This window comes from Podarcis cretensis (genome assembly GCF_951804945.1).
Source record: "Podarcis cretensis genome assembly, chromosome: 11".
NCBI classification, from domain to species: domain Eukaryota; kingdom Metazoa; phylum Chordata; class Lepidosauria; order Squamata; family Lacertidae; genus Podarcis; species Podarcis cretensis.
The window spans coordinates 435818-679610 of NC_137180.1; the positions used below are offsets into that span (position 1 = coordinate 435818).

The following is a 243793-nucleotide window of genomic DNA, read 5'->3' on the forward strand; positions in this document are numbered from 1 at the left end:
CATCCACTTAAAAAGAAAGACAATAAAGCTCTGCTTGGTTTTGTTGCAAATTGGGGTTTTTGGGGTTAGAATGCACATTCACTCAAAAATCTTTCTTAACAGCCATAGTCAAGCATGGGTGTATTGGTTCCATCTCAATAGAAAGCAGACGAAAAAGTTTGCATTGAAGAATCTTGCAAGAAGAATCTTGGATTTCGCTTATTTCAAATCGTGTTCTGTGGTGTTAATGCACATTAACCCAGAAATAGCAAAGTATGTGTAATGAGGCCAAAATAACACAAAACCGTCTTTTCACCCCCATATGCGTAGAAAGAAGAATAAGCTTTGATTGGGCTTATTTGAATTCGCATGGTGTTTTATGGGTGTGCAGCAGAATAACCCCCAACCAAAGCAGAAAGGTGTTTTGGGTTCCATCCACTTAAAAAGAAAGACGATAAAGCTCTGATTGGTTCTGTTGCAAATTGGTGTTTCTCAAAACACCAATTTCAAAATCTCACAGTGAAATGTTTCTTAACAGATCTAATCAAGCATAGGTGTTTTGGTTCCATCTCAATAGAAAGCAGACGAAAAAGTTTGGATTGTTCTTTCCATGTTCTTTCCACACACAAATAGCAAAGCGAAGTGTAATGAGCCTAAACAAACCCAAACAGGTTGTTTTGCGTTCCAGCTACATAGAAAGAAGAATCTTGGATTTCACTTATTTCAAATCATGCTCTTAGGTGTTAATGCACATTAACCCAGAAATCGCAAAGTATGTGTAATGACGCCAAAATAACATAAAACGGTCTTTTTGCTTCCATATGCGTAGAGAGAAGACAAATAAGCTTTGATTGGGCTTATTTCAAATCGCATGGTCTTTTTTGGGTGTGCAGCAGAATCACCTCCAACCAAAGCAAAAAGGTTTTTTGGGTTCCATCCACTTAGGAAGAAAGACGATAAGCTCTGATTGTTTTTGTTACAAATTGGTTTTTCTGTGGTTAGAATGCACATTCACTCAAAAATCTCAGAGTGAAATGTTTCTTAACAGCCCTAATCAAGCTTAGGTTTTTTGGTTCCATCTCAATAGAAAGCAGACGAAAAAGTTTGGATTGTTCTTTCCATGTTCTTTCCACCCACAAATAGCAAAGCGAAGTGTAATGAGCCTAAACAAACCCAAACAGGTTGTTTTGCGTTCCAGCTACATAGAAAGAAGAATCTTGGATTTCACTTATTTCAAATCATGCTCTTAGGTGTTAATGCACATTAACCCAGAAATCGCAAAGTATGTGTGTCAGGGACTCAGCTAGGTCCTCTGAGCTGGGACCTAGGGGCAGCTCTGACAATGTGTAATAATGCCAAAATAAAATAAAACCGTCTTTTTGCTTCCATATGCGTAGAAAGACGACGAATAAGCTTTATTTCATGGTTTTTTATGGGTGTGCACCAGAATCACCTCCAACCAAAGCAAATAGGTGTTTTGGTTCCATCCACTTAAAAAGAAAGACGATAAAGCTCTGCTTGGTTTTGTTGCAAATTGGGGTTTTTGGGGTTAGAATGCACATTCACTCAAAAATCTTTCTTAACAGCCATAGTCAAGCATGGGTGTATTGGTTCCATCTCAATAGAAAGCAGACGAAAAAGTTTGCATTGAAGAATCTTGCAAGAAGAATCTTGGATTTCGCTTATTTCAAATCGTGTTCTGTGGTGTTAATGCACATTAACCCAGAAATAGCAAAGTATGTGTAATGAGGCCAAAATAACACAAAACCGTCTTTTCGCCCCCATATGCGTAGAGAGAAGACAAATAAGCTTTGATTGGGCTTATTTGAATTCGCATGGTGTTTTATGGGTGTGCAGCAGAATAACCCCCAACCAAAGCAGAAAGGTGTTTTGGGTTCCATCCACTTAAAAAGAAAGACGATAAAGCTCTGATTGGTTCTGTTGCAAATTGGTGTTTCTCAAAACACCAATTTCAAAATCTCACAGTGAAATGTTTCTTAACAGATCTAATCAAGCATAGGTGTTTTGGTTCCATCTCAATAGAAAGCAGACGAAAAAGTTTGGATTGTTCTTTCCATGTTCTTTCCACACACAAATAGCAAAGCGAAGTGTAATGAGCCTAAACAAACCCAAACAGGTTGTTTTGCGTTCCAGCTACATAGAAAGAAGAATCTTGGATTTCACTTATTTCAAATCATGCTCTTAGGTGTTAATGCACATTAACCCAGAAATCGCAAAGTGTGTGTAATGACGCCAAAATAACATAAAACGGTCTTTTTGCTTCCATATGCGTAGAGAGAAGACAAATAAGCTTTGATTGGGCTTATTTCAAATCGCATGGTTTTTTTTGGGTGTGCAGCAGAATCACCTCCAACCAAAGCAAAAAGGTTTTTTGGGTTCCATTCACTTAGGAAGAAAGACAATAAAGCTCTGATTGGTTTTGTTGCAAATTGGTGTTTCTGGGGTTAGAATGCACATTCACTCAAAAATCTCAGAGTGAAATGTTTCTTAACAGCCCTAATCAAGCTTAGGTTTTTTGGTTCCATCTCAATAGAAAGCAGACGAAAAAGTTTGGATTGTTCTTTCCATGTTCTTTCCACCCACAAATAGCAAAGAGAAGTGTAATGAGCCTAAACAAACCCAAACAGGTTGTTTTGCGTTCCAGCTACATAGAAAGAAGAATCTTGGATTTCACTTATTTCAAATCATGCTCTTAGGTGTTAATGCACATTAACCCAGAAATCGCAAAGTATGTGTGTCAGGGACTCAGCTAGGTCCTCTGAGCTGGGACCTAGGGGCAGCTCTGACAATGTGTAATAATGCCAAAATAAAATAAAACCGTCTTTTTGCTTCCATATGCGTAGAAAGACGACGAATAAGCTTTATTTCATGGTTTTTTATGGGTGTGCACCAGAATCACCTCCAACCAAAGCAAATAGGTGTTTTGGTTCCATCCACTTAAAAAGAAAGACGATAAAGCTCTGCTTGGTTTTGTTGCAAATTGGGGTTTTTGGGGTTAGAATGCACATTCACTCAAAAATCTTTCTTAACAGCCATAGTCAAGCATGGGTGTATTGGTTCCATCTCAATAGAAAGCAGACGAAAAAGTTTGCATTGAAGAATCTTGCAAGAAGAATCTTGGATTTCGCTTATTTCAAATCGTGTTCTGTGGTGTTAATGCACATTAACCCAGAAATAGCAAAGTATGTGTAATGAGGCCAAAATAACACAAAACCGTCTTTTCGCCCCCATATGCGTAGAAAGAAGAATAAGCTTTGATTGGGCTTATTTGAATTCGCATGGTGTTTTATGGGTGTGCAGCAGAATAACCCTCAACCAAAGCAGAAAGGTGTTTTGGGTTCCATCCACTTAAAAAGAAAGACGATAAAGCTCTGATTGGTTCTGTTGCAAATTGGTGTTTCTCAAAACACCAATTTCAAAATCTCACAGTGAAATGTTAACAGATCTAATCAAGCATAGGTGTTTTGGTTCCATCTCAATAGAAAGCAGACGAAAAAGTTTGGATTGTTCTTTCCATGTTCTTTCCACACACAAATAGCAAAGCGAAGTGTAATGAGCCTAAACAAACCCAAACAGGTTGTTTTGCGTTCCAGCTACATAGAAAGAAGAATCTTGGATTTCACTTATTTCAAATCATGCTCTTAGGTGTTAATGCACATTAACCCAGAAATCGCAAAGTGTGTGTAATGACGCCAAAATAACATAAAACGGTCTTTTTGCTTCCATATGCGTAGAGAGAAGACAAATAAGCTTTGATTGGGCTTATTTCAAATCGCATGGTCTTTTTTGGGTGTGCAGCAGAATCACCTCCAACCAAAGCAAAAAGGTTTTTTGGGTTCCATCCACTTAGGAAGAAAGACAATAAAGCTCTGATTGGTTTTGTTGCAAATTGGTGTTTCTGGGGGTAGAATGCACATTCACTCAAAAATCTCAGAGTGAAATGTTTCTTAACAGCCCTAATCAAGCTTAGGTTTTTTGGTTCCATCTCAATAGAAAGCAGATGAAAAAGTTTGGATTGTTCTTTCCATGTTCTTTCCACCCACAAATAGCAAAGCGAAGTGTAATGAGCCTAAACAAACCCAAACAGGTTGTTTTGCGTTCCAGCTACATAGAAAGAAGAATCTTGGATTTCACTTATTTCAAATCATGCTCTTAGGTGTTAATGCACATTAACCCAGAAATCGCAAAGTATGTGTGTCAGCTAGGTCCTCTGAGCTGGGACCTAGGGGCAGCTCTGACAATGTGTAATAATGCCAAAATAAAATAAAACCGTCTTTTTGCTTCCATATGCGTAGAAAGACGACGAATAAGCTTTATTTCATGGTTTTTTATGGGTGTGCACCAGAATCACCTCCAACCAAAGCAAATAGGTGTTTTGGTTCCATCCACTTAAAAAGAAAGACGATAAAGCTCTGCTTGGTTTTGTTGCAAATTGGGGTTTTTGGGGTTAGAATGCACATTCACTCAAAAATCTTTCTTAACAGCCATAGTCAAGCATGGGTGTATTGGTTCCATCTCAATAGAAAGCAGACGAAAAAGTTTGCATTGAAGAATCTTGCAAGAAGAATCTTGGATTTCGCTTATTTCAAATCGTGTTCTGTGGTGTTAATGCACATTAACCCAGAAATAGCAAAGTATGTGTAATGAGGCCAAAATAACACAAAACCGTCTTTTCGCCCCCATATGCGTAGAAAGAAGAATAAGCTTTGATTGGGCTTATTTGAATTCGCATGGTGTTTTATGGGTGTGCAGCAGAATAACCCCCAACCAAAGCAGAAAGGTGTTTTGGGTTCCATCCACTTAAAAAGAAAGACGATAAAGCTCTGATTGGTTCTGTTGCAAATTGGTGTTTCTCAAAACACCAATTTCAAAATCTCACAGTGATATGTTAACAGATCTAATCAAGCATAGGTGTTTTGGTTCCATCTCAATAGAAAGCAGACGAAAAAGTTTGGATTGTTCTTTCCATGTTCTTTCCACACACAAATAGCAAAGCGAAGTGTAATGAGCCTAAACAAACCCAAACAGGTTGTTTTGCGTTCCAGCTACATAGAAAGAAGAATCTTGGATTTCACTTATTTCAAATCATGCTCTTAGGTGTTAATGCACATTAACCCAGAAATCGCAAAGTGTGTGTAATGACGCCAAAATAACATAAAACGGTCTTTTTGCTTCCATATGCGTAGAGAGAAGACAAATAAGCTTTGATTGGGCTTATTTCAAATCGCATGGTCTTTTTTGGGTGTGCAGCAGAATCACCTCCAACCAAAGCAAAAAGGTTTTTTGGGTTCCATCCACTTAGGAAGAAAGACAATAAAGCTCTGATTGGTTTTGTTGCAAATTGGTGTTTCTGGGGGTAGAATGCACATTCACTCAAAAATCTCAGAGTGAAATGTTTCTTAACAGCCCTAATCAAGCTTAGGTGTTTTGGTTCCATCTCAATAGAAAGCAGACGAAAAAGTTTGGATTGTTCTTTCCATGTTCTTTCCACCCACAAATAGCAAAGAGAAGTGTAATGAGCCTAAACAAACCCAAACAGGTTGTTTTGCGTTCCAGCTACATAGAAAGAAGAATCTTGGATTTCACTTATTTCAAATCATGCTCTTAGGTGTTAATGCACATTAACCCAGAAATCGCAAAGTGTGTGTAATGATGCCAAAATAAAATAAAACCGTCTTTTGCTTCCATATGCGTAGAAAGAAGACAAATAAGCTTTGATTGGGCTTATTTGAATTCGCATGGTCTTTTTTGGATGTGCAGCAGAATCACCTCCAACCAAAGCAAAAAGGTTTTTTGGGTTCCATCTACTTAGGAAGAAAGACGATAAGCTCTGATTGTTTTTGTTACAAATTGGTTTTTCTGTGGTTAGAATGCACATTCACTCAAAAATCTCAGAGTGAAATGTTTCTTAACAGCCCTAATCAAGCTTAGGTTTTTTGGTTCCATCTCAATAGAAAGCAGACGAAAAAGTTTGGATTGTTCTTTCCATGTTCTTTCCACCCACAAATAGCAAAGCGAAGTGTAATGAGCCTAAACAAACCCAAACAGGTTGTTTTGCGTTCCAGCTACATAGAAAGAAGAATCTTGGATTTCACTTATTTCAAATCATGCTCTTAGGTGTTAATGCACATTAACCCAGAAATCGCAAAGTGTGTGTAATGACGCCAAAATAACATAAAACCGTCTTTTGCTTCCATATGCGTAGAAAGAAGACAAATAAGCTTTGATTGGGCTTATTTGAATTCGCATGGTCTTTTTTGGATGTGCAGCAGAATCACCTCCAACCAAAGCAAAAAGGTTTTTTGGGTTCCATCTACTTAGGAAGAAAGACGATAAGCTCTGATTGTTTTTGTTACAAATTGGTTTTTCTGTGGTTAGAATGCACATTCACTCAAAAATCTCAGAGTGAAATGTTTCTTAACAGCCCTAATCAAGCTTAGGTTTTTTGGTTCCATCTCAATAGAAAGCAGACGAAAAAGTTTGGATTGTTCTTTCCATGTTCTTTCCACCCACAAATAGCAAAGCGAAGTGTAATGAGCCTAAACAAACCCAAACAGGTTGTTTTGCGTTCCAGCTACATAGAAAGAAGAATCTTGGATTTCACTTATTTCAAATCATGCTCTTAGGTGTTAATGCACATTAACCCAGAAATCGCAAAGTATGTGTGTCAGGGAGTCAGCTAGGTCCTCTGAGCTGGGACCTAGGGGCAGCTCTGACAATGTGTAATAATGCCAAAATAAAATAAAACCGTCTTTTTGCTTCCATATGCGTAGAAAGACGACGAATAAGCTTTATTTCATGGTTTTTTATGGGTGTGCACCAGAATCACCTCCAACCAAAGCAAATAGGTGTTTTGGTTCCATCCACTTAAAAAGAAAGACGATAAAGCTCTGCTTGGTTTTGTTGCAAATTGGGGTTTTTGGGGTTAGAATGCACATTCACTCAAAAATCTTTCTTAACAGCCATAGTCAAGCATGGGTGTATTGGTTCCATCTCAATAGAAAGCAGACGAAAAAGTTTGCATTGAAGAATCTTGCAAGAAGAATCTTGGATTTCGCTTATTTCAAATCGTGTTCTGTGGTGTTAATGCACATTAACCCAGAAATAGCAAAGTATGTGTAATGAGGCCAAAATAACACAAAACCGTCTTTTCGCCCCCATATGCGTAGAAAGAAGAATAAGCTTTGATTGGGCTTATTTGAATTCGCATGGTGTTTTATGGGTGTGCAGCAGAATAACCCCCAACCAAAGCAGAAAGGTGTTTTGGGTTCCATCCACTTAAAAAGAAAGACGATAAAGCTCTGATTGGTTCTGTTGCAAATTGGTGTTTCTCAAAACACCAATTTCAAAATCTCACAGTGAAATGTTTCTTAACAGATCTAATCAAGCATAGGTGTTTTGGTTCCATCTCAATAGAAAGCAGACGAAAAAGTTTGGATTGTTCTTTCCATGTTCTTTCCACACACAAATAGCAAAGCGAAGTGTAATGAGCCTAAACAAACCCAAACAGGTTGTTTTGCGTTCCAGCTACATAGAAAGAAGAATCTTGGATTTCACTTATTTCAAATCATGCTCTTAGGTGTTAATGCACATTAACCCAGAAATCGCAAAGTGTGTGTAATGAGGCCAAAATAACATAAAACGGTCTTTTTGCTTCCATATGCGTATAGAGAAGACAAATAAGCTTTGATTGGGCTTATTTCAAATCGCATGGTCTTTTTTGGGTGTGCAGCAGAATCACCTCCAACCAAAGCAAAAAGGTTTTTTGGGTTCCATCCACTTAGGAAGAAAGACAATAAAGCTCTGATTGGTTTTGTTGCAAATTAGTGTTTCTGGGGGTAGAATGCACATTCACTCAAAAATCTCAGAGTGAAATGTTTCTTAACAGCCCTAATCAAGCTTAGGTTTTTTGGTTCCATCTCAATAGAAAGCAGACGAAAAAGTTTGGATTGTTCTTTCCATGTTCTTTCCACCCACAAATAGCAAAGCGAAGTGTAATGAGCCTAAACAAACCCAAACAGGTTGTTTTGCGTTCCAGCTACATAGAAAGAAGAATCTTGGATTTCACTTATTTCAAATCATGCTCTTAGGTGTTAATGCACATTAACCCAGAAATCGCAAAGTATCTGTGTCAGCTAGGTCCTCTGAGCTGGGACCTAGGGGCAGCTCTGACAATGTGTAATAATGCCAAAATAAAATAAAACCGTCTTTTTGCTTCCATATGCGTAGAAAGACGACGAATAAGCTTTATTTCATGGTTTTTTATGGGTGTGCACCAGAATCACCTCCAACCAAAGCAAATAGGTGTTTTGGTTCCATCCACTTAAAAAGAAAGACGATAAAGCTCTGCTTGGTTTTGTTGCAAATTGGGGTTTTTGGGGTTAGAATGCACATTCACTCAAAAATCTTTCTTAACAGCCATAGTCAAGCATGGGTGTATTGGTTCCATCTCAATAGAAAGCAGACGAAAAAGTTTGCATTGAAGAATCTTGCAAGAAGAATCTTGGATTTCGCTTATTTCAAATCGTGTTCTGTGGTGTTAATGCACATTAACCCAGAAATAGCAAAGTATGTGTAATGAGGCCAAAATAACACAAAACCGTCTTTTCGCCCCCATATGCGTAGAAAGAAGAATAAGCTTTGATTGGGCTTATTTGAATTCGCATGGTGTTTTATGGGTGTGCAGCAGAATAACCCCCAACCAAAGCAGAAAGGTGTTTTGGGTTCCATCCACTTAAAAAGAAAGACGATAAAGCTCTGATTGGTTCTGTTGCAAATTGGTGTTTCTCAAAACACCAATTTCAAAATCTCACAGTGAAATGTTTCTTAACAGATCTAATCAAGCATAGGTGTTTTGGTTCCATCTCAATAGAAAGCAGACGAAAAAGTTTGGATTGTTCTTTCCATGTTCTTTCCACACACAAATAGCAAAGCGAAGTGTAATGAGCCTAAACAAACCCAAACAGGTTGTTTTGCGTTCCAGCTACATAGAAAGAAGAATCTTGGATTTCACTTATTTCAAATCATGCTCTTAGGTGTTAATGCACATTAACCCAGAAATCGCAAAGTGTGTGTAATGACGCCAAAATAACATAAAACGGTCTTTTTGCTTCCATATGCGTAGAGAGAAGACAAATAAGCTTTGATTGGGCTTATTTCAAATCGCATGGTCTTTTTTGGGTGTGCAGCAGAATCACCTCCAACCAAAGCAAAAAGGTTTTTTGGGTTCCATCCACTTAGGAAGAAAGACAATAAAGCTCTGATTGGTTTTGTTGCAAATTGGTGTTTCTGGGGGTAGAATGCACATTCACTCAAAAATCTCAGAGTGAAATGTTTCTTAACAGCCCTAATCAAGCTTAGGTGTTTTGGTTCCATCTCAATAGAAAGCAGACGAAAAAGTTTGGATTGTTCTTTCCATGTTCTTTCCACCCACAAATAGCAAAGAGAAGTGTAATGAGCCTAAACAAACCCAAACAGGTTGTTTTGCGTTCCAGCTACATAGAAAGAAGAATCTTGGATTTCACTTATTTCAAATCATGCTCTTAGGTGTTAATGCACATTAACCCAGAAATCGCAAAGTGTGTGTAATGACGCCAAAATAACATAAAACCGTCTTTTGCTTCCATATGCGTAGAAAGAAGACAAATAAGCTTTGATTGGGCTTATTTGAATTCGCATGGTCTTTTTTGGATGTGCAGCAGAATCACCTCCAACCAAAGCAAAAAGGTTTTTTGGGTTCCATCTACTTAGGAAGAAAGACGATAAGCTCTGATTGTTTTTGTTACAAATTGGTTTTTCTGTGGTTAGAATGCACATTCACTCAAAAATCTCAGAGTGAAATGTTTCTTAACAGCCCTAATCAAGCTTAGGTTTTTTGGTTCCATCTCAATAGAAAGCAGACGAAAAAGTTTGGATTGTTCTTTCCATGTTCTTTCCACCCACAAATAGCAAAGCGAAGTGTAATGAGCCTAAACAAACCCAAACAGGTTGTTTTGCGTTCCAGCTACATAGAAAGAAGAATCTTGGATTTCACTTATTTCAAATCATGCTCTTAGGTGTTAATGCACATTAACCCAGAAATCGCAAAGTATGTGTGTCAGGGACTCAGCTAGGTCCTCTGAGCTGGGACCTAGGGGCAGCTCTGACAATGTGTAATAATGCCAAAATAAAATAAAACCGTCTTTTTGCTTCCATATGCGTAGAAAGACGACGAATAAGCTTTATTTCATGGTTTTTTATGGGTGTGCACCAGAATCACCTCCAACCAAAGCAAATAGGTGTTTTGGTTCCATCCACTTAAAAAGAAAGACGATAAAGCTCTGCTTGGTTTTGTTGCAAATTGGGGTTTTTGGGGTTAGAATGCACATTCACTCAAAAATCTTTCTTAACAGCCATAGTCAAGCATGGGTGTATTGGTTCCATCTCAATAGAAAGCAGACGAAAAAGTTTGCATTGAAGAATCTTGCAAGAAGAATCTTGGATTTCGCTTATTTCAAATCGTGTTCTGTGGTGTTAATGCACATTAACCCAGAAATAGCAAAGTATGTGTAATGAGGCCAAAATAACACAAAACCGTCTTTTCGCCCCCATATGCGTAGAAAGAAGAATAAGCTTTGATTGGGCTTATTTGAATTCGCATGGTGTTTTATGGGTGTGCAGCAGAATAACCCCCAACCAAAGCAGAAAGGTGTTTTGGGTTCCATCCACTTAAAAAGAAAGACGATAAAGCTCTGATTGGTTCTGTTGCAAATTGGTGTTTCTCAAAACACCAATTTCAAAATCTCACAGTGAAATGTTTCTTAACAGATCTAATCAAGCATAGGTGTTTTGGTTCCATCTCAATAGAAAGCAGACGAAAAAGTTTGGATTGTTCTTTCCATGTTCTTTCCACACACAAATAGCAAAGCGAAGTGTAATGAGCCTAAACAAACCCAAACAGGTTGTTTTGCGTTCCAGCTACATAGAAAGAAGAATCTTGGATTTCACTTATTTCAAATCATGCTCTTAGGTGTTAATGCACATTAACCCAGAAATCGCAAAGTGTGTGTAATGACGCCAAAATAACATAAAACGGTCTTTTTGCTTCCATATGCGTAGAGAGAAGACAAATAAGCTTTGATTGGGCTTATTTCAAATCGCATGGTCTTTTTTGGGTGTGCAGCAGAATCACCTCCAACCAAAGCAAAAAGGTTTTTTGGGTTCCATCCACTTAGGAAGAAAGACAATAAAGCTCTGATTGGTTTTGTTGCAAATTAGTGTTTCTGGGGGTAGAATGCACATTCACTCAAAAATCTCAGAGTGAAATGTTTCTTAACAGCCCTAATCAAGCTTAGGTGTTTTGGTTCCATCTCAATAGAAAGCAGACGAAAAAGTTTGGATTGTTCTTTCCATGTTCTTTCCACCCACAAATAGCAAAGCGAAGTGTAATGAGCCTAAACAAACCCAAACAGGTTGTTTTGCGTTCCAGCTACATAGAAAGAAGAATCTTGGATTTCACTTATTTCAAATCATGCTCTTAGGTGTTAATGCACATTAACCCAGAAATCGCAAAGTATCTGTGTCAGCTAGGTCCTCTGAGCTGGGACCTAGGGGCAGCTCTGACAATGTGTAATAATGCCAAAATAAAATAAAACCGTCTTTTTGCTTCCATATGCGTAGAAAGACGACGAATAAGCTTTATTTCATGGTTTTTTATGGGTGTGCACCAGAATCACCTCCAACCAAAGCAAATAGGTGTTTTGGTTCCATCCACTTAAAAAGAAAGACGATAAAGCTCTGCTTGGTTTTGTTGCAAATTGGGGTTTTTGGGGTTAGAATGCACATTCACTCAAAAATCTTTCTTAACAGCCATAGTCAAGCATGGGTGTATTGGTTCCATCTCAATAGAAAGCAGACGAAAAAGTTTGCATTGAAGAATCTTGCAAGAAGAATCTTGGATTTCGCTTATTTCAAATCGTGTTCTGTGGTGTTAATGCACATTAACCCAGAAATAGCAAAGTATGTGTAATGAGGCCAAAATAACACAAAACCGTCTTTTCGCCCCCATATGCGTAGAAAGAAGAATAAGCTTTGATTGGGCTTATTTGAATTCGCATGGTGTTTTATGGGTGTGCAGCAGAATAACCCCCAACCAAAGCAGAAAGGTGTTTTGGGTTCCATCCACTTAAAAAGAAAGACGATAAAGCTCTGATTGGTTCTGTTGCAAATTGGTGTTTCTCAAAACACCAATTTCAAAATCTCACAGTGAAATGTTTCTTAACAGATCTAATCAAGCATAGGTGTTTTGGTTCCATCTCAATAGAAAGCAGACGAAAAAGTTTGGATTGTTCTTTCCATGTTCTTTCCACACACAAATAGCAAAGCGAAGTGTAATGAGCCTAAACAAACCCAAACAGGTTGTTTTGCGTTCCAGCTACATAGAAAGAAGAATCTTGGATTTCACTTATTTCAAATCATGCTCTTAGGTGTTAATGCACATTAACCCAGAAATCGCAAAGTGTGTGTAATGACGCCAAAATAACATAAAACGGTCTTTTTGCTTCCATATGCGTAGAGAGAAGACAAATAAGCTTTGATTGGGCTTATTTCAAATCGCATGGTCTTTTTTGGGTGTGCAGCAGAATCACCTCCAACCAAAGCAAAAAGGTTTTTTGGGTTCCATCCACTTAGGAAGAAAGACAATAAAGCTCTGATTGGTTTTGTTGCAAATTGGTGTTTCTGGGGTTAGAATGCACATTCACTCAAAAATCTCAGAGTGAAATGTTTCTTAACAGCCCTAATCAAGCTTAGGTGTTTTGGTTCCATCTCAATAGAAAGCAGACGAAAAAGTTTGGATTGTTCTTTCCATGTTCTTTCCACCCACAAATAGCAAAGCGAAGTGTAATGAGCCTAAACAAACCCAAACAGGTTGTTTTGCGTTCCAGCTACATAGAAAGAAGAATCTTGGATTTCACTTATTTCAAATCATGCTCTTAGGTGTTAATGCACATTAACCCAGAAATCGCAAAGTATGTGTAATGATGCCAAAATAAAATAAAACCGTCTTTTTGCTTCCATATGCGTAGAAAGACGACGAATAAGCTTTATTTCAATTCGCATGGTGTTTTATGGGTGTGCAGCAGAATCACCTCCAACCAAAGCAAAAAGGTGTTTTGAGTTCCATCCACTTAAAAAGAAAGACGATAAGCTCTGATTGTTTTTGTTGCAAATTGGTGTTTTTGGGGTTAGAATGCACATTCACTCAAAAATCTTTCTTAACAGCCCTAATCAAGCATAGGTGTTTTGGTTCCATATTGTCAGGGACTCAGCGGGAGCGCAGGGAGGAGAGGAGATGGAAAGCGAGGGGGAGCAATCCGAGGGCAGCGTAGGAGAATATGACAGCAGCCCGATAGATTCCATGAGCCTCTCCAGCGAATCGGAAGATTCACAGAAGGGGGCGCCGATGGGCAGGGCAAGGGGCGACCCAAGGGGGACACCCCAGAAGCAAGGGGCCAGCGGGGACTCCCAGAGCAGCAGTTGGAAATCAGGACCAGCTTCCCCACCAGAGCGTAGTGGGGGGGAGGAGTCCCAGGTGTCAGAGCCCACATATGCACCACCAGCGAGAGAAGATGAGTCAGGGTTGACCACGCCTCCATCGGAGAGCGAGTTAACGGTTAAGAGGAAAGTTGCAGGCTGGGCGCGCGCGCCAAGTTCAAAGGTACAGGCGAGCGGCACAGAAGGTAGCCCGGATAGGGAACCAGGTCCTAAAGCCCGCCGGAAGGAGGGGCAAGAATCGTCAGGGTCAGCGTCAGAGGAGTCCAGGAAGGATGAGACCCTAGCGGGCAGGAGGGCCCAGAGGAGAAAGGAACTTAGGAAGAGGTGGAGCAAAGCGAGAGTCTTAAACTGGTGTGGAGGGGGAGGAGACTCAGACGGTACTTCGCCGGTCTAAGGTCGAGACGTAGAGCTGCACGCTGCGGCTTTAAAATGGAGACTGAATCTCAATAAAGACATAACTACAGCCTAGCGTTGGTCCTCTGTGAGCTGGGACCTGGAGGCAGCTCTGACACATATCAATAGAAAGCAGACGAAAAAGTTTGCATTGTTCTTTCCATGTTCTTTCCACCCACAAATAGCAAAGCGAAGTGTAATGAGCCTAAACCTCCCCCAAACATTAACATTAATGCACATTAACCCAGAAATCGCAAAGTGTGTGTAATGAGGGCAAAATAACACAAAACCGTCTTTTCGCTTCCATATGCGTAGAAAGAAGACAAATAAGCTTTGATTGGGCTTATTTGAATTCGCATGGTCTTTTTTGGATGTGCAGCAGAATCACCTCCAACCAAAGCAAAAAGGTTTTTTGGGTTCCATCCACTTAGGAAGAAAGACAATAAAGCTCTGATTGTTTTCGGAGTTAGAATGCACATTCACTCAAAAATCTCAGAGTGAAATTGTCAGTGCTGCCTCCAGGTCCCAGCTCACAGAGGACCAACGCTAGGCTGTAGTTATGTACAAAAGTCTTTATTGAGATTCAGTTTCCATTTTAAAGCCGCAGCGTGCAGCTCTACGTCCCGACCTTAGACCGGCGAAGTCCCGTCTGAGTCTCCTCCCCTGCCACACCAGTTTAAGACCCTCGCCTTGCTCCACCTCTTCCTAAGTTCCTTTCTCCTCTGGGCCCTCCTGCCCGCTAGGGTCTCATCCTTCCTGGACTCCTCTGACGCTGACCCTGACGATTCTTGCCCCTCCTTCCGGCGGGCTTTAGGACCTGGTTCCCTATCCGGGCTACCTTCTGTGCCGCTCGCCTGTACCTTTGAACTTGGCGCGCGCGCCCAGCCTGCAACTTTCCTCTTGACCGTTAACTCGCTCTCCGATGGAGGCGTGGTCAACCCTGACTCATCTTCTCTCGCTGGTGGTGCATATGTGGGCTCTGACACCTGGAACTCCTCCCCCCCACTGCGCTCTGGTGGGGAAGCCGGTCCTGATTTCCAACTGCTGCTCTGGGAGTCCCCGCTGGCCCCTTGCTTCTGGGGTGTCCCCCTTGGTCGCCCCTTGCCCTGCCCATCAGCGCCCCCTTCTGTGAATCTTCCGATTCGCTGGAGAGGCTCATGGAATCTATCGGGCTGCTGTCATCTTCTCCTACGCTGCCCTCGGATTGCTCCCCCTCGCTCTCCATCTCTTCTCCTCCCTGCGCTCCCGCTGAGTCCCTGACAGAAATGTTTCTTAACAGCCCTAATCAAGCATAGGTGTTTTGGTTCCATCTCAATAGAAAGCAGACGAAAAAGTTTGGATTGTTCTTTCCATGTTCTTTCCACCCACAAATAGCAAAGCGAAGTGTAATGTGCCTAAACAAACCCAAACAGGTTGTTTTGCGTTCCAGCTACATAGAAAGAAGAATCTTGGATTTCACTTATTTCAAATCATGCTCTTAGGTGTTAATGCACATGTCAGAGCTGCCTCCAGGTCCCAGCTCAGAGAGGACCAACGCTAGGCTGTAGTTATGTACAAAAGTCTTTATTGAGATTCAGTTTCCATTTTAAAGCCGCAGCGTGCAGCTCTACGTCTCGACCCTAGACCGGCGAAGTCCCGTCTGAGTCTCCTCCCCTTCCACACCAGTTTAAGACCCTCGCCTTGCTCCACCTCTTCCTAAGTTCCTTTCTCCTCTGGGCCCTCCTGCCCGCTAGGGTCTCATCCTTCCTGGACTCCTCTGACGCTGACCCTGACGATTCTTGCCCCTCCTTCCGGCGGGCTTTAGGACCTGGTTCCCTATCCGGGCTACCTTCTGTGCCGCTCGCCTGTCCCTTTGAACTTGGCGCGCGCGCCCAGCCTGCAACTTTCCTCTTGACCGTTAACTCGCTTTCTGATGGAGGCGTGGTCAACCCTGACTCATCTTCTCTCGCTGGTGGTGCATATGTGGGCTCTGACACCTGGGACTCCTCCCCCCCACTACGCTCTGGTGGGGAAGCTGGTCCTGATTTCCAACTGCTGCTCTGGGAGTCCCCGCTGGCCCCTTGCTTCTGGGGTGTCCCCCTTGGGTCCCCCCTTGCCCTGCCCATCAGCGCCCCCTTCTGTGAATCTTCCGATTCGCTGGAGAGGCTCATGGAATCTCTCGGACTGCTGTCATATTCTCCTACGCTGCCCTCGGATTGCTCCCCCTCGCTCTCCATCTCTTCTCCTCCCTGCGCTCCCACTGAGTCCCTGACATCCATCCCCCCCTCGAAGCCCCCTCTTCCCCCCTCCCTCTCTTCTGGCGTGGGTTCCAGGTGCTCCAATGCTGTGGGGGTGCATGCCGGATACCGGTCTTCCCCCCTGGCATGCTGCCAGTCCGTGACGCGTACATCGACGTCGCTCTCCTCCGCTTCCATCTCGTTGCCGGCATGCTCGAACCCAGGATCCTCCCCCAACCCGTCCATGCCCCCTTGTTCCCCCATTTCCTCTGGGGAGTCTGCGTGCCAGGGCCCTCTGAGCAGTCCCCTGCGCCACTCCTCCTCGGGTTGAGTGTCCCACCAATAAGAGCGTTCCGCACCCAAGTCTGAGACCGACCCCTCCGGCGAGGTAGTCTCTGGGACCGTCTCCTCAGCCGAGGAGAACCCCTGAAACGTACTGGCTGAGAGTGTGGGGGTGAAAAGATATTCGTCAAAATAATCCTCCGGCATGGGACTGTGTGGGAAGAGTGCGTGGAACTCGTCTTTGAGGTAGTGCTCCTCCACCGCATAGTACGGCACCCAGCTGTTGGCGCTGGCCGGGGCACCTTCCCTTGCGATGAGATATTCGACCCCCTCTTCCCCCCATCTCGAGTCCAAAATCTCGGTCACCTCGTTGAGTGGCCCCGCCCTCGGCGACCCCCCTGTCATGGGTGCGTCACTAAGCGGACTGGGAGCCGTCCCTGGCTCCTGAAACCTTTGTGGTGCCTTGTAGGGCGTTAGCACTGATCTATGAAAGACCGGGTGCATTCTGGAACCCTCCGGTAGTGTCAAACGGAAAGCCACTGGGTTGATCTGTGCCTCGACTAGGTAAGGGCCCAGCTGCTTGTGTCCTAGCTTCTTCTTAGCTAAGGATCTGGCCGGCACTGCCTGGGCCGCTAACCAGACCCAGTCCCCTACCCGTATGTCCTCCCCCACTCTTCTGTGTTTGTCTGCTTGCACCTTGTATGCGTGTTTTGCTAGGTCTAACTGTCTACGGAGCTGTTCATGGACCTCCTGTAACTCCTCTGCCAATGCCTCTGCTCCCTGCGGCTCCCCCTCCCCCTCTTTCTCTAAGCCCGGGAAGGTCCTGGGATGTTGCCCGTTGTTGGCGAAAAACGGTGTCACCCCCGTGGAAACGTGTTGTGTGTTGTTGTAGGCAAACTCGGCCAGGGGCAGGTAGTCCACCCAGGTCGAGGGCTGCTGGTTAGCGTAGCATCTCAGGTACTGCTGCATGATGGCGTTGACCCTCTCCGCTTGTCCGTTGGTCTGCGGGTGTCTTGCCGACGCTAGGTTGACCTTGACGTTCAGGATTCCCATCAGCTTCCGCCAGAAACTCGAGATGAACTAGCGCTCCCAGTCGGACAGGATAGACCGTGGCAGGCCGTGCACCTTGAACACGTGGTCTATGAACAGCTTGGCTGTCTGTTCCGCTGTGGCCACCTTCGCGCAAGGAATGAAGTGCGCCATCTTGGTGAACATGTCGACTACCACGAGTACTGCTGTTTTGCCCCTCGAGCTGGGCAGGTCAGTGACAAAGTCCAAGGCCACCCTCTCCCACGGTTGGGACGGGGTCTGTAGCGGTTCTAACAGTCCCACCGGCGGTCTGTGTACTGGTTTGGCCCTTTGGCATGTGTCGCACCTCGTGACGTAATCCGCGACTTCTCCCCGCATCTTGGGCCACCAAAAGTCTCTGGCTACTAATTCCACCGTCTTTTCCTTGCCGAAATGTCCGGCGCTGGGTGCGTCGTGTAGCTGTTGCAGTACTGTCGCGCGGAGTTCATCTCCCGGTACGTAGATGGCCCCCTTGCGGAGGAGCAGTCCGTCGCGTATCTGGAACTCGTCGTCCTTCGCCGTGCCGCTGCGCACCTCCTCCATCTTGGATCGCGCGAAGGAATCTGTTCGCAGCTCGCGTCGTATCGCTTCCAGGTCTACGGTGGCTGAAGCGCATGCCCACGCCTTGGGTGCGAAAATGTGTTTGGCCGCCACTGGTGCTGCTTCCTCCAGATACTGCGGCTTCCTGGATAGCGCATCAGCCATGATGTTGTTGTCTCCGGGGATATATTCTATCCTGAAGTCGAAATCCGCAAAGAACTCCGCCCAGCGGATGTGTCTCTGGTTCAGGAACCGCGCCGTGCGCCAGTACTCCAGGTTCTTATGGTCCGTGCGAACTTGCACCGTGTGTTTGGCTCCGATGAGGAAGTGCCGCCACGCCTTGAATGCTGCATGAATGGCCAGCAACTCTCTGTCCCAGATGGTGTAGTTCTGCTCCGACTTGCTGAGTTTCCTGGAGTAGAAAGCACACGGCCTCCAATCCCCTTTTGGGTCTTGCTGCAACAGGACTGCCCCCACGGCTCTGTCGGAGGCATCCGTCTCCACCCTCATGGGTTTGCTGGGGTTCAAATGCAGCAGTTGTTCCTCGGAAGCGAAAAGACGCTTGAGTTTCTGAAAAGACTGCTCCGCCTGCTCCGTCCAGATGAACTTCTTCTTCTTGGAGCTGAGGGTGTCCGTGATGGCCGCCGTCTGCATAGCGAAACCCTTGATGAACTTGCGATAAAAGTTATCAAAGCCGACAAACCTCTGGACCTCCTTCCGATTGCGCGGGCTCTTCCAGTCCAGTACTGATCGTACCTTGGCGCTGTCCATGGCTGTCAGAGCTGCCTCCAGGTCCCAGCTCACAGAGGACCAACGCTAGGCTGTAGTTATGTACAAAAGTCTTTATTGAGATTCAGTCTCCATTTTAAAGCCGCAGCGTGCAGCTCTACGTCCCGACCTTAGACCGGCGAAGTCCTGTCTGAGTCTCCTCCCCCTCCACACCAGTTTAAGACTCTCGCTTTGCTCCACCTCTTCCTAAGTTCCTTTCTCCTCTGGGCCCTCCTGCCCGCTAGGGTCTCATCCTTCCTGGACTCCTCTGACACTGACCCTGACGATTCTTGCCCCTCCTTCCGGTGGGCTTTAGGACCTGGTTCCCTATCCGGGCTACCTTCTGTGCCGCTCGCCTGTACCTTTGAACTTGGCGCGCGCGCCCAGCCTGCAACTTTCCTCTTAACCGTTAACTCGCTCTCCGATGGAGGCGTGGTCAACCCTGACTCATCTTCTCTCGCTGGTGGTGCATATGTGGGCTCTGACACCTGGGACTCCTCCCCCCCACTACGCTCCGGTGGGGAAGCTGGTCCTGACTTCCAACCGCTGCTCTGGGAGTCCCGGCTGGCCCCTTGCTTCTGGGGTGTCCCCCTTGGGTCGCCCCTTGCCCTGCCCATCGGCGCCCCCTTCTGTGAATCTTCCGATTCGCTGGAGAGGCTCATGGAATCTATCGGGCTGCTGTCATATTCTCCTACGCTGCCCTCGCATTGCTCCCCCTCGCTTTCCATCTCCTCTCCTCCCTGCGCTCCCGCTGAGTCCCTGACAATGGCGATTCCCTTGTCGGACAGCTTGTAGCCCAGGAAATCCACCTCCGTCATGTCGAACTGGCATTTCTCCAGTTTGGCGTAAAGCCTGTGCTCCCGTAGTCTTTGCAGGACTTCCTTGACATCTCTCTCGTGAGCCTCCTGCGATTCCGAGAAGATCAGAATGTCGTCCAGGAAGCAGACGCACTTCTTGTAGAGGAGCCCCGCTAACACGTGATGCATGAAGGTTTGGAAGCAGTGGGAGCCATTTTGTAAACCGAAGGGCATAACCCTATACTCATAGGTGCCCAAGGGCGTGAACATGGCCGTCTTCCACTCGTCGCCCTCCCGCATGCGTATAAGATTGTACGCCCCTCGTAGATCCAGCTTGGTGAAGATGCGTCCCTTCCTCACCGTCGCGAGCAAGTCGTCGATCTTGGGCATCGGGAAAGCCGTGGGCTTGGTTTTCGAGTTTAAAATTCTGAAATCAACTACCAGCCTCTTTTGGGGCGTGTCTTTTTTCTTCACAAAGAACACAGGACTGCCCCCCACTGCTTTGGATTCTCGGATGAATCCCCGCTTCAAATTGTGATCTATGTTATCTATGTTATATCTGCGACAGTGCACAGCACATGGCAAAAGAGTGCCCCCAGAGGCTCCACAAGCACACTGCAGCCTCAGCAACAGTAACAGAAGCAGTTCAGCAGAGAGAACCACAGCAGGGAAACGACGAAGTCTGGCTGGAAGCAGAGCCACTGGGGCCCAGCCAGACGAGTCAGTAAAGCAGTCCCCAGGAATCTTACAGCCCACAGACCCCCTCCCGCCCAAACCAGTGGTGCAGCTCACCGCAGCACTCCAGCTTCCCAATGGGCTCACCATGGAAGTCCCTATTACCATTGACTCTGGTAGCAATGCAGACTTTATAGGAGTGGATTTCATCAAGCAACATAGCATAGCGCTCCTGCCTGCCACGATGCCCCTGAAAGTAGTGACAGTCGATGGAAGAGAATTGCTGGGGGGACAGGTGGTACAGCAAATGCCGCCAATGGTGATGCGAATTGGAAATCACCGCGAAGTCATCAGCTTCAATGTCACCCAACTGTCAGACACACCCATAGTATTGGGCATGAGCTGGTTGGACAGGCACAGCCCGGCATTGGCGTAAATTGACCTTCTGCTCCTCCTACTGCGCAGAACATTGCATCATAACTAACCAGGAAGACGAGGGGCAAGAGGATGACCCACAGCTACAACTGGGCCTGCTGCAAGCGGTACCCGACAAGTACAAGGCGTTTTTGGAGGTCTTCTGCAAGAAGGAAGCGGACAAGCTGCCTCCACACAGACCCTACGACTGCAAGATTGACCTCCTGCCGGGGGCGACGCTGCCGACGGGAAAACTGTATTCTATGTCTGAGGACGAACTGTTAGAACTCAGGGAGTTCATAGATCACAACTTGAAGCGGGGATTCATCCGGGAATCCAAAGCAGTGGGGGGCAGTCCTGTGTTCTTTCTGAAGAAAAAAGACACGCCCCAAAAGAGGTTGGTAGTTGATTTCAGAATCTTAAACTCGAAAACCAAGCCCACGGCTTTCCCGATGCCCAAGATCGACGACTTGCTCACGACGGTGAGGAAGGGACGCATCTTCACCAAGTTGGATCTACGAGGGGCGTACAATCTTATACTCATGCGGGAGGGCGACGAGTGGAAAACGGCCATGTTTACGGCCTTGGGCACCTATGAATATAGGGTTACAAAATGGCTCGGATTCCTCCCCCTCGCTATCCATCTCCTCTCCTCCCTGTGCCTCTGCTCCTGAACCCCTGACAGTTGCGTATCTGGTACTCGTCGTCCTTCGCTGTGCCTCTTCGCACCTCCTCCATCTTGGATTGAGCGAACGAATCCGTCTGCAGCGCGCGACATACGGCGTCCAGGTCCACGGTGGCTGAAGCACACGCCCACGCTTTCGGTGCGAAAATGTGTTTGGCTGCCACTGGTGCCGCTTCCTCCAGATACTGCGGCTTCCTGGACAGTGCATCCGCCATGACGTTGTTGTCTCCTGGGATGTATTCTATCCGGAAGTCGCAATCAGCAAAGAACTCCGCCCAGCGGATGTGTCTCTGGTTCAGGAACCGCGCCGTGTGCCAGTACTCCAGGTTCTTATGGTCCGTGCAGACCTGCACTGTGTGTTTGGCTCCGATGAGGAAGTGCCGCCACGCCTTGAAGTCTGCATGAATGGCCAGCAACTCCCTGTCCCAGATGGTGTAGTTCTGTTCCGACTTGCTGAGTTTCCTGGAGTAGAATGCGCATGGCCTCCAGTCCCCTTGCGGATCTTGCTGCAACAGGACCGCCCCCACCGCTCTGTCTGAGGCGTCCGTTTCCACCCTCATTGGTTTGCTGGGGTTTACGTGTAGCAGCTGTTCTTCGGACGCGAAGAGACGCTTGAGTCTCTGAAAGGACTGCTCCGCCTGGTCCGTCCAGGTGAACTTTTTCTTCTTGGAGCTGAGGGTGTTCATGATGGCCGCCGTCTCCATCGCGAACCCCTTGATGAACTTGTGATAAAAGTTGGCGAAGCCGACGAACTTCTGGACCTCCTTCCGATTGCGCGGGCTCTTCCAGTCCAACACCGAGTGGACCTTGGTGCTGTCCATGGCGAGTCCCTTGTCGGACAGCTTGTAGCCCAGGAAATCCACCTCCGTCATGTCGAACTGGCACTTCTCCAGTTTGGCGTAAAGTCTGTGCTCCCGCAGTCTCTGCAGGACCTCCTTGACGTCTCTCTCGTGAGCCTCCTGTGATTCCGAGAAGATCAGGATGTCGTCCAGGAAGCAGACGCACTTCTTGTAGAGGAGTCCCGCTAACACGTGGTGCATGAAGGCTTGGAAACAATGGGAGCCATTTTGCAAACCAAACGGCATGACTCGATATTCATAGGTGCCTAAAGGCGTGAACATGGCCGTCTTCCACTCATCGCCCTCCCGCATACGTATAAGGTTGTACGCCCTTCGAAGATCCAACTACCTCACCGTCGCGAGCAGGTCGTCGATCTTGGGCATGGGGAATGCTGTGGGCTTTGTCCTGGAATTGATGATTCTGTAATCAACTACCAACCTCCGTTGGGGCGTGTCTTTCTTCTTCACGAAAAACACAGGACTGCCCCCCACTGCTTTGGATTCTTGGATGAATCCCCGCTTCAAATTGTGATCTATGAACTCCCTGAGTTCTTGCAGTTCGTCTTCAGACATGGAATACAGTTTTCCAGTCGGCAGCGTCACCCCCGGCAGGAGGTCAATCTTGCAGTCGTAGGGCCTGTGGGGAGGCAGCTTGTCCGCTTCCTTCTCGCAGAAGACTTCCAAAAACGCCTTGTACTTGTCGGGTACCGCTTGCACCATGCCTAAGTGTAGCCGTAGTTCATCCTCTTGCCCATCATCTTCCTGGTTGGTCAGGATGCAGTGTTCTGCACAGTAGGAAGAGCAGAAGGTCAATTGACGCTGGTACCACGCTAATGCTGGGCTGTGCCTATCCAGCCAACTCATGCCCAACACTATGGGCGTGTCCGACAGGTGGGTGACGTTGAAGCTGATGACTTCGCGGTGATTTCCAAATTGCATCACCATTGGCGGTGTTTGCTGTACCACCTGTCCTCCCAGTAGCTCTCTGCCATCGACCGTGACGACGTTTAGGGGCATCGTGGCTGGTAGGAGCGCTATGCAATGTTGCTTGATGAAATCCACTCCTACAAAGTCTGCATTACTACCACAGTTAATGGTAATAGGGACTTCCAGGGTGAGTCCATTGGGCAGCTGGAGCGATGCGGTGAGTTGCACCACTGGTTTGGGCGGGAGGGGGTCTGTGGGCTGTAAAATCTCTGGGGGCTACTTCACTGACTCGCCTGGCTGGGCCCCAGTGCCTCTGCCTCCAACCAGGCTTCGTCGTTTCCCTGCAGCTGTTCCCCCTGCTGAACTGCTCCCCTTACTGTTGCTGAGGCTGCAGTTTGCCTCTGGAGCCTCTGGGGACACTCTTTGACCATGTGCTGTGCACTGTCGCAGATATAACACTTCCTGTTCCCTCTAGGAGCCTTCGCCTTGACTGCTCCTGGTGTTTGGGCTCTGGTTGCTGTCTGAGCCCTGGCACCACCTATTTCCATCGGCTCTTCTCCCCCCCCCCAGTGGAGGCGTGGACTGCGCACGCGCTGTCTCTCTGGGTAGGAAAGGAGTTGTTCTGGCTGGTGTGCGTCCCATACGTCCCTCATCCCTGCTCCAAGGGCGTTCTTCCAGGCGCACCCCTATCGCCAGCGCTCTGTGGATGACTTCTGTGGTGCTGTTGGGTCTTTCCCCCCTCGCCAGCTCATCTTTCACGGCCCCATTCAGCCCCTCCCAGAACAGATCCCTGACGGCAGCGGAGTCCTTCTCCCAGCCCAGCACATTTACTAACGCAAAAAAGCGGGAGTGATACTGTCTCACAGTGGCTTTGCCCTGCTTCAGCCCATGCATTTCCCTCCTGGCCACATCCACATCTACTGTTGATTTAAAACAATCATCCATAGCCTTGATAAAGGCTTTTGAATCTTGGAGGGCGGGGTCATTTTCGCGCCATAAATTGCGCAGCCACGATTTAGCTTCCCCATGCAGATGAGTTATTATGAAGCCTACTTTCTCCTCCTCATCTCTAAAGTCTTTCCGAAGCAAATTGAGCGCGAAAACTGTGTCTGCTCTGAAGTTAGGATACTGCTGCAGGTTCCCGTCGAAGTGGGCTACGATGCTGCCCCCCCTCTTCCCGAGGCCAACTCCCTCCGGCTTGGGTCCCGGCAGTCCCTCTTTGCCCAAACGTTCCCACCTGTTTTGCAGATCCTGGCAGAGCGCTACTGCTTCTTCCTCTCTCTTTCTGGATGCTGCTACTTCTGCGTAAAGCGTTGAGACTGCTTCTTGCAGCTCTTTCACCTTGTCCTCTGTAGTCATCTTTGCCTATCTTCGTGAGCTCGCAAAACACCAAGTTTTGCCCCTTGCTGCGTCAACTCACGCTGCGAGGGTTCAATTTTTAAGGAGACGGAGCTTACTGTCAGAGCTGCCCGAGGTCCCAGCTCACAAAGGACCAACGCCAGTCCGTTGTTATATATAAAAGTAGTCAGAGCTGCCCAAGGTCCCAGCTCACAGAGGACCAACGCCAGCTCGTCGTTATATACAAAAGTTTTTATTGAAGTTCCAGTACTGATCGTACCTTGGCGCTGTCCATGGCGATTCCCTTGTCGGACAGCTTGTAGCCCAGGAAATCCACCTCCGTCATGTCGAACTGGCATTTCTCCAGTTTGGCGTAAAGCCTGTGCTCCCGTAGTCTTTGCAGGACTTCCTTGACAGCTCTCTCGTGAGCCTCCTGCGATTCCGAGAAGATCAGAATGTCGTCCAGGAAGCAGACGCACTTCTTGTAGAGGAGCCCCGCTAACACGTGATGCATGAAGGCTTGGAAGCAGTGGGAGCCATTTTGTAAACCGAACGGCATAACCCTATACTCATAGGTGCCCAAGGGCGTGAACATGGCCGTCTTCCACTCGTCGCCCTCCCGCATGCGTATAAGATTGTACGCCCCTCGTAGATCCAGCTTGGTGAAGATGCGTCCCTTCCTCACCGTCGCGAGCAAGTCGTCGATCTTGGGCATCGGGAAAGCCGTGGGCTTGGTTTTCGAATTTAAAATTCTGAAATCAACTACTAGCCTCTTCTGGGGCGTGTCTTTTTTCTTCACAAAGAACACAGGACTGCCCCCCACTGCTTTGGATTCTCGGATGAATCCCCGCTTCAAATTGTGATCTATGAACTCCCTGAGCTCTTGCAGTTCGTCTTCAGACATGGAGTACAGTTTTCCGGTCGGCAGCGTTGCCCCCGGCAGGAGGTCAATCTTGCAGTCGTAGGGTCTGTGGGGAGGCAGCTTGTCCGCTTCCTTCTCGCAGAAGACCTCCAAAAACGCCTTGTACTTGTCGGGTACCGCTTGCAGCATGCCCAGTTGTAGCTGTGGGTCATCCTCTTGCCCCTCGTCCTCCTGGTTAGTCATGATGCAATGTTCTGCGCAGTAGGAGGAGCAGAAGGTCAATTTACGCTGGTACCATGCCAATGCCGGGCTGTGCCTGTCCAACCAGCTCATGCCCAACACTATGGGCGTGTCTGACAGTTGGGTGACGTTGAAGCTGATGACTTCGCGGTGATTTCCAATGCGCATCACCATTGGCGGCGTTTGCTGTACCACCTGTCCCCCCAGCAATTCTCTTCCATCGACTGTCACTACTTTCAGGGGCATCGTGGCAGGCAGGAGCGCTATGCTATGTTGCTTGATGAAATCCACTCCTATAAAGTCTGCATTGCTACCAGAGTCAATGGTAATAGGCACTTCCATGGTGAGCCCATTGGGAAGCTGGAGTGTTGCGGTGAGCTGCACCACTGGTTTGGGCGGGAGGGGGTCTGTGGGCTGTAAGATTCCTGGGGACTGCTTCACTGATTCGTCTGGCTGGGCCCCAGCGGCTCTGCTTCCAGCCAGACTTCGTCGTTTCCCTGCTGCGGTTCCCTCTGCTGAGCTGCTTCTGTTACTTTTGCTGAGGCTGCATTGTGCTTGCGGAGCCTCTGGGGGCACTCTTTTGCCATATGCTGAGCACTTTCGCAGATGTAACACTTCCTGTTCCCTCTAGGAGGCTTCACCTTGGCTGCTCCTGGTGTGAGGGCTCTGGTCGCTGACTGAGCCTTGGCACCACCTATCTCCATCGGCTCCTCTCCCCCTCCCAGTGGAGGCGTGGATTGAGCGCGCGCTGAGTCTCTGGGAAAGAAAGGAGGTGCCCTTGCTGGTGTGCGTCCCCAACGCCCTTCATCTTTGCTCCAGGGACGTTCTTCTAGCCGCACACCAATCGTCAGCGCCTTCTGGACCACTTCTTGAGTGCTCCGTGGCCTCTCCCCCCTTGTGATTTCGTCTTTCACAGCCCCGTTGAGCCCCTCCCAGAACAGGTCCCTGACGGACGCTGAGTCTTTTTCCCATCCCAGTGCGTTGACCAATGCAAAAAAGCGGGAATGATATTGCCTTACAGTGGCTCTGCCTTGTTTCAAACCGTGAATCTCTTTTCTAGCGACATCCACATCTATCTCCGATAAAAAACAATCGCTCATCGCCTTAATGAAGGCTTTTGCGTTTTGGAGGGCTGGATCATTATCTCTCCACAGATTGCGCAACCACGCTTTAGCTTCTCCATGGAGATGCGTTAGTATGAAGCCTACTTTCTCCTGCTCATCTCTAAAGTCCTTCTCCAGCAACTTTAGCGCAAAAACTACGTCTGCTCTGAAGTTAGGATATTGCTGCAGACTCCCATCGAAATGCGACACCAGGCTCCCCCCTCTCTTCCCGAGCCCGATCCCTTCTGATTTGGCTGCCGGTGGCCCCTGTTTAGTCAACATTTCCAACCTGTTTTGCAGATCCTTGCAGACAGCATCTGATTCCTCTTCTCTCCTCCTTGCCGCTCGTATTTCTGCGTTAAGTTGTACCACGGCTTCTTGCAAAGCTGCCAGTCGTTCTTCTGTAGTCATCTTGTGCTGCTTTTGTGAGCTCGCGAAGCACCAATCTTCGCCCCTCGCTGCGTCCTCTCACGTTGCGAGGTTCTTTGAAATTGGAGACGGGACTTACTGTCAGAGCTGCCTCCAGGTCCCAGCTCACAGAGGACCAACGCTGGGCTGTAGTTATGTACAAAAGTCTTTATTGAGATTCAGTCTCCATTTTAAAGCCGCAGCGTGCAGCTCTACGTCCCGACCTTAGACCGGCGAAGTCCCGTCTGAGTCTCCTCCCCCTCCACACCAGTTTAAGACTCTCGCTTTGCTCCACCTCTTCCTAAGTTCCTTTCTCCTCTGGGCCCTCCTGCCCGCTAGGGTCTCATCCTTCCTGGACTCCTCTGACGCTGACCCTGACAATTCTTGCCCATCCTTCCGGCGGGCTTTAGGACCTGGTTCCCTATCCGGGCTACCTTCTGTGCCGCTCGCCTGTACTTTTGAACTTGGCGCGCGCGCCCAGCCTGCAACTTTCCTCTTAACCGTTAACTCGCTCTCCGATGGAGGCGTGGTCAACCCTGACTCATCTTCTCTCGCTGGTGGTGCATCTGTGGGCTCTGACACCTGGGACTCCTCCCCCCCACTACGCTCTGGTGGGGAAGCTGGTCCTGATTTCCAACTGCTGCTCTGGGAGTCCCCGCTGGCCCCTTGCTTCTGGGGTGTCCCCCTTGGGTCGCCCCTTGCCCTGCCCATCGGCGCCCCCTTCTGTGAATCTTCCGATTCGCTGGAGAGGCTCATGGAATCTATCGGGCTGCTGTCATATTCTCCTACGCTGCCCTCGGATTGCTCCCCCTCGCTTTCCATCTCCTCTCCTCCCTGCGCTCCCGCTGAGTCCCTGACACATATGCTCTATTAAGTGTGTTAATAACCTTAGTTATTTCAGGTCTAACAAAGAGGTGGGCTTAGTTGGAAAGTACAAAGGCATTATTAAGAGGATTTTTGTTTGTTTTTTTCTAAAATTTTCAGGAGTCTAGATCTAACACAAATGACTTTTTCAAAGACCTCAACTCACACTGCCCTCAGGAAGCGGGAATGCAGGAACCAGATATGCCGTTTATTCGTGGTGGGCCTGGAATATATAAAGTAGTGAAGACCGGCCCCTTAGGTCACGCCTTCAGAAGCTGTCCCAACCTTAGAGGTCTCCCCAATGAAATGTTAGTTCTGGGACACAAAGTCAAGGCAGTGGGCAAGGTATGGATCCTTGTCATTTCAGTTCTTCTTAGATACAGGTTTATAATAGTAGCAGTCGTAAGAAAAGCAGCTATCCTACACAAGGTTGGCTTTCCACCCTTGGTTGCTAACTGTTAACTTCCTAAAGGTGGTTTATGTTGTAAACGATGCAAACCACTTTTGCCTTGGTCATATATTTCATTATCTGGCGTTGATTGGACTTTCTTGTACACTTTCTTAAAATGTGGGTTTATTAAGGGATTATGTTTAATGCATTTTTCAGAGTTTACCAATGAACTATTTTTTGGGATACAACAGAACTCTTTATTTCTTGGTATTGATTCAGCTGTTGCCTGAAGTTGACTGTGCTTGGGTGGTCTCTTGCAATGGGCTTGAGGATGTTGTGTGTTATGCTATGGTTTTTTTCTCAAACACAGCACACGGGACATGATAACAACTTTGTGAATACAGTATTAAATACCTAGTGTCAATGCCAAGCTTTCTCTGCATCATGTGTCAAATAAATAAAAATTCGACCCTTGCATTCTATCAGGTATCAAATGCTATGTATATCTGGATGCTTGTTTGGTGCTCTTATTTATTCTTTTCTTCTGAATATAATCCAGTCTTAACACATTGAAGATACTAATCATCTTAAACTTTCTAGGAATACAGATGCTTTTTATTCTTCCTTATTGTTTTGCACAATTTGAAGAATGTCTGTTGCCTTTTCATGACAGAAAAGAGCCTCTTTTTCACATATGGAAACATTTTGCTGCATCTCATTGGTGGATAATTTGAAAAGTAAATTACCCTTCACAAAAAGAAAGTACCCCTAACAGAACCACTGAGGGGAAGGCCCACTTTTCCCAAAACAAAAGTTGTTTTGGAAGATGGGAAACCTGCGACTGAAACAGAAAACCAAGCCCCTTCCCCTCATGGTGTACCCCTAACAGAACCACTGAGGGGAAGGCCCACTTCTCCCAAAACAAAAATTGTTTCGGAAGATGGGAAACCTGCGACTGAAACAGAAAACCGAGCCCCTTCCCCTCATGGTGTGCAAGAAAACCTTCACAGTGAAGTTATTGAAGTCTGTACTTCTGAGTACCTTAAAGACCAATAGCATTACAGACAGTACTTGTGAAGATAACTCTGAATTCAAGAGCGTGGACAATTGCTCAAACAAAGTTCATTTCAGCATAGGAAAAGCACCGCTGAAAGATGAGCAAGACATGAGAGCGTCTCCAAAGTGAGCCACAAATAGGCAAAAGAAAAAGTCAAAGGCGATGGCTCCAGATCAAGCTGAAGAATAGACATTTCCTGGAAATATCTCCTGCTCTGAATATGTTTAACATAGGCCCCCCCAGCCTGCCGTGGGCCTGACATATCGAAAATGGCCAGCATAAACAAAAACAAGATCTTAAAGAGCCTCCTCTACATGAACGATGTGAACGATGTGAGGATGGAAAAGGTGAAGCTACCTCTTTTGAAACTACCAGTCACCAAGTCTCCTCTTCCATTAACCCTTCAACCCCTGGTAGCCTTCTGAGAAGACATTTCTTTGGCAACAATCAAGGCAGCTTCTCAGAATGAGAGCCAATGTGGTGTAGTGGTTAAGAGCGGTGGACTTGTAATCTGGTGAACCAGGTTCACTTCTCCGCTCCTCCACCTGCAGCTGCTGGGTGACCTTGGGCCAGTCATACTTCTCTGCTCTTAGCCTCACTCACCTCAGAGTGTTTGTTGTGGGAAGGGAAAGGTAGTGATAAAGCGGGACTCCTTATGGTAGTGATAAAGCGGGATATCAAATCCAAACTCTTCTTTTTCTTCTTCTTCTTCAGAACATGATTTATCCAAGCTCCGTGTTGAAGAAGAAAGAGACAAAGATAACAAGAAGTCCAAAAAGGAAAAGAAGAAGAAAGAAAAGGCTAGACTGAATGGAAATCTCTTTGGTGAAAGAGACCATCTGTGAACTGTGTGGGGAATCCCACCCATACCCAGTGATGTACCACATGAGACAAGCTCATCCAGGTAAGATGCTCCTTTCGTGAAAGTGATTTTTTTGCATCATGCGCTTGCTGCATATGGTCAAGAGAATGGGAACCGACCCAGAGGTGTTTGAGGGCTAAGCTATGGACATGATGGCAGCAGTCGTATTTTGTTTCATCGTGTGTTTGCCCTGTTCATGTAAAAACCAAAGAACATGGGATATGTGGGGGGGACGGACGGATGGGAATTGAGTTGGCCACTTTTGCCTGGTAGGAGGGACAACACATTTTTTGATCACCACATTGTGATCTTGCAGTAGATACCTCGGACTCAAACTTTACCACTCATCATGTGATGGATGGTGATTTCAACCCTGCTTTCTGTAGGAGCCACGTCTTTGTGTGCTCCACACCTGATGTCGCATATTATAGGACAGGTGGGTGTGGTTTGGAGGAACCAGGCTTACGTGTCAAATTAAGACCTGTGCTGGCCTAAATTTGGCTCACAGGCCAAAGGTTTGCAACCCCTGCTTTGAAGACTAAGTTCTCTGTGACTATATGGCCAGGCAAACCAAATATGGATTTTTGTTGTTTAGTCATTTAGTCGTGTTTGACTTTGTGACCCTATGAACCAGAGCACACCAGGCACTCCTGTCTTCCACTGCCTCCCGCAGTTTGGTCAAACTCATGTTCGTAGCTTTGAGAACACTGTCCCACCATTTCATCCTCTGTCGTCCACTTCTCCTTGCACCCTCCATCTTTCCCAACATCAGGGTCTTTTCCAAGGAGTTCTCTTCTCATGAGGTGGCCAAAGTATTGGAGCCTCAGCTTCAGGACCTGTCCTTCCAGTGAGCACAGGGCTGATTTCCTTAAGAATGGAAAGGTTTGATCTTCTTGCAGTCCATGGGACTCTCAAGTCTCCTCCAGTACCATAATTCAAAAGCATCAATTCTTTGGCGATCTTTATGGTCCAGCTCTCACTTCCATACATCACTACTGGGAAAACCATAGCTTTTACTAAACGGACCTTTGTTGGCAAGGTGATGTCTCTGCTTTTTAAGATGCTGTCTAGGTTTGTCATTGCTTTTCTCCCAAGAAGCAAGCGTCTTTTAATTTCGTGGCTGCTGTCACCATCTGCAGTGATCATGGAGCCCAAGAAAGTAAAATCTCTCACTGCCCCCATTTCTTCCCCTTCTATTTGCTAGGAGGTGATGGGCCCAGTGGCCATGATCTTTATTTTTTTGATGTTGAGCTTCAGACCATATTTTGCACTCTCCTCTTTCACCCTCATTAAAAGGTTCTTTAATTCCTCCTCACTTTCTGCCATCAAGGTTGTGTCATCTACATATCTGAGGTTGTTGATATTTCTTCTGGCAATCTTAATTCTGGCTTGGGATTCATCCAGCCCAGCCTTTCGCATGATGAATTCTGCATATAAGTTAAATAAGCAGGGAGACAATATACAGCCTTGCCGTACTCCTTTCCCAATTTTGAACCAATCAGTTGTTCCATATCCAGATCTAACTGTAGCTTCTTGTCCCACGTAGAGCTTTCTCAGGAGACAGATGAGGTAATCAGGCACTCCCATTTCTTTAAGAACTTGCCATAGTTTGCTGTGGTGGACACAGTCAAAGGCTTTTGCATAGTCAATGAAGCAGAAGTAGATGTCTTTCTGGAACTCTCTAGCTTTCTCCATAGTCCAGAGCATGTTTGCAATTTGGTATCTGGTTCCTCTGCCCCTTCAAAATTCAGCTTGCACTTCTGGGACTAAACAACAACAACAACAACAACAGGACTGTGGAGTTTCTGCAGGAATCTCTCTAGGAATAATGTACCTTCGTTCTCCTTACACCAGCCTAGGTGCATTCTGACTGCATTATTTCCTACTGTACCTGGAAATCTGAGAACTCACTGATTCCATCCATTTTGTCTTTGCTTCCACAAAGAGCAGCAGTTGGATTCTCTTCTGAGATCTTAGTGAATTTCCAGGTAAGATCCTTTGCTGGGAGTGCTACGGCTGCTGAACCTCCCTTCTTTGGGAAAAGGTGTATATTCAGATGGCACTTGCAAAGTTTGTATTTGGAACCTGGCTGACTTGTTGCTCAGTCTGTCATTCCACCCAACCTTTACCTCTCAATTTATGAAAAAGGGGAGTTGTAAAATATGATTTAATAATTTTGAAAGCTTCCATGGTTGATCAGAACTTAAAAGTAGAGACATTTAGCCTGTGAAGTGGTTTTGATGAGCTAGTGTCTTTGGACAGTGGGTTGAAATACTATGTCCCAGGTGTGTTTAGGTAACCGTTAGGCAAAAGGATAGTAATATATCATTTTTGTTGTGTTTATGCATTCAGATGATTGGACTGAAGTTGTTGACCTTTTTTGGGATTTTACCCCCAAGTTGTTGACCTTTTCTTGAACCACGGGAAGGAACTGCCTCTGGGGGCTGAGTTAGGCCCCCTCACCGTGCTTAGGATCTGCAGGCTTGGACGGAATGCCCTTAAAAAGAGAAGGGGCAAGTGATGCCCTCTCCCCCAGAATTCTCCAAGTCATCCTTGTACTCCTCCTCGGGGTCGGAAGACCTGCTGTTCTTGCTCTTCTGACGTCTTTCCTGTCCTTTTTCCTCTGCAGCTTCTTCAGCGCCTGCTGGCTGTTGTGCTCCTCCTTCACTCAGGAAGTCTCTGAGCCTGGGGCCACCGAAGGGTTAGGGTCATATAATTTTCATAAGCACCAACGATTGGGGCCCAGTCTTTGAGTGGCAACTCCACTGGGTCTGTTGCTATCAGCAATAAAATGTACTTTCTATTTCTCCAACTGCTGCATCTGTGATTGTTGGGCACACCTTGAACAAGGTACCCAGGTTACCCGCAACAGTTAATGGACTATGCCGAAATGGCAAAATTCACTGGGAAGCTCAGAAGTCTAGACAACAAGGAATTAAAAAAAGAATGGGAAATGTTTATTATATATCTACAAAAGTATTAACACATTGGCAGGATTTTATTTTATTTGTTTAAAAAAATAATATTTATTAAGAGTTTAAAGATTACAAAAAGAAAGAAAAAGAATTAAACAAATCAAAATAATACAATACAAAAACAGAAACAAAAACACTACATATAACATTGAATTAACAAAACAAAACAAGAACAATTAAAAACACTTCCAATATTTTCACGCTTATCTTTCATTCACTTGTTTCATTGACTTCCTCACGCCTCCCTTTTTGTATTCCACTTCAATTAACTGTTTCAGCAACTCCTTTCCATCTTCCTCTGTTTTCTGTCCTGTAATTAATCTTAACATATTCTGACCTTGTTTTTTCCCTTTAATACATTAGTCTATCTGTACTAGTTCCTTATAACATTTCTGCCAAAGCCATATAACTTCATTCCACCATTTTTCTAAAGCTCATTAATTTTACAATATTTCTGTAAATAATCTTTAAATTTTTTCCAATCTTCTTCCACCGACTCTTCTCCCTGGTCTCGGATTCTGCCAGTCATTTCCGCCAATTCCATATAGTCCATCAACTTCATCTGCCATTCTTCCCGGGTGGGTAAATCTTGTGTCTTCCAATACTTCGCGATGAGTATTCTTGCTGCTGTTGTTGCATACATAAAGAAAGTTCTGTCCTTCTTTGGCACCAATTGGCCGACCATGCCCAGGAGGAAGGCCTCTGGTTTCTTCAGAAAGGTATATTTAAATACCTTTTTCATTTCATTGTAAATCATCTCCCAGAATGTCTTAATCCTTGGGCATGTCCACCAAAGGTGAAAGAATGTACCTTCAGTCTCATTACATTTCCAACATTTATTTTCGGGCAAATGGTAAATTTTTGCAAGCTTGACTGGTGTCATGTACCACCTGTAAATCATTTTCATTAAATTTTCTCTTAGGGCATTACATGCCGTAAATTTCATACCTGTGGTCCATAACTGTTCCCAGTCAGCCATCATTATGTTATGTCCAACATCTTGTGCCCATTTAATCATAGCAGATTTCACTGTTTCATCCTGAGTGTTCCATTTCAACAGCAAATTATACATTCTTGACAAATTCTTAATTTTGGGATCTAACAATTCTGTTTCCAATTTTGATTTTTCCACCTGGAAGCCAACTTTTTTATCCAAATTATATGCCTCCATTATTTGGTAATAATGAAGCCAATCTCGCACTTTGTTTTTTAATTTTTCAAAACTCTGCAATTTTACCCTGTCTCCATCTTGTTCCAAAATTTCCCAATATTTCGGACATTTGGCCTCCATATTGAGTTTTTTCTGTGCCTTTGCTTCCATTGGTGACAACCATCGCTGAGTGAGGGAACAGAGGGGAAGTCAGATCCAGCTAGCCCCCCCAAAGGGGGAAGCAGTGACAGGAGCAGTGTAACAGTCAGGAGGAAGGTTGCCGGCTGGGCGCGCGTGCCAAGTTCAAATGTACAGGCGCGCGGGACAGCAGAAGAGCCAAATTGGGAACCAGGTCCTAAAGCCCGCCGGAGGCAGGGGGAAGACTCAGGGGACTCAGCGTCAGAAGAGTCTAGAAAGGGTAAGACCCCAGTGGACAGGCGGACCCAGAGGAGGAAAGAGGAAAGGAAGAGGTGGAGCAAGGCTAGAGTCTTAAACTGGTGTCTGGGGGGAGGAGATTCAGACGGAGCTTCAGCGGTCTAGACTCCAAGACGTAGAGCTGCGCGCTGCAGCTTTGAAATTGAAACTGATCTTCAATAAAGACTTTTGTATATAATAAGAACTGGCGTTGGTCCTTTGTGAGCTGGGACCTCGGGCAGCTCTGACAGTAAGCTCCGTCTCCATTGAACCCTCGCAGCGTGAGTTGGCGCAGCGAGGTGCAAAACTTGGTGTTTTGCGAGCTCACGAAAATCGGCAAGGATGACTACAGAGGACAAGGTGAAGCAGCTGCAAGAAGCAGTCTCAGCGCTTTACACAGAAGTAGCAGCTTCCAGAAAGGGAGAGGAAGAAGCAACAGCGCTCTGCCAGGATCTGCAAACCAGGTTGGAACGTTTGGGCAAAGAGGGGATGCCAGGACCCAAGCCGGAGGGAGTCGGCCTCGGGAAGAGGGGAGGGAGCATCGTAGCCCATTTCGACGGGAACCTGCAGCAGTATCCTAACTTCAGAGCAGACATAGTTTTCGCACTCAATTTGCTTTGGAAAGACTTTAGAGATGAGGAGGAGAAAGTAGGCTTCATAATAACTCATCTGCATGGGGAAGCTAAATCGTGGCTGTGCAATTTATAGCGCGAAAATGACCCCGCCCTCCAAGATTCTAAAGCCTTTATCAAGGCTATGGACGATTGTTTTAAATCAACAGTAGATGTGGATGTGGCCAGGAGGGAAATGCATGGGCTGAAGCAGGGCAAAGCCACTGTGAGACAGTATCACTCCCGCTTTTTTGTGTTAGTAAATGTGCTGGGCTGGGAGAAGGACTCCGCTGCCGTCAGGGATCTGTTCTGGGAGGGGCTGAATGGGGCCGTGAAAGATGAGCTGGCGAGGGGGGAAAGACCCAACAGCACCACAGAAGTCATCCAAAGAGTGCTGGCGATAGGGGTGCGCCTGGAAGAACGCCCTTGGAGCAGGGATGAGGGACGTATGGGATGCACACCAGCCAGAACAACTCCTTTCCTACCCAGAGAGACAGCGCGTGCGCAATCCACGCCTCCACTGGGGGGGGGGGAGAAGAGCCGATGGAGATAGGTGGTGCCAGGGCTCAGACAGCAACCAGAGCCCAAACACCAGGAGCAGTCAAGACGAAGGTTCCTAGAGGGAACAGGAAGTGTTATATCTGCGACAGTGCACAGCACATGGCCAAAGAGTGTCCCCAGAGGCTCCAGAGGCAAACTGCAGCCTCAGCAACAGTAAGGGGAGCAGTTAAGCAGGGGGAACAGCTGCAGGGAAACGACGAAGCCTGGTTGGAGGCAGAGGCACTGGGGCCCAGCCAGGCGAGTCAGTGAAGTAGCCCCCAGAGATTTTACAGCCCACAGACCCCCTCCCGCCCAAACCAGTGGTGCAACTCACCGCATCGCTCCAGCTGCCCAATGGACTCACCCTGGAAGTCCCTATTACCATTGACTGTGGTAGTAATGCAGACTTTGTAGGAGTGGATTTCATCAAGCAACATTGCATAGCGCTCCTACCAGCCACGATGCCCCTAAACGTCGTCACGGTCGATGGCAGAGAGCTACTGGGAGGACAGGTGGTACAGCAAACACCGCCAATGGTGATGCAATTTGGAAATCACCGCGAAGTCATCAGCTTCAACGTCACCCACCTGTCGGACACGCCCATAGTGTTGGGCATGAGTTGGCTGGATAGGCACAGCCCGGCATTAGCATGGTACCAGCGTCAATTGACCTTCTGCTCTTCCTACTGCGCAGAACACTGCATCCTAACCAGCCAGGAAGATGATGGGCAAGAGGATGAACTACGGCTACACTTAGGCATAGTGCAAGCGGTACCCGACAAGTACAAGGCGTTTTTGGAAGTCTTCTGTGAGAAGGAAGTGGACAAGCTGCCTCCCCACAGGCCCTACGACTGCAAGATTGACCTCCTGCCGGGGGCGACGCTGCTGACTGGAAAACTGTATTCCATGTCTGAAGATGAGCTGCAAGAACTCAGGGAGTTCATAGATCACAATTTGAAGCGGGGATTCATCCAAGAATCCAAAGCAGTGGGGGGCAGTCCCGTGTTTTTCGTGAAGAAGAAAGACACGCCCCAACGGAGGTTGGTAGTTGATTATAGAATCATCAATTCCAGGACAAAGCCCACAGCATTCCCCATGCCCAAGATCAACGACCTGCTCGCGACGGTGAGGAAAGGACGCATCTTCACCAAGTTGGATCTTCGAGTGGCGTACAACCTTATATGCATGCGGGAGGGCGATGAGTAGAAGACGGCCATGTTTACGCCTTTAGTCACCTATGAATATCGAGTTATGCCGTTTGGTTTGCAAAATGGCTCCCATTGTTTCCAAGCCTTCATGCACCACGTGTTAGCGGGACTCCTCTACAAGAAGTGCGTCTGCTTCCTAGACGACATCCTGATCTTCTCGGAATTGCAGGAGGCTCACGAGAGAGACGTCAAGGAGGTCCTGCAGAGACTGCGGGAGCACAGACTTTACGCCAAACTGGAGAAGTGCCAGTTCGACATGACGGAGTTGGATTTCCTGGGCTACAAGCTGTCTGACAAGGGACTCGCCATGGACAGTGCCAAGGTCCGCTCGGTGTTGGACTGGAAGAGCCCACGCAATCTGAAGGAGGTCCAGAAGTTCGTCGGTTTCGCCAACTTTTATCGCAAGTTCATCAAGGGGTTCGCGATTGTCAGAGCTGCCTCCAGGTCCCAGCTCACAGAGGACCAACGCTAGGCTGTAGTTATGTACAAAAGTCTTTATTGAGATTCAGTCTCCATTTTAAAGCCGCAGCGTGCAGCTCTACGTCCCGACCTTAGACCGGCGAAGTCCTGTCTGAGTCTCCTCCCCCTCCACACCAGTTTAAGACTCTCGCTTTGCTCCACCTCTTCCTAAGTTCCTTTCTCCTCTGGGCCCTCCTGCCCGCTAGGGTCTCATCCTTCCTGGACTCCTCTGACACTGACCCTGACGATTCTTGCCCCTCCTTCCGGTGGGCTTTAGGACCTGGTTCCCTATCCGGGCTACCTTCTGTGCCGCTCGCCTGTACCTTTGAACTTGGCGCGCGCGCCCAGCCTGCAACTTTCCTCTTAACCGTTAACTCGCTCTCCGATGGAGGCGTGGTCAACCCTGACTCATCTTCTCTCGCTGGTGGTGCATATGTGGGCTCTGACACCTGGGACTCCTCCCCCCCACTACGCTCTGGTGGGGAAGCTGGTCCTGATTTCCAACTGCTGCTCTGGGAGTCCCCGCTGGCCCCTTGCTTCTGGGGTGTCCCCCTTGGGTCGCCCCTTGCCCTGCCCATCGGCGCCCCCTTCTGTGAATCTTCCGATTCGCTGGAGAGGCTCATGGAATCTATCGGGCTGCTGTCATATTCTCCTACGCTGCCCTCGGATTGCTCCCCCTCGCTTTCCATCTCCTCTCCTCCCTGCGCTCCCGCTGAGTCCCTGACATCCATCCCCCCTCGAAGCCCCCCCTTCCCCCCTCCCCCTCTTCTGGCGTGGGTTCCGGGTGCTCCAATGCTGTGGGGGTGCATGCCGGATACCGGTCTTCCCCCCTGGCATGCTGCCAGTCCGTGACGGGTACATCGAGGTCGCTCTCCTCCGATTCCATCTCGTTGCCGGCGTGCTCGAAACCAGGATCCTCCCCCAACCCGTCCATGCCCCCTTGTTCCCCCATTTCCTCTGGGTAGTCTGCATGCCAGGGCCCTCTGAACAGTCTCCTGCGCCACTCCTCCTCGGGTTGAGTGTCCCACCAATAAGAGCGCTCCGCACCCAAGTCTGAGACCGACCCCTCCGGCGAGGTAGTCCCTGGAACCGTCTCCTCAGCCGAGGAGAACCCCTGAAACGTACTGGCTGAGAGTGTGGGGGTGAAAAGATATTCGTCAAAATAATCCTCCGGCATGGGCCTGTGTGGGAAGAGTGCGTGGAACTCGTCTTTGAGGTAGTGCTCCTCCACCGCATAGTACGGCACCCAGCTGTTGGCGCTGGCCGGGGCACCTTCCCTTGCGATGAGATATTCGACTCCCTCTTCCCCCCATCTCGAGTCCAAAATCTCCGTCACCTCGTTGAGTGGCCCCGCCCTCGGCGACCCCCCTGTCATGGGTGCATCTCTAAGCGGACTGGGAGCTGTCCCTGGCTCCTGAAACCTGTGAGGTGCCTTGTAGGGCATTAGCACCGATCTATGAAAGACCGGGTGCATTCTGGAACCCTCCGGTAGTGTCAAACGGAAAGCCACTGGGTTGATCTGTGCCTCGACTAGGTAAGGGCCCAACTGCTTGTGTCCTAGCTTCTTCTTAGCTAAGGATCTGGCCGGCACTGCCTGGGCCGCTAACCAGACCCAGTCCCCTACCCGTATGTCCTCCCCCACTCTTCTGTGTTTGTCTGCTTGCATCTTGTATACGTGTTTTGCTAGGTCTAACTGTCTACGGAGCTGTTCATGGACCTCCTGTAACTCCTCTGCCAATGCCTCTGCTCCCTGTGGCTCCCCCTCCCCCTCTTTCTCTAAGCCCGGGAAGGTCCTGGGATGTCGCCCGTGGTTGGCAAAAAACGGTGTCACCCCCGTGGACACGTGTTGTGTGTTGTTGTAGGCAAACTCGGCCAGGGGCAGATAGTCCACCCAGGTCGAGGGCTGCTGGTTGGCGTAACATCTCAGGTACTGCTGCATGACGGCGTTGACCCTCTCCGCTTGTCCGTTGGTCTGCGGGTGTCTTGCCGACGCTAGGTTGACCTTGACGTTCAGGATCCCCATCAGCTTCCGCCAGAAACTCGAGATGAACTGGCGCCCCCTGTCGGACAGGATAGACCGTGGCAGGCCGTGTACCTTGAACACGTGGTCTATGAACAGCTTGGCTGTCTGTTCCGCTGTGGCCACCTTCGCGCAAGGAATGAAGTGCGCCATCTTGGTGAACATGTCGACTACCACGAGTACTGCTGTTTTGCCCCTCGAGCTGGGCAGGTCAGTGACAAAGTCCAAGGCTACCCTCTCCCACGGTTCGGACGGGGTCTGTAGCGGTTCTAACAGTCCCGCCGGCGGTCTGTGTACTGGCTTGGCCCTTTGGCAGGTGTCGCACCTCGTGACGTAATCCGCGACTTCTCCCCGCATCTTGGGCCACCAAAAGTCTCTGGCTACCAATTCCACCGTCTTTTCCTTGCCGAAATGTCCGGCGCTGGGTGTGTCGTGTAGCTGTTGCAGTACTGTCGCACGGAGTTCATCTCCCGGTACGTAGATGGCCCCCTTGCGGAGGAGCAGTCCGTCGCGTATCTGGAACTCGTCGTCCTTTGCCGTGCCGCTGCGCACCTCCTCCATCTTGGAGCGCGCGAAGGAATCTGTTCGCAGCTCGCGCCGTATCGCTTCCAGGTCTACTGTGGCAGAAGCGCATGCCCACGCCTTGGGTGCGAAAATGTGTTTGGCCGCTACCGGTGCTGCTTCCTCCAGATACTGCGGCTTCCTGGATAGCGCATCAGCCATGATGTTGTTGTCTCCGGGGATATATTCTATCCTGAAGTCGAAATCCGCAAAGAACTCCGCCCAGCGGATGTGTCTCTGGTTCAGGAACCGCGCCGTGCGCCAGTACTCCAGGTTCTTATGGTCTGTGCGAACTTGCACCGTGTGTTTGGCTCCGATGAGGAAGTGCCGCCACGCCTTGAATGCTGCATGAATGGCCAGCAACTCTCTGTCCCAGATGGTGTAGTTCTGCTCCGACTTGCTGAGTTTCCTGCAGTAGAAAGCACACGGCCTCCAATCCCCTTGCGGGTCTCGCTGCAACAGGACTGCCCCCACGGCTCTGTCGGAGGCATCCGTCTCCATCCTCATGGGCTTGCTGGGGTTCACATGCAGCAGTTGTTCCTCGGAAGCGAAAAGACGCTTGAGTTTCTGAAAGGACTGCTCCGCCTGCTCCGTCCAGATGAACTTCTTCTTCTTGGAGCTGAGGGTGTCCGTGATGGCCGCCGTCTGCATAGCGAAACCCTTGATGAACTTGCGATAAAAGTTAGCAAAGCCGACAAACCTCTGGACCTCCTTCCGATTGCGCGGGCTCTTCCAGTCCAGTACTGATCGTACCTTGGCGCTGTCCATGGCGATTCCCTTGTCGGACAGCTTGTAGCCCAGGAAATCCACCTCCGTCATGTCGAACTGGCATTTCTCCAGTTTGGCGTAAAGCCTGTGCTCCCGTAGTCTTTGCAGGACTTCCTTGACATCTCTCTCGTGAGCCTCCTGCGATTCCGAGAAGATCAGAATGTCGTCCAGGAAGCAGACGCACTTCTTGTAGAGGAGCCCTGCTAACACGTGATGCATGAAGGCTTGGAAGCAGTGGGAGCCATTTTGTAAACCGAAGGGCATAACCCTATACTCATAGGTGCCCAAGGGCGTGAACATGGCCGTCTTCCACTCGTCGCCCTCCCGCATGCGTATAAGATTGTACGCCCCTCGTAGATCCAGCTTGGTGAAGATGCGTCCCTTCCTCACCGTCGCGAGCAAGTCGTCGATCTTGGGCATCGGGAAAGCCGTGGGCTTGGTTTTCGAATTTAAAATTCTGAAATCAACTACTAGCCTCTTCTGGGGCGTGTCTTTTTTCTTCACAAAGAACACAGGACTGCCCCCCACTGCTTTGGATTCTCAGATGAATCCCCGCTTCAAACTGTGATCTATGAACTCCCTGAGCTCTTGCAGTTCGTCTTCAGACATGGAGTACAGTTTTCCGGTCGGCAGCGTTGCCCCCGGCAGGAGGTCAATCTTGCAGTCGTAGGGTCTGTGGGGAGGCAGCTTGTCCGCTTCCTTCTCGCAGAAGACCTCCAAAAACGCCTTGTACTTGTCGGGTACCGCTTGCAGCATGCCCAGTTGTAGCTGTGGGTCATCCTCTTGCCCCTCGTCCTCCTGGTTAGTCATGATGCAATGTTCTGCGCAGTAGGAGGAGCAGAAGGTCAATTTACGCTGGTACCATGCCAATGCCGGGCTGTGCCTGTCCAACCAGCTCATGCCCAACACTATGGGCGTGTCTGACAGTTGGGTGACGTTGAAGCTGATGACTTCGCGGTGATTTCCAATGCGCATCACCATTGGCGGCGTTTGCTGTACCACCTGTCCCCCCAGCAATTCTCTTCCATCGACTGTCACTACTTTCAGGGGCATCGTGGCAGGCAGGAGCGCTATGCTATGTTGCTTGATGAAATCCACTCCTATAAAGTCTGCATTGCTACCAGAGTCAATGGTAATAGGCACTTCCATGGTGAGCCCATTGGGAAGCTGGAGTGTTGAGGTGAGCTGCACCACTGGTTTGGGCGGGAGGGGGTCTGTGGGCTGTAAGATTCCTGGGGACTGCTTCACTGATTGGTCTGGCTGGGCCCCAGCGGCTCTGCTTCCAGCCAGACTTCGTCGTTTCCCTGCTGTGGTTCCCTCTGCTGAGCTGCTTCTGTTACTTTTGCTGAGGCTGCATTGTGCTTGCGGAGCCTCTGGGGGCACTCTTTTGCCATATGCTGAGCACTTTCGCAGATGTAACACTTCCTGTTCCCTCTGGGAGGCTTCACCTTGGCTGCTCCTGGTGTGAGGGCTCTGGTCGCTGACTGAGCCTTGGCACCACCTATCTCCATCGGCTCCTCTCCCCCTCCCAGTGGAGGCGTGGATTGAGCGCGCGCTGAGTCTCTGGGAAAGAAAGGAGGTGCCCTTGCTGGTGTGCGTCCCCAACGCCCTTCATCTTTGCTCCAGGGACTTTCTTCTAGCCGCACACCAATCGTCAGCGCCTTCTGGACCACTTCTTGAGTGCTCCGTGGCCTCTCCCCCCTTGCGATTTCGTCTTTCACAGCCCCGTTGAGCCCCTCCCAGAACAGGTCCCTGACGGACGCTGAGTCTTTTTCCCATCCCAGCGCGTTGACCAATGCAAAAAAGCGGGAATGATATTGCCTTACAGTGGCTCTGCCTTGTTTCAAACCGTGAATCTCTTTTCTAGCGACATCCACATCTATTTCCGATAAAAAACAATCGTCCATTGCCTTAATGAAGGCTTTTGCGTTTTGGAGGGCTGGATCATTATCTCTCCACAGATTGCGCAACCACGCTTTAGCTTCTCCATGGAGATGCGTTAGTATGAAGCCTACTTTCTCCTGCTCATCTCTAAAGTCCTTCTCCAGCAACTTTAGCGCAAAAACTACGTCTGCTCTGAAGTTAGGATATTGCTGCAGACTCCCATCGAAATGCGACACCAGGCTCCCCCCTCTCTTCCCGAGCCCAATCCCTTCTGATTTGGCTGCCGGTGGCCCCTGTTTAGTCAACATTTCCAACCTGTTTTGCAGATCCTTGCAGACAGCATCTGATTCCTCTTCTCTCCTCCTTGCCGCTCGTATTTCTGCGTTAAGTTGTACCACGGCATCTGGCAAAGCTGCCAGTCGTTCTTCTGTAGTCATCTTGTGCTGCTTTTGTGAGCTCGCGAAGAACCTATCTTCGCCCCTCGCTGCGTCCTCTCACGTTGCGAGGTTCTTTGAAATGTGAGACAGGACTTACTGTCAGAGCTGCCTCCAGGTCCCAGCTCACAGAGGACCAACGCTAGGCTGTAGTTATGTACAAAAGTCTTTATTGAGATTCAGTCTCCATTTTAAAGCCGCAGCGTGCAGCTCTACGTCCCGACCTTAGACCGGCGAAGTCCTGTCTGAGTCTCCTCCCCCTCCACACCAGTTTAAGACTCTCGCTTTGCTCCACCTCTTCCGAAGTTCCTTTCTCCTCTGGGCCCTCCTGCCCGCTAGGGTCTCATCCTTCCTGGACTCCTCTGACGCTGACCCTGACGATTCTTGCCCCTCCTTCCGGCGGGCTTTAGGACCTGGTTCCCTATCCGGGCTACCTTCTGTGCCGCTCGCCTGTACGCGCCCAGCCTGCAACTTTCCTCTTGACCGTTAACTCGCTCTCCGATGGAGGCGTGGTCAACCCTGACTCATCTTCTCTCGCTGGTGGTGCATATGTGGGCTCTGACACCTGGGACTCCTCCCCCCCACTACGCTCTGGTGGGGAAGCTGGTCCTGACTTCCAACTGCTGCTCTGGGAGTCCCCGCTGGCCCCTTGCTTCTGGGGTGTCCCCCTTGGGTCGCCCCTTGCCCTGCCCATCGGCGCCCCCTTCTGTGAATCTTCCGATTCGCTGCAGAGGCTCATGGAATCTATCGGGCTGCTGTCATATTCTCCTACGCTGCCCTCGGATTGCTCCCCCTCGCTTTCCATCTCCTCTCCTCCCTGCGCTCCTGCTGAGTCCCTGACAATGTGCATTAACATCAAAGAACACGACTTGAAATGAGAAATCCAAGATTCTTCTTTCTGTGTATCTGGAACCGCAACAACCTGTTAGGCTTTCTTTAGGCTTATTATGCTTCGCTTTCCTATTTGTGGGTGAATGAACATCGAAAGAACAATCCAAGCTTATTCATCCTCTTTCTATTGTAAAGGTAAAGGTAAAGGTACCCCTGCCCGTACGGGCCAGTCTTGACAGACTCTGGGGTTGTGCGCCTGTCAGGGACTCAGCGGGAGCGCAGGGAGGAGAGGAGATGGAGAGTGAGGGGGAGCAATCCGAGGGCAGCGTAGGAGAAGATGACAGTGGACCGAGGGATTCCACGAGCCTCTCCAGCGAATCGGAAGATTCACAGAAGGGGGCGCCAGTGGCCAGGGGTAGGGGGTTCCCAAGGGGAACGCCCCAGGAGCAAGGGGGGAGCAGAGACTCCCAGAGCAGTAGTTGGAAATCAGGACCAGCTTCCCCACCAGAGCAGAGTGGGGGGGAAGAGTCCCAAGGATCGGGGCCAGTGCATTCCCCACCAGGGAGAGAAAATAAGGCAGGGCTGACCACACCTCCATCGGGGAGTCAGACAACGGAGGAGAGGTTAGATCCGGCCAGTATCCCGGAAGAGGGAAGCAGTGACAGAAGCAGTGTAACGGTCAGGAGGAAGGTCACTGGGTTGGCGCGAGAGGCAAGTTCAAATGTACAGGAGCGCGGGACAGCAGAGAGTGAGGATTGGGAACCGGGTCCTAAAGCCCGCCAGAGGGAGGGGGAGGAGCTAAGCGACTCAGCGTCGGAAGAGTCCAGAAAGGGCAATGCCCAAGTGGGCAGGAGGACCCAGAGGAGGAGAGAGCAGCTGTCAGGGACTCAGCGGGAGCGCAGGGAGGAGAGGAGATGGAAAGCGAGGGGGAGCAATCCGAGGGCAGCGTAGGAGAATATGACAGCAGCCCGATAGATTCCATGAGCCTCTCCAGCGAATCGGAAGATTCACAGAAGGGGGCGCCGATGGGCAGGGCAAGGGGCGACCCAAGGGGGACACCCCAGAAGCAAGGGGCCAGCGGGGACTCCCAGAGCAGCAGTTGGAAATCAGGACCAGCTTCCCCACCAGAGCGTAGTGGGGGGGAGGAGTCCCAGGTGTCAGAGCCCACATATGCACCACCAGCGAGAGAAGATGAGTCAGGGTTGGCCACGCCTCCATCGGAGAGCGAGTTAACGGTCAAGAGGAAAGTTGCAGGCTGGGCGCGCGCACCAAGTTCAAAGGTACAGGCGAGCGGCACAGAAGGTAGCCCGGATAGGGATCCAGGTCCTAAAGCCCGCCGGAAGGAGGGGCAAGAATCGTCAGGGTCAGCGTCAGAGGAGTCCAGGAAAGATGAGACCCTAGCGGGCAGGAGGGCCCAGAGGAGAAAGGAACTTAGGAAGAGGTGGAGCAAAGCGAGAGTGTTAAACTGGTGTGGAAGGGGCGGAGACTCAGACGGGACTTTGCCGGTCTAAGGTCGAGACGTAGAGCTGCGCGCTGCGGCTTTAAAATGGAAACTGAACCTCAATAAAGACTTTTGTACATAACTACAGCCTAGCGTTGGTCCTCTGTGAGCTGGGACCTGGAGGCAGCTCTGACACACATTGACCCAGAAATAGCAAAGTTTGTGTAATGAGACCAAAATAAGACAACACCGTCTTTTTGCTTCCATATGCGTAGAAAGAAGACGAATAAGCTTTAATTGGGCTTATTTCAATTCGCATGGTGTTTTTTGGGTGTGCACCAGAATCACCCCCAACCAAAGCAAAAAGTTGTTTTCGGTTCCATCAACATAAAAAGATGATAAAACTCTGATTGAGCTTATTTCAAATTGGTGTTTTTGGGGTTAGAATGCACATTCACACAGAAAACGGAGAGTGACATGTTTGTTATATGTCCAAATCTAGTTGTTTTGGTTCCATCTCAATCGGAAAAGGACGAAGAAGCTTTTATTGTTCTTTCGTTGTTCATTCACTCACAAATAGCAAAGCGAAGCGTAATAACCCTAAACAAAGCCAAACAGGTTGTTTTCGGTTCTAGCTACACAGAAAGAAGAATATTGTATTTCGCTTATTTCAAGTCGTGTTCTTTGGTGTTAAAGCACATTGATTCAGAAATCGCAAAGTGTGTGTAATGAGACCAAAATAACACAACACCGTATTTTCGCTTCCATATGTGTGTAAGGAGGACGAATAAGCTTTGACTGGGCTTATTTCAAAATTGGTGTTTTGGGGGTAAGTATGCACATTCACCCACAAATCGGAGTGACATGTTTGTTATCAGCCCAAATCAAGCATAGGTGCTTTGGTTCCATCTCAATAGAAGGAGGAATAAGCTTGGATTGTTCTTTCGGTGTTCATTCAACCTAACCCTAAACCTAACCCTAAACGTAACCCTAACCCTAGTAAAGCGAAGTTTAATAAGCCTATAGAAAGCCAAGCAGGTTGTTTTCAGTTCCAGCTACATAGAAAGAAGAATCTTGTATTTCGCTTATTTCAAGTCGTGTTCTATGGTGTTAACGCACATTGACTCAGAAATAGCAGAGTTTGTGTAATGAGACCAAAATAAGACAACACCGTCTTTTTGCTTCCATATGCATAGAAAGAAGACGAATAAGCTTTAATTGGGCTTATTTCAATTCGCATGGTGTTTTTTGGGTGTGCACCAGAATCACCCCCAACCAAAGCAAAAAGTTGTTTTCGGTTCCATCAACATAAAAAGATGATAAAGCTCTGATTGAGCTTATTTCAAATTGGTGTTTTTGGGGTTAGAATGCACATTCAGAAAGAAATCGGAGAGTGACATGTTTGTTATCTGCCCAAATGAAGAATAGTTATTTTGGTTCCATCTCAATCGGAAGCTTTGATTGTTCTTTCGGTGTTCATTCACTCACAAATAGCAAAGCGAAGCGAAATAAGCCTAAACAAAGCCAAACAGGTTGTTTTCGGTTCCAGCTACACAGAAAGAAGAATATTGTATTTCGCTTATTTCAAGTCGTGTTATTTGGTGTTAAAGCACATTGATTCAGAAATCGCAAAGTATGTGTAATGAGACCAAAATGACACAACAATGTCTTTTCGCTTCAATATGCATAGAAAGAAGACGAATAAGCTTTAATTGGGCTTATTTCAATTCCCATGGTGTTTTTTGGGTGTGCACCAGAATCAACCCCAACCAAAGCAAAAAGTTGTTTTCGGTTCCATCAACATAAAAAGATGATAAAGCTCTGATTGAGCTTATTTCAGATTGGTGTTTTTGGGGTTAGAATGCACATTCAGAAAGAAATCGGAGAGTGACATGTTTGTTATCTGCCCAAATGAAGAATAGTTATTTAGGTTCCATCTCAATCGGAAGAGGACGAAGAAGCTTTGATTGTTCTTTCGGTGTTCATTCACTCACAAATAGCAAAGCGAAGCGTAATAACCCTAAACAAAGCCAAACAGGTTGTTTTCGGTTCCAGCTACACAGAAAGAAGAATATTGTATTTCGCTTATTTCAAGTCGTGTTATTTGGTGTTAAAGCACATTGATTCAGAAATCGCAAAGTGTGTGTAATGAGACCAAAATAACACAACACTGTCTTTTCGCTTCAATATGCATAGAAAGAAGACGAATAATTGGGCTTATTTCAATTCGCATGGTGTTTTATGGGTGTGCACCAGAATCACCACCAACCAAAGCAAAAAGTTTTTTTCGGTTCCATCAAAATAAAAAGATGATAAAGCTCTGATTGACCTTTTTTCAAATTGGTGTTTTTGGGGTTAGAATGCACATTAACACAGAAAATGGAGAGTGACATGTTTGTTATATGCCCAAATCAAGTATAGTTGTTTTGGTTCCATCTCAATCGGAAGAGGACGAAGAAGCTTTGATTGTTCTTTCGGTGTTCATTCACCCACAAATAGGAATCATAGAATCATAGAATCATAGAGTTGGAAGAGACCACAAGGGCCATCGAGTCCAACCCCCTGCCAAGCAGGAAACACCATCAGAGCACTCCTGACATATAGTCAAGCCTCTGCTTAAAGACCTCCAAAGAAGGAGACTCCACCACACACCTTGGCAGCAAATTCCACTGTCGAACAGCTCTTACTGTCAGGAAGTTCTGCCTAATGTTTAGGTGGAATCTTTTTTCTTGTAGTTTGGAACCATTGCTCCGTGTCCACTTCTCTGGAGCAGCAGAAAACAACCTTTCTCCCTCCTCTATGTGACATCCTTTTATATATTTGAACATGGCTATCATATCACCCCTTAACCTCCTCTTCTCGAGGCTAAACATGCCCAGCTCCCTTAGCTGTTCTTCATAAGGCATCGTTTCCAGGCCTTTGACCATTTTGGTTGCCCTTCTCTGGACACGTTCCAGTTTGTCAGTCCCCTTCTTGAACTGTGGTGCCCAGAACTGGACACAGTACTCCAGGTGAGGTCTGACCAGAGCAGAATACAGTGGCACTATTACTTCCCTTGATCTAGATGCAATACTCCTATTGATGCAGCCCAGAATTGCATTGGCTTTTTTAGCTGCCGCGTCACACTGTTGGCTCATGTCAAGTTTGTGGTCAACCAAGACTCCTAGATCCTTTTCACATGTACTGCTCTCAAGCCAGGTGACACCCATCTTGTATTTGTGCCTCTCATTTTTTTTGCCCAAGTGCAATACTTTACATTTCTCCCTATTAAAATTCATCTTGTTTGTTTTGGCCCAGTTCTCTAATCTGTCAAGGTCGTTTTGAAGTGTGATCCTGTCCTCTGGGGTGTTAGCCACCCCTCCCAGTTGGGTTCATCTGCAAATTTGATCAGGTTGCCCTTGAGTCCATCATCCAAGTCGTTGATAAAGATGTTGAATAAGACCGGGCCCAAGACAGAACCCTGTGGCACCCCACTAGAAGACTGAGGCAAAGAAGGCATTGAGGAGTTCAGCCCTTTCTGTGTCCCCTGTTTGCATTTCACCATCTTCTCCTTTGAGTGACCCCACTATTTCTTTCTTCTTCCTTTTGCTACGAACATACCCATAAAAGCCTTTTTTGTTGCTTTTAACCTCTCTAGCATGCCTGAGCTCATTCTGTGCTTTAGCTTTTCTGACTTTGTGTCTACACGTGCTGGCTATTTGTTTGAATTCCTCTTTGGTGGTTTCCCCCCCTTTTCCATTTTTTGTACACATCCTTTTTTAATCTTAACTCAGTTAAAAGTTCTTTAGATAGCCACCCTGGCTTCTTTAGGCACCTTCCATGTTTCCGTCTCATTGGTATTGCCTGAAGTTGTGCTTTTACTATCTCCCTCTTAACAAACTCCCAGCCCTCATTTTAGTATTACTGTCCATGGGATCTCACCCAGCACTTCCCTAAGTTTTATGAAGTCGGCTTTCTTAAAGTCAAGAAATTGAGTCCTAGTATGCTTGGCTGCTCCTTTCCGCTGCATAGTAAACTTCAGAAGAGCATGATCACTCGCACCTAATGATCCTTCCACTTCTACCCCACTAACCAGGTCATCAACATTGGTTAGGACCAGATCTAAAATGGCTGTTCCTCTTGTTGCTTCTCCCACTTTCTGGACAACGAAGTTGTCTGCAAGGCCAGTGAGGAATCTGTTTGACCTTATGCTCTTGGCTGAGTTTGACATCCAGCAAATATCCGGGTAATTGAAGTCCCCCATTACTACTATCTCCCTTCCTTTTGCATGCTTGGCCATCTGTTCCAGGAAGGCATCATCTATGTCCTCCGTTTGGCTTGGGTATCTATAGTAAACTCCCACAGTGAGATCCCTGTTATTCTTCTCTCCCTTAATTTTGACCCAAATGCTCTCATTTTGGCTTTGAGGTTCTAAATCTTGGATCTCTTCACAGGTATACACATCCCTGACATATAACGCCACTCCTCCTTTCTTGTCTGGTCTGTTTCTCTGAAATAGATTGTAACCCTCCATTATTACATTCCAGTCGTGGGACTTATCCCACCAGGTTTCAGTGATGCCTATTATGTCATATTTAGTTTGCTGTACCAAGAGCTCAAGCTCATCTTGTTTGTTACCCATGCTTTGCGCATTAGTGTACAGACATTGAAGTCCATTAATCATTCCCCCGTGTCTCTTATTTAAGGATTTTTTTCCTCCCACCACTAGGTCTGCGTGCTGTTTGCTCCATTTGGTCTATGACATTTGGATGATCATGTTTGTCAGGGACTCAGCGGGAGCGCAGGGAGGAGAGGAGATGGAGAGCGAGGGGGAGCAATCTGAGGGCAGCGTAGGAGAATATGACAGCAGCCCGATAGATTCCATGAGCCTCTCCAGCGAATCGGAAGATTCACAGAAGGGGGCGCCCAAGGGGGACACCCCAGAAGCAAGGGGCCAGCGGGGACTCCCAGAGCAGCAGTTGGAAATCAGGACCAGCTTCCCCACCAGAGCGTAGTGGGGGGGAGGAGTCCCAGGTGTCAGAGCCCACATATGCACCACCAGCGAGAGAAGATGAGTCAGGGTTGACCACGCCTCCATCGGAAAGCGAGTTAACGGTCAAGAGGAAAGTTGCAGGCTGGGCCCGCGCGCCAAGTTCAAAGGTACAGGCGAGCGGCACAGAAGGTAGCCCGGATAGGGAACCAGGTCCTAAAGCCCGCCGGCAGGAGGGGCAAGAATCGTCAGGGTCAGCGTCAGAGGAGTCCAGGAAGGATGAGACCCTAGCGGGCAGGAGGGCCCAGAGGAGAAAGGAACTTAGGAAGAGGTGGTGGACATGTGAGGAAATAAAAAAATTTTGGGATACGATATATAATGAATTAAAAAAAATATTGAGATATACATTCCCGAAAAAGCCAGAGGCCTTCCTATTAGGTGTCATCGGAGAAGAAATTAAGAAAGAAGATAGAGTCTTATTTCAATACTCAACAGCAGCGGCCAGAATGTTAATTGCCCAAAATTGGAAAAACAGAAATATACCAACGATGAGGGAATGGCAAACGAAACTATATAACTTCGTCGAACTAGCTAAAATGACGCAGAGAATTAGAAACCAAAAGAATACAAAGTTAAATAACGACTGGATTAAATTTATGATATATATTGAAGGTAACTATAGTAACCTACCAAATATAGCAGGCTTGTTATGAAACTTTCGATGTATAGATAGATCAAATAATCCAACATCAGCTGTAAAAATGAAACTCTTAAAATTAAGAACCCGAAATCAGGAGGGAAGGAAGTCAGCAAGTATGTGTTATTTATCAGTTTATTTTTATTTTTTTTCATTGCTTTGGTGCTTTTTTTGTCACTTTTTTCTGTTATTTAATTTAATAAGTATTGGGCTTAATGCAAATCTTTTCTTTTTTGTATTAGTTGTCTTAAATGGTTTTGTTTTTTCTTTGTGTGTGTGTGATAAATGAAACTTAATAAAAAAGAATATCAAAAAAAAAAAAAGGAAGAGGTGGAGCAAGGCGAGGGTCTTAATTAAACTGGTGTGGAAGGGGAGGAGACTCAGACGGGACTTCGCCGGTCTAAGGTCGAGACGTAGAGCTGCACGCTGCGGCTTTAAAATGGAAACTGAATCTCAATAAAGACTTTTGTACATAACTACAGCCTAGCGTTGGTCCTCTGTGAGCTGGGACCTGGAGGCAGCTCTGACAGATGGCAAGAATAAATATTGACATCCTGGGCATCAGTGAACTAAAATGGACGGGAATGGGTGAATTCAGTTCAGATGACCATCATATCTACTACTGTGGGCAAGAAACCCGTAAAAGAAATGGAGTGGCCCTCATAGTCAACAAAAGAGTGGCAAAAGCTGTACTGGGATGCAATCTCAAAAATGATAGAATGATCTCGATACGAATCCAAGGCAGACCTTTTAACATCACAGTAATCCAAGTTTATGCACCAACTACTGGTGCTGAATAACTGAAATTGACCAATTCTATGAAGACTTACAACACCTTATAGAAGTGACACCAAAGAAGGATGTTCTTCTCATTATAGTGGATTGGAATGCTAAAGTAGGGAGTCAAGTGATAAAAGGAACAACTGGCAAGTTTGGCCTTGGAGATCAAAACGAAGCAGGGCAAAGGCTAATAGAGTTCTGTCAAGAGAACAAGCTGGTCATCACAAACACGCTTTTCCAACAACACAACACTCTACACATGGACATCACCAGATGGGCAGCATCGAAATCAGATTGATTATATTCTCTGCAGCCAAAGATGGAGAAGCTCTATACAGTCAGCAAAAACAAGACCTGGAGCTGACTGTGGCTCAGATCATCAGCTTCTTATAGCAAAATTCAAGCTTAAACTGAAGAAAGTAGGAAAAACCACTGGGCCGGTAAGATACAATCTAAGTCAAATCCCTTATGAATACACAGTGGAAGTGAGGAACAGGTTTAAGGATTTAGATTTGGTGGACAGTGCCTGAAGAACTATGGATGGAGGCTGGTAACATTATACAGGAGGCAGCAACGAAAACCATCCCAATGAAAAGGAAATGCAAGAAAGCAAAGTGGCTGTCCAATGAGGCCTTACAAATAGCGGGGGAGAGAAGGCAAGCAAAATGCAAGGGAGATAGTGAAACAGGAAATTGAATGCAGATTTCCAAAGAATAGCAGGGAGAGACAAGAAGACCTTCTTAAACAAGCAATGCAAAGAAATAGAGGAAAGCAATAGAATGGGAAGAACCAGAGATCTGTTCAAGAAAATTGGAGATATGAAAGGAACATTTCATACAAAGATTTCCATAATAAAGGACAAAAGTGGAAAGGACCTAACAGAAGCAGGACATCAAGAAGAGGTGGCAAGAATACACAGAGGAATTATACCAGAAAGAAACGGATGTCTCATATACCCCAGGTAGTGTGGTTGCTGACCTTGAGCCAGACATCCTGGAGAGTGAAGTCAAATGGGCCTTAGAAAGCACTGCAAATAACAAGGCCAGTGGAAGTGATGGTATTCCAGCTGAACTATTTAAAATTTTAAAAGATGATGCTGTTAAGGTGCTACACTCAATATGCCAGCAAGTTTGGAAAACTCAGCAGTGGCCAGAAGATTGGAGAAGATCAGTCTACATCCCAATCCCAAAGAAGGGCAGTGCCAAAGAATGCTCCAACTATCGCACAATTGCACTCATTTCTCACGCTAGCAAGTTTATGCTTAAAATTCTACAAGGAAGGCTCAAGCAGTATGTGGACCGAGAACTCCCAGAAGTGCAAGCTGGATTTAGAAGAGGTAGAGGAACCAGAGACCAAATTGCAAACATGCGCTGGATTATGGAGAAAGCTAGAGAGTTCCAGAAAGACATTTACTTCTGCTTCATTGACTATGCAAAAGCCTTTGACTGTGTCGACCATGGCAAACTATGGCAAGTTCTTAAAGAAATGGGAGTGCCTGATCACCTCATCTGTCTCCTGAGAAATCTCTATGTGGGACAAGAAGCTACAGTTAGAACTGGATATGGAACAACTGACTGGTTCAAAATTGGGAAAGGAGTACGACAAGGCTGCATTTTGTCTCCCTGCTTATTTAACATATGCAGAATTCATCATGCGAAAGGCTGGGCTGGATGAATCAAATTGTTTAGAATCAAATTGTCTACAGGAAAAAGTCAGCACTCCGGCAACAGCAGTGCAGCTTCACTCTGTGAAAGAAGCAGTCAATTTGAAGCACCGCACCGCTCACCCTACATCGCTCCAGATACCTGAAATCGGGTCTCCCCGCGAGTAGGGGGGAGCCAAATCCCACGTTCACAAGCTTCTCCCGCCTGCGATTTTTAGTGGGTCTCCGCCTTCGCCGTGGTGGTCAGACCCTAAATTCCACGGAGCAAGATCCTCCCGATCAGAGGAACTCCGCCAAGTCCTGCTTTGACATCCTTTCACTTCGTTTGGATACTTTTAGGTGCATATGCTCACATACCTAAAGAACCAAGTGAAATCAACCCAAATAAGTTCATTCGTGTTTTTTGGGTGAATATGTACAGGTAAAGAACCAAGCGCAATCATCCCAAATCAAGTTTACCTTTCTTCTTTGAAACCAAAAAACCACTTTTGCTCTGTTCCAGATTCCTTCACTTTGCGATTTTGTGAATATGCTTGCACTGAAAAATCAACCCAAATAAGCATATTTGTCTTCTTTCTCTGCAGATGGAGGCAAAAACAACGAGTTTTCCTTGCTTTGACATCCTTTCACTTCGCTTGGATACTTTTAGGTGCATATGCTCGCATACCTAAAGGACCAAGTGACACACCCAAATAAGCTTATTCATGTTTTTTGGGTGAATATGAATGCACACCTAAAGAATCAAGTGAAATCAACACAAATCAAGCTTAGTTGTCTTCTTTGAAACGAAAAAATCCCTTTTGCTTTGTTCGAGATTTCTCGTTCAATGTCAACCCACAAGCTTATTCATCTTTCTCTGCATATGGAGGCAAAAACGAGTTTTCCTTGCTTTCCTTTCACCGATAGAAAATGAAGCCAATAGATGCCCAGTTTTGCTTTGTTTTGGAACTTCGTCTTGTATTTATAAGGTGAATATGCTGCACACCTAAGGAACCAAGTGAAATAATCCAAATAGGCTTATTCTTTCCCTGCAAATGGAGGCAAAAGCGAGTTTTCCTTGCTTTGAGAAGCTTTCACTTCGCTTTGCGATTTTTGGGTGCATATGCTCTCATACCTAAAGGACCAAGTGAAATCAACACAAATCAAGCTTAGTTCTCTTTTTTGAAATGAAAAAATCCATTTTGTCTTGTTCGAGAATCCTTCATTTCGCTTTCCGATGTTTTTGTGCTTTTTGTGCTTCTTCTTTCTCTGCAGATGGAGGCAGAAACGAGTTTTCCTTGCTTTCCTTTCACTTCGATGGAAAATGAAACTAATAGATGCCCTATCAAGGCTTATTCGTATTCTTTGTATGCATATGGAACTAATCCCAGTTTTGCTTTGTTTTGGAACTTCGTCTTGTATTTATAGGGTGCACACCTAAAAATCAAGTGAAATCAACCCAAATCAAGCTTTGCGATTTTTGGGTGAATATGAATGCACACCTAAAGAATCAAGTGAAATCAACACAAATCAAGCTTAGTTGTCTTCTTTGAAACGAAAAAATCCCTTTTGCTTTGTTCGATATTTCTCGTTCGATGTCAACCCACATAAGCTTCTTCTTTCTCTGCAGATGGAGGCAAAAATGAGTTTTCCTTGCTTTCCTTTCACTTCGATAGAAAATGAAACCATTAGATGCCCAATCAAGGCTTATTTGTATTCTTTGTATGCTTATGTTAGAAAAGGGAGAGAAAGAGAGAAACGAAGGAAGGGGAGTAAGCTATACAGAGAGACAGGGAGAGAGAACGAAAAGGATTTTGGGGTGAATATTTCTGCATACCTAAATATTTTTGGGAGAATATGTCTGCATACCTAAAGAAGCAAGTGAAATCATCCCAAATAAACTTATTTGTCTTCTTTCTCTGAAGATGGAGTCCACATTTTCCTTTCTTTGTGATTCTCACTTCTCTTTGCTACTTTTGTGTGAATATGCTTGCACACCTTGAACCCAAATCAGATTATTTGTCCTTATCTGTGGATGGAGGCAAAGACAACGAGTTTTGCTTTCTTGGAGATTCTTGGCGATTTGGATTCTTGGAGATCTTAGCAACTTTTATGTGCACACCGAAAAAAACAGGAAACCAAGTGAAAATGTGCTATCATACATTATATGCATATGGACCAAGCAACAATGTGCTTCCCTAGTTCGGACTTTGCTTTGAGATTTTTGAGTGCACCCTTAAATAAAGAATCGAAAGATTCCCCATCATGGCTTATCGTCTTCTGTGTATGCATATGAAACAAACCCCCCCCCCCCCGATCTTTGTTCGAGATTCTTTCACTTCGCTTGCGATTTTTGGGTGAATATGCTTGCACATCTGAAAAACCAAGTGAAACCAACCCAGATAAGCTTAGTCACCTTTCTCTGCAGATGGAGGCAAATACAACAATATGTGTTCCTGATGGGACACATGACTCTGGAAAAACCATTTTAAGCTGAGACATTCCTTCATCACCCTAGAATGTTCAGTTCACCATGAGTTCATGAGACATTGCATCCTGACCTGTGCTTAGTGCTTGGTTGACCACATCTACGGATTAATGCTATATATTAATCATTAGTAATTGTTTAAGTCTTGCTATATTAATCACTAAGTAATAATTTAATAAGGAGGTTTTCATGTCCAATTCTGTGTTCCCTTTCCCAGCCTTTAATCTATTGATGATTATATGCAACCTTTGCTTTGTACTTGTGTTGATCAATCAGCAACAAGCACATATGTGGCAATGCTGTAATATTCAATAAAAGAGACTCCCCGAGACATGCTCAGGAGATTGTGACGAAATCTTAATTGCCACTGGCCAGCTAATTGCTTTATGGCCCCAATTAGCCCCAGTATAATGCGGTCCGGCACACTTCCCAGGTCTCAAGCTGCGCAGACCTTCTGCCTCTCCGGTTTCGCCTTGCAGAGTAAAAACACAGCGGATCAAAACTGTTGCAGTCTGCTTCAGATCCAGACAAATACACCAAGCACCTGTGTGTCCAAATTCATCAGTTCTTTATTGCAGCAAAATATTTACAGCTCAGCATTTCTCAGATTCTCCTGGACTGCTAGCATTCATGGCGTCCGTCTCTCTCAGAGACAAAGAGAGAACAACAAGTAGAGCTCCTCCCTCCTTCCACACGTCAGAATGGGAGGCACAACTCAGAACAAAATTAACCCAGTAAGTTCTGAATCCCAACAGAGATGCCTCCCATATGACACCCACCACTCGTCTGTCATTTATTTCAACCCAACATCTGGTGACCCCGACGTACCAGATCCCTACGCAGCCATCCCTATACTTCACTCGACTGGAAAAGTCTCAGTGCGCTACTTCGTGAGTATGGGAGGGGAACTGACAAAGTTCCAACAGGAGCATGCCAAGGAGCTGCTTCATCTCGTTAGACAGCGAGTGGTGGGTGCTCATATTTCTTTGAAAGAAATTGAACAATTGTTATGTGAGATTGCTTGCCAGTGCCCCTGGTACCCAGAGTCAGGCTCTCTGGGGTCAGAAGCTTGGCAAAAGATCGGAAAGATCTTTGCAGAACCAAGGGCACCGATTCATTGTCTGCTCACTTGACAGATGTGTGCAGATGCCATCGCTAGATTAGGACCACAGGCATCTCCGCCGGCCCCTGCTCTTTTAGCCGCTGCAGACAATCCCCCACTTTACCCAAAGCTTTTGCCTCCTTCGCAACCTTGCCAAACTCTCCCCCATCCCTCGTCCACCCCCCATCCCTCCTTTGCCTGCCTCAGCCCCTGCGTGTTCTTCCACAGGAGCTGTGCGCGCCGCGCTTTCTCAGGCTAGGCGGCAAGGATGCCTCTCCTTAGAGGAGGAGGCTGGATGGGCTGGGGAAATGCCATCTGCTTTCCCTGTCTCCTATGCAAACCCCGGCACCGCACAACAGCAGGTGACTTCCTTATTCTGTTCTGAGAGAATTAAGGAAAGCCATTACTGATTCTGGCCTCAAATCTTCTTATGTGCTAGGGATGCTGGAGGGGATCGCAAATGGTTACACAATGTTACCTCAAGATTGGAAGGATTTGGTGTGCACGCTTTTATCTCCTGCTCAGTATGTGCTTTTTGAAAGTGAATTTAAGCATAGCGCAGCAGCCCTGGCTGATCCACAGCATTCAGCCAACCAACTCTTTGGCGCTGGTCTGTATGATAATATACCAGCCCAGGCGCAATTGACACCTTTACATTTCAGTTGCACCGCGACCTGTGTACAACGCGCCTTTCGGAAAGTCCCTGTCTCAGGGCAACCACTGAGCTCCTTCGTTAATGTTAAGCAACAACATTCAGAGCCTTACCATCAATTTATAGATAGATTGAAGGAATCCATCACCAGGCAGATTGATGACCCTACAGCTCATAGTGAATTGATGAAAAAATTCGCCTTTGAAAATGCAAACACCGATTGCAAGAAGGCTTTGCAGTTAATCATACATCGCCCCAAATATGACCTGGCCTGAATGGAAGCGAGGGAAGTAAAAAAGCTTAATATGGACTCTAAATTGCCAAAATATCATGAAATTTTAGAACATGATGGTGAAAGGGTTAAATTTCAGAGTTATGAGAAACTAAAGCCCAAGGTTCGAGATTGGTTGCATTATCATCAGATAAATGAGACATTCAAACAGGACAGGAAAATAGGATTCCAGAAAGAGAGGTCAAAACTAGAAACAGAATTGTTGGAACCCAATACAAAGAATTTATCAAAAATGTATAACTTGCTGTTGAAATGGAATACACAGGATGAAACGGTGAAATCAGCTATGATTAAATGGGCACAAGATATCGGTCATGATATTATGTTTGCTGACTGGGAACAGTTATGGACCACCGGTATTAAATTTACTGCATGTAATGCTTTAAAAGAAAACATTATGAAAATGATCTATCGGTGGTACATGACCCCAGTCAAGCTTGCAAAAATTTATCACTTGCCTAACAATAAGTGTTGGAAATGTAATGAGACTGAAGGCACTTTTTACCACCTTTGGTGGACCTGCCCAAAGATTAAAGCTTTCTGGGAAATGATCTATAATGAAATTAAGAAGGTCCTTAGGTGGACTTTTCCTAAGAAACCAGAGGCTTTTCTCTTGGGCATGGTTGGCCAATTGGTGTTAAAGAAGGATAGGATTTTCTTTATGTATGCCACCACAGCAGCACGAATTCTACTGGCAAAGTATTGGAAGATGCAAGAACTACCTACCCTGGAAGAATGGCAAACAAAGGTGATGGACTTTATGGGACTGGCTGAGATGATGGGCAGAATCCGCGACCAGGGGAAGGAGACAGTGGAAGAGGACTGGAAGAAATTTAAAATATATCTCAAAAACTATTGCAAAATTGAGGAATGTTAAGATGTCAGGGGGTAAGAGGCAGAGAACTGCAGCAGTAACTAAAAAACTAAAGGAAATTTTATGAAAGGGAATTAAGACAATTGACTAAAGGGTTGCTAAACAAGGATGCAGGGATGGGGAGGTATGGGGAAGTCAAAAGAAAGAAGGGTATGAAACTATGATTTTGAAGTTATATTGGTTTAATTGTTTTGTATGTTTTTGCTTGTGTTTTGATTTTCTTGTTTTTTTTCTGTTTGTCTTGTTCTGTTTTTATTATGTGTTTGAAAAATGAATAAAAATTATTCAGAACCAAATATGACCTGGCCGATATGATTCAAACCTGTGCGGACTTTGGAAGCCAGAGCCACGCGATGTCTTTGCTTGCTGGTGCCATCCAGGCTGGCAATAACCCCACGGGCAATTGCTTCAATTGTAAACGCCCAGGTCATTTTGCTAAACAATACAGAGCCCCTGGCGAGGGAGCAAACAGGAATGGTGATGCCAATAAGGCTAAACCTTCCAAAAAATGCCCAAAATGCGAAAAAGGCTATCATTGGGTGTCAGGGGTTCAGGAGCAGAGGCACAGGGAGAAGAGGAGATGGAGAGCGAGGGGGAGGAATCCGAGGGGAGCGTAGGAGAGGAGGACAGTGGACCGAGGGATTCCACGAGCCTCTCCAGCGAATCGGAAGATTCACAGAAAGGGGGCCCCAGTGGCCAGGGGTAGGGGGTTCCCAAGGGGAACGACCCAGGAGCAAGGGGGGAGCGGAGACTCCCAGAGCAGTAGTTGGAAATCAGGACCAGCTTCCCCACCAGAGCAGAGTGGGGGGGAAGAGTCCCAAGTGCATTCCCCATCAGGGAGAGAAGATAAGGCAGGGCTGACCACGCCTCCATCGGGGAGTCAGACAACGGAGGAGAGGTCAGATCCGGCCAGTATCCCAGAAGAGGGAAGCAGTGACAGAAGCAGTGTAACGGTCAGGAGGAAGGTCACTGGGTTGGCGCGAGAGGCTAATTCAAATGTACAGGAGCGCGGGACAGCAGAGAGTGAGGATTGGGAACCGGGTCCTAAAGCCCGCCGGAGGGGGAGGAGCTAAGTGACTCAGCGTCGGAAGAGTCCAGAAAGGGCAATGCCCCAGCGGGCAGGAGGACCCAGAGGAGGAGAGAGCAGCGTAAAAGGTGGAGCAGGGCTAGGATCTTAAACTGGTGTCATAGGGGAGGAGACTCAGACGGTACTTCGCCGGTCTAGGCTTTAAGACGTAGAGCTGCGCGCTACGGCTTTGAAATGGAAACTGAACCTCAATAAAGACTTTTGTACATAACTACAGCCTAGCGTTGGTCCTCTGTGAGCTGGGACCTAGAGGCAGCTCTGACATTGGGCAAATCAGTGCAGGAGTTTGGGAAACTCCATAGGGGCCCAGCTCTCAGGCCAGGACAAATAGAGAGCCCTCCACCGTTAGTTTCCACCATTGAAATTTTTTCTAAGGATACACCCTCTGATTTCACCATTGATTTAATCAATCAGGAAACCAAAGACGCTGTTTTACCTGGTGAAATTGTGCTCATGCCCACCCAATTGGCGGGCCCACTTCCACCTAAGGTCGCAGGTTTAATTTTACCCAAATTCTCTGCAGCCAAAGAAGGAATCCTGGTTATTCCAGGAGTCCTAGATCCTGACTATGTAGGCACAATTATGGTTCCATTTTGGAGCCCATGCAGTTAAACAAGGGTGTGTCTTGGGCGCATTTGGTAGTGCTCCCTTCTCATCCTACTGTTTCTATTATGAATAGTAATTTGCACCAGCTCTCTCCCCTTTCTCCACAGCTATTAGCTTTAATCCAGAGGATCGGTGAACAGAAACTTCTTTGATCATCAACCCTATAAGGTAAAGGTAAAGGTACCCCTGCCCGTATGGGCCAGTCTTGACAGACTCTGGGGTTGTGCGCCCATCTCACTTAAGAGGCCAGGGGCCAGCGCTGTCCGGAGACACTTCCGGGTCACGTGGCCAGCGTGACATCGCTGCTCTGGCGAGCCAGAGTCACACATGGAAACGCCGTTTACCTTCCCGCTGGTAAGCGGTCCCTATTTATCTACTTGCACCCGGAGGTGCTTTCGAACTGCTAGGTTGGCAGGCGCTGGGACCGAGTAACGGGAGCGCACCCCGCCGCAGGGATTCGAACCGCCGACCTTTCGATCGGCAAGTCCTAGGCGCTGAGGCTTTAACCCACAGCGCCACCTGCGTCCCTTCATCAACCCTATACTCGCCTCCAAAAACATTTCCAGCAAAAAGAGATACTTCCGGTCCCGCTGGTCCGTTATAAAATATTACCCTCCAACGAATGGAGTGAACCAGTAAAACTGATCACCTGGGGAAAGGGTTATGCTGCAGTTTCTACTCCACAGGGTGCTTGCTGGGTTCCCGCACGCTGCGTCCGCCTCTACCATGGCATGGCAACAGGCCCTGCCGAATCCAATACCGCAGTTCGACTGTCAACTCCAGATCACCCAGGATGCAGCGCCCAGCCCCCCCCCCCAGGACTCGCAAGTGGGGAAATCGTAATGGACCAGTGACGTGGGGCCAAATAAAATCACTCTCATTTCAAGCTGAACAGCTTAGAAAGGAAAAGCAGCTAGAAGCAACCCCTGATAATTTGCTCCTGTGTCTCATTTCCTGCCTTAATATAAATTCCATGATAGTGCTCATTTTCAGTGTTTTGTTTTTGCCCCTCTTTGCTTCTGCTCATAATAGCGGTGGTTCCACACCAATAAATGTGTGGGAATCTTTTGCTAAAACCCTCAATGTTTCTTCCTTTTGCCTAACCTTTTGCCTTATCCCTGTTTGCCATGACCCTCTTGACGTGCAAAATGATACCTGGTTTTACTCATCCCTACCCCAAAATGATTTTCTCTGCACCCTTGGTTATTCCGGTTACCATAACTGGGGTACCCAAGTGCACCAACGCCCACCTTTGGCCATTGATTTGTTGACCCCATACGTGGCTTCCTTTAATGTCACTTGCGCCCGTATGGTCAATTGCACAAAAACCAACTGTGTGAAAATGGGCAAGGATAATTTTAACTGCTCTAATTATGTAAATATTTCCTATGTATATAAATATACAGAGCTGCCTGAAGGCTGGTTCTGGTTGTGCCCAAGCTATACATTCAATTATATTCCAGCAAACATCAGCCATGGCACGCCCTGCTGCTTAAGCCGTTTGTCCATCATTTTACCCAAAAGGCATCATAGAATCATAGAATAGAATCATAGAATCATAGAGTTGGAAGAGACCACAAGGGCCATCGAGTCCAACCCCCTGCCAAGCAGGAAACACCATCAGAGCACTCCTGACATATGGTTGTCAAGCCTCTGCTTAAAGACCTCCAAAGAAGGAGACTCCACCACACCTTGGCAGCAAATTCCACTGTCGAACAGCTCTTACTGTCAGGAAGTTCTTCCTAATGTTTAGGTGGAATCTTTTTTCTTGTAGTTTGGATCCATTGCTCTGTGTCCGCTTCTCTGGAGCAGCAGAAAACAACCTTTCTCCCTCCTCTATGCGACATCCTTTTATATATTTGAACATGGCTATCATATCACCCCTTAACCTCCTCTTCTCCAGGCTAAACATGCCCAGCTCCCTTAGCCGTTCTTCATAAGTGTCAGGGGCTCAGGAGCAGAAGCACAGGGAAGAGGGGAGATGGAGAGCGAAGGGGAAGAATCTGAGGGCAGCGTAGGGGAAGATGACAGTGGCCCGAGAGATTCCATGAGCCTCTCCAGCGAATCGGAAGATTCACAGAAGGGGGCTCCGATGGCCAGGGCAAGGGGGGTCCCGGGAGGGACGCACCAGAAGCTAGGGGCCATCAGCGACTCCCAAAGCAGCAGCTGGAGATCGGGACCAGTTTCCCCACCAGAGCGTAGCGGGGGGGAAGAGTCCCATGAGTCAGGGCTGACCACGCCCCTATCGCTGAGTGAGGGAACGGAGGGGAAGTCAGATCCAGCTAGCCCCCCCGAAGGGGGAAGCAGTGACAGGAGCAGTGTAACGGTCAGAAGGAAGGTGGCCGGGTGGGCGCGCGCGCCAAGTTCAAATGTACAGGCGCGCGGGACAGCAGGGAGCTCGGATTGGGAGCCAGGTCCTAAAGCACGCCGGAGGCAGGGGGAAGAATCCGGGGACTCTTCAGCATCAGAAGAGTCCAGAAAGGGCAACACCCCGGCGGGCAGACGGACCCAGAGGAGGAAAGAACAACGGAAGAGGTGGAGTAAGGCTAGAGTCTTAAACTGGTGTCTAGGGGGAGGAGACTCAGACGGAACTTCGGCGGTCTAGGGTTTAAGACGTAGAGCTGCGCGCTACGGCTTTGGAATGGAAACTGAACTTCAATAAAGACTTTTGTATATAACCACGACCTGGCGTTGGTCCTCTGTGAGCTGGGACCTTGGGGCAGCTCTGACAATAAGGCATCGTTTCCAGGCCTTTGACCATTTTGGTTGCCCTTCTCTGGACACGTTCCAGTTTGTCAGTGTCCTTCTTGAACTGTGGTGCCCAGAACTGGACACAGTACTCCAGGTGAGGTCTGACTAGAGCAGAATACAGTGGCACTATTACTTCCCTTGATCTAGATGCAATACTCCTATTGATGCAGCCCAGAATTGCATTGGCTTTTTTAGCTGCCGCATCACACTGTTGGCTCATGTCAAGTTTGTGCTCAACCAAGACTCCTAGATCCTTTTCACATGTACTGCTCTCAAGCCAGGTGTCACCCATCTTGTATTTGTGCCTCTCATTTTTTTTTCCCAAGTGCAATACTTTACATTTTTCCCTATTAAAATTCATCTTGTTTGTTTTGGCCCAGTTCTCTAATCTGTCAAGGTTGTTTTGAAGTGTGATCCTGTCCTCTGGGGTGTTAGCCACCCCTCCCAGTTTGGTGTGGTCAGGGACTCAGCGGGAGCGCAGGGAGGAGAAGAGATGGAGAGCGAGGGGGAGCAATCCGAGGGCAGTGTAGGAGAATATGACAGCAGCCCGAGAGATTCCATGAGCCTCTCCAGCGAATCGGAAGATTCACAGAAGGGGGCGCCGATGGGCAGGGCAAGGGGCGAGCCAAGGGGGACACCCCAGAAGCAAGGGGCCAGCGGGGACTCCCAGAGCAGCAGTTGGAAATCAGGACCAGCTTCCCCACCAGAGCGCAGTGGGGGGGAGGAGTTCCAGGTGTCAGAGCCCACATATGCACCACCAGTGAGAGAAGATGAGTCAGGGTTGACCACGCCTCCATCGGAGAGCGAGTTAACGGTCAAGAGGAAAGTTGCAGGCTGGGCGCGCGCGCCAAGTTCAAAGGTACAGGCGAGCGGCACAGAAGGTAGCCCGGATAGGGAACCAGGTCCTAAAGCCCGCCGGAAGGAGGGGCAAGAATCGTCAGGGTCAGCGTCAGAGGAGTCCAGGAAAGATGAGACCCTAGCGGGCAGGAGGGCCCAGAGGAGAAAGGAACTTAGGAAGAGGTGGAGCAAGGCGAGGGTCTTAAACTGGTGTGGAAGGGGAGGAGACTCAGACGGGACTTCGCCGATCTAAGGTCGAGACGTAGAGCTGCACGCTGCGGCTTTAAAATGGAAACTGAATCTCAATAAAGACTTTTGTACATAACTACAGCCTAGCGTTGGTCCTCTGTGAGCTGGGACCTGGAGGCAGCTCTGACACATACTTTTCAGTCAGTGGCCTGTTTCTATAATAAACGGGGTAACAGAAGGGGGAGATCAGCTTAAAGGCTTTTGTTTTTACTGTTTAAGATGCTCAGCACTGTGCTTCTAAACACAAGTGATAAGCTGATGTTTTGTCTGTTGGCCGGGTTTGTGGCAGAATAAAATATAGTTAATATATTCCCTACATGGTAAAACCTAACTGTCAGGGGTTCAGGAGCAGAGGCACAGGGAGGAGAGGAGATGGAGAGCGAGGGGGAGGAATCCGAGGGGAGCGTAGGAGAAGAGGACAGTGGACCGAGGGATTCCACGAGCCTCCCCAGCGAATCGGAAGATTCACAGAAGGGGGCGCCATTGGCCAGGAGTAGGGGGTTCCCAAGGGGAACGCCCCAGGAGCAAGGGGGGAGCAGAGACTACCAGAGCAGTAGTTGGAAATCAGGACCAGCTTCCCCACCAGAGCAGAGTGGGGGGGAAGAGTCCCAAGGATCGGGGCCAGTGCATTCCCCACCAGGGAGAGAAGATAAGGCAGGGCTGACCACACCTCCATCGGGGAGTCAGACAACGGAGGAGAGGTCAGATCCGGCCAGTATCCCGGAAGAGGGAAGCAGTGACAGAAGCAGTGTAACGGTCAGGAGGAAGGTCACTGGGTTGGCGCGAGAGGCAAGTTCAAATGTACAGGAGTGCGGGACAGCAGAGAGTGAGGATTGGGAACCGGGTCCTAAAGCCCGCCGGAGGGAGGGGGAGGAGCTAAGTGACTCAGCGTCGGAAGAGTCCAGAAAGGGCAATGCCCCAGCGGGCAGGAGGACCCAGAGGAGGAGAGAGCAGCATAAAAGGTGGAGCAAAGCTAGGATCTTAAACTGGTGTCATAGGGGAGGAGACTCAGACGGTACTTCGCCGGTCTAGGCTTTAAGACGTAGAGCTGCGCGCTACGGCTTTGAAATGGAAACTGAACCTCAATAAAGACTTTTGTACATAACTACAGCCTAGCGTTGGTCCTCTGTGAGCTGGGACCTAGAGGCAGCTCTGACAGTAAGTACCGTCTCCATAAAAACCTCGCAACGTGAAGGGACGCAGCGAGGGGCGAAGATTGGTACTTCGCGAGCTCACGAAAGCAGCACAAGATGACTACCGAAGAACAACTGGCAGCCCTGCAAAACGCAGTGACACATCTTAGCGCAGAAATACTAGCGGCCAGGAGGAGAGAAGAGGAATCAGATGCTATCTGCAAGGATCTGCAAGCCAGGTTGGAAATGTTGACTAAACAGGGGCTACCGGGAGCCAGACCAGAGGGGATTGGGCTCGGGAAGAGAGGAGGGAGCCTTGTGTCTCATTTCGATGGGAGTCTGCAGCAATATCCTAACTTCAGAGCAGACATGGTTTTTGCGCTAAAGTTACTGGAGAAGGACTTTAGAGATGAGCAGGAGAAAGTAGGCTTCATACTAACGCATCTCCATGGAGAAGCTAAAGCGTGGTTGCACAATCTGTGGAGAGATAATGATCCAGCCCTCCAAAACGCAAAAGCCTTCATTAAGGCAATGGATGCTTGTTTTTTATCAGCGATAGATGTAGATGTCGCTAGAAGAGAGATTCATGGTTTGAAACAAGGCAGAGCCACTGTGAGGCAATATCACTCCCGCTTTTTTGCATTGGTCAAATCGCTGGGATGGGAAAAAGATTCAGCGGCCGTCAGGGACCTGTTCTGGGAGGCACTAAACGGGGCTGTGAAAGACGAAATCGCAAGGGGGGAGAGACCCCAGAGCACTCAAGAAGTGGTCCAGAGAGCGCTAACGATTGGTGTGCGTCTGGAAGAACGTCCCTGGAGCAAAGACGAAGGGCGTTGGGGACGCACACCAGCAAGGGCACCTCCTTTCTTTCCCAGGGAATCAGCGCGCGCTCAATCCACGCCTCCACTGGGAGGGGGAGAGGAGCCGATGGAGATAGGTGGTGCCAAGGCTCAGTCAGCAACCAGAGCCCCAACACCGGGAGCAGCCAAAGTGAAGCCTCCTAGAGGGAACAGGAAGTGTTACATCTGCGACAGTGCTCAGCATATGGCAAAAGAGTGCCCCCGGAGGCTCCACAAGCACACTGCAGCCTCAGCAACAGTAACAGCAGCAGTTCAGCAGAGAGAACCACAGCAGGGAAACGACGAAGTCTGGCTGGAAGCAGAGCCACTGGGGCCCAGCCAGACGAGTCAGTGAAGCAGTCCCCAGGAATCTTACAGCCCACAGACCCCTCCCGCCCAAACCAGTGGTGCAGCTCACCGCAGCACTCCAGCTTCCCAATGGGTTCACCATGGAAGTCCCTATTACCATTGACTCTGGTAGCAATGCAGACTTTATAGGAGTGGATTTCATCAAGCAACATAGCATAGCGCTCCTGCCTGCCACGATGCCCCTGAAAGTAGTGACAGTCGATGGAAGAGAGTTGCTAGGGGGACAGGTGGTACAGCAAACGCCGCCAATGGTGATGCGAATCGGAAATCACCGCGAAGTCATCAGCTTCAATGTCACCCACCTGTCAGACACACCCATAGTATTGGGCATGAGCTGGTTGGACAGGCACAGCCCGGCATTGGCATGGTACCAGCGTAAATTGACCTTCTGCTCCTCCTACTGCGCAGAACATTGCATCATGACTAACGGGGAGGACGAGGGGCAAGAGGATGACCCACAGCTACAACTGGGCATGCTGCAAGCAGTACCCGACAAGTACAAGGCGTTTTTGGAGGTCTTCTGCGAGAAGGAAGCGGACAAGCTGCCTCCCCACAGACCCTACGACTGCAAGATTGACCTCCTGCCGGGGGCGACGCTGCCGACGGGAAAACTGTATTCCATGTCTGAGGACGAACTACAAGAGCTCAGGGAGTTCATAGATCACAACTTGAAGCGGGGATTCATCCGGGAATCCAAAGCAGTGGGGGGCAGTCCTGTGTTCTTTGTGAAGAAAAAAGACACGCCCCAAAAGAAGTTGGTAGTTGATTTCAGAATCTTAAACTCGAAAACCAAGCCCACGGCTTTCCCGATGCCCAAGATCGACGACTTGCTCGCGACGGTGAGGAAGGGACGCATCTTCACCAAGTTGGATCTACGAGGGGCGTACATTCTTATACGCATGCGGGAGGGCGACGAGTGGAAGACGGCCATATTTACGCCCTTGGGCACCTATGAATATAGGGTTATGCCGTTCGGTTTACAAAATGGCTCCCACTGCTTCCAAGCCTTCATGCATCACGTGTTAGCAGGGCTCCTCTACAAGAAGTGCGTCTGCTTCCTGGATGACATTCTGATCTTCTCGGAATCGCAGGAGGCTCACGAGAGAGATGTCAAGGAAGTCCTGCAAAGACTACGGGAGCACAGACTGTACGCCAAACTGGAGAAGTGCCAGTTCGACATGACGGAGGTGGATTTCCTGGGCTACAAGCTGTCCAACAAGGGAATCGCCATGGACAGCGCCAAGGTACGCTCGGTACTGGACTGGAAAAGCCCGCGCAATCGGAAGGAGGTCCAGAAGTTTGTCGGCTTTGCCAACTTTTATCGCAAGTTTATCAAGGGTTTCGCTATGCAGACGGCGGCCATCACGGACACCCTCAGCTCCAAGAAGAAGAAGTTCATCTGGACGGAGCAGGCGGAGCAGTCCTTTCAGAAACTCAAACGTCTCTTCGCTTCCGAAGAACAACTGCTACATGTGAACCCCAGCAGAACCATGAGGGTGGAGACGGATGCCTCCAACAGAGCCGTGGGGGCAGTCCTGTTGCAGCAAGACCCGCAAGGGGATTGGAGGCCTTGTGCTTTCTACTCCAGGAAACTCAGCAAGTCGGAGCAGAACTACACCATCTGGGACAGAGAGTTGCTGGCCATTCATGCAGCCTTCAAGGCGTGGCGGCACTTCCTCACCGGAGCCAAACACACGGTGCAAGTTCGCACGGACCATAAGAACCTGGAATACTGGCGCACGGTGTGGTTCCTGAACCAGAGACACATCCGCTGGGCGGAGTTCTTTGCGGATTTCGACTTCAGGATAGAATATATCCCTGGAGACAACAACATCATGGCTGATGCGCTATCCAGGAAGCCGCAGTATCTGGAGGAAGCAGCACCGGTAGCGGCCAAGCACATTTTCGCACCTAAGGCGTGGGCATGCGCTTCGGCCACCGTGGACCTGGAAGCAATACGGCGCGAGCTTCGAACAGATTCCTTCGCACGATCCAAGATGGAGGAGGTGTGCAGTGGCACAGCGAAGGACGACGAGTTCCAGATACGCGACGGACTGCTCATCCGCAAAGGGGCCATCTACGTGCCGGGAGATGAACTGTCCTCCCCCCCCCGCCCAGATGTACAAACAGAGGCAGGAGATTTGGAAGGTTACCAAGGTAGCAGAGCATGATTTCATATGTAGAGTTGGGGCCTGAGAACAAAGGAGAGAACCATTTTGGCAGGATGGCTGAAGGGAGGCTGGGAGAGATGCCTTGGATTCCAGTGCTGCACTGCTGTGGGGAACAAACCCCTCTAGGATGACCATGTTGTTAGATCTGGACTCCTTCCATCCAAATTCAGGTATAGATATAGTAGTACCTTGAGTTAAGAACTTAATTTGTTCTGGAGGTCCGTTCTTAACCTGAAACTGTTCTTAACCTGAGATACCACTTTAGCTAATGGGTTCCCCCGCTGCCGCCATGCGATTTCTGCTCTCATCCTGAAGCAAAGTTCTTAACCCAAGGTACTATTTCTGGGTTAGCTGAGTCTGTAACCTGAAGCGTCTGTAACCCGAGGTACCACTGTATGTCAATATATCATATTTCTTAAAGCTACAACAGCCTCCTCCATGCCTTGATTCTCAAGGGAACACAGACCCTGTGTAAGCGCCTGGAACTTCCCTGGAACCTTGCCAAAGCTCAGCAGAGATTGTGGGTGGTGTCCAACCAACAGGTGATATATAGATGTATTTATTTTGTGGAAAGATAACAAAGCAGTTCTGGTATGTTTCAGGGACTTTCCTCTCTCAATTATTAAGCTGGCATTTGGGAATACTATAGGCAAAGTTTTCCAGGCCGCCATATGCATCAGGCATCTTCCATATAAAAGACTGAGAGCCAGTGTGGTGTAGTGGTTAAGAGCGGTGAACTCATAATCTGGTGAACTGGGTTCGCTTTCCTGTTCCACCACATACAGCTGCTGGGTGAACTTGGGCTAGTCACACTCACACTTCTCTGGAGTCTGTGAGCCTCACTCACCTCACAGAGAATTTGCTGTGGGAAGGGAAAGGAGATTGTGAGCTGCTTTGAGACTCCTTAAGGGGAGTGAAAGGCGGGATATCAAATCCAAACTCTTTTCTTCCTTCAAAAAATAATCTACACTTTGCAGCCCACTAGAGCTCAGAATTGCTGGCCATCTGTGAGTGCTGCTGGGATGGCCTCATATTCCTGTTGCAACTGCAGTGTGGCTTTGGCACTGGCTGCAGCTGCAAACCTTCTTCAGCTGCTGTTTCATTATTTTCATGAGGCACTCCAACACTTTCCCTAGCTTCTCTCCTATCTCTCCCTTCCTTCTCTCTCTCTCTTTCTTCTTCCTTCTCTCTGTCTCCTTCTCTCTCTCTTTCAACCTCTCTCTTTCCCTTCCTTCTCTCCTCTCTCCTTCCTTCTTTTTCTCTCTGTCTCCCTTCCTTTTCTCTCTCTCTCTCCTCTCTAGCTCTCTCTCCCGTTCCTTCTCTCTCTTCTACTCTCTCTCTCCCCTTCTCTCCTTTTCTCTCCCTCTGTCTCTCCCTCTCTCTCTTCTTCCTTCCTTTTCTCTTTCTCTTTCTCTCTCCCCTTCCTTCCTTCTCTCCTTTTCTCTTCCTCTTTCTCCCTCCCTCCCCCTCCCTTCCTTCTCTCTCTCTCTCTCTCCCTCCCTCCCTCCCTCCCTTCCTTCCTTCCTTCCTTCCTTCCTTCTCTCCTTTTCTCTTACTGTCTCCCTCCCTCCCTCCCTCCCTCCCTCCCTCCCTCCCTTTCTCTCTCCTTCCTTGATTCCTTACTTCCTTTCTTCCTTTTTACCTCTCTCTCGCTCTTTCTCTCTTTCTCCCCCATCCTCTATCTATCTCTCCCTTCCTTCTCTCTCCCTTCTTTTTCTCTCCTTCCTTCTCTCTCTTTCCCTTCCTTCTCTCCTCGCTTCTCTTTGTCTTTCTCTCTTTTTACTCTTCTCTCTTTCCCTTCTTTCTATCTCACCTCCTTTCTCTCTCTCTCTCTCCCATTCCTTATCTCTCTCCTACTCTCTCTCTCTCCTTCCTTCCTCCTTTCTTCCTGCTCTCTCTCTCTCCTTCCTTTTTTTTTTTTGAACTATCAATTCTTTATTGATTAAAAGATTTGCATGTCTATACAAACATTATGTACTATCTCTTAACAGGTAAAAAAAATTAATATATATTAAAATATAGAAAATTTATAAAGAAAAATAAATAAATAAATAACAAAGATAAGAAACAAAGAAATCAAATAAAAAAAGAGAAACAAAGTTATTTACTTAGTAAAAGTACTCATCAGCACAATCCTTCCCATCTTTCTCATTATACTGTTTGATATAACATTCTTTTTTACACAGGTTTACATTGTATAATACAGTGGTGCCTCGCAAGACGAAAAGAATCCATTCAGCGATTCTCTTCGTCTAGCGGTCTTTTCGTCTTGCGAAGCAAGCCCATTGACAGCTTAGCGGATTAGCGCTATTAGCGGTCTAGCGGCTTTTAGCAATCAGCTGTTAAGCGGCTTATCAGCAGAACAGCTGATAAGCGGCTTAGTGGCTTAGGAAAGGGGGGAAGCGAAAAAAACCCGCGGGAACTCGCAAGATTTTTTCGTCTTGCGAAGCAACCCCATAGAGAAATTCGTTTAGCGATGGAGGAAAGAGAGAGATTTCAGAATGAAACAGGTTTGGAAATAACGAAAAAAGTGAAATACCTGGGGATAAACTTAACATCTAAGAATGTGAATTTATTTAAGGATAATTATGAAAAATGTTGGTTAGAAGTAAAGAAAGATCTAGAAATATGGTCAAGGTTGAAACTTTCCTTGTTAGGCCGAATTGCTACTATTAAGATGAATGTATTGCCCAGAATGCTATTTTTATTTCAGACGCTGCAGATTTTGGACAAGATGGAGTGTTTCAAGAAGTGGCAGAAAGACATATCAAAATTTGTCTGGCAGGGCAAAAAGCCCAGAATAAAATTTAAGATTTTAACTGATGCAAAAGATAGAGGGGGGTTTGCCCTGCCGGACTTAAGACTTTATTATGAATCGGCAGCTTTTTGCTGGTTGAAACACTGGATACTTCTTGAGAACACAGACATTTTGGATCTGGAAGGGTATGATAATAGCTTTGGTTGGCATGCATACTTGTGGTATGACAAGGCAAAGGTGTATAAAGGCTTCAAAAACCATATTGTAAGGAAAGCATTGTATAATGTTTGGATTCGATACAAAGATTTGTTGGAAAGTAAAACTCCCAGGTGGGTGTCACCAATGGAAGCTAGGGAAGTAAAAAAGCTTAATATGGACTCTAAATGGCCAAAATATTGTGAAATTTTAGAATATGATGGTGAAAGGGTTAAATTTCAGAGTTACGAGAAATTAAAGCCCAAAGTTCGAGATTGGTTGCACTATCATCAGATAAATGAGACATTTAAACAGGACAGGAAAATAGGATTCCAGAAAGAGAGGTCAAAACTAGAAACAGAATTGTTGGAACCCAATACTAAGAACTTATCAAGAATGTATAACTTGCTGTTGAAATGGAATACACAGGACGAGACGGTGAAATCAGCTATGATTAAATGGGCACAAGACATCGGTCATGATATTATGTTTGCTGACTGGGAACAGTTATGGACTACCGGTATTAAATTTACTGCATGTAATGCTTTAAAAGAAAACATTATGAAAATGATCTATTGGTGGTACATGACCCCAGTCAAGCTTGCAAAAATTTATCATTTGCCAAATAATAAATGTTGGAAATGTAATGAGACTGAAGGTACTTTTTACCACCTTTGGTGGACCTGCCCGAAGATTAAAGCTTTCTGGGAAATGATCTATAATGAAATTAAGAAAGTCCTTAAGTGGACTTTTCCTAAGAAACCAGAGGCTTTTCTCTTGGGCATGGTTGGCCAATTGGTGTTAAAGAAGGATAGGATTTTCTTTATGTATGCTACCACAGCAGCAAGAATTCTACTGGCGAAGTATTGGAAGATGCAAGAACTACCTACTCTGGAAGAATGGCAAACAAAGGTGATGGACTTTATGGGACTGGCTGAGATGACGGGCAGAATCCGTGACCAGGGGAAGGAGACAGTGGAAGAGGACTGGAAGAAATTTAAAATATACCTTAAAAACTGTTGCAAAATTGAGGAATGCTAAGATGTCAAGGGGTAAGAAACAGAGAATTACAGCTGTAACTAAAAAACTAAAGGAAATTTAATGAAAGGGAATCAGGATAAATGGACCAAAGGGTTGCTAAAGAATTACTAAACAAGGATGCAGGGATGGGGAGGTATGGGGAAGTCGAAGGAAAGAAGGGTATGAAAATATAATTTTGAAGTTATATTCGTTTAAATGTTTTGTATGTTTTTGTTTTGTGTTTTGATTTTCTGTTTTCTGTTTTGTTTTTATTATGTGTTTGAAAAATGAATAAAAATTATTATTATTTTTTTTAAAAAAGAGAAATTCGTTTAGCGAAGCGCCTCCAAAACGGAAAACCCTTTCGTCTAGCGGATTTTCCGTCTTGCGAGGCATTCGTCTTGCGGGGCTCCACTGTATCATTTCATTTTGCTTTGTATACATTCCTTTGATCTTTTTCTTTACAAATATCACTCAATTTCTGCTAATATTTTACATAATTCTTAAATATCCATTTTTTGTTTTTTGATTCAATATTCCTCTAACTGATCCTATCAGTTTTGCCAATCTGTAATCTCTGGGAGCGTTTCATTCATCCAGTTCCTTGCTATAAGGGCTCCAGCTGCTGTTATACCATACATAAACAATGTTCTTATATCTTTTTTAATTTCTGGTGGTAGTATACCAAGTAGGAAAATCTTGGGGGGGGGGGTTTGAAGGTGCTTTAAAATAGTTTCTTAAACTTGTTATAAATATCATTTCAGTATTTGCTAATGGCTACACATGTCCGCCACATATGATAGTACGACTCTTTTTTTCATCTCCAACATGTTGATGTTTTCCCTTTATACATTTTAGCAAGCTTTTTGGGAGTAAGATGCCATCTATATACCATTTTTATGGTGTTTTCCCTGAGATTATAGCATGCTGTGAATTTAATGTCTGTTGTCCATATTGCTCCATAAGTATATACGTCTTCTTTCTATGCATATGGAACCCAAAACAACCTGTTTTCCTTTGTTTCGCCTTACTTCACTTCCTTGCTATTTATTTCTGCATATGCATGCACACCCAAAAACACGAAACGAATTGACATAAGCCCAAACAATCTTCTTTCTATGCATAGAAAGAATAGACCCACATTCAACCACAATGCATAGACCCACAATCAACCTGTTTTGCTTTGTATGGGCTAATTTCACTTTGTTTAACGATTTTTTGGGTGAATATGCATGCACACCGAAAGAACTGGAAGTAAGTGAAAGAAGCCCAAACAAAGCTGATTTGTCTTCTTTCTTTGCATATGGAACCCAAAACAACCTGTTTTTCTTTCCTTGGGCTTCTTTCACTTCGTTTTGCGTTTTTACCAAAAAACATGAAAAGAATTGAAAGAAGTCCAAAGCTTATTCATCTTCTTCTATGCATATCAACCTGTTTTGCTTTGTATGGGCTAATTTCACTTTGTTTAACGATTTTTGGGTGAATATGCATGCACACCGAAAGAACTGGAAGTAAGTGAAAGAAGCCCAAACAAAGCTGATTTGTCTTCTTTCTTTGCATATGGAACCCAAAACAACCTGTTTTTCTTTCCTTGGGCTTCTTTCACTTTGTTTTGCGTTTTTACCAAAAAACATGAAAAGAATTGAAAGAAGTCCAAAGCTTATTCATCTCCTTCTATGCATATGTGTCAGAGCTGCCCAAGGTCCCAGCTCACAGAGGACCAACGCCAGGTCGTCGTTATATACAAAAGTCTTTATTGAAGTTCAGTTTCCATTCCAAAGCCGTAGCGCGCAGCTCTACGTCTTAAACCCTAGACCGCCGAAGTTCCGTCTGAATCTCCTCCCCCCTGACACCAGTTTAAGATTCTAGCCCTGCTCCACCTCTTCCTCTGCTCTCTTCTCCTCTGGGTCCTCCTGTCTGCTGGGGCATTCCCCTTTCTGGACTCTTCTGACGCTGAGTCCCCTGACTCCTCCCCCTGCCTCCGGCGGGCTTTAGGACCCGGTTCCCAATCCTCGTTCTCTGCTGCCCTGCGCGCCTGTACTTTTGAACTTGGCTCTCGCGCCAACCCAGTGACCTTCCTCCTGACCGTTACACTGCTTCTGTCACTGCTTCCCTCTTCCGGGATGCTAGCTGGACCTGACCTCCCCTCCGTTGCCTGACTCTCCGATGGAGGCGTGGTCAGCCCTGACTCCTCTTCTCTCCCTGCTGAGGGAGACGCTACCCCCAATACCTGGGACTCTTCCCCCCCACTATGCTCAGGTGGGAAAGCTGGTCCTGATCTCCAAATGCTGCTCTGGGAGTCCTCGCTGGCCCCTTGCTTCTGGAGTGTCCCCCTTGGGACCCCCCTTGCCCTGGCCACCGGCGCCCCCTTCTGTGAATCTTCTGATTCGCTGGAGAGGCTCATGGAATCTCTCGGGCCACTGTCATCTTCTCCTACGCTGCCCTCAGATTCTTCCCCTTCGCTCTCCATCTCCCCTCTTCCCTGTGCTTCTGCTCCTGAGCCCCTGACAATATGGAACAAAAAACAACCTGTTTTGCTTTGTTTTGGCGTATTTCACTTCGTTTTGCATTTTTTAGGGTGAATATGCATGAACACCCAAAAAACACGAAACGAAGGGAAATGAGCTGAAGCAAAGCTTATTCGTCTTCTTTCTATACTGACTAAAAAAACGTGTTGGGCTAATTTCACTTTGTTTTGCAGTTTTTTGGGTGTGCATGCACACCCAAAAAATTCAAAACGAACAGAAAGAAGCCCAAAGATTATTTGTCTTCTTTCTATGCATATTGACCCACAATCAACTTGTTTTGCTTTCTATGGGCTAATTTCACTTCATATTGCGATTTTGGGGTTAATATGCATGCCTGCCCAGAAAACACAAACAAAGCTTATTCTTCTTTCTATGCATATTGACCCAAAAAAAACACTTGTTTTCCTTTGTTTGGGCTTTCTTCACTTCGTTTTGCGATTTTTGGGTCAATATGCATGCAACACATGAAACAAAGTGAAATAAGCCCTAAAAAAAGCTTATTTGTCTTCTTTCTATGCATATTGATCCCTAAAACACGTTTTTTGCTTTGTTTGGGCTTACTTCACTTCTTTTTGCGTTTTGCCTTCTGTTTTGGCTGCATAAGCGTGAACATCAGCAATAGAGGGAAATGAAATGCCCCATAAATGTGTAAAATGCATCAGGCAGCCAAAGGATGTGTTTCTGGTGGCCCAGAATGAAGCTTCAGCATAGGGCTCCTTATCCTTTGCTTCAGAGATGGGGAAATAGGGGTCATACTGTCTGGGGCTGGTGGGAGTTGGGAGCTAAGCCACATCTGGAGGGCGCCAGATTCTGCATCCAACTTGACAGTATTTCAATTATTTATCTGAAGCTCTTCTACAAGTTCTTAGTTTAGCTTCTTTTGCCCATCTTTCCCACCACAAAACCTTCATGTACCCTTTTAGACAAGCTGCTGCCCTCAGGTGCAATAGAGGTCACTGTTTCATCGCCAGTGCTGAAATAATACCTAACTGGCAGTACTATAAACTTCTGCATTTTGAATTGGGAGATGTGAGGAATGCCATCTTGTCCGTTTCTCCAGGCACCCAAATGTTTCATTACTTTTAAAAATGCTATTTTACTTGAAAAAGAGTAAACTCAATTCGAACATCTCCCTAGTTCTTTTATAATGGCAATGATGCCCACCTGAGAGGTGCCCAAACTCTAGCACTCTAGTTCTAGCAAGTTCAGGCTGAAAAAAGCCCTTCCTCTAAATTACATTTCTACCTCACCTTTTCTCCAAGGAGCTTAAGGTGCCGCACGTAGTCCTTCACGAAAATGAAAACATGACTGACCCAACATCACCCAGTGCATTTCATGGCTGAGTGGGGATATATGAACCTGGATCTTCTGAGTCCTAGCCCAATGCTTTAGCCACTACACTTTAGCCACTACAGCCTTGGGCTGGATATGAAAATGTATTGGTCTGTCAACTGCTACCAGCCATGGTAGCTAAATGGAACCACCAAGTAGACAAACAAGAGGGGGTGGTTGTGAGGCTGTTTGGGAACTTCCAGATGCACCTGTCTTGCAACTGCTGAAGTACATTTCAGGTCACAACAAATATTAAAAGCCGGGGCACTTTAAGGATCCAAAAGGAAAATTCGGAGATATTCCAAAATTAATTCAAACACATCCCGTTCTAATGCTGGAATAGCATCTAGCGTGCTTGATCACTTCTGTGAAATTTTGCAAATCATTTTAAATGTATTAGGAAGCTATGAAACCGGAAATCTGTTTGTGGGTGTAATGGGAGTCAGAGAACAAGGGCCACCAATTTGGCATCTGATCTGCATCTGTGCAACTCCCACTGCAAATCAAGTAGAGATGGAAACAGGGCTCTGGGTACACTTCTGGGGGAATGTAAAAAAGGAGTATCACTTTTGTTGTTAGCACGGTTTTAATAAGAGACAATTATGTTATAACTTTCAGGCGAAGAGAATCTATGAACTGAACATCCTTCCATTTGCTTTTCAAGGCTGTTCCTGATATTTTGCACCAATTTTGCACCTGATATTTTGCACCAACAGACTACATGCACAATCTAAGAAGATAAATGGGTATCTTTCTCAATTAAAATGTCCAGGTTATTAGTAGTACTATTATTAAGCGCCTATAACTACAATAGCTCTTAACGTATACATACATATAGGGAACATCTGTTGACAATGCAATATTGGAGAAAACACAAAACTCTTTTCTCTGTGTGTGCAAATATCCATGTCAATTTATAATAAAATATCTGTTTTTCTGCAACTAGTTTCAATACCCACTCTCTTAGAAGATGTGATGAGTTATAACTCTTCCTTCTTGAGTCTTGTACAGAATGCGATCTTTCCAAAATGTGTTCATGAGAAATTGTGGTGAAATTTTACAATTTGGAACAGCATTTGCATATTCTCTTGTATTTGATCCACTGCAAGTAGATAGCTCCTTTTCATGATGCTGCTTTTAACTGTTCTGTGGAGGCAGATTTTCATATTTCCTAAAACTAGAATTAAGGAAAGAGCCCCTAAAATAAATAAGAAGAAAATGAGAATAGAAAAGACTGGACAAGTAAGTAAGTAAGTAGTAGTAGTAGTAATAATAATAATAATAATAATAATAATAATAATAATAATATACCCCACCCATCTGCCTGGGTTTCCCCAGCCACTGTGGGCAGCTTACAGCACATAAAAAAATCGTAAAACATTAGACACTAATTTTTTTTTGATACAGAGTTGCCTTCAGATTTTGGTTAGCTAAGGTGGTTCCCTCCAAATGTTGTTGGACTCATGATAACTGGTTCACTCATCATCTGGAGTGAACCACACTGGCTACCCCCGTCCTATGCTGTATTTTGCTATGGTTATTGGGTGTGTGGGGGAAAGGGAGTTTCTTATACCTTGAAATACTGTTAACTTTCACAATAGGTTTATACAGCTCTGGGATCTTCCTCTCAATCATTGGTCTGAGGTTCTCTTTCAACTTGTTGTAGTTCTTTTTCAGTTCTTGTTGATATTCCCTTTGGTCAGCAGTAATCAGACATTTATTTTTCTCCACTGCTTCACCACATCTGTTCCCAAAAAATGAAGAAAACAATTTTGTTGATTAATATAACCGCACAGTATTGGACCATGTGCATCTTGTAATAAAGTTTCATTTTTGGCTGGGACTGAACATGAAGATTTGGAGTTACTTTTTAGTCTTGTTACCAGGATCAATTTAGTGTCCAATGGGACAATAATTTCACCAGAGGCTGCATTCCATGCTACAGTGGGGATTGTGTAATTTGTTTATATCTTTGCTGTGAAGCCACCTAACGCACAAGAATGTGCCGACACAGATTTAGTGTAATTGCAATTTTAACAGATTTTAATTTGCCACGTTACTCACCTCATTATGAATTCTTTGAAGCATAACCTCAGCTTGTTGTGATGTCGATAAAGTTTTGGATCCTCTGGAATTTCAGCCAGGAACACTTGAGCTACTTCTAGTGGTCCCTTATACATAAACATAAAACTGTATTACATAAAGCATATTTCATGAGGAAACGGATGATCAGGTATCAACCAGAATTACTATCATGTAAAACCCAATAAATGGGAAAAAAATCTAGTCAGATTTCAGGAAGGCACAACTTTCAGGGCAACTCAGTTGCAAAAGGAGGGAGTAGGAGAGGATTTCAGTGGGACAGTACTCAAAAACAGGAATTGGTAAGAAAATGCCTTTGGACACCCAGCTTTCTCTAACCCTTGAGAGGGAAATCTAGGTATTATAGGTTGATTGGGCTGCAGTTTTCATGTTTGGGCCTAAGAAGTCACTGGGATTAGTGACAAGGAGATGCCAGACTCCTTTAATAGGAGGATTAATCTACACCATTAATACGTGTAGGTGTGTGCCATTTTAATGTTTTGTTTATGCTGCTAACATGGCTAAGCAGAGAGAAGAAAAGAAGAAGAATCAACAATATTCTGACAATATACCTGATTTACTGTGGTCCCCACAGAACCTTGAAGCACCATCTGCAGCATTTTGGGATCTGGTGGCACCTGTCTGGTGGCAACAGCCAGTTCAAGCGTTTTCTTTTGCATGTCTTCAATAGCTACTTCAATTGGCATCAAAACAAACTGAAATTACAGAGGGACAGGTATGTTGCAACTCTTTAACAAAGAAACTGCAAATAACAGTTGCCACAAGGATGACAAGCTGTTTTTATGTGGTTGTTTTTTAAGCCAAAAGTAGATAGCGTGGTCTTTCCACTCTCTGCCACTTGATAAAAGACTGGCAAAAGAGTTAAATGGGAGGAAGTTAAGTGAACCACTCCCATCAGACAGCTTAAATGAAAGAAGAGTAGGGAAAGCAGAAATGACAATTTTAAGAGTGTCCAGTCCCACATGCTGTAGCTCGGGTTTTTGTGATTTAATATTCATTTTGTCTCAGTACTACTGCACATTTTATTTTAGTTCTATTGCTTTGGATGGTTGGACAGTGTTCTTGAAGCTACAAACATGAGTTTGACCAAACTGCGGGAGGTAGTGGAAGATAGGAGTGCCTGGCGTGCTCTGGTCCATGGGGTCACGAAGAGTCGGACACGACTAAACAACTAAACAACAACAACATTGCTTTGGAAGCAGACATTACCTCCTCCTTTTGAATGACATTGATTCTAGTTTTGATGTAGGGGAAAGCATGCATTGTGGTCAAAATAGTCTTCCTCTTATACTGCTCACTCAATTCTCCTCGTGGCCGTCCATCCCGAGTGAAAGGGGTGGTATACATAAATCGTCGGAGGTTGAAGTTTTTCTCAAAATGGGTCACTCTGTCTTTCATCTCATAGTCATCAAAATAGGGTTCCACAAAGGTAATTTGTATGTAGGCCTGGAAAGACGGGGAAATGGAAAAATGTTTTATATGTAAGCTTATGTCAATAAAAATTATTTAAGCATGAAGCTGAACCTGCAACTGAGAGACATATTATGCTACTCACACAACAAACATAAGATGTTTAGATGGAAGAATGAAGGTATCCTTCTACAAACAGTCCCTATAAGCAAAGAAGCTTGAAGTGCTGGCTTGCCCCTTGATTTTCCCTATGGCATCGTAATAACTTGTGCACCAAACTGAGAGAAAGCAAAGCAACTTGTTTCCAGTGGGAGCTTGCCTTTCCAAAGCCAAACCGGACAGCTTCTCCAACTGCCAGGGCTAAAGCTGATTTGCACAAGCTCTGCTTATTGGAGGAGGTGGGAGGAATACCTACCTATCTGAGGACAGCACCCTATATTGCAACCTGGTTGCAATATAATAAAGACAACAGAAGATAAAAGGTTTTCCCAGGAATGACTGGACAATAGCCTCTGTCAGCTGGAACAGTGTATAGAAGGAGCCAGGACTTCTTTATTATATACAAGCAGATAAGAACAGGTGTAGCCAGGATTTATTTATATATTTATTTGCTGGGTATTACTTTTGTTAGCAGGCTATCTTATCATTTAATTAAGTGTTTTTATTTATTTACTTAATCGGGTAGGGAGCTGCACCCTCTGGCTACACCTATGCAGAGAAGTTTGCCATATGAACTGTGTGTAATGTGCATCTAGGTTCTAAAGAACTGGACATATATATTGACGGACTGTAGGTATTTTTAGTTCATCCGTCACTCAAGAGTCCCAAGGGAGCAAACAACATTAAAACCACAATTAGCAATAAATATTTAAAACAAAACAAATAAAACAACACCATAACATTAATAACAATTGCAAATTGTTATTAATTAACAGGCTGCAGAGGTAGTGGTGGTGGGAAACAGCACCATGCATTTCATCCCTCCACAAAAGCCTGGGTAAACTTGGTTGGACTGGTCATGTTGTGCGGATGCCTGATGATCGTCTTCCAAAGCAACTACGCTATTCCAGACTTAAAAATGGAAAGCGTAATGCTGGTGGTCAACAAAAGAGGTTTAAAGGTCTCAAGGCAAATCTAAAAATGTAGTATAAACACCAAAAACTGGGAAACACTGTTCTGTGAGTGCTTCAACTGGAGAACAGCCTTTACCAAACACCTTTGGGATTTGAAAATGATTGAACTCAGGACGAAAGGGAGAAGAGTGCTAAAGCACATTCGGCAAACCCTCACATCAAATCAACCCAAAAAACAAGGGTTATGCCACCCACCGTCTCAGATTTTGATGAAACTAGGTGTACACCCTTCCCTTATGGTTGAAAGAAAGCCCCTTAATTTTTTTTAACTTCTATTGCAAACGGTTTTAATTTTACAGCACTTCAAAATTTCATGAAATCTGTGTTTCTGTCCCTCTTGAGATCCTCGGCCTTGTGTGCATTTTTTTTTTCTTTTTCTCCATAACCAATGATCAGATCTCTTTGAAATTTTACACAGAGCTCAAGAACATGATGAGGATTTCAGGAAAAAGATACACCAGCACTCAAAAGGTTTTTTAAATGCCTTTAAAATGTATACCGTACTTTTCACCTCCCAGGCACGGGGCTGGGGCAGGGGAAGCCCGAGCTTCCCCCAACCCCAGCCCCCAGAACAGACTGCTATTCGCAAGCCTAGGGTGCCCGGCGGGAAGTCGCGCCGGTCTCCCCAGGCTTGTGGAGAGCTGCAGCTCTCCCATGGCTTGACGGTGGGTGGCATAACCCTTGTTTTTTGGGTTGATTTGATGTGAGGGTTTGCCGAATGTGCTTTAGCACTGTGCAGCTCTCCCATGGCTTGCCAAGAGCTGCGCGAAGCTCGAAGCCTGGGGCGCGCTGAGCTCAGCGCACCCCAGGCTTCAGGATGCAAGCAGCTCTCCACAAGCCTTGGGAGATCTGCGCGACTTCGTGCCGGGCTCCCACGGCTTGCGGATAGCTTCCTGAAGCCTGGAGAGCGAGAGGGGTTGGTGCGCACCGACCCCTCTCGCTCTCCAGGCTTCAGCGAAAGCCTGCATTCACCCCATAGGACGCACACACATTTCCCCTTCATTTTTGGAGGGGAAAAAGTGCGTCCTACAGGGCTAAAAATACGGTAAATGTAGGGTTTTTTGGTGGAAAAACTAGGTTTAGAAAACATAAATTTTCAGCGTTAGCCCATGATGTTTTTGATGGTCAAAATCATCTTGCTCTTTCTCCACAAAGAATAAAATTTATGGATCTCTTATGCCTTGTAACAAAATTTTATATTTTTTGGACATCGTGGGGAGGAAATGGCTACTGGGTACAACTTTCCTACAATCCATAGCTGTAATAGAAAAAAATAATGAAACAAAGTTGTTCATCTTAAAATTTAAAGTATTAGTTAAAATATTAGTTATTACTGGGGTTTTGTTTGTTTTTTCCAAAAGTCCAGACTTGTTTTTCAGTTTGGGGGTATTTAAAACTATGAAAATTGGCTATATCATGAAATCAATCTAAAAAAATATATCGGTCAGAAACTTTAAATGTTGACATGTAAGGAAATAAGACCTAGAAAGAGAATGATTAAAAGAATGTAAAATTATGCATTATATTCAATTATGAGTACATCAAATTAGGCTTAAATTATTTTATAAAAAATATTAATTTCAGAAATATTAAAAATATGAGACATTTTAAAATGTTTTCTCAGATTGCAGTTCAGAGAAGTCTTTTGTTTATGCTAGATGTGTATGCTATATGATGTGAGGTGAGAGACACGGCCTTCTTCCCCCTGCCTTGCCCCCCTACAGGGAGCGCTTATAAGGAAGAACGGTGAGGGGAGAGACTCCATCAGGCAAGGCCTTCTTCCACCTTAGAATCATAGAATCATAGAATCATAGAGTTGGAAGAGACCACAAGGGCCATCGAGTCCAACCCCCTGCCAAGCAGGAAACACCATCAGAGCACTCCTGACATATGGTTGTCAAGCCTCTGCTTAAAGACCTCCAAAGAAGGAGACTCCACCACACTCCTTGGCAGCAAATTCCACTGTCGAACAGCTCTTACTGTCAGGAAGTTCTTCCTAATGTTTAGGTGGAATCTTCTTTCTTGTAGTTTGGAACCATTGCTCCGTGTCCGCTTCTCTGGAGCAGCAGAAAACAACCTTTCTCCCTCCTCTATGTGACATCCTTTTATATATTTAAAAAAGGCTATCATATCACCCCTTAACCTCCTCTTCTCTAGGCTAAACATGCCCAGCTCCCTTAGCCGTTCCTCATAAGGCATCGTTTCCAGGCCTTTGACCATTTTGGTTGCCCTCCTCTGGACACGTTCCAGTTTGTCAGTGTCCTTCTTGAACTGTGGTGCCCAGAACTGGACACAGTACTCCAGGTGAGGTCTGACCAGAGCAGAATACAGTGGCACTATTACTTCCCTTGATCTAGATGCAATACTCCTATTGATGCAGCCCAGAATTGCATTGGCTTTTTTAGCTGCCGCCTCACACTGTTGGCTCATGTCAAGTTTGTGCTCAACCAAGACTCCTAGATCCTTTTCACATGTACTGCTCTCAAGCCAGGTGACACCCATCTTGTATTTGTGCCTCTCATTTTTTTTGCCCAAGTGCAATACTTTACATTTCTCCCTGTTAAAATTCATCTTGTTTGTTTTGGCCCAGTTCTCTAATCTGTCAAGGTCGTTTTGAAGTGTGATCCTGTCCTCTGGGGTGTTAGCCACACCTCCCAGTTTGGTGTCATCTGCAAATTTGATCAGGATGCCCTTGAGTCCATCATCCAAGTCGTTGATAAAGATGTTGAATAAGACCGGGCCCAAGACAGAACCCTGTGGCACCCCACTAGTCACTCTTCTCCAGGATGAAGAGGAACCATTGATGAGCACCCTTTGGGTTCAGTCAGTCAGCCAGTTACAAATCCACTGAGTGGTAGCATAGTCAAGACCGCAATTTACCAGCTTCACCTTGCAGTCAATCTACTTCTGGTATCAGTGTGGTGCACTCTTATAATTTATCCAATCTTTGATTTTTTGGGTGCTAGTTCTTGCTGTGTTTTTCAACTGGAATAAGATGGAAAATTCAATATGTAGTGCGGGAGAGTTAACTGCTAGTGAATGCCGTAAGTTAACTTTCAGTCACAGAAAGGGGATTGAGAATGTTAATTGTTTAAGCAAAGAGGACAGAGAGCTGTTACATTTAAGAATTGAAGCTAAAGCTGAAGACTTAGAAACTATTTGCTTACATTTCCAAAGTGTATATTTGAAGAAATTTGAATCTCACACACAAAAAAAACTCTACAGGGATCCTTTTAAAAAGCACAAAGGACCAGTCAAAAAATATCTACGCTCTGTAACGTTACAGAAGTCTAAAGATTTGCTAGAGACAGGAATTAAAGTAAAGCCAGGCCATAAATTGTGCAGAAGATGTAGACAAATTATTTATAGCAGCGATGTAAATCAAAGTGATGTTGAAGACAGTTGCGTTCAACCTGAAGATATAAGTTTAGAAGAAAAGACCTATTTGGAGAGAAGAGAAGCCATAGAAAAGCTGAAGACATCCCTTTAAAATTACATGGTTTACCTGAACACTGCAAGACATCTTATGGAAAGAGGAAGATAGAAAAGTTTGAGGAAAATATTCATGATAAAATGAAAAAAGTGCTACAGGTTGAAATCCCAACTAAAGAGACTGAAGCAGAGATGGTGATTACAGATAAAGTGAGTGACATGGACAAACTTGTAGAGGTGATGAAATATGCCATAAAATGCAGAAGAAGCAAATCCAGATGCTGACCATTCCTGCTTCTCTTTCATGGCCATGAAGAAAAATTCAATAAACATTTAGTGTATCTGATTATTCAGTTCGCCAGGCACAGAAACATTTTAAAGAGGAATTTTAGCTGAACCAGATCCCAGAGGTGGAAAAAAGCTTCCATCTGAAACGGTAAGCAAGGTTCTAAACTTCTATCACAGTGACGAGTAGTCCAGAATAATGCCAGGAATGAAAGATGTGGTCAGCATTGGTATCATAGGAGTATCATAGGAAGCGGCTAATACTGGGCAACCTCTGAGAACTGTATGCAGGCTTCAAGAAGGAATATCCCAGTGTTAAAGTGGGTTTCTAAAAGTTTTGTGCTTTGAGTGGTGTGTTTTCGCTGGTTCTAGTGGAGCCCACAATATATGTGTGTGTACCATTCACCAGAATCCCATTTCACATCTACATGTGTCACGAATACAAGGACATGATGAAGTTTCTAGTCTGTGAGGATCCAAAGAGGGAATGCATGTAATAAATGTCCTGCAAAGAATAATCTTGATAAGATTTTGATGGAAGTGACCCCATTGAATTTTCTCAATGGATTTCCACAGATCGAATACACTTGATCAAAACCACTTCAGCACTAGATGAGTTCATTGATGATCTAACAGACAAAATAGAACGTTTGATTCCTTTCATAGCAAAGTCACAGTCTTCCTTCCTTAAAGATTTAAAAGAAAACCTTCCATCACACACTGCTGTTATTCTACTAGATTTCAGTGAAAACTTTTCATTCATCATCCAATATGAGGTACAAGGACTTCTGATTCTTGTACTTTGCATCCTGTGGTAGTGCATTATAAAAGCCCAGACGGAGAGAAGTTGATCTCATCCCATTGCATTGTTTCTGATGATTTAAAGCATGATGTGAATACTGTATACAAAACTCAAGAATATAATTTTCCTCACATCAAACAGATGTGACGGCTGTGCAGCACACTACAAAAATAAGTTCAACTTCCTAAATCTCTGTCATCATCAGGAAGATTTCCAAATCTACTGTGCGTTTGCACTGTAGTCTTTCTTTGCTAGTCATGGCAAGTCAGAATGCAACGGTATTGGTGGAACTGCTAGAAAAGAGAGTCTTGACAAGCAGATTACTACTCCAAAAACATTTTTTTTATTTCAGTGGGGGGAAAATATGAAAAGGTCAAATTCCATTATATTGCAAGGGAAGACATGGACATAATCCGCTCTTCCTTCAAAATCCATTTCAGAGACGTGCACACACTCCCTGGAACTCACAATTTCCGCAACTTTAAACCACTCAATTCTACAGGCAAAATTAAAGCAAGAATGAGCATTGATAAAGAGCCCTCCCGCACTTTCAACCTGAGGAGCCTCCCCAAACTTTCTGTGAATGCTGATGATCTGTATCCTGGATGTTTTGTCGCTTGCAAGTATGATCATTTGTGATACTTTGGAATGATATCAGAGATTAATCAAAACAAGGGAGATGCTTTTGTAAAATTTCTTCAACCAAATGGACATTCACCTTCATTCTGCCATGACGATTCTTGTGCAATACCATTTCCTCATATGCTTGTTATTGTACAACACCCACAGACAATAACTGGCAGAAGATACTTCTTTCCCAACGAGTGTATGGCGTTGAAAATGAAAAGCTTACAGGTGATACCAAGGCTGCAGCAAGGAAACTGAGGAGCATTGAACTTGTAACATAATCTTTTTTTTTTTAAATAATTTTTATTAACAGGCCAATCAAATCACATTAATTCCAAATCACAATAATTCCAAATTACACAGCCAAATTTTTAAAATTTTTGTTGGGGGGACCCATTCTTCGAGCTCCGAAAGAGATCCAATCATCTCTCTTGCTGCTGCTTTAATTACACAGTTTTGTCAAAATAATATTCACAATTCTGTTCAATCTTCTCTTTGTTGTTTTCTTCATCTTCTTGTTGTTATCATATATTCCTTTCTTTGTGGTCTCTGATAGTCTCCACAAGCGGGTTGAAGACAAACGTTGTTTTATCCTGTGTGGATTTTACACTCATCCAAGAGCCATAAAAGTGGACAGCCGCCATTTCAACACCTCCGTACAAAAACATTCCGACAGTCTGTCCTGATCTCCCCAGGCCTGCCGCTCCATTATAAATTTTCTCAGGGGGCCCTGCTAGGTCGAACCCACACTCCAACATAGTAACAGCCAGTCCCCCTCCCCCTGAATCCACCTGCCATGATAAATCTCTCTTTATCACAAAGGACTTACTTTTGTTTCCCGATGTTCCCATAAGCCACGTCTTTGCATAGTAATTAATTTCCACACAGTTCTTAATTCTCCTGCTTGTGATTAGTAATTGCAATGATTCTTTTTTGGGGAGGGAGAGCTACTGGGTACTCACATAAGACAAAAAAAGAAAAGTTTTTCTCTCTCCCCCTTTTCAGTCTCGCTCCGACATACCAAACCTCTGATGAATCTTCTTCTTGATTTATTCTTCTTCTTAATTTATTGTTAAATCCAGCCCATTGCTCCACTTCCCAGAGATCCCTTTAGTTACCAGTCTTAACTCCCGATCTTCGCTCGAAGTATGTGCGTTTGCTTCCGTTCTGATTATTTTGAGCTCCCGCAACTAGCTGCGCAGATCAGAGACAGTGTCCAGGAGAGCCGACCCACACGAGGGCTTTTGTGCCTAGTGCCCTCACCCCCTTTCGAATCCGGGGGTGAATTGTGGGCACAGCAGGCAAGGCAGCGTTCCCCATTCCCTTGGGGTAACGAGGGAGGCTGCATACTCCCATAACAGCCTCTTAATTACCTCGTGTGAGCCGGAGAGATGGTGCTGTCAGCCATCTTCCGATGCGGCCCCTAATTTTTTACTTTAGTTTAATTGTTGTCCTTATTGCTATAAAACTGCTTCATTGTGAATTACGTCTCAGTATATTTAACATAAATGTTAAAAAGTCTCCATGCATCTATTAATTCAAGATGGCACAAAAATATCATTCTCCCTGCCCCCCTTAAGACAGACATGTCTTTGTATGCAATAATATTCTGAAAAACAAATTGGGGATCATGTGATGTTGCAAAATTGAATATATTGTACAAAATTGATTACATTCTTTTAATCTTTTTCTTGCTACGTCTTATTTCTTGCTACGTCTTATTTCCTTACATGTCAACATTTAAAGTTTCTGACCAATTTTTAAAAATTAATTTCACGATATAGCCAATTATTATAGTTTTAAAAACAAGTCTGCACTTTTGAAAAAAACCCTGTACAGTGGTACCTCGGGTTACATACGCTTCAGGTTACATACACTTCAGGTTACAGACTCTGTTAACCCAGAAATAGTGCCTTGGGTTAAGAACTTTGCTTCAGGATGAGAACAGAAATCATGCTCCGGCGATGCGGCGGCAATGGGAGGCCCCATTAGCTAAAGTGGTGCTTCAAGTTAAGAACAGTTTTATGTTAAGAACGGACCTCTGGAACGAATTAAGTACTTAACCCGAGGTACCACTGTAATAACTAATATTATTTTAAATTTTAAGATGAACAACTTTGTTTCATTAATTTTTTCTATTATAGCTATGGATTGTAGGAAAGTTGTACCCAGTAGCCATCCCCCCCCCCCGATGTCCAAAAAATGTAAAATTTTGTTACAAGGCATAAGAGACCCATAAATTTGTGGGTCTCTTTGTGGAGAAAGAGCATTTTCACCATCAAAAACTTTTAATTACATCGTGCGCTAACGCTGAAAATTTATGTTTTCTAAACCTAGGTTTTATAAAACCTTTTGAGTGCTGGTGTATTTTTTCCTGAAATCCTCATCATGTTATTGAGCTCTGTGTAAAATTTCAGAGAGATCTGATCATTGGTTATGGAGAAAAAGAAAAAAAAAATGCACACAAGGCCGAGGATCTCAAGAGGGGACAGAAACAAAGATTTCATGAAATTTTGAAGTGCTATAAAATTAAAACCGTTTGAGATAGAGGTAAATAAAAATAAGGGGCTTTCTTTCAACCAGAAGGGAAGGGTGTACACCTAGTTTCATCAAAATCCGAGATGGTGGGTGGCATTGAACTGACGTAGAATGACCCCATGATCAACCCAGAAACCAATGTCCCCACGTATGGATCCAGAATTGGCCTCCACAGTCATGTATAGAAGGAGGAGGAGGAGGAGGAGGAGGCGGCTCAGGTAAGAGGCATACATGATACAACCAAATCCAATCAGGGCTCTCTCTTTTGAGAAGGTATTTCTATAATATGTTCATGGGCATAGCCAGGATTTTCTTCTTCGGAGATCGCCCAAGCTTTTGGGGGGAGATTATGGGTAAAAAATCCCCCCAAAAGTGTCACGGTCCAGGCCGTAGGCAGCAGCATTCCAGATCTGACACACCGGGACCAGGATAATAATGGTAGCAGTTCAATGGAGGACGAAAACCCAATGAGGCTTGAACACAGGAACAGAAAATGGAACAGGAGAAGGCACTGGAGCAAGCCAGGAGCGCTGAAGCAGGAACAGGAACTGGCAACAGCTGGGTATAAACCCCATTGCTGTGGCAAAGAACCAGGGCAAAATGCTGGCCTTACATCTCTTGATCTGGCCACACCTGCCAGGCCGCACTGACTCCCCCAAGCCAAACACAGCAACTCCTCACCGTGCTCAGGGCCTGGCCCCTGCAAATACTCATGGTACTCCATATGAAAGGAATACATTATGGGGGCAGGCTTTTTTTAGGAGGGACAACTTCAGTTAATTAAATATTTTTAATGCTTTTCAATACTTTTTGAGGATGGGGGGGTACTACACCCATGAATATGTTTCACCATTTTTATCTCTACTGTACGTATTTAGCCAAGTCTTATGTTCTTACTCCCACTGGTTAAATAAAGACAAGCACAGGCCCCTGCATGATTTTATGAATAATAATAATAATAATAATAATAATAATAATAATAATTTATTTATATCCTGTCCTCCCCGGCTGAAGTGCAGAGGCTTTATACTGCAAATGGGTTGTTCAGATACAATATTTGTTTTTGTGCATTTGGCATATGAGCTTCCACACGTTCCTGTTTGTTCAGAAGAAGAGAAGAAGAAGAAGAGTTTGGATTTGATATCCCGCCTTTCACTCCCTTTAAGGAGTCTCAAAGCGGCTAACATTCTCCTTTCCCTTCCTCCCCCACAACAAACACTCTGTGAGGTGAGTGGGGCTGAGAGACTTCACAGAAGTGTGACTGGCCCAAGGTCACCCAGCAGCTGCAAGTGGAGAAGCGGAGACGCGAACCCGGTTCCCCAGATTAGCAGACTACCGCTCTTAACCACTACACCACACTGGTTGTGGATATTCCCCCACTTGGCATCAGACAGTGGAATTTGACAATGTTTCAGGAGGTGTTTTTTCCTTTTTCTTTTTTAGCTCTCTTCCACAGTTGTTCTTCCTCTGTGCATGTACACCTTTGAATTCCCACCTCCTCAGGAAGTGTGCAAGATTGCCAATGCTACCAGCCTTATTTATCACAATGGGCTAAAGGGAGGCTTGTTTTGGAGTGGGGCCATTCATTTCTATTTGGTTTTTAGTTTAATACAGAGATTAATACATTAATTAATAGTTTAATACAGAGATAAATTTCTTTATATATATAAAAAGCCCAATGTACTGTGTACAGTAATCCCCCAGATGTCCTCTGTGGAAAACTCAGGAGAACATTTCTCCTAACCGGGTTGTTGAAACTTAAGCATGTCTTCAGCATGCCACAAATGGCAAAAACAGGAATGCTTGTACTGCTGGAAACAAAATGGCTAGGTTGTGCTCAAGTGATGATCAAAAGGAAGCAGGGTTGTGGCACCAGAGGCTATCCACTGAAGCCTCACCACATGGGACAAACCCCACTCTCCCCAAATGCACTACTGAGTTTCCACATCAGCAGCGACTGAAGGTGTCTAACTGGATTCAGGTTAGATTTTTTTTTAAAAAAATTGGCTGGCATTTTTATGAATCATAGAATTTAGAGTTGGAAGGGACCATGAGAGTCATCAAGACAGTGTCATATGGACACTGCAAAAACCTATATAGCACTAATTGGACTTACCCAGTGAGAGCAAAGTTGTGGAATTGTCTACTGAATTCAATCATGGTGAAAGAGTATGAGAGAAGGGATGTACCTGTTTAACTCTTCCTTTAAACCTAGCCAAAGCAAATCTATATATGGCTATGATTACATAGTTTTGTCAAATGTGTATAATCAATTCCAGGTTTAGACTTCAGTTTTATGGTTGTAAAATGTAAGAATGCTCAATACAGAATTCCAAGCTCAATAGTAGTAAAGGAAGAAATGCCTTCCATACCTTACTGGGATCTAGCTTGCTCTTGTCTACTGGAGTAGAATCTTTAATCACTACAATGCGATCCTCCCCAAAACACTGACCATAAAAGCCCTGAAAAGGAAAACAAGATTATGGCTGAGGGGCTTTTTTGTTTACAATCCTTTTTAATGTACTTAGGTTGGGTCTACAAGTTGTAAAAAAGATGAGATTATTAACTGAAGATAGCTTTACAACTAAACACTAGTTTTCACAAAGAAAAAGGTCACATAGAAATGTTTCAGGTTTCAGTCCTGTCATGTGGAAAAGAGTGAAACCTGAAAGTGAAACCAACTGTGTTCCTACAACACACTAAGACAAATATTGGCTTAGTGAGACAGCGAATGTGAGAAGAGCCCGTTGCCTCTTTTCTCTTGCTCAATCCTTTTAGCTGCTGTGCAACCACTTGTTACAGCTAGTGGTTAATGAGGAGAAAGCATAGCTGCAACTCCTGGTTCTCATGACACACTAAGCCAAACTCTGGCTTTGCTTAGCATGGTGCTGAAGTAAAAGAAATAAATAACAAAGAGGAGTAAAGCAGCTGTATGGGGGGGGGGCTGCATGTTTGCGAAATCCTGCTACGTGAAGGTTTGGTTTCATGTGTCATGTGAACTAGGCCATAATCTTGCTACAGACATTCTTCAAAACACATATCAGTGTATGGTCAGAACACTGCAGGCTGCCCTTAACAATTTGGTTTATATTTGAAGCCTCCCTTGATGGCTGGAACACATAGAATTCCACTTCCCACCCCCAAGCATTCTAGCCCCATAGAGGGGATTTTAATTCTAATCACAGTAGGAATAGATAAACCTCCCCACCCCCATAAGCTCTTTCTCCCTCCGCAACTGTAATGAATAAAGACAGCTACTTGCCATGCATTGGTCATACATGAAGTATGACCCTGAGTCCTTCATCAGTAAATTAGAAATGGCAATGCCACCTGGTTGGGTTGTACAAATTACTGTGATTGTGTATATGAACTACTTTGAATGTTCAAAAAGTGGAATAGAAATGCTAAATATTATCATCATCCAAGCTAAAAATACCAGAGTTGCCACACTGGCTGTACTACTTGGCCTTTTAGATTAAATCTACTCCAAAGGTACCAAGCTCAACACCATAGGCAAAAGATTAAGCAATTTCAACAATGGATTTGCTCTAAAGAGTTCACAGTGGCAAGCTCCCTTTGTGCACTGACAACCTAATCTAGTTACAGATAGGTAGCCGTGTTGGTCTGCCATAGTCAAAACAAAAAAATTCCTTCCAGTAGCACCTTAAAGACCAACTAAGTCAGTTCTTGGTATGAGCTTTCGTGCATGCACACCAAGAACTGACTTAGTTGGTCTTTAAGGTGCTACTGGAAGGAACCTAATCTAGGTTTATGGGGAAGAAAAGTATGTCAGCACGTTGCTTAAACATGTTGAGGAAAGTTGAAGATGGAGCCAGAGTTCCTCAGAAGATCAGGACATGGAAGAGGAAAGGGCAGTTGCACCTCCCATTGATTGGGACAAAGATTCAAAGGTGAATTTGCAAAAGCCCTGCCAGTTAGAGCAAGTAGGAGCAGTTAACTGCACTCTAGGAACTGCAATAGAGGCTATTTACCCCCACAAGAGAACAATCATTATCACATACTCTGCATGAACATAGAAGGCACAACACAAAGTTGTAGCTGAATTTATGAATTCCACCCCCATGATCCAAATCCTGAAACTCCCAACAGAATCTGAAAGGGTTTTATGTTTCCATGGGGATTTTTTTGAAATAATCTGTTCCTCTACATCCATCCATGAGGCACAGAAGTAAGGCCTCATGGGAGGATGAATATGTGATGAAAACATGTGCTTTTCCCTTTCAGCCTCACTCATTTGGGGAATAATGGATGCAGAAGTGCCTTCCTGTCAAAAGCTTCCCACTCCTGTCCACCATCAACACATCATATTCACCTCATCCTGACCACTGCTGTCCATAAGTGCAGGATATTGTAGAGGTATATTTGTCACACTGCTGTGACACCAGATAGCACTGGAAATTATAGTGCTGGATTACTTCCCATTTGGAAGGGCTTTTTTTTTTTTTTTTGCAAACTACCAGGCTCTGAAGGTTAACTAGAGAAGTGAATTGTGGAGTGTTTATCTGCATTATCTCTTTCATTCCCTGTCATTTTAGGTATACATGTTATTCCTCTTTGAATGCTATCCTTTTGCCATGATGTCCTAACGTTTACAGAAGTATAACCACTTACCTCCAGTCTATGAGAAATCTCAGGAAGTTTGGTAATGGCAGGCTCTTTGTAAACAAATTCCTGTTCATCTAAATCTCCAAATATGGCTCCATAGAAGCCAACACGGAAGTAAGTGCCAAACATTCTCTTCTGACCCTGTTTGATGAATATGAAGTCACTAAATTTCAATTTCTTTTCATAGCTTTCTATTTTTGTGCAGTGATGAAATTAATTTTTATGGTAATTTATACATTTGTGTTTGTTATTCTACAAAGCAGCCGTATCTTAGTAGAACTAAGCATAATTAAAATAAACCAAGAGAAAGAGATATGGTCTGTAAATTAAAGATTTAAGCAAACTTGAAAAAGCTTTTTTACATCTCAAGAGCAACAAACACTATTTGTCTAAGTAGACGAATAGAAGAAGAGAAGATGAAGGAAGACATCAGCATCAGTCGTTAAAGAGTCGTCAACAGGCTCATCACAGCTATCTGCAATCACCCAATCCCACCACCCTTCTGAGTAATACCCCTCCCCACCTTCTCTCTATATAGAAGGGTCTGGTGACTTCTGTTTCAGTGTATCTGAAGAAGTGTGCATGCACACGAAAGCTCATACCAAGAACTAACTTAGTTGGTCTTTAAGGTGCTACTGGAAGGAATTTTTTTATTTTGTTTTGACTATGGCAGACCAACACGGCTACCTATCTGTAATCAGCAGAACAAATAAAACTTGGGCAGAACCCACTGGCTTGCCCTCCTATACTAGCCCCATAGCACTCGTCCTGTTTGATTTAAATTGAGCTTGCAGATAAGAACCTCCCAGTGTGCTTTGCCCATTCTCCTAAAATAAAAACATTGTCAGACATAATAAGGCAATTGCCAGGCAATAAGGGTTGCCCTGTTTCTCTTCTTAACTATTAATGTCCATTTGCACTCAGATACTGCCTATAATTTAAAATCTTGCATCAGTATAGTATTGAATTGTTAGCTATCTTTGAAGGAGCTTCACAAGCACAGAAGACACTTTGTTGCTGTCAAAAAGGCTTATTTGCACACATGGACTGATTTAGTGAAGCTATGTGAATGTTGATGCACTCCCATTCTCTTTTGTATTCTCTGATGCATGTGCAAAGCCACTTCCTTTCTGGAAGATTCTGATCTTGTGTAATTTAGGATTGTGCCAGTTGACTATATATAGGTGAAACAGATTACCACTTACTACATGAGTGTCATGAAGCATGTCCTGCTTCATAGCTTCAATCATGGGGAGAGCTGGTTATTTGTTCACAGTAGCCTTACAGTTGAGTTTAAGTCACCATATGGAATATCTCTACACAGGGACTGAGAAATAGGCATCATAACAAAAGGTGGTTTGAAGAGTCATAAAAGCACTAGGCTATGATTATGTCTCAAATTTTGTGGGAAGGACTGCAGCTTTGTGGTAGAGTGCACACTTTATTTGCAAATGGTGCAGGTTCAATCCTTGGGGTTTGTATATAGGGTAGGACTCCTGCCTGAAACCTTGGAAAGCCACTATCAGTGACCGTCAATGATACTGAGCTAGATGGATCAATGGTCTGACATGAGATAAGGCAGCTTATGCTGTGTTCAATTTCATTGCACATAAATCCCATTACAACCAAGGGGACTTCAATATGCATAACTGACTGAAGAATAGGAAAGCATATATTCTAAGGGGAGTTAATGTTAAACATGACTTGCTCAGTGAAAAGGCAAAATGTTACTCATCCAATATAGGATATTGCTGTTGCTAATTTAATTTCTGGCTTTGTAACACAGTTACAAGAGATTGATTCAGTTGATCAATCAATCAATCAGTCAGTCAATGTTTATTATGGCAAACAGATAGCATATTAAACCAGAATTTCTGCATAATTCTCTACATAAGCAATAAAAACGATCAATATGTGATTTAACAATGAATATACTAATTGAATGTACTTGAAATATGTGTCCAGACAAATACTACATCATAAAAGTTTAAAGGAATAAGAGATTTAACTGAGAACCATATAGCAATTTATGCAGCTGTGTAATCGTTTGCTTTCTGTGACTTATGACTATTACACAAAATCTAGCTACATTTCTAGTAACATACGAATTCCAGTCAGACAAGAGGTAATTTAAATAGTATTTCTCTGACTTTCTAAATTTGGGGATGGTCAAATTTGTCAAATATTTGGTAAGTATTGGAGCCAATCTGTTTGTCCTGAGTGTGGGACAATCAGCTTGGGCTAAGGGGTTTTGAAGTTAAATATCCTTGGGTTAGGATATTGTTGATGGAAAAACCAAAAATGAATAATTTAGTATTTAACTGGAGTAAAAACAATCGGTCCATGTGTCCTTTTAGTCAGCAAGGAAGAGAGTCCTCTGTGCTTGTGGAGCTCCTTCAAAGATAGCTAGCAATTCTATACTATACTATACTATACTATACTATACTATACTATACTATACTATACTATACTATACCATACCATACTATACTATGCTGATGCAAGACTTTAAAATATAGGCAGTATCTGAGTTACACCATGAAGTGCAAATTGACATTAATAATAGTTAAGAAGAGAAACAGGGCAGTTTTGTACTACAGATTGTCTTATATTCATGATCAACAAATGCTTTAGCTAACATACCTTATTTATGATGCTCTCAAAGGCTTTCTGAAGTTTACTGTGAGTGGAAGAAAGTTTCCTGAAATCTCGATGTGCTTCCAAGATGGGGGTGACAATCTTGTAGACCTCATTCACAGTTTCACACAGTCCTCCCTTGCATGAAGATATAAAATTAAAACCGGTGTCAAGTCTCTGATGACATAGACAGATTTTCAACAACAAGCTGACAGGGATTGCTTAACCCTTTTCACACCTACTATTTTTCTACCATTGTTGCACCTTTTAACCCCATGGGAGTTCCAGATTCATGTTTATCCTTGCAAACAAAGAAGCAGGCTGTCAGTTGCTGCCACACATGCACTCTGTTATAGTTTTGTCAGCCAGCTCAAACAATAAGAGGAAGGCAAGGTAAAAGTGGCTAAATAAATGAATAAAAGTCCTCTCAAATCCTGACACAAGCATGGCCCTAGAGCATAGCTTTCCAAACTTTTCATGCTGGTGACACATTTTTTAGACATGAAACATTTTGTGACAAGGTAATTCAGTTTTGGGGACGCAGGTGGCGCTGTGGGTTAAAGCCTCAGCGCCTAGGACTTGCCGATCGAAAGGTCGGCAGTTCGAATCCCTGCGGCGGGGTGCGCTCCCGCTGCTCGGTCCCAGCGCCTGCCAACTTAGCAGTTCGAAAGCACCTCCGGGTGCAAGTAGATAAATAGGGACCGCTTACCAGCGGGAAGGTAAACGGCGTTTCTGTGTGCGGCTCTGGCTCGCCAGAGCAGCGATGTCACGCTGGCCACGTGACCCGGAAGTGTCTCCGGACAGCGCTGGCCCCTGGCCTCTTAAGTGAGATGGGCGCACAACCCCAGAGTCTGTCAAGACTGGCCCGTACGGGCAGGGGTACCTTTACCTTTACCTTTAATTCAGTTTTACTAGCAAACCAGAGGTTAAACTAATCCCTTTCCAGATTTTTTCTGGGGGACACACAGATCCCTAAACATTTTATGAATCTTTGTACTTTTGTCCATTTACTGTATTTATTTTCCCCAATTTGAACTATAAAATGGTGATTTTCTTGAGTCAAAATGAGAGTACCCCTAAACATTTTTAAAGAAAAAAAGAACTAGTGGGGAGTGTGTGAGGAGAACCAGAGCTTACAGTGTTAACAGCTCATGGAGTGACGTCCTGTCCCTCAGGGTGCACGGGTTTCTGCTTGTTTTACTTTCTGTTTTGCTAGAGGGGAGAGACAGCATGTCTTCTCGCTTTCCTGGACTGCTGATTTATTATGCCGCTGCAAATAAAGCTTCTTAGATTAGAAAGAAGCTGCGTATGGAGTGTTATTCTGTATGCCTGAGATTCCTCCATACAGGTTACACTGCTGATCGCTATACTCTGGTAGAAGCCGGGAGAAGCACTGAGACGCAGTGGAAGCGTGCCAGATGTTCAATTTCACAGAGTGTTTATATGACACACTTACACACAGCAGCCAACACACTAACATGTTCCACAGTTTGGAAAGCTCTGCCTTAGAATATAATACTACTCACAGTGTTAAAAAGCTCTGCAGCTTGTTCCAGCAGTCCCACCAAACCATTCTCTGAGAAATACCTTCCAGAGCACACTCCATCTTCATCTGGAGACAGAACATCATCAGAAACAGCAGACTCCTCAAGCACATTGGAGGAAATATTCTAAAAGACAGAACAATTGTGTGGTTCCAAGCTATTCAACCCTTTGCTTCTGCTATTGAAGCCTAGCTGAGCGGAGTGGTCAGTACAGTTTCTGGCTATGCCCTCATTTCATGGTGGTTGTTCTCTGCAGTCCCTCTGGGGGCTGTGAAGTAGTTCAGGCAGTGAGGAGGGAGAAAATGAGGCATGAACCCTCCTGAAACTTTCCGGAGGTGCTAAGGCACCCACTGAGTTGTGTAATCCCATGTCTCCTACTTCAGGAGGCAGAATGGGAGTGACCTGGGAGCGAGCCTCTGCCAAGGAACGAGCCTCCTTAATTTGACTAAGGTTCCTCCGTAATTTCATAGAATCATAGAACTGTAGAGTTGGAAGGGACCCTGAGGATCATCTAGTCCAACCCCCTGCAATGCAGGAATATGCAGCTGGTCCATACAGGGATCGAACCTGCAACCTTGGTGTTATCAGCACCATGGTCTAACCAACTGAGCTAATTTGACTAATTGGTTAACTCATGAGGCACTCTTGATGCAAGATATGCAAGCAGTCTGTGCTGAAAGAATCAGGACTTTTGAAGGTATTTGAATGGTATTTGAGAGCTTTGAAAATCCCTGCAACAGCCAAGACCAGAGGAAGAAGAGGGAAGGATGCTTTATGTTTTCTTATGATTACTGGATGCAGTTTTCTTTCCCTCTGCCCTCCACTGCACAATGGAATGAGACATGTGTAGTCATTTGTTTCTTGGAAGAAGAAGAAGGGGAGGTAGACCTTTGATTTATGTCTTACAAGGAATTTAATATGGTTTTACTACGTTTATCCCCCCCCCCCCAACTCAGGAGTGAATGGATGAAATTTATGACTACTTTCCGATGGGGTGGACTGCTGAGGAGAGGCTGAATTTGAGAGAGAATGGATGCGTTTTGTACTGGAGGAGAAGGCATAGTAGTGTGGGATCCAATGGCTGAAAGAAAAGTTCTGGAAGATTCGCCCTCCAAAATGTTTGACTGTGGTCTGATCACTGATCACTCCTTCAGGGTCAAATTCCACCTTGATGATAAGACAGTTGTCTTATCATTGAGATGGAATTTGACCTTGAAGGAGCACACAGATAAAACAGACACTGCAATATAACACTCAACTAGGTAAAGATTTATGAATAGAACAAAGAGCGAGAGGACTTAAGTTGGAATAAGACACCAAAGTCTAGAAACAAAGATTAATGGAAGCACATATGTTGTTATGGATTATACATACAGGTTTAATTGAGCTATTTGTTGTTTGCAGGGCTGTAAAGGGGCAGATGAATTAATAATATTGGCAAGTGTGAAGTAATGTCAACTAGAGACTAAGTGAGAACTGATGGAGCAGTGGGGGTACATCTTGGACATATCCTGTATCGAGAGCAGGAGACCATTTTTCAAGAAACTGTATTAAATTGAATTAATTTGGTCTGATTTCTAATTCGGAAAATAAATAAAAATAATTGGCAAAAAAGAGTGGTCAGTACCTGTGTGGCCCATCTACCACAATCAGGACATTACATTTATCAACCTGGTACCTTATAGATGTTTTGGACTGCAATTCCCACCATCCACAGCTAACAAGGGCAATGGTCAGGGATGATGGGAGTTGTCATTCAACAAAAACAAGTGGAGAGCACCAGGGGAACGCTCACTTACACAAATAACACAATTGTCTGTTTTTACCTGAAAGCTGACACTGCCAACTGGCAGGTAACTGTGATCTTCCAGCATGCTCAGGTATTCAGCAACAAGAGCAGCAGCATGAACTAAACACATGGCAGCCTCTGTGTAACATTTTTTCTTAGCATGCTTCTCTGCCATGTTTTGGAGCCAGGTCAACCTTAAGTCAGGTGATGTCTGATATCCTTTGGCAATTCTAATAACAGAGCATAAAAGATGTATCTTTCATTTGTCTTGGGGTTAAATTAAAAGCACTTCCTTTTCTTTTGTGGAGATGCCACATCATTTGCTAGGTTTTAATTCTTACAGAGAATTGTGGATTTGAAGATAGCAGAAGCCTAACTAAATATTCTCTACAGCAAGATTTACCAAACTTGGTTCCCCAGCTGTTTTTGGTCCACAACTCCCTCCATCCCTAGCTAGCAGGACCAGTGGTCAGGGATGATGGCAATTGTAGTCTAAAAACAGCTGGAGACCCAAGTTTGGGATGTTGTTGTTGTTTAGTCATTTAGTCGTGTCCAACTCTTCGTGACCCCATGGACCAAAGGACACCAGGCACTCCTGTCTTCAAGTTTGGGATACTCTGCTCTATACCATTATAAATACTTCATTTGTTCCACCAAACCTGGCATTACTTTTACTAATAAATGACTCTGACACTACAGAATTCCTTTCCAAGCACCTCCTTTCTAATACTTTCCATAATATTCTCTCTTTGTTCTCTTTAGATAGATTAGGAAAGAAAAATTATAAAAAATATTTTCAGACCTGCTAATATTGAGTTATTGTCAATGTGTAACATCCCAGGCAAAAACTGACTGAGTAGAAACGCTGCTAGAGAACCTATGCAGTGGATACAGAATGATCCAAGCTACACTGTGTATGCACATGCACATCTCTCTGGTCCTACCATCCCATTTTCAGAACAAGAGGGGAACAAGCAGATCACCAAGTGGGGTGTAACTGCACGGTTGCCGTTCACAGAAAAGTGGTCCCACATCTGTAGGGTAACATTTAAAGGAATCTTGATATTATTTACAGTATTCACAGTAAAGGGACTACGAGAAGGCACACACCAACACAAAGCTTGGCCCCATCATGTTGACTTTCTCACTAACAAAATATCTGGGTCAAAATGTTTATCTACACTAAACCTGGTTAAATAGGCATTAACCCAGGATTTCATTCCCCATGGAATCTGATAACCACCATTTTCTAAATGGGCATAGAGATATTGTATAGAGAATTCCCAGGACTGTTTGTCAGAAGCCAAGGTACTGATAACTGATATAAATCTATCATTGATGTATGCCCTTAATTGTACAGCAGATATTTTGGTTTTGACAAATTTAAATCTGAAAGGTTCTGCATCATTCATCGGAAATTGCTCAAGAGAAATATTAGTGAGCTCAACCTGTACATAAGATCCATGAGCATCTCTGGATCTTCCTGAAACTCTCGCATTTTCACTGTGTCTGACAATATGCTGTTCAGATTATACAACAGCTCTTCCACCTAAGCAAACAAACAAGTCCAACATTAAAATGAACAAATTACTGATGTGCAAAGAAATATATTTTTTTCCATAATGAATATTTGAAAAGTCATATTTATGATGGAATTTTATTTTGAATATTTGTTTATTGCAGGGGTAGTCAACCTTTTATACCTACCGCCCACTAATGCATCTTTCTTGATGGTAAAATTTCCTTACTGCCCACCAGTGCTCTGTGGAAGGAAGATTCAGCTTGTGCCATAGAACCCCCTACTGCCCACCTAGAATCCTGAAATGCCCACTTTTGGGTGGTAGGGACCAGGTTGACAACCCCTGGTTTATTGCATTATCATACCTTTCCCCCAATTTTATCCTCACAACAACACTATGAGGCAGTCAAAACAAAACAAAATAAATAAAATAAATAAAATAAAAAAATTCCTTCCAGTAGCACTTTAGAGCCCAACTAAGTTAGTTATTGGTATGAGCTTTTGTGTGCATGCACACTTCTTCAGATACCTATGAAGCAGGTTAGGCTGAGAGATTGTGGCTCAAGGCTCAAGGTCACCCAATGACTTTCATAGCTGAGCAGGGATTTTAACCCTGTTCTCCCAGGTCTTTGTCCAACACTCTAACCATGGCAGTACATTACACTACACTGGCTCTCTTTGTTGGATTAATCTACAAAAATGGCATATCGTAATATTTTTTCTGAAGTGTTCAATTTGTGACAATTATGAAATTTGGGGAGTGGGCAACAACAAGATAATGTGGTAGACCTGCAAGTAAACACAACTACCATCCTTAAGGTTTCAGAACTGAATGATTCACTACACCAAGGATGTCAGAAAGCAAAGACTCAGCAAAGTTAATGCCATTATCCATCAGAGCCTTTTGCCAGCAATTCCACAACTAGATTCTGGTTGGGTAGATCTTTCAATGTTCAGTGCTGGTTCTTTGCTCTCCTCCTCCTTACCATTGTTGCCACCCTGCCTCTCCGTCTGAGACAATCCACAGAGGACGAGACATGCAGAGTTTTCAAGGACTTCTGGTTTGGCTGTGACCCGAAACAGATCACTCGGAGATGAGCGCCATTGTGGGGGGGGGTGCTGGGGTGATGCGAGGGCAAAGCACACCCCAATATGCTCAAGAGGGTGTCTTGAGCCCAAAAGAGAAAGCAGCGGTGGCGCAAAAAGGCACAAAGGGTTGGCAGTGAGCCCACATTGGGAGCATGGGTCTTGGTAGGTTGCCAGAGAATGTTGACCTCTGATAATGGGTCCTGCTTCTTCTCCCTTGGGCTGGGAGCAAGACACAAAATGGTTTTCCAGGTGGTTCTGGTAGCTCTGTATGATCAGCTTTCCGTCCGTCCGTCCTCCCTCACATGAATGCCAGCTGATTTTTGTGAGCATACAAAGAATTAACTTTTGTCCAGTAACCTACTCAAATTTTTCACTGAAGTAGCAAAATGCCTTACCTGTCCCGGAAAGAGAGTTGGCTGCATGTCTACATCTTCCTCTGCATATGCCAAAATAGTTCGTAAAGACTTTCTGAGATACTCCTCGTTAAAATCTGATGCTTTACCAACCAGAGAAGCCAATGACATTGTCACTTGCATTTTGACTCTTGCAAAGTTCTTTTAAAAAACAGAAAAGGGAGTGTCAGATTGTACAAATGAAATGTATTGTACTGATTTTCCGTTAGCTGGTTTTTGTTTGCATGAAATTTAAACCTCCCTTTGGCTTAGACAGAATTTGTTATAATGGATTAAGTAAGCCCCACTAAAATAAATGGGATTTCCTTCCAAATAATCATGGCATTATGAAAGCTACTCTTAGTTCATTTTGTGGAACAAATAAAATTCAGTTTCATAGGCACTGGGAATCTGACTAATTCTTTTTTTAAGTTTTTATTTATTTTCATGGTACAGAAGATAAATTTTATGAAAACAATTGTTACAACATTAAACAACAAATAACTTGTCCTGATGAAATTACAGACTTTTATCATGCCATGTGTTAGTTTCATTTGATTATTCTAAGAGTCTGAACAATTTATGTATTCAATAAACGTTTGTTATATGTTATAAAAAGATTGTGGATTGTGTTTGCCCTTTGCTGCTCTCACCTGGCATGCTATTGACCATACTCTGTCATACCAAGAGCCATACTTTTGGCCATACTTTGTTATACCAAGAATCAATGTTCAGCCCAACACCAGTTTTCCAACATCTGGCTATCATACAGGCGGTAGTCAATAGAAAGGCTAAGAGGTCATCTTCAGGATAATCATGAGCAGATGGGATCCTAAGCCCAAGTACTGCTGGTGCAGGGGACATTTCAATTGTTTTGTTGTATATCAAGCTTGTTTCTTTGAAGACAGCATCCCAGAAAGATTTGATGATGTCACAACCCCACATATGTAAATATGCACCTTTGACTGCACATTCCCTCCAACAATTGGGATTGACTTCCTTGTCAGAGTTCAGTGCCGGTCAGAGGTATGTGCCTATCTCTCCAGGCACCGGCTGAATTCCTTTGACCTCCCTCCGGCGACTCCCGGCAGTAAAAACACACGAGGTCCGTTCCGGCGATTTTCCTCAGGCTGTGAGAAAAACACACCAAACTGCTTCTCCTCCTCCCTGCTCTCCAGCATATCCCCAGGGAGGGGAATCAGACTCAGACAGAAATGTATCTTACATGCTTTTATTCCTGTCTTCACTTCAGTACAGAGAAAACATGTCCGCTCTCTTCAACAAACAGAGAGAAACTCCAAACTCCACCCATGTACATCCTGTACAGGTCATATGACACACACACTGAGCTAACATCCGGTGCTCAGTACAGAATGGACTGCCCCTTTGTTTCCATGGCAACAGTCACATACATCCTGTCTGGCTTTGCAGCCACAAGCAGCTGTCTGAGCTGCTGTAGCCTTTGCTTGCTGCAGCATTGCTGCTTTAGAATAACATACTCCCCCTAAAGTATCAATGCGTGCAGCGAGCAAAGCGTCATCCAGAGAAGAAAACAAACAGTTGTTATACTTATAACACTCCCCTGTTGTTTCAGTTCCACCCTTGGAACTACCCGCCACTGGTTTTACCAATGTACCTCTCTGGTTGTGTGACTTCCAAGGAATGAGTGCTTCTGCATTACCTTGGTTAGCAACTCTCTGTTGTGCCTTTGTCTCTGACTCAGACACAGCTTCAATCTGACCTTGGTCGTTTACAACAGCAACACATGCAATAGCTTGGTTGGCAAACTCTTTTGAATACCTCTTGGGTGGTACACCCTTCGTTGCTCTCTCAGACCTACGTAAGAGGTGCTGCTCTTCCTTGCTTTCTGGTTCAGCCTCTGAACTCTCTGGAGAACCAGTACTAAGCTTAATCAGTGGTTCATCCTCCTCTTCTGAGGGTCTAGTCATTACGTGAGATTTCCCCTCAATGACTGTGACAACTGAGCTGTCTGAGCTATCGCTGTCATCATCAGTACTACTGAACTCAATAAGATCAAACTCATCATCATCATCATCATCACCTGTGGGAAATGTGTGAACAATCACTCTCTCCTGTTCAGGAGCACTCTCTAGGAATTTTGTGAGAATCACCTTACCAGATTCAGACAAAATTACTCTGTAGAGACCCTTTTCATAACCCACAAAAATGCCCCTGGCATTCTTTACTCCACCTGGAGCTTCTGTTCTCACATGAGACCCGAAAACCTTGAAATGGGCAACAGAAGGTTTTCTGTGGAACAGTTTCTCAAAAGGAGAACATCCCAGGTCTTTTGAAACCTTTCTCAACCACGTGTAACAATATGACATTAGGGACTCAGCCCAGTACTCATGTGGCAGATGTGAACTAAGCAATTGCGCTTCCATTCCCTTTTGCAATTCTTTGTTCACCCTAACACAGATACATCTCTTCCAAGCTTCTTCGGAAGCTGCAATTTTGTGTCTTATCCCTTTCTTCTTCAGGAACCTCTGGAAATCCTGTAAAAGAAAAATTGGCTTCTCATCTGTGCAAAGACAATCTATGTCAGCATCATGCATATTTTTAACCTTGTCACAAAACTCTTTAAACCTTTCTAAGGCTTCTTTCGGTCTCTCCAAAAGATAAATCCAGACAAAAACCTGTAAAAGAATCAACACATATTAGGTAATACTTTGCATTGCCTCTAGATGGTGCTAAAGGACCAATCACATCAGCATACACCCGCTGAAATGCCTTGTCGACCCTCGAGGTGACCTGCTTGGCGTTCTTTTCAGCTACACCTGCAAAAGAAATCATGTTAGAATCACAAGAATTACATTCCATGTAATCACTTTGATCAAAAGTCAACAAATACAGTCCATCTTTCTCTTTGGCAGAAAGATACAACTCTCCATCTTTGTAGATCTCGCAGTGTTGATCATCATAGGACAGTTTTAGTCCCTTCTTGGCAATCTGCGAAACGCTGAGCAGATTGTACTTCAACTCTGGAACCAAATAAACATTGTTTATAGTCAAGTTCAGACTTTTAAGATACACAGTCCCAATTCCGGTGGCTTCCAGCTCTTGACCGTTGGCTTGTTGTACAACGAAGCTTTGCTTCTCAAACGACGAAAACAAATCCCTGTGATGGGTCATGTGAACCGTCGCTCCCGTGTCTAAAATGAAGGAATTCTCCACTTGTGGTGTGGCTTTTAGGGACATCAAAGCCTTTGCAGGCTTCGCCTGTGACTTGGCATGACTTCTGCCTGACGCCTCAGACTTCGTGGAGCTTCCCTTGGCTCCTTTGTTCTGACGTGGCTCCTTGCAGTACCGCTGAAGATGCCCAGTCTGCCCACAATTGTGGCATCGGACAACGTTCAAAGCTACGGCGTCTCCTCCAGTAGCTACAGCAGTGGGGGTGTCTGAACTCCGTTCTTGTCTCCCCCTGTCCTTCACTTCCAGGGCAGCAAGTCTGTCATGTTCGTTCAGAACCACGGCAAAGACCCTGTCCGACGTTAGATCTTGCGCTGGGAGAGACCCCAGCTGACTGGCAACCGTTTTGTAAGTCCGATTCAGGCTGTTTATCACCATGAAGCAAAACACTTCCTCATCCAGATGGAAATTGCGTTCCACCATCTGCTGACGCAGAAATTTCATTTCCGTCAGGTGCGCTTGAACATCTCCAACAGGCGCAAGCCTCAGGTTAGTCAGCTTTTCAAAATACAGCAACGCTGAAGAACCTGCATCTCTCTGATGTGTCCTTCTCAGCGTGTCCCAAACATCTTTCGCGTGCTCTAAATCTTGTATATGAACAAGCTGAGAGTCTGACACGCACAGAATTATAGCAGTTCTGGCCTTCACATCCTGTGACTCCCAAGCAGGCGTTGGTGCTGCAGGGATGGGGTTCTCAATTACCCTAAACAGTCTCTGATTCTGCAGCAAGGCCTTCATCTTAATAGACCAAGATGCATAATTGTCACTGGTCAAAAGGGGTGGAGAAGACAGGCCTTCCTTCTTGGCATCCATTTTGAGTCCTTGCATTGACTCTCAAACACAAGCCTCTAAAATCCAATAGCTGGCTTGTTTACACTCTGTGCACCTGGCAGCAATAACACTGGCCGCTTGGAAAGTCCCTTTCCAACAGTTCCTTTGTAAGGCCTAGTCTAAACACGAGCTGTTTGTGCCTCTCTGGGCATAGCCTGACATCCAGCCCTTATCTGCGTTGCTAAGCAACCACATTCCTTTCCTTGGACAGGAAAAAACCACAGGAATGTTTGGAATGCAGACTCTTCTCTCTCGGAGCTGTTTTTCCCAAACGTTGCTCCCATGAAGCAGAGAATTAATCCATCTGCATTCACACTTCTAAGGCCCGAAAATCTCATACCTGGGCTCCGTAGCTTGGCTTTCAGCTTCTTCTGGTCAGCTTCTGGCTGCAGAGAATCAGCTTCCATCTCAGGCTTCCATGGAGAGGGATGAATACAGTCTCCTTGATGCAGACCCCCATGGATCGTAGCAACCGTCAGCTGCTACCAATGTGAGAGTTCAGTGCCGGTCAGAGGTATGTGCCTATCTCTCCAGGCACCGGCTGAATTCCTTTGACCTCCCTCCGGCGACTCCCGGCAGTAAAAACACACGAGGTCCGTTCCGGCGATTTTCCTCAGGCTGTGAGAAAAACACACCAAACTGCTTCTCCTCCTCCCTGCTCTCCAGCATATCCCCAGGGAGGGGAATCAGACTCAGACAGAAATGTATCTTACATGCTTTTATTCCTGTCTTCACTTCAGTACAGAGAAAACATGTCCGCTCTCTTCAACAAACAGAGAGAAACTCCAAACTCCACCCATGTACATCCTGTACAGGTCATATGACACACACACTGAGCTAACATCCGGTGCTCAGTACAGAATGGACTGCCCCTTTGTTTCCATGGCAACAGTCACATACATCCTGTCTGGCTTTGCAGCCACAAGCAGCTGTCTGAGCTGCTGTAGCCTTTGCTTGCTGCAGCATTGCTGCTTTAGAATAACATATTCAGGATAGCCTGCAGAAGTTTTAATGAGGCTTCCCTTATTTTTGCAGAAACTCACTGATTTATTCTGAGCTTCCCAAAGTAAGAGTGAGTTTAATAAACCAGAACAAATAAGAAATGTACAAATCTGTCAGTTTTGATTTTTCTCAGTTTCTCATTCTTAAATTAAGTTTGCCACATTTTCATGTCAGTTTCATATCAGTTTGCAGTTTGATTTTCTTCTAATCTAATATACATATTTTAATGTAATTTCCCCAAATATACCCATTTTTGCAAAGCAAATTCCTCTAATATGCAGTTCTGTTCATTACCTTCACAAATGCATGTATCTTTTTCTCCTCACGCATGCATATTTGTATGCATTAATTGACTGGATAACTGCATTGAAACATTTGGCAAGTGTGAATTTCAAGGGATAGCTGTGTTTCAACTCTCATATAGTTTCAGAAAGTGTAGGGTTTCCCTTTAAATGCAAACTGAATTGAATATTTTCCTCCTTCCATAATCAATAGTAATAACAAGTTAAAATGAGGTTACATCATTAAAATGTTACTTCTTCTCAAACCAAAGTCTACTAGACTATTATTCTCCCTTCCTGTAATGGTTGGATCTCTCCCACAGAAGCGAGTCAACTCCGGCAGTAAGTAACTCAAGTTTATTGCTCAAGACACACAAATCACTCTGGAACTCAGTCACTCAGTGACTGCTTCCAAATTAGCTGTTGCCAAGTCTGAGTTCCGCCCCTTCCTGGTCCCACATTTAAAGCCCCACTTTCGCTTCCTTACCTGTTCACACTTCTCATTAATTCTTGTGCTCATCATCAGATGGGCTACTTCCAGTGGCCCTCCCTCTGAGTCCGAGCTTAAACTGTCAGTCTTCCCCCTTGAACTCCCCCCTTCCTTCTTCTTGTTCTCGGAGCTCAGGCTTCTACTGCTACTAGACTGCTCCTCCTGCCTAATTACCTCCTCCTCTCCCCCTCTGTCAGCAATGGGATGCAGCTGACACTCTCCTATCTTCTTTCAATTACAGGTTCCAGTTTACTCTTAACGGTTTGCATGCATACTGTTTTTAAAGTATCATATAGTTCCATATTACGGGATTCAGAGTTACAAATCTTATACATGAAGGCCAAAAAAACTTGGGCCAGTGCAGCCTCATCATATATGGTATCCCTCAAACTGCATAGAGCTGCACAGTGTAGCATGGCCAGGCCATTTTCAGCTAGAAGGAAATAACTTCTACTAATATAAAGTAATTATATCAGGCAAACAGACAATGAAGTAGAATATACAGTGGTACCTTGGGTTAAGAATTTAATTCATTCCGGAGGTCTGTTCTTAACCTGAAACTGTTCTTAACCTGAAGCACCACTTTAGCTAATGGGGCCTCCTGCTGCTGCTGCACCGCCGCTGCACGATTTCTGTTCTCATCCTGAAGCAAAGTTCTTAACCCGAGGTACTATTTCTGGGTTAGTGGAGTCTGTAACCTGAAGCGTATGTAATGTGAGGTACCACTGTAATGTAATTATTCTGTGGGAAAACAAAATAAATGCAAACACTGAATCTGTGATTTAGGCTGTGAGTATCTAAGGAAGTATCTTACACTTATGCAGCTGAAGCTGTATCTCATAAGGAGGTAAAGAGTAGCACAGGCTTGAATCCGAGTGGTATCCATGCTGCTGCTGCAGTGCTGAAGGAGTCTTTGACACAGGTCAGCACACTGCTCCACTTCCTCTTCAAAGAACAACTCTCCAAACTAAAGGAAGCAGAAGAAAAGACTGTAAGATGGTGTCATCATAAGAGCTTTAAAACGACCAGGTAGTAGCGAGAGGATTTTTTTAAAAGTTGCCTCTGTGCCTTCTGAGACAAGGGGTGCCTCACCCAGGGGTTCAGAACCTGTGGTCCTCCAGATGTTGCTGGACTAGCCCTAGAGACCAGCCCTAGAGACCATGGCCTTTAGTGAGGGAAGATTGGAATTGGAGTCCAATGGAAGGTCACCCTGTATGGTGACCTGTGCCAGGAAAGTGACAAGGGCAGTGCAACCGTATTGATTCTCCATCTCTTCTGAAAGAAGTTCAGAGTCACAATGGGAGAGGACCCTTTTAGAGGCAGCCCTTTATTTAAAGAATGTTTTCCTCAGAGATGAATCACAGAATCATAGAGTTGGAAGAGACCACAAGGGCCATTGAGTCCAGCCCCCTAATGCTTGCCTGACACCATCTTTGATATCATTTAAGAACAAAGCAAAAACTTTTCTGTATCAGAAGATGTTTGAATGCTGATGTTATTACTCTTGGGAATGGCTGCAGTACTTAGTTTATTTTGTGATAATCATGTCATGGTTGTGGAAGATTTTGGTGTATGATGGTTTTGATGGCTTCACCAAATTCACTACTTAATCAATTTAACTTGATATTTAATGTATTTTTTTATAAAAAAGGAAAATTACATTAAATATCAAGTTAAATTAATTAACATTTTTTGTATTGCTCATTGCCTTGAGATGTCTCAGTATAAGGCAATTCATAAATTTTATTAGATCTAATCTAATGATATAGGAACATCAAGTCAGCAGTGATGACTGCCAGTTTTGAATTCTTCATGTTCTGCAGCAGCAAGAAGAATTCATCAGTCCAGATTACGGTTCCAAAGAGGCACCACAACATCAGACGCTGTACAAACACAGCACACATGAGATATAACCCCCTTGGCCAGGCAGTTCTACTGAAATACATTATATATAATGCACAGCAAGATGCTGTGACAAGCTGGAAGCTTGAGAAGGGAGGAGGAGCTACTCCTTATACTTCTTTCTTCTTCTAAGAGATGTGTTGCATGTTGTGAGTTTTAACTACATGCATGACGTTCTGAAAAATGTTTTTAATTACAGAACAGTTTCATAAATACAATAAAACAAAAAATGATTCTGATAAGCTGGCATGTGGGAGAGCTCAGCTGGCAGAGCATGCGACTCTCAATCTCAGGGTCATGGGCTTGAGCCCCACACTGGGCAAATGATTCCTGCATTGCGGGGAGTTAGACCACATAGTCCTCATGGTCCCTTCCAACTCTACTGTTCTATCAGAAAGAAGACAGGTAAGAATGAACGTTTGTACAATAGGAACACCCACCATCCCTTATTGCTGTAACCTGGTAAGACAATTCCACTATATCAGATATTCCATTTGCTTATTTCTCTGGCTATCCTAACATTGCTGAAATTCTTTGGATTTCATTGTCAAAGGAAAATGAACTATGCATACCTATGGTGCATGGTTAACTATTTACAGTGGTAGCATAAAGCACAGTGTCAAGTCATTTTGTCTAGAAGACAGATTTCTTCAATGGTACAGTAATTTTAATTGCAAGAGAGATTGGACAGATAACATGAAATAAGAGCTTAATCATGAATTTCAAAACAACTAATGGCACTGCTCTGTAACTTGTTAACCAAGTCACATTTCAGGCTACACTGGCTCTTATTTAGAAAGGCTATCCTGAGATTTTACATTTACATTTACACCTATACACTATATTTCTTAAGAACCACCCTGATGGATCAGACCAAAGGCGAACTACTCTTAGATCTTTCCCACAGGGGCCAATGAGATGCCTCCAGCAAGTTCTCAAGCAGGGCACGAGGGCAAGAGCCCATCTCATACTGTTTTGCCAACCCAACTGGTACGTAGAAATATGTTGCCTCTGATTCTGGAGGTCGCATCCATCACAGCCATCACAGTCATCAACAGCTGAATCTGGTGGCACTATGTGAATATGTGCTTCCTTTGGTCTGTCTTGAACTTCCCGCTATTCAGTTTCACTGGATAACAACATTTCCTAGTATTATTCTCTATCACAGATACTTTTATAAGTCTTTAACATGTCCCTCCTTCCTCTTCTTTTCCCTAAGCTAAGAAGGTTGTATCCTTTCCACAAAGCTGAGCTGCTCCACCCAATGACCTTTTTCTACAACACTGAGTATGTACAATTTCTTCAAAGGTTTATTCCTAACAATAAAACATTTGCCGGATGGTAAATGTAGCTAATGAGGTCTGTCTCCTGAACTTCACCTTGATGACAACTAAGCAAGCCATTACATAAAATCTTGTCCAGGTTTGTATTCTGGTTTTTCTTTCTTTCTGAGGATGGATCACAAAGCCTGTCTTTCTCTGCTATTTTAAAATTTAAAGAAATCTAGGTAATAACCCATCAATCTTATTCTGTCTCATTTTCTGCCATGTGTACCACCAGCAACTCAAACTCTGGAAACAGAAGTCTCCACTCACTGAGTTATCAAATGCATGTACAATTTTGTGAAAAGGTTACCTTGAAGGCTCTTGCACAGGGATAACAGTGCAATGTTTTGAGAGGATCACAAGGGGTTTGAACTTCAATAATGTGCCCTTCAGGATCCTAACAAAGAACCTGATAACATAAGTAAGCCAAGTACTTACCTTGACAATTAATGCTCGGAGAGTAGCAAAGCAATGAGTCAAGTAGGTTGTGCTCTGATCACAGGTCAAAGAATTTACAAGGACTTTCAACACACCTCCCAAGACATTATCTCTGCAATCCATAGCTGAAGTCGCCTACATCACAGAAGAGGATTCTTAAAACACAGAGTTTATGCTATACTAGTGCCAGTCTTGACACAATAAGATAGCCCTAAGCAATAGACAGAAATTACCTTGATGCTTTTCACAGTAGAGGGGAGAAGGCATATAGCTACAAAAGATTTGTTAAGAGTGTATTCACGTACAGGGTTTTTCAAGCATTACATTCAATGAGTGTAATGATCTAAGACCCAGAAATCAATGGGACTTGAGGAGACCTGTGTAGTACTCTCTGTGGACTCTCCTGAACAGCAAACTGAAAGATGCAATTTCATATTATCTGAAAGTATAGGGTGGTAGGAATAGCATGAAAACAATTTACTCTTAACAATTGGGCAATAAGCAAAGAATCATTTTTTAAATTTCAACATATAGCAGTTAAATATACCATGTACTGCAACAAAAACAGAGGCAGAAAGAAAGCCTCCCTTTCCAAGGGTAGAGAAATTTGTATGCAGCCAGTTTCTCACCTGGATGATGTTCTCTTGCATGTCTAGGATAATCAGATTAGCTTCTGTGGCTAGGTTCCCACTAACCAACACTTCTTGGTCAATCTCAGCTTTTGTTCTAGGAGCATGACAAATCAAGTTACCAAATTAATTCATTAATCAAATTGCCTCTTACTTTAGCGTACTAGGCTTTAAAAACAGGACCTACACTAACCCTGAAACTGCAATGCTGGGTCTACTTTTAGTTTATCATCAGAAATATTTATCTTCTTTGTTTCTCTTTTATTCGGCTCAAATGCTGTGATCCATGGTTAAACAAGTTTAACAGAATTAGTTAAACCCTTTCATTAGAAGGATTGAGGCAGCTGCATTTGGTGGTAGATGCCAGTGACACTGACATGGTGGAAGACAATTTGATGTATGCCAGCCTGTCCAGCACCCCTTAAATTTGCTGCCATTAGGTACATGACATGGGTGGGATATTGTAAGGCTTGGGTCTCTCCCACACAAACAAGACGGCTCTGGCAGTTAATTATTTCAGATTTATTGGCACTTTTTTTTTAAAAAAAAATAATTTTTATGAAGTTTTCATTTTAAGAATCCAATCAAATCACATTAAACATTCCAAATTATACAAATACATATCATAAAGTCCAAATATTTTGCCAAATTATAATTTTTTTGTTGGAGGTTCCCATGCTTCGAGGTCAGTGGGGTCCAATCATCTCATATTTCTACTGCTTTAAGTGTCCACAAGTCCCTTCTTTCAATCTTCTTGTTATTATCCTTCTTCTTTAATAGCCTCTGAGTTCCTTCCACAGGCGAGCTGAAACGAGCATTATTATGCCTCCGTGTGAACTTTGTGATGACTATCCCCCCCCTTTTTTTGCAGCTGGTAAGTCTTTTGTTTGCAGTATATCCTCGCGCACTGGTATTTATGCCGAATCCATCCGAAAGTTCTTCTTGGGTGGCAGGCGCCATCTTTTCTCAGTTCCGATGAAATAGAGTCTAGGCGTTTGCTCGTTAATTTTCTCAGAAAAGTTGCACCAAACATTAGTCTTTCCAGGGGAGGTTTGCCAAATCGAACTTGAAATACAGATATATATATATATATATAATTTTTATTCCTTTTTATTAAGTTATAACAGACAAAAACAACATACATTCCAACAAACATACAAAGTACACAACCGAGGATAAAAAAAGGAAAAAAGAAATAAAAAAAGAGAAAAAAATTTAAAAATGCATAAAGCAAAAACACGTCAACTTACATTAACTCACATGACATTGATTGACTTCCCTTCATCTCGATTTCGGAAAGTATTATATTATTTTTCTATCTCTTTTCCTTAAAAAAAAACTTTTTGCGTCACAAGCGTTGTCTCATACCTACTGTGATTTTTACATATTTTTTGTTATTATTGTTATTGGTTTTGATTTTCCTTTGTCTCTATTTCCATGTATACCCTGAATTTATCCCAATCATTATTAAATTTTGTACTTTTTTGGTTTCTTATTTTCTGTGTCATTTTTGCCAATTCTAGATAATCAAATAGTTTAGATTGCCACTCATTTATAGTTGGGGTTTTTGGGGTTTTCCAATACTGTGCTATGAGGGTTCTGGCAGCCACCGTTGCATATTGAAAAAGCGTTTTATCCTCCTTTTTTATTTCCTCTCCAATTATCCCCAGCAGGAAGGCTTCAGGTTTTTTACTGAAGGTATATTTAAGATTTTTTTTTAATTCATTATAGATGGATTCCCAAAACTTTCTAAGTACCTCACATGACCACCACATATGATAGAAATCTCCCTCCTTGCTCTTGCATTTCCAACACATTTTGTCACCTGTTTTGTATATTTTTTCCAATTTTACCAGCGTTATGTACCACCTATACATCCTCTTATACAAGTTTTCCCTAAGTGTTGTACATGCCGAGAAACTCATACCTTTGCTCCACAGTGTCTTCCATTTGTCAAATTCTATATTATATCCTAAATCCACTGCCCATCTCACCATTACCTCTTTTACTTCCTCATCTTTGGTGTCCCACTCAAGAAGCTGGCTGTACATTTTCGATAGTAATTTGGTTTTGCTTTCTAATATTTCGATCTGGAATCTGGATTTTTTCTCACTTATCCCCTTCTTTTTATCTTCTGTCCACATAGAATTGATTTGGTGATATTGAATCCAACCAGTCAATTTCTTTTTTATTTCTTCATATGGTCTGATCCTCCACCCGGTCTCTGTTTTAGCTAGTAGATCTTCGTAGGTCCATCTTTCCCCTTCGATGTTTGTCTTTTTTTAATGTCAAAATGTCAATTGGTGATAACCACCAGGGGGTTTTCTGTTCCAATAGTTTTTTATTTCCCACACTTCTAGCAGTGGCCGTCTAAAAATGTGGTTGGAAAAACACTTGTGGACCTTTCCCTTATCTCGCCATAAGTAAGCATGCCAGCCAAATCTCAAGTTGAATCCCTCTAAATCTAACAAATCTTTATTTTTTATAACAATCCACTCTTTTACCCAACAAAGACCTGAGGCTTCATAGTATAACTTTAAATTTGGGACCGCGAATCCCCCCCTATCTCTTTGATCTGTGAGCAATTTAAATCTAATTCTTGGTCTTTTTCCTTGCCAGATGAATTTGGAAAGTATTCTCTGCCAGTCTTTGAATAGTGAAGTTCCTCTAATTATCGGTATATTTTGAAATAAGAATAATAATTTTGGTAATAGGGTCATTTTGATTGCTGCCATTCTCCCCAGCCAGGAAAGGTGTATTCTATTCCAAGTGTCCAAGTCCTTCCTTATTTCTTTCCATGTGTTCTTATAATTGTTTTCTATCAGATTTATATTTTTCATAGTTAACCAGATTCCAAGGTATTTTACTTTTTTAGTTATTTTGATCCCCGTCTGGATTTCGAGATGATTTTTTATCTCATCTTCCAAGTTTTTAGTCATTATTTTAGTTTTTGTTCTATTTAATTTAAAGCCGGATAGTTTTCCAAATTCTTCTAGCGGTTCTAACACTTTGTCGACACTCTCTTTTGGGTGTGCCTTTCACAATCTCAAAGGATTCTGTTAAGTTATTATTAATAATTAATTTAGCACTTTGTTGTGTATAAATTGCTCTAATTCCTTCCAGGAATGTGCCCTCTATCCCTGACCTTTCCAAACATCTTATCAAAAAACGCCAGGACACATTATCAAAAGCCTTTTCGGCATCAACGAACATTAAAACTGCGGGAATATCATTATGGCATTCTAGGTATTCAATGATGTTTATTGTATGTCTTATGTTGTCTTTTATCTGCCTATTAGGTAGAAAGCAGGCCTGGTCAATGTGAATGAGATTGACTAAACACTTTTTAAGTCGGTGCGCCATTATATCTGCGAAGATCTTATAATCATTATTCAATAGTGAAATCGGTCTGTAATTCTTCCAGAATTTTATAGTATTTGGCCGATAGGCCATCTGGTCCTGGGGCTTTCCCCAGTTTCATCCTCTTAATTGCCTCTCGGATTTCCTCTACTTTTACTGGTTTATTTAATGCACTTCTTTCCTCTTCTGATATACTATTAGGGCTATTTTCTTCTAAATATTTTTCTATTCCTATTGAATCTTCTTCTTCTCTTTTGTATAAATTTTCATAAAATTTGAGGAAGTTCTTTTTTATTTCGTTAGGGTCCTCCAAAACTTGTTCTTCAACTTTTATTTTGTTAATACTGAGTTTTCTTCTTTTTCTCAATTGCCATGCCAGGAACTTTCCAGTTTTGTTTGCCGACTCGAAGAACTTTTGTTTCATTAATTTAATTCCCCATTCTACCTCTTGACTTATTAATATTGTGTTTGTAGCATCTTATACTGTTACTTGTAGCCATTGTGATTCGGTTTTCCTAACATTTTTTTCTCACAATCTCTCATTTGGTTAAGTAATTCTTCTTTTTTTTTTGTTCTCTAGCTTTTTTTCTTTGGCTGTTTTGTTGTATTAGGAAACCTCTTAACACTGCCTTGCTGGCATCCCAGACTACATCTATGCTTGTCTCCTTATTGGTGTTTAAGTCAAAATAATCTTTTAAAGTAGTTTTTGCTTTTTCAATCACTTCTTTTTCAAATAGATAGTCGTTCATTCTCCATCTGTATATACCCTGGTTCTTCCTGTTTAATTGTAACATTATTGGGCTGTGGTCCGATAGTGTTCTAGGCTGTATCTCACATTTCAACACTCTTATTGTTAATTCTCTTGATATCCATATCTGATCTAACCTATTCCAACTTTGGTGTGGTTCTGAGAAGTGAGTGAATTGTCTTGTCATGGGGTTTTTGTGTCTCCATATATTTATTAGATCTAGGTTTTCCTCGAGATCTTTAAACGATTTTGGTAATTTCCCTTGATTTAAATTCTTCTTTCTCACTCCTGTCTAGTTCTGGTGTCGGCACTCCATTTAAGTCTCCAAGTAAAACCAATTTGTTATTTTCTAATTCTAGTAAGAGTTGTTCCAGTTTTTTGAAGAACTCCAATCTGTTTGAATTTGGTGCATAGACTGTTACTACATTTATTTTTTCTCCCTGGTAGTTGATTTGTACTCCTAAAATTCTTCCTTCCTCATCCTTGCAAATTAGTTTAGGTTCTAACTTCTCCTTCACATAAATTACTACCCCTCTTTTTTTCTTAGAGTCTGAATTGATAAATTCTATTCCCAACTTTTTGTTTATTAAAATATGTTTGTGTTTTTTGGCAACATGGGTTTCTTGGCAACAAATGACATCAATGTTTTTTCTCTTTATAATTTTTTCAAATTTATTTCTCTTGGACTTTTCATTAAAGCCATTCACATTCCACGATAGAAGCGTAAGAGTCATTTTATTACTAATTACACTTTGTTCTAATTTCTGATTTAGGTTCTAATGCTTCTGTTTCTATTAGTCTCTATATCTTACCCCTCCTCCTCCTCCACCGATCTTGTGTCTTCCGCTTCTTCCTCTGGCTCTCCTCCCCCTTCCCCCTCACCCCCCTCTCTCCCCTCCCCTTCCTCCTCTCTATATCTATGTCACCTCCTTGCTGTCTTACTTCTTCTCTGCCCAAGTCTTTTTCATATCTTCTCAGGAACTTTTCTGCTTCTTGTATATCTGTCAACTTGAACTTTTTATTCTTATAAAAAAAGGAAACCCCCTCTGGGAATTCCCATTTGTACTGTATTGTATTTCTCTTCAGAGCATTTGTTAATTGTCTATAACCATCCCTTTTGCACAGAATCCTGATTGGAATTTCTTTAAAGATAATGATTGGACGGTCTCCAATCATTAACTTTCTTTTAAAGCTGGTTCTAAGTATTGTGTCTTTCATTTCGATAGAATTAAATATTACTAAACAATCTCCAGGAATTCTTTTTGACCTAGTTTGTTGCTGTTTCCCTCTTATTCTGAAGGCATTTTCTATTGTATATGCTACTTGTTCTTCCTTTATTTCCAACCATTTTGCCAGTTCTTTAGTCATTTTTTCTCTTATGTTCTCATTTGCTTCTTCAGCGACCCCTCTAAATTTCAATTTAAGTTGTTTTTGACGCATTTCTGTCATGGCTAAATTGTCCCATAATTGATCTTGTGTATTATGTAGGTCTTTTACTTCTTCCTTTAACTTTTCTGTTTCTTTCCTTTGGTCCCTCAAATCTTTTTGGGTTCTTTTATTAGATTCTTCAATTATTTTTGATTTGACTGTCAAGTCTTGTATCTTTTTAGAGAGTTCACCTACAGCGCTTTCTATTTTCCTGTCTATTTGTTCCTGTATTTCTCCTAGTTTACTTTCCATATGTATTTCAGATTGCTTAAATTCCTCTTTGGTTTTTAACCATAGGATGTCTAGATCTTTAATTTCCTCTTGTCGGGATGCCTTCCTCTCTCCCGGTGTCCCTCCAACTTTTTTACCATTTTTCCCCAACATCCTATGGTTTCTTTCTCTCTCCCCTAGGGGGCGCACAATCTTTCTTTTGCCCTTTCTGTGATTTCAACACCTTAATCTATGTAATCCCGTATTGGCTTATCCTCTTATCCTCCTGTAATGGTTATGGGTGGGTTACTCGTGCGTAAATTGCCTCCACTTCAGTTAGATCGTTTGCTCAATCATGTTTAGGGTTAGAGCTCGCCCTCCGTGACCTGTTAGTCACTTGCCGAATCCATCAGTGGGCGTTTCTTGAATCTCTTCCAGCATAAAAGCTGTTTGACCCCAAGTCTCCGCCTATGCTCCCTGCGCGGAACGCATCTGCGCAAGTAAGGGGACGGCAAGGGCGTGCCAGCGCTCTCTCCGCTGGTCTCGGTTGAAGGGTCTTGGAGCCCTGACACCGATTCCTCCATCTCCCTCTCCTCTCTATTGGTGTCACGCTGAATTCCTTCCCCCCGACTGGTTCCCTCTCCGGCATCGCTCTGGAGCCCTGCCTCCGCTTTCCACTCTGATGTCAGTTCCCTGACATCCACCTCCCCCCCAGGACCCCCTTCACCCCCGGCCTGACCCGGTGACGTGACCTTGTCCCCACCTTTAGCCGACGATGCAGGGAACCCTCAAAAGGAGCTGCCGTCATCGTCCGAGGACTCAAACCCCGCTTCCCACCCATTCCGGTTTCTGACGGGAAGGGCTTCCCAATCTGATTCCTCCTCTCCTGACGATTCTCCTCCTTCCTCTGGGGACGCTGGAAAACTCACAAAATCCTCCTCCTCCTTATCGGTGGTGGCAAATTGCTCCTCCCAGAATCTCTCCAGGGGTTTGGGCTTCCTCAGATACCTGTTGTGGAACTCTTCCACTAGATACCCATCATCTATTTCCCCTTCTGGAACCCACGTGTTTTCTGACTCGGGTTCCCCCTCCCAAGCTACTAAGTATTCCACCTGCCGCCCCCGCCATCGCAAATCCAGGATCTCCATTATCTGTTGGTGGTGTTCCCTCTCTTCCAGTGGTGGGTGTCTGAGCGCTTCTCCTTCTACCTCCCGGACCCTCCACTCCCCTCTGTACAGCGAGAGCAGTGACCTATGAAATACCGGGTGGATTTTCATGTTGTCTGGCAACTTGAGCCTGAATGCCACCGGGTTGACTTGGTGTGTCACCTCAAATGGTCCCAGCCGCTTCGGCCTGAGTTTCTTACACCCACCCTTGAAGGGCAATCCTTGAGTGGATAACCACACCCGGTCCCCCACCCTAATGGTCTCCCCTTCCCGGCGACATTTATCTGCTTGCCTCTTGTACTCCTCCTTGGCCCTTTCCAGATTCATCTTAAGCTGCTGGTGCAGTGCTTCCATTTCTTCCACGAACTGCTCTGCGGCGGGCACGCTCCACCCCTCCTCCCCCCTCCCGGGAAAGGCCCTGGGGTGACACCCATAATTAGCCAAGAATGGGCTGATCCCCGTGGACACATGCTCCGCATTGTTATACGCAAACTCAGCCAGTGCTAGCTTATCTACCCAGTCGTTCTGCCTCTCGTTGACATAACAGCGGAGATATTGCTGCAATATGCTGTTCGCCCTCTCTGCTTGCCCATTAGTTTCCGTGTGCCTTGCCGTCGGGAATCCCACCTCCACCTGCAATAAGTTCATAAGCCTCCTCCAGAACCTTGAGGTAAATTGTTTCCCTCGATCAGAGATAACCCTCGAAGGATCCCCATGCAACCTGAAGATGTGAGTAACAAACAGTTGCGCGGTTTCCTCGGCTGTCACCGCATGAGAGCAGGCTATAAAATGGCACATCTTGGTTAGCAGATCTACTACCATGACTGCTGTCTTACCTCTGGATTTGGGCAAATCTGTCATGAAATCTATCAACACCACCTCCCAGGGTCTTCCCGGCGTGGGCAAGGGTTCTAGTAACCCTGCCGGGGCTGCCCGCTCTCCCTTGGCTCTTTGGCAGCGGTCACACCCCCGTACATACTCTCGTACATCTTCCCTCACCTTCGGCCACCAAAACTCCCTAGTGACCAGTAACATAGTCTTGTGTTGCCCAGAGTGCCCCGCTGTAGGGTTGTTGTGAAGCTGTCTGAGCACCCTTTCCCGTAGGGCCCCCCCGGGCACATACATTGCTCCCTTGTAATACAGTAACCCTTCCCTTACCTCGAAGTCTCCCCGGTCTCTCCCATTTTCCCTTAGTTCCCTGATTCTGGTTTGGGCAAATTCGTCCTGGCGAATCAACTCAGTTAGTTCTCGTTTCCCAACCAACGCGCCCCCACAAACCCATCGTTCCTCAGGGAACACATGTCGAGCCTCCGGTGGTCCTTCTCCTTCCGTGTACTCCGGTTTCCGGGAAAGCGCGTCTGCTCTCACGTTCTCTTGTCCTGGCACATACTTGATCTCAAAGAAGAACTTGGAGAACTCCTGTGCCCACCGAATCTGTTGCTGGTTGAGTACTCGTGCTGTCCTCCAGTATTCCAAGTTCTTGTGGTCAGTGCAAACCTGGATCTTGTGCTGAGCCCCTATCAGGAGATGTCTCCACTGGCGAAATGTGGCATAAATAGCTAACAGTTCGCGATCGTACACCGTGTAGTTCTGTTCCGATTCATTCAGCTTCCTTGAGAAGAAGGCGCACGGCCTCCATGTGTGTTGGGCCGGTCCCGGCTGGAGTAACACCGCTCCTATCGCTCTGTCTGATGCGTCAGTCTCTAGCCTCATCGGTTTCTGCAGATCCACGTGCAGGAGCTGTTCGTCCGAGGCGAACGCCTGCTTCAGCCTCTCGAAGGCTCGTTGGGCACCTTCCGTCCAGACGAACTTCTTTTTGCTACTGAGACAATCTGTGATGGGTGCGGTTAAGTGGGCGAAGTTCTTGATGAACTTCCGGTAGAAGTTGCTGAACCCAAGGAACCTCTGCACATCCTTCCGGGTTTTGGGGGCCTTCCATTCCAGCACCGCCTGCACCTTCCCAGGGTCCATGGCTAGGCCTCTGTCTGACAACTTGTATCCCAGAAATTCCACTTCCTTGGCGTGAAACTGGCACTTTTCCAGCTTGACCCACAGTTGGTGCTCTTGTAGCCTTTTCAGTACTTCCCTGACGTCCTGGACATGCTGTTTTTCATTGTCCGAATAGATCAGGACGTCGTCCAGAAATGCTACACAGTTCTTGTACAGCAGGGGGCCCAGCACATCGTCCATGAAGCTTTGAAAGCAGGCGGAGCCCGACTGTAATCCAAATGGCATGACTAAGTACTCAAAGGCCCCTAGGGGGGTGAACATGGTGGTTTTCTATTCGTCCCCCTCTCTCATTCTAATCAAATTGTAGGCTCCCCTAAGGTCCAGCTTGGTAAAAATCTTACCCTTCCTTACCCTGGTTAGAATATCATCAATTCTGGGCATTGGGAAGGTCACGGGTTCCGATACAACGTTTAATTTTCTATAGTCTACGACGAGCCTCGGCTGATCCATGTTTTTCTTATCCACAAAAAACACAGGGCTGCCCCCCACTGCCTTAGATTCTCTTATAAACCCCCTTTTCAAGTTCATGTCTATAAAGTCTCGCAACTCCTGCATCTCTTTGTCGGACATGGCATACAGCTTACCCACCGGCAGCTGCGCCCCAGGGAGTAGGTTGATTTGGCAGTCGAAGGGCCTATGTGGCGGCAGCCTGTCCGCTTCCCTCTCGCTGAAGACCTCTTGTAAGTCCGCGTACTGTGGCGGCACCTCCGCTTTCTGCTTCAGCGTGGTTGCTGCCACTCTGGCCAATCTCACCCTGGGCTTCTCCCCCCCTAGACAGTGTTCCAAACAGTGCACTGACCCGAAGGTGACTGTGCGTTGGTGCCACGCCACCACTGGGTCATGTAGCACTAGCCAGCTCATCCCCAGTATTATCGGGGGTCCCGCCAGTGTGGCCACGTGAAAGGCAATGGTCTCTGTGTGCCTGGACACACTCATTCTCATTGGCGGGGTTTGATGTGTCACCTCCCCCCCAGCAACTCCCTGCCATCAATCGTGGTCACTTGAAGTGGGAAATCCAGTGGCAGCAAGTGGATCTGGTGCTCCAATGCAAACTCCTTACTAAAAAAATTACAGGAGCTCCCTGAGTCCAACATTGTCTTCACCTTGACTGGGTGTCCATTTGGGAGTTCTAGCATCACCTCTATCGCTATAGAAACCTTGGGTGGGTACGGTTGGGGCACTTCACTTAGTTGTTCGCTTGGCTGCTGCACCCCCCTGTGGGCAGTCAAGCACTGGCGTTTCCCTGCACCTTTTCCTCTGCCCCCTCCTCCTCGTTTCCAGCGGCTCCCACCATCCCTTGCCAAGCCTTTCTTTGTGGACAGAGCCTGGCAAAGTGTCCTGGCCGTTGGCAGAGGAAACATTTATTGGAGTTTCTCCTAGCCTTTCCCTCCCTTTTGACTCCTTGGTGGGCGCTCGGAACCTCGCGTTCGTGCGCCCCATCAATTTCCATTGGCACCATGTCATCAGAAGGCTGCCTTGGCATCTCAGGAATGCGGTAGTCAGGGCAACGCTCCCCTCTCCCTTCCCGCCTTTCCAAAGCGTGCGCTTCCTGGCGAGCGCCTATCGCCAACGCAGCTTTAGTCAGCTGATCCATAGTCTCCGGGCGGGGCGCGCGGGAGAGCTCATCTTTAACGGCTGGGTACAACCCCTCCTCAAACAGCATCCGTATGGGCGGGCTGTCCATATCCCATTCGAGCCTGTGTATTAGCATTGCAAAGCGGGACCAGTAGTCTCTAACGGAAAGGTTCCCCTGCTTGCATCTCATCAGCTCCCGTTGAGTCACACTCTCCCCCAATTGGCTGGAATACATAGCGTCCATTGCCTGGAGAAACTTCCGGACGTCCTTCATGGCTGGGTTATGCGCGGCCATTAGGGGTCTAACCCATTCCCTCGCGCTGCCCTCAAGGTGCCCTACGATATACGCCACCTGCGCTGCCTCATCATCATGCTGCAGCTGCAGTGCGTACTCTATTTCTGTCCGGAATCCATTATATTCTTGGGGCTTTCCCCCAAATTTGTGTACCAGTCCGGGCACCTTCTTTGCCACTGGGGTGGGTCTCACCTGTGCGTCCTGGGTGCGCCTCTCGTCCAGCCGCGCCATCAGCAGTGCTACATGCCGTTCCAGCTCCTGGTTCCTCTTTACCAGGTCCTGCGCCCCCGCAGCTGGCTCCGCTGCCCCAGCACCTCCAGTCTGGCTCATGTTTCCACTGCTTACTCACGAGTAACAGCAAGGGACTGACGGATTGCTGTAATGGTTATGGGTGGGTTACTCATGCATAAATTGCCTCCACTTCAGCTAGATCGTTTGCTCAACCATGTTTAGGGTTAGAGCTCGCCCTCCGTGACCTGTTAGTCACTTGCAGAATCCGTCAGTGGGCGTTTCTTGAATCTCTTCCAGCATAAAAGCTGTTTGACCCCAAGTCTCCGCCTATGCTCCCTGCGCAGAACGCGTCTGCGCAAGTAAGGGGACGGCAAGGGTGTGCCAGCGCTCTCTCCGCTGGTCTCGGTTGAAGGGTCTCGGAGCCCTGACACCGATTCCTCCATCTCCCTCTCCTCTCTATTGGTGTCACGCTGAATTCCTTCCCCCCGACTGGTTTCCTCTCCGGCATCGCTCTGGAGCCCTGCCTCCGCTTTCCGCTCTGATGTCAGTTCCCTGACACCTCCTATCCTTTTTGCTTCTCCCGGTAGCAAAAAGGGACTTTCAAGATCTTATTTCACTTCATGTTGTTCAATAACTTATTCAATAACTTATTCAATGTTGTCCAAACCCACTTGCTTTTTCCAGGAACCAAGTGTTTGATTTATGTTAGTACGTTAGTTTGGTTATTTCAAGAGACAGAGGAGAGGGAAACAAAATAAAGGCGGATATATAAAAAAGAATCAAAAGTCATATACAGTATCCTTCTTTTTGTAGTCCAAGAAGAGTTGCGAACTTGAAATACAGATATAATAACAAAGTAAAAGCTCACCTCCCCCTATCAATCTCTGCAACATAGTCTGTCTCATAATGACGGATCCCAATTAAATAGTGCGTCGCAAGAGAGTCTTTTTATCTTCTTCCAAATATTTCGAAAAACAAAGGCTTTAGTTAATATTTTTATTTCCACAGAGTTTATTTTCCAATCTCACTTGCTATAGGTAGTATGACGGTTCTTCGGGGGGAGGGGGTTGTTAGGTAGTATTGTAGAAGAAGAAAAAACTTTTATACCGCCTTCTTTCCATTCCGTTTCAACATACTGGTTTAGATGTTGTTCTCTGATGTTATCTTCTTTCCAATCCATCACTCTTAGCGTCTCAGTGGCTGGCTTAATTAGCAGATAAAGTACCCCTTCTTTCCTCGAAGCATGTCAAATAAATCTTATATCCAATCTCTTATCTTAAGAAATGGAACTTGGAGCGCTCCCAGAGACCGTGTCCAGGAGATCCGAGCTCGCTCAAGGGCTTTCCATCCAGTGCCCTCACCCCCTCCTTCTTTTCGAACTCAGGGGTGATGTATGGGAGCCGCAGATGAGACTGTGTCTTCCCTTCCACCGGGAAGAATCTAGGGAGGCTGATTACTCCCATCTCAGCCTCTTAATTACCTCGTGTGGGCTGGAGAGATGGTATTGTCGGCCATCTTCCAAGGCGCCCCTAGCGGAACCCGATTTATTGGCACTTTTAAAAGCTCCGGTTGGAGCTCCACTAATTTCAGTTCCTCTGATGACCCAGTTGCCGGAACTAAGCTCCACCCCCTTTCCCCCCAACAGGAAAAATGCCACCTTCTCTTCTGGGTAGTTTCACTTCTCATTTAATATCGTTATTCTACGAGATCTGGGAGACTGTACTCCCCCTAAATCTGTGTCTGCATCACTATCTGAGCTCTGCAGCTGTATTCCTGCTCTCTGTGTTTCTCCTTCCTCTGTGTGCACAAAGATCGAATTCTTTTTGCTAATTGCTTCCCCCTCTTCTCTTAGGAATTCTCTCTGTTCTTCCACTGTCTCTGTTTCTGTCCTGTCAGAGAGTCCCATTCTCTGACAGATAGCGTGCCTTCTTGTCTGGATTTACGAAGCATGGTTATGATAACTCTGGTTTATCATGAAGTCTAAAATTGACAAACCACCTGAAAGGTGTGGGCCGAGAGAATGAAACACTGCAATACTGACAAGAGGTACCTCCACCATAGATTTATTTTTTTTTTTGGGGGGGGGGGAGAAGCAAACAAGAAGCTCTAACAGTAAATTCTTCTAAATGTCTACTCAGAAATATCATTCATTTACTTCAATGGAGCTTACTACCAGGGCTGCAGTCTAAACCACTGTTGACACATATACAGAACAGCTATACAGTCCGGGATGCTTTAAGGATAGAGTTTTCTGCCTCGGTTCAGGAATGAAACTAGATGGCCACAGAGAGAAGCTGCTCTGGTTAAAGCAATAAAAATTCATTAAATTACTTACTTATCTAGCCTCTCATTTGCTTGCCGCCAGTGTGTCTGCTCTTTCCTCCATCGTAGGTTCTCATTAAATCCTGGGAATTTATCGTTCCCTACAAGGGCAACATACATAGAATCACACTGAAACTTTAATATCAATATTTCCCTACTGATATGAGTTCTGCAAGAGGCTACATCCATTGTGCTAGCAGTGAAGGAAAGGGTATCTTTTTACACACAAACTAAAAGAGCACATTTGGTATGGAATTGTTGAAATACAACAGATGGGAACCATGTGCCCCTGAGAACAATGGGGCTTAGAGCCAGGAAATAAAACCAACCTAGAAGCAAAACAGGACAGGGGTGGTGCTTTGGTCTAAACCACTGAGCCGCTGGGCTTGCCAATCAGAAGGTCGGTGGTGCAAATCCCAGCAACAGGGTGAGCTCCCGTTGCTCGGTCCCAGCTCCTGCCAACCTAGCAGTTCGAAAGCACGCCAAAAAGTGCAAGTAGATAAATAGGTACCTGTCAGGTGCTGGTGTGGTTGCTCAAGAGCAAACAGGCAAGACTCCGACCTGTCTTTTCCAGGCTTTATTCTTAGTGTAAACTATTTACAGTGAAGAGCGTCGTAAGTTCATGTCTGGCTCAATCGCTAGCAGAATCTGGGAGTGGTCGGTCTTTGTACCTCCCCCAGCATAACAGTCGCGTGACCCCCAGCCTTCTCCGCCCCTCTCTGCACCGAAACCTACTGCACAGAATGGGCGCTGGCAAAGGGGTACTTCCCTCCTCTCCGGTTTGCTCAGGCTCGGTGTTGAGGCTCTCCCTAGCATCCCCTGCTCCCTGCACCTCCTTTCCACTGGAGGCGGGGCTTTCCTCCTCGCCAGAGGAGGAACTGCTTTGCAGGATTTTCCAAGGTTCCCTGCCCTTCCACCTCTCGCCTCTGAGCTGATGGCAGTTTCCTGATAGTACCACTCTGGCAGGAAGGTAAATGGTGTTTCCGTGCGTTGCTCTGGTTTCACCAGAAGCGACTCAGTCATGCTTGCCACAAAGCCCGGAAAAACTGTCTGTGAACAAACGCTGGCTCCCTCGGCCAGTAAAGCGAGATGAGCACCGCAACCCCAGAGTCGTTCGTGACTGGAGTTAACTGTCAGGGGTCCTTTACCTTTACGAAGCAAAATATTGGACAGAGGCAGACAAATGAATGAGGCCCAGAAGTCCAGACTTGGGTGAGGTACAGCAGGAGTAGCCAACATGGTGCTACCAGATGCTGTTGGGACTCTTAACTCACACCAGCCTTAGGCACTATGGCCAATGGTAAGGCATGATGGGAGTTGCAGCCCAACATCATCTGGGACTATCACACTGGCTTAGGTATAGGATGTACTCTTGCATTACCCTCTTAATGAAAATATGTGTGTAACCAACACCTGCAAGCCACCTTCTTTCAATAAGCAGAAAGAGAGAATGGCTGGCAACCAGTCCCAAGACTCAGTTCACCTTTCTGCAGAAGTGGCTGTGCTACTGACCTGGTTGCTACCTGTCCTGGCTACCAAAAAAAAGCAGCCTGTATGCTTCTTTTGGCAGCCAAGGCAAGCAACAGCAGCAGGACTAGTTCCATGCTCGTCCTCATAAAATGGGCACCTTCAATTGGCCTTTACTGTTGTAAGGATCAAATTGGGGAGTTGAAACAATGATCAAACCAACTTTCTGGTCACTTTCTAGAAACTCGAGGACGAAAGAAGAGGGAGAGCAGTACTAAGTAATCAAGAAGAAGCCAAACTAGTACAGTTACTTGCTTAAAGAAGTGATTTGCTCACAAAAGGCCTTGGAAAAGAAGAGTCAATGATAATCCACTTAGATGCAGTGCCTTGTCTACTGCTGACACTTTTCACCTGGGCGTTTTCAAGTATATAAGCAGAGTTTATCCCATCTAGTTGTAGGAAGCTAAGTTTAACAACAACAACAACAACAACAACAACAACAACTTATTATTATTATTATTATTATTATTATTATTATTAACATTCACCACCTTTACTGGTTCTGGTTTAAGAGGCAGAGCTCAACAGAAAGGGCTCTTGCTTCTCTTTGTTCTCAGCCACTTTAATTGCATAAGCCTAAAGTTCCGGTATGCACTTGAATCCCTCCCACAAAAGTGTAACAATCCTCCAGGGCACCCTAATAATAATAATAATAATAATAATTTATTATTTATACCCTGCCCATCTGGCTGAGTTTCCCCAGCCATTCTGGGCAGCTTCCAATCGAGTGTTAAAAACAATACAGCATTAAATATTTAAAACTTCCCTAAACAGGGCTGCCTTCAGATTCTTTTAAAGATAAGACAGCTGTTTATTTCCTTCACATAAGAAGGGAGGGCGTTCCACAGGGTGGGCGCCACTACCGAGAAGGCCCTCTGCCTGGTTCCCTGTAACCTCACTTGTCGCAATGAGGGAACTGCCAGAAGGCCCTGGCGCTGGATCTCAGTGCCCGGGCTGAACGATGAGGGTGTAGACGCTCCTTCAGTATAACACAATTTCTTAATTTTCTAACTCAGTTATTACTCTTTTCAAATATTTCTTCAGACATTTTTTGCTGTCAAAAGTTGTTATGGAAAACTGTGTTTTTATATCTACAATTTCTTTTTGGTTTCACAAATGAGATAAAAAAAGCAAGGAGCATACCAGCAGGCATCCTGCACCGCTTCATCATTTCACCCCTGGCTCCCTCTCCTCTTAGTAAGGCCTCTTCTAGCCGAGCTTTTACATCCCTTGATTTCTGGAGTACTTGAGTGCTGACTTTGTCTGAGCTTTGCTTGCCCTGCACAGACATAAAGAATTATGTGAGCTAAACCACCAGTATCAAAAGGTTAGTACATCTTTTAAATGTACAGGGTGAGTCCTTCAAAAGAGGCCCCGTGGATACAGAGTACACATGTTCTGCGGGGCCTCTTTTAAAAGACTCACCCTGTACAATGAAATCTACAAACCAATTATTTTGTACCTCTTGAAAAGTTCAATTTTGCACAAAGTTTTGCACAAAGTTAAAAGTGAAGCACACTTGTAAAATGAATGTAGCATATTTCCATCCAAGAAAAACTGTACACTGTGTCTGTAACGCATCAAAACAATTAGCAACAAATATGGACTGGACACCATTCTATTTACCTTATACTCAAAGCCTGAGACACAGATGTAAAGGACATCTAAAATCCTGTTTAGCTGCATAGATGGCAGGTCTGCAACCCATTTCTGAATAAGATTCTGATCAGCGTTTTTCATGATCCACAGGAAACAGATCAAAAGGTGGCGTGTAGTTTCTGGACTTAAAGTGTTGTATTGTTTGTAAGGCTTGGAACAAATAAAATAAGAAGTTCAAGAAAGTTAGACATAAAGAAGGGCATATTTAATAGTCCTAATGAATGTCACCAGTCACACAATTGGTAGGGCTCCTTTCTATTGTTTAAGGTGCCGTTTCTAGCTAATAAATCTGCTGTAGCCACTTAGATTTGGGAGTTGGGAATATCTCTATTTCAGGTGGTACACCTCTGTAGGGTTTTTTGCAGGTGTGAACGGCACACTTGCAAAAACAAAAAACAGCATCAAATACTCTGGAGTAGCCTTCCTCAATCTGCGGCTCTCCAGAAGTCTTGGACTACAAGTCCTATCAGCTACAAACAGCAAGGAGGCTAAAGAAGCATAGAGCTATAGGAAGCTACTGGATATTTGGTCCAACTTGCTTAGTACTGTCTACAGTGACTGGCAGTGGCTTTCCAGGGCTACAGGCAGGAGTCTCTTGCAGCCTTACCTGGAGATGCTGGAGACTGACTGAACCTGGGACCTTATGCATGTTCTACCACTGAGCTATGGCCTTCCCCCTGGAAAATATGCTCAGTATGCCCACTAGATCAAATGAAAGAACATAATAAATCCTTAAAAGTTGGCTCCTAGAATTTGGGTCAGTAATAGGGAGAAACAAAGCAAGAAAAAAATATGCAAACACATAGTGTAGGCAGACCTACCACTGTGGACACAGATGAACCATAGGACCGTAGGAGATTAAACTGATTCCCAGCAATGGCCAGAGCAATATTTTGGTTAATTTGGCTTGCAGCTTCTTGTTCTTCATCTGGAGATCCGATGCGGCCTTTCCCATTGCGGCCATCTGAAACTATATTAGAAAATATAAGTTGCATACTTGTAACTGAAGTTCTTGAGAATGGTCATCTGTAGAACCATTCATATGGAAATACTTATGTCTATGCAGTGCATCTTCACATACTCCACCCCTTAAGTTCCAGCTTGCAAGTCCAAAGAGGTTTTGCTCAGTTCAAAAATTGCCATACCAACATTCAATATCTAACCACAGTGTGCAGCTGAGAAAGTTGTGTGACTCCACATATGATCACTCAAGAGAACTTCAGTTAAGGTCAAGCTACCCATCCTTCTTCATGGTCTCTGTGCAGACACACATATGGGAGAATAGCAAGCTTTCTCATCTGAAATTTGTAGTAGGTTGTCATAAAGAGTTAACACATTGGAGGATTATTGTTCCAAAAAATACATCAGCACAGGCTGAAGTATCAAGAGCACAGTGGAAGTTGAAAGTCAAGAGCTGTGATGATGTTGTCGCTCAACATGGCTCTGGGATTAACATTATCCTAGTGGTTGCTGCAAAGGCAGCTACAGCCTGCATGCAGCACACTCTGAAGCCATATTGCAGGGGACGATGAGCACTCTTGTAACCCACCCACTGAGGAGAAAGTTTGTGATCTTTATACAGAGTGGCATTAACAATGATAATATTAGGATTGTTGTTTTTTAGGATAACAAGGTCCAATCAACACAAAGATCAACGATCAACACAGAGCAGGGGGCAAGAAAAAAGGTAATATAAAGTTGGGGTGGAAGTTTGACGAAGTCTTTGGCAGAAAATAAGAATCTGGATGGAAGACTACCTTGTCCCAATATAATGTCAGGAAGAGAGGACTGGAGTGCAGAGCTGCAAGTTACCCTACATCCTCAGAAGCTTTAATTGCCCCAAGAAAGGCTACGCTCCAAAAAACAAAGGAGAAAGGCACACTGCCAAAGGTTTGAAAGGATGGTGCATAAGTTGTGTTGGTACCAATTAAAGACTCCACTAAGGCAACAGTTTCTAAGAAAAAAACTTCATTAAAAGTTGTACAGACAAACTTGATTACAACAAGTTACACAGTCTGTGGTTATGTTGAAGTACGGTCGCCATATTTTGAGAAGCAAAAAAGAGGACACATTTGCCGACACTCATTTTATTTTATTTTTATAACAATATTTACTGAATTTTCTTTTTTTAATACAATCAAAATAAAATTTTATCATCACATATACATCTTTGCTCAATCAGAGCATCGACTCCCCCCCCCCATTCCCTGGCTTCCATAATTCCAGATTCTTCCCATAAGTGATAGTTTCATTCTTCCCCACACTTCCAAATCTCTCTTAACTTCATCCCACACTTTTTCATATTAGCTCCATTTGTTGCTAGAAATGAGTAGTCCGAATAGTTATTACTTTATAACACGTCTGTATCGATCGCCAGCAGCCCTGGAAACAAAGTTGCCTTTGGCAGAGCCGGCCGGGGTTTCTCCTCCCCCAGCGTTTCAGAACTGTCTTTCAGTCATAATGAAATCTAAAGTCTATAAATCTGGAGTAAAATTATATATTTTTTAGAAATCCATTCAGCCCTGCCTTATGAGGCTAGTGGAATAGCAGTAAAATTATATCCGCTTGCGGAAAAAGGAACTCATGTACTTTTGATTTCGTAGAAATTCTTACTGCGCCCTTTTCTCACCAGCAATGGGACAGACTCCCTGTTTACATCCCATTATGCCATCTGTTCGCCAAGTACTCCAAAATTTTACTCCACATCCAGTCAAATTCAGTCTTTTTGCATCAGGAAGCCAGGTGCTTTTTTGCCACCGGAAACGGAGGCTTTGCAAGGCAGGATTAGCGATAGATCCCAAGCACCCGCGCCTCAATCCCCTGGTCATTTGAGCTCTTTTTATAGAGCCGTCCGACTAAAAGGATAGACACCAAGGGCGCCGCCCGATCCCCTGCACCCAAAACTCCCTTTGGGGTTTTTTTAACGCAGCTCACAGCGCCTTTGTGTAGCTCCAAATCTCCTGCCGAGCTCGGACTTTCCCCAAGAGGCTAAATCCGCATCTGTAATGGCTCTGCAGCCGACCGGAAGTTGCAAACTCTCATTTTAAATACCCTTCTATAGCCTACAGCTATAGACACTGTGATATATTGCTATGTTCTTAACTTTCAACAACAAAATAATAGTTTTATTTATTTATTTGCTTGCTTGCTTGCTTGCTTTTATTAATTATCCATTATTTTTGCCATATTTATTGTAACTATGAACTTCAACCGTTTGGCTAAAGAGGGAAAAAACAATTCTTCCCAACACTTCACTTAAAATTGCTACAGGTGCAAAAGAAAGTTAAAGAAAGCAGCTGCTTCTGTCACTTCCAGTTATTGGTGGCACAATAGCAAGGGACCTGAGGGGAATCAACCACGTGGGCGGGAGAAAATTAATGCAGCCTTTACCACAAAGGGGTTAAATAATACCCTGATGACTAGTAATCAAGAAAAACAAATGAAACTACCTTCCACTGACTCACTCACACTTAGCTTGACTGAAAAAGGGGCAATGAACTTAAAAGAGGGAGCCCCGGACAGAAAAATATTCTCTCTCACTCATCCTCACACTTGTGCCAAGCTAGAAATGTGGGAGGGGCCCCAAGGGCCCCAAAAGCCTATTGCTTTAAGGAAATGCTAAGAAACTGCAAAAAGCTTTGGAACTGCTGAGAAAGCTTTTGTTATGCAAGCACCCTTTCCCATGGGAAGAGAAGAAGCTAACATTTTTATTGCAGAACATACACAGCTATACATGCAGGTTCAACAAAAGCACAATAGATTTTGCTATAAAATTGTAACACAATGTTTCTACATGGAGGCCATATAGATGACAGCAAAACAGCCAATGCTTATGCTTAGTTTGCACAAGCACACTAACATGAAATGTATCCAATAACTGAATGAGGTAATTAGAAATGCTTCAATGCATATGACTGAAGAAAATTGAACTGCTTTGTGTCATAACTTATAAATATCACCCCCAGACCACTGAATCGCAGTTGCAGCCTTTGTGGACCTATCCCGCTATAACCTATTGCTTAGAAAGTAATAAATCGTTGGAATCTATCTCCTCCTGGCTCCTGGGTCTTATTGGCCTGACTTAGGAGCTTTTATAGCCTGTATAAGCTTGGAACAGAAAGACTCATCTTCATACCCACTCAGCCCAAACACCTGCACACAGGATTAAGTTGACCAGTCCCAAATGTACACACTTCCACTTAACTACAAAGTGAAAATAGCTCATGCTTCCGTTTCAGATCAAAGCTGGTTTGAGGTAAAATGCATCAAGCAGCAATATTTCCCAATAAACTGAGGGTTAATGCTGTAGCATAGAATCTTGTGATGTCATGTGCCTGAGACAATCCCCGCCCCCCATTAGTTCAGTTATTAATTGTTGTGTAAGTTTTAACTGTTAGAGCAGCAAGTATGTCATGTTATGCTGCTGTTTGCCTCAGAGTCAGTCTGTAAATCTTAGTCAGTTTCAGATACAAATTACCTGGGGCAACTTCTGCACAACTCTGTAAAGCATAATTACCACAGAAACTACAGTGGTTCTCAAATGCCTTGATACTCAAACGACTTAGAACCCAAACACTGCAAAGGCGGAAGTAAGTGCTCCGGTTTGCGAACTTTTTTCAGAAGCCGAACATGCTCCATTTTGAGTGTTACACTTTCCGGTTTGAGTGCCACATTTCTGTTTTGAGTGTTACGCTTCTGATTTGAGTGTTACACTTCCGATTTGAGAGTTATGCTTCTAATTTGAGTGCCACGCTTCTGTTATGGAGTGTTACACTGAGGTCAGTCTGTTTTTGCTACTTATTTTGCGTTTTTCTGACTCTTTTTTTTGTTTTGTGACTGTGTGGAACCCAGTTCAGCTACTGATTGATTGACTGTGTGTGTGACTGCAGTACATTGTTTATTGCTTTCATTTTAGGAACAACAGTCTCGTTAGATAGTAAAATTCATGTTAAATTGCTGTTTTAGGGGTTGTTTTTAAAAGTCTGGAATGGATTTATCCATTTTGCATTACTTTCTATGGGAAAGAATGCCTTGGATTTGGAACACTTTGGTTTTGGAACGAACCTCCGGAATGGATTAAGTTTGAGAACCAAGGTACCACTGTACAAGATAGTGCTTCATAATGCGTAACGTGTGTGTTGAAATGTCACCAGCCCGGGAGCTATGCCAGCCTCCCGGTACACTCCAAAGACGAAACATTTTGTTTTTTAAAAAAATTACTTTTAAACCTTACAAAAAAGAAGAAAAAGAAAAGAAAAAAAGAAGAAGCAAAGGAAAGAAAAAAACAATACAATACAATATATAAACAGTACACAACGCAACATTAACACATTAGACTAAACAAAACAAAGCAAAAACAATTTAAAAACATACATCATACCATTTCAATGCCTTATCTTTCATTCCTTTGTTTCATCGACCTCCTCTCACCTCCCTTTTTGTATTCCACTTCTATTAATTGTTTCAGCAATTCCTTTCCATCTTTCTATATTTTCTGTCATATAATTATCTTAACTTATTTTAACTTTATTTTCCATTAATACTATAATACTTAAAGGTAAAGGTAAAGGTACCCCTGCCCGTACGGGCCAGTCTTGACAGACTCTGGGGTTGTGCGCCCATCTCACTTAAGAGGCCAGGGGCCAGCGCTGTCCGGAGACACTTCCGGGTCACGTGGCCAGCGTGAGATCGCTGCTCTGGCCAGAGCCAGAGCCGCACACGGAAACGCCGTTTACCTTCCCGCTGGTAAGCGGTCCCTATTTATCTACTTGCACCCGGAGGTGCTTTCAAACTGCTAGGTTGGCAGGCGCTGGGACCGAGCAGCGGGAGTGCACCCCGCTGCAGGGATTCGAACCGCCGACCTTTCGATCGGCAAGCCCTAGGCGCTGAGGCTTTAACCCACAGCGCCACCTGCGTCCCACTATAATACTTATTTACGCTTAACTCCTTATAACATTTCTACTAAAGCCATATAATTTCATTCCAACATTTTTCTGACACTCATTAATTTTACAGTATTTCTATAAATAAACTTTAAACTTTTTCCAATCTTCTTCCACCGTCTCTTCACCCTGGTCTCGGATTCTGCCAGTCATTTCTGTCAATTCCATATAGTCCATCAACCTGGTGATCTTCTGTCCGAGGCTCTTAACTCTTTTCCAAGTCCCTTCTGCAGGTCTTCTTCATATTTATACATGCACTTTACTTTGTCTTCTGCTGATCTTGTTCTTAATTTCCTTCCTTTGATGCTGAAGAATAGATCTCAAGGAAGCTCTGACCTAGCAATGTTTTTATTCCTTCTCAACAGGTCAGCCAAATCTCCGTAATTAAAACTAAAATCCAAAAGATATTTCAGGACGTGTTTCAAAATCCCTCCAAATCTGAAAGTCCCCACAACTCCAATCTCCTCCTGACCCAGGTCCAGGTCCCAAAGGTCAGTAAATCCTTGCATGAGGTGATCTATCCAACTTTCCTACTCCAGTCCAAGCAGGGCTCCAATCCTCAAAATCTGACTTTCTCTGAATTCAATCATAGAAGGCAACAACTTATAGTCATCAAATTGCCTCTGTAAGGCTGGGGCTCTCTCCCTCTCCACTAGTATTACTTTAGGTTCAACAACAACAACTTTCTCCCTCGCCTTCTCCACAGTTTGCCATGTCAAAGTAGATTCCTGTATCGATTCCTGAATGGTTTCTGTATAGATGTTCACTTTTTGTCCCAAATTAGTCACTTTTTTTGTCCCAAGTTATCAATTTTGATAGTCATCAGATCTGTCTTCTTGTGGAGCTGTTCCAATGAATCACTTATCTTACATAATGCAATCACTAAGGCTTCTTCTGTCGACATTCTTAATCTATCCAAGGTCAATCCCTGCTTCTCACAGTTTTTTATCTTGCAGCTGGAGATTCCACCAGCTCAACTCTTGTAACAGTTTCAAAGGCTCCCTCTAGAGGGAAATAATTTCTATTTGTATCAGTCCTTTTAGGCACAGTTCAAGCAATAAAATTAGTTTCAATTTTCAGTTACCTTTACTCCTTTTTAAACGCAGAAGGAGACAATGGAAACAATGTATTTCTCTTATTTAACTAGCTGTCAAGATACGTTTTATTTACAGTCAATGAACTTTCCCAAAACGTCAGTCTTACTAGCAGCCCGTTTCCAGGTTCAGAGCGGTGGTAATTTAACTTTCGTCACTCTCTCCTGCAGGCTTACGCGATCCCAAATTTCCCCCCCTCTTCTCCTGCTTCCAAGGGGGGTTTAATGATTTTAGCCAATGGAAGTTTAATCCTTTACAGAGGACTTTCCAAGACTTTAGCTTGCAAGCTCTTTGCTTCAATCTATTTACAAAAGGGGAAGGCGGACTTCCTGTTTGAAACCTCCCCGTTTCGGTGCCAAATTAAGACGTTTAAAAATCCAATTTTCCATTCTACTCACGGGTAGTTATTTAGGATCAAACTGTCCACAGGAAAAAGTCAGCGCTCTCCGGCAACAGCAGTGCGGCTTCACTCCGTGAAAGAAGCAGTCAATTCGAAGCACCGCGCCGCTCACCCCACGTCGCTCCGGATCCCCGAAACCGGGTCTCCCCGCGAGTAGGGGAGGCGCAAAAGGTGCCAGCCGAATCCCACGTTCACAGGCTTCTCCCGCCTGTGATTTTTAGTGGGTCTCTGCCTTCGCCGTGGCGGCCAGACCCTGATTTCCACGGAGCAAATTCCTCCCGATCAGAGGAATTCCGCCATTGTCGGAGGCGCCAACCCAGAAGTCTCCAAAGACGAAACATTTTGATTGTCATCCCCTGGCTGCTATTCAGGAATCTTGCTCCAGTCCAGGTGACCGGTCAATAGGCAACTTCTCTTTCATAAGAAAAGCATACCAATTTCCCTTTCAAACTCCAGAAGGGAAAAGGCAGTCTCGTAGTTTCTTTACTACATTTTATTCACTGCAAAACAACAAAACACAAAGGACTGCATGTCTGAGCAGTCAACCTCTGGGTTTCACGACACAACCCAGCACTCTCCTCAGAGCGGAAGAGAAAGAGACTGAGAGAAACGCCTCCCAGCTCTCAGTGAGCACACAGTCTGAGAACAGTGCCTCACTTCTGTTCCCACGCTGTGAGACAGCACCTGCTGTTTCCTGCCAGCATGGCAACTGGTGAGGGCTAAAATCCCAACAGTGTGCACAGATTCAAAAGTCAGTGGTGAGAATGCACTGGACCCAGATTCAGTACTAATGGGTACATAGCCTTTGGCCAGAATCAAATAAGGTAGTAATAACCAAAGCACAACACAGAAAGATTGGATGGTTCTGGCAAGCCTGCTTAGTGAATATTTGGCAATGCTCACAAGAAGCCATCAAAATCCTTTACTCAAAAGACTTGTGACCAATGATGGCCAATTTCCCATCTCAACTTTTGCATTTCTTAAATGTAGGCTGCTATGCCACAAGGTGCAGGGGAGGGGGGAACAAAGAAGGGAAGAAAACAAAATCACAAAACCAATGGAGGGGAAAATGTAAAGGAAAGAGAGGGAGAGCTGTAGAAACAAAGACTCAGTGTCTTGCTCACTTGGTCTGCAGACCAAGGGAATGTTCTTCATGATGTCACAACTGCAGCTGTGGAAGAAGAACTAAGCATGTGAAACCAAGCATATGCATATGCGCTGGAACCGTAGGATAGACCTTGCCACCAAGAAGTCTCTATAGACTAACACTGTTTCAGGAATGCACTCAGCAGGCACAGGTTTCCCCACTTGTGTGCCTACACCAAGAATACGAAAAAGAACCTGCCATTACTACAAAATATACCGTATTTTTCGCCCTATAGGACACACTTTTCCCCCTCCAGAACTGAAGGGGAAATGTGTGTGCGTCCTATGGGGCAAATGCAGGCTTTCGCTGAAGCCTGGAGAGCGAGAGGGGTCGGTGCGCACTGACCCCTCTTGCTCTCCAGGCTTCAGGAAGCTCTGCACAACCCTCAGGAGACGGGCGCGACTTCGCGCCGGTCTCCCGAGGGTTGCTCAGAGCTGCCTGCAGTCCCGGGCTTCGCACAGCTCTGCGCAGCCCTAGGGAGCCTGGCGGGAAGTCGCGCCGGTCTCCCAAGGGTTGCGCAGAGCTGCCTGCATTCCGAAGCCTGGGGCGCGCTGGGCTTCGCGCAGCTCTCCGCAAGCCGGGCTCCCTAGGCTTGCGGATAGCAGGCTGTTCTCGGGGCTGGGGTCGGGGGAAGCCTGAGCTTCCAGCCCCGTGCCTGGGGCGGGGGAAAGTAATTTTTTTTCTTTATTTCCCCCCCCCCAAAAAAAACTAGGTGCGACCTATGGGGCGGTGCGCCCTATGGGGCGAAAAATACGGTATACATTTCTGGACTACAGGCAAGGAAAGGCAGTGTGGGAATCTCTCTGAAGTCTAATGAATAGGAATACTTATTTGTCTTATAAATTAAAAACAGTTCATATAACCAATCAATTAACAAGAAAAGCAATGAATAAACAAAAACAATAAAACTCATACATGACCAGGATCCAACTGAGCCAATTAACAGTGTCTGTTAAGTATTGCTAGTCAAAGAGCAGTTTCTGTTTTTGTTCCTATCAGTTCCTATTGCTTTGAGTCTACCTCTCCTTTTCTTTTGTCTTGTCTACCTTTCTTCTCTGTCTCTCTCTTCTGTCCTAACTCTTTCAGCATCTTCTCTAAGAACTTTTTCTTTTCCCCAAACTGTCACCAACTGAATCCCCCCACCTTGAAGTTTCCCAACATTCTGTGCTCCTCCCACACCCCATGATGTCATGGGGGGGGACAAAATACATGATCTCTGAAGTTTGACCAAAACAACAATTCCTTCCTAGTCTGTCAGCTTGTAAGCCTTTTTAAAATCCTTGTGCAACAGTTTGAAAATGTTAGATACTTTAACAACAGCAACAACAACAAACTTATCTTGCCTGTAAAGTCATGTAACTGTGGAAGTGCATCCAAAATTATTCCAACCAGGGGCAGATAAAGAGCAGCAACTTTCACTTTCACTTCTGGTTTCAAGCAGGATTTGTCCAAGTCGTGGGCACTCAGCAGGCTGTGGATGGCACTGACAGCTTTCCTTTGCACTTTGCTTATTCTGTCAGCACAAACAAAAGAACAACACTTGTGACTGATGCATATGTTGACAGTACTGCACTCAAGGTCACATGTAGTTCTGCCCTTCAGCTGCTAGGGAACTATCACCCAGAGTGCAGCCCTGATACAGTAAGAAAGAAGGACTCAGCGCAAGGAATATTATGGGCAGCGTAAAATTTGGCACTGTCAACTCCTATAATCAGCTCACATAGTCAGGTCTCCGGAAAAAGAAGAAGAAACAAAACCTACCCTTCTGCTTCTGTGTCCAGGGCAGCTGCCAGTTCAGTGAAGAGTAACCCTGTTAGGAAGTGTTGCTGCCGATATTCTGCTGTCAGGTCAAACATGTTGGCAAATTTGTGATCTTGGAAACTTGAGCAGGAGCTTGAATTCTGCAAAAGAAAAAAAAAGGCGGTGCTTGCATTCAATTCAAATGCATAAATGTAGTAACAGAGCTGCCCTCGCCATTATCTCACAATTGAACATTCTTTAAGTACTTAAAATATTTGTTGAAAATATTGCTCCTTATAAGATCTTTAAATCTTTTCAAAAAATAGTATCAGCATAAAACTGTCCAGCTCAACAAAGGTCCACATCATTGCTCTCAACTCATTTCATTTTGTTTTACCACGATGGGGCACTCATGAACTCAGGTCTGTCTCTCCTTTCTCTGTATTCTGATGAAGAACCCTGAGAATGCAAAAATGCAAAAAAGGGGGGACAGAGGAGCAAGACGGAGTTGTTCAAGTCCTTTGGGGGGCTTGTGAAATTGACTTGTCGTAATCAGACTTTGGTGCGGTGGTGAAATAAAAGCTGCGCAATAAAAGGGGATTTCCAGACTCCATTGTTAAAGTTATACAGGACTGTCTGACGTTTGCCGAGAAAAGAAGGTTCGTTTTAAACTGATCTGGACTGGCGTTTAGGACTAAACATAATTCGGCTCACTCTTTTGAAGACTTAATTTCTTTTTTATTGGACGGCAATTTCTTTTTATTGAACAATTTAATTATTTGAGCAATTTAACACGGCTTGGAGACCTTGCCCCTAGTGGTCAGAAGATATACAACAACTTGTTTTTTTGTTATTTGCTTTGTTCTCTTCGGGATCTTTTTTCGGTTTTTTTCTTTTTTTTCTGATAAACCTCTTGGCTTTGGGATTACCGATGTATACAAATTTGGATTAGCCTATTTGGTGGCAGAAGATTTTCCATTTATATCGATTTTAAGGATTAGCCTAACTGGTGGCAGAAGATTGTTTTTGTTTCGTTTTGGATACTTTTCTTCTTTGGGTTCTCTCTAACCCCAGCAAATTGGTAAAAGTTGGGTCATATTTAAACAAATACCCACACTGATGGAATAGCCAAATTGGTGGCAAGAAGACGCTTATAGACAATCTGAACTGTGGAGTTTAATTGGATTGTATTTGATTATATTGACTATATTGAGATTTGGGACTGGGCTGGATGGACTTTGAATGGATGAAAGTGGTATTTGTTTTTTCTTGAATTGAATTTTGGAAAAAAGTGTCATTCATATATTTGAGATAAGAATTGTTTTGAAGAGGGACACAGTATAATTTAAGGTTTGGATCCAACTGAATTGGGGATAGTGGGACTGTTTTATATAAAAAGGGAACGGGTAGAAAGTAAGGAGAAGGAGAAAATGTCTCACCCACAGAAGAAAGCTGGGGAAGGAGGAACACCGGGAGAAAGAAGGGGTTCAAAACCTGAGGCAGATTTCAAATCCGAAATTTTAAAAATGTTTGCAGAAATTAGACAAAGTGAAAAGAATTTGGAGGATAAATTAGAACATGTAAATACTAGAATCGAGCAGGTGGATAATAAAATAGGTAAAATGGACCAGAAGATTGATGATACTGTAAAAGAGTTGAAAGGTCAAATAAAAGAAGTTAGTAAGAGAACACAATCGGTTGAGGAAGGATTAAAAAAGACAAAAGTGGAGATAAAAGAAGTTAAAAAAGAAGAGGAGAAGATGAAAGCGGGAATTTCAGAAATGACTAAAACACAGGAGGAGTTATGGGATGCAATCTCCATGAATGAATTGAGACAACGGGAGGTGAACCTAAGATTGAGAGCAGTTCCAGAGGTTCAAGGAGAAGATATAAAAGATAAATTAATAACAGAAATTGCTCAATGGTTGGAATTACAAAAAGAAGATGTAGAGAAGAGAGTTCAAAACGCATTTAGGATGAGAGTAAGGACAACCAAGACAAGGAAAGTTACAGGAGATTGCTTGATTACTTTTAAAGATAAAGACATGAGGAATTTAATACTCCAAAAAAACAGAGAGAAGCGATTGAATATCGACGGGAGTTACATAATCATTTTCAAAGATATACCGGTCAGATTGTTGAAACGGAGAGACCCTTATAAACCACTGGTCCAAATTTTGAAAAAAAACAAGATTGAAATTAAGTGGGAATTCCCTCAGGGGATTTCCTTTATATACAAAGCCAAGAGACACAGACTGACAAGTCCCGAAGAAACAAGCAAGTTTCAGAGACGCTACAAAGAATTGATGGCAGAAGAGGAGGAGGAAGAAGGTGCAGTAGGAGGAGCTGGCCCGATGGGAGGAAAACTTTTAAAGGGGAAACCTAAAAAGAACAGAGAGACAGATGAAGAGGAGGAGGAGAAGGATGAAGAAGAAGAAGAAGAGGAGGAGGAAGAAGAAAAAGAGGAATCATAAAGAAAAAATTTGATAAATTGTATATTTTAATTATCGGAAGACATGGCATTGAAATTATGGAATTGGAATATTAATGGGATGAATGATAAGAAGAAAAGAAATAGTATCGAACAATATTTAAAAAGAAAAAATTTGGATATCATCTGTCTACAAGAAACACATGTGGCAAAAAAGCATAAAAAAATCTTGATTAATAACAGATTGGGCAATGAATTTATATCCTCAGATAAAGAAAAGAAGAGAGGCATAGTCCTTTATGTTAGGAAAAACATAGAAGCTCAACAGATCTTCAAAGATGAAGAAGGAAGAATAATTGCAATACAGATCAATTGGCAGGGCGAAAAATTAATAATTGTCGGGATCTACGCACCTAATGGAAATAAGACTGATTTTTACAAGAAATTGGAAGAAAGATTGTTTGAATACATGGATCAAAAAATCATAATAATGGGAGATATGAATGGAGTTGTTTCAACGGAAATGGACAGATTAAGAGAAAAAAGTGATAGTAAAGAGGGGAAACTACCGAAGACCTTTTTCACATTGGTGCAAAACCTCAATTTAATTGACATCTGGAGACTCAGACACCCATTAGAAAAAGAGTTCACATTTTATTCGGAACCGAATCAGTCCATGTCAAGAATAGATCAAATCTGGATCTCGAATGAATTAACTACTAGAATTCAACAAATAGAAATCCAACCTAAAGTAATTTCGGATCATAATCCAATAAAAATGGAGATAAAGATGTATGAAGAAAGAACATTTAGTTGGAGATTGAAAGACTACCTTTTGGAAGATGAAAGAATTATTCAAGATGCTCGGAAAAAACTGATGGAGTACTTTGCAGATAATATGAATAAAGGCACAAAGATCAGCACAGTTTGGGATGCAAGCAAGGCGGTAATGAGGGGATTCTTCATCCAGCAGAATACGATCAAAAATAAGAACAGAGAGAAAGGGAAGAAGGAAATCCTAAAACAAATAATGGACAATGAACAAAAGCTAATTAAGAAGCCAAATAACATCAAGATAAAACAAAATATTAAAATTTTGCAGACACAGTTCGCCATGATTATAAATAAAGAAGTTGAATGGAACATTAAAAGGTTGAGACAAAGGAATTTTGAATTTGCAAATAAACCTGGAAAATGGCTGGCATGGCAAATAAAAAAAAGGAAAGAGCAAGGTACAATTAACAGAATTTTTGTGGATGGCGAGGAAATAGAGAACCCAAAAGGTATCAGAAAAGGATTTTTGGATTTCTACAAGCACCTATATGCAAAACGAGAGAAAAACAACATAAAGAAGATAGAGAACTTTTTGAAAGGAAAAAAGGTGCAAAAGATCCCGACAGAAATGAAAGACAGACTGAATGCCCCAATAGAGAATGTGGAGATAGTAGAAACTATAAAACAGATGAAAAAAGGAAAGGCACCAGGACCAGATGGATTTACAGCAACGTATTATAAAGAAATGAGGGACTCCTTGACGGTACCACTTAAAGAAGTTATGAATAATATCTTGAAACAACAGGACATACCAGGAACATGGAAAGAAGCCTTCATAACACTCATACCTAAACAAGACTCTGATCTCACACAAGTGAAGAATTACAGACCGATATCTCTGCTAAACACAGATTATAAGATTTTTTCGGGTATTTTAGCATCAAGATTTAAGAAGATATTGCAACAGCATATCCATAAAGATCAAGCAGGTTTCTTACCTGGCAGACATATGAAGGATAATGTAAGAAATATAATAAATATTTTGGAATATTTGACTGCCAGTAATGAGAGACAAGCTGTTTTAATGTTTGTGGATGCAGAGAAAGCGTTTGATAATGTTTCATGGGAATTTATGTTGAAAAATTTGGAAATGATGGAAGTGGGAGAAGACTTTTATAATGGTATAAAGGCAATATACTCAGAACAAAGAGCTAAATTGATAGTAAATAATGTAATTACAGAGGAAGTGAAAATAAAGAAGGGTACAAGACAGGGATGCCCTCTATCACCACTGTTATTCATCATGGTTCTGGAGGTCCTGCTGAGTTCTATTAGATAAAATGAATTAATAAAGGGGGTAACAGTAGGTCAAAACCAATATAAAGTTAAAGCCTTTGCCGATGATCTGGTAATCACGATGGAAGATCCGACAAATAGTCTAAAAGAAGTTATAAAAGAAATTGATCAATTTGGAAGAGTGGCCGGATTTGTATTAAATAAAAGGAAAACTAAACTTATGGTGAAGAACTTGGATCAAAGTGTGATTGAAGAAGTGCAAAGAGAAACAGAGATGGAAGTGGCGAAGAAGGTAAAATATCTAGGAATATGGTTAACCCCCAAAAAATTGACTTATTCCAAAATAATTATGTGACAACTTGGAACAATATTAAGAGAGACCTCGAAGTGTGGAGTAGGATGAAGTTATCTTTTTGGGGCAGAATTTCGTCAATCAAGATGAGTGTGCTTCCAAGGATGTTGTTTTTATTTCAAATGATTCCAATAATCAAGGGGACAAAGATCTTCAGAGATTGGCAAAGAATGATTTCAAAATATATCTGGCAGGGCAAAAAGCCACGAATACAATTTAAACTACTAACTGATGCGAAAGAAAGAGGTGGCTTCGCCCTGCCGGACCTGAAACTTTACTATGAAGCATCTTGTCTCTGGTGGATAAAGGATTGGATAACACTAAAAGACAATAAGCTACTGGACTTGGAAGGGTTTGACAATAGGTTTGGCTGGCACGCCTATCTATGGTTAGGTAAGAAGAAAGCTCATAAAAGTTTTGCCAACCACATTTTCAGAGGTGCCCTTATAGAAATATGGGACAGGTACCAAAATATTTTGGAACCAAATGTACCACATTGGTTATCCCCACTGGAGGTCATGAGTGTCAAAAAGATAAACATGAGAGAGGAATGGATGACTTATGGAGACATTGTAATTAAAGAAGGGGGGAAATGGAAATTGAAGCCATATGAACAAGTTAAAAAATATGTATATGATTGGTTGCACTACTTCCAAACAAACGATATGTTTAAGAAGGATTGTAAAGAGAGGAAATATATTGAAGGAGAGTCTAGATTCCAGAAAGAAATAATTAATAATGATTATAAGGTATTGTCAAAAATGTACAAAATGTTACTGGAATGGCAAACAAAGGACGAAGAAGTTAAATCAGTTATGATACACTGGGCCAGGGATTTTGGTTATAATATACAGTTAGCAGATTGGGAGAAGGTGTGGAAGGAAAATATGAAATTCACTGCATGCATGACGATAAAGGAAAATATTATGAAAATGGTATACAGATGGTATATCACTCCCGTAAAATTAGCAAAAATGTATAAGACATGTAACAAATGTTGGAAGTGTAAAGAGAGGGAAGGGACATTTTATCATATGTGGTGGGAGTGTAAGAAAGTAAAAGGCTTCTGGGAAATGATATATAATGAGTTGAAAAGGATGTTTAAATACACGTTTGTGAAGAAACCAGAAGCTTTTTTGTTAGGAATTACAGGAAGAGAAATTAATAGAAGTGATTATAAACTTTTTCAATATGCGGTGACTGCGGCAAGAATTTTAATGGCTCAAAAATGGAAACAAGAAGAATTACCAACATTGGAAGAATGGAGACGGAAATTGATGGACTTTGCTGAACTAGATAAACTGACAGGAAAAATTAGATACCAGAAAGATCACAAGTTCACACAGGACTGGAGAAAGTTTACGATTTATCTGGAAAATATTTGTGATGAACAGACAACGCTAGTTGGATTTAAAGAGGCTTTGTGATGAGAAAGGGTATTGTGAGAGGGATAAGAGTTGTAAAGATTTATTAACTGGCAATACAATCATAAAGGAAATGTGAAATAAATATAAAATTATGAGGATTGTGGAGGGAGCGGGGGGAAGTCCAAAAGAATTTGGCATTATAGTGGATGTGAATGTGTTATTTAAATCTGTAAAAGAAAATTTTTCTAAAAAATTAATAAAAAAAAAAAAGAGAATGCAAAAATTTGTCATGTTTTTGTGATGTTTTACAGGACATGCCCAACTGTAGACTTTAAAGTTTACATAATAATTTATATGTATGGAATTTGTCTTATTTTTATTATTTTCATGCCCCATTAGCCACTGCAGCCAATTGGAGCTCTCCAGTGGGTGTTCCTGGACATTCAGGAGGTCAATCCATGCATTTACCATGAGAATCACCCATGGAAATCGGCTACTGTGCAAAATATGAAATAGGTCTTAGGTGTGTAGTTCCTGATCTGTAGTGACTCATATCCTCACAGGGCAACAAGGAAGCCAAGACTGCTTGATTCAGCTATTAGCAGTGTTGGCAGGTCTACTAGGGCAAATGGGGAACTGCCCTACCAAATGAATACCAGTTTGCATTCATCCAGCCTGCCTGCCCTTTTACTTATAACCAGTCCATGGGGCAACACTGCCAGACAGCATCCACCTCTTAGTCTTAGTTTTATTCCACATGCCTCAGAAGGGAAGATTCCCATCAGCACCAGGCAGCATAACCAATGGCCAAGGCTGGTGAAAGCTGTATTCCAGCATCATTTGGAGGGCTACAGGTTCCCCATCCCTGCTCTAGATCAATACAAATCATCTGGAGAAATCTAAGTTCAGGCACTGTACAGTGGTCCCTCTAGTTGTGGACACGATCCGTTCCGGGGTGCCATTCGCACCCCGAAAAGTCTGCAACTAGATCGGTGCTTCTGCGCAAGTGCGGAGCGTGATAGAGCTCTTCCACGCATGTGCGAAGCGTGCAGAACGCTTCTGCGTGTGCGGCGAAACCCAGAAGTATACACTTCTGGGTTTGCTGTGCTTGCAACCTGAAAAGCTGCAACTTGAAGCGAACGCAACAAGAGGCATGACTGTACAGGGAGGCATTCTTAAATGTAAAAGGAGATGGTGTCCTTACTTAGCAGAAAGAGTTGCCTTGAATTGCTACTTTCCTATCTCTAACCCTGCTGAACAGGGAACCAAGCAAAGGGCCAGAGTAGCTGGGGCAACCCTATCAGATGGGCAAGGTACAAATAATAAAATTGTTGTTGTTGTTGTTATGGAGACTTAGGGGATCTTAAGACTATCTACCCATGGAAGCTCAGTTTACTTGGCTGTAGGGCAGAACAAAATCTGAGGCCTGGTTTTGGTCTAGTCTAATCACTACAAAAGGAGAGAACCATACACTCGTTGGGAAAGAAGTATCTTCTGCCAGTTATTGTCTGGGGGGGCGTTGTACAATACCAAGCATATGAGGAAATGGTATTGCACAAGAATCGTCACGGCTAGGCCAGTAGAATGAAGGTGAAGGTCCATTTGGGTGAATAAACTTTACCAAAACATCTCCCACATCTTGATTAATCTCTGATATCATTCCAAAGTACCAAAAATGATCATACTTGATGGAAGAAAAAATGAAAAACTTACAGGTGATACCAAGGCTACAGCAAAGAAGCTGAGGAGCATTGAACTTGTAACGTAATCAACTGTGATAATAGTATAATCTGTTATGGTAATTTTTTACTTTAGTTTAATTGTTGTCCTTATTGTTATTAACACATCTGCTGTCATAAAACTGCCTCATTGTGAATTGCACCTCAATATGTTTAACATAAATGTTAAAAAGTGTCCATGCATCTATTATTTCAAGATGGCATGCAAACATCATTCCCCCCCCCCCCCAAGATAGACATGTCTTTGTATGCAATAATATTCTGAAAAACAAATTGGGGATCATGTAATGTTGCATAATTGAATATAATGCATAATTTTAAATTCTTTTAATCTTTCTCTTGCTAGGTTTTATTACCTTACTTGTCAGCATTTAAAGTTTCTGACCGATTTTTTATTATTGTTATTTCACAATATAGCCAATTTTCGTAATTCTCTAAAAATATTTTATTACATTTCCATTTTATATATTCAAATACAATCAAATTATTCCTTCTATTAATTTTTTGCTCATTTGATGGAGGGAAGCTTAGCGACTTCCCTCCATCCCACCCATGGCTTTCAAAATATATCCTCGCATTTATACATTTTTTGAATCTACACTTTCTTTTTAAATTTAGCTCAATCTTTAAATAAAAGTAAAAAGGTATTATTGTAAACATTACAAGACTTTTTACAACACTGCTAGATTTGTTAATTGATTACAATTATCCTTTAAACATTGCGTAAATTTACTCCAGTCATCAATTTTCATAATTTTAAATACCACAAAACAAAAAACAAATCTGCACTTTCAGAAAAAAACAAACCTATAATAACCAATATTATTTTAAATTTTAAGATGAACAACTTTGTTTCATTAATTTTTTTCTATCACAGCTATGGATTGTAATGAAGGAGGTGAGGACAGGTGACCCCACCTAGGCCCGAAGTCACCCCAGGCCTCAAAACCAAATTTCCCCTTTCTCTCTTCTAAAATCCACAGCTTCAGCTTCTCTCTGCTTTCTCACAAGATGCTGCTACATAAGCAAACCATTATTTTTATCAGTACAAGAAAGCTTCAAAGCTAATGAGTGGCTCTGTCAATGCCAAGCAGAAGCAGGCATGAGAACTGAGTCTTGTCTCACCCACTTGCAACAAATTTCGGACACGCTGACACACAGGCTTCTTAACCCCCCTTTTTCCTGGGAAGGGTGCCAGGAGTCCCAAGACAGGAGTTTCTGTTCATGCTCAGGAAAACTCATGAGGCAGGGCTCCTGAGGAGGGGGAGAAAGGGGAGGGAACTGGAGGGAATATATACTCTGTGCAATGGCTGTAAAACTTGTGCTAAGCTTGTGAATTATCACGCTTGCTCCTTCTACCAGCCCGGATGGTAGCAATAAAGCTCTTTCTCTGAAATTAATCCTTGAGTGTCTGTTTGACTCCCACTTCCCTTCCCGGGCGCAATGCTCTTCCCACCCGAAGGCAAAGCCTGAAAAGGCTACAGTACGAAAGTTGTACCCAGTAGCCATTTTCCCCACATGATGTCTAAAAAACGTAAAATTTTGTTACAATACATTAAAAAACCCATAAATTTCATTCTTTGTCGAGAAATAGCATGTCTTTGCAATAATTTTCACCATCAAAAAACTTTTGATTTCATCATGCCCACGTGCTGAAAATTCAGGTTTTCTAAACCTAGTTTTCCCACCAAAAAACCTACATTTATAATTTTTTAAGGCATTTATAAAATCTTTTGAGTTCTGGTGAACTTTTTCCTGAAATTCTCAGCATGTTATTGAGCTTTGCATAAAATTTCAAAGAGATCTGATCATTGGTTATGGAGAAAAAAATAAAATGTACACAAGGCCGAGGATCTCAAGAGGGACAGAAACACAGATTCCAAGAAAGTTTGAAGTGCTATAAAATTTAAACTGTTTGAGAAAGAGGGGAAAAATTTAAGGGGGTTTCTTTCAACCATAAGGGAAGGGCATACACCAAGTTTCATTAAAATCCGAGATGGTGGGTGGCATGACCGCGTTGAACTGACGTAGAATGACCGGGCAGTTCTAGAACTGGTAACAGCTCTCCTGCTTGAAAAGCTACAGAACTTGCATTTCAGACAAGGCTAAACCGTGAAACCTTTTTATTCTCTGCACAAATCAGTAGTGGCCAGTGGGGGAGGGCAGCACCACATCTGGCCTCTTGTCACTGGGGGAGGGATGAGTGTTGGAGAGGTTGGGACTGTGAGCAGAGTTGTAGCTAGCTGCTCCAGCACCTGGAGTGGCAGGGGGCGGGGCGATCCGCCCACGGGGGCACTGTAGTCTGCCCAGGGGGGTGGCGCGGAGACCTAGCCATGGAGTTTGCCTGGTGGGTGCAAGCCCCACGCTGCTGTTTTGGGCAGCACGGGGCCCGAGCCACTGTATCACTCCCAGGAGAGACGCGTGACTTGGGCGCACTGCAGGCCAGGCCCCGCGGTAAGTGCTGCCACCCGCGGTGCGCCATTTTGTCACCCCCCTCAAGGATGACACCCAGGGTGGGCCGCACCCCCTATGGACCTGGCTGTGAGGGAACAAAAATGGAGCCATTCTGGTGCTCCTGCCAGAACACATGAGCAGCCCCAAACCTCTCCACCATCTCTCCCTCTCCTGGTATGTGGCAGTGACTACATGAACAGAAATGTAGAGCTGTGGCTTCACCAATTGAGCCATTTCTGCTAAGAATGAACCAATAAAAACAACGTGACAAGCTGACCACCTGTTTACCATTATAGTATTGCCTGCCACCCCAATCACCAAGCAGTGTGAGATTCCAGGGCTTCCAGGCACTCACCCAGGGTTTGTGTTTCCTTTGGAAATGAGGCACGGTGGTGACTGTGGTGTCTTTATGATATATGGTTTATTTACACACATATACCTATGATGGCTATGATGGCTATGATGGCCTATGATGGCTCACAACATTAACACCCCAAAAGGGTCTTGTTTCTCCCATAGCTCAAGCCTTGGATTCAAACAGACTATTTCTTCGGTTTGCTGCTTTACTTCTAGGTCATATCACTACTAACTCTACTCCAGACTCTGACCTTATCTGCTAAGGGAGGTGCCGCCCCCATTTGCCATCTTGCACCAACCCCCCCTTAATGGATCCCAGGCTATCACCCAGGCTATAACCTTACCAGGAGATTACCCTGGCTATTCCAAGAATTAGAATCCTTGGTTAAATTCTAACACTTGCTGGATACCGGAATTAGAAGAGTCTAGCACACAGCTTAACACCCCAAATTCATAACACTACCCAGTAGATGTTTACTCATACTTTCATCACACATAGCAAACTATAGGAGTGGGTACTTACCTGAGATGACAGAGAAGGAGAGGGAGATGTTGGAGCAGATCCTGAAGTCATAAAGAAGAGATTCAAATTGAGGTAATGTTCATGACTGCAGAGAATTTGGAGAAACTCCAGCCTCATGGAAATCAGTGTTGGAAGAGTATTAAGTTTATTTGACAACTGAAAAAAATTTACAAAGGAAAACATGACTAGAGTGAATAATTGTATACAGAAAGAAATACCCTGCCTCACTTTAGAATCACTTTTTGTTTAATAAAAATAATGAAGGAGCATCAAATACTGTAAACTGCTCCTTTTAATACTTGCATCTTGTAAGTTTCCATCCATTAGAATCTAATGGTTTGATGTTCTTTGCTAGCAAGAATGTTTTATCACTTGACTGACTTTCCACTAATGCAATGCTTTAGCAAATTTGTCTGGAAAGTAGTTTCCTTGCTTGTGAAATTAAAAATAACACTTGCAATTGTTACCAACAGCAAAGTAAACACATAGAGTCCAAAGGCCCTTCACACAAGTGCATTAAACCAGCAAACTTTAAAGTGTTTTTCATCCACTTTATTTTGGATACAGGAAGTTGATGAGAGAACTTTAGCTTTCTTTGCACAAAAGTATAAAAACAAAATACCATATTTTTCCATGTATAAGACACCCCATGCATAAGATGACCCCTATTTTTTTGAATCCCAAATTAAGAAATCAATATTTTAAATTAGGGTTGCCAAAACCATGAATGACATTGTAACTTACAAGCAGATGGAAATCTGTAGCATTGAAAGGGGCAAGGAGGCATGTGGAAGAGAAAGCCTGCAGAGGACTGGCAGGAGGCCCCCTCCAGCCTGCTCCCCTATCCCCCAAAAGTCCCTAGCCCAGCGAGGGTGAGAGGAGTCTCTCACTGCCAGGGCCATCTTAAGCATATCCAGCACCTGGTGCAAAGATCCCTCCGGCGCCACCCCCCTTTCCCAGAGTTGTCGACCTTTTCCCAAGCCTCTGCAGGGATCGCTTTCCTCCTGCAGAGGCTTGGGAAGGAAGCTGCACACCCGCCAGCCAAAATGTTGACGGGGCACAGCTGGCGGGTGTGCAGGGAAAGGGGAGGCCGCTGGAAAAGCCGCACAGCTCCCCCACTCACTGAGAGGCCAGTGCTCTGGCGCAACGAGCCAGTAAGCCCAATAGGAAAGAAGGCTCTGCTCAGTGCCGCCTTGCCCAGGGGGGCCTGTGGTCCCTGAACTACTCCAGAGTAAGCACATGGTGCGTGAGAGGAGAGGCAGGGCTCTCCAAGGTGGGGAGGTTGGGCGAGGACAGCAACACCGCCACGCAGCTCTGGGGAGGGTGACCTGAAGGAAAGGCAGTGAAGGGTTGGAGGCATTCTTGTGTGTGTCCTGAGGGAAGGGGGCTGGGACTCGGCAGAGGGATCGCGCTCGCTTACATTCAAATCTGGCTGGCTGATGAGAGCGGCAGCAGCAACAGCAGCAGTGCTTGGGCTGGTGCCGGATTTTGCTGTGAGTTGTTTTTTACTCCTCCACCTGCTGCTGCTGCTGCTGCCTGATGCTTGAATGGTGGAGCTGAGCGCTTCACTGCTGCCACAGCTGCAGCAGCAGAACAAACAGTAACAGCTACTGAGAGAGAGGCTTGCAGGGCCCTGCCACTGGAGGAGCTCAGCCTGAGATAGCCATGTCCTGGGGACCATCAGTGACAGCGGCAGCAGGTTCTTGAGCTTTTTTTCGCCGATTGCTCTTCAAGTTGTTAAGTTTTTTTTTGTCCAAGCAGACAACCTGCCCAAGCCAAAAGTCTGAGTATAAGACTACCATCCGTGTATACCATGGGTAGGCAAACTAAGGCCCGGGGGCCGGATCCAGCCCAATTGCCTTCTAAATCCGGCCCACGGACTGTCTGGGAATCAGTGTGTTTTTACATGTGTAGAATGTGTGCTTTTATTTAAAAAGCATCTCTGGATTATTTGTGGGGCATAGAAATTCGTTCATTCCCACCCCCCAAAAAAATATAGTCCGGCCCCCCCACAAGGTCTGAGGGACAGTGGACTGGTCCCCATGCTGAAAAAGTTTGCTGACCCCTGGTGTATACAGTATGTGGCTCAATGACAAAGGTCTAAGAACTAAGCTCTATCAGTGTCAGAGTGGGGGAAAAGACTCATCTCCTAACAGATTCTGGCAGGAGCTGCTCTCTGCTTGACACCACCCCACTGGACTAAAAGTTGATTCAGACATTCAGGAAGACCATGCCCTCATAACACAGTCCTCATGGGTCTGTATACTAGTCCAGAAGCCCCCCGGATGTTCACTTGTTCAGACACCCCACCTCTCTTCACAGATGGCTTTTTGACCAGGAAGCCTAACAAGAAGCCTTCTGCCAAACGAATTAGCATCGCCTGTGCAAGATGACTGTGATGTTGCATTGCGTTCGAGGAACTGATTCTCCTGCCCTAATAAGCTAATAGGGCTTATTAGCTGGAACTGTCCCAGCCGTATAATTAAAACAGAAGTTAATTATATGAAGGAATGAACTGAAGCTAACGTTGCCATCTAGGCACACTAGGGAGGGCACACTATTCCTACTGAACATGGTGGGGCTTCCTTGGATGGTGCTCCATGTTCTGGTGGAGGTTTCAGTCAGGCCTACCTGATTGCAGTAGTGTTTGATGAGGTTAAAGACAAATCCACGATCCATGAGAGATAGAAGATCATACAGGAAAAATGCTAGGCTAATGTTGATCTTTTCTGCTTGTTCACTTTCCTTTAAAATAACAATTAAAATATGTTACTACACTTAAAATTAGCTCTCTTTTTACACATATTTTGAAGGGGGAAACTTATAAAATAACCAGAGGACTTTTCAGGTCATTGTTTATGTGAGTGCCCTCTTGACCAGCCACTCAAGTTTGTCAAGCACCTGGAAAGCCACATAACATGAGTGCCATGCAGCTAATAGCCCAGAAACAACCACTTTTACAGGCATGGAAGAAACTTAATATTAGCATTTGTAAATGAAAATGGCAATGTGTCATTTAAGGCTCATTCTGCATTGAATTAATCATGATAATACTTGTAACACGTAACACAAAGTGCAAAAACCTGTTTGGCAATCTAAAGCTTGACTGATTTTAATAGAAGGCATTGGCCAGCCTTAGCATTAAGCAGTATGAGGATGAGTTTGAAAGTCATAAAAGGGCAGTATTTGTTCCTTGTTTAACATACTACTATTTTTCTTTTACTGCCAGAGAGCACTTGTCTGATTTTCTGCCTCATGTCAAAATAACTTGGCCAGCCTTGAGTACAATGAACCTTGACCTGTGAAGGTGTGGGTGGTGAGGAAAATGTCATTTTCTGTTCAACCTGAGCTAGTAAAATGCATTGGGCCACCTCTGAAGTAATAAATCTCAATGGTGTTATAAAATCCATGGCTTTTCTAATCTTTATATAATTTATTATCCACCCTTCAATAAAATTAATCCTGGTGTCTTATAAAATTCAAATATCAAAATCACCATAAAATAAAAAATTATTTTGAAGCCCTGGAACTTTGCCACTTTAGGGCTCTTTTGGAAAACTAATTATGCAGAAAATCTGTATAAGACCATATCAAATTTGTTGCTGTTACATTTTTTGAAGCCTGCAAGAATAGAAAGTTCTTAACCTGGCTGCCTTATATAATAATTAGTTCTTGTTAAGTTGTGGGCGAACATAGCAGACGACACAGCGATTTCTCCAGAGTAGCTCTTTACTTGCAAGCTGGACAGAACTGAACAGCAAACAGCTCAACCGGCCTGCTTTTATAGGCAGCCGGCTGTCAACATTGTAGCAACAACAAGGACTCTCCTCCCTGAAAGAGAGGGGAGTGGTTGTGGGCGGGAGCCCAAACACCGTTGCCCCCTGCCTCCAGCTCACCTGGCTGGCGCTCACGCCCCCCCCCAGTGGCCGTCCAACCAGGTGCCATGGGGGGGCGTGTCCAGCAGCCTTTATGCTGCAGCGCCAGCCTCTCCCCGGCCTCAGTTCTCGTTGTCGTCCTGTGCGAGTCACCCACCCTCCATTCCCTTTGAGTTAGGGCTTAGGTCATTGGCCTTGCTATGGACCTTAGGTTGGTTGCCCCGGTTGCCCGGGGGGCCTGGTAGGAGTTTTTCCATTTGGCATTAGGCTTTTTGGTTTTTTTGCCTACCTCGTAGCAATCGTCACAACTTTTTGTGGTACTGGTGGGTAGGTTAGGCATTGGAATAATGTGTTGTGGTGTGTCAAAGTGCTAGGTGTGGCCATCGCCTATGCCTTCAATTTTTAGGGGTATTCTGTTAAAGGAATCTGGCGGTCGTGTATTCTGCCCGAAGCCTGCTTGGCGGGAGGCCATGGCACGACCCTCGGTGACATCAGGGGTGAGCCTATAGTTGGATTAGCATCAACAGGTGATGAACCCCTGGTGAATAAACCCACTTGTTTCGCGATCCAATGCCTAAGCCAATACCTTTTCATTGCTGTAATCAATAAAGTTGTGGCCTTTTCTAGCCCATTAACCTTATATCACGTGTCCCTGTGTCTTCATTTCACTTCGCGGGGGTCGGGTCCTCGAACCACAACCCAGAGTTTCCCGCCTAAAATAACTGACGTAGACCTGAGTGAAAACTATCTACAGACCTGAGTGAAAACTATATACCGTATCCCCCTGCTGGCCCAGGGTGAAACTTCACTACTTAACAGTTCCCATAGTGAAAAAGGTAAAGGTAAAGGACCCCGGGACAGTTAAATCCAGTCAAAGGCGACCATGGGGTGTGGCACTCCTCTCGCTTCAAGACAGTCGGCGTTTGTCCACAGACAGCTTTCCAGGTCACTTGGCCAGCAGGACTAAACCACATCTGGTGCAATGGGACACTGACGGAAGCCAGAGCACATGGAAATGCCATTTACGTTTAATGATTAGGTCCCATGGTATGTTCTGAAGACACATGAAGCCACCATCTTGCTACAGCCAAGTAGGTCTGCCCAGCACCTGAGATACCACCTTGGGTTTCATGACAGAAGAAAAGCAGGATGTAAATGTAAGAAAATGAATATATTTTAAAATACCTTTGTTGGTCTGCTCACATAGCAGTATAAAAGAACATAAATCAGAGTATAATAGTTGGAGGGAACATATTCAAAAGTTATTCACAAAACAAATACCTTGGAATGCAATTTATTGGTGTTCAAACCATTTCTACCAAATTTCAGAATGTCTTTCTGTCTTATCGATAGAGTAGAGAAAGCAGATAAAGGGAAGTTTTTCAATTGCTCTGCCTTTTATAATACTAGAGCCAGTAGTCATCCAATTAAGCTGATTAATGGGAGAAAATTACCTTCTGAGGTTTGACTAAAAGTGCTGCAATCTCTGAGGTGACCACATTCACTATAGTGGTGATGTCATCCTTGAAGCGATTGGAAAATCTACTTCGGCGGGGCGTGTCCTGTTTGTTCATGTTATCAACATACTGAGCCATGCTCTTGATCTTTAAAAGAATAGGCACTGTTTAATAAATGTGTGGCTTTAAAATGGGGCCAAACTGGGGACTTGAGAAAATCAGCATATTCTGGAGCCCTTTAAGAAACCCTCCTCAAGCTTTTCCTGCATTCCCTGAAACCTGAGACAAAAGCCTCTAAAATCTGTACCAAAAATCTTTGCAAGGAATGTCAAGTATTCAAACATCAACTCAGAATCAATACCCAAATTTCCAGAATTCCTGCATATAATGCAATAATACACAAGCTCCCTGGCTTGAGTTAAATATAATACTGGTGGTTTTTTTAAATAAAAAAAAATCACAAAGACATCAGTGCAGGGATTCATGCAACTGGTGTCATTGACCTATATTTGTACTTCTGCCTTTGCCTGCACATGAGAGGCTTGCCGAGTGAGACAGAACTGCAATGGCAGTGGGTTACTGAGTGAGAGGAGGAAAGGGAGGTTGGGGCTTTTTTGGCACACCAGCGGCATTGCTAAGTTGACTTCACTGGTGCACCATATTAGTCCTGGCCTCCCCTGCAGTGACACAACTGCCAGGAAGCTAGCGTTGCGGCTCTGCTCCATCAGGCAAGCATCTTCTGGTGTGGCATACATCTGGCCCACAAAATCCTGGCGTGCAAACATGGTGAATGGTTTCCATATTTAAAGGTAACACTAGACACAGAGTTTTGTTTTAAAAATGAACCACACACACTTGGCATCATGTTTAAATTTATCTCCTTTTGTTTCTTGCTGTGTAAGTGATCAGCTCAGCTGAGTCAGTTTTCCTCCCTTTCACTGGCAGTCAAATCCTCACAGGTTTATCAGTGACCCAGAGTTTAAGCAGAGCCTAAAGAAGTCTCTACTATGCTGTTGGAGAAACGGTCCTGATTCCTTGAAAGCTATTCCCTCACCACAGCTCCTTCCCTGACTAAGCTGTTATCATTTATAGGTTGCCCATAATTCACACTTTCATATGATTACAGAGAAAGGCTCGATAGCTGCGAGGGCCAAGGAACCATGCTAGGATTAAAGCATTCTTCACCTTCCTTCAATTGGGCCTCTTCAAAACCTCCAACAATGAGAATGCACTGAACTTGCCTGGTTACTGAAAACAAAGCACCGTTATAAAATCTTACCAACAATTCGAAGAAGAACCAGGCATACTTGAAGACAGATTCTCTCACGATGCCAGTGCTGACTACCATTTGAAGTGCTAACTCTTCATGGAAGTGCTACACAGTATATTAAAAACAAAACAAAAATAGGATAATCTGGTTTTCAACATTGGACATCAACACAACATAACTCAGACAGGGGTGAAGGAAGGTGTTGTGACACCCGGGGCGGGCGTCACTACGTAGGGCGCATGTGCAGCGTCGCTATGTACGACGCATGCGCCCTACGTAGTGATGCCGCACATGTGTTGTATAGCAGTTTGCTGCCGCTGCCGCTCCAGCGTCGTACGGACGGTGCCGGGATCCCTCCATCACCGCTACAGCCATGAACGGAGGCTGTGAACTGCATTGCACGCATGTGTTGTACTTAGTGGTTTGCTGCCAGCACCAGGATCCTCTGCTCGTGGCGCTAGCCGCGAATGGAGGATCCTCCACATGTGGCTGCGGCGATGCAATGGCTGCTCACACCGCTGCAAGCCCCTGCGGGGTGACTTCTTGTCACCTCCACAGAGATGGAACCCGGGGCACACTGCCCCCCCCATTGCGACGCCACTGCTCTCAGAGGGGGGAATCTAAAATGAGAGCCTTTTTTGATTAGTGCACACACATATGCATAGACTAAGATTAATGAAAACAGATAACAGGTAGATGAAAAAGCAGGTAGCTGCAACCCTAAGTAGCAGATTTGAAACAGAACAGCATGAAGGAAAACAGGACAGTGGTGATCATTAACATCTCGGGTAAAATGAATTAACAATGCCAACAAAACAAAATGCATAGATATAAATATATTAAATATAAAGTTCATTTATTGAAGGCCAAAATAATTTGGAGGTATTACAATTAATATTAGGTACATATTGCTCAATCTGCCAGAGACCTTGTGAAGGTAAAATGGCTAATGTGCAGCCAGGCTGGCCTACAAATTCAATGGACTCCAGACACCATTCTAAATCTTTAATTCCATAAAAATATATATGCACAAGGAGAATGTCACATGAAAACAATATGGGAGCCACTAGCATTATTTAAAGCAATACTGAAATCAATGTAGGCATCATTTTTTGAATAAGATATTTCAAATGTGGCTGAACATTCTGGCTGGCTGAATGCACTTGGGCATTTAGGCTTGGACACCAAAATGGGCTCATTCTTTTGATTTGCCTGGCCATACGTTGCCTCCCTTGAACACTGGGCTTCCTGCCATTCGCAGCCGCTCTCCCCGCAGCCCCCCAGGGTGATCTGCTGATAACTTCAGTCCTTTTATCATTTGCCTTTCACTCTTTTTCTGCTGCACTGGAGAAAGGTGATTGAGTATATTTCCAAGAAGGTTTTTTTTTTAATAAAAAACCACTCTGTTACAGTGTAGAGATCACTTGTTTAAGAGTAATTTTATAAATACATTGGTTTTATTTATTTTTTCAATTTCATATGCTACTATTCTGGTCCAAATGTACCCTTAAATTAATTTATCCAAAGATGATTGGCTTAGGTGTTCAGTTACTGATCACCTGTATCTCTGCGGAATGGTTCATCTGTCTGCCCGATACAACCCTCCTTGCAAAGGGTTCATCCTCCACACCTTCCTTTTTCTTCACAGGAATATTTATTGCCAAAACTGGTGTACTTGCAGACCTCATCAGTGACTGGTGTTGCATTATGTGGCAGGCTACCTTTTTATTGGACGGTCGAGGGCTTCCACAGGGGCTTGACATATCACTGGTGGGCTCACTATAGCAAGACATCCGGTTAAAGCTCCGATCTGCAACCTGGATAAAAGCACCAGAAGCCATATATAAAACGAAATGAATGAATGCCTGAGCATACACAGTCTTACCAAATAAAGACATGGTGACTTTTTAATGGTGACTGCTTGGCAACTTTGCTTACACTGGAAGAATAAACCTGGTTTAACCTTACACAGGTGGCATATGGTATACTAGATTTCTGACAAATTGTTCTGGCAGAGAAATTAAGTGGCCAAATAAAGGAGGCAAGAGGACGTGCTGACAATTTTGGAATGGAGTACTTTGTTTCATTTCTAATGTTAATACAGCAGATCCCCCAATAGAGCCACCTTCGACTCATGGATTTCTCTGGAGGGACACACAGAATTAAATCAACCGGATATTATATATCACAATGTTGTATCCAATAGTACTTCAGTTGGTTATGGTTGTTTATGTGTTGTATGTTTTATGAAAACTGAATAAAATACAAATATTTAAAAAGAAAGAGAACATGAACACCATTACCCATGGCGGAGTGTGCAAGTGTTGCTATATACTCAGTAAATTAAACAATGCAAATACACAACTGGCCTCATATGTTTCAGTTTAGGACTGTATTCCCAGTTTTCATGCTGGCTCTCAATCCCATCCAGCACTGAGTGAACCTTTCTTGCATAGACTTTAGGGTCAGATTCATTTGTTATGTAGACACGACACACCTCTGGAATAAAGTAAGTTTTATCGTGGAAATAGTTGAAGTTATCTGCTTTTAATATTCAACTCTCTAACATAGGTATTTATTGCCCATTGATCCTAAACAATGCTGAAGGTACCAGAAGGGCATTAAATGAAAGTTAGTGCAGATTTTGTATTTTTGCCCTATTTTATTATGAAGTTATTTGGAACTTTTGAGGTGCATTTGGGATTTTATTCCTCTTTGGTTGTATTCTGTGATTTCCTATATTCTGCAATGCAAAGCAATGATCGTCACTGTAAAAAGCACTGGCATCCTTTGCATTACCTGCCTCAAAGCCTCAAATGAGATCAGTAAATGGCTCTAGCCATTTAGTGATGCAATAACTGTAAACTTAAGCAATATAATGCTCGCTATAACTGTTAAACAACTGCTATAATATGCTATAATATGAAGCGACTCTAGTTGCTCCAATATACTACAGCCAGACACATTTGCTACTGGGTGCAGCAACAATAAGCACCAAAAATGAAACCCATCCTGAATTTCTGCTTTCTAGCCCCTTACCTTGGAAGACATGATATTTCTGACTTCTTCATCAGTAGAAGCCTGTGTCCCAGCAATGTCTGGATTACTGCAGCTTGTTGCCCGGCTTTGCAAGAGTCGAGAGCCCACGGAGAAAGCTGTGGTACGGCCATAAGTGTAATAACGAGATTCAGCCAGGTTAGTGCTGCCTGTTGCACCTGCCAGGAGTAAAACATTATTGTAGCCCATGTCCTTTCAGCCTTTGCTCCTAACTCAAGTGGTGATGCTCATCCATGTGCTATCCAGCACCTCATCTGATACCCTGGCTCTCTAGGCAGCCTCTTCTGTCTCCCACACATGGGAGGGGGAGGATTGGAAGGCCACTGCAGATGTACATATACTTTTATGTCATTCTTCTGTGCTTATAATCTATGTATTAGGTTCAATCCTTAAGTCATGGAAGCCTATGGGGTATGTCATTGCCCCTTGGCGAAAGATTAGACATCCACCTGATAGTGATGATGGTGCATTAGGGACGCGGGTGGCGCTGTGGTCTAAACCACTGAGCCTCTTGGGCTTACCGATCAAAAGGTTGACAAGATTCAAATCAACGCAACAGGGTGAGTTCTGGGGTGAGCTGTCTGTGGACAAACGCCGACTCCCTTGTCCTGAAAGCGAGATGAGTGCCACACCCCATAGTCGCTTTTGACTGGACTTAACTGTCCAGAGGTCCTTTACCTTTACCTTTTAGTGATGATGCAATTTCAGACATTGCATCACTCAACATACATAGCATTTACTATGTCACATACATCTCCTTATCTGGCTTATCCTCAGTGAAGCTGTTACCTTGTGCACCCTTAAGGTAAAGGTAAAGGTACCCCTGCCCATACGGGCCAGTCTTGACAGACTCTGGGGTTGTGCGCCCATCTCACTTAAGAGGCCAGGGGCCAGCGCTGTCCGGAGACACTTCCGGGTCACGTGGCCAGCGTGACATCGCTGCTCTGGCGAGCCAGAGCCGCACACGGAAACGCCGTTTACCTTCCCGCTGGTAAGCGGTCCCTATTTATCTACTTGCACCCGGAGGTGCTTTCGAACTGCTAGGTTGGCAGGCGCTGGGACCGAGCAGCGGGAGCGCACCCCGCCGCAGGGATTCGAACCGCCGACCTTTCGATCGGCAAGTCCTAGGCGCTGAGGCTTTAACCCACAGCGCCACCCAGGTCCCTATGTAACACTAAGTAACTCTATTTAAGCTGCAATTCTGCATACACTTAAAAAGGTAAAGGTAAAGGTACCCCTGCCCGTACGGGCCAGTCTTGACAGACTCTGGGGTTGTGCGCCCATCTCACTTAACAGGCCAGGGGCCAGCGCTGTCCGGAGACAATTCCGGGTCACGTGGCCAGCGTGACATCGCTGCTCTGGCAAGCCAGAGCCGCACACGGAAACGCCGTTTATCTTCCCGCTGGTAAGCGGTCCCTATTTATCTACTTGCACCCGGAGGTGCTTTCGAACTGCTAGGTTGGCAGGCGCTGGGACCGAGCAGCGGGAGCGCACCCCGCCGCAGGGATTCGAACCGCCGACCTTTCGATCGGCAAGTCCTAGGCGCTGAGGCTTTATTGGAGTTAAAACCAGCTGCACTCACTGCAATTTATTTCTGAGCACATATCCACAGGATTGAGCTATAAATGAGCAAAGAGAATGTCAGGACCTTCTTACTTGCTGCCCACAACCAGAAGGTTCAGTTCATAAGCAGCTTATTTTTACTAGAAGCCCAAAAGCAATACCTAGCCTGATAGCATCTCTCTGTACTTCAGGAAGGCGGAAGACATAGTAGACATAAGATGCTAGGAGACAGTTTCTGCCATGCAGGTCCTTGCTCAAGTCTTTGCTGTTGTGGAGGCTGTTCACTATCGCAGCTGCAGATTCAAAAGCAAACTGGGAGAAGTTGGCTGGAGACAAAAAGAAAATACTTAGTTTCTGATACATCAAAGAAAAGGTATAAAAGGATCCAAGTCCACTTTATCACAGACATTCCTCAAAACACTTTTCTTCCTATTTAAATCTTGCTTGATGTAGCAAATAGCATTTTTTTGTTAAACCAAAACAAAACGCTGCAGAAAGTATGATGGGGTTTGGCCATCAACAGCACCATTTTGTGAAATTACAATGATAAGTACCTGTCTGGCCAGCTATAACCATGGGCTGGACAGCCAACTGGAAGAGTTTATCCAAAACCAAGTGTAAAAACAACACAAGGGGCTCCAGGCGGGAGGAGTGCAAGCAGATAATGCTGAGTTTTAGTTCATGTTCAAGAGTGGTTTCTGTGATCTTCTCATTCAGCACTCGAATGGGGAATGCAACTTGGCTTTCTAGTGCATGGCACAGGATGAAGAATTTCTCGAGGTGATTGTCCTATAAATATAAGCCAGAAAGATGTATATGATGTGGGGAATCTATTACGTAACTTAGCTTCCACTACTAAATATTAATCCAAACAGAAAATGGAAAAAGGTAAGAAATCATAAAGGATCAATGTTTAATCATGTCTGATATTTCTCTAAAATTCAAAACTGCTTTGAAATACAAGACTAGACGCGTCATACACGAGGATTTTTTCAGGATTGTAATCTTAACTGCTTTACAGTGGTACCTCGGGTTACAGACGCTTCAGGTTACAGACACTTCAGGTTACAGACTCCGCTAACCCCAAAATAGTACCTCGGGTTAAGAATTTTGCTTCAGGATGAGAACCGAAATTATGCTCTGGTGGCATGATGGCAGCGGGAGGCCCCATTAGCTAAAGGTTAAGAACAGTTTCAGGTGAAGAACAGACCTCCAGAACGAATTAAGTTCTTACCCCGAGGTACCACTGTAGTTTAAAGTGAAAAAGCCAACAAAGCAATGAAACTAAGATTACATTTGGAGACTACTACATCATTCCTTTTATCCTGGAACAGGTTTTATTTCCCCATTTGAACTGCAAACCTATTCTAAGATACACATGAATAAACTTTGCTGAACTTAATGGGCACCCATATTCCATTACATACACACTCACACCCCAAGTAGCAGAAGAACTGGTTTGCGTGTGTTGGGGGTTCATGCCTAAAATGGTCTAATGGGAAAGGCTTATGAAGCACCCCTTCTGCTAATACTGGTATATGAACAGGCTCCAAGTTTACTGAAAGTTGACACCTTCTCCCTGGTTCTTTTCATGGATACTTGTAAGGGCAATGTACATGATTTCAATTGGAAGTTGTGACACCATTTTCATCTAGGGGGCTTCTTTGAGAACTTTGTTTGGAACACAACAGGACTACAAACCAGTCTTGCTCAGCACCTGTGCTGCATTGTTGTTTTTAAGACTCTAAAAAAGTCTCATGGAACTACACAAATAAGCAAGTTGCATTATATTTTAAGTTGGGTTTCCTTGAATAGGAAGCTGGTGACAACTGTAACTCAGGCTTCAGGTATTCCAACAATTTTTTTTTTCTAATGCCAGAATTTTTTTAAGCAAGTCATTTTATCCAAGCTATGAACTTGAAATAGCTTCTCTGATGCTTGGGATTTCAGTTGCCAGTCTCCAGGTAAAAATTAAATCCTCACCTGTGTGTGAACTGATGATATACCTTGCACTTCAATATTAAACACTCCCTTGTGTCCTTCAACCCATTTAACTGGAGGAGATTGTGGAGGAACTTTCTGTATTGAAGATAAAACAACTTGTTGATCAAACCACACACACATACACACAATGTATTCAAGATGCCAACACAATTCTACTAAGTTTTTGGCCTTTTTTGCAATTAACACTTAATGTTTACACCCAACATTAACATTTGCAATCCAGTGCAGGTCATTCTCAGCCTATCAGGTTGCTGAGATTATGGCACGGAATTTAATATGTCTTTACACTATGTGATTAATTCATCTGGGTTAAGTTTTTAACCAATGCTCATTGTTGAAACTGACCAAGACATTAGCTAAGAAAGTGCTCATGAGCAAGTTGCTGGAAATAATCATGATCTCCTAGTCTATACATGATTACATATGATTGTGTAAGCACAAAGGTGGGGGCAGATGAAGTTTTAAAACAAAATAAAGCAGTGTCTGGACTACTTCTCCCGTGTTTCATAGAAACAAGTGGCAGTGGCGGAATTGAAATCTATATCCATTACACCTTGTATTCCTAGAAAGTTCTCCCACAAACAGTGTCCCAAAGGAACATAAGCTGCAACATTCCTCTGAATATTAGAGCCTCATATTTGCTTGCTAACCTAGAGGAACAAACCAAATAATTCCATAACATAATTTTTAACATGAATCTGACTGAGCTGTAGGACCAAGTCATAAGTCCCATTATGAAAATAACCAAGTTCAGATACATGTCTTTTTTAAATGGCCGGCAATTAAGACCCTGTTTTGTTTCATGCTGGAGAACTAGATTATGCCTTTCCCCATATTACTTCCAGAGACTTTGCTGAGATTTAACATACATAGGGCAGGATCCACCTAATGAACCCCTTCAATGGGATTCCTATGCAAGGGATTTTCCAACCTTTCTTCCACCCTGTGTGGCTCTGGTGGTGCCAAGAGAACCTCAAGAACAGCACATGGCAGAAGAGGATTATTCTGCCTTGCAAGCTGATAAATTCATTTTAGTGCAATGTTGAATTCCACCCCTAGTGTATACACCCCTTGCATTTATATATGATACTCTATTTAAGTAAGGCAAATATTAGAATGCAGGTTGGCAACTTGTAGTGGGACATGGGTGGTGCTTTGGGTTAAACCACTGAGCCTAGGACTTGCCGATCAGAAGGTCGGCGGTTTGAATCCCTGCGACGGGGTGAGCTCAAGTTGCTCAGTCCCTGCTCCTGCCAACCTAGCAGTTCAAAAGCATGTCCAAGTACACAGAGATAAATAAGTACCGCTCCAGCAGGAAGGTAAACAGAGTTTCCTTGCACTGCTCTGGTTTGCCAGAAGCTGCTTAGTCATGCTGGCCACATGACCTGGAAGCTGGATGCCAGCTCCCTCGGCCAATAAAGTGAGATGAGCGCTGCAACCCCAGAGTCAGCCACAACTGGACCTAATGGTTAGGGGTCCCTTTACCTTTAGGCAACTTGTGGCCTGGACTTCAATTTATGCAGCCCCTTACACCTTGTTGTTGTTGTTGTTGTTAGAATTTATATACTGCCCTATACCCAGAGGTCTCAGAGCGGTTCACAGAACAAAATCAAAATACAAAATCACAAAATACATAATCAAAATAAAAACAAAACAAAACAAAAACACCCCCTAAAAAACCCCCACATTTTAAAAGGGCCTAGGAAGCTTCCTCAGTCTTCCATCTTATCAGAGTTCTTTTCTTCCTATTTGTTTCCCTCCTTATTTTCCCCAAAGTGTTTTCTTCTTCCTTTTAATAAGTTTCAGAACAATTGGAAGGAGTGGTATTTTATTTGATAAAAAATAAATGCCCCCCCAGGCATGCCAGAGGAGGCTGGGCCCCCTCAATATTCCGCAGTCTGGCAGGCCCCGTCAGGTTGCAGCTGCAACTAGGCCCTGTCGGGCTTCCTCCCACCATGTGACATCATGCATGCGTGCCAGGCCCCCCCCCCCCAATATTGGGTGGAACTCGGCGCGCCTGCCACCCCCGTCTTTTATCCTGGATGCTTGACTTGGGGGAAAGTCAATCAATTGACTTGGACAATCTTTATTCCAGGTTTGATAATGCAGAACACTTTTGTCTCTTGGTCCACTCTTGAGGGAAAGTGGCCCAGCTCTGCATTATACTGAAAATAAAGTCGATCGTGTCTGTTTAAAAGGGGAGACTGTTTCTTTCTGTGGTTTTTCCCATTACCTCTGCTGAGTGCATGGAATAGTTGGCAGGCAGTCTATCCAAGGCAACAGGGAGGCAATAATGGCCTGTCTGGAGACGATCATTTAACAGAATTGGCAGCCACTGAAGAAATGAATGGAAAAACAGTGTTATATCATTACTTCATGTGATGCTGGATACTGATCTGGCTTAATTATATTCTTGAGTAAAATATTTAAATACCAACTGAGATTGTATTCCTTCCTATAGTGCATAATGTAAAGACTTTTACAGTATAATTTCTTTGATAGCTACTTTGTAGATGTTATCTGGATCACTGCCACCATCTTTTGTTCTGTAAAAGTGATTAGTTCTGAACCAAAAATTACGAATAGCTTTTTAAGAGTCCAACCAAATGAAGGCAGATTACTCTTCTTGGTAGGCTATACATTTATACACCAGAGCTGCAGCTGCCCCTGGACGGAGTCATTCCTAGTTGGGATGACAGATGACATGCCACATGCCTATATGACAGGTGTGATATACATGTAAACCATGAGTTAGATGTGGGATTTAAGACATGTACCCAGTCCATACACTGTCATACATGCAACAGACACTGGCACACATGTGTCTCATTTTCTTGTCATTTGAACTATGCTACATATGCCTTTCACATATATACAAGTGTATTGCAACTATGTTTCTAGTGCACTTTTGTCGTACACATTACAAACATGATAGTGTGGTGGAATATATTTCACTCATGCTCCTTTGAAATCTTGCATCCATGCATAAGAAATTCAAATAATTTTGCCTTTGGTTGAAAAAATCTTTTGCAAGTTTTGCAGGGGGAAATTGTTACAGTGGAACGTTGAGCTTTGTGGAAAATGTCTATTTCCTTAAGAACTTGCCAACATGAACCAAAATTGACCTACTGAATATCCCAGGAGAGTTTCTACACAGGCTCCTTGCTTTGGCTGACAACTGATGTGGTAAAATGTGAATAGCAGGTGATGTTTTTCTGTGAGTTTAGCTGGCAGCTTAATTTTCACTTCTTCATAGAAATCAGGAGATCTACATTTGAAAATATAAAACAAAACAAATATACGTAGCAGTGTTAAAGCCAAGTAGCAGAATTCCAACTTGACAGAGGAGGTGGAGAGGAGCCTGTGAACCTGCAGCCTTCTCCTGACTTTTTAAGCACTATGCAGCCATTGGCAACACTGTACCTTCATCAGCCACCTCTGAGGAGTTCATATTTCAGTGCCACTATTTTTTTCAAAAAATCTTTGGTGGATCAGAAGAACAACTTTATTACATCAATTTCACCACTCCTTTTGCAGAAATATTCGCTGTTCAGGAAGACGGTAATTCATACACCTTGTTCATGAACACAACCAGTCCCACCAAACTACTCAATATCCATCACAAAGATGTTCCATCCAGCAATTCCCAAGTGATGGCTGTCCAGCCTCTCATGTTGGCAAAAGAGCACAGCCTTCTGGCAGTGCAACAGTTGGGCAAAACCTTCTGACTAAAGCAGCAAAAAGAAGCAGCAAGCCTTGCTCTACCCAGGTGACCCTTCCTGATAAAGAGTCTGATACTAGGAGAAAAATGAAGAGAATGCTCCCATGCTAAAAATGTTGCCTTGAAGATTCCTGCCTCTACTGATTCATAGCTTCAGGGTGAATCAGTGGTCCATCAAGACTGGTATTGCTTGTTTAATAGCACCTGGTGTCCTAGACCAGGCATGTCCAACTTCCAGCAAGGTTTGATCCACTTTCCAATATCAAAAACTGGTAGTGATCTACCACACTCTCCCATTGTTATTCTTCAACTTAAACATATTATATTTGGCTGAGCTTATGATAAAAATAACAACAAATGATAGTCGCTTCCATAAAACCTGAAGAGTTAGTTATAAATCAATATTTTTAACAAAATACATGCTACCTCCATCGGCTCTGCCTGCTCCACCCCCTGGCACAGGCCAAGTCCCAGCCTGCACCCCCATTTGCCAAAACAGGGTGCAGGCTAGGATCCAGTTCCTAATGGGGGGGGGTCTGCCCCTCCCCCTCCTACCAGGCAGGGTGCAGCATTTCTGCAGGCATTTTCCCCCCAATGTGTGTGTGGGGGGGGACAAGAAATTTTCCGCACCGGGTACCACCTGACCTTGGTTTGCTACTGACTGGGGGCTTGAGATTGACTATTCCCAACTGATTATTTTCTTCCCTTTGCCATCTAATATTTAAGAGCAACTGATGCAGCCATCTTAATCACTGATTTTCTTCCATAAATTGGCCTGTTTTTTTTAAACCCAACCCAATAATAATCATTCATTCATTTTAATTTCTATACCGCCTTTCATCTGAGGATCACAGGGTAGTTTACAATATAAAAACGCAAAAATACATAACCTAGTAACTAACAAAACAATATGTTTAAAAAAGCCACAGATTGTTTAATTAGCTAAAGGCCTGAGAGTTGAGGAATGTTTTTGCCTGGTGCTTAAAGATATGTAACAAAGGCACCAGGTGAGCCTCCCTGGCTATAGATTTTTTCTCATATATGAGGCCATAGATGGGTCAGCAAACTTTTGCAGCAGGGGGCCGGTCTACTGTCCCTCAGACCTTGTGGGGGGCTGGACTATATTTTTTAATAATAAGAATAATAAAAAATTATTATTTATACTCCGTACATCTGGCTGAGTTTCCCCAGTCACTCCGGGCGGCTCCCAATCGAGAGTTAAAAACAATACAGCATTAAATATTTAAAACTTCCCTAAACAGGGCTGCCTTCAGATGTCTTTTAAAAATCGGATAGTTGCTTATTTCCTTGACATCTGATGGGAGGGTGTTCCACAGGGTGGGCGCCACTACCGAGAAGGCCCTCTGTCTGCTTCCCTGTAACCTCACTTCTCACAATGAGGGAACTGCCAGAAGGCCCTCGGAGCTGGATCTCAGTGTCTGGGCTGAACGATGGGGGTGGAGACGCTCCTTTAGGTATACTGGGCTGAGGCTGTTTAGGGCTTTAAAGGTCAGCACCAACACTTTGAATTGTGCTTGGAAACGTATGGGGAGCCAATGTAGGTCTTTCAGGACCAGTGTTATATGGTCTTGGCAGCCACTCCCAGTCACCAGTCTAGCTGCTGCATTCTGGATTAATTGCAGTTTCCGGGTCACCCCACGTAGCCCCACCCCAAAGGTAGCCCCACGTAGAGTATATTGCAGTAGTTCAAGTGGGAGATAACTAGAGCATGCACCACTCTGGCAAGACAGTCCACGGGCAGGTAGGGAGCTGGTAGACAGCTGCCCTGGACACAGAATTGACCTGCACCTCCATGGACAGCAGTGAGTCCAAAATGACTAACAGGCTGTGCACCTGGTTCTTCAGTGGCACAGTTACCCCATTCAGGACCTGCCCCGCCCCCTCCCCCAATAGTACTTCTGTCTTGCAGGATTCAACCTCAATCTGTTAGCCGCGATCCATCCTTTAACTGCCTCCAGGCACTCACACAGGACCAAAAATTGCCTATGTAATCAGCCAGCCGGAAGGCAATGCCGCTTATGGCTAGTAAGCACCATGCCCTATCACATCTGAGCGAGTTTCTGCAGATGATGAATTGTATGTTTAAGAATGCAGCGGCAGAGCAGCAGCTGCTGAATCTACGCCAGGGCAAGAATTCTGTCTCTGCCTATTGTACTTCATTCAGCTTGTTAGTTCAAAAACTGGGCTGGCAGCTAGACAGTAAACCTGTGGCTGCACTGTACCAGGCAGGCTTGAGTGAATCGATTTTGGACGAGTTATCGAGAATAGGGCCTCTTGAATCCTTGGAAGAGCTTGTGCAATCGTCCTTGCAGATGGGACTGAGAGAGCACCAGAGGAGGCCTTTTCACCATATGTGGTGGGATTGTAGCAAAAAATTTTGAAAATTGGGAAATGATATATAATGAGTTGAAGAAAATGTTCCATTTAACATTTGTAAAAAAAAAAAATACGGAAGCATTTCTGTTAGGGATTGTAGGAAAAGACCTGCCAAGGAAATTGAAAAATATTTTCATGTATGTGACAATGGCGGCAAGAGTTTTAATAGCACAAGGATGGAAGAATGAAGACACTCCGACTAAAGTGCTAGATTGACATGGGTTTAAAAATAATGTGGTTTTCAGAGAGGTGGATTAAGAAAAGGAATAGAATTAGTAAAAAAACTTTTGGGAAATAAGGGAATGGATTTGCTGATTGGATAATGAAATTAGAATACAAAACGGGGAGGTATGAGGAAGTCGGGGAAAATAGGTTAGAAAATAAGGCTCGAAATTATACTTGTTGTCCTTTGTTTGTGTTTGTTTCTATTGTTGTTGCTTGTATTTCTATGTTATTGGAAATTTTAATAAATATCATTAAAAAAAAAAGAAGACACTCCGACTAAAGAACTGTGGCAGGACAGGAATGGAGATCTGAGACTGTGCGTTTCATTCTCGGAAGTTGAATTATACCATTAGGGAAAGAGAATTGCTTGCCATAAAGGAAGCTCTGGGCGTGTGGAGGCATCTGCTCAAAGCAGCCCAACACCCAGTAGAGGTGCACACCGACCACAAGAACTTGGAGTACTCGAGAACTGAGAGGCACCTGAATCAGAGACAGAGCCGATGGACAGAGTTTTTTGCCCAATTCAACTTCCGGATAAGATATGTACCGGGACACCAAAATCAGAGAGCAGATGCTCCGTTCCAAAAGCCTGACTACTTGGAGGGAGAGCCAGACACCGGGTTGAAATATATGTTGAAACCAGACCAACTGCAACTGGCAGCGGCATGGGTAGTGGACCTCGCAAAGTTTAAGAGGCAGACGGTAGCGGATGAGTTCGTACGAGATAAACTAGAAGCAATGTGAGGAAATGGGGACAGCATTGAGGGCTTCAGTGAGAAGGCACTCTGTTTCAGGGGAGGCACTCTGTTTCGGCGGAAGAACTTTGGGCTCGAGTGCTACAAGTGTCATGATAACCCTACGGCAGGTCATTTTGGATACTACAAGGCACTGTATCAGCTCACGAGGTGATTCTGGTGGCCAAAAGTGCGAGAAGAGACAAAAGAATATGTGAGAGTGTGAGAGACCTACCAGCAGGCAAAAACGCTGAGGGAAGCACCTTCCGGATTGCTACAGCTGCTTCCCACCCCACAAGGGCCTTGGGAGACAGTCGCAATGGATTTCATCACAGATCTGCCAGAGTCAAGGAAACAGACTGTGATATGGATGGTGGTGGTGGACTTATTCACAAAAATGGCGCAGATGTTGTGGACCACGTGTTTAAGTTGCACGGATTGCCATTGAGGGTTATTTCAGACAGAGGTACACAATTCACTTCGCTGGTTTAGAAGATGATACAGCTGTTGGACGTGGAAGCGTGCCTGACCTCATCAAGACACCCTCAAACCAATGGAGAGTTGGAAAGAACCAATGCGACGCTGCAACAGTACCTTTGCTGTTATGTTAATTATCAGCAGGAGGACTGGGTGGTCAAGCTGGGACTGGCAGAGTTCGCCTACAATAATGCTGTGCCGCGTCAACCCAGCAAGCTCCATTTGTAGCCTGCAGACAACACCCAAGAGCGTTCCCATACCCTTGGAGTAACCTGTCGGTGCCGGTGGCGGAGAACCTTGTGGAAGAAATGCAGACCTTAGACGGATTATTGAGGGAGCAGCTAGACACCACCAAGGCAGTGTACAAGAGGAGTGTAGACGAGCATAGACGGTCAGGGCCTGAGATCAAGGTGGGAGATCAAGTATGGTTGTACACCAAGGACTTGCCTCAGAAAGGGAGGTGCAAGAAGTTAGGACCACGAAGGGTAGGGCTGTTTGAGGTAGTGGAACAAATTAACCCTGTATCGTTCCAGCTCAAACTACCAAATTCTATGAAAATACACCCCATATTCCATAGGGCTCTCCTATCACCGGTCACACCAGCCCATCAATATCAGAAACCTAGACAACCTCCTCCACCACAGGTAATGGTGGAGGGAGAGGAGATATATGAGATAGACGCAATATTGGATTCTCAGCTCTGCAGGAGGAAGCTGCAATACTTAGTTGCCTGGAAATGTTATGGGCCTGAGGATAATTATTGGCAGAAGGCAGAGGATGTGCATGCCCCATTATTGCAGAGAGAGTTCCACCACTGTTTCCCGCACAAGCCCAAACAAAGAGGGTGGAGGGAGGAGGTTACTAGTAGCAAGGAAGCAGACTAGGTTACTAGTAGCAAAGAATCTCCAGAGGAAGAGGAATTGGCTGCACCTGAGTCTTCACCTCCAGAGGAGGAGGAATTAGCTGCATCTGAGACACCAAGAAGTAGGAGGCAATTAGAGCAGAGGCAGGCAAGGACGTGGCGTATATCTGGCCTGGGGGGGGTCAGAAACCAGTCGAGTCAACTGACTCCAATGGCGAAGGATGAGTTGTGGAAACTTGGACTGCTGTAAGCCTGTTATTGAGAAATAAACCTCAGCTACTTAAACTGCCGGGACGCAGGTGGCGCTGTGGGTTAAAGCCTCAGCGCCTAGGGCTTGCCGATCGAAAGGTCGGCGGTTCGAATCCCTGCGGCGGGGTGCGCTCCCGCTGCTCGGTCCCAGCGCCTGCCAACCTAGCAGTTCGAAAGCACCTCCGGGTGCAAGTAGATAAATAGGAACAGCTTACCAGCGGGAAGGTAAACGGCGTTTCCGTGTGCGGCTCTGGCTCGCCAGAGCAGCGATGTCACGCTGGCCACGTGACCCGGAAGTGTCTCCGGACAGCGCTGGCCCCTGGCCTCTTAAGTGAGATGGGCGCACAACCCCAGAGTCTGTCAAGACTGGCCCGTATGGGCAGGGGTACCTTTACCTTTTACCTTTACTTAAACTGCCAGAGTCTTGTGTGGGAGAAGCGCTAAACCTGACATTGCCCAAGATTGGTAGATTTGAGACTGGGCAATAGTTGGCCATATTGGCTGGTTGTAAAGATTTTTTTTAAGAAGCGTTTTAATGACTGCCTCTTTCAGCGGGTCTGGGAAGGCTCCCTCCCAGAGGGAAGCATTCACCACCCCGCAGTACCCATTGCCCAGCCCTTCCCGGCTTGCTTTTATTAGCCAGGAAGGGCAAAGATCAAGGAGACAGGTGGTCAGTTTTACTTATCTAAGCAGCCTGTCCCCTTCTTCGTAGGTAACAGATTGGAATTGATCCCATGTAACATAACTAGACAGGACTCCAGCACTCTCCCGCCCTGGCCCTGCTCCCACAGTGGAGTCTACCTCCTTCTGAATCTGAGTGACTTTATCTGCAAAAAACTTTGCGAAAGCATTGCAGGAGATCTTGCGGTCTGTACCAGGCTCCGGCGACGAAGGTGGTTCCGCTAAATTGTGAACCACCTGAAAGAGTCTCCTGTTGTTGTTTTCTGCAGATGCAACAGAGGTGGTGAAGAAGGTCCTCTTCGCCATCGCCACTGCCACTTGGTAGGCTCCAGATTGAGCTCTAGGCTGTGTCTGGTCTGATTCAAAATGAGTTATCCGCCACCGGCACTCTAGCTGCCTCAGCGATTGTTTCATTGCGCTCGGCTCAGGGGAAAACCATGGGGCTGTCCAGGCTCCATGCAATCGGAGAGGGTGCTTCGGAACCAGACAGTCAATAGCCCTGGTTAACTCCGCATTCCAGAGGACAACCAGGGAATCAGCTAAGAGGCCATCAACATGGGATAAAACATGCCCTACCACTCCCTGGAAGCCAACTGGATCCATTAAGTGGCAGGGGCGGACCATCCAAATCGGTCCCACCTCCCTGCAGAGGGGATGGGTCGCAGAGAAGTCCAGTTGCACCAGGAAGTGACCTGACCATGGCACTTCTTTTGTTTCGCTTTTACTTAGTGTCAGATCACCCACAACTGTAGAAGTGAACACCAGGTCTAAGGCATGTACACGGCTATGAGTTGGGCCAAACTTATTCGGGGACAGTCCCATGGAGGCCATGCTTTCCACGAAGTCCCAAGTGGCCCCTTGTAAGTTTGTGTCGGCATGGATGTTAAAATCCCCCAGGACAACCAAACTAGGTGTCTTCAGGAACACATCCGCCATGACCTGAAGCAGCTTGGGCAGGGAATCCTTGGTGCAACAGGGAGGTTGGTACACGAAAAGGAATCCTGTACTGCCCCTATTGCCCAACTTCCAGAACATGCACTCAGAAAACTGGGTCTTCCCAATAGGATGCCCAGTGTAAACTAGTGACTTCCTAAAAATCACTGCAAAAAATCCCACCCTGCCCACATGACCTGGGTTGCTGTGCGTAAGAGAAACCTGGTGGACAAGCAGCGGCAAGGACAGGCCCATCTGCTTCATCCAACCAAGTCTCTGTCACACATGCTAGGTCAAATCTTCCATTCACAATCAGGTCGTGGATGGCAGTGAATCATTTATATGGCATTGCAGAGCAACATTTTCAGGTCATGTGGGTTTCCCTTGCTGATTCCAGTATCCTTCCAGTCCCTGGAGGCAGGGATAGTCTTCAAAAAACAACTAAACCTGCCTCTTCAGTAATGACACGGTCTGGTCCTGGCGTAATGGCTCCTCTTGCGCATGATCACTGAGATCAGGTGTCCCAATACATCCCCCCATGGCACCTGCCCCAGCTATTCTGTTGGCTGAGGCCCACGCCCAGGCAGCCCTGAGCCTTTCCCCTTAAAAAGCAAAATACAAACTATACAATAACTTAACAAAATATTGAAAGTAAAAACAAAGCAAGAACCAATTATGCTAAAATTAAACTACTCCCCACCCCGACTAAACATTTGTCCCTCTCCAAACAAAAAGAAAATAATAAAATAAAATAATATTTTTAAAAACCCACCATTTGAGGTGCAGCAGATTAAGAACACTTTTTAAAATTTTAGAAACATTTTTGCCACTTGCTGCAAAGAGCTGCTCAGGGTATTAGTGAGTGTAGGCCCTGCTCCCTAGGCCCGATGGAATTGGCTGGAGGAGGGAGCGGTCTTCCCAAACACTCACAGGAGCAGCAGCAGTGCTCTGGAGCCATCTCTGGAGCCTCTTAAGCTGTGGCAGTGAACAAATTTCACCTGCCCACAAAGAGGCCTGAAGGTGCTTTGCTTTACCTGCTCCAGTTGTCATCCCAATAGCTGCAGTTGGGCTTCTCCAGCCAGACAGGTGCCATGCATGGCTGGGTAGGAGGCTGAGTTGGCCAGCGAAGACAGAAGCAACAGCCCTGGCAGAGGAGCCGTGGATGGAGGTAGGGCAACTGGGGCATCACTGGAGCTTTTACTCACCACCTGCTGCTGCTGCTGCTGCTGCTGCTTCCGCTTCCTGAGAGGAATCGCAGAGAAGACAGAGCCACCCGCCAAAGCACAAGTGACGGCCGCAGCCACTGCAACAACCCACCTGAACGCCATGGGAGGAATGAAGGAGGGAGGCAGACATGCAGGTGGCAATGAAGAAAGTGTGCGGAAAAGGGGCACGGAGAAGGAAGGAAGGGCAGACTGAGGGAGGAGAAGGAAAGCGCAGCAGCAGCAGCAGCAGCGTCACACACCCCCTTCACAGCGTTGCCCGGCGTGGGACAAGATTGCTCCGTCCCTGAGGAGTAAAATGCCGCCATGTGAGGGAGAGGGAAAGTACGTGCGTGCTGGCAATCCACGTGGCAATTCCCAGACCATCCGCGGGCCAGATCTAGAAGGCTGTTGGGCCCAACTAAAGAATCATGGCAAGGAAAGTTGATAGACTATGCAGAACTGGCAAAATTGACATATAAGCTACGGGACAAGGATAACTGTGACTTTAAGGATGAATGGGAACCTTTCACAAAGTATCTGAAGACGCAACAAAGTGAAGTGGACTCCTTGGCAGGTTTTGAATAAACATCCACAATTTTTTTTACTGATAATAATCAGCTAAACAGTTTGAGGATCTATACAACTTTGTAACATGCAGAAAATAGCAATATTAGAGAAACCAAAGACTGGAACTGAGGGAAGTTGAGAGGTGGGGTGGGGGTGGGGTTCTGGGGGGGGGAGGGGGAGGGGGAGGGAGGAAAAATGGGGGGGAAATAAGGATATGTTTTTGGATAATATGTCTTGTTATAACTTTGAATAAAAAATAAATAAATAGAAGGCAATTGGGCCTGATCTGGACTGCGGGCCTTAGTTTGCCGACCCATGCCATAGATGGTAATGATAACCTTACTTGTTATGATATGTAACAGGTGTGCAAACTTCTGCAACAAATTCTGGACCTGAGGATTTCCCAAAAATGACCTACATGACAAAACATAATACATTAAACAACATTAATTAAAAAGTGACCAAGACATAAAGATATGGTTATAACATAATGCATCAGTATTAGGCATTCATTTGAAGACAGGGTCAGGTTTGGATCAGGCTCAGGTCATGTAAATGCTAATTTAAAATATAAAAACTAAAGTAGACTTGTTAACAAAAATGGCTTTAATTGGTAGTACATGAACATTTTAAAAATATTTATTATTGCATTTAGATCTCACCATAGTTGATTTCAGCTTTTATTAGCTTGGCTACTATCTGATCTGTTTTGCCACCTAGTAAATATATGTTGTTATAAATTGGCTCAGTCTTACCCTGAAATTAATGGACTACTTTTAAATTTAAAATGCTGCCTATTTTTATTTTGGCTAGAAATGTACAATAAACAATCTTACCGGCATTGCACAGGCAGGGTCTTCTCCACACATAAACTGTATCTTAATGGTAATATTCCGGCCTGAAGCCAGGCGGTTTGCAAAATTCAGCCGTTGTGGATACACATATAGAAGATTTCTGGGGAGAAATGAAATTTCAGAAAACCAAGAGATAATTTTATGTCACTTTTGTATTTGTTTAGAATTCTGTCCTGCCATTTGATACCCCAAATATTCCTGATGCAGCACATGTGAAAGGAGTTGAGGTGTCACTCCTGATGGTTTTAACTTGCCCCACACTGCACCAACTTGGGCCCCACACCATGGGTGCCCAGCATGCATACACAGAATCATAGAGTTGGAAGAGACCACAAGGGCCATCGAGTCCAACCCCCTGCCAAGCAGGAAACACCATCAGAGCACTCCTGACATATGGTTGTCAAGCCTCTGCTTAAAGACCTCCAAAGAAGGAGACTCCACCACACTCCTTGGCAGCAAATTCCACTGTCAAACAGCTCTTACTGTCAGGAAGTTCTTCCTAATGTTTAGGTGGAATCTTTTTTTTTGTAGTTTGGAACCATTGCTCCGTGTCCACTTCTCTGGAGCAGCAGAAAACAACCTTTCTCCCTCCTCTATGTGACATCCTTTTATATATTTGAACATGGCTATCATATCACCCCTTAACCTCCTCTTCTCCAGGATAAACATGCCCAGCTCCCTTAGCCGTTCCTCATAAGGCATCGTTTCCAGGCCTTTGACCATTTTGGTTGCCCTCCTCTGGACACGTTCCAGTTTGTCAGTGTCCTTCTTGAACTGTGGTGCCCAGAACTGGACACAGTACTCCAGGTGAGGTCTGACCAGAGCAGAATACAGTGACACTATTACTTCCCTTGATCTAGATGCAATACTCCTATTGATGCAGCCCAGAATTGCATTGGCTTTTTTAGCTGCCGCCTCACACTGTTGGCTCATGTCAAGTTTGTGCTCAACCAAGACTCCTAGATCCTTTTCACATGTACTGCTCTCAAGCCAGGTGACACCCATCTTGTATTTGTGCCTCTCATTTTTTTTGCCCAAGTGCAATACTTTACATTTCTCCCTATTAAAATTCATCTTGTTTGTTTTGGCCCAGTTCTCTAATCTGTCAAGGTCGTTTTGAAGTGTGATCCTGTCCTCTGGGGTGTTAGCCACCCCTCCCAGTTTGGTGTCATCTGCAAATTTGATCAGGATGCCCTTGAGTCCATCATCCAAGTCGTTGATAAAGATGTTGAATAAGACCGGGCCCAAGACAGAACCCTGTGGCACCCCACTAGTCACTCTTCTCCAGGATGAAGAGGAACCATTGATGAGCACCCTTTGGGTTCGGTCAGTCAGCCAGTTACAAATCCACTGAGTGGTAGCATAGTCAAGTCCGCATTTTACCAGCTTCTTTACAAGAATATCATGGGGCACCTTGTCAAATGCCTTGCTGAAATCAAGGTAGGCTACATCCACTGCGTTCCCTTCATCTACCAGGCTTGTAATTCTGTCAAAAAACGAGATCAGGTTAGTAGCCGTGTTGGTCTGCCATAGTCAAAACAAAAAAAATTACTTCCAGTAGCACCTTAAAGACCAACTAAGTTAGTTCTTGGTATGAGCTTTCGTGTGCATGCACACTTCTTCAGATACACTGAAACAGAAGTTTCCAGACCCTTCTATATAGTGAGAAGGAGAGCCAGACTGATACCCAGAGAGAACAGAGCCAGACTGATACCCAGAGAGAACTTGCTGCAAGACAGACCCAAAAAAGAAAATAACAGAACACCTCTAGTCATCACATACAGCTCCCAAGTTAAAACAGTACAACGCATCATCAGAGATCTACAACCTCTCCTGGACAATGACAGTTCTCTTTCTCAAGCTCTGGGAGGAAGACCTTTCATTGCCTACAGACAGCCACCCAATCTTAAACAACTCCTAACCCACAATAATACTACAACCAGACCTAACACGGACACTGGCACCAGAGCCTGCAATAAACCCAGATGCCAACTTTGCTGCCACATACACCCGGACAACACCATTACTGGCCCCAACAACATCACACATACCATCTCGGGACTATTTAATTGCTCATCGTCTAACATTGTGTATGCCATCAAATGCCAACAGTGTCCTTCAGCTCTCTATATTGGACAAACAGGCCAGACCTTACGCCAAAGAATAAACGGACATAAATCAGACATCAGGAATCACAAGACAGAGAAACCAGTAGGAGAACACTTCAATCTCCCAGGACATTCTATACAAGATCTCAAAGTAGCTGTTTTACTACAAAGGAATTTCAGAAATAGACTGGAAAGAGAAGCTGCTGAATTGCAACTTATCACCAAACTTAAAACCATGGAGAGTCCTGGTCTGAACAAAGACCTTGGATTCTTATCTCATTATACATGACAAAGCCATTTTTCACCTTCACACCCCTTGCTTTTTCCTGTAAGACCTATTGCAGTCGTTAAGAGTCGTCAACAGGCTCATCACAGCTATCTGCCAATCACCCATTCCCACCACCCTTCTGAGTAATACCCCTCCCCACCTTCTCACTATATAGAAGGGTCTGGAAACTTCTGTTTCAGTGTATCTGAAGAAGTGTGCATGCACACGAAAGCTCATACCAAGAACTAACTTAGTTGGTCTTTAAGGTGCTACTGGAAGGAATTTTTTTTGTTTTGAGATCAGGTTAGTCTGACATGACTTATTTTTCAGAAATCCATGCTGACTATTGGTGATGACAGTATTCCTTTCTAGGTGCTCACAGACTGTTTGCTTAATGATCTGCTCCAGAATCTTCCCTGGTATTGATGTCAGACTGACTGGGTGGTAATTATTTGGGTCCTCTCTTTTCCCCTTTTTGAAAATAGGGACAACATTTGCCCTCCTCCAGTCTGCCAGGACTTCGCCTGTTCTCCAGGAATTCTCAAAGATGACTGCCAGTGGTTCTGAGATCACATCTGCCAGTTCTTTTAATACTCTTGGATGCAGTTCATCTGGCCCTGGAGACTTGAATACATCTAAACTAGCCAAGTATTCTTGTACTTTCTCCTTAGTTATTCTGGGCTGTGTTTCCTCTGCTGAATCATTGGCTCCAAATTCTTCAGGTCGGGCATTGTTTTCTTTATCGGAGAAGACTGAGGCAAAGAAGGCATTGAGGAGTTCAGCCCTTTCTGTGTCCCCTGTTTGCATTTCACCATCTTCTCCTCTGAGTGACCCCACTGTTTCTTTCTTCTTCCTTTTGCTACGAACATACCCATAAAAGCCTTTTTTGTTGCTTTTAACCTCTCTAGCAAGCCTGAGTTCATTCTGTGCTTTAGCTTTTCTGACTTTGTGTCTACACGTGCTGGCTATTTGTTTGAATTCCTCTTTGGTGGTTTCCCCCCTTTTTCATTTTTTGTACACATCCTTTTTTAATCTTAACTCAGTTAAAAGTTCTTTAGATAGCCACCCTGGCTTCTTTAGGCACCTTCCATGTTTCCGTCTCATTGGTATTGCCTGAAGTTGTGCTTTTACTATCTCCCTCTTAACAAACTCCCAGCCATCATGAACTCCCCTTCCTTTTAGTATTACTGTCCATGGGATCTCACCCAGCACTGCATGTTCAAGTGCCACCCACCTGGACCGGGGCCTGCACCTCTGCCATGAGGACTCTGGCCGCTGCGCAACCTCAATCTGTGGCCATAGTGGGCCCCCACAAAGGCCCCATGATGAAGACACAGGCCTCAGCCCAGTCACCACCATGGCACCTGAGTGCTGGTGAGTGGCGGTGGCAGGGGAAGAAGGCTGGGCAGTGGTGACAGGGCAGAATGCTGGGTGGTGCTGGGGCGCCACAGTGGTGGGGGGGGCAAAGCTAGTGGGGGCAGAGGCTGGGCACCCACAACAAAAGAATTGTGGGTGCCAAGCACCCAGTGCCCGCTGAAGTTGGCACCAGTGCCCATGACTCACTTCCATAAAGCAGCTTGATAGACCTCCATCTTGGTATTAGACATTAGCATCACATTCTCCCATATCCTTTTGGAGAACTGAGCCAGACAAAGGCCGCTGGCCTCCTTGGCATTTCTCTGGATTATTTGGGGGTGGGCAACAGAGGAATGTATACTTTGATCCAAATTATTGATTTTAGAAGCAGAAGTTGCAGGAAGGAAACAGGGATTGCTGAGAGAATGTGTGTGTTGAATGCAAATTATGCTTGTATGTCTCTGTGTGTGATGAATGCATGCATTTGAGTGGGATGTGCTGTACTGTGTGAGTAAGATAGGGATGCCCACTTTTGTCTTGGTCACACCCACTGCTGGCTTGCGACCCCCAAAGGAAATCTGGCCTTCAAGCAAAAATTAATAATCTTCATCTGTATTCTAGGACTTGCACCCCAAATTACTGAGTACACAGAACAGTGGTATGGAAACAGTAGGTTAGGCAGTTTCAGTCATTTCTACTAGAGAAATAAAACTTCAGCAGACCTCTGCAGGGAGGTGGGACCGATTCGGCTGGTCCGCCCCCACCACTTAATGGATCCAAATGGTTTCCAGAGAGGGGTAGCGGATGTTTTATCCCATGTTGATGGCCTCTTTGCTGATTCCCTGGTGGTCCTCTGGAATGCAGAGTTAACAAGGGCTATTGACTGTCTGGCTCCGAAGCATCCTCTCCGATTGCATGGAGTCCGGACAGCCCCATGGTTTTCCCTGGAGCTGAGGGCAATGAAACAATTGCTGAGACAGCTAGAGTGCTGGTGGCATTTTGAATCGGACCGGACATGGGTTAGAGCTCAACGTCGAGCCTACCAAGTTGCGACAGTGATGGCGAAGAAGACCTTCTTCACAGCCTCTATTGCATCTGCAGAAAACAGTAGCAGGAGACTCTTTCAGGTGGTGTACAATTTAGCAGAACCACCTGCTCCATTGGGGGCCAGTACGGGCCACATTATCTCCTGCAATGATTTTGCAAAGTTTTTTTGCAGATAAAGTCACTCAGATTCAGGGCCAGGGTGGGAGAGTGCTAGAGCCCCATCTAATCTGTTACCTCTGAGGATGTGGTCAGGCTGCTTAGACAAGTGAAACCAACCACCTGTCTCCTTGATCCTTGCCCATCCTGGCTTATAAAAGCAAGCTGGGAAGAGCTGGGCAATGGGCTTGGTGGGGTGGTGAATGCTTTTCTCTGTGAGGGAGCCTTCCCAGACCCGCTGAAAGAGGCGGTTATCAAACCGCTTCTTAAAAAAAAATCTTTAGATGCGGCCAATATGGCTGTGCTGGTCCTGAGGGTTAACTTTGCAGCGAGGTCTGAGTCCAGTCCAAGGTCGAGGGTGCGGTATGGAGGCTGTCCATCAAAGCTGAAGCTGGGTCCAAGGCAGGGAGTCGGGTGAGGTCAGGAACTCTGGCAGAAGAGCAGGACAGGGTGCAGGAACAGGCTATCAACAATGTTGCTCCTGTAACCTGGGACTGGGGCTGGCTGGCTTTTATCTGCCCCGAGGCATAGGGCGGCCCCGGTCCACAGGTGACTCGCCTCTCCTGGCCTGGAGGTGAGCACTCCTCCTGCGGGAGCTTAGCTCCCTCTATCTCTCTGCCCTGAGCCTCTGCAGCTCAGGAGAGGCTGGAGGGTTACTGGACCCAGAGGCAACCTCAGCTTCCCCTGACGGGGTAACTGTGCCCCTGAAGGACTAGGTGCGCAGCCTGGGAGTCATTTTGGACTCACAGCTGTCCATGGAGGCGCAGGTCAATTCTGTGTCCAGGGCAGGGTATAAATAAGTTGTTGTTGTTTTGAATGCAATGGGTGTTAATATCTGGTATGCACACCCTCTTAACATTTCACAGGTGGAAATGAGCACAAAATGTACTGTGTGAGACTCTTGTTTTCATGTCAAGGATCACTACCACATTGCACATCCACTGCACATTTCAAAAGTCTCAGCCATTTATAAGCTGTGTTCATTCATTCATAGCCTATTCTGCACAGACGTATAAGCAAGCAGCACACTGAATAGACACAGGGGGGAAACACTTATTTGCCTCATGATAGGCTGCTGACTGACTATTCAAAACAAACCTCATTAGTTGAATTGTGCAATTGCAGGCAGCGTGCTGGATGATGCACACAGACTCAGGACAGATGGCAGTTGTCTTCCGTACCCCCTGCCTAGTATCACAGATTTAACCTTTCAAGACCAGCAGGTAAGATGGGGAGGAGGTCCCAGCAATTCTCCTTATCAGTATTTTAGAGCATCCCCCCACTCCCAATCTCTCCAAATGTGGACAACCATACATAAGCAGAAGTCAGTGGCTATTCTGGGTAAATAAAGACAGTTGGGATATATGCAGAGGGGCACTGAACATACAAGGAGGACATTTTTAATCCTTTCAAAAACTTAACATTTTATCCCAATAGTTCACAGTTGCATCAATTCTCATAAAAGGAGGCAGATTTCTTTATGGAAATGCAGTGGCTCCCAGGAAAGGGGCAAAACTTTTCTCAAATCCTCTCCCAGGGTGCATCTTGACTGGGCCACCCCACCCTACATGCAATAGTTCTTCTCTGTCACTAGAATTACCACAAATAAAGTTTGAGGAGGCATTCAGCAACCTCAGCTAGTTATACTTCAACATTTATTGTCTGATTAACTTTGCTATGAATTACTTTCCCCGTATGTCTTCAACAGCATTACCTGGTAATGCCAACTAGACAAGAGGTCTAGCTCATTTGATTTAGATGTGGGTCCTAATCCAGGAAGAGAATGGATTTACCTTGATCATGTTAATCCTCTTACCTATATACAGTATGGGGGACATAGACTTCTCGTACTGGAAACTCCAGAATCTCTTTATGAGGCCGACTGCGGTTTTCAGGGAATGGCTTCACCAGCAACAACTCTGGGCTGAGACAGCAACTGAGACCTTCTGAAGCAGGGGAGATCTCCAACTTGAGCAATCCTTTAAACAAAATATAGTAACATGAAAGACAAATGCTTTATTAAAAATAAACAAGACAGAAGAAAATGCCAAATCTAACAAATGAGACAGGTCAATACACTCTGATTCACATATAGTCTCAGCATGTACACAGCCTGAGATGGCTGAGAGTGTGAACACTGGGTACACCATCCTCCACAGGATATTTAGCATGAGGTGATTCTCACAGGACCACCTGCCATTTGATGCAGTGGGGAACAAATAGGAATGGGGAGGAAAGGTAAAGCATTGATTAGGGAAAATTATAATGACATGACATGAACTGAGGTAAGGTAGCCTCAGCCTCAGCCCAGGAGAAGGAATGCTAAGAGAAGCCCGGGGTGGCAAGGAGAATAGATGACTCCTTCAGAGCAAATACAGTACTCCAGCACAAATCCCCAATAGCAGGAATACTGCTTGCCTGCTCCAACACCTGAGGAATCCCAAGAAACAAACTTGGCCAGGTTTGGATAATCTTTCTCAGCTTGACAAACCAGGGTTTATGAAGCAGGGAAGGCGTGCTGTGTGGAATGCTCTTCCTTCAGCCATCATCTTTAGGTATTTCATTCCTGACTTGTATTAATCCCAATTTCCTCACTGTGTCCAAAATGGTGGACAGTGGCTTAATGTCAGTGAACAAACCAGGATAATAAGCCATCACTTATGGAACTGGGAAAGCCTGTCTGAATCCAGTCACTGTATATGGCTGGACCTAGCTTTATTATTAAAAGTACCTGGTATAGATTTCACTCTTCTCTGCAAAGAAGACGATCTCTTGTAATCAGCTAAGAACTTGAATAAGTCTTCATCAGTCAGCCGATCTCCTTCCTGTAAACAGCAAGAAATTTGATAACAGTCTCACGATTATATATATAATCAAATATTTTCTTTTGCAGCTAACTGTATATGAAACACTATGACATTATGGCCCCTTCATGGATCACTGCCTTGCCGTGGCGAAGGGGCTTGAAGAACTCAGAGAAGCTATGAACTATGCCATGCAGGGCACCCACGATGGACAGGTCATAGTGGAGAGTTTTGACCAAACGTGATCCACCTGGAGTAGGAATCGGCAAGCCATTCCAATATCCCTGCCAAGAAAACTCCATGGACAAAGACAACAGGCATATAAAAGGTATGATGCTGGAAGATGAGCCCCTCAGGTCGGAAGGCGTCCAACATGCTACTGAGGAAGAGCGGTGGACAAGTACAAGTAGATTCAGAGCTGATGAAGCGTCTGGGCTAAAGCCGAAAGGTCGCTCAGTTGCGGATATGCCTGGAAGCGAAAGGAAAGTCCAATGCTGTAAAGAAAAATCTTGCATAGGAACCTGGAATGTAAGAATCATGAACCTGGGTAAGTTGGATGTGGTCAAAAATGAGATGGCAAAAATAAAGTGGGTAAGTTGGAGTGACAGGCAAATGAGATGGGTAAGTTGGATGTGGTCAAAAATGAGATGGCAAGTGAACAGCTGGCTTCGCAAATGGTGTAAACAGGAACGGTTTGGCTTCTTAGATCACGGACTACAGTTTCTTGAAGATGGACTTCTGGCAAGCGATGGGCTGCACCTCACAACGGTTGGGAGGAATGTTTTTGCCAAAAATCTCAGAAACCTCATCAGGAGGGCTTTAAACTGACTAATGTGGGGACTTCCGGTGGAGCACGAACCCGACACAAGCGAGGGATTTTTCCCGGGAGGAAACCCTAGCTATTTCGGCCGAAAAGGGAGGTTTTTTGGGCTAAAAAACCTCCCGATAATCCTCTGGTGGGTGTCCAGAGGTCCAGGTTCCCGGCGGTGCCGTTTAGCTGCCCGTCCGGCCGTCAGGTAGCCTCCGAAAAGGAGGTGAAGAGTACGGCGGAACGGACAGCTGGCTATCGGGAAGCCATTGCTGCGGCTGAATAGCGAAGCCTCGAGCTTGTGGGGGACAGCGCGCCACTCTCAACACTAAGAAATTCGGACTTGAATCTATAATCTGGAAAATCTGATCACGAATTTAAGAGAAATCTTGAATTATTAAAGAGAAGATTCCGAGTTCAGCGATCGTTTGGAGTCTACAAAGACGCAGAACGGTATGCAGAGCCAGAAAACAAAAGTGAGTTGCCGCTAGCGGCTATTGTTTCTGTTTCCCCCTAACTTTTAGAAACTGTTTCAAATAAGTAAAAAGGCAAAAGTAACTCTATTATAAGAAGGAGAGGAAAGGAGAACATCAAGGGGGAACGGAGGTGAGCTTTGAGACAAAGTGAAGGTCTTAGATGTAACTGAGGAATAAACTCTTATGCTAATAAACTGAAGAATAAGCTTTCACGTTAAAGAAGAACCAGTGACACCATTTTAATTGACTTTCCAGGGTATTTTGGCAGGAGAAAGCAAAGTTTGGATTTGATCTCAGTGTCTTTTTGGTGGGTTTTGGAACCTTTTATACTATTTCCTCTTTTTTTTCCTCTTTTTGATTTGGATTGCAAACTGTAGAAAATTTTGATTTTGATTTGGACTGCAAACTGCAGAAAAGTTGAAGTGAGGACCAAACTTTGACCCCCCTAATGGATGGAATGTAATATTACAAGTTGTTTTTCTGGAATTTTTTGCTGTTGATAGCATATGTTAGGGTTTGAGAAAGAACTGCTTCCCACGGGATCTCCTCTTTTTGGATATTTCTCCTTTTTCTCCTTTTTGAGTTTATAAAAATCAGTTAAACTTATAAAAATTTCTCCATAGGCTTAATAAATATTCACAGAGAGGTTGGATTAAAAAATTGGGATTACAATTGGAACTTTATTTGGAGACTCTGCATTTTCCTTGGATTATAATCGTGATTCCCAATTGGATTATAACATATTTACCTCTTTGGCAACCTGCGGATTAGCCCGAGTGGGGGCAAGAAGATAAATTTTTTTTACCAACAATTGGATCCCCTCCATTTATTGATAATTGGATTTCGTTTTTTCTCTTTTTGTCTTTCGGCAGTGGAAGTGACTCTGGTTACAAAGTGGGCTTTTATACCAAATTTACCACATTGTTATAAAAACTTTGGACTATTATTTGGACTATTTGGACTATTTGGAAATTGTATGTTTGTATTCTGATTATATTTGCTATTTGGTCTATTGAGATAACATATATCATTGGGTTAGTTGGAATTTAAGAAGATGTCTCATTTGCCGAAAAAGGGGGCAGAGGGGGGGACTCCAACGGATAGGAGAGCTTCAAAGCAGGAAACAGAGTTCAGATCAGAAATACTGAAAATGTTCGCAGAAATAAAACAAAGTGAGAAAAATTTGGAGACAAAATTAGAACAGGTAGATAATAAAATCGGAAAAATGGACAGAAAAATTGACGAGACAGTTAATGAACTGAAAGGACAGATCAAAGAGGTATCAAAAAAAGTGGATGAGGGACTAAAGAGGACAAAACAGGAGATGAAGGAGATGAAGCGGGAAGAGGAGAAGATAAAGAGTGAGATGGTGGAGTTAAATAAAGCACAAGAAGATATAAAAGACTCTATTGCTATGAATGAACTGAGACAGAGGGAAGTAAACTTAAGGCTGAGACAAGTTCCGGAGGTACAGAATTAAAATATAAAAGAGAAATTAACAAAGGAAATTGTGCAGTGGCTGGGGCTGCCAGCAGAAGATGTTGCAAAAACAATACAAAATGCATTCAGAATGAAAATAAGAACAAGCAAAACAAAGAAGTTTCCAGGCGATTGTCTGGTTACATTTAAGGATAGAGAGATGAGAAATATGATTCTGCAAAGAAATAGAGAGAAAAGACTCTACATAGATGGGAATTACATAATCATCTTTAAAGATATACCGATAAGGCTGTTGAAACGAAGAGAAGCTTACAAACCACTGGTGCAAATTCTTAAGAAAAACAAGATAGATTTCAGATGGGAATTCCCCGAAGGAGTCTCGTTCTTTTACAAAGGTGTGAAAAGAAGACTGACCAGTTCTGAAGAAATAGGAAAATTTCTGAGGAGATACAAAGAACTACAGATGGGAGAGGAAGAGACCAAGGGAGCAGAGGGAGGACCAGGATCAAAGGGGGAATCTGAATTAGGAGAAGAAGAGGACCAAAACGGGGAAAGTTCGCAAGAAGAGGAAGAGGAAGAAGAAGAGGTAGATAGATTGTAAATTAAAAATTAAATTTATTTAATCGGAAGAAAAATGGCGTTGAAATTATGGAATTGGAACATTAATGGGATGAATGACAAGAAGAAACGAAATAGAATTGAACAATTTCTAAAAAAGAAAAATTTAGATGTTATTTGTTTACAAGAAACTCATGTGGCAAAAAGACACAGAAAAATTCTGATCAATAAAAGATTAGGGAATGAATTCATATCCTCGGATAAAGAGAAAAAAAGAGGTGTTGTTTTATACATCAAAAATAAAATTGAATCTCACCAATTATTCAAAGATGAAGAAGGGAGAATCATAGCTGTCCAAATTAAATGGCAAGGCGAGAAATTAATAATTGTCGGGATCTACGCACCAAATGGAAACAAGACTGATTTCTACAGATCATTGGAGGAAAAATTATTTGAGTATATGGACCAAAAATTTGTAATAATGGGAGATATGAATGGTGTGGTATCATTGGAAATGGATAGGTTAAGAGAGGCAAAGAATAAAGAAGGGAAATTGCCCAAGACATTTTTTACGATGATGAAGAACTGTAATTTGATTGATATCTGGAGACTTAGGCACCCCTTGGAGAAGCAATTTACTCATTACTCAGAACCGAATCAGTCAATGTCAAGAATAGATCAAATATGGGTTTCGAACGAACTGACACCAAGAATCCAACAAATTGAAATACAAGCCAGAGTGATCTCAGACCACAATCCCATAGAATTGGAGTTAAAAGGCTTTGAAGAGAGATCATTTAGGTGGCGATTGAATGATAATTTATGGGACGATCAGAAGATAGTCGAAAAAGCGCAAAAGAAATTATCTGAATATTTTATGGATAATGTGGACAAAGGCACAAAAATGAGTATTGTTTGGGATGCAAGCAAAGCAGTAATGAGAGGTTTGCTGATTCAACAAAATGCATTGAAGAAAAACAATAAGGAAAAAAGGATAAAAGAAATCTCAAGACAGATCATGGACTATGAGCAAAAACTGATCAAAAAACCCAACAATTTGAAAATAAAGCAGGAAATAAAGACTTTACAAACACAATTTGCGATGATAATAAACAAAGAAGTTGAGTGGAACATTAAAAGGTTAAGACAGAAAAACTTTGAATCAGCAAATAAATCAGGAAAATGGCTTGCGTGGCAATTGGAAAAAAGAAAGGAGCAGAATACAATTAACAAAATCAAGATAAATGGAGAAGAGACAGCCGACCCGAAAGAAATAAGAAAAGGATTATTGGACTTTTATAAGCAATTATATAAAAATAAAGAAAGGAACAATAAGAAGAAAATAGAAAGATATCTAAGAGAGAAAATGGTGCAAAAGATCCCGACAGACCAAAAAGACCAGCTGAATGCCCCAATAGAAAAAGAAGAAGTTAAAGAAGTGATAAAGGAATTGAAAAGAGGGAAAGCCCCAGGCCCGGACGGGTTCACATCTAGTTATTATAAAGAAATGAAAGGGGTGCTGACGACTCCATTGACCGTCGTTATGAACAATATCTTAAAAGAAGGAGACATCCCAGAAACGTGGAAAGAAGCATACATAACATTAATCCCAAAACAAGACTCTGATTTAACACAAGTTAAAAACTACAGGCCTATCTCACTTCTGAACACAGATTATAAGATCTTTGCAGGAATCCTAGCGAAGAGACTGAAAAAGATATTAATAAAGATTATTCACAAAGACCAAGCAGGTTTCCTACCAGGCAGACAACTGAGAGATAATATAAGAAATATAATTAATGTCATAGAATATCTGTCTGATAGGTGTGACAAACCAGCGATTTTAATGTTTGTGGACGCAGAAAAGGCCTTCGACAATATAATTTGGGAATTTATGTTGAAAAATTTAGAACATATGGAGGTTGGACAAGAGTTTTTCAATGGCATAAAGGCAATCTATACAGAACAGAGAGCAAAATTGATAGTGAACAATGTTATTACTGAAGATATAAAAATATCTAAAGGAACAAGACAAGGTTGTCCACTATCGCCATTGTTATTCATAACGTTCTGGAAGTCTTCTTAAATGCAATTAGACAAAACAAGCAAATAAAAGGGGTAACAGTAGGTCAAAATGAGTACAAAGTTAAAGCCTTTGCCGATGATTTGGTACTGACTATGGAAGAACCAACAGAAAGTATAGAGGAGGTATTGGATGAGATGGACCAATTTGGTATGGTGGCAGGATTCAGACTGAACAAAAGAAAGACAAAAATGATTGTAAAAAATATGGATCAAAATATGATTGAATTAATGCAACAACGAACAGAGATAGAGGTGGTGAAAAAGGTGAAATATGTGGGAATTTAGGTAACAGCCAAGAATATTGATTTATACCAAAATAATTATATCCCGGTTTGGAAGGGAATAAAGAAGGATCTGGAGGTGTGGGCCAGAATGAAATTATCATTTTGGGGAAGAATTTCCACGATAAAAATGACGGTGCTACCAAAGATGTTATTTCTATTTCAGACCATACCCATACTAAAGGGTATAGGAATTTTTAAAGAATGGCAAAAAGTGATTTCAAGGTATATCTGGCAGGGGAAGAAGCCTAGAATAAAATTTAAATTACTGACGGATGTAAAAGAAAGAGGAGGCTTCGCCCTGCCAGATATGAGACTGTATTATGAAGCAGCCTGTTTATGTTGGTTAAAAGAATGGATAAAGTTAGAAAATAATGAATTATTAGATCTTGAAGGATTTGATAACAGATTTGGGTGGCACGCGTATCTTTGGTGTGACAAAAAGAGGGTTCACAAAGGATTTGGAAACCACATCTTCAGGGGTTCTTTAATAGAGGTTTGGGAGAGATATAAAAATATATTGGAACCAAAAGTTCCACACTGGCTGTCCCCGTTAGAGGTAATAAGTGTGAAGAAGATTAATATGAGAAACAAATGGGCCACCTATGGGGAATTGGTAACTAATGAGGGAGGAAAATGGAAACTGAAGCCATATGAACAAGTTAAAGATTTAGTCTATGATTGGTTGCATCACTACCAAGTAAATGAAATATTTAAAAAAGATCTGAAGGAAAAGGGTTATGTGGAAAAGGAATCAAGTTTCCAAAAGGACATTATAAATAATGAGTATAAAACTCTGTCAAAAATGTATAAGATATTGCTGGAATGGAATACGAAAGATGAAGAGGTTAAATCGGTAATGATACAGTGGGCAAAGGATTTTGGGTACAATATTCAATTTGAAGATTGGGAAAAACTGTGGAAAGAGCATTTAAAATTTACGGCATGTACAACACTGAGGGAGAATGTGATGAAAATGTTTTACAGATGGTATATGACACCTGTAAAATTAGCAAAGATGTATAAGGTTGATAACAAATGTTGGAAGTGCAAAGACAAGGAAGGGACATTCTTTCATCAGTGGTGGGAATGTAAGAAAGTGAAAAGTTTTTGGGAAATGATATATAATGAGTTGAAAAAAATGTTAAGATATACTTTTGTGAAAAAACCCGAAGCTTTTCTTTTAGGTATTGTAGGAAAGGACATTAGAAGAAAGGACTGTAAGCTTTTCCAGTATGCGGTAACAGCAGCCAGAATCCTGTTGGCCCAGAAGTGGAAACAAGAGGAAATACCGACGATAGAAGAATGGAGACTAAAAATGACAGACTATGCAGAACTGGATAAATTAACTGGGAAAATCAGATATACTAAAGACCAAAAGTTCATCGAAGACTGGGGGAAATTTGTGGATTATCTGAAAAATATATGTGGTGTGAATACAACGCTAGTGGGATTTAAAGAGGCACTGTAAAAAAAGAAAATAAGTATTGTTTATTAGAAATAATGGGAGTAAGGAGGAAAAATGGCAATACGAAAGAAGGGAATGTGTATTAAAGGTATAACTACGGATGATTGTCAGAGACGCTGAAGGAAGTAAAAAAATAATTATGATTTGTTTATGCGGGATTAATTGAATAATCGGATGGAAATTTACAAAATGTATAACAATAAAAATTACTAAAAAAAAAAAATAAACTGACTAATGTGGGGGAGGGAGACAGTGCTCCTGAAGGTAGGAGTCTATCAATTGATGAAGATGATCATCCAAATGTCATAGACCAAATGGAGCAAACAGCACGAAGACCTAGTGGTGGGAGGAAAAAAATCCTTAAATAAGAGACACGGGGGAATGATTAATGGACTTCAATGTCTGTACACTAATGCGCAAAGCATGGGAAATAAACAAGATGAGCTTGAGCACTTGGTACAGCAAACTAAATATGACATAATAGGCATCACTGAAACCTGGTGGGATAAGTCCCACGACTGGAATGTAATAATGGAGGGATACAATCTATTTCAGAGAAACAGACCAGACAAGAAAGGAGGAGGAGTGGCGTTATATGTCAGGGATGTGTATACCTGTGAAGAGATCCAAGATTTAGAACCTCAAAGCCAAAGTGAGAGCATTTGGGTCAAAATTAAGGGAGAGAAGAATAACAGTGACCTCATTGTGGGAGTTTACTATAGATCCCCAAGCCAAACGGAGGACATAGATGATGCCTTCCTTGAACAGATGGCCAAGCATGCAAAAGGAAGGGAGATAGTAGTAATGGGGGACTTCAATTACGCGGATATTTGCTGGATGTCAAACTCAGCCAAGAGCATAAGGTCAAACAGATTCCTCACTGGCCTTGCAGACAACTTCGTTGTCCAGAAAGTGGGAGAAGCAACAAGAGGAACAGCCATTTTAGATCTGGTCCTAACCAATGTTGATGACCTGGTTAGTGGGGTAGAAGTGGAAGGATCATTAGGCGCGAGTGATCATGCTCTTCTGAAGTTTACTATACAGCGGAAAGGAGCAGCCAAGCATACTACGACTCAATTTCTTGACTTTAAGAAAGCCGACTTCATAAAACTTAGGGAAGTGCTGGGTGAGATCCCATGGACAGTAATACTAAAAGGAAAGGGAGTTCATGATGGCTGGGAGTTTGTTAAGAGGGAGATAGTAAAAGCACAACTTCAGGCAATACCAATGAGACGGAAACATGGAAGGTGCCTAAAGAAGCCAGGGTGGCTATCTAAAGAACTTTTAACTGAGTTAAGATTAAAAAAGGATGTGTACAAAAAATGGAAAAGGGGGGAAACCACCAAAGAGGAATTCAAACAAATAGCCAGCACGTGTAGACACAAAGTCAGAAAAGTTAAAGCACAGAATGAACTCAGGCTTGCTAGAGAGGTTAAAAGCAACAAAAAAGGCTTTTATGGGTATGTTCGTAGCAAAAGGAAGAAGAAAGAAACAGTGGGGTCACTCAGAGGAGAAGATGGTGAAATGCAAACAGGGGACACAGAAAGGGCTGAACTCCTCAATGCCTTCTTTGCCTCAGTCTTCTCCAATAAAGTAAACAATGCCCGACCTGAAGAATTTGGAGCAAATGATTCAGCAGAGGAAACACAGCCCAGAATAACTAAGGAGATAGTACAAGAATACTTGGCTAGTTTAGATGTATTCAAGTCTCCAGGGCCAGATGAACTGCATCCAAGAGTATTAAAAGAACTGGCAGATGTGATCTCAGAACCACTGGCAGTCATCTTTGAGAATTCCTGGAGAACAGGCGAAGTCCCGGCAGACTGGAGGAGGGCAAATGTTGTCCCTATTTTCAAAAAAGGGAAAAGAGAGGAACCAAATAATTACCGCCCAGTCAGTCTGACATCAATACCAGGGAAGATTCTGGAGCAGATCATTAAGCAAACAGTCTGTGAGCACCTAGAAAGGAATACTGTGATCACCAATAGTCAGCATGGATTTCTGAAAAATAAGTCATGTCAGACTAACCTGATCTCGTTTTTTGACAGAATTACAAGCCTGATAGATGAAGGGAACGCAGTGGATGTAGCCTACCTTGATTTCAGCAAGGCATTTGACAAGGTGCCCCATGATATTCTTGTAAAGAAGCTGGTAAAATGCGGTCTTGACTATGCTACCACTCAGTGGATTTGTAACTGGCTGACTGACCGAACCCAAAGGGTGCTCATCAATGGTTCCTCTTCATCCTGGAGAAGAGTGACTAGTGGGGTGCCACAGGGTTCTGTCTTGGGCCCGGTCTTATTCAACATCTTTATCAACGACTTGGATGATGGACTCAAGGGCATCCTGATCAAATTTGCAGATGACACCAAACTGGGAGGGGTGGCTAACACCCCAGAGGACAGGATCACACTTCAAAATGACCTTGACAGATTAGAGAACTGGGCCAAAACAAACAAGATGAATTTTAACAGGGAGAAATGTAAAGTATTGCACTTGGGCAAAAAAAATGAGAGGCACAAATACAAGATGGGTGTCACCTGGCTTGAGAGCAGTACATGTGAAAAGGATCTAGGAGTCTTGGTTGAGCACAAACTTGACATGAGCCAACAGTGTGAGGCGGCAGCTAAAAAAGCCAATGCAATTCTGGGCTGCATCAATAGGAGTATTGCATCTAGATCAAGGGAAGTAATAGTGCCACTGTATTCTGCTCTGGTCAGACCTCACCTGGAGTACTGTGGTCAGTTCTGGGCACCACAGTTCAAGAAGGACACTGACAAACTGGAACGTGTCCAGAGGAGGGCAACCAAAATGGTCAAAGGCCTGGAAACGAAGCCTTATGAGGAACGGCTAAGGGAGCTGGGCATGTTTAGCCTGGAGAAGAGGAGGTTAAGGGGTGATATGATAGCCATGTTCAAATATATAAAAGGATGTCACATAGAGGAGGGAGAAAGGTTGTTTTCTGCTGCTCCAGAGAAGTGGACACGGAGCAATGGTTCCACCTAAAGATTAGGAAGAACTTCCTGACAATAAGAGCTGTTTGACAGTGGAATTTGCTGCCAAGGAGTGTGGTGGAATCTCCTTCTTTGGAGGTCTTTAAGCAGAGGCTTGACAACCATATGTCAGGAGTGCTCTGATGGTGTTTCCTGCTTGGCAGGGGGTTGGACTTGATGGCCCTTGTGGTCTCTTCCAACTCTATGATTCTATGATTCTATTCTATGATTCTATGAAATATATAAAGGGTGTCACATAGAGGAGGGAGAAAGGTTGTTTTCTGCTGCTCCAGAGAAGCGGACACGGAGCAATGGTTCCAAACTACAAGAAAAAAGATTCCACCTAAAGATTAGGAAGAACTTCCTGACAGTAAGAGCTGTTTGACAGTGGAATTGGCTGCCAAGGAGTGTGGTGGAGTCTCCTTCTTTGGAGGTCTTTAAGCAGAGGCTTGACAACCATATGTCAGGAGTGCTCTGATGGTGTTTCCTGCTTGGCAGGGGGTTGGACTCGATGGCCCTTGTGGTCTCTTCCAACTCTATGATTCTATGATTCTATGAAAATTCATGGATTGTGGTCTGATAATGTTCTTGGCAATAGTTCTGGTTTTTTTTTACTCTTAATTCTAATTCTTTAGAGAGCCACATTGCATTAATTCTCGCACTACTTTCATACACATGTGAGAAGAATGTGAACTCTCTATCTAGAGGATGTTTGACTCTCCATACATCTATCAAATGTATGCCAAATAAAACAAACTTGTTGGGAGTCTCCCTTTTTTAGTCTCTTTTTTATAATTGTTCTCTCCATTTCAAGTGAAAACACCCTATTTAAATCACCTATTAAGATCATTTTTTGATCAGCATATTACAAAAAATATGTTTCCAAAGCTCAACAACTTCAATTCTAAAGAAAGCTCAATAACTGGGCGAAAATCCCCCCAAAAAGCTTCACTTCAATCCTAAAAAGTCAACTTGTTCACTTCATCAAATCTGGCCCTCTTTGAAAAAGTTTGGACATAAATTCCATTTAATAAGATTTTTCCACCTTGTACTACTATCTGTACTGCAATCACTCTTCCTTCCTCATCTTTTTTTTTAAAGGCTCAGATTGTGGTTTAATGTACAAAACCATGCCTCTTTTTTATTTGTCTGCTGTTATAAATTCCATTCCTGCAAGAAGATCCAACCCCTCCATTCTTAAGGAAATCAGCCCTGAGTGCTCACTGGAAGGACAGATCGTGAAGCTGAGACTCCAATACTTTGGCCACCTCATGAGAAGAGAAGACTCCCTGGAAAAGACCCTGATGTTGGGAAAGATGGAGGGCACAAGGAGAAGGGGACGACAAAGGACGAGATGGTTGGATAGTGTTCTCAAAGCTACCAGCATGAGTTTGACCAAACTGTGGAAGGCAGTGGAAGGCAGGAGTGCCTGGCGTGCTCTGGTCCATGGGGTCACGAAGAGTCGGACACAACTAAATGACCAAACAACAACATGACATAATGGGTGACTTAGGTTTGGTAGGTATCAATGTTCCATGTTCATGTTTATTATGTACCTTGATACTAATTATGTATCACTGTTAAATACAACTCACTTGTGTTCACTTACAAAAAGAAAAGAAATGCACAATCACAAAAACTAAACAAAATACAATATATTCAAAATTTTACTCATTTTGAAAGGTACATAATTTGAAAAAGTAGGTTTGATGGGAGCCAAGTTATTTTAACTGCCTTGACAGAGGAGAACTTTTGTCTACTCAAAATAAGTCCTACTGAATTCAATGGAGCTTATTCCCAGGGAAGTGGGGCTAAAGTTACAGCTCAAACAATTCATAATTCTGCAACAGAATTAAAAATGCTGAACTTTTTTTTGTTTTCAATATTTATTAGACAAGAAAAACTCAGAAACTGCATACTGGTATTTTCAATTTCCTCTACATTACTACCCAAAAATACAGTGGTAAAAGTACTCCTCTTACTTTTCATGTTATTTTGTTAGGCTACTTGTTTCTAGGTCACTGGAGGAGGGGAACCATAAAAATCTTGAAGATGTCAGTCTATACTATACCTGTTTAAAAAATGTGCTGAAAGTCAGAGTGGTGTTTTTGAAGGTTGGCAAGGCAGGAACATCCTCCAATCCAAGGCTTCTTTCAGAAAGTCTTCTACCTTGCATTGCCATTGATTTTCTGTCACCAGTGGACCCTTTGCCTTCAGAGAAAAAATTTCAAATGCATCTTAGTTTCAATAAAAAAAATGAATCACTTTACTATTGTTATGTTGCACACTTTCGGGATGTAAAAAACTGAAAGACCTCCTCATTTGCTTACATTTTCCATCACCTCATCTTGAAGCTGCAAGACATCACTTAATGCAGAATCAAACAATTGTATCCTATGTTTTAGCATGTGATAAGATTGGAAATTTTATTAACATATACATATATATATTTCTTAGAAGCAAGTGTTACATTTAAGTAGTATATAAATAAATAAAGAATATCACATACTTAATTCAAGAAAATTGTAAACACCTCCTGTCAGGGAAGAGTTAGAGTTAGAAGTTTCCAGTTTCCCAGAGGGAGAATGTTTTCCCCAAGGGGGGGAGGAGAGCAGTGAATCTAACAGAAGAGAGCAACAGGAACAACAGGGAGGACAGGATGTTCCCAGGAAAGGCAAGGGTTAAGTCCTATCTCCTGTTGCTTCATCTGCAGAAAACCAGGGCATCTAGCACGACAATGTCGCAATCGTAAAGGATGGGAGTCTCTATCTGGAGCAGACATGGGAGGAGACAATTGCCTAAAGGAACTGCATCAGGGAAACGAATGTCCCTGGCTGGAAATGGGAGCTTGCAGCCGGGTGGAGGAGCAATAGAAGGCTCTCACGCGGAACCACCTATCCCAGGACTAATGGTGAAGGTGCAACTACAACTTCCCAATGGACACAGGGTCCAGGTAGAGGCGATGTTAGACTCAGGAGCGTCAGCAGATTTCATAGACCAGAAATTGGTACAGGAACACAAAATCTCTTTGTTACCTTTAAATTTCCCACTGTGAGTGAAAACAATCAATGGCAGACCACTACTTTCAGGAGAAGTGACTTACAAGACTCTACCAATGAAAATGGATATGAGAAAGAGACCAGGGCATTTCATGTGACCAAACTAGCTGGCCACCCGATGGTGCTGGGCATGAGTTGGCTCAATCGTCACAATCCGGTGATTGCCTGGCATCAAAGGTCTTTGGTTTTTTGTTTGATCTATTGTATGACACATTGTTTGGGGCAAAAGGGAAAAATCTTGGTGGAAGTAATGGGAACAGAGGTGGAAGGGAAGTTGATGGGGGATGAAAGTGAGATTCCATCACAATATATTGCTTATCGGGATGTTTTTTGTGAAAAAGAAGCAGATAAACTTCCACCACATAGGCCCTATGATTGCAAGATAGACCTAGTCCCTGGGGCACAGTTGCCACCAAGCAAGATATATGCCATATCAGAAGTAGACTCTGCAGCACTGAGGGAGTTCCTGCAAAAGAATTTGCAGAGAGGTTTTATTAGAGAGTCCACAGACTCAGGGGGTGCTCCCGTATTTTTTTCAAAAAGAAAGGGGAGGAAGGGGCACCAAGATTAGTATGTGACTTCAGAATCCTTAACAGCCAAATGAAGCCTCACGTGTGCCCACTGCCATGTATAGATGACCTCTTAGAGAGAGTAAGGTCAGCCAAAGTCTTTACCAAGCTTGAGCTACGAGGAGCATATAATCTGATAAGGGTCAGAGATGAGTGGAAAACCAGTTTTTGTACTAAGTATGGTGCGTTTGAATTCTTGGTAATGCCTTTTGGCTTGCAAAATGGCTCAGGGGTATTTCAAACCTTCATCAATCACGTCTTAGCAGGTATACTGGATCAGTTCTGTGTCTCTTATTTAGATGAACTCTTAATATATAATGAAAATATGGAGGAACAAGTAAAACATGTCACGCAGGTGTTAGAGAGATTGAGGACCAACAGGTTATATGTGAAGTTAGAAAAGTGTAAGTTCCACACACAAAAGGTGGAGTTCCTGGGATATTGCATTTCCCATGAAGGGGTGCACATGGACCCCAGTAAAGTTCAGGCAGTGGTGGAATGGGAGGCACCTAAAACTAAGAAAGATCTGCAGAGGTTTTTAGGATTTGCTAATTTCTATCATAAATTCATAGGTAATTACTCCAAAATCACAACGCCACTGACTGATTGTCTAAGAGGCAAGAGGCCATTCAGATGGTCTGAGGAAGCACAGAAGGCCTTTGATAAATTAAAGGCGGTGTTTGCTTCAGAAAAATATCTTATGCACTTAGATCCAAGTAAACGTTGTAAACTGACGCCTCTGATAGGGCTATTGGGGCTATTCTGCTGCAACAGGACAAGGAAGGGGACTGGAGATCCTGTGCATTCTACTCTAGAAAATTAAATTAATCAGAACAAAACTACACCATATTTGATAAGGAACTTTTAGCTGTGCATGCTGCCTTTAAAGTGTGGAGACATTTTTCGGAAGGGGCATCACATCAGGTGGTGGTACAAACGGATCATAAGAATTTAGAGTATTGGAGAACTGCTGGACAGCTAAACCAAAGACAAATTAGGTGGGCAGAGTTTTTTGCTGGGTTTAATTTTAGGATTGAGTACATACCTGGGCATCAAAACGTTCGTGCAGACACGCTATCACACAAACCTGAGTATATGGAAGTGGAAGCACCTCCCAAGTTGCAAGAAATGCTGAGATCGGATCAGTGGGGGTGTGCAGCTGTAGTAGTGGACGGCAGGGAATTCCAGCAATTGACAGTAACAGATGAGTTTGCACAAAAGAAAATGGAGGAACTGAGAAAAGGTAGAGGGGAAGAGGAAGGTTTCAAGGGAAGAGGTGGATTGTTCTACAGGAGAGGGATGCTGTATGTACCTGAAGGTGAATTAAGAGGTAAAGTGTTGAGGCAACATCATGATAACCCGACTGCAGGACATTTTGGTAGAGAAAAGACCTTGTATCAGATCACACGGCAGTTCTGGTGGCCAAAGTTGAGGGAGGAGGTAACGCAATATGTAAGAGGTTGTGAAGTATGTCAATGAGCCAAGGCACCCAGAGCACCTCCCGCAGGGTTGTTGCAAACCTATGCCCATGCCGGGAAGGCCTTGGGATGTGGTGTCTATGGATTTTATAACGGATCTACCGTCATCGCATAGGCAAACAGTGATCTTTGTGGTGGTTGAAATGCTAACCAAGATGGCACATTTCATACCATGTGCCAAAATTCCAACCGCGCAGGAAACTGCAAAGATGTTTTTAGATAATATTTTTAGGTTGCATGGTAAGGTAAAGGTAAAGGTACCCCTGCCCATACGGGCCAGTCTTGACAGACTCTGGGGTTGTGCGCCCATTTCACTTAAGAGGCCAGGGGCCAGCGCTGTCCGGAGACACTTCCGGGTCACGTGGCCAGCGTGACATCGCTGCTCTGGCGAGCCAGAGTCGCACACGGAAACGCCGTTTACCTTCCCGCTGGTAAGCGGTCCCTATTTATCTACTTGCACCCGGAGGTGCTTTCGAACTGCTAGGTTGGCAGGCGCTGGGACCGAGCAGCGGGAGTGCACCCCGCTGCAGGGATTCGAACCGCCGACCTTTCAATCGGCAAGCCCTAGGCGCTGAGGCTTTAACCCACAGCGCCACCTGCGTCCCTCATTTGAGATAGAGGGGCCCAATTTACATCACAATTCTGGAGGAGGTTAATGCAGTTACTAGATGTGGAGCTAAGCCTCACGTCAGCGAGACACCCGCAAACCAATGGGGAAGCTGAAAGAACTAATGCAACACTACAACAATATCTGAGGTGTTATGCTGGTTGTTAGCAAAGCGGGTGGTTAGAGAAGTTGAGTCTAGCAGAGTTTGCATATAATGATGCATTGCATGTGTCTACGGGCAGAGCCCCATTTGTGGCAAACTATGGCTTGCACTCAAGGGCATTCCCGGGTCAAGAGGAGCAGTTAGCAGTACCAGCAGCAGAACAAATGATAGAGGAATTGAGGCGTATTTATGAGATACTGAAAGAGGATTTGGAAGAAGCTAAAGAGGTTTACAAGAGAGCTGCAGACAGGCATCGGCGAGTTGGGGAATAAATCCAAGTAGGGATCTGGGTATGGCTGTCTACCAAGGGACAACCAATACAAGGGAGGTGTAAAAAGCTAGAGCCAAGAAGATTGGGACCTTTCCAAGTAAAGGCTCAAATTAACCCAGTCGCTTTCAAGTTTCATTTACCTGAAAATATGAAAATACACCCTGTATTTCATAGATCTTTATTGTCAGTGTTTGTACCAGCACATAAGTATCAAATTTCAAGGGAACCACCTCCTTTACCCACCTTGATGGGGGAAGAGGAGACCAAAGTGGAAGAGATATTAGACTCGAGAATAAGTAGGAGGAAATTACAGTATTTGGATGCATGGAAAGGGTTAAATGAGAACTCACGGGAACCAACAGAAAAAATAAACATTCCGGAATTGCAGAGAAAATTTAATAGAAAATATCCCCACAAGCCAAAACCCCATAACTGGCATCTTCAAGAAATTTTTGAAAAGACAGATAGCGAGGAAGAGGAGTTCATAGGGTTCGGTCCTTCAGAAACAAAGGAGAGGGAGGAGGAGGAAGGGGGGCTTAGGGGAGGGGGTGATGTCAGGGAAGAGTTAGAGTTAGAAGTTTCCAGTTTCCCAGAGGGAGAAAGCATTCTCCAAGGGGGGGGGGAGAGAGCAGTGAATCTAATAGAAGAGAGCAAGAGGAACAACAGGGAGGGACCGGCTGTTCCCAGGAAAGGCAAGGGTTAAGTCCTATCTCAGATTCAGAGGAGGGGAGATACAAGCCAGCTCTAGTGACAACGACCAGGCCTGACACCTCCATACTTTATTCATTTCTATAACAGCCTTGCAGGAAATATAACCAGAGGCTGTGAGATTATAATTCCCGTTACAGGGCTAAAGGTCAAGCTATGGATTGCCACAGGGGAAGAAAGCCTTCCCATAAGGGCTTGTTCCTCTCATCGCTAAAAACTAACACATCAGTGAAGGCAGCAGCATGAAATTGCTGAATTACATCTCACTGAGAAGTTTAGTACTATTCCTTTGGGTCTGAACAGAGTCAATGGCTTCCCATCCAACTCTCACAACAAGTGTTAATAAAATAATCTTAGCAATGCTGCTGTAAAGGGTGACTGTGCCTATCTAGCACACTTTTAAGCTCCAATTGAAGACTGGAATTTTTATTTTCCAGTGGAGGGATGCATTGCCTTTGGAGAGTAACCTGTTATTTTTTGCCATACTTATTTTCTCCTTCATATCCTTGTAAAATGCCAACTTCAAGGATCTTCCAAAATGTGCTTTACAAATACAGGACACAAATTACATTATAATCTAGAGGCTGAAGCAAAGCCACTTCCTTGACATGATATTTTTAAAACTTCCTGTTTCAATATTAATTCTTATGTACACATACACACAACATTTAAACTTACCATTTAAAACTTCTAACTCTGCTATATCTCTTTCAAGTGTTGAAACACTGAAGAAATTTGCTAAATTTATTGGAACCCAAGCAAAAGGCATACGATACTTTCCCAAACGTTGGCAAAAGGACTCAGCATGCACTTTTAATTTCTCAATTTTTTCTTTAGTCTGAAAGAAAGCAGGAAAGGGGATTAGCTAAAATAAGACATGGATCCAAACACTGTGAAAATTAGTTTGTAACACACACTAGCAAACTCTGTTAATTCCTCTATGGGTGCCATAAATTAAGGTAGTTAGAACAGGGGTGGAGTGAAAAGTGAAGCGGCAGAATAGAAGAGAGAAATAGCTTCAGAAATGGGATTGAGAAGGAGAAAGGTTTGCTAATTCATTACTTTATTTTATTTATTAATCTATTTATTTCACAAGATTTATATACTGTTTTGATTGGACTCAAACCTCAAATTGGTTTATAAAAAAACCAAAATCATCAGTAGAAAAACAGATAAAAATGACTAAGCCAAAATGTGGGGGAATGGCAGGTGGAGCGTGTAAGCAGGGAGAGCAGGGAGAGCAGGAACACCCCCCCCCCCCCGTTATTATACATAGATAAAAACAACAACAGTCCTGAGGCACTGAATTTAGACTGGAATAGGAGCGCTTTAATAATATTTCTGGTTTAAGCTTTCGCAAGCCATCTTTGACAGATGTATCAGGGAAGCAGGTGTGCATTTCATGTAAAAATCTTTATTATATCATATGTACCTTCCCAACTTCACTTTCTTTTAGAACCAGGTAGGGTTCTGCACAATCTCCAATTTCGCCTTGTTGAAGGACTTTTTCAATCTACCAAAAAAGAAAGAAAAGAAAAGAAAAAAGAGATTTGAAAACACCAAAAAGAAAATGAAATTTAATAAAGTGCATTGCTAGTATATGTCAACATAGTAAAATTTGGAACATAAGCTATAGTTACTAATTACAACCTTGGTCAGTACTGAGAGAAATACCTTCCCTTCCTGTGCTGATGAGATTCAAAGGAGAAAATGGAGAGATATTCAGACGTTGAAAAAGATGTACATGGAGTATTATGGGATGGAAGTGCTAAACTGGTGAAAATTAATAAAAATTATTTAACCAAAAAAAAAAAAAAAAAGGAGGAAGTGCTGAGCTGGGGAGTGGAGGGGCTGAGTTAACCTTGATAAACCAGCTATGCACTGAATAACAACCACAACAGCACTGCAGGCACCCAGAAAGGAATGCCGCTCATCATCTTTGGAAATGGTGATGATTGATATAAAAGGCAGAGGATAAGGTCAATGAAAATTATATACTAGAATTGTCATACACAGAATGAAATGAAAGTAGTATTATATTATCACTTGAAGCTTTACAAAAGTATGTAAATGCTTTAAATCGGTTTTTCTCTTTTTTTGTAAATTTTTAAAATTAATTCTCCAATATACCTCCAATAATAGCCAAATTATAACAATTCCCAAATTATACAATTCTCAAAATGCCAATCTACTTCCAATTAATACATTTTAGTTAAAGTGGCTCTCTGCACGACGGTTTGGGTGCATTTCCGAAAGTTATATCACTGTGTTCTATAATCTTAATTAATATCAGTTACATTTCAGTAATAATAATAATCCATTAGTGTAATGGTTATAAAGGGTTACTTGTGCGTAAGTTGCCGTTACTTTTGGCTAGATCGCCTGGCTAACCATGCCTTGCTTGACAGCCCTCACTCCGTGGCCATTCAGTCACTTGCAGAATCCGTCAGTGGGGGTTTCTTGAACCGCTTCCAGCATAGAAGCTGTTTGACGCCAAGTCTCCGCCTACTCTCCCTGCGCGGGACTCTTCTGCGCAAGGAAGGAGTGGGCAGAGGCGTGCCCATGCTCTCTCCACTGGTCTCGGGTGAAGAGTCTTGGAGACCTCTCTCCGAATCCTCCATCTCCCTCCCTTCTCTACTGGTGTTACGCTGAATTCCTTCCCCCCTGCTGGTCCCCTCTCCTGCATCGCTTTGGAGCCTAGCCTCCACCTCTCGCTCCGATGTCAGTTCCCTGACAATTAGCAAACAGCTGTGAGGAGAATCAAAATTTACAGGGTTAAATAGTTCTGTGTAACGTCTCTGCATACTGAGGCATTGTTACTTTCATATACGGGAATCTTTCTTTGTATGTGAGTTACTTTCACTTTTCGCTGATGAGCCGGAGAGAATGTCTGCTCGATCTCCCGGCTGATTTATTGTGTTTTTCTATACATGATTAAAGCCTTCTTAGATTAGCAAGAAGCTTGCGTACAGACTATGATTTATTGCACCTACACAAGGCACACACCGCTGCTGCGATACTCTGCTTGGAGCCAGGAAGAAGTCTGAAGACTCAGAGAGGCACAGGAAAGTGTGCTGGACACCATTCTAACCATTCTAAATCATTCTAATGATTTCCATTCATGATGTTAAAATATATAAATTTATAAAGCTTCAAGTGAGGAACTCAAACTATTATCTTTCTTTTGCCCTGTATGTGAAAACTGTTCTATTCATGGAGATTCCTTCTTTCCATATATGGCACTGCCTCTTTTACTTCCCAGCTGTTGTTTTCTCCCATCACGACTACTGGCAGAACTGAATCTCCAAGTTTCTCAGGGGTCTTATCTCTCCATCCCTTGCTTCAATGTCTTCAGAACAGGTGACAGTCTGCTAGAAACCATTCTGTCTCACTAATAAAACACGTTGCAGATCTTCGCCATTTTCCCCTCAGACTAGAAAAAGGTGGGCAGTTTTCGAACACGCTGAAGATTTAATACTCCTTTCCAACTCCCAGAATCTCTGCAGCGTTCTTATCACAGTCCCCCAAATTATTTTCCTTCCAGCAAGAGATTTATGGCTCTGTTAAACTTTATCTTATATTACACTCTGTCAGTAGAACACACAAATCTGTCTCTTTTTCCTTGTCTGTTTTTTTAAACAGAGGTGAGGGGAATTACTCTGTCTTTCCAACACATCATACTTGAGCTTCCCCTCCCCCTCCTTTCTTCATTTCAGATCACACACAGTTTCCATTTTTGCTTGTTAATATCAATATTACCTCTACGTCCCTGCCTCACTTGTAAATATCTTTTTATCTTGTATTCTGGAGAGGGTTGCAGAATCATAAGTATATAAAAGAAACTTAGAATAAACAAACCATATGCTTCCCTCTCCCCAACTGACTCTCACGCCGAAGAAAATCTTATCTCAATTCAAACCTTTGATCCATGCAGCTGATATGATCTGCAATATGTTGTTGCAACCCTTTTCCAGCGCGTGCCGGTACTTTAAAGCAAATTAAAAATCCAATTTAACGGAGAACCTCTGCTTCCTAATGGCAGCATAGGAGGGTTTTCACCAGACAAAGTGCTTTTGAACTCATAGCCTCCCTGGCCCCCGCAATCCATGCTGGAGCAAGAGCCAGGTGCCAAGACAGACTGCAAGTGAAGCCCATTACCCCCATCCCTGGGGGGAATTTGCAAGAATGATTTACCCTCTATCATCCTTGTTTTTTCTTTGCCGACATTCTCCTGCTGTCGTGGGGGCTGCCTCTGTTAAGGCAGACTGGAACTGGAAGCCCTTAAATAATGTTTCAACATGAATGGAAATTGCCAAGAATACAGCTGATGATTAAGTGATAATTTTGGGTAATGGATTGCAATTGGAAATCATTTAAAATATTCATTGCAGCAACATCAAAAACTAAGGATGCATTGACAACGGCGAGTGGAAGGTCACTTAAATAAAACTGTATTAATTTGCTAATAATTTGTAAAAATTGGGCTGTAATTTGGAAAATCAATAAAAATAATTGGAAGCAAGATAAGCCCATGGACAGCATCAACTTATCTATATACTGTCACCCTATGAAACTTTTCTGGAGCTGGGGGGAGATTATCTTTGGAGAAAATACTTAATGGGCCAGATGTGGATCATGGGACCTAACTGCCTGCCCCTTCTTTAGAAAGGTGGCTGGTCCACATAAATCAGTAAGTCAAACTATGGCTTAGAGAGGCCGCATGAATGTGCAAGGACCCAGGGAGATTGTCTCCCCAATCCTTTTCACGGTTATACTACACTAAGCTAGGCCAAGGTTTGGTTTAGTGCGTGATCTGAACCAAGGTTTGCAGTTAAGCTCTCAACTCCCTGACCAGGTTTGATCTTCGTTATATCTGGTTAGTGAAGAAAAAGCTTAACCATGTGCCCCTGATGCTCCAAATGGTATGGCAGTAAATAAGACTGAGCAGGAGCCCAAGTGGCCATGTGCTCCTCTCCAGGAGCCTGCAAGTGTACATGGTGCTACTAAATCTGCATTTGACTTAGTGGGAACCAGGTCACTGTCACGGAGCTAGCTGAGACGGCTCCTGAGTTGGATGAGGAGGAGCCAGAGGGGCCAGCAGAAGAGGAAGCACTGGAAGGAGTGGGAGAGCAAGGGGAGGTAGAGGCAGGGCTGCCTGATGTTAGGGAGCCCCAGACCACTCCAGCTCTGGCACAGAGGGAGAAGGCACACCACTGTCCTGCCCAGGACAGGAGGGGGTTAAAGCGTAGGGAACAACGCAGACATATGAGATTACCCAGACTGCTTTGCTGGAGGCGGAGCCGGAAGCCCCCACTGCCAGGATTGGTTGCCGATGATTCAGATGCATGAAGAGATGCTCTGTACTTTGTAAATATTTGTACAATAAAGACTGTAAATACCACTACCGTCAAGCCGAGGGATTTATTGCGAAGGCCAAACCTCCCCCCCTCCCTTTACAGTCATGCTCAGTAGACTCAAGAGAATTTTATCGTGTCCGATCTTTCCATAAAGTTAATATACCGTATTTTTCGCCCCATAAGACGCACTTTTTCCTCTCCAAAAATGAAGGGGGAAAGTGTGTGCGTCCTATGGGGCGAATGCAGGCTTTCGCTGAAGCCTGGAGAGCGAGAGGCATCGGTGAGCACCGACCCCTCTCGCTCTCCAGGCTTCAGGAAGCTATCCGCAAGCCTTTCAATCCCGGTGGGAGTTCCTGCGGGCTCACAAGGCTTGCTGGCAGCAGCCTGCAGCCCTGGCAAGTGTCTGCAAGCCTTGTGCGCCCGGCAGAAGCTCCCGCCGGGCGCGCGAGGCTTGGGGCGGCAGCCTGCCGCCCGAAGCACGCGGAGCCCTCCGGAGGGCTCCCCGTGCTTCGGGCGAGTGTCTGCAAGCCTTGCGCGCCCGGCAGGAGCTCCCGCCAAGCGCGCAAGGCTTGGGGCGGCAGCCTGTTGCCCAAAGCACGCAGAGCCCTCCGGAGGGCTCCCCGTGCTTCGGGCGAGTGTCTGCAAGCCTTGCACGCCCGGCAGGAGCTCCCGCCAAGCGCGCAAGGCTTGGGGCGGCAGCCTGTTGCCCGAAGCACGCGGAGCCCTCCGGAGGGCTCCCCGTGCTTGGCGAGTGTCTGCAAGTCTTGTGCGCCCGGCAGGAGCTCCCGCCGGGCGTGCGAGGCTTGGGGCGGCAGCCTGCCGCCCGAAGCACGCGGAGCCCTCCAGAGGGCTCCCCGTGCTTCGGGCGAGTGTCTGCAAGCCTTGTGCGCCCGGCAGGAGCTCCTGCCGAGCGCGCAAGGCTTGGGGTGGCAGCCTGTTGCCCGAAGCACAGAGAGCCCTCCGGAGGGCTCCCCGTGCTTCGGGCGAGTGTCTGCAAGCCTTGCGCACCCGGCAGGAGCTCCCGCCGAGCGCGCAAGGCTTGGGGCGGCAGCCTGTTGCCCGAAGCACAGGGAGCCCTCTGGAGGATTCCCCGTGCTTCGGGCGAGTGTCTGCAAGCCTCGCGCGCCCGGCGGGAGGTCCCGCCGGGTGCGTGAGGCTTGGGGCGGCAGCCGCGGCTGGGGGGGGGCAATAATTTCCTTTTATTCATTCCCCACCCCAAAAAACGAGGTGCGTCCTATGGGCCGGTGCGCCCTATAGGACGAAAAATACGGTACACAAGTTTGCTTATTCTGCATCAGCTCTAGTTAGAGTCAGAAAATACGATTTTAAAATCCACAAATATGACTTACCTTCACTACTAGATAGATATCCGGAGATGGATATGTTACAGAAAATACTGCAGACCTTGCCTGACTAGATGAGTCAATACATGGTACATGTGATCGCAAGAACCCTTTGAATTGTTCAGAGTTCAAGTCACAATGAAAATTTTCTGAGATCTTTAAAAAAAATGTAAAAACAAAAAGACATTTCACAACTTTTGCAGGAATTGGTGCACAACCTATCATAAGTAAATAATCACAGCATTCTCACAGGCCCATAAAAGATCAGCTTACACAGTTGGGACTGATGAGCATTTACTGTTCCCAAATCTAATCCTGCGGAGAGCCATCTAATTCAGATTTTAATTTGATCATGACTTGTTTTTAAGAGGTGATTTAATTATTGTTTGATTTTATATCAATGTTATATATTTGATATTAGGCGCCCTGAGCCCAGTCTCAGCCGGGGAGGACGGGATACAAATAAAAGTTGTTATTATTATTATTATTATTATTATTATTATTATTATTATTATTATACTAATGTGTGTGTGAATTTTGGTGTGGGTGTTGTTTTAAGCACTGGAACAGAGCCAGTTGCTTTAGAGGTGAGATTGCACAGCTTCAGTGGACATTTTGGCTCTGGGGAGTCAGAGAAATGTGATTTTTTACACTCAGGAACTCTCTCTAATCCCAAAGGTCCCTCTGCAGGATTTTGGTGAGGTTAAAATGAAAGAACCACACAAATGCAAATACTGTATTGGTTTTTAGCCAAGTAAATTCTACTCAGACCAGACCCACTGAAATCAATTGCCCTAAATTAGTTACGCCCGTCAACAGGCCTGCTCTCAATTTAATTAGCTCTGGATACAACCCAGAGACAGAATCTCAAAAGTCCGCCAAAATTAGTTCTCACTCATCCATCACTGTGTCTAATTAATTGCAGTGAATAAATAAGGTGGTGGTTTTCTCAAAGCATATTTTAGAAACTGCTGAATTAATTTCATAATGACTGATTTTATTTTGCAAAACATGGCAAGCAGCTTATTATGGTTGATTATTATGATTCATAAACTACAGTCAGTTGTGAAAATGTTGAGTTGCACAAACTTAAGGATAGGGTACATCCAAAGGATATTTACCGTGTGGTGACCATTTGTCAATATATTGTTGCAGCATGCATGCAGCTAAGGGGAAATCTATGGCTACCTATCACATTCGGACACGTCCCATGCCTCTGCTACCTTACTGCTTCAACTGATTGCAGAGCTCTGGTAAATGTTGCCTCAACTTTCCATGTGGCTTCCTATCTCCCACAGTCATCTGTAGCCACCCAAAGCACAGTCCCAACAATTCATATGTGAACAATTTTGAAATGAGGGAGGGGGTGATGTTTTTAACTAATGCCTTGTTTACATTGTTTTATCATTACCCTTGGTTTTGTTCATCTGCACTCTTACCTTTTTCCTTTCTTTTATATCATAGAGGGCTAAGCTTGCGAATAATGGCTCAATTTCTATCTCAAATCTGAAACAGGAAAAGATGGGGTACTGATTAATAACTATGCACATTTGACACATGTAAACAAAACACAACACAAGGGTTAATGTGCAGTATCTGTGCACTGGCAACATTTATTTAACTCAAGTTCTGGCTTGTCCCTTTAATCCTCCTTCCCTACTCTAACCAAACTTTAAGTGTATGTGCTTTGCATATTCTTCACTTCCAACCCGTCTCCCTCCATCCTTCCTTCTGTTTTTCTCCACTGTCCTTTTTACATTGTAAGCTCCTTGGGGACAGAGACCTGGCTGTTTCTGCCTATGACCAACTGTAGATGATGATGTCAGGCTCGGGGAATTCTATCCCTCCCCTGGTGGCAGCAAGAAGCAGGGAATATCAAAGAGAGTCCTGACTAATGAGTTTATTTAATCATCACTGTGAGAGAGAAATAAATTGATGGTGTTGCTCCAACTGAGTTCCTCCCTGCTCCCTTCCTAGCAACAGCACCTCGCACTCTTAGCAAACGCCGAGTTCTAGGAGATGGGGGGTCAGCTATACTCTCCAGTGACAACATGTCAGCTGGCTGCTCTGGCTCTGTCTCCCCCTTCTCTTCTCCCAACACCTCCCAACTCTTCTTTTTGCCTGTCTCTGAGCTGTGATCTTCCTCAAACCCCTGCTGTAAATTAATACTGCCTTCCTCTTCTCTGGAAGCTTCAGCGGGGGGGGGGGGCGGTCTCCTCAATCTCCCCCCGCCTTAAGCCCAGTCCCTGACAGACGATGATGATAAAATCTGAGATACACATTTGATTATCAGTCCACTACATTTTGACTTCTGCCATAGTAAAATAGCATTTGATATTACATTTGGTCTTTGTTAGCTTAAATTTGTTCCATTTTTAAAAAGAAGAGCACATTGTCAGATACAAGCAAAATGGTTGTCAGTGATAATATGAAGAGGAATATATGGGTTACTATTAATTGTTCACTATTATTAGTGCATTTTGGCAATTTTTCCATATTACCGTATGGGCCCCAATATAAGCCACTCCCTTAAAATTCCACAGGCACTCACACCCATTCCGTTTTACCGTATGTCTGTTTCAGCAGCGAAGCCAATTTTTGTAAGTTCGTGAATTTAAGCCGCACTTTAACTTTTCATGGTCGGAATTTGGAAGAAAAAAAAGTGTAGCTTATATTCAGGCCAATATGGTATTATTATTTTCAATCCAGCAGAAAACAGCAGATCCGTAGGTGGGTTCCTCCCCTCTTCATGGCCTTCAAAGCCAAAAAAACTTCAGTTAAACTAAGACATGAGAAGGTTTTTTAAAATATCCTGAAGTAGAGACAAGGCTTGCAAAATACTAGACAGGTAAATATTTCAGGAGGCTACCTCTGTAGGTGGTGTACTGACTGTGAGAGAATCAGAAACATTTCACACAAGCAAAAGACTACCACGTTAGAGAGAAAAGTTCAACACCTGTCCTCTCACTGATCTGCTAATTTTCTTTTTTGCCTAAAGAAAAAGGTAAATAAGGGAAGAATCCACCAATATGATCTCACATCTGCAGGCTGAAGTTGCAGAGTCTATTCTACCATCTCAGAAGTGTCCTACCTCATTCTACTGCATGTGCAGGTGTAACCTCAACCTCTGAAGGTCACATGATGGAACAATATCCAAACCTGAAAACATGCCCTGTGGAACCAGAAGTCACAGAGATACTTACTTCAGAGTCTGTACTTTCACCAATATCCTATTGCCCAGATATTCCTTGGGGCACTCAGGCACCGGACGTATTTCCACAGCATCCTCCTATTAACAAACACATTATGGAACAGTTCTTTTTGATCCAAATATTTATGATGCTTCTGTGTTATCAGTCCCAACAAAAGCAGACGTAACCCAGGCTGCACACAAAACAACAAGGGTGATATCCAACTAAATCATATCCAAAGCAGATCCACTGAAATCAAAGAATGCAAGTAACTTAAGTCCATTGATTTCAATGCGTCTCCTCTGAGAAGGCGGTGGGGAACCTCAGGCCTTAATTTTGCCTCTGGCCTGGCATGTGGCACTTGGAATGTTTCCAAGAGCAGAATAGGTCCTCCCTCTGAAAAGGCTCCCCAGTCTTGACTTTGTGCATGACTTAGTTTGGTAACATTCAGAAAGATACTCACATACAGTGGTACCTCGGGTTAAGAACTTAATTCGTTTTGGAGGTCCGTTCTTAACCTGAAACTGTTCTTAACATGAGGTACCACTTTAGCTAATGGGGCCTCCCACTGCCGCCGTGCGATTTCTGTTCTCATCATGAAGCAAAGTTCTCAACCCGAGGTAATATTTCTGCGTTAGCGGAGTCTGTAACCTGAAGCGTATGTAATCTGAAGCGTATGTAACCCGAGGTACTACTGTACAGATCTCCCAAACCATATGCTTCAGGCAATTCAACCAACAAGTCTGCCATGAACAAGTTGGAGCAAAGCCATTAATCCTTTAAATTTAATTTATAACCTACATGCTAATCCCTTTAATGTATTCCTTCAGCTGAAGTCGGAAATGCCAACCCACCTCACAAACCCTTCTAGTTCTAATGAAAGAATGAGATATCTGCACATGAAACCTAAGGAAAGTAAGGCTGATCCACAAGGCCATAACAGGCTTTTATTTGATTGTGGAATGGCAACTTTTAATTAGCTCTCATTGAAGTTGGAGTGAATTTGGCTGCATGATAATCTGAGCGCTCCATCAGAGCTCAGAGGTAATGATTTAGTATCATGGCAAAAAGCCACATTTCAGGCTTTGTCTGAGGTTCTGGTTTTCCACAGGTTGAGGTTCTTTACTGGATACACTTGGCACACTTCTAGCCTGTGGGATCTGTGTGTGACACTTATTTCCCCTATACAGTCATGGTAAGATGTACTATCTGTTCCAAAGAGGTGCACTCTTTGGAGCAGATACCCAAGGCTATATTCGACATCATGAGAATGAGGGTCCTAAATGTAGGACAGAAGGCTGGATGACCACATTTTGAAGCAAGTGAAGCAATGAATGTTACTATAGAAAGAACCTCCCCCCGAAAAACTTATCTATGTGCACCACTGACAAGAGCATGTAGAGCTGCTGTCAACCTGAGTTGATTCCTCTTAAATATCACATGGAACTACACATTGTGTCATGCTACTGTTCCAATTCAACTTAAGGAGGAATATAACTGCACCAACAGAGACACGTTCTAAGAGCATGTTGCCTTTCTACAGCCTCTGGCAACCTGGTGCTCTGGCTGGGGATGCTGGATGTTGTAGTCCAAAACATCGGGCGTGACCAGGTTGGCAAAGCCTGCACTAACATAACGTGGTCAACACAGAGACAGCAAGCAAAGCACATTGGTGAGATGTTTTGTGGGCACAGACTGAGGCAAGCTCACAACTCTTGTTTGAATCTTAATTCTTTGTGAGATATTTCCTTGTTAAGCATGCAGCTGCACAATGCAGGTTTATGGCTCACCTCATCTATACTGGGATACAGTGCAAACAGTTCTGCAGGCCTGTTGGCTTGTCGTTGCTCCTCATTTTGCCTTCGAAAGTCTTCTGCACTAATGTGCTGCAACAGGTCTGCCAGACGAGCATCTGGCTGTAGGCTGCGCAGGTCAAAGTCCCCAGATGTCAGTGTGGCTCGACTGGAGTCATCACAGAGGACTTTTAAATGCCTGGGAGCTGTCTGCTCAAGTGGGCATGAAGTAGGAGGCAACATCATTAATCACTTTTTAGTTCGCAGATGTTAAAGATACTCAGTATTTCTCTGCCATAATTCTTTTTCAACTCACTGCAATAATACCTTTGAAAGAACTATTCTCCAAAACAAGTAACAGATGATACTGACAGACTAAGGCCAAGCCAAATATTTCCCCCTTTGTTTTTGTGGGATCGTTTCTCCCCTAAAGAAAACGGGCAGGAGTTTGGGTTCTCACAAGAGAAGTGATTGAATTCTAATAACTTTAGGGTAGGGGGGTAAAGAAAAGGTGGCATGGTTTCTCCTTTTTCTTTATTTCATCATCATTATTATTATTATTATTTCAAAAAATGAAAGATAGGGTAGAAGCTCTGGTGATATTTATGAACTGCAACCTTTACTGGAAAAGGGAAGGGTGCACTGATATTTCAGGGGTGAAATCACTGGGACCATATGGAGAGCTAGTCACATTAAAGCATTGTCATGTGAAATGCCCTCTCCCCAGTTGTAGTGCAAGTAGCCACACATGGATAAAGATGGACTTTGGGCACTGGCAGAGGAAGAGGAGTGGGGGGGGGAATGCACCGCCCCCACCAGCACGATCCTGGTGGGGTTCCATTGCGGCTGTGCCCCCTCACATGCTGGGCGACCCGCCCCCGCAGGCAGTGCCCCCACCCCCAGAATGCATGCCACGCCCCTGCGGTCAGCGCACCATGCCTCTGGGACGTGTGCCAGCCCCGCCCCGCCCCGCCTGCTCTCCGCCCCCCCCCCCCCCGGTGCCAGAGCATGTATTGCTATGAACAGTGCTATTTTTCTAGAAAAAGAGATGCCGGAAATCACTGTGAATGCCTCCCTTGTTCTCTTATAATGACAATGGTGCCCAACTGAGAGGTGCTAGAATTGAGTTCCAGTGGCTAAAAAAAGCTCAGTTTATGAGGGGGGGTTTTGGGGGGGGTGCCAGATCCCTCTAATCCCTGGATCCAGAAGTGTTAAAATCTAATCAAGTCAAGCTAATTTCCTGGTGAGGTGATGGGCTATTAAGGCGTTTGGTGTGAGATGAACTCCTCCTTCAACGGATAAAGTCAGAGTTTGGAGTGGTAAAGAATTGTGGCAGTGATGTGACCTAGAAGAAAAGCATCAAGCTGGAGAGAAAAGGATATTTGATTTCTGTTTGAATCCAAGGCTGCAGCTATGAGAGAAACAAGACCCTTTTGGGGTGTTGATGCTGTGAACCTCTACATTGTAGGCCCATGTTATATATAGGTGTAAATAAATCATACATCACAAAGATACCAGTCTCCACCGTGGCTTATTCCCCAAAGGAAACACAATCCCTGCGTAAGCACCTGGAACCCCTGAAATCTCACATCGCTTGGAGATTGGGGTGTCGTGCAACAATATTAAAAATTTCAAGTGATTTGCCCTTTAGAGTCATTAGATTTACCAATGAGCATGTGATGAATTAAATATCTAGTGTGCCTAATATACCAAATACATATTTGGTATGTAGCGGGAAAGAATGCAATTAGTTGGGAACTGCCCTGAGTGGCTGGGGAAACCCAGCCAGATTGGAGGGGTATAAATAAATGATACTGCTGCTGATGTTAGTTCTACCCCTCTTCCCTGTTCAGCCCAGGCCAGAAGCTATCTCAAAGGAAAATACCTGATAATTTGAATCACTGTCATCTAAAACTTCAGATTCAAATGTTTGCTTTTGAAGGGACTTGTGGAAATCGCTCCGGGATCCCCTTTTCGTTAAGAGGAATGTCTCATTACTTCCTTGGTTTCTTAAATAATAAAAAATAACATGTTAGATTTCAATTAAAATGGGGGGGGGGGGGAGGAAAGCACAATTGCTATCAAATAAATAAGTTCAGCTGAAATATCATGGCATCCATACAATAGTGCCAGTCTAATGAATTAACACATGTGCTTAAATGGAATATAAATTTATCATAATATACTGAAATGCTATATCCATATTATGAAGTTCAAGTTAAAGCAGATTACAAAGGATATTCCATGTTTATATTTATATTGTTCATCAAAAGAATGCCCTGCTCCAAAAGTCACTCAAAATAAACTATGTAACTGCCAAGCAGAGTGAGATTAGGATGCATCCCCCCCCCTTGAGCCTCCCTGGTCCTCTGCCTGCAACTGCTCTCACTGCATATGTATAGTATCCTTCCAGTGATGGATTTTCAGCTGCCCAGTTGAAAGCTGCCCAGAGTGGCTGCAGTAAGATGTGTGGGGTATAAATAGTAAAATTATCATTATGGAATGGGATGTCCCTATTTGCATCAGAGAAATGTTCGAGGTCATGCAATTATTGATCACAGAGACACTTTTTATTACATTTTGGGGGAGTAAATGAATTTAACTGAGAATGAAAAATGAAGCTATAAAGCACCTTCCTTGCCTTCCCTGTTCTCCTTGGGCATGACCTTGCTTGGGAAACAGTCTTAACTACACAGCATTAAAGACAAGAGTGCTGGATAGTTTTTATTATGAAGCTATAATGTCTGAGAATTGTTTTCATGTGATGAAAATGTAGATACTTCCTTTGTAAGCATTGAATGCTTTGCTGCTTTCATGTTTCAAAATACTGTAGATTCTGGCATATAAGACGACTTTTAAACTCCGGAAAAGAGGTTAAAAAGTCGGGGGTCGTCTTATATGCTGGGTACGGCTTTCTCCCGGCGCGGAGCCCACCCACTGCTGCTTCGGAAGCTGCCAAAGCTGCTGCCGAAGCAGCAGCAGGTGGTGGGCTCCGCTTCGGGCTGGGTGGCTTTCTCCCGGCACGGAGCTGCCCAGCATATTAGGCGACTGGACTTAGAAAACGAACCACCAAATTGGCAACTGCAACTGCCGGAATCTACAGTATACCAGGATAGGCAAATAACCATCAAGTTGGAACCATGGAAGTTGCCCTATACTGAGTCAGACTAATGGTTCATCTTTGTTCAGCACTGCCTACTCAGACTGGCAGCTGCTCTCCAGGGTTTCAGGCAAGAGTTTTTCCCCCAGCCCTGCCTGGAGATGCTGGGGATCGATCCTGGGACCTTCTGCCTACAAAGCAAATGCTCTACGACTGAGCTATGGTCCTTCCTCCTTCTAGTTGCCAGGCCTTTCTAGACTGAGCCAGTGAGAATATCTTGTGAGAGACTAATCCTACATCTTGACAAGTTAAGGGACTAGTCAAAACAAAAGATGTTAATATTCCTCTGGGAAGAAAAAATATTTAAAATCATTGTTTTGACACTCTGCTGCAAATGTGGCACTTACTTTCGATTCACAATCAGCCAGTCACGAATATAGGTCTGAATACAATCCCGGACGTGCGGATCCAACTCAGCCCTGGAGAGGGTACAAGAATATTAATATGCATAGCTAATTACAATGCACAACTTATTTTTTAGGAATATGAATGGGGAACTCCAGACTCGGGGGCCAAACACAACCTGCTAAATTTCTTTATCTAGCCTTCAGAACTTTCCCCAAGTCACATCCCTCAACAGCCCTAATTTACTCTCCAAGTGTTTTGTCCTGGCCAAAATGCATCTTTAAACTTTGAGTATGCCCCTAGCTTGTCTGCAAGGGAGATACTGAGGAGCGTGCGAGTGTGTGTAGAAATTTCCTACCATTACAAATGTAAAATTTACATTTGTTCCTTTGCCCGCTTCTTGTTCTGGCCCCATCCCCCATCGGCAACTGTCCCCACTCAAACATGGTCCAGAAGAGGATGTGGTCCTTGGGTTTAAAAGCGTTCCCCACCCCTGAATTATAGCTAAAAAGAAACAAACCATACAAAGCCAAATAATAAACCACACAAATAAAAATATCATTTTTTAAAAGGAGTATATTGTTTAAACTCCAAAAAATAATCCATGCAATCTCCAGCCAGTGAAGTGAGGAGCAGCAGGAGACTAAATGATTGGTCTTCTTGGAGTGGAAAAATTGGAGTGGAGGGAGAATGCATTCTGGCTCAAATGAGATAAAAGTAAAAAAGCTAAAGGACCCCTAGACGGTTAAGTCTAGACGAATTTGACTATGGGATGTGGCGCTCATCTCCACTTTCAGGTTGAGGGAGCCACCGTTTGTCTGCAGACAGATTTTCTGGGTCACGTGACCAGCATAACTAAACCACTTCTGGCACACAGGACACTGTGAAGGAAGCCAGAGCACATGGAAACACTGTTTACCTTCCTGCCACAGTGGTACCTATTTATCTACTTCTGTTGGGATGCTTTCAGACTGCTAGGTTGGCAGGAGCTGGTTGCGTGGATTCGAACTGTTGACCTTACGATCTGCTAGCCCAAGAGGCTCACTGGTTTAGACGACAGCACCACCTGTGTTCCTCAAATGAGATAAACATTCATTTATCTCAAGCCTGGAAGGAGGAATTGTTAAGTGATGCTCGGGTCTTTGCTATCAGTGGCTACTAGCCATGGTGACTATGCTCTGCCTCCCTGTTCAGACGCAGTCTCCTTGGGAATCCCAGTTGCTGGAAACCACAGGAGCGAAGGGGGCTCTTGTGCTCATGTCCTGCTTGTGGGTTTCCCATAGGCATCTGGCTGACTGCTGAACTAGATGGACCATTGGCCTGATTCTGCAGGCTCTTTAGGTTTTAAAGGATCAGGCAGTGCAACCTTCCCCAGCCTGGTGCCCTCTAGGTGCTCTCACACTCCAACTTCCAGCAGTCCCTAACCAACATGGCCAGTTGTCAGGGAGGACAGGAGCTACAGATGCAGCAACATCTGGAAAGTAGGCAGTACTAAACGGAACAAGACAGACCAACAAAGAGACTCAGCATTAGACACCTTTATCTGTTCACTCTTATATTTGGCCAGGGCATAACGCTGCACCTGCTAAGTAGTTAATTTGCTGAGTTGCCCATTCCTGATGTTTGCAGTAATGGGTAACTCAGCAAATGTCAAAATGCAGTGCCAGTCAGCTTTATCCATAACTTCTTCTAAACTTCCCTCCAAAGCACAGGTAGGTTAAAATTACATTCTCACTCTGTCCCACCCACGATATAGTGAAAAGAGAATATAGTGATTAGTGGATAGAGGAGGGAGCAGCTATATTAATACAGAGCTCAAATGAAGTGAGTGGCTCATGTGTGGCAGATGCTTGCATGTGTCAATATAATAGCAGAAAAAGACCACAAGGTGTCAGCACAGCATCAAATTCTCACTCAAAGTGCATTTCAAAATGTTTTCATTGGTTTCCTAAGTCAATAGTGAACAGTGATAGTTCCTACAGTATCTGAAATGGATCGCACTCCAGCTTCCATCTGTACTCTCTGTTGATACAGGCTTGAGTGTACCAGGCTTGATCTGTCATAAAGTATGGAAACTCTCAGATTCAAATATTTCAGAAGATTTATAGCCCCTTTAGAATACAGTGGTACCTCGGGTTACAAACACTGTGGGTTACAGACTCCGCTAACCCGGAAGTAGTACCTCGGGTTAAGAACTTTTACCTCAGGATGAGAACAGAAATCGTGCTCCAGCGGCGCGGCAGCAGCGGGAGGCCCCATTAGCTAAAGTGGTGCTTCAGGTTAAGAACAGTTTCAGGTCAAGAACGGACCTCCGGAACGAATTAAGTTTGTAACCAGAGATATCACTGTACTGATCTGGAAGGTGTTGTTATTGTGAGAGAATTCGAATTTAATAGGAAAGCTGCAGTAATACCATAGACTGGCTCCCTGCAAAATACCTGGGATCTCTGCAATGTAAAGTCTCTATATCTGTCCAGCCATACCTGTTTTTGAATAGCTGAACTACACTGGAGTCTGCTGACCAATCTTTTTACAAGGGCAAATTGTTGCATATGAGATGCTATCATTGAAGTTTCACTGTCAGGTATTTAAAAATATACTTGCATCAAAGATGGTTTGTACTTTTATCTCTGCGCTTAGCTACTAGCACAGTTTCTCATGCCAGACATGGAATTATTTATAGGGTTATTGCAACCAAATCCTATGTAAGGTAAAGGTAAAGGGACCCCTGACCATTAGGTCCAGTCGTGACCGACTCTGGGGTCGCGGTGCTCATCTCGCTTTATTGGCCGAGGGAGCCAGCGTACATGTGGCCAGCATGTCTAAGCTGCTTCTGGCAAACCAGAGCAGCACACGGAAATGCCGTTTACCTTCCCACTGGAGTGGTACCTATTTATCTACTTGCACTTTGACGTGCTTTCGAACTGCTAGGTTGGCAGGAGCAGGGACCGAGCGACGGGAGCTCACCCCGTCACGGGGATTCGAACCGCTGACCTTCTGATCGGCAAGGCCTAGGCTCTGTGGTTTAACCCACAGTGCCACCCACGTCCCATATATATATATATATATATATATATATATGGGACGCGGGTGGCGGGTGGCGCTGTGGGTTAATATATATATATTCTGCTTTCTTAAGACTAATGAAACTTATATCTAATTTTTAAAACAAACCTGTCCTGAGAGACATGTTTGATCAATATTATTTTACAGATAGCTTCGTATTTATACTTCACTTTTTACATGTTTTATAAGCCAGTCATTCAATGGTCTAAACTGAGGGCACATGCACTGCCTTGCCTCTACAACTGAGGGGGCCGGGGTCACGCAGTGGGTGCACACACTGCAGGGCATGCTGATGTGTCCTGCAGGCATCACCCATCTTCCGCATGTGATGCGAGCATGCCCCACAGCGTGCATGCATAGCCGCCACAGAACCTTGAGGGGGCCTGGCTCCCTCACTGAAAGTTGCCCTTGACTGAGGGCCAGACATGATGCTAAATACATCCCCTGACATGACTTAGTTGGGCCTTGTAAATTCCTAACCGCTGTCAGGTTTGTGTCCTGACTTTCAATGGAGTTTGACCCATGTTGTACAGGAAGGGGAGAACCTTTCCTTTCCCTCCAGTGGAATAATGCCTTTGAAGACGAACAGCCACTGTGTGTGTACTAGTGGGGAAGTGGGGCTGGGATCGTCACTGGGTTCTGATGAAAACCCACCCTCTCAGTGACTATTAACAATTTTAAAATGCTGTCAGAGGCAATATTCCTCTGGATACCAGTTGCTGGGACTCAGAAGTGGGAAGAGTGCTGCTGCACTCATGTCGTGCCTGTGGACTCACCTTGGGCTTCTGGGGGGCCACTGTGAGAATATGGACTTTTGGTCTGATCCAGAAGGGATTTTTTAATGTGCTGACTGTGGCACTTCAAGTGTCGCATCCAGGTTGAGGGCCTATATGTTATGTAATATGTGAGCTGTGACTAGGTTCCTCCCCACATAAATTTTTTGGAAGATTTAATTAGTAACTCTAAGCAAATTTTTTTTAGATTAGGGCAGTGGCACTCTAGGAGAAGGTGTCTAATCCTGTCCTTATTTTTTAAATTTACTTATTTATTTAGATTTGGAAACTGTCCTTCAGCCACAGATCTTAGGGAGGTTCACAGCATAAAAATACAAAATAAAGACACAAAATACATAATAAAAAAACCCCAAAACAATAACCCCCCAACACATTTGATGTCAGTCAGCCAAAGGCCTGGTTAAAGAAGAACATTTTTTTCAGACTCCCGGGTTGGCACCTCCGGCAGTGGCTCAGCTCCTCCGATTGGGAGGAACTTACTCCGTGAAAAACAGGGTCTGACCGCCACGGCGAAGGCGGAGACCCATTGAAATCACAAGCGGGAGAAGCCTTGTGAACCTGGGATTCGGTTGGCACCTTTTGCGCCTCCCCTACTCGCGGGGAAACCCTGTTTTGGGGATCCGGAGCAACGTGGGGTGAGTGGCGCGGTGCTTTGAATCGACTGCTTCTTTCACGGAGTGAAGCCGCATTGCTGTTGCTGGAGAGCGCTGACTTTTTCCTGTGGACAATTGGATTTTAAACAACTACCCGTGGGTAGAACGGAAAATTGGATCTTTAAGTACCTTAATTTGGCGCCGAAGTGGGAAGGTCATAAACAGGAAGTCCGCCTTCCGCTTTTGTAAATAGACTGAAGCAAAGACGTTACAAGCTAAAGTCTTTGAAAGCTTTTGACGAAGGATTAAATCTCCATTGGTTAAAAATACAAAACCCCCCTTGGAAGCAGGTGAAGAGGGGGAAATTTTTGAACTTAGTAAGCCTGCAGGAGTGAGGGGAAAATCAAATTACCATAACTCTGAACCTGGGAACAGGCTGCCAAATGACGCTTGGGGAAAGTTTATTGACAGAACGGATTTGGGACTTCCGGGTCAGCGCCATCAGCGAATGGCAGAGTTCCTCCGATCGGAGGAACGGGCTCCGTGAAAATTGGGTCTTCCTGCCGCTGCGAAGGCGGGGACCCGCTAGAAATCCCAGGCGGAGAAGCCTGGGAACGTGGGGTTCGGCAGAGCACCAAGAGCACCTCCCCTACTCGCGGGGAAACCCCTCTTTGGGGCTCCGGAGCGGAGTGGGGTGAGCAGCGCGGTGCTGCGAACCGATTGCTACTTTCACGGAGGGAAGCCGCACAGCCATTGCCGGAGAGCGCTTGACTTTTTCCTGATGACAATTGGACTCTAAACAAGTACCCATGAGTAAAAACGGAAGATTTGATCAAGAAATCTATCAAATTTAGGAATTAGGCAACGAAGCGGGAAGGTCTAAACAGGAAGTCCGCCTTCCGCTTTTGTAAACAAACTGAAGCAAAGATTTTGCAAGCTAAATAGCCTGGAAAATTGATTTAAAGATTGAAATTTCCTGCATTTATAACCAATAAAACCCCCTTGGCAGCAGGAGAAAAGGGGAGGTGAATCTTGATCGTCTAAGCCTGCAGAGAGAGTGTAAAGGAATATAAGTTTTCATCGTCCCAAACCTGGGGACGGGGTGTCAGGACAGAAATCGTTGGAAATGTCCATTGATTGAAAGCGGAACATTTTGACAGATAGTTAAAAAAAAAAGAGAGAGAGAAACAAATTAACTTCAATGCTGCTTTCTGCATTTTTGTACTTTAAGGAAACAAAGTATTTGAAAATCGAAAGTAAATTTCCCTTTGTTGGATACATTTTAAAGATGGACGTAAATAGAAATTGTGTCCCCTAGAGGGAGCTTGTCAGTTTGTTGCTGCAGTTTACAGGGAGACTTTACAGCTGCGAGAATTAGACCGTGGGACCAGTTATTCGACCTTGGGCAGAAATGCGCTGGGAGGAAGCTCTGGTGTCTGCCCTTGGCAAAACAAATGCTATGCTGCAGCAGTTGCACGAGAAAATGAACTTGATGAATGAAAAGTTGGACTGTATGACTGCTGTAGCCAGTGAATATGAACTAACAGGAAACAAAGATAAAGAAATCTTGCAGCAACCAACTCAGGAAACTGGCTTGACAGGGCAAGTCCAAGGGCAGACGAAGATGGATCTGGTTGCGATTATACCTCAAACGATACAAATGGAGAGACCCAAAGTCCTGCATGACCAAAAGCCGCAGTATTGGAAGATTGAACTTGGAGTGTGTCTGGAAGTGTTTCGAGTTAAGGAAGCTCTTAGCTCTGGTGGGACTGTGAAACAAGTTGACAACTATTTTTGGAATAACTATTTTTTGGATTACAAAACTAATCTGGGGGAGTGGGACTGTGGGGAATGGGCTAGCTTGATGAAAGAAAATGGACATTACTACCGGTTGGAATTCCCCGGCTGACCCACTCCTCAAGGAGAAAGGGAAGAAACTACGAAAGAAACCAGCAACGGACAGGGAAGGGTGCAAGTATAAACAGGAACAAGAAAATCCGCAGAGGGGGCATAGAAGAGACCTAAGAGCCTCGGACATTAGAACACCAGATTGATGGGCTGGATGTAATGGTTAGAAAGGACTGACATAACCCGAGACCAGGAAGAAGGGACGTTGGATAAAATTAGAAGGGGGGGAAAGTTTATAAAAAAGAGAATTTTTTTTCTATTTCTGGAATTAGTGTAACACTAATGAAACACCAGGGAATATGCTGGAAAGGAACTAATTGGCTTTAGTAGAAAGGTTTGAAGGAGTTATGTATAAATATGGCTTAAACTTTGAAATTATGGTTTTTAATTTAAGATAAGGTTAAAGGAATTAACGGTAAATTGAATAATAGAATACTGTTAAGATAAACTATTTAAATAAAAATTGAGAAACATGGGAAGAATTTGCTGAAATAATGAATTAAAACAAAACAAAAGAAAAGAAATTCCTTCCAGTAGCACCTTAAAGACCAACTAAGGTGCTACTGGAAGGAATTTTTTTTCTTTTATTTTGTTTTGACTATGGCAGACCAACACGGCTACCTATCTATAATGAATTAAGTTAGAATACAAAAAGGGAGGTGTGAGGAGGTCCAAGAAACAAGTAAATGAAAGGATGTAATCTAGATTTGTATCTTTTTTTATTTATTTTTGTTTTTTGTTTTTTTTCTCTTTTGCTGTTGTATTTTCCTGTTTTTTCTCTTTTTTCATCCTTTTTTGTATGCCTGTGTATTTTTGAAATTTTGAATAAATATCATTTAAAAAAAAAAAAGACAGAACGGATTTGACAGCCAGCTAAAATAAGAGTAAGATACTGTTCCCATTGTCCTCTTCTGCATTTAAAATGGAGGAAAAAGTAACTGAAAATCGTAACTATGTTTATTGCTTGAGTTGTGCTTGAAAGAACTGATACAAGTGGAGACTGTTTCCCTCTAGAGGGAGCCTTTGAAATTGTTATAGGAGTGTAACTGGGAGGTCTCCAGCTGCAAGATAAGGATTCTGAGAACCAGAGATTGACCTTGGACCATTCAAAATGTTGATAGGAGAAGTTATTGTGACTGCATTATGTAAGATAAACTATTTGCTGGAAGAGCTTCATAAAAAGACGGATGACATGACTTTTAAAATTGATAATTTGGAACAGAAAGTGACTAATTTGAGACAAAAAGCGAGCACCAACACAGAAATAATTCAGGACCTGGCACAGGAACCTACTTTGGCAGAACAAATGGTGGATGAAAAGGAGAAAGTCGTTGTTTTTGAACCTAAAATAACACAAGCGGGATCCTTAGTTCTACAGAAGCAAATTGAAGACTATAAATTGAGGCCTTTTATGATTGAATCTAGAAAAAGCCAGATTTTGAGGATTGGATCCCGGCTTGGACTGAAGAAGGAAAGTTGGAAAAATCCCTCTACCCAGGGATTAATTGACTTTTGGGACATGGACTTGGATTTGGAGGAGATTGAAGTTTTGGGGGCCTTTGGATTTGGAGGAATCTTGAAATACGTCCTGAAACACTGTATAGACCCTAGCTTCAACTATGGAAATTTGGCTGAACTGTCCAGAAGGAATAAAAGTAATGTTAGGATGGAGTTCTCTCGAGATTTGCTCTCTAGCATTAAAGAGTATGAAGAAGATCTGCAGAAGGGACCTGGAAAAGAGTTAAGAGCCTCGGACATAAGATCTCCAGGTTGATGGACTATATGGAATTGACGGAAAGGACTGGCAGAATCCGAAACCAGGGAGAGGAGATGATGGAAGAAGATTGGAAAATTTGAAGTTTATATATAGAAATATCGCAAAATTAATGAGTGATAGAAAAATGGTGGATTGATATTTTATGGATTTAGCAGAAATGTTATAAGGAGTTAAGCATATATAAGTCTTTTAGTTTTAATGTTAAAATAAGGTTAAAAAAATATGTTATTTATAATATGATAGAGAATAGAGAAAGATGGAAAGGATCTGCTGAAATAACTAGTAGAAGTGGAATACAAAAAGGGAGGTGAGAGGAGGTCGAGGAAACAAGGGAATGAAAGAAAGAGTATCGAAAAGGGGGGATGTATTTTTTTTATTTTTAATAGTTTTTGTTTTGTTTTATTTAGGGTTAGGGTTAGGGAGTGGGTTTGGTTTAGTTTAGTTTAATGGGTTTAGTTTAATGGGCTTAGGTTGTGTTTTGTATTGTTTATATATTGTATTGTATTCTTTTTTTCTCTCTTTTGTTTTTTCTCTTGTCTTTTTTCCTTTTAAAAGTAATAAATATTATTTTTTAAAAAAAATAAAGAGGAACATTTTCACATTGCGCGTAAAGGAATGTAATGGAGGCGCATGGTAAACCTTCCTGGAAAGCGCATTCCACAAATGGGGAGCCACTGCAGAAAAGGCCCTTTCTGGTGTTGTCACCAGCCAAGCCTCTCATGGAGGAGGCACACAAAATAGGGCCTCACATGATGATTGCAGGGTCTGGGTAGGTTCACATGGAGAGAGGCAGCCCTGAGCTGTGGGTTTATATTTCAAAACCAGCACTTTGAGCTGGACCCAGAAACTAATTGGCAGCCAATGCAGTTGGGCTGGGATCAGTGTAATAATCTAAATCATTTCTTTTATAGCTACTAATTCTGAAGGAGGAGTGGGTAGAGTGAGAGGTACAACATCTAGCTTTTACAGTGGAACCTCGGTTTTCGAATGTCTCTGTTCACAAAAATTTTGGAACCCGAATGCCATAAACCCGGAAGTAAATGCTTCTGTTTTCAAACGCGCCTTGGAAGTCGAACTTCCAAGGCAGCTTCCGTTTTGAGTTTCCCTATTGTTTTGAGGCTTCTGTGTTGAGTTTTTGAACATTTCAGAACTTGAACGTTCTTCTGGAATGGATTAAGTTCGAAAACTGAAGTTCCACCGTAACAGAGACAGGGAGAGGGAATGGGGGCGGGGTGGAGTGCAGCATCTGTACCAATCTCCCTCTTATTGCTTTTTGTAAGGGTGATACATCACTCCAAATCCTGATAATTATACATCCATTCAAATCTGAGTACATGAGTGCATCTCTCCCTTCATCCTACACAGATATTCCAGTTCAAAATGCAATCTCTGCAGCTTTGCTGGATGAGGGGTGAATCCCCAAAAGCAAAGGTTTTCAACCTTTTTGAGTTCACACCTCCCTTGACCAACTACATTCTTTCTGCAGCACCCCTGTGGGGCCCAGGAGCCCAGTTATGTCCCCCTTTGCCTGCAGAGCTGGCAGCCTCTCACTGCTGCTGCCCCCCCCCGGTCTCCTGCCCCTCCCCTGCTCCAAAGAGAGGTGCCTCTTCACACTGCCCCACAGGGGCCTGCCAAGGGGATCTCCCCAGCCTTAGTGGCCCAACAGAGACTGGCCAAAGATGAATGTGAGGCCAGCACCTTACTCACCTTGGGAGGCGGCAGTGGCAGCAGCAGGTGCTGCTGGTGCTGGGCCTGCGTGCGGGAAAGGCTCCCCGTCAGCACCAGGCACTCAGCTCCCAGGCAGGCCTTGCATACAGCAAGCACAAGAAAGGCCAATGCAGTGCTTGCCCACCTTCCCAGACTCCCAACGGCAAGGGCTGGCGGACTGGCTGGCTGGGCTCCCTCCCCTGCTTGCTTGCTTGCTTGCTTGCTTACTTACTCTGAGCCGCCTCAGCTCCTGGCACCCAGCACTGCCTGACCAGCCCCAAAGGCACCTTTCGCCTGGGGAACTTGTAGCCAGGGCTGCAGCAATGAACAGCTTTGGAGGCCAAGATGCGAGAGGCCATCCGAGGAGGGAGAGAAGGAAAGAAGGACATCCTCCACTATCTATCACTTAACTCAGTCCATGCTGGTTCTCTATGGAAACACGGCATTGAACAGAAAGCCTATTTGGCGTGTTATTGGTGGCTGTGTCAAGGGCTGGCGTTGATTGGCTGTTGCTGCAGCAATAGGGCATGCAACTGGCGGCTCAACAACTCTGGGCCATTTTCTCAAGGGGCCCACTAGGGGACGCATAGGAAGATGGCCGACAATAACATCTCTCTGACCCACGGGAGGTATTTGGAGGCTATGCTGGGAGTAATTAGCCTCCCTAAACCCACTCAAGATGGTGAGTGGGGCCGTACGCCTGCTGTGCCTGATACCACCCCCAAATTTTTGAGGGGGATGGGGGCATTAGGCACAAAACCCTCCTGTGGGTCGGCACTCCTTGACGCCATCTCTGACCTGCGCCACTAGCTGCAAGAACTTCAAAAGAAATGATTTGGCATGAAGGAACACACATACTTCAGGAAATGAGGAGGAGTGAATACTGCAATAAAGAGGTCTCTGGAAAAACAAGATTTAATTTATGAGAAGATACGGTATGGCAAAGACTGATGGGGGAGGGGGGAAAACGTTTTATTTTTACTTATGTGATTAACCCCAAGAATCCCCTCCCTTCAAGAGTCAAAATCCAGAAATGAGGTTTTAAGGACTTAAGCTGTGAATCTAAGGCTGTGTGGAGATAAACTTTCGAATCAAAGTATGTTTTTAGAAGACTGTGGAAAGTACAAGAGCTTTGTTCCTACGCAGTCAAAAATGTCTTCGTCGCCATCTTGGGAAGCTCTGTCGGAGGAATAAGCCTGGGAGGACAGTGAATATCGTGGGAGAGACTCATCAAAAGGGCTTTAAGTACGACAGAGCTATGAATTTACGAGGGAAAAAGTGATCTTATCTCCGAAGGTGATGATTTATGGGAACCATCTGGATGGAGGTTCACGACGGGAAATCTACGCAGGAGCATTACCGGTGTATATCGGCTTAAGGAGACCATCAGGAGAGACCATAAAGGACAAAGAGAAAACATTTGATTAAGAAGTGATGTGGAAACAGTAAGATAAGACTGGAAAGAACTATGAATATGTGTTTGGACTGTTTGAACATCTATTTGGACTTATGTGGACTGATTTGGACATTAATGCAGAAGTAATGATTAGATCAGAATCCCTCCTCGGATCTGGAAGTATGGGACCCCCCAACAAAATTTAAAAATTCGGCACTGTAATTTGGAATCTATGTGATGTGGTTTGATTCGATGTGATTGGCCGGTTAATAAAAAATTATTAAAAAAAAAAACAACAACAACAACAACTCTGGGCCATTTTCTCAATTTGGAGTCCCCAAAAATTGGGGGCATGTTATACACGGGGGCGTGTTATACATGGAAAAATACAGTAATGTGCCCACAGAATTTAATACATGCCTTTCTTCTCCAGATGTTTCCCTGGAACATATTTTCAATACCAGGTGAAGCCCCAAACAAGAGTAATAATAATAGTCTATTCCCTAAGCCACTGAGTACTCACAGCCCACTTCTACACATCATCTGATGGTTAAGGGGAGATGCTTCTTAGCTCGGAAAATGTACTATCTCTCTGGTGGGCTGCAAACCTGTTGGGAGTTTCTTTAAAAAGTAATCCCTGTTTCCAGTCAAGGACTGGAGTAAATTTGTGGATTATACGAGAAACATATGTGATGAGCAAACAATGTTTGTGGGTTTACAGGAAGCTTTGTGAAGAAATAATATTAGAAACACTGTAAAAAAGGGAACAAGGGAGTAAGTTTATTTAAAACAAAAGGCAATGTTAAATTTAGAATTGCGGGTAGAAGATTTGATAACGGAAGATTTGCAGATGAGTCGAAGGAAGTCAAAATTTGTATTTGTAATAATATTGAAAATGTATGTTTAAATTTTATATTGGAAATTGAATAAAAATAATTTTCCATACCCTTCTTCTGGCAATGATGGCTGCAAGGTCCTGTGCTCCTTTGGAGTAAAGACTACCTCCAAATCATCTTCAGGAAAGTCACCAAGTTCTTGCAGGAGTTCCAAATCCAAGTTATTCATCTGCATTGTTAGGAAACCTTCAAAATCCACTGGTTCTACAGCATCATAGAACTGAGGCTAGATGTTACAAAACAGAAACAAGTGGCTCATAACTTTTTTATATAGGAATGTTCTAAGTACAGCCAATGACTATGGATCATATTCAGTTAAGTTTTACTTAGGGTAAACCCAATTAAATTAATGGTGCCTCCAAGTTTTCCTGAAGAAAAGCAGTAGGGCAAACATGGATGAGCCCTCTGTTTCTTGGGTGGGTGGGCTTTAATCAGTGCTTTTTTTCTAAAAAAAAAATGTTTAGGGATACTCTCATTATCCTACTCATATTGAAATACTGCCCCTCAATGAGGCAAAGCTTAGATTCACAAAATGTTTAGGAGTATACGTATCCCTGCATCCCCCCAGGAAAAAAGCACTGGCTTTAATTATTTGCTTCCTTTCAACCATTTTTCCTTTTCTTTCTTTTTATGGAAAAATAGCACTACTTCAATATAACAGTATCCCCAGATGCTGAATAATTACAAGGGAATTAACATTAACCCCCCAGCAATTAAAAGGAAGCAGTGAAACTTTTCAAACAGGAAGCTTTTGATTAAAGAAACAGAAGCCCTTAAAATCCTCAAAAGCCTCTCCACAATAAGTAGGCAATATGACACAGCAACTGTGTTTATAAAAAAACAAGCAAAAGCCCACCCAAAGTTAAGTCTGAAAAAGTAGGATAACACATAAAATATTGAATGTAGTAATTTAGCAATGTCATCTGGAGGTGTCATGAAAAGTGAGTGGGTGACATTTTGAGGGTAAAAGGCCTATGGCTGAAGGAGCTACAGTGGTGCTTCGCAAGACGAAATTAATCCGTTCCGTGAGGCTCTTCGTATAGCGGTTTTTTCGTCTTGCGAAGCAAGCCCATTGACAGCTTAGCGGATTAGCGCTATTAGCAGTTTAGCGGCTTTTAGCGGATCAGCTGATAAGCGGCTTAGGGCTTAAGAAAAGGGGGGGGAAGGGAAAAAAACCCGCAGGAACTCGCAAGACATTTTCGTCTTGCGAAACAAGCCGATAGGGAAATTCGTTTTGCGAAGCGCCTCCAAAACGGAAAACCCTTTCGTCTAGCGGGTTTTCCGTCTTGCGAGGCGTTCATCTTGCGGGGCACCACTGTACAGTGGTATCTCGGGTTACAAATGTTCGAGTTACAAACTCTGTTAAACTGGAAGTAGTTGCTCCGGGTTGCAAACTTTGCCCCAGGATGAGAACGGAAATCGTGCACCGGTGGCGTGACGGCATCGGGAGGCCCCATTAGCGAAAGCGCACCTCAGGTTAAGCAGTTTCGGGTTAAGAACAGACCTCCGGAATGAATTAAGTTTGTAACCCAAGGTACCACTTCTTAACTGTAAGTCAGAAGAAAAGCAAGTTGTTTCTAAAAACATTACTTTTCACATAGCTCTCAATGGTGGGAAACTGCAAAGAGCAACATTATTTGATGGGTTAGATATCACTGTGCAATGTAGCCAAGAAAAGGGTAGTGACTAAAAACATCCAAGGATGTGTGAACACGCATGTGTGAACAGTTAAGAATACAGTGGTTAATGAAGAGGGACAAGCATTCTCCCCATAGGAACTTTCAGGACTTCATATGTTCTTCAAAATTGCCTTCATACGGAAACTGGTTTAAGCACCATGGCTGCAATCCTATCCCCACGTACCTGGGAGGAAGCCCCACTGAATTCAATAAGACTTTCTTCTGAATAGACATTGTTAGGCTTGCACAGTTAGTCCTGGTGAGCCTGGGTTCAGATTAAACCCTAGAAATTAGCATCAGTTTCCTATCCTGCTACTGGAAACTCATTCTCTATCCTGAGATAGTATTAAAAAGTGAGTCCTTCTCTACATCCTTGCTCACCTCACCAGTTTTTTAAACAGTCCTGTCAATAACTTATTGGGTTGAATATTTTGATAAGTATAATTAAGGTGTGTTTTTTCAAGTCCTTGTTTTCTTTTCTCAATCTCACTGAAGTTTTGCTTAACTGCTAGTATAAAATGAAAAGTAAAGTGCATTTGCATTTCAGTGAGTTCTTTTTTTAAAAGATGCTTCAGGAGATGTGACCAAGAGAAATAGTGTACGGAAAAAAAGCATTCTTATTCTGTCTCTTGCCAAACCCTTATTGTGGAGAAGTACAATGCCACTTGATGTTCTTAAGCAGCTTTAGATAAGTTAACTGTTGAGACTACAAACTTACAATGTGTTAGGGTGCTTCAATCCCATTCATTTACTGGACAGTAGCCAAAAATATTATTTCACCATATAACATTTTTCACAGTCAAATGAAAGGACACAAGGTTTACGTTAGATGTATCTTTTAACTGTTTTGGTATAATCAAAGGAAGCCATCTGAGAAGTCTTTTGCTTCGCAATCCTTTGCTTGGTTCTCCAAGCTTAAATCCTCTTTAAGTCAATGGCACTTACATGTTCATAACTGAACACTCCCATTTTCCTTGAGAAGAACCATGTACTATGATACCTTATGACACCATGAGGTTAAAGACTAACAAATATACTCTAGGGTCAGATTTTGTATACTGGATCCACTTTTGGCCCTTCTGGAATTTATATCAGGCACACATTAGGCTGCAAAGAGTTTTAAAATTAATAAACAAAATCTAAATGTACTTGTGGATAAACACAGGCTGTGCCATGTGTTTTTGCTTTCCATCCATGTAAATTGTGCATAATTTGCTGCTCTAAAATTGTGTGCTTGTCACTTCCAGAGAGAAAGTTTTGCAAACTTCTGAGGCAAGAATAAAAAATATGAGAAAAGGGTTCAAAGAGTATTCATTATAAAAGAAAATCTGTCAAAAAAAGTTCAGTGCAGTTGCTGAAGAACTGAACCTATTTAAGAAACATGGTTTATCCAGTGAAAAGCAAAGTAAGGATCACACAAATTGGGTACATACCTTTTCTGTACGGTACAGTCAGCAGCAATCAAAATGGCGGATACAGGAAACAAACAGTTTTAGCAAGCTTCTTAGGAGAAGCATTTGAGAGCAAAAGATGGACACACACACCCTCCCAACGAATAACCCACAAAGAACAAGTTAAACACCACAACTTCTCAGATTGAGGAAGTGAGTAAAAAGATGGTTAGCTTTGACAGACAGGAAGCATACAATTATTATAGCGTTCCAAAGCTGTAGCTTAAGAAAATGTACTTTTAAAAGTCTGAAGATCTCGTATTCAGCAAAAACTATGCAATGACAAAATACCCTTTACATTTAGATGAAACAGAAAGGAATAATTATATCTGAATAATAGGGGTTGTCATGTTTAGTTTATAATAGGCAGCTATTCTGAAAGATTCCATGTTATTTCAAAACATCATGTGGACAGTCTAGAAAAAGTAATACTCTGTAGAACCTTAGGACTGTATAACTCTAAAGTGGGGGTAGGATAATTTTTATTATTTCTTTTTATTTATTAAATGTCTATACCTCCCTTCATCCCAGGATCAGTATGTTTTGCAATATAAAAACACAAAAATATATAACATAGTAACAAACAAAAGCAATATCCGGCCACACAGTATTTATTTGTTCATTATTTATTGTTAATTTTGCTGCATTAAATGTGCAGTCTGTAGTTGTCTTCCTTTGTAATGTTTTATTTTGAAATATTTAAGATAATATTTTAAAGGTAAAGGTAAAGGTACCCCTGCCCGTACGGGCCAGTCTTGACAGACTCTGGGGTTGTGCGCCCATCTCACTTAAGAGGCCAGGGGCCAGCGCTGTCCGGAGACACTTCCGGGTCACGTGGCCAGCGTGACATCGCTGCTCTGGCCAGAGCCAGAGCCGCACATGGAAACGCCGTTTACCTTCCCGCTGGTAAGCGGTCCCTATTTATCTACTTGCACCCGGAGGTGCTTTCGAACTGCTAGGTTGGCAGGCGCTGGGACCGAGCACACCCCGCCGCAGGGATTCGAACCGCCGACCTTTCGATCGGCAAGCCCTAGGCGCTGAGGCTTTAACCCACAGCGCCACCTGCGTCCCAAGATAATATTTTAGTTTCCTGTTAATTATGGTGATTTGAGGTGATTTGAATGTATACTTTATATTTTAATTTATTCAGTCATGTATTATTCTAGATTGTTGTAAACCACTTTGAGAAATAATAAGAAGTTATGTTTTGCAAAAACTTTATCTCCATCCCCCCGCCCCAGGCCAATGTTGACTCATGGGCAGAACCATCCACCAGTGAATCAATCATCTGGTGTCAGAATGACATCAGATGGTTGGCACCTGTCAGAATGTAACACTTTCTGTAGCACTTCCCAAACACCTTCCCAAACACCTACTCATTGGGCTCTTGGAAGCCCTGAACAAGGAGCTTCGTAGGCACTGCCAATTGGCAGTATGTGCAAAGCTCCCTTTGGCTCAAATTTGCAGGTGAAAATGGCATGCAAGCCGGGAGTTTCCTACACCTCCTGTATACAGCTCCACAGAACAAATCATGCTGCAAGTTTGAAAATGCCACCTCAGGTATTCCACATACAATTTTAAACATTTTAGATACCGATAATGTTATACTGCTCTATTTTTAATTTGTATTGTTTTTAATTTTATTGTATATTTTGTGTATTTTGCTTTCATTCTTGTGCACCACCAGGAAATAATTACATAAGGGACGGTATATAAATAAATATTTCCCTTGTTAAGCATGGTATTCATTCTCAATTGCTTAAAATAAGGGGACACACCAATAAAATTATGCATTTCATCAGGATACTTTAAAATCCTAAACATTATTGGTCTGATTTTAAATCATTGTCAGGTAGATGCACTTACAATGGTCAAACAACATCTCTGAAGAGTGGGCTGTCCTATTTATGTAATAATGTATGTTACATGCAAACATACTAACAGCATTGTTTTATAGGAAAAGGGAGATGGAGAGCTAAGAAGTGGCAGAAGGCTGTGTGCATAACCTCTTCCCTGCCCAGTTTCTCCACTCCAAATTCCCTCCAATAGCCCATCCCACACACTCAAAGGCTCTGTTCCTTGTGTTAACTGGAGCTAACATCATGTAAAGAGCACAGAAATACACCACAAGCTCCATACTTACTAGCTGAAGGGAAGAGAAACCAGGGTTGCTGATACTTCGCTGAGACAACTGTCCAAGGTTGGCCTGCTGCACAAAGTGTCGTCTTATTTCTGCCGAGGAATGCCTTTGACATAAAAAGGAAGAAGATACCAGCCATTCCCAAATTAGGTCCTATTTTACTTTAAGTATTTTGACACGTGATACACACAAGTCCTGCTATCCAAACATTTGTCATACAAAAATTCACTTATCCAAACATGAGGAGTTAGCACCCAAAAATACAGACAACAAATTCAGATTTCCAAACATGTACTGTTTAGCATGTAGTACTATAAATAAATAAGCACAGTAAACAAGCCTTACTTCTTTGTGTTTTGCTGGTTCTCAGCAGCCACTTTGTCAGAAACCCCGGGGGGGGGGAGATTCAACAAATAAGAGAGCATTTTTTCCTTCTTTGTTTAGCTTTTGCAAGGTTTCAGATGGTTTTCCCTGGTTTTTTCATTCTTTCGGGGTCAACATTCTGTGGTTAGGTACGCATTAGAAATTTCCCAATAGGAATCCACAGAAATTGCAGACTCGTTATGTAAATGTTTGCCTAACAAATGATTTCCTGAGAACACATTGTGTTTGGGTAGTGAGACCTGCATGTATTTGTATAAAAATATGCTCATGGCCTCTAAACTAGGCATAATGAACTCACAGCAAGATAAATCAAGTGGAGCTTCTATGCCTATATAGCAAGTGCAGAAAAGAGAAAGGAGGGAGAAGTCAAATCAAACCACCAATTTAAGAATCCCATAAAAATGTTTCAGATATGTTTTGCAGAGCGTGAATTCTCAATATTTCTGTGTCTAGCCTCTAGTGACTACGAAGCAAAACAATCCCTTTGATCAAGGGTGGGGAATTTGTGTCCCACCCCTAGAATGCTTCAACCATGGCCAAGGTGGCTGAGGCTGGTGGGAGTTGATTCCTAAGACCATGGTGGAAAGAAAATGATTACAATACTACATCAAGTATGGATTTAAAAGACTCTGAGCAATCTTTATTTATTCAGAAGTATGTGCCATTCATTCTGTATCTTACATAAATATTTAAAACCATGTGTGTGTGTGTGTGTGTGTGTGTGTGTGTGTGTGTGTGTGTGTGAATCTACTGTCTGCAAAGAGGAAGCAACAGATTCGAAGCAGGAAGTTCCTTTGGTAGTTATGTTTTTGCCTGGTGCCAAAAGACAAGTAATGATGGTGCCAGGCAAGCCTCTCTGGGGAGAGCATTCCATAACTGGGGAGCCACCATAGAAAAGGCCCATTCTCTTGTTGCCACCCTCCAAACCTCTCTGGGAAGGAAAACATAGAGAAGGGCGTCAGATGACAAGCGCGGGGTCCAGGTCGGTTCATAAGGGGAAAGGTGATCCTTAAGGCATTGAGGTCTTGAGCCGTGCAAGGCTTTATAGGTCAACACCAGCACTTTGAATTGGACCCAGAACCTAATCAGCAGCCAGTCCAGTTGTGCCAGGATTGGTGTTAAATGCTCAAATCGTCTTGCTCTGGTGAGCAATCTGGCCATTGAATTTGCACCAGCTGAAGTTTCTGAGCCATATTCAGAGGTCTTACCAGAGCATAGGCCACAGAAGTCATAGAATCATAGAATAGAATAGAATCATAGAATCATAGAATCATAGAGTTGGAAGAGACCACAAGGGCCATCGAGTCCAACCCCCTGCCAAGCAGGAAACACCATCAGAGCACTCCTGACATATGGTTGTCAAGCCTCTGCTTAAAGACCTCCAAAGAAGGAGACTCCACCACACTCCTTGGCAGCAAATTCCACTGTCGAACAGCTCTTACTGTCAGGAAGTTCTTCCTAATGTTTAGGTGGAATCTTCTTTCTTGTAGTTTGGAACCATTGCTCCGTGTCCGCTTCTCTGGAGCAGCAGAAAACAACCTTTCTCCCTCCTCTATGTGACATCCTTTTATATATTTGAACATGGCTATCATATCACCCCTCAACCTCCTCTTCTCCAGGCTAAACATGCCCAGCTCCCTTAGCCGTTCCTCATAAGGCATCGTTTCCAGGCCTTTGACCATTTTGGTTGCCCTCCTCTGGACACGTTCCAGTTTGTCAGTGTCCTTCTTGAACTGTGGTGCCCAGAACTGGACACAGTACTCCAGGTGAGGTCTGACCAGAGCAGAATACAGGCTACCCCTGTCCAGATAGGGGCAGATGAGCCACCAGCCAAAGCTGGCAGAAGGCACTCCACACCACTGAGGCCACCTCGGCCTCAAGTGACAGTAGTGGATGCAAGATCCTCCCCCCAAGCTATGAACCTGCTCCTTCAAAGGGAGTGTAATCTCCCAGCCATCTGGTCCAGGGAACCACCCACTAACAGTGCCTCTGTCTTATCTGGATTGAGCTTCAGTTTATTGACTCTCATCCAGTCCATTACCAAGGCAAGACATGAGGCAAGATAACAAAAGTAGCAGACATCTCAAAATTGTGTAGATTACAGGAATTGGTGGAGACGGCTCAACTGACTAGTAAACCCAGAGGAAACTCAAAGCAAAAATTTGCGGAAAAATGGGGTGGTTATAGAAGATATGTTCAAAAATACAATAATAGTTTTGATTCCGTGCTAGCATTCGAGTGATAAAGGAACAACAATTAAGGATTTGTTATGTTTTCAGAAGGTATTAGAAAAATTATATAGAAAGGTTTATCGTTTTGTGTACATTCAAATGCAAGATAAAATATATGCAAAGGGACTTGACAGGAAGTCAAAGTTGAAGAAAAGATTTTGGAAGATAAAAGGGGGGAAAATATTTACTTTCATTATTATCATTTTGTGTGTGGGTGTGAGTGTGTGGGTGTCTGCATATATGTGTGTTGTTGTATGCAATGTTTGGGAGGAAATAAGACAGTAAATAACAAATAACAAACTAAATATTGATGTATGTAATTTTAATTTTTTAATTATATTAATTATATTTAGTGGTAGTATGGTAGTTTTTAATTATATTTAGTGGTAGTATGGCTGTATTGTTTTTTGTAACATAAAATAATTCAATAAAAATTATTTTTAAAAAACCCCAAAGAAAATTGTGTAGATTATTACTGCCAGCACCATAACAGCAGGATGGATATTTGGTACAATGTTTTGCCAGTCATGCGAATATTGTTCAAAACTGGAAACTCAGAAATAGGAAGTTGCTATGTCACAACAATCCACCAGGGTCCCTGGTGCGCACAAGTCGTATCCCTCATGACACACAGTTGTGGAAGACAGCACACAGGAAATGCTGGCAGTGACCACAAAGCTGTTCAAAAAACCCTTACTGTTCAAAATTGTATGGTTTTGTCATGAAATCAGGCAGCCAGCAGTTAAGTTTGCTGTGATGGTATCACATAATAGCAGGGTGTCCCTGAACGTATCAGTAGACTCAAGAAATCCTATACAAAACAAAATCTACTAGGAGGTTGGATGGACTGGCTGCCAACTCAAGAGCTCAGTATTTTATAACTATGTAATTCTGAATGGTGGCAGGTGGGTGTGGATCTGGATACTGTGAAACAGAAAAGGTGCCATTTCCTCCTCCCCTTCTCTGAAAGATCCCCCACAAAAAATAACCCTCTACCTCTAGGACGTTTGCTATAGGGCTTACGCCTGAGCAGCACAACCTCCTTCTCTTTCCTTATCCCACCTCTTCCCCCAACAACACCTCAACATATTGTAGGCGTTCTGGAAGCTCACAGCTCCTTGTCTGCCATTTTAAGAAAATGTTTTTCTTTTAAAGGACAAACTTATACATTTCTATATACCTAGCGAATCCTTCAAACATGTAGAAGCCATAACCTAATTTTAAGGTGGCTCTGTTTTGCTTGCCACTTGGTAGGCATTCAACCAAATGCAGTTCACAACATAAAAATATAATATAAAAGCCCTAAATATATGATTTTAAAACCCTAATAACTTCCCCCCCACACACACTTTAAAGGGGTATTGTGGTCTAAACCACAGAGCCTAGGGCTTGCCGATCAGAAGGTCGACTGTTCGAATCCCTGTGATGGGGTGAGCTCCCATTGTTTGGTCCCAGCTCCTGCCCACCTAGAAGTTCGAAAGCACGTCAAAATGCAAGCAGATAAATAGGTACCACTACGGTGGGAAGGTAAACGGCGTTTCCGTGCACTGCTCTGGTTCGCCAGAAGCGGCTTAGTCATGCTGGCCACATGACCCGGAAGCTGTCTGCAAACAAACGCCGGCTCCCTCAGCCTATAGAGCGAGATGAGCGCGCAACCCCAGAGTCATCCGAGACTGGACCTAATGGTCAGGGGTACCTTTACCTTTACCTAGATGTTTATCAGCCAAAGGCCTGGTTAAAGAGGAACGTTTTTGCCTGGCACCTAAAGGTGTATAATGAAGGTGCCTGGCAAACGTCCCTGGGGAGAGGCTTCCACAAACAAGGAGCCTCTACAGAGAAAGCCCGTTCTCGTGTTGCCACCCTCTGGACCTCTCAAGGAGGAGGCACATGAAGAAGGGCCTCAGAGGATGATCTCAGGGTCCAGGTAGGTTCATATGGAGACAGGCAGTCCTTGAAGTATTGCGGCCCTGAGCTGTTTAAGGCTTTATACCTCAAAACCAGCACTTTGAATTGGGCCCAGAAACTAATTGGCAGCCAGTGCAGTCGGACCAGGATTGTTGCAATACGTTCAAATGGTCTTGTCCCAGTGCGCTGCTGAGTTCTGCACTAACTGAAGTTTCTGAACCATCTTCAGAGGAAGCCCAACATATAATGTTGTAGTAATTTAACCTTGAGGTTACCAGGGCATGGACGACAGTAGTTAGGCTATCCCTGTTCAGATAGGGGCATAGCTGGGCCACCAGCCAAAGCTGAAGGAAGGCACTCTGTGCCACTGATGCCACCTGAGCCTCAAGTGACAGCAAAGGATCCAGGAGCTTCACTTTGTTGGCTCTCATCTAGTCCATTATCAAGACAAGACAATGGCCCAGCACTTCCACTGTCTCACCTGAGGATGTAAAGGAGAAGTAGAGCTGTGTGTCATCAGCATATTGCTGATAAACGTACTCCAAACCTCCACTTAGCAGTTTCATGTAGATGTTAAACAGGACAGGGGAGAGAATCGAGCCCCACATCGAAGCTTCCACGGGGCTGAAAAATACTCCCCAAGCAACACCCTCTGGGAATGACCATCCAAGTAGGACTGCAACCACCGCAAAGCGGTGTCACCCACCCCTAATTTGGATACCATGGTTGAGGTTATCAAAAGCCACTGAAAGGTCGCAGAGAAGTAACAGGGACACATTTCCCCAGTCTCTCTCCCAACAGAGGGCATCATACAGGGTGCCCAAGCCACTTCTGTGCCAAAACCGGGACTAAACCCTGATTGAAATGGATCTAGAAAATCAGTTTGCTCCAAGAGTGCCTGGATCTGGTCTGCAACCACCCACTCTAGAACCTTGCTCAGGAAAGGGAGACTAGCAACTGGCCAGTAGTTTGCAAGATTTTCTGAATCCAGGCAGTGTCTCTTGAGAAGTGGCTTTACCACTGCTTCCTTCAAGCAGGCAGGGACCACCCTCTCTCGTAAAGAGGCATTAACCATCTCCCTGGCCCAGCCAGCTGTCCCCTCCCTGCTGGTTTTTATAGGCCAAGAGTGGCAAGGGTCCAGAGTGCAAGTGGTCTCCCTGACTGAGCCAAGGACCTGGCATTCAGCAGCAGGAGCCACAGACCCGAGGGCTGGCCGATAGGACAACTGCAATTCCCCAGGTTGGAGGAGGGGCTGGCACATGGCACAGTCACCAACTGCCTGTGTTGTGTGCCCCTTACTCCGCCTGCCCCCCCATGCCATACCTCCCCCTACCTTGAACCACTGTGATTGGGGCCCCCTGCTCTCCCTCACTCCTCCCCTCTCAGGCACATCCAACAAAGAGACCTGACTTTGACCACAAATAAGTTGTCAGTTAAAAACAGTTAAAAATAATTAAGACAATTTAATCTTGCATGTACAATGATAATAACCAGAGGAATAATCACAGGTGATCAGAAGTCCCTTAAGAACATGAATTGTAAAACGGAAAACTAAAATGGGCTCTTTAACAAGATTAATTTGTCTTTATCTTGATCGGTAACTTTCATCACATATTGAAGAACAATTGCTATTTATACACTGTGATCTCATTATTCATAAGATCTGATAAGATCATTAAAACTCAAAAATAAAATCTGCATGTGCCAGTCATTCTTAAAACATTTATCTGTGTTCTGCTCCCCATGATTCCTTACTCTATAAACACAGAATGTGCATGATTCTGGTACAAAAAGCAGGATAACCTTGTAGTACAACCTGGAATTCTTCAGTCTGATGGCAGTGATTATTGGAGAAGAAGAAGAAGAGTTTGGATTTGATATCCTGTTTTATCACTACCCTAAGGAAGCTCAAAGCGGCTAACAATCTCCTTTCCCTTCCTCCCCCACAACAAACACTCTGTGAGGTGAGTGAGGCTGAGAGACTTCAGAGAAGTGTGACTAGCCCAAGGTCACCCAGCAGCTGCATGTGGAGGAGCGGGGAATCGAACCCAGTTCACCAGATTATGAGTCCACCACTCTTAAACCACTACACTACACTACACTACACTTTTGACAAAAGAGCATGAAAATATTAATTGCATTACTGGAGTAGACAAAAGTGCATCTCGTCCCACATTTATTCTATACCTGTGACCAGTAAGATGCCCCACAATAGTCATCTCCTTTCATTTATCCTAGCAACTGGAATTAGATTTGTTTAGCTAAACATATACCTGGACATGCTAGAGGGAGAGCACTGAAGCATCTGAAAGGTCCCAACAGTTGAGTTTCTAAAATCTCTTACATTTTCTGCAGTGGCTTTTACTCAACTGCCACAATACAAAGACATTTTTGCAATTGCACAACTGCAGAATTTCCCGGTTGTTCTATCCTTCAACTTACTGAATTTGACTACACATAGAAAAGAATCAAAAGGAGTAAAATGCTTCAGACTGGGAAAAACCTTTAACATTTTTATCTGCAGTTTTATTTTAAAGAACGAAAGCCTTCCATCTTGTTGTGTCAGGGACTGGGCAGATGAGGAGTGGTGGAGACTGCCATCCCCGGAGGCTTCCAGGCAGGAGACAGATGAAGATAGCACGGGCCCAGGTTCGTGGTGGTGGCACACCTCAGAAGAAGAAGCAAAGAGCTGGGAAATAATGGAGGGTGAGGAACAGGAGCAAGCTAGCAGATGCACTAGTCCTGAACAGAGAGAGGAGTCAGAAGTAGTAGAAACAGTACAGCCACTTGAAAGCCTGGGAGAGCCCCTTCCTCCTTCTAGAACTAGGCTCTCCCTTCCTGTATCTGGACAGAAAGATTTCATTGCTGGCCACCCTAGACGGCAGGAGGGGTGTGGAAGCTAGGAAGTAACTGCCAGATCAGCGGCTCAAGATTGAGGGAGCATATTCCGTGGCCTCCATGTATTTATGTTGATTTAAATAAAAGAACTGAAGGAAGCTCTCCACGTCTCTGATTTCAGTAGGTAGTTAGTCACGTAAAGCAACATAAAGGATTTAATAAAATGTTATATTAGTTCATCCACAAACAAGATTATTGAAATGGACAGTAGGAAATATAGTAAGTGATCAAAGTATGCATCCACAAAAAGTAAATTTAATTCCATACTTTTTTCTAGTAGGAAAATTTGCCTTGCCTGAAAGTATGCTCTACTGGGATTAATAGGATTAGGGTTGTATTATTAGATACCAAAAAGTGGTGGGGCGGGGGGGGGGAGCAAAACTGAGCAGAGTTTCAAATAACTTTTTTCTTTTTTTTTACCCCGAGCCATTTCCTGGGCCTTAACAGGTCAAGAGTTGGTTAAAGTTTGTGTGAGCCATATATTCAGCAGGTGAGTCTGCCCGTTACTGTATTTCTATGCCTAGGAAAGTAGTGCCTGTTGAATTTCTGCTTGTACAGTTATTAAAGGTGTATGGAAAAAGCAAAACATTCAATCGACAGCAAGCCACAAGTTACTTACAGCCTTAATTGCACTCAATTGGCATAATCCCAGTATTTTCACCAGGATTTTTTTTAATGGAAGTATGCCAAACATATATTCACTGCAGTTTAAAGCCATGCTGAGAACAAGTTCTCACCAAGTTTTTGACACTTCCTATTTCTCAGAGCTATGAAAACCTTCTATCAACTTATTACCACCACTCTGTGCAAATAATAATATGATCAGGGTTTTCCCCCCAGGAGGTGAGGCTTTCTCCTTCAGAATCGACCAAACAACAAGCTGCATCTAGATTTCTAACCCAATGCCAAGCGCAAACAAGTCTGGAATGAGGGAGACTGATTCCAACTCCCCCCCGCCAAAAAGCAAATTCCTTCGGCGCGTGCGTGTGCGCGCGCTCTGCTTCGCCTCTCCTTAACGCCCCGCGGGCCGCGGCTCTGCGGCGGAGTCTCGGGCGGTGGGCAGATGGGGCAAGCGGCAGATCTGCTCTCCGGGCGCTTCCCCAGCCAGCAAGGCCAGTCAAGAGCCGCTCTTGGGAAATGCCCCCAGGTGCCCTTACCTGTTGATTTTCAGAGCAAAGGCTCTCCTGTCCGAGCTGGGCAGAGTGGCCATGCCGAGGGGCCGGGCCGCGATCGCCCCGCGGGGTCCCGCTCCGCCGAGGAGGAAGCCTCTTTCTCGAGCCCTGCTCCGGCGCCGCCTCGGCAGGCACGTCGGGGCAGAAGAAACTTCCGCCTTTTGAAATCCGCAGGCGACGGGCAGGGAGGGGCCGGCGACGCCTCTGCCGCGGCGGGAGGCAGCCGGGGACCCCCACGCGGGCGGGTCCCATTTGGGAAGGTGGCCTAGCCTAGATCAAAACACCCCTGCAAGTCAAAAAGAAGTCTAGCTCATCAGGGAGAGGACGACGCCGAACCATTTCCCCTGAGGCTTTCCATTTTGAGGGCTGAGTCGTTTTCATACTTTTCTTCCCTGCCGTTTCTCACCTCATGGGATGTATCCTGCCATAGGGCCGGCCGGCCGCTGACCGGACTCCAGACCTGCTCTGCCCAGCTTGTTAAAACGTTACGCCATTTTATAATATTATTACAGTACTCTTTTTTAAAGGCTTCCAAGTGACACCGAACACGTTTCTTTCGTTTCGGGAGGAATCTGTTTCCTTCTGAGAAAGCATTTCAGAAGTCGGTCCCGCTTGGCAGATCTCCCTCCACGTGCGTGAGCCGGGAGCTCTCGTCCTGCCTTCC

The 243793-nt window shown here is 44.2% G+C and overlaps 1 protein-coding gene across 4 annotated transcripts; it reads right to left on the reverse strand.

The window, feature by feature from the left end:
• Positions 1–77495: 77495 nt before the first annotated feature.
• Positions 77496–243286, reverse strand: DOCK8 (dedicator of cytokinesis 8). 4 transcript variants are annotated; one of them, XM_079995974.1, is made up of 49 exons: positions 243115–243286; positions 234543–234645; positions 229320–229495; positions 217135–217206; positions 215513–215636; positions 213625–213837; positions 211847–211932; positions 210083–210149; positions 208650–208799; positions 203376–203456; positions 202622–202781; positions 197160–197299; positions 184907–185000; positions 183992–184154; positions 177223–177340; positions 176730–176800; positions 167465–167603; positions 166569–166670; positions 164315–164410; positions 162886–163120; positions 162493–162657; positions 160751–160926; positions 159433–159528; positions 157721–157816; positions 156439–156588; positions 153741–153854; positions 151110–151265; positions 148901–149029; positions 139838–139977; positions 139420–139589; positions 130315–130463; positions 129461–129643; positions 128978–129113; positions 126321–126408; positions 112963–113059; positions 112334–112468; positions 109483–109635; positions 102858–103016; positions 101303–101403; positions 99892–100084; positions 98048–98191; positions 96528–96659; positions 93891–94025; positions 91631–91720; positions 80241–80477; positions 79583–79726; positions 78993–79099; positions 78502–78672; positions 77496–78126 (listed from the first exon to the last, which is right to left on the reverse strand). In XM_079995974.1, the coding sequence occupies exons 1-49, from the start codon at positions 243165–243167 to the stop codon at positions 78066–78068; spliced, it is 6450 nt and encodes a 2149-aa protein (XP_079852100.1). In that variant the 5' UTR covers positions 243168–243286; the 3' UTR covers positions 77496–78065. The 4 variants fall into 4 exon arrangements, with proteins under 4 accessions (XP_079852100.1, XP_079852102.1, XP_079852101.1 ...); XM_079995976.1 differs by lacking the exon at positions 156439–156588; XM_079995975.1 differs by lacking the exon at positions 148901–149029.
• Between the last annotated feature and the right edge of the window lie 507 nt (positions 243287–243793).

Bases quoted from the DNA above. Each gene is read 5' to 3' on its own strand.
- DOCK8 (XM_079995974.1), bottom strand. From the start codon at position 243,167: ATGGCCACTCTGCCCAGCTCGGACAGGAGAGCCTTTGCTCTGAAAATC. The intron at 159,529-160,750 runs GTAAGGGGCTAG...GCTTTTATCCAG, and splicing joins GAAATATCATGTCTTCCAAG to GTTGCAGATCGGAGCTTTAA. The intron at 129,114-129,460 runs GTAAATAGAATG...ATGTCTGTGCAG, and splicing joins TCTCAGGCTTTGAGTATAAG to GGCAAGCAAAGCTCAGACAA.